The sequence below is a fragment of the Rhyacophila brunnea genome, unplaced genomic scaffold (assembly GCF_057557595.1).
Source record: "Rhyacophila brunnea isolate RB1 unplaced genomic scaffold, BYU_Rbru_1.0 scaffold_13, whole genome shotgun sequence".
In the NCBI taxonomy this organism is placed as follows: domain Eukaryota; kingdom Metazoa; phylum Arthropoda; class Insecta; order Trichoptera; family Rhyacophilidae; genus Rhyacophila; species Rhyacophila brunnea.
Window position 1 is genome coordinate 10,686,161 of NW_028232785.1, and position 288,358 is coordinate 10,974,518.

The 288,358-nt window shown below is 36.9% G+C and overlaps 7 protein-coding genes across 9 annotated transcripts; 3 read left to right on the top strand and 4 right to left on the bottom strand.

The window, feature by feature from the left end:
- Positions 1-7,930: 7,930 nt before the first annotated feature.
- Positions 7,931-91,127, top strand: LOC147076458 (uncharacterized). Of its 3 annotated transcripts, none has more exons than XM_085940284.1 (7): positions 7,931-8,441; positions 85,153-85,972; positions 86,684-87,981; positions 89,054-89,457; positions 89,597-89,748; positions 89,970-90,226; positions 90,357-91,127. In XM_085940284.1, exons 1-7 carry the CDS (start codon positions 8,368-8,370, stop codon positions 90,595-90,597), a joined length of 3,246 nt encoding a protein of 1,081 aa, XP_085796410.1. In that variant the 5' UTR covers positions 7,931-8,367; the 3' UTR covers positions 90,598-91,127. The 3 variants fall into 3 exon arrangements, with proteins under 3 accessions (XP_085796410.1, XP_085796411.1, XP_085796412.1); XM_085940285.1 differs by lacking the exon at positions 7,931-8,441 and adding an exon at positions 79,111-79,351; XM_085940286.1 differs by lacking the exon at positions 7,931-8,441 and adding an exon at positions 79,786-79,898.
- Positions 91,128-100,215: 9,088 nt separating this feature from the next.
- Positions 100,216-109,137, bottom strand: LOC147076459 (uncharacterized). The gene is made up of 4 exons (XM_085941275.1): positions 108,926-109,137; positions 105,676-106,016; positions 101,027-101,375; positions 100,216-100,865 (listed from the first exon to the last, which is right to left on the bottom strand). Exons 1-4 carry the CDS (start codon positions 108,987-108,989, stop codon positions 100,585-100,587), a joined length of 1,035 nt encoding a protein of 344 aa, XP_085797401.1. The 5' UTR covers positions 108,990-109,137; the 3' UTR covers positions 100,216-100,584.
- A 283-nt stretch (positions 109,138-109,420) lies between these two features.
- LOC147076460 (uncharacterized) lies at positions 109,421-130,853 on the top strand. The gene is made up of 13 exons (XM_085941128.1): positions 109,421-109,547; positions 113,853-114,044; positions 114,479-114,708; positions 114,830-116,099; positions 116,313-116,584; positions 118,062-119,865; positions 120,285-120,420; positions 122,570-122,644; positions 124,012-124,204; positions 125,026-125,173; positions 125,320-125,395; positions 126,898-127,025; positions 129,223-130,853. The coding sequence occupies exons 2-13, from the start codon at positions 113,892-113,894 to the stop codon at positions 129,358-129,360; spliced, it is 4,623 nt and encodes a 1,540-aa protein (XP_085797254.1). The 5' UTR covers positions 109,421-109,547; positions 113,853-113,891; the 3' UTR covers positions 129,361-130,853.
- Positions 130,854-154,307: 23,454 nt separating this feature from the next.
- On the bottom strand, positions 154,308-158,399 carry COX8 (Cytochrome c oxidase subunit 8). The gene is made up of 2 exons (XM_085941129.1): positions 158,195-158,399; positions 154,308-154,586 (listed from the first exon to the last, which is right to left on the bottom strand). The coding sequence occupies exons 1-2, from the start codon at positions 158,306-158,308 to the stop codon at positions 154,494-154,496; spliced, it is 207 nt and encodes a 68-aa protein (XP_085797255.1). The 5' UTR covers positions 158,309-158,399; the 3' UTR covers positions 154,308-154,493.
- A 26,358-nt stretch (positions 158,400-184,757) lies between these two features.
- LOC147076462 (uncharacterized) lies at positions 184,758-193,890 on the top strand. Its single transcript, XM_085940287.1, has 5 exons — positions 184,758-185,098; positions 186,206-186,388; positions 188,507-188,681; positions 188,824-189,066; positions 190,002-193,890. The coding sequence occupies exons 1-5, from the start codon at positions 184,829-184,831 to the stop codon at positions 193,004-193,006; spliced, it is 3,876 nt and encodes a 1,291-aa protein (XP_085796413.1). The 5' UTR covers positions 184,758-184,828; the 3' UTR covers positions 193,007-193,890.
- Positions 193,891-198,221: 4,331 nt separating this feature from the next.
- Positions 198,222-238,989, bottom strand: LOC147076463 (cytochrome P450 9e2-like). The gene is made up of 10 exons (XM_085940288.1): positions 238,887-238,989; positions 230,116-230,329; positions 219,181-219,344; positions 218,043-218,186; positions 216,624-216,829; positions 215,092-215,332; positions 207,279-207,500; positions 206,497-206,597; positions 199,908-200,076; positions 198,222-198,873 (listed from the first exon to the last, which is right to left on the bottom strand). The coding sequence occupies exons 2-10, from the start codon at positions 230,322-230,324 to the stop codon at positions 198,707-198,709; spliced, it is 1,623 nt and encodes a 540-aa protein (XP_085796414.1). The 5' UTR covers positions 230,325-230,329; positions 238,887-238,989; the 3' UTR covers positions 198,222-198,706.
- Positions 238,990-255,405: 16,416 nt separating this feature from the next.
- LOC147076464 (facilitated trehalose transporter Tret1-like) lies at positions 255,406-271,142 on the bottom strand. Its single transcript, XM_085940291.1, has 4 exons — positions 270,776-271,142; positions 266,578-266,975; positions 259,905-261,619; positions 255,406-259,043 (listed from the first exon to the last, which is right to left on the bottom strand). Exons 1-3 carry the CDS (start codon positions 270,840-270,842, stop codon positions 260,660-260,662), a joined length of 1,425 nt encoding a protein of 474 aa, XP_085796417.1. The 5' UTR covers positions 270,843-271,142; the 3' UTR covers positions 255,406-259,043; positions 259,905-260,659.
- Between the last annotated feature and the right edge of the window lie 17,216 nt (positions 271,143-288,358).

Sequence of the window (288,358 nt, forward strand, 5' to 3'; positions counted from 1 at the left end):
AATACGTATGCGAATTCCTGTATCTTCGAAAGCAATAGAGCTCGATTTACAATTATTTACAATTTTACATGATGAATTTTGGAAAAAATGCGGGTACAACTATGGAGAAATCATAAAGACATTCTTCGGGGCAGACGTGACATTAGGCCTTAAGTAGATAAGACAAAAAATGTCATCATCGGAAGGTTTACTTCACAATAAAGTAATAAACTCTTTTTTACAGTTTGACGAATCCTGCAGATACATCTTGATAGTGTGCGTATTTTATTGTCAAACATATTCTCAAGGATTTTGAAGAAATATCTCCATTCATTCAGAGTGACTATGTTTTTTTTATACATAATATTATGAAAACGAAGGTGGTAAACTAATCACGCCAGACGAAGACAGATAATAGTTATGACTACGGAGCGCCGTTCCGGTTCGTGAAATTTGTAAAATTATCGCTCTGTCTCGCGGAAAAAATGTGTTGACCTTCTGAGGTAGATAGGCCATAGAATAGAAAATCTGACACATTTATTTTTATACAATACACATACGATTTGATAACTATGTAAATATCTTCAGAAAATTTGTTGAGCGCTCCGGTTCGTAAACTTTTCCATTTCGAGCGCTGTTATGAACCGAAAAGAGTGGAAGAAGCTGGGAGAAAACGTTATCCAGCAGTGGATCGACCCGTACTAATGACAGAATAAAGTGACGTCCCTAGACAAAATGCCGCCCCTAGGCAGCGTCAAAATGCCACCCGATTATACAGTATTTTTATTATCCTTTCATGACTTCAATCTCTAAGAAATACATTATTAACAAAATATATAAGTACCACAAAATTTAATTTAAATGTCATATCTACTTCAATAGACAATATTGCGAGTCCACGGTTTCAAATACATTTAAAAATACACTTGACAACTTATAAATTATAAATATTTGGATAAATTAATTAGGTACTTACCTAAGTATGTAGGTACCTACCCATAATTCAAATATAATTCGCAAATCTGCACGTGTCATTGCTGGCCTTCAAGGAGTGATGTCCAAAGACAACGGAAGTAAACTAAACATCGCGAACCCGACGAAAAAAACACAGTCCTGTCAAACCGTTTATGCTAATTAATAGGTACATTCTGTTTCCAACCAGTGAGGTGATTTTTTAATGGAAAGATATTTCCGTTATTGCTAAGTTTAGGTACCTATTCCTATATATTTATTGATTCTCCTCGATTTGCCGCCCCCAAGCGACGCTCAATCTGCCTACCCTCACGGGACGTCACTGACAGAATAAGCTATCAAATTAAAACCACAAACAGGTACCTATCACTTTATATTTTGATATATTATAAAATTTGCTGGTGCAAGTTGATGGTCAATTATTATTTGCCAATTTCACCATACTCAGGTCTATAATAATACGTTGGTAAGTCGATAATTTAGGTATTTATAGTTAACAAAGGATTATGTGTCTATATTATATAAACATCTATGGTAGGAAAACAAATCAAGGCCATATAATGTATGGGACATGGACATAAAGCACACTGAAATCAGCATTATGCCTGATTTTAGAGGACATGTCAAATTTCAAAGTGAAATAATTATGTACCTATTCCATAACATGATTTTGAAACTTACCAACTTTTGGCCGAATAGGTTTCAAAACTTTATACATTTTATATAATATACGCAATGACATTATTAATGGACGACGCACTTAATACAGTGGCTAGCAAGTAAATTCGCGCATTCGTATGTATAGGTAGACGTCACGCAATTTCCATTATCACGCATCGGGAATTTATAGCAATATGACCTTTATTGTAATGGCGTTAGAGCAGTGTTTCTAATGTCAATGTTCATTTGAGCGAACCCGTTCGAACCGAACCATTCGGCAGACCCAACAAAAAGCATCAGGAATTTATAGCAATGTCACCTTTATTGTAATGACGTTAGAACAGCTGATTATGGCATTCGGCAGACCCGACAATAAAGTGAGTGTCATTTTCTTTTCCAGATGATTCGTCCATATTAATGTCATTGAATATACGATGTTATAGCATTTAAGTAAGTAGATACTTACCCGATAGGTTAAATTTGGAAGAATATTTATTATCACAGAAAATGGTATGGATAGGGGGCTGTTTTTAAAAATATTCATAATAATTTATCATTGATTTTTTAAGGCGGTAGGGGGCGGGGTTAACAAAATCTACGTTTATCACATTTATCTCGCCAACTACTTTTCGTCACTACAACCGCGGACCACCGCACTTTTCCGGTTACATTCACCATGATTATTAGAATTTTTATAGTGTCCGTTTGTGTCGTTCGCGCTATCTTATCGTTGGCAATACTTCATTAATACCATCGGTCTGCCACTAACACATGCCTTACGTCTCGTAGAATGCTGAAAGGAGAGTGGCCAATCCGTTGAAAAGGCTGTTCGACAGACAATTATTAATTATCCTGGTTACGATTCTCATTATTAAATTAATGTAGTGATGAAAAAGAAGAAGTAGGACTATTCCATTGGTCTAAATAATTTGATTTTTATTTTCATTCCTGGGTGGTGTTTCGAATCTGAAAACACACCTTGTGTACGCGCTTGACTGGTAAAGTATTTTGATTTTAATATTCCATACTACCTATCTCATATTGCTTACCTAAATACCGTGTGACAAAATAAATCATAACATAATAAATACTTTATAATATTCCCAACAATGCGTATCAGCTGTTCGAGAAAATGACTAATTGTTCACTAAAAGTTCAACAGACTTTATATTATTATCATATTTATTGTTGTTGAGGTATTTCTTCATCGCGTTTAAGGGAAACGGGATTCCATTCCAGGCAATGAAACCTGTTCGACCGTCGAGCCACTTTTTAACTCGTTCCTCAGCAGAACCGTTTGTTGCCCAGGGAACAGGGCAAGCTATTCGGACCTCTGGATTTATCGTGACGGACGCCATCTTAGATTCAGTTTTAAAGCAGTAAAGAAACATTACAAAATGACAGGTTTAAGACGATCAGAACGTGGAATGTAAGAATACAATTAAAAGTAAGTGACTATAAAAATGGAATGAGAGCAGTGACGTCCTCTTGCTATGCATATTGAGCACATCCCAACGCAATGCATTGGGACCTAGCAAGGCGAGGGGCCCTTCATCTTATTATCGGTCATAACGTTATAGCCACAGACTGAGTTCCCTGGTTATAGCCTAGTAAATTAAACGATCACAGCTGTTCCAACAGCGCCAATCTCATTTTTCAAGTGTCAACGAGACGCGTTTATTCAGATCTAGACCCCCCCCCCGCCCCAATTCTTGTGTGCGCGCCTGATTCACGTAAATCAGTTTAGGTATATGGTTTTGTTTTGGATAGTGTTGAAACAACAAATACATTAAAATTCATAACGATTGTAAAATAGCTTCACAATTTAGAAAAATCTTAAAAAAAGTTAGACAGAATGGGATTCGAATTCATGTCTTTCACCATTAAGGCGAGTGCTCTTAACCTTTCACCTAGCAATCCATCTATTATTTGTGCGAATTCTTTATAATAACTACGCTTATGTGGGAAATTAAAATTCGCCAAATGAAAGGTGTCAACTTTGTATTTTTTGCTAATTGGTATATTTCTCGAAATAATGTATTTTCGATATTCTTAAAATATCTCGTAAGTGTATTCATAAAATGTATTGAATTAAAAAAACCTAATACTTAAGTACCTACTTAATTTAATAACGTCGATTGGATAAATTCTTGAGAGGTGGAGACTCTTGGACACTCTAAGAGCCGGGCCACACCGGGCGACTCTGGGGCCTTATGTTATAACTTGTGACATGAAGTCACCCGACGACATGACGTGATTGTGACGTAACCTCAATACACGCATCGATGCGAGCCGCCCAAGCACACGGCTCACCATATATATTATTATGCTGAAACACCTATTTGTGTATGGGGACAATGAATAACGCCAGTATTTGAGTAGCGTTAATTTCTCGAATGCTATTATCACTTCGGTAGTACGTCACAATGATGTCATATGACGTCATGTCGACCGGGCGACTTCAACTCACAAGTTAAAACATAAGGCCCTCTTGAGACCAGTCGCCGAGACCAGACCGATGTATGCAGTTATATGGACCATGCCACACCTGGTCGCCCAGTAGTCGCGCAAGCAAGCATACATCGGTCTGGTTTCGGCGACTGGTCTCGAGACCAGGTGTGGCCCGGCTCTAACTAAAGATTAAAATGGTCACGGTCCTCAACATGGTCTTCATATCCTGAGGCAGCCCCCCAGATCAGGGCCTCCCGATCTATCGCCAAGATTAAGGGTAGTGTGATGCTCTATACTACCTAGCGTTTACCTAATTCTACACCTGAATTATCGTATCACATCAGATTGCATCGCACAATACCATATTATATAATATTATTATTAGTCAAGTATAAAGCGACCTTTTTTACCATTAGAGCAAATTTATGATGTGTATTTATCTCACTTCGCTGATAGACTCGCCACACCAGGCCTCCAGATTAGAGCCCTGTCAGTCCAGCCGTGATCCTTGATCCTTGAGAGAGATAATTATGAATTCGAGCTTACGAGGAGAAATTATATCATGTTATTTTTATGTGGGGGAAAAGATTATTTTTCAATAGGGCCCCAATATTTCAAGTTACTCTACTGCCTTTCATTAGATAGTCGAATGATCCTCGACATGGCCCCCATATCCTGAAGTGGGCTCTCAGGCTACGATGTTTGGCGGGCCCCCCCAACCTATCGCTAAGATTCAGGACAGTGCAATGTTATACAGTAGTTTTCCCCAAATGGTATTCCGTGGAACTCCAGGATCTGTGCAAAATAATGGGTATTTCGCGTTTTTTGCTATTTTTAAATAAATCGTTTGACTATAACGCCGTGGGTCCCAGGTTAGAATCCTGGGTCTGGCAAGTACACATATTGTTTTTCAATTTGTGTGTGTCAGGGTATGGACCTAATATGTTGAGCAAGTGGCTGACATCCATTTCTCGTAAAAAACACATCTACTCTGTGGAGGCCAGTGTTACCAACCGTACTATAATTATAGTACTTATTTGTACTATAATATTGGTCCGCGTACTATGCACGATATAAAACAGGTATAGTACGCCCAAAATATTATAATTTTGAATATCGGAAAAAAAATATGGAAAAAGTACTAAAATTTCAATATTTTCGTTCGATAAATTGGTGCAAAGTACTATAATTTCGCAATATAAGAAGATTTGGAGAACTTGGAAAAAAAATGCTCGAAAAACGTAAAAAAATCCGTTGTCTTTGGTTTAAATGAAGTTTCTTGAATTCTTCGGTAAGCATTTCTGGTCGGAAGAGGTACCTAAATAAAAAGGGGTCTCGGAGTTTCTCAAATTCTCCGTTATTTTTTTTTCTGAGAAACAAAAAACCTATACATTTTCAACAGATGACAACGCGTACTATATTTTTCCGCCAAATACTATAATTTTGGAGGCTCTGTACCATAAATCCACTTTTAAAAGATGGCATCACTGGTGGAGGCCCATATGATCCTATTTGGATCGGACATTGTCGAAACAAACAACAAATAAATCCACTTGAATTGTCGGCAATCGGCGTCGTATTATGAAGCACATATCGCAACCCCTTCTGTCATAGCCGAATACCATGCAACCCTTCGCCATATTGAATAGTCATTTTTATTAATACCCACCTGTGAAATAGCACCGCATGCGACTCTTTTTCTATTAGAGGAAATTTTTGGTGTGTGTTTATCTCACTTAACCTGTCGACCCGCCACGCCGGGCCCCTCCTAAGCCCGGGCCCACAGGCTAGAGCCCTGGCACACACCCCCGCCCGCTCTTGTGGGGGTCATGGCCCTCGACCTCTGGTGAGATAGGCGTCCTAAGGAACCATACGGAATGGTATGTGTACAATATTATAAATCAAATATTTGGTAGGTATACATAGATAGGTATTAGCCGGAAATATAGACCTATGTTTGCGTCATACGAAAATTATAAATTATAAGTATTGATAAAACTAGTGCGCGCCTTTTATGATTTTATTATTATGTGGTTATTTGATTATTACATGTTGAGTAAAAGAGAATCCTTATCAATAAAAAAATGTCCTCTATATACTAGCTCTTATCTAGCCAACGGATTTGTTCACATATGGTACTTACTGCCTGGGAGGGGGATATTATTTTTACTCCATGGATATTTTTGTCGCTAGGGTAACCATTATATACATAGCCCAACTGGTTATTTAAATAGTTATTGCTTAATTGAATGCGTGGTTGACTAGTAGGTAACTTCCATGTAGAAAAAACAGTGAGTCCAATTTGTATTTTAATAAATAATTATGTGAGTCAGTTAGAAATGTAACTGAGAACCACATAATTATTTTGGAACCGGAGCCTGTTAATTATTGTTAAGTACAGATAGCTCGAATAAGAGACAATCGTTGGACAAATCTAGTCATCCAGTGGTATCCAAGAACATACAAGACCAGTGGTTCTCACGTGAAATTTAACTGTGGCCGCACAATTGCCTTGACAGTTCTTTGGAAACGTCTGGTGGCGGCACCAAATTTCACTTTTGTTGTGATTGAAAAATAATCCAAATGGAAATTCCTCAATATGTACTCATTTTTTTTAATGTGAGCCACATGGCTGCTTCTAAGTTTACATCTGTCAACTGGCTTCGATAATTATTTGTTTTTTAGTAAGTGCATTACACCGAATGATCTTTCACAGTATACAGTACATAGTAAGAAAAATCGACAATATTAACTCGTTCGGTGCGCCGAACGCGCCTGGCCCAAGGCCATTAGAGGTCATTATCATGTTATCCAAATGGGGCAATTAAGTCTAATTAGTAGCTCAGCAGTGAATGTATTACCTATTCGTTGCGGACCTTTTAATTAATATTTAATTACCACATTTAAATAGCATGTTAACTATATCTAATGGTCACCTGATGGGCAACACACCAGTTGCGTTGGACGCAGCGAATGAGTGCTACTTAGGGTGCTTATTTAGTGATTACAACGCGACTGGCGCGTTTGCATTAGTTGGTCATTAAATATAATTAACATGATATTTAAATGTAGTAAGTAATTAATAAGTAATTATGTGGTCAGCAGTAAATGAGTTAATAAATCAATTGTTGCCTACTATTTAAAACACATTATGGATAATTTGAGCGTGGAAAGAAATTTAAGACAAGTCATGTGTTCTCAACCAATTTCATAATTTTATAAATAAATTTTTGAAATATTATTCTGTAAAGCGCCTCTGCCGCAGCAAAATCTTCTGGTGGCCGCACACGAGAACCACTGTACTAGACTGAGTATAAATCCAGACTTTCATGGGCACTGCTATTTTTCGATAGTCCTTTTAATCCAAGAGATGTCACGGAGAGTTGAAGCTTTTGAGACGTGGCCGTATAGACGCATCCTCAAAATTCCTTGGACTCACCGGGTGACAAATGTAGAAGTTCTCAATTAGGCAAGGACCGAGAAGTTCTACGTAGTATCAAAACCAGGAAACTACAGTACTTCGGTCACATTATGAGAGGACAAAAGTACAGCATTCCCCAACTTGTCATTCAAGGAAAGATCAATGGTAAGGACCGTGGCTTAAGAACCTCCGTGATTGGTACGAGTGCAGCTCCACTGAACTGTTCCGGGTAGAAGACGACAAATCTAAGATGGCCTTGATGGTGGCCGACCTCCGCAAGGGGATGGCACAATAAGAATAAGAATAATTTAATAAATTTAATGCCAATGGTCGTGACAGACGTTCTACCGGAATAAATTAATAATACATGGCCGCCCTATGCGGTGCGCGCAATATCGTTGGGGAGGTCAAAGAAAACCGTTGGTAATGTTGATATCCTGCCGCTCACGCCGCGTTCAGTTTCGTTCGGGTCGCTCGCGTTCACCACGCAGACGAGCCGCTTCATCGGCGAAACAATAAAATAACAACAATCATTAATAATCAACTAACAATCATCCAAAAAAAGGTTCACCTACACTTATTTTATTGACATCTTGACACTAACCTTATTGCACTGGCCATGAAGTTGCATAATCGAACATACGACGGCCATGACGTCATTATTTTTTGAAAATAGAACGTTCGCTTTTATTCATATATTTTGACATAAAACAAAAGTTGCACCTAGCCGTCAAATAGATCGATCGTGTCGCGTCTACGTAGTTAACTTTATGGATTTATTCGTCGTAAAAAGTTACATTTTGTGTGATGTAATGAATTAAATGGCTGCATAAATGTTTTATTGATGCCGTGATTAGTTTTTCAATATTGTTTTGTGTGTGAAAATGGACGTAATAAATGATAACAAGATGACGGAGGCTGCGGAGGATTTACAAGATGGTTGTGGCGGAGTATGCCAGTAAGTTGATATGATTTTACAATCATTTTTAACTAACAAATCAACTACTTTTATTACAAATAACCTTATTTTAACATCACAAAATCTTTTTTAATGGTAATTATGTGTGTTTTCATTCATGAGTTGTCAAATAAGATTATGTAAACATTGGCGAATGATGCTCGTTTGTTTCAAACAATATCCTGTTTTAAACTTGATTTAATTAATCACGACATTAAAATATAAGTAGTGAATGTATTAATGATGCCTTTATTATATATTTTGGATTTCAGATAAGCTTATCTGTTAAGTAATTTAATTATGTAAGCGTAAGGTATGTAGGTGTGTTTTTTGATAGGTACTATTAAATTCATATTTTTTGTTGACAAGTTATCAAGGGGGCGTAACCATGACATACCGATTTCCAATGTTCAATTCACGCAGGGGCGGATTATGTAAACGAATTCGAGTCAAGCGCCCTGTGGACATCAAGTACCAAGTTATCGAGTGAGGAGTATGAGACAGTTTCGTAGCAAGGGGTGTGTGAGTGGTGCAATCGCACCGGGCGCAATTCAGATGGGGGCGCAGAAATTGAGTTTTGTTGCAAAAATATTCATATTATGCCAAGAATTAATGATAATTTAATACTTATACAGAAAACCAGTCAACGAAAAGTCCCCTAAAACTGCGTGGTACCTAGTAAAAAAAATCCAGGGAGACATGAAATGTTGCATTGCCTACTACGTATGTACATATATAATTTATTTAAAATGTTTTGTTCCAAAATCCGCAAATTTAAATAAGTACCTACTTAATATTTATGGTTAGTAAAACATCGTAAGTCGGCTGGTTGAAGGGACGCGCAGACAAATAGTATGCCTCCCTCCATTACGAGGATTCCGCCCTATCCATGCTGTTTTATTTCACTAAACATCAGTGCAGTGTTCCCAGATCTCAAAAAAAAAAATAGGAATAGAAAAAATAGAAAGCGGAAATAGAGAAAGCAATCGTATGAATTTATGATTCAATTAAATTATTGAAAAAATCGCCCGTGGAGCAAAAATCCTTGCTTTTTTGTAATATTATTTTTGATTTTTGCTTATTAATTAGCGTTAAGTACCTACTTACAATAATCTTTGTTGTTTATTATCTAAGTATATAAAATATTTTTTACTATTGACAATATAAAATATAATACTTTATGTAGAAAATTCAATGTTTTTCATTTATCAGTAAGACTTAAGTATCTACTAAGTATCCTTGATTTTTTTCAGTTTAGGTTTAAAGAGTCTACTAGAGGGTTTAAAACATTTATTCTTAGTATTAATTAGGTAAGTAGGTACATATTTAATTGGTGTTTTATTATTCGACCATGTCCGATCCTAATAAGATCATATGGACCTCCAAAGAGTTGAGGTTTGTATTTGTTTTTACGAGAAATGTATGTTAGCCACTTGCTCAACCTATTACGGCCATACTCTGACTTATACACAAATTGAAAAACAATATGTGTACTTGCCAGGCCCAGGATTCGAACCTGGGACCCACGACACTATAGGCCGACGCTTAAGCCGCGCGGCCATCGTGAGAATCTGTTAATAATAGCCGAAAATGCGTGAACTTAGTATGTATAGGATAGTAGTGTTGCATTGCGTATTGTTGTTGTTACTGCCCCGGGCGGTAAAACACATTGATACGCCCCTGTTGGGAGACACGATCGCTTCCCTGCCCGGCACCTTGACTTTTCGTGTATACCTACTATCGTCACAAGTAGGTAGACGAATCACAAAAGAAAGTACGTCTCCCTAATGGTGTACACGGATTCCCACCCGTCACCCGGTCTATCTGTCGAAAGTGAAACTTTCATTGCTCGGTCGGCGAAGCTTCTAAAAAGCCATTAGGTACTAGTATTACGGCCCGTTATGTTGAATTGCGCCGTGTGGTAATGGAATTTCCATTTCGTTTGATTTTATACTGGAATCTTATTGAAAACGAAAACTCGTCAAATGTTCGTTCAGCTTCAGCGAGTGTCTAGTGGTTTTTTTTGTTGTTATAAAATGCCCATCCTAGGCACTCGTAGATAATATTATTATTATTTCTGTTTATTTTGATCAAGTATCACTAACCTAACCGCTAGTTTAAAAAAAAACTTGAATATGTATATTGAATCAGACAGGGCCGCCGCGAGGGGACGTGCAACCGCCTGCTTGCTAAATAATGCCGCCTTAATAACATGCTGGTATATCTAAGAAAAATCCCTTAGTGATTGATACATTATTCATCATAGCACTTCTTTCTCACGAGAAATTCTCCATAAATATTACCAAAACGGGGTTTCTTATGACGACCTTTTCGAGATAATTCCGTGATAAGTATAAAATATATTTTTTAGCTGTTCCTCCGAACTTTGTATCCAGAATCATCCAGGTATAGAGCCATTTTTATCTCCTCTGCCAAAAAAAATGCGTCAGCTTTTCCGCCGAAAATGATAATTCCATCCACAGTCCAAATTCCGTCTAAAATACAGTGCTTGTGGCCGTTAATTTTTTTTAGGAATTCGGAGCCGAAACTGTCCCACATGCTCTTGATGTGGATTATTTATAATAAGTAATGTACTCATATATTTTGTTGTCTGAAGAACCAGAAATAAGCCCTGGATCCAAGGTTCTGAATTTCATTTTGAAGAAGCCATTACAATAATAAGTAATTACCTTTATTTTCAAAAAATTGTCAGGTAAGTACCACTAATTGTTACAATCTACTTAGGTACCGCTAGTGAAAAAAAATGACTCGGTAGCTTCTAAAAATCCGATAGCGATAGATTCCGTATCCGCCAGCTCGAACATACCCGAATTTGACGGACACGTCTACCAATCTAAATTTTCGCCCAATTACGAATTTACCAATTATTGTAAATAACCGCCGATCGCTGTCGATAATCGCCATGTGTATGGAATGCCTTCCGTGTTAATGTGGACCATTGAAAATAACAGCAAATTGCTAAAATGCTAACCGTAAGGCATAAAGCCCACCAAAAAAGCGTTCGGTGCGCTCACTACTGAGTAGGCCCCCTCCCACCCGCGCATTACCCTTCACCTATGTTATAAGGGGCTCAAGGAGCACAAAATAATTATTATTATCAGCGTCTCTCATAACAAAGCAATAAAAATATTATTAAATTTCTCGGGGCTTGTAATTAATATCGGACACGCAATAACTAAACAATGACTTCACTGTTCTTAAATAATGGCTTCTCGCCCGTCTGTCGACGACGCTTCGAGGAGCGTGATTTTGCTTGCCGTGTTCAATGAATGGACTACGTTGTATTTTCGTTAATTCGTATCGCTGAGAAGCCAAAAACGGTGACTCATGGGGCAGGCGGGCACAATGCGTCGTCAAGTCCAGTGTACGCTGGCGTATTTGATTACGTTGTATTTTCGATGATTCACATAGAAAATGCGCGAGCGCCCCGCAAGCCTGCTTTAGTGAACTTTATGCCTAAGAATAGCTGCGCTGGATTATAGTATTAAAGACGAAACCTACCTTAATCGCGCTTTGCACTACTAAAAAATATATGACATCATTTGCATTCATTAGGAATACAATATTATTAGGTACCTACTTACCTACCTACATTCTCCATCTATGTTATATTGGAAAAAGGAAACCTGGCAAGTTCACAGAGTGCGGTTTTGATAGCAGTGATGTTATACCACACCCAACGGATGCCCTTCCTTCGTCCTGTGGACAGGTTCGAATTACATACTATAATTTTAATTACCCACTCACCTGACACACACTTCTTTCTTCGAGTCTGAAACAATTATACCTACCTATTTTCTCATTGAAACCTTTTTGCCAAGTCAAATGTTGTAATTTTTTAAAACACTGCAACGGTAGACAATCATACAGGTTTCGCCGTAAAAACGGACGATTTTATTTGTTTCCCAACCTTTTCGCGTTACAGCGCACCTAGTATTCAAATTATAAAACACTTTCAACCCAGCATATCTTTTAAACATCGGTAAACCTATCATAATCTTTCAAATTGTCAAAGTGTGTTGAATTCTATAAATATATGACGTCTTCCATGCGACGACTGTGATCATTAATATGATCATACACCATGTTCAGGGCTTATTCGAGTATTTCCATAAAACCTACTCTCATACAGTGGTGGTTTTTGGGTAAGCGGAGGTCTGTGGCGCTGACAGGTTTGGACGCATACCTGAGAAAAATCTGCCTGTGCGATAAAGTGCCATTACAATAATATATTATTACAATACGATATTAGGTGTATGGATTGTTGTATACACTTTTGTATGGATTTTTTATGCTTCGACTATTATTTAAACTGAGATTTCGATAATATGTACTTTCTTATGAAGTGACAGCATCGTCTATTTTATGTTAGCCGCCGCTATGCAATGCATGACCTGCCTCCCACCATGGGACGTCACTACTTTTTGCATGCATATGATGGCCGGGCGGTTACGCGTCAGGTTTATAATGTCGTCGGTAACGGGTGTGAATCCCGGGTATGACAAAAATTGACTTGAAATGTGTGTTTTGAGCCAGAATATGGATCTAGTAAGTTGAGCAAGTGGCTAACATCCATTTCTCGTGAAGCAAAATCGGTTCTTCGTGAGGCGATCCAGGTTCGCGTAGGTAGAGCCAATAAAAAAAACTTTTATTAGGTACTCAACAAATAATTTACAAAATTTAAGAATGTGACATTCTTCATTGAGCATACATAATTCGGAAACATCACGGAAAATACAGTGCCGGGTGGGAGTCGAACCAGAATTAATTGGATTTCGGCTAATAAATATAGCAAGGGTTTTGCAGATGGTTAAATTGTCTTAAAATTCTGTCTGGTAGAATATTTTGTAATTATTTTTTTCCAATAGGTAGATATGTTTTGATGTGTTCTGAAAGTCACATTTTGTTTAATAAATTGGTGAAACATTGTTTTTTTCTGTCGTTATTTAAATAGGTTTACTCAATGGGGATTGATTTTTTTCTCTGCGCTCGTTGAGACGTTCTTACAAACGAAAGTCATACTCGTACATAGCCCACCTTCAGTTTGGGCAAACCCGATATAAAATCTCATTGCCTGAAAAACCACCCATACTAATCAGGCGATACCCCATTGGCTACATACCGTTTACTACCAATGAATGGCTCCGAATGCTTTACGAATTATATACTTTAATAATAAGTAAATCAATGGAACAACTACGTAATTATATTATTATGCCGTCTAAAAAATGTTTGTCAACCCCTGGTCATAAGATCCTGTGGTGTTCGCTCAAGTTTAGTGATTCACTAATTATTTACATCCTGTTTATGGTATTCAAGAATAACTCAGCTGCCGGTTTAAATCAGTGCGTAACAAAGTATACTATAATGGCAATAAGCTCTCTGTTCATCGGAAGCTCTGCAGCCAACACTGAAGGATGTCACTGACATAAGCACAGTCCGTTGGTTGTCGGGGGTTGCGATGACCGTCGAACCATGACTCCCTCGTTCTGTAATACCAAACACAAGTCCTTAGTAAGGCTGTGCAAGTCATTTACAATTTACATAGGGCACTTGGTGGTGACTGAACCATATCGTGACATCGCGAACGGTGAATAATTTTGTGTGATACCTTCGCACTAAGTAAATAATTTTGCCCGGTGTATCACATTGGTAGTGTAGTTGTAGTTCGCTGAAAATTCAGGGTTCATTACAATATTTTGATAAGCATTATTGTTCTGATGTTGTCCCTTTTTTCTTCCCAGCGAGTCGTTTTTAGACGGCTGCATTAAAACTCATTTCGTCGTGATAATTTAATGCAAAATGTAGTTTTGCTATGGAGTATTTTTATTGTTCACAATAATTTACAACATCCTCTGGGAATGTCCTAAAATGTGTACGGAAAGGAAAGAGCTGCTCAAGTCGATTCAACCAGCTGTTGGGCCCATCGGACCGTCCGACCTGGTCGCCACAAAGGCCAATTTTATTGCTTACTATTATTTTCTTCACAGAATATTCGGCAGTTTTGTATTAGCTTTTGTTACTAACTACAATTTTTCATATTGCCTCTACGTGCTCATCTCTCCCATGGGTACCTGAACTTAAAGTCATGTAAATTCAGTCAAAACACATTTGGGTGCATGGCGACCTTAGTTTTGGGTATCTGCTTCTGGGAGATTCCCAGTCATAGAAATAATGATGCTTCACATCCAAACGTAGGGTCCCGTGATACGCCTGATTAAGACCGGGTGTGGTGCGGGGCGGGTGTGATTTGGTAGGGCTATTAACTTCAACGTTTACAATAACTATTTATGATAGAGTCTTTTAAAAGACAGCGAAAACATAGTCTGGTATTGCATGTTGCATCCATTCAAAAAAGGGATTCGAATCCTGTACGGTTGTGGCCAACCGTGGTTATTCGCATTTCGCTTCACTCTTGACAGTCAGTTTGCGATAGAATCCCGCTCACAAATGTGTAGCTGTAGACAGTAGCTGATCGCATGGTGATACTCAAATCCTCTGGTAGTGTGATTAGAATGTCGGGTCATTCACTGTCACATTCATAAATTGTATGGCGGCAGGGTGTAGAAGACATCATGTCAATAATATCCGTAAAACCACGACCACCAACACAAAATCAGATTGTCAAAAATAGTTCTGACAAGACTAGAGAGACGGTGGGTATCCACGTCAGCGCGTACATAAGTTATCATGATTGTTATTTGAATAACCTCATCTAAATGCATGCTGTTGTATAGTCATATAGTGTGTATACTTATACACAGCTTATGTTCTACAACTCGCAACTAGGAAGCTCTACATCTACGACTGGGTCTCTCACTAAATGGGAGACAATTAGTTGGTTTTTAGCCAATTTGCGGTGACATATATTGAGAGAAAGGGTATCTTATTCTACGTCAAAAATGTTCAACGCATTGATCGCGAGGTGGATTTTTGTCGATCGCCCCATATAGACCCCATATACCCATAGGAAATGAGTAACGAAAATAAAAGGATTAATCGTTCCATTTTGCTCTTAACCGGTTTACGTTCAAATGATCCTCTCCGCCGCAGGAGTGAGAGAAAGAGAAAATATTAATCCCGCGATTTAAACTGAGGCGCAGTTCCTTTTACCGTCACGCTGTAGGTTCTTTGCACATTAGGTTAATAGTTTGAAAAGAAGACCGACACCGAATCATTTTTACGACAAATGTGAGATTGACTATTTATTTGTGATGATTTTATTATTTTAATCTACAACGCCTCGGTGTCTTCACGTTATCACACCATACTTGAAGTTAGGCATGCCTGACCTACACGATCGAAATGGTCAAACTAAAAATTATGTACAATATTAATTTATTCTTCCAAGGTATTGGCAATTTCTTCCTTGTACCTGGACACTTCTCGGTCGTTACACCGTGATGGTGTCCAGAGACTTGGCGGATGGTGGAGGGAAAGGCAAGTACCTAGTCCCCCACTGCAACTCGGTGAGAATTCAACCATGCCATGCCCGGTGTACGCTAATTCTATGCACACATACCTACTTGTAGGTATTATAAAATTTATTATTCTATATTTACTCACCCGCCAAGTTCAACATACTCTGGGGTAATAGGGCAGATGTGCGACTTCGGTTTGGCGCGAGCCAAAAAAAATACTCCCCCATTATCGAGGGGGGTTGCATTCGGATCGGTGCAATCAGCACTATTGTGTTTTTATGACTGATAAGGGATTATTTTTGTGATATGAACGCTGCTGAAAGTGTTAGAACAGAGATATTTCAAGCGTGCTCCTCGAGGCCGCAGAATTATTTTTGTAATGTTAATTTTTTTGTCTAAGTCACTAAATAATATTTTATTGATAGGTATATAAATATATACTCTGTTATAGTACCTAGTAGGTAGTGTAATCAATAATATAGGTAAGTGAAACAATCGCAAACACAGGAAAATCTCATAAATATAGGTATTGTGACCACCTCACTGGAAAGAGAATCTAGAACCCACGGATGAAAGGCCAGAGCCTTACGATTTTCCATAATTAAAACTACGTATGTAATCCACATAAAAACTTAGTCGGTGCAGGTACAAAGATTTGACAGGGTAGTGCTCTCCAATTCAACCGCCCAGCACCACACTCGGTGTTAATCAGACGTACTATCACGAGGCTTTCTTGAGCAGCTCTTCAAGGCATTCCCAAATGATGTGGTTTGCATCCTGTACATCTCTACCACGTTGTTCGGGTAACAAGTCAAACTCATAGTGTTTACCAGCGAAGCCACCGTGTCAAGTAAAAAATTGACTGGTGTAGTGGTCAGGAGTCAGTGCGGTTGTCATTCACCATTTTACATTAGGGAAAAACAAATAAATGTGCCTGCCATTGGTGGTGGTGGCACCCCACTTATACCCACATATTCTCTGCTTCTGCGTGAATAGTTTTTCACCAGTATTGAGTGGAGTCGGCGTGAGGTGACAGTCACCGACGTCCGCATCATCTTCTTTGAGGAGCATTGTGGATGCAACGCGTGCCTGTATATGCAAATTAAGTGGAAGGATCCCGGCCATGACATGGAGCGCATCTGTGACAGTGAAACACGCGTTCTGTTCTTGCGATAGGTATGTTTCATCGTCGTTTTCTCTCATCATTGAACCAGTGAGCCACTGATTCAGAGGCGGTTGCTGTGGAGACTCCTTTAATACTGTCGGATCGCCGTTTGATTGATTACTGATTATGAATAAATGCAATCACGAAATCTTGCATTGTTAACGTTAGTTTTTAGAATATTATAATACATATAATACAAAATACATATTACAGTGCAGCACAATGCATGGTGCATTTTGGGGGCTTCCCATTGAACGGTGGCCGTTATTATTGATATGAGGGGGAGGGCGTCCTACGCATAGGGGTGATTGCCCCCTAGAATCGCCATTTTTGCAACAGCAATTATAGCTGTCGACCTAGCTACGTACTTGCTCGGCTTATGTTGAAAATGTTCTATAATGCAATATATTGTAGTGGGGAGATATTGATCGGGCACCGACTGAATAACGACTTTTTTTAACGGGCACCTAATCACGTATTAGAATGATAAACTTGTTACGATTATTATAAGCGGTATGTTATAATATTATAGTTATTTTTCTTCTTCTTCCCGGATTGTATGGCTATCAGGCAACCTTCTCTACTGTTTGGCGGTCTGGTCTGGTTATTCTTAGCTTAGAGCGGAATGCACAATCTAAGATTTCGATCCTAAGGATAAGTCGCCGAAAAGCATGACTTAACTATAGACAATCCTGAGTATAGAGTTAAGGAATCCTTAACCATAGACTACTTTTGTTATGAACACGCCCCCTTCTGTATTACCATTTACCACTGACGGATGCTGTCAAAATAAATTCGCATGTCTATGAAACAGCCCATACACTCAAATTCATTTAACAATGTATCTCAATATGGATATTGATAGTGTTAATTCGTTTGGCATGTACTTGCAGAATATTATTTTACTTTTATACACCAGCCCGCAGAAATACAAAATGCCAGGTGAAGAATGACACTTGACGCTAGTGTTACCATGTTAAAAAAATGTCTTGCGGTGCCTGTGGAATCACGTATAATGACTTATAATGGAAACATAAGAGTATTATAATTAAATATTAATATGTATTTATAGTTATTGCATTTATAAAATGCAGTTGTCATATTTTTGTCATCGTTTAAAAATTATAAAATAATTTACCTAAACTATAGGAAAGAGAATTTTTAAATATGGTATTATTTTCCATAGAAATGATCTTAACTAAGGACAATGTTTCTGCATAGTGTTTTCTGCTAAGGAAATTTTAGTTATGACAAATGTTTCTGCATTCCGCTCTTAGTTTGTTCTTCTGGAGTAAGCTCTTCCTCGTCCGTCGCAAGCACGACAATGCTACTGTCTCGAATGTGGAGTTCGTTGATGATGGGCTTATTTATTCGTTCGGACGAGATCTTCGGCATCCGCCTTCAGCACCACATTTCAAATACATCTAGTCTGTCTCGGATAATAATTGTGTTATGTTAAGCGTATTTGAATTGATTTTTAGTATGAAGCTATTCGTCCAATAATGTTAATTAAAAATAATGATTTTCAAATGATTTAGCATTTATTTAGTGTTTTCCGACCATGTCCGATCCTGATAGGATCATATGGACCTCCACAGAGTGGAGGTTTGTATTGACAGATTTTGTTTTTTACGAGAAATGGATGTCAGCCACTTGCTCAACCTATTAGGTCCTTACCCTGACACACACAAATTGAAAAACAATATGTGTACTTGCCAGACCCAGGATTCGAACCTGGGACCCACGGCTTTATAGTCCAACGCTTATGCCGCGCGGCCACCGTGGGCGTTCATGATAATTTATGATACGGGTAATCACAAGTGAGCAAAACACATGTCGTGGTGAATACCCATTATATAAAAAAACCTGTGATCGATCACAGAACAGATTAATAAGATAGCAATGTAAAAGCCATCCCCATGGACCAAAGTTTTGAAACATGGTATTTTATGCCATAAAATCCAAGTAAACTAAAAAAAAAAAAACTCGTTACATTTACTTGATAAACTTTACTGAATATTATTCTAATAATACAGACTTAACTGTTGAAAATATCATATTATATTTTTCTACACTCGAGATTCGTAGCCTGTTATAACATACCCAGTAGGATAAGCCAGTTTCCCTTAAATTTGTGGAGTAATATTGTCATTAATTGCATTTTTAAACGTACGTGATTGTTCGGAAAGAAATGTTCGTCAACATCTTTGATACAACTTTTGAACAGTCTTTATACAATGTTCATATTTTGTAGAATGGTGTCAGATTCTTCTGGCAGTGTGGCGACTCATTTAGGTGTTGGAATCGTTACTTTCAAATGAAATTAACACCGTTATAAAGTGATTTCGTCGTGGCCACAATGCCGGAAGAGTCTGTAGTTCCTCTACAAGTCTACACTACAGTCTTCACTCTTCACGAATCGGTGTTTATCATACCTGTACTAGGATGCATTTACATTAATTATGTTGTCCTGTGTAGGTACACTGCTTTGGAACTTTGGAAATGTAATAATACTTTTTTATAATATTATTAGATATTTGCCTGTGTTAGGTCCTTGCTTGTCGATACATACCTACCTATAATGTTTTTTTTTTACTCTGTGGTGTTTTGATAAGATGTGGTTAGAAAAAGTTTAAAATTAAACACTTAAATGTATAATATTATGCTTTATTTATACTATGTAATCAAATTATGGTTGTTTATTTTGATTACGGCTTGGCTTCCAGACCACATCGCCACCGGTCACAGCTTATCTGAAAATGTTAAATTGAGCCCACTGTCGAAGATATTATGTTCGAAGGTCATTAGTCCAATAGGGCGTAGGCAGTGGAAAGATCCACTGCATGCTTTTGCTTTTGAGACCTAATTAGATAGCGGCCACTTTTATTGGAGACAGATGGAAAGAGCTGACTGAGGAAGCTAGTATCCAGTATCCAGAAAGGGCTGCCATCATAGAACACCTGTGCACTATTGAATAAACATACATAAGTACATAACAACTGGGAATAGCTAGGTGTATAGTTAGTTTTTTTTTTTTTAAGTTAAATTGATTTCTAATTGCCAAAGTCAAGACAATATAGTCAGCTTATTCAAATCCAATAATCGCAGTAATTCGGAGTAGATACATACGGTGAAGAAGAAAATGTCCCAAAGCCGCGATCTTATCATTTAAGAATGTAACATTAGACGATGCCGTAGTTGTTATTATTTATTACTACAGGCCATAGCAAGGGCGAACGGTGGAGGTAGGCTGTTAAGATCCGACATTAATAATGCACACTAAACTTTGTCAGTCTTTGTTTTCAAGTTAGATGGGTATTTGGCCCAGTGGCGAAAGATGGAGGAAGGCTGTTGCCGACATAACTGTAGTGCACACTAAACTTTGCAACTCATACATACTTGTTTTCATTGTACTAAGTGAGGTACAGTGACCTCATTGAGCCGTCAACATGTAATCAACGCGTGTTACTTCTCGCGCGCGATCGAGGTACATGTGACCTCATTGAGCTGTCCACATGCACTCGCGGCGAGACACGCATCATCTGGACATGCTTTAAGAATACAAATTGCAGATGGTGTTGGTTAGTTCTAAAAAAGGCAATTAAACCCTGCCTTAACCATACTATAATAGTTGTTGTATGCTGTGGGCCATCTGACAATAATGGTGCATACTTTTTCAGTCATACTTATTTGTTTTCGTTAAATTACGAATAGGTATCTGTATAATATAATTACAGATGGTATTAGTTAGTTTTTTTTTTAATTCGTTAAGGCCTAAACCAAACCATAATAGATAAAAATTATTCTTCTATCTACAAAATATCTAAAATTATGTATGATTTAATTTAATGGCATAATTTCAGATATTTTATAGATAGACGAATATGTCTTCACTATTATATACCTATTGTGGTTTAGTTGACGCGGGGTTTAATTGATTTTTAATCCCATCTAAAATTTGTAGTCAGTTTAATGAAAACAAATTCTATGACTGACAAAAATTTAGTGTGCACTCTTTATGTCGGATCTTAACAGCCTACCTCCACCCTGCACCCTATGCATAAGACAATCGATATTTTAATGAATAGAGGAGCATTATCCAGATAATTCTATCCAACTAAGTTCAATTATTTTTTTGTATTAATTTGTCCAAATGTTTCTTAGGATTATGCATTTATCAATTATTTAAATAATCATACATTTAAAATATTGTTTATGTACCTACTTATTTCAGTGACGTCCCTAGAAATAATGCCGCCCCATTTTTATACAGTATTTTTTACCACCCTTTCATGACTCCAATATTTAAAAAATTTGTTGTATGGATACATTAGTAACAAAATATATATCGCTAAATTTAATTTAAATGCCATCTCTACTTCAGTAGATAATATTGCGGGTCCTCGGTTTCAGATACATTTAAAAATACAAGCCTTTCAAGCAACTGCCGCCCCCAAGCGACGCTCAATCTGCCTACCCCCACGGGACGTCAACGTTTATATTTAATTTGGAGTAAAATAATGTACTTGGGTAATATCAGTATAATATGCAGTGTGAGCGTTTATTGCGTACTATTACATCATATTACTTGAACAGTAAAAAATACATTATTTTTATACAAAATGCACCCCTATAAACTTAATGACATTTCGTACAACGAAAAAAGAATGAATATTACACAATAAACTGTGTGATTGTATAATATGTACGAAAGCAGGCGCTATACCTAAAACTTTCCCTTAGTAGTGAGACTGTTTCGATGTTACCCCTCCCCTATTCAGCAGTGATTCCCGACCTTTGTTTGGTGTGGAAACATTAAAATCTCGGGGAACACCTTCATCTCTGACACACACTCAGTTCAGTGGGGAAATTCTAATAACATGCAGTATGCAATACCTACCTACGATAGCAAGACAGTATAGCATTTATTAGCAGGCTCAAAAGGTCGGTTTTCACAATAGTTTTACAGTCGATATTTTGCGTAAATTTATCACTACACAACCAACTACAGTTTGCTGATGACGCAGGTGATTTTTTTCATCTCCACAGAACCTACTTTCAGATGTTGTATTGGTCGTATTTCTTCGTTATTAAATTTAATTAAAATTAATTTTCAGATCGATGAATCGATCACGTATAATATAAAATTTTCATATTTACACATAGTATCACCATCATGGCCCCCACTTCCTGAAGCGGGCCCCACGGCTAGGATCTTTGTCGGGCCCCCTATCGCAAAGGTTAAAGGCAATGTGACGCTCTATAGTAGCGTTTTCTAAATGTCGTTGACGGTAAAATTAAGGGTGTTTAGTGTATTTTTAATACTTACATCCGCTTGAATTATGGAGTTATCAAGTAATGACACAGTTAAAAATTACATCACACAATCACATATTCCAAAATATAACCATCATGAAAGGAAAATAACGCCTTTTAAAATAAATACACTTTTTTACTATTAGGCGTAAAACCCACTTAACGAAGCGAGTGGCGTGTAAATCATCGAAAATACAACGTAATCAAATACGCCAGCGCACACTGGATTTGACGACGCATTATGCCCGCCTGCCCCATGAGTCATCGTTTTTTGGCTTCTCAGCGATACGAATTAACGAAAATACAACGTAGTCCATTCATTGAACACGGCAAGCAAAATCACGCTCCTCGAAGCGCCGTCGATAAGACGGGCGAGAAGCCATTATTTAAGAACAGTGAACTCTTTGTTTAGTTATTGCGTGTCCGATATTAATTACATGCCCCGAGAAATTTAATAATATTTTTATTGCTTTGTTATGAGAGACGCTGATAATAATAATTATTTTGTGCTCCTTGAGCCTCTTATTACATAGGTGAAGGGTAATGCGCGGGTGGGAGGGGGCCTACTCAGTAGTGAGCGCACCGAACGCTTTTTTGGTGGGCTTTATGCCTAGAGCAAATTTGTTGTGTGTGTGTTTATCTCACTTATTTGGTTGACTCGCCACGCCGGGCCCCCCATGAGACCGGGCACCCAGGCTAGAGCCCTGTCAGCCCCCCCCCACCCCTTGTGGGGGCCATGATCACCATGATCACCATGTTCCATCCTAATAGGATCATAATATGCGCCTCTACGGAGTGGAGATTGCATTTTTGTTTTTGCGAATATAGTAACTTGCTCAACCTATTCGGTCCATTCTCTGGGCCTAAACACTCAATGAAAAAACAACATATTATTTCGGGATCCTGGATTCGAACCCGGACCGCATGCTATTATAAGCCGACGCGTTATTGCTACTACGTACTCAAATCTTTGTACATTTCAAATAAATACTTTTTTTTCGCAAGCTTTCGCGATTTCATGCAGAACTGCAGGGTTGCGCGGAACCCTTGTTGAGAATCACCCCCCCATTATTATTATAATATTTTTTGAGCGTATCATAATCCCTTAATGGTTTATTATTTTGTGCCATTGACCTTGAAACACCAAACGGCGACAATGGACGTATTTCCGTTGCGCTCCGGCCAAGTGTAATTGAACGCAAGTGCGAGAGAGAGGGGTGCGGGTACATTGATAAATTGGCTTCGAGAAGTCGCGATTGTGTATTGCAGTTAACTGCGCGAAGTTTATTGCGTTTAATTTGATGATTGCACGCGTCTGTAGATAGAGTGACAAATTAATATGTAAGAAAATGTTAAGGTAATGGTAAGCGTATTAAATTAATTAATAAACAAATATTTAAATTAGGTAATTGTTAACGTCTAAAATTTATGATGTAAGTTCAATTTTATTAAAATTGTTAAAAACGTTAATATGCCTACGTAACTACGTTAATGAACTTTTTCATTCTAGATTTGAGAATATAACATTCTTTATATTGAAAATACATCATTTGAAAACACCTCAGCGCATATATTCTTTGCACAAAGCTGCTATCTGCGGCTATCAAGAGTAGTTTATCATATTTCTGTGTTGAGGAGATTAATTGTTACAATAGGTTAACCGTCGGAACTGTCAAAAAGTGTTATGTTCTAACAGCCCTTCTCTTGGCTGTGTTAACTTTTTAACTGTGTTGTCATTCCATCTAGAAAGTTCATATATCAAATATTTTTTCAACGGGTCATAAAATCGAATAACCGTTTCTGGTATTAATCATTAATTCAATTATAAACGGGTATGTCCGGTTTGATTTTTTGTTAAACTGTAAAATATCATTGTGCAATGATTAGTTCATCTGAACTACATACAAAATGTACACATTTACTTTTAAAATCAAGAATCAAGAAAATCAAGAATTTCTGCAAAATGTTAAACGAAATTATCTTAAAACTCGTTGGACGCGGACGACACGGCTGCCGTGTCCCCGTTAAACGGCCGTTAGATGCAATTAGCATGTTATTTAATAATATAATTAAAAATTAATTAAAAGGTAAGCAGTGTGTTCATTGTGTTTACTGAAGACTGGCGAGCGATAGGGATTCTTGGAGGCGCCTCCTGGTGTCCATATGCTCCAACTATGGGGCGGATATGACTAAAGTAATTACTGATCACTTTCGATTGCAGTTATAAACGGTTTTGTTCGAAAGTGGCGGATTGTCTCTTTATACGCCCTACAAATTGGCAAATACATAAATGTCATAGCAGTAGCGTGAAGTTCTCTGCAAATGAACCTGCAATGTGAAGTCACTTGAAGCTATCAGTGAACCAGATGAGTTTTTTTTCAGCAAGACTTCATTTACTTACAGAATGCTGAAACGATTTTTGCAGAATTTACACAAGTACGAAGCATAGATCGATAGAAAACGATGTAACTCTTAATATGCCATTTGCATTGACTGGCATTACTCTGTAACGAATTAATAGTATTTTTGGCTTATTTAGTACTTACCTACATTTTCCGCGGTTGGCAGCACTACAAAATCAGCCATTTTCCGGTTTGAGGTAGTCAATGCGCAGGCTACGCATCTAGCAAACGAAAAAAATGTCCGAATGTTGACAGGGCTATTGATAACTAAATTCATTCATGACGTTTTATATACTCCTGCATAACTTGTTTCGATTTATATACTCGTAAAGTAGGTACCTACCTAATCGAAAACATATTTTCACTCATACGGGCTCTGCGAACGCCTTCACTGCCAGACGAATATTGGTTGACATCGTAAACCGCACCGCTGTTGGCCATCAGAAAGACCGTTACAAAAGGAATTTCGTAACGTGCACTCGGCACGGCCTCGCTGCACTGCAGTCTGGCGATGTTGTGCTTTCAGCTGGGAATTTTAGCGGTTACCTCATTGATTTTGATTTATAAACAGCAAAATATATGAATGCGTATGCTCCAGACGCCGTGGCATAATAATGTTGTCTGCGATATACGAGATGCGAGGACAAGTGTGTCAATTAAAATCGGTATTTATTGTACTTATATTAGGTACATTTTGTTGACAGGACACACCCTTTACCAGTGAAGTGCCGTTGGGCTAGGTTTGTAGGAAGGGTACGCGCTGCAAAGACAAAGTGAGCGTGTCCGGAAAAATGTACGTATGTGTAGGTATGGGGTTCGCCGTATACCACTGGCGAAGTGTGGAGGTAGGCTGTTTAGATCCGACATAAATATTATAGTACACATTAAACTTTGTCAGTCATACATAAGTACATATTTTTTTTCATTTAACAATATGCAGATAGTATTGGTTGGTTTTTAAAATTAATTAAGCCCCGCGCAAACCAAGCCATTATTACGTAATAGTCAAAAAATAGTTGCCTATTTATAAAACATCTAAAATTATGCCATTAAATCATACTTACATAGTTTTAGATAAGTACTTAAGTACTTATTTCATAGATAAAATATTTTTTATCTCTTATGGTTTGGTTAGGCAGGGCTGTGTGCGGTTTCAGCAAGATGGTGCAACATGCCATACAGCTCGTGACACGATCAACGTATTGAGAGTTAAATAAATAAAAAATCGGTGTGTGTACTTATGTACGCGCGTTAGAAGTTATACTTCTTTGCGTAACAAAACAAAAACAAAACTTGTGATAAACTAGATTCTTTGACTAGCTCTTAATTATCTTGTTAAATTACTCACTCAAGAAAAAGGACCGCTTATTGGAACGCCGTTGGTTTATTTCTATACACTTTAACTTATATTACTAAATTATATAATGGTTTCTCGTTGTTTTTATTTTTAAAGTACCAACTGTCAATCTGACGTTTAATCGTTTGTTTACGTAAGGAATTGCAAATGGCCGACACTAATAAATTCGCTGCCGAGGCAACGGAACAATTCTAAACTATAATATTATACTGTATTATCGTCACGATTGCAGTATCATACTGTGGCGTAGAGGTAGTAGTAGTAACCGAACAATCGGCGGTTCGAATCCAATCGAGTGCGTTTTTTTCGTGTGAAATAATAAATTATGTGTTAGGTACCTACATGTCACACAGCAAAAATACACCCTGATCTGATTTCCCAAACGCGCCAAAAGAAGTATAACTTCAAAAAAATATATTTTATTTGATCCATATACCTACATACGTTTCTGTTGCCCTATGGCCTATCTATACCCACACTTTATTACTGGAGTAAATAATAGGTACTTCGTATTGTTGAAAATATGACAGTATAGCAATATGCATCTCTTCTGCACTTGATAGTAATTAAAATAAAGTAATTATAATCATTAATCAGTACCTAATCATGCTTTTTGGCTCGTTTTAATATTTTCTAATCGGGTAATGTGTCACATTAGTATTACATTATTATTACATTAGTAATCGATTTATCAGATGGGAAAATCTATTATCTACCAAGATTAAATTATTATGTTGACATTCTGTTGATTAAATTAAATCAATCATTATTAATCCAATATTATCATGTAATAATAAATGTAATTTATTTTATCTGCAATTGTGAATGAAGTTATGTCATAAAAAAAAATCAAAATTCCTCAATGCATTTGTGCACTATTTAAATACCTACGTTATCAATTTAGATATCAGGTATCAGCTGAGAAAATCTATTGTAATAAATAATTCTACATTTTTTTTATTTGTTCATATTATCATTAGGATGTACTTAGTTAGTAATCCATTCAATATTTTTTCCCGATATAAGCAATTATTTACAAACTGCGGTGTTATAATCATGATAAAATTGTGCATATATTTTCACCTACATAGATAACAGGATAACGAACTGAATTCTTGAATAATAATTATTATCTACATATTATAACGACATTTTTTAAAACTCGAGTGGGTGCTCACTGTGGAGAGACTTTGTATATTTTATGCAAATAATATATTTTTATTAATTAAAACACTTTAAAATGTAAATTGTCTGAAATTGTTGTTAGATTGCATGCTTCGTACCTGTTATGTTGCTAGATGTCGCTACAGTAGGATGCTGCACTTCGCCGTGAATGCAGCATTGGCAGCAACACAAAGATAATCGATTCCCTTTTGGGTGAGCTGCAACAAGGTTTAAATGTGAGACAAAGTGTGTTAAAAACCGTGTTGAAGAATCAGGGAACTCAGAAATAATGCATTATCTGTTCTGTATGAATAATATTATGTTAATTTCAATAGTTAGCCGGGTCGCACTCGTCTCGACTGCAACACGTCGAAGAATACCGATGCGATTTTTTGGTATTCACAAAACACGCGTTTGTAATGTATCTACGTCCGCACACAGCTCGATTGCGACATCTTGTAACAAAATCCGATGGTTTCACTCGACATAGGACGCTGCTATGACTCCAAAGTGTTGTATCAGCACATGTGCAGGAGCTGCTTTATCATTCATTTCGGCTAGCCGCTTGACGTTACTGTCCAGTATGCCTTCGCCTACGCGCAAGGAAGAAAGTTGCAACACTGCACCCAGTTTTGATTTATGACTATAATATAATAATATCTTAGTTTAAATGATTTTCAATGCGAGACCTGTATGTATCTGTATAATAATATGCATACAAGTTTGTCACGTGAACGAAACGCGCATTCAATATTGGTAATATTTCAGTGAACTCGGCGCCCTTTGTATTTATTGCGCTTTTGGTCTGACCGTCAAAAAGTGATATTCAACGCCTTGGTTCATGCCGACTGGTCCCATTTCTATCTTTGTGATCTGTTCTGTAGAGTTTATTTAGATAATCCGTAACCAATAGTATGATATTATTGCTTTGTCTAAACAATATTATTTATTAATCCTGTTTGTATAACGTAGGTAATTATTTGACAGCTGTCAATTTGTTTCGGTGATTTGTCACCGGCGTTGCTGTAACAATAATTCAACCTTGAACATGCGCAGATACGATTTATTCTAGTGGCGCATTAATCAGGCATTGCTAATACGATCATTGTTAGAGTTGCATTTATAATCGACTCTAGTTACATCAAGCGCATTGCATCGGTTTCTCTCGGCATCTTGCCAAAACTATCGAACCTCACGGTAGGTATTAACCTGTTGAGCGGTTTTAAATTTTCGTGTTGCGGGCCAGCCTATATTATTTTCATACACAACCCGGTACACTGTACAGGCTCGCGGACATTGCGTTGATTTCCCCAGTGTTATGTGATCTACAATTATATGATATTAGTATGTTGTCTCGTATCTGTTGCACCAACTGTATCATATGGACACACCCGTGAATCATGCCCCTAAAGCTTGGCGTCATTAAACGATTTTTTGATTAAAAAAACAACATTCATATTATTATCTTTCGTAACGGTTTCCTTCCTATCTTAACCGCCGCTATCTTCTAATCTTTGGTTATCTCCACATTTCTGAGTTTTGTGTTACACGTACTTAGCCGCGTTTTTAACACTTTATTCTTTATCTTATCATTGTCGCAGCAGATATTTTTTTTATTATTTGTTTTGTCTGCAGGCTTTTAAATCGATTTTTACATTAATAATAATTTGTTCAATTTGTAATGTTAATGCTAGTCAAGACTATCACAAGACAAGACAGTAATAATAGTCGTGGAAGTTATAATGTTTTCAGATAGTCGATCCAGTCTGTTGGCCGGCTCTCACATCTAAATTTGCCTCGTCTGCTCCACAGCCATAAATCAAACCTTCTAGGAATGTCGCTCCGCTCCGATATTGCATATTGACACTACACAAAATATCTAATTCTGACCATTAAAGCAATTAAAGGAATAATATATGGGGGGACAAGATGCTACAGTAGGGTCTCCTAAAATCTCAATGGAACAACAGACCATCTTATACGACAAAGTAAGGGTTTGAATTATGAAATAAAAAAAGTAGTGGAGTACCTACTACTATTGCCCTGCCGTATGGGGTTGCTAGGCTGCTCAATGTAATATATTTCGATAGATACCTCCTACCAATGACGTTAATATGGACGAAGCATCTTGAAAAAAAATGACACTCACTTTTTTGTCGGGTCTGCCGAATGGCATAATCTGTTCTAACGCCATTAGAATAAAGGTTATATTGCTATAAATTCCCGATGCTTTTTGTTCGGGTCTGCCGAATGGTTCGGTTCGAACGGGTTCGCTCAAATGAACATTGACACTAAAAACACTGTTCTAACGCCATTACAATAAAGGTCATATTGGTATAAATTCCTGATGCGTGATATCGCATAATGGAAATTGCGTGACGTCTACCTATGCATGCGCGAATGTCACTATGCGCGAATTTACTTGCTAGCTACTGTATTGAGTGCGTTGTCCATTAATAATATTGTCATTGCCTCCTACGCATATAGGTATATGGTCACGATGAGAAAAGTTAACATATTTTCCAGTTTTCTGATACTTATGGTAAATATTTTTAATGATTTTAAGGCGGCGGGAGAGGGGGTCACGATGAGAAAAGTTAACATATTTTCCAGTTTTCTGATACTTATGGTAAATATTTTTAATGATTTTAAGGCGGCGGGAGAGGGTGGGGTTAAGAACCAAAAAGGCTTTGATTGAATTGGCAAAAACGATTGGATGCCCCGGATAGTTGTGTCAATTTATGAGTGCCGCGGGTATTGCAGTGGTCACAGGTCTTGCGTGTCGTAGAATGCCGTGTGTAGTGAAACCAACCCGTTTGTAGACTATTGGGCTATTGAAATCACCCTGTCACGATCGTTAGTCATGAGGTATTGACGAAGAATAAGAAGTCATATTCTATTTATCATATAACTTTAAACAGTTGTATTTGTATTATAGTTTAGAGTAGACACACAGTACAAATCGCAAGCTAATAAAGGCCAGTGTGTCAAAAGATGCGACGAGAATCTGCGATCCTAACGTTGAAACACGTGGTGTTTGCGCTCCACTGCTGGAGAGGCTACACTACACACCTCATCGCCGCGAATAGAAAGATGGGAAAAAAATTGTCTGTCGACCTCTGACTTTGCCGTTTCCCAGAAACGTAGAGACAAACTGAATATTTTTCTTCTGTTAATATAGGCAGTATGCAAACAGTTTTTTTTTGTTTTAATATATTATTTACACGTTGTTGTGCTGAGATTTTTGTTTCTATGAATTTAAAAGTATTTCCGGACCAACAATTATTATTAACTTCTAACTAGGTACAAGTTTTAATATTAATATTATTCTAATCTCGTTATGTCAATAAAAATATTAAATAATTATGCTCATGTCTTTTTTCTTGGCAGTTGTATTTTTCGACATATCCAAGAGCATCTGAAGACAGACTGGACCATAATAACTTGAGGTAAATGTGGACACATGTGGATAAAAGCGGCCAGACAGATTAGTGGAATGAATTCCAATACTGTTACCTGATCAGCATCAGATCAGTGTCTCAAATGTTGGTAGTTGATAGGATCAGTAGCTTCATCGAGAAGCTTTACAATTTTACATAAATGCATATGCACACACAGAACAATGGTGTGTGTGGGTAGGGGTGGAGGGGGGATGTTGCTATTTCGAAAATATATAGAATTTCTAGAAAGTATAGAAGGTTTAGTACCTAAGTAATTAATTATATACTAAGTATTATGTTTATTATTGGTTTTTGATGGCTGCGGTTGGGGACGGGATTAGGTAATAAAATCTACCAGGTGCCACTGACTTCCATACTATTACTAAACTTATAACTTTTTGTCGCACTTTTCCAGTTACATTCCCCATATTTAGAAACTCTATCGATAAACACCAGGCCTGCATGTGTAAAGTGGTAGGTAATCGAATGCACGTGGCTTGACAGTCATAATTATTAGGATCGTCAGTGCTCCTCTGTGTCATCCGCGCTGTCTTGGCTTTTAGACATGCCGCATCGGAATATTATAGCAAACATTAGATGCCCCATATAGTCGCATCCATTTATGAGTGCCACAATATGTCTTCCAGTAGCTACGGGCTTTGCGTTTGTAGAATGCCCCCACAGTTCGCCATTATTGGTTTATTGGTATGAGCAATTCACCGTGAGCTGTCGTGCCGGAAACTACTTGCTAATCTACTTTTGATATGATATACGATTTGCATAGATTATGATTGTATGTAGGTACATATGTGTTTCTAATTTACTAACCTACCCAGTTACCTATTTTCTTCTATCTTTCCCTTATATTCCGTATTTTTTTATTCTTTTATTTAGACGTGAATTTGATCATCAGTTTCCGATACAACAGGCGCTCATGGTGATTCGTGAGACGGTGAACTGCATACTTACAGTTTTCCGGTCATGATTTAAGCTTTTAAGCCATCGATTGATTAAGACGTCGAACGCAATTATGTGACCGTGTTATGATTGCGTTGTAATTAGTGACAGGAAGGTGGTATTTTTTTGCCAATTCTCAGACCACAGCTGCCGTTCCATTAAACATGGATTTATTGCTAACACACCGTCAAAATGTCTCCCGGAAAATACTTGAGAATGAGCAGTTATCGAATTTCTCTGAAATTTACATTCAAGGGTGTCTACCTATTGGCTTGGGTGTAACCGCTAATCCACACGTGGCACACACGTGTGGCTTCTGTTTTAACAGGGGGATTCGTACCAGAGATGCCACACCGTAAATCTAAATTAAAATTATTGAAATCGATTTAGATTTCAATGATGTTCTGGGTTCGAATCCTGGGTCTGGCAAGTGGGTACACATATTGTTTGTCAATTTTGTGTATGAGTGGAGTATGGACCTAATAGGCTGAGTAAGTGGCTGGCATCCATTTCTCGTAAAAACAAAATCTCCACTCTGTGGAGGCCCATATTATGATCGTATTAGGATCGGACATGGTGGTCGGAATCTTCTTTTATCATATAAAATTTCAATGTTCTCTACTCTATAAGGCAGTATGTATAAGCAAATGGTTTCAGTTGCACATTTTTCGCAAGCTTCTTGCGGAACCTCTGGGTTTCACCACATTTTGCAGCATTTGTTCATAATATGTACATTGAAATATTGTAGCATTGCGTACTCCTTACCCTCAGGGTTCAATACTCGATACCATACAAAAATATGGAGAACATAAATGTTTGCAAAAGCAAAATTTTCGTGGCGATTGAAATTCGTCGATTCTTCCGTATAATTATAGTGGGTAAGACGTGTCATATTTTTCGTAATCTGTCTTCGCCTTCTTATTCCTGCTTCTCATCCGCCTTTTCCACTGGTCTAGGTATCCCACTATCCCAGATATTATACAAACTCGTCCAGATTTTAACACTAGGTGGAATGATCCGTGATGCACGATAACTAAATGCTGGCATTTATTATTTAGGAACGTGCCATATAAAATGATAGAAAAAGATTGCTATAAGTCCCTCTATCATAGAGTTAATGCCCAATCCTATCATCATTTATTTTATCACTGCCAATGAAAAGGTATAAATTAGGTATGCTTACATACTGTAGTTTAAATGCTAGAAGACATCAATATTTGGCCACGTATTTTTTCGACTTATACGAGGACGTGGTGTAAAAAAATGAGAACTCTGCCATCCTTGGTGGCATTGACTTGTGTGTCCGTGATAACTATCGAAATCGGGATCATCGGTTGTTTGTTCTCCCAAGGTGCATTGGTGGTGCCAATCGGGAGGGCAATAACTCTGTTCAACCAAATCGTTTCGGATGTTGATGTATTCCACCTACGTGAGATGAGTATAGGTGGGCGTTGTTTTATATATTCTTAAAATAGGGTCCACTTAGCTCATTCGGTGCGCTTCCATGCTTTATAATTTTTGTAATTTTAGTAGGTACCTTTACTTTACTTTTCATACTGTTTTTTTGTGATTATTGTTTTAATACAATTTCTCTTTTTTTAAATGGTACGTCTTAAATTTATAATTTGTAATGATCACCGTAAAAATAAATAAATTTGAATATGCCTTGCGTATTGCCTAGTAAAGCTGTCCGCCGACACAAACTACCAGCCGTTGAGTTTGAGTCCCCGCACACCTGACGACCTATCCGCGGTACTTCTACATTCGAAATAGATGAAGAGCACTATTTCGAATGTAGAAGTATTGTGAGGATGAGAAACCGAAAAGAGAGCTTTTAATTCTGCTCAATAGTGCCAGAGACAAAGTATCAACACGCAAAGAGCACAATATGATCATATACCTATATAACTGTATCAGCGCATGCAGTGCTGTGACATTATTCTTTCATCTTTGGCCGTGACGTAGTAGTATTGCTATAGAAGTTGTTCTGTACATCCACGTCTCGAAAGCTTCAACTCTTTCAATATTAGAATTCAAATGATGTCATTCGTAACGTATAGTGTTTAAGTATAATGTCGATATTATGAACGTTGGATTGTTTCGATCTCTGCAGTCCGACGTTCAACCTAATTTGGGATGATCACGTAATATTTTTGAAAAAGCCGTTACATCTCGAGGACATGCACTATTTTGAAACATGGCCGCCGACCGTCTGACAAGGCATTTGCATCGCGGCAATGTGGGACAGGCCGCGAGAGGCTGCGTTATATTATTTTTAATGATCTTTCAAGAGACTTAAAAAAACCATAAATATGTAGGTAAAGGTATGCCCGCATAATATTAATGGTATTATTAATAATTGTATATGTAGGTGCCTACTTACTTGTTGTATGCGCATTGATATAAATATAAATTATAAACCAGATCTTGGAGTAGGTAATTAATTGTCAATGTCTTTCTCATGATACAGCCCGTTAACTTACTATCACTTCCCTCCATTTTGGTATAAGAAAATTTCTCAACTGTCACTTTGTGTTTTGTTTTCTTTTTTATCGTCTGGGTTCGGGATTTGGAGGTGGATAATTGACACACCGGAATTATGATGGAAGACGACGAGTTTATTTACGTTAATATTATACTATATGGTTACATTTTGAATATTTTATTTTATCTCTACGAAATCGGCGTGCTCGCGGTTTTGCTGCTTGTCGCGATCTCCGCGCCATCTTGTGATTTTTTTCAACGAGAGCCGTTGGCGAAAGAAGGCGACGTTGCAAATCGTCAACGGTTATATTATGGCATTGTTGCCATTCAACATATTATAATCTACTCTAAGGCATTGCCGGCTCGGCTCTGTTATTATTATTTAATTTTCGTAATCAGCGCTTTATTATTTGTTGGCTTTGATACCGATTCGGGCGTCTCCAGATACACAAAGACATCCCCAAATGGGGACCATACGGGGGTGTCACATTACCTGTAGAGTACTTACTTAGATATAAATTGAACTACAAAATTATGTGTGTTGCAACCTAGGGGCGCGCCATATGAAAGTATGGTGAAGCAGGCAAGTATGGTGAAAAATTATGGTGAGGCAGGCTGTTAATCAATTTGCGGCAAAATTTCCACTTTAACATTATATTATAGGTATGGGTACGTTATAATGACCGAAGTAAATGCTCCGTGATGCCCTGCATTTTTTTTATCGCGTCGCTATTTCTCGTAAGTTGTCGGCTATTGTTGGCCTGCTTCATTCAGTTGAATGAGAAAGCCGATTCGTTGCCCCTCTTTTTGTTTAATACCTCTATTGTTGCAACAGTATCCGTGTCCTGAAATTTCTACATTATGCTGTTAGCTATAATCAAAGGCAGTTAGCCTCGTCACAGTAATTCACCGTATAGCATTGAGACCAAATTCGTGTCTAAAGAAAATACTTAAAAATACCTATAATAAAACGCCGGAATATAAATGACGTGAAGGCAGAAGAAAGTAGAGTAAGTACTTGAAAAAGAAAACATGTCAATGAATATAAGGTGAGTCGGGGTAAGTGTGACTTTGGGGTAAGTGTAGCTACTAAGATATCTCAGTATCTACTACAAATTGGATGATGCCATCTATGGAAAGGTGATAGCAAAATCACCGATTTATAAAAATAATAAGAAATGGTGTCGATACCATGTTTTTTGAGGTGACTACATGGAATTTTCTCCAGACGACATTTTGAAGTCGACGAGTGAGATGGTAGCTGTTACTAAAATATTTTTTTAAACATGGAAATCTGCACATTGTGGTTGTAAAAATTGGTGAGTATATGTGTTTTGATACGCTGCTTTACGTGGTGTTATCGTTTTACTGAATTATAAGCATTTAAAACCTTTAATCAAGTAGACACACTTCCCCCACGAAAGTAAACACGTGGGGTAAGTGTGCCTTTGTATTGTGTCACACTTCCCCCATATATTTTGTATGAATTTGCAAAGTCAATATTTTAACTAGTCATGGGACATGACGCATTATTTATATCGATCGAAGTATCGAAGATCGAACACGTTCGTAATTGAAATAGAATGTTTATATGTAAGAATTTGTATACCCGTATAACCTAGATAATTCGAAATCCAAGGGACTCTGAAAATTTGATTTCGAATTCACGAAAATCGCTATAAATCGAATTTTCCGAAGAAGAAAAAAAAATCGTCAATTTGTATGGGGACTGTTCGACTCAAAAATGTTCTTCTAAGCCTATAATTCTGGATTGCAAAGTTGTTCAATTACCAAATAAAGAAGTTTCCTGCAGAAAATATAGAAAAAACTTTGTTTGAAACACTTTTGCTGAATTCTATCAGTAGTAAGGCGCATATAAAGAATAAGAGAAAAATGGTTGCCCCAGGAGCAGAAGTGATTACATGTTATGATGTTATAGAGCGAATGAAAAATAATGTCCCAATAGAAAAGAAAATAAAGCCATTGCAAGACAAAACTAACACGCAGAAGAAGGTATTGAAACCGATAAAAGTACACCAAAACAAAAAAACACGAACCCATGTCATCAGAAGAAGATTTGTCATGGAAATCAAGTGACGAAAGCGAAGATAATATGCAAGACTATATTAATAATTTGCTCGGCGATGAGGAAAACGATCCTTCAATTAATTGTCTGATCAGTTTGATGATACTGCAGTTGCATCTAATTCAGAAATGTTAGAGATTGGAAAGTGGATTGTAGTACAATTTGCTACAAAAAAAACTGTGAAACATTTTGTCGGAGTTATAATAAAACTTGAGCAAGATGACAGAATTCTGACAAAGTTTGCTCGAAAACTTAAGACGATTAAAAAAGAAAACGAAATTATGTTTTCATTTCCAAGAGTAGAAGACATTTACGAAGTGAAAGAAGAGGATGTCATCTGCATATCGCCTCAACCATCAACTGGACGAAGAGGCGAAATAATTTTCAAAACAAAAATCTCTGGTTACAATATTCAGTAGGTACCTAGTCATGCAATTTCAAATATTGCAATTCGAAATAATTAAGTTAGAATAAATAGTTTTGTAAGTTAAGCACTTAACTTGAATTTTAAGTACAGTAAAAACGAAAGAATGATTCGAGAATGAGACCCAAAACATTACTAGAGTTTTAATGTTTTTGTGTATTAATTATTATTTTTTCTTTTATATCTTACTCTCTATTTGTATCCACATTTTATTTTTGCTGATTGTTATTTAAATTTGTAATAATACGAAAATAATCATGTAAGGTGTATTAAATTTCATCAACTGTTTGTTAATGCTCAATGTTTCGAGCTAAAAAATAATATTTTACCCTGTTAATTTTTGGTGAATCTATTATAAAATTTCAAATTTTAAAAATGTGTAACCTATTTGTAAATAATCAAAACTGGTTTCGTTAATTGAGCATTTTCAACGAAAATGTATTAAATATCTTCCAGTTTTTTTATAATAAACACCTACTGATCTATTTTATTATTTGTAATATTTTTCATTATACTTACATACTATGTATCATCATCATCATCATCATCAGCCTGAATCTATCCACTGCTGGATGAAGGCCTCTTCAAGTTGCTTCCACTTCTCTCGGTCCTGTGCATTGCGTTGCCACGTACTTCCGCAGAACTTTATCATTTCATCGATCCAGCGGCCTCTAGGTCTACCTTGTGGACGTTTTGTACTTCTTGGATACCACTGGATGACTAGATTTGTCCAACGATTGTCTCTTCTTCGAGCTATGTGTCCAGCCCATCTCCATTTAAGGCTTTTAATAAACTCTATTACATCGCAAACCCTTGTCTGCTTCCTTATCCACTCATTCCTCTTTTTGTCCTTTCGCGTTATGCCCAGCATGCACCTCTCCATACCACGTTGTGCTACTCTAAGTTTCTGGATCTCTCTTTTACTTAGGGTCCATGTTTCACACGCATATGTCATCACGGGAAGCACACACTGGTTGAACACTTTGCGCTTTAGGCACAGTGGAAGGTCACTTTTGAAGACATTATTCAGGCGGCCAAAAGCACTCCAGCCTAGCTTTACTCTGCGAACAATTTCATCAAATATACATCCATCTATAGATACTTGTTGTCCCAGATAGATGTAGCTTTTCACCTGTTCGAGCTGAGTGCCATTGATGAGGATCTCTATTTGGCCTGCAAAGCAGTTGAACATGACTTTCGTCTTTGTTACATTTATTTTCAAACCTACTTTGTTGCTTACTTCAGCGAGTTCCTGCATTCTGCTTTGGAGGTCTTCTGAGTCTTGCGAGAAAATTACTATGTCATCGGCAAAGCGCAGATGACTCAGGTATTCTCCATTTATGGGGATCCCTTTGTCATTCCAGTCAAGTTGCCTGAATAAGTCTTCAAGGGTAGCTGTAAATAGTTTAGGTGAGATTGTATCACCTTGTCGGACTCCTTTGCTGATAGGAAATCTGCGCGATGGTTTATGGAGATTTACAGATGCTGTTGCGCTACTGTATATATTATTGAAAATATTTATATAGCGTCCAGGGATTCCTTGTTTTCTGAGTGCGTCGAGTATTGAACATTTCTTTATCGAATCAAACGCCTTCTCATAGTCTATAAAACCCATGCATAGTGGCAGTTTGTATTCCTGGTACCGCTCTATGATTTCTCTGACGACTTGGATATGGTCCATAGTGCTGTATCCTCCTCTAAATCCGGCTTGTTCTCTCGGTTGGTTCTCGTCTAGTACATTTTGCAGACGGTTTGAGAGAATTTTTGTGAACGTCTTGTAGAGAATAGGGAGTAGACTTATTGGACGATAATTTGCTAGGTCTTCTCTGTCACCTTTTTTGTGAAGAATGACAATGCTGGCATTTTTCCATACCTCTGGGACATCCTCTTTGCATATGCAGGCTGTGAACAATTGTGCAAGTACTTCATTTGCATCCTTTCCTGCTTTTTTGAGGATATCTATCGTTAAACCGTCTTCCCCGGGGGCTTTCCCACTTTTCATGTAATTTAAAGCATGGGTTACTTCCCAGGATGTAATTTCGGGAGTATGGTCTTCCGAATTTCCATTTCTCTGAAGATCTAAGTCTATAGTCGTATTGTCAGTGTCATCACTGTAGAGATCGCTGTAGAACTCTTCAACTCGGCTTAACAAGTGTTCCCAATTTCTGACGATAGAACCATCTTTTGCTTTTAGTGCTGTGATTTGACGTTTTCCTATCGACAAGCATTGCTTGTTTTTGTTTAAACTTCTGCCTGCTTTCACAATTGCTTGTATGAGGTTTACATTGAATTTACGAAGGTCTTCTCTAATCTTCCTTCGGAGGGTTTTGCAAAGTGATGAAAACTCCATATCGTTTTGCGCCTGTCTATCGCTCTTGGTTTTCCTTCTCTGCTCCATAAGATTCAATGTTGCCTTCGAAAGCTTGGTGGAAGGTGTAACTTCTGAGCTTTTTACGCCTGTTTTTTCTGCACATTGTAGAATAATATTCGTTATATCCTCCGCGTTGGATAGGGAAACGGTTTCGTTCTCATCTAAGAAAGCCGATAGTGCATTTTTGAGTTCATTTTGGAATTCAGTATTGTTCTGCAGGTATACGCGAGCATTTGACTTCTTCTGCAGTTTGGATCTTTCTGATTTGACGTTCAATCTTATCTTACATCTCACCATCCGGTGATCACTGCCGGTGTTAAACTGATTGATCACCTTACAGTTTAAAAATGTATATTTTCTGTCAGTGAGGATGTAATCGATTTCGCTGGTCCTTCCTGTCGGGCTTCTCCACGTCCATTTACGTGTAGGTTTATGTTGAAAAAAGGAATTCATGATGTGAAGATTGTTGGTTTCAGCAAACTCCACAAGCATGTCCCCTCTACCATCCCTTGAGCCATGTCCGAAATGTCCGACCGCTACGTCATCTCTTTGGTATGATCCAATACGTGCATTGAAATCTCCCATTATGATGTTGAAGTGGCATTTACTTTTATTTTTCAAGGATGTTATTTCCTCGTAAAACTCTTCCACTTTTTCATCAGGATAGCTCTGTGTCGGAGCATATACTTGCAAAATCTGAATGCGGTACCTAGCATTGATTTTAAGTATCACGCTTGCGACCCTGTCAGAAATGCAGTTGAACTCGACTATGCGGTCCCTCCAGGCTTTGTTGACAACAAATCCAACACCGCTCGTGCGTCCTTCATCGGTTCCTTTGGAGTACAGCACATGTCCGCTTTGTAAAGTAATAATACTCTCACCTTTACGCCTTACTTCGCTGAGTCCGACAACATCCCAGTGGATATTCCGGAGCTCTTCTTGAAACTCTACAAGTTTGGCATCGCTGGACAATGTTCTTGCGTTATATGTAGCAATGGTCATCTGTTGGCAGCCTTTTCCGGGTCTCCGGGGATTTTTAGCACCCTCTGCCTTCCTTCGCTGATCGCTGCCGTGATCAGTATCAGGTTGGCCTCCGGAGAATGAGGGCCGGGTTCTAGAAGTTTTTGTTTTCATATGAAGGTTTTGGACATAACACACCACGCTGTCCAGACGGGTTGGTGTGTGGTTTTTCTGTCTGGGTGATCCTTCCCGTAGCCAAAGGTCTCTCGTTTTAAGGCGCCAGAGTTTCGCCTTGCACCCTTCTCTATTGGCTACAGATATTATGTTGCGTTATACAGCACATTATCTGCATTGCCCGGGGGACGCCACGCGGAGGCTAGAGATAGGATTTGCTGACTTTCTTGGACAGTGGCGTCTCAACATTTTTTAGAAGTATACCTATTGGCATCGGTATACATCATTGAGGCCATAGTCAGCCTTTGCCCACCCCATACGGTAATACGGTAATACGGTAATAAAATATATGTCGCAAACATAATTATATTGTTAAATTTAGTAAATACTTCGACTTACATTTATTTTTTCTACAAGAAAAATAACCACAGAACGCCTTTTGCTATTTCCTCGTGCGTCATTGCTACAATGCAAATTTCATAACACTCTAAAATCATACATGTTAATTTCAAAAGCCCTTAAAATGGTAGGTTAGTTTCAAAGTCCCCTAAAATAAAAATCATTTGATTTTTAATTTATTCTCTTAGTACAATAATATGTAAAAAGTGAGTAAAATATATTTAATAGGTATAATACTCTTTATAATGTATAAATCAAATAATAAATACCTACATAGTGTTTACGTATTCAATAGATATGCCCTTTTCTCATTTTTATCAAAACTATCTAAAATCGTTTCATGTCGTGTCATGTAAGTACTGACTATTTTTAGGGTTACTCTGCATTCCTGTATTGTATACTTTGTATTTGTGCTCTTTCGAGACAAATAAAATTATAAGTCAATCTTCAAAAGCCTTTGATTCATTTACCTACCACTCCTGTTGCTGAGATAACCACATTAAATAATTAAGTACCTACCTAATAAAAAACGTAATTTTTGTTTCGGGACATCACTAGCTCTACATACATTAGTATGACACACTTACCCCAAAAAAAATGATATAGATAATTTTTGTTGAAAATCTATACAAAATCTTTAATTTAAGAATCAATATCCATTAAATGATATATTACCTTTCTATGCATGTAATACGTTATGGTTTTGAAGAACTTTTGGAACAATGGTGAATTTAGTTACACTTACCCCAATATCGGGGTAAGTGTGACAAACTGACTAGTGATCAAAAAATATTAAAATGTCGTATTATAGTAAGATATACAGTGGGTTCCTTCTGTACATATTAATTGTAATAATATTGTAGATCCTATGGTAAAGTTTTCAACTGTTTAAAACATACCTATTCATCATGAACCAGGTTGAAATTCATCTCATCAAATTATATGTCACACTTACCCCGACTCACCTTATTATTATTGTTACTAATAGAACATTAAATGGACGCATGTTGGATTTATATGACAAATTATATTTCGTTCGGCACGCGTCATTTGCACAATCCGCGCATCGCCCAGCCACGATCTTTTTAGACCATGCCTCAACTGAGGTATAGCCTTAATACAAGTGGATACTTACTTATAATTTGATCTAATTTTATACGAGGTAATCAGGCAAACAGGCGTATCAGTGTAGTAAAAAGTGTAAAGTTATAAAACGTATACCTACTCTAGCTTATCTTTAATTATAAATACAATTAAGTACCTATACGGCATGTATTTACAAAAAAAGTATGAACATCTAGTTTAGCAAATGGCTGGTCGTAAGTATCAAGTCGTACCTATCATATCAAATTAATGTTCTTATTGAAACTAATAAAATTGGAACATTGCTGTCTGCAATGCTCCGCGAACATCTCAATGCTTTACGGTCATCTCTCTCCGATACGACAGTTCACGGTAAACTGTGATGCGGCGAAATGTAATATGTACAATAATTTACTTACATGTAGCCTTTGAAATAGCATCAATGCTGTTTGGCATCTTTCTAATAGTGTTTAATATTTACCTACGGTAGCCGGGTTGGTAGAACGGATATCTATGAAGCCGTGGATTGCAGGTTCGATCACGCGGCTGAAAGACAAATAATTACAAGATAAAAATAACTTTTTATATACCTACAACGTTTTTAAATTTTCTGTTGAATCATATAAACTTGACTTGACTAGCTTAAACGATCAAAAAATTTTGTACTTGATAGAAATACTGAATAAATATACTGAAATGTCATTTTGATACTTCATATTGATTTCCATAGTATCGCACGTATATATTAATATTAATAATTTAGTTGCTAAGACCCACTTAGCAACCAATAGTAGTTTTACTTTTTACGAATTTCTTCCGAAATAACTTTTCATACAAAACAGAATTAACTAAAAATGAAATCCATTCTACTTCAAGATGGCTAAGAGTATTTAATAAAATGCATTGGCATCGTGTTCTGATATATTCTAAACGTTTCAAATGTCTGAGCTAGTCGGGAAGTTAGTTAATAATCGATTGCAAGATTTGTACCGGACAAATAAGAATACAAGCTAAGAAAAACGTTGTAATAAAATACATGTTGTTTTTGATCCTGTTGCACCCAAGATAGCCGGATACCAAAGCTCTATGATTTATTTATGTGGTACAATTTTCCGAACACGGCTTCAAAATCTACAATAATATGTTTACGGGCATTTTTTAGTTTTTGTTTTTACCCAGTTCAATAGGTACCTACTCAAAAGTAGTCTGCGTTGCTAATAATTGCTCAAATTTCCCATCACCGGATAGACAGACCCGCTGGTTTCCGGCCAAGGTGTACGGTTACGCACGCAATAGTATGGCTATTCCCTAAACAGTATTATTTTCATCATATTATGTTTTGACGTTAGGTATCAAATTTTGATGGTGAATATTAAAATTTACATACCTACCCAGCATGTATAATGTACCAACCTATGGCTAACTGTCGAATCTCGGAAACCAGATGGCGACCGCGCTGTGCGGTCTGTAACGCGATAATTCTGTGCTATATTGATTCCGTTTGGTGGGACAGCGTATGAATATGCCCCTATAAAGTGGAAAAAAATCTCGTCACACAGTTGATTTACCACGCAAGGGATCTCGCACATGCATACTCAATGCTACAGCCACATGTCGGCAATTATTTCATCCGTGCATTTTAATTGAAATTCTCAAAACAAACAAACAAAACATGTTGCAGTACAGTAAATCGCGTGATGTGCAGGTAGAATGTATGAATATTATAAAATCTTGGGATTTCGAAATCGGTTAAGTATTATTTATTATAATACTCGTAATATTAGGTATGTCAATGGCGTGCGGTGTCTTTTGAGATCGACCATGCTATTCTAAATCGTATATTAAATTTGTAAGGAGTATTCAATTTTGAAACGTTATTTATATTGAATGCTCTATGACAGATTTTCAATACAAAAATGTAGCGTTGCTGGCGTAAAGTAATGGGAAACTGTTGACATGCCATGACAAAGCATGGAAGAGATAGGTAGGTACAATCAAAAGGCAAGTCCCACACCGTACCTAATTTGCTCATATACAGAGCAGTACCGAGCAACTTGAAATAATAATCAAAGCATGCACCGGTCCACAGCATTTATGGACCGCACGCCACTGGTATCTCTATATTTAAAAAAAAAATACATTTCATCACCATGATCGATTCTAAGAGGATCATTGTGGGACTCCACAGAGTGGAGGTTGTATTAATAGATCTTTGTTTTCACGTGAAATGGATGTTAGCCACTCAATATACTAGATCCATACTCCAATCACAACATATTGTGAATTTGTCAGACCCGGGTTCGAACTCTAGACCTACGACATTACAAGCCGACGCATTACCGCTCGGTCAGCGTGGTCGTAAATATGTATCCTTTTCTATATTATGATGGCAGTGTAGCATTGAGATTAAAATGAGAGTTGTTCGTGGAGCATTGCAGACAGTACTTAGGGGAGCAAGAGGTAATGGGAGCTTGCGGGTAATGGGAGCGACTGCAAAACAGGTACCATCTAACACTAAAATGACTCGGAAATAACCAAAACATCTTCGTTAATCGTCGGCTAAGCCCGTCGATCGCTGTCGGCTGCTTAGTGGCACGTGCACGCACGTGGCGAGTGGAAGTGTGTTTTGGGCTAGGTGCTTATATCAATTTACAATACATAAACATCAACGAAAGTACTTAACATTTTACTTATTTCATCATATTTTGTGTCCATTGTATAGCCAGATACATGTATTTTTGTTTAGTAGTTTCAGAATCAAGGTTTAAAATGGTTTGGTTACGTTATTTATCAACCTTCAAAGTGGTTGACATTCGGGTAATTGGAGCCTATGTGGCTCCCATTACCCCTATATAAGTTTCACACCTCTTTTACTAGTAGACAAGATTTTAATTGTTCCAGATGCCCAGAAATCGAAAGCTGACGACTTTCAAGGCTAGTTGGACGGTGACTGTTGGAAAATGCCCTCCGAAACCAGAAAGATTATATTTGTGTTTTTTGCTTAGTTCCATAACATGACGTATTGATTCTTTTGATATTTTTAGTACTAGAGCACATTTTTGTTGAATTACATTAGTAAATATTTAATATTTTATTGTACCTATGTCTGTTATAATGTGGATAAGTGTTTGTAAGCATATTAAAATATGAAGCTCCCATTACATATTTGGTAAATTTTTGGCTCTCATTACCCTACATATGGGGTAATTGGAGCCAAATGTGTTTTTTGGGAAAACGTTTTTTTTGTACCTTAGTTATAGAATTTTTGAGTGGAAATTGCAGTAATATTATTACTATGTAACCAAAGGACTCATTTCAAGTCTTAATATTAATAATAAACGATTAGAACATTTTGTTACTTTTTTTCAACAATTTCCTTAGTAGGCTCCAATTCCCCCTTGCCCCCCTACTGTTCGAATTTTGTTAGATTGAATAATAATATTATTGTCATATTGTTTGGAATCAAATCTCTGATAATAACGCTGTCATTGGTATATTATATCAGATATTTGATAGGCATCACTTAGTACTTACGAGCACCTATTTGCTTGCTTGTATTTTATATAGATACATACGATCATATTTCTGTTTTACATTCCTACCTATTTTCTTCTGCCGACCCCTTGTATCCTGTTGATTTTTATTACTTAGTCCTCCGTCCTCAAAGTCGAATCGAAGAACGCGAAGAAGAATAATTAACACCGTAGTATGCCTTCAATTATGGATGTCGTCAGGAAACCTTACCGAAAGCATGGCACAGTGCATTCCGTTTCGTAACAAAAAATCTAATTACCCACCTACTTACTGGTCAGTGTATAATGAGGTTTCTGGAATATTCCAAAAATTGTTAATGGATTTTTTCCTTTCGCCAAAAAAGTGACCACACATGTTCCGGAAGGCTCATCCACATAATAAAAACCGGATTTTTTCGTTCATAGTTTTAAAAAACGTGTTGGATAGAAAAAAAGCGGTTTCTGTTTCGTCGACTTTGGATCGCATTTTTTCTCCGAGTCTTCACATTTTATTACACGAATAACTACTTTACGCATTTTTTATTGGCCAGTCGATATCTGATAAATTTATCAAGTATAACTATGCTTTATATTATATTGTAGTTGAAGGCCTCCCCAAATAGCCTAACTAAATGTATTCGTATTAAACATACATACTATGTGTCGATAGTACGGAGTATTCTTGAGTATGGCTCCATTATCTGGAGTCCTTATGAGGTTTCATATAAGCTTGTTTTAGAGCGTCTTCAGAAAAAAATTCTTCGTCACCTTTATTTTAAAGTTTATAATTATTTTCCTTTTGACACCTTCTCAAACGAGTATTTTCCGACAAAATTTCTTCAAGGCATGCTCGCCTTTCATTATCTTGAAGCTCGTAGGTCACTTCTGCTCTTTTTCATTTTTCAGCAAGCATTTTTCCCTGCTTTCACGTGGTATCGTTTTCAATCCCGATATTCTAGAAAATTTGAAATTTTACGCATCCGTCAATTACACGCGTGGTCGCAGCCATGACCTATTTTGGGTGAAAGCTGTTTCCTCATGTCAGGCGCACCAGGCACCAATAGCGAGGGCTGTGCAACTGGTCAATGCACTCCCTAGAGATGTAGATATTTTTGGCGATCCATTATATATTCTGTTTTTTAAATTCTATTTTATTGTTTAATTTGTATTTTTTGAATTATTGTTGTCTTTTTTTATTTTATTTCTTTTGTATAAAACTATTTTTGCTTTCTTTTTTTTTCTCTACCTTGTTTTTTCTCTAACTGATTACTTGTAATGTTTATTCTAAATGTCATGTTGTGAACGTCCTGAATTAATAATTTGTTATGTACTCAACGTGTATTTTTCAAATAATTAAAAAAATAACATAGCCACTATGCACTTTGCGTTAGTTAGGCGTTGGCGTGGAAGCGTTGGAGTTTTCATAATTATAATGATGTAACTAACTACCCAGACCTGTATCTATAGTCTATGACCCAGACAGTTCTCAGATCTCAAGGACAAATGCCATCAAACATTAAAAAAACTTTGGATTATTATACCATGCGTTCGTTTGCAATTATATGTCATACGCCACATGTGAGCATCCACAAAACATGATCTCAAACAGCAGCATTTTTAGGTACGTGGAGGAGACGCTAACATGTGTGGAGACCCCCTGTGCAATAAACCGCCATTGGGTATTAAAAACAATATGATAGATACTAGGACTTGTTATCCTTCCGTTATTCTGTTAAATTTAGATATCGGCACTTTTTCACGAAGCGATCGCATCGTCAGCGCCACTACTCTCAAAAGTTATAATATATGTACTCTCATTTTTCAAATTATTAATAACCATGCTCTTGCTTTTTCGTACAAGGTGGTTAGTAATTTTGAACAATCACAAACACCCAGGGTTTGAGAAAATCACATAAATATTGTGTCCTCACCGGGATCGGACTCAGAACTCTCATGTTGAAGGCCAGCGCCTTACGCACTGCACCACGACAGCCGCCTTCGTACTCTCATTGCCGCTCTTAATAATGTGCCGCCACTAAACAACGCACGACCTGCCCACCGCCATGAGACGGCACTGGATCGACTGCGAAAGGCTTCGCAATCGACAGTTGATGAATATTGTAAATAATAAAAACGCCTCGTTTATTACATCGAATGGAGTATCACCATTTTTTACTTGGCTCTTCTTATGGTTGCCATTAAACCGACCTGTCATGTCCCTTTGTTAATTATTTTAAAACGTGGATGCCGGGTTATATCATCGCAGCAGCTCTTCATGATACTTGTCCTATTATATATTCCAAAAGCACTTCTCTTCCCAACTGCCATCCGGTACATTACAGCATAGTTTCTCGCATGGATTTTTTTCTATACATCGGACTCGCTTATCTCGTTGTTGGTATTATGGTATCTAACTTTCCTTATCATTAGTGAGTTAGAGACGCCTCTGCAGGCCATATCAGGTCCTGACGTAGAGTGCGGCCGATCGACAGATGCAGGTTGAGTGAGAATACAATATTACGTCTACTCGCTGTAAGATCGATATCGATTGGAAACGGACGTTTTCCGTACGGGTATCATTTGGGTCGTGTCCGGAAACTTGTACGTATGCAGTTTGCCGTATCACACTTCACCGTGAAATGTTGTATCGGAACTATATGGCCGCATATTAAAGACCGTCCAACATCTTTGGGTCGTATAGTACTGACATAAAATTCATGTTTAAATAAAACACGGTTCTTGTCGGTTCACACATTCTTGAATTCATGAATTTTGCCAAAATCAGCTATCAAAATTGAAATGATGTTCATATTGAATCTAATAAAATTCGAGACCGTACAGTATACTGTCATCTCTCGAACTGTGCCACGGTGAAATGTTTAAAAATAATTTATTTTATTGATTGAATTATTTATTTTTTATTCAATACTGAATATAGGTACGACAGGGCTCTAGACCGGGGGCCCGGTGTGGCGGCGGGTCGACCAGCCAAGTGCGATTAATACACATCACAAATTTACTCTAACAGTAAAAAATAGTCTACTTTATTTTAAGGATATTGAATATTGTAAATGCGTGATTGTGCGTTGCAATTTGATGTGATATGATGGTTGATATTATACTTAAATTCCTTGTAGAATTTGGGAAACACTACTGTAGAGCATAACACTGCCCTCTACCTTAAGTCCCGTTTACATGATTCACCTTTGACGATCATCGCGGAGTAATCATCCCCGGTGATCCGTTTAAACGCACATGCATCAACGAATCATCGAAAGTGATCATCCGGAATCAAAAGTGAATGAAGTTCAACTTGTTCTGTTTTTCGATCATTTTGCGTTCACTGCGGATGATTCCAAAAGTCCTGTGCATGCGCACTGCGCCCATGAGAACTGTCTCATCACATCGCCATGATATTACGTCGCATTACCCATGTATCTATATTAGTACCTACCAACGATTCTTTTTCCTATTCGTCTTTCTCTCGATGAAATTTCTGCATTCATATAACAAACCAACACATTTGCTTGAATTCCAACCTGCAGCATAATTTCACTTGACGCCATTTTGGATGAATTGTGTATTTTACTTTCAGTGAGAAACAAAAAATGAACGCCTGCATTCAATTCACTGCGGACTCGTCTATATGAGCCTTTAGCGATAGGTAGATGGGTCCACCAAAGGTCCTGATCTCGGGTCCGCTTCAAAATGTGGGGGCCATATGTAGGACTATGTAGTCTGTAGCCAACGCGACTGTGTAGATCTTCAACGCCGTCATTTCGCCAGTCGCGCTGTACCTACCGTAGCAATAATTTATCTCATACCGCAGCATCACCGGCATTATCCTACGTCGTTTGACTCGCACCGACATCCCCGCCGTAATAGTGTTGACCCGTACCTACCTGCCCGCCCCTGGTTGCCTGTACTATTTCTCCTCGCGGGCCACCATCCGCGGAGAACCGGTCGCTCGCGGGACAATCGCAGCCACTAACCATATCATATAACATTAACATTTAAATCTGTCCAAAAATTGGGTGGGCCAATAGGCATGTTAACAGTCCACCACAGGAACATACATTAAGCGAGGTTTTACGAAACTCATATTAGTTTATACTCAATGCCATGTATATACTTAACTAATTTTCATCCCCTATTCTGTTGCCCGCATTTCCCCATGACGGTATTTTTACAAAACAAGGTCTAGGTTATTATGAGTAAAATCTATCTCATTGCTAAGGTGGTTAGCAAGCATTTTGGTGAAACGGGAAACGGGGGGAAACGATTATAGAATGAAAACACGGTATTTGGCGGCGTCGTTTTGATTTATTGAGTCACTTGACGTCATAAAATATTAGAGAGCTAGACAGTTTAAGTAGGTACGACAAAATATTTGAAACGAACTACTTAGGAAGGCATCCCCGACTGTCGTGGGAAAAGGACGTGTCCGAAAAGATGTACGTAGAGTCTGTCTTCTATAAGCTGGCGTGCGGTTTCTCCCCCCCCCCCGCTTCAGCATCCATCTCGATCCCTCCCATTGAAAACTTGCAACAGTTGAACGCGATGGCACAATGCTTTCCGTCTGACGTGTACGCCAGCTTATAGAATACAGACTCTATGTAGTTTGCCGTATCACAGTTCACCGTGAGATGTTGTGAAAGACGAAACTTAGGTAGGTAAGTAAATAAGAAATTCAATCATATCGTATCTATTTATAATAGACTCAAAAGTAGGTTAGCATGTAGGTGCTCATATGTATAAACTATCTGATAATACTGACAGTTTTTTTAATCAGATATTTGATACTAATCAATATCAAATTAATGTTTTTGTTGAATCTAACAATTCTGTCTGCAATTTTACACGAATAACGCGTCATTTTTTTGATCTCAATGCCATACGGCTATCTATTTCCGTTACGACAGCTCATGTTGAACTGTGACACATTGAAATGTAATGCGTACAATTTTCATGTACCTATGTATGTATCTAACCCCGTAATCCTTTAAATAAGGAAGGGACGAAAGACACTGGATATCTAAAATTGATCCTATCGATGGACTATAAAATTGATCTGTAGCTTGTTCTATGGAACCGTTTCCTCACCACTGCTTCCAGGATCGAAGGCATGTTGTTATTGTTTTGCACGGACGAACACACATCCAGCGGCCGCGCGAGAGCGGGACGAACGGCACCATTCCGAAGGCGCCGGGTCGTCGAACCCACTCCGCGGCGGAGTCAGCTTTTGGCGCGAAATTGCCACTCTTGTGTACCAACTCGCCGGCTCGTACGTAATAGCACTTCCTCCTTCGCTCGGACGGCATTCTTTTCCCAGTGGAGACGCTCCAACGGTTCTGGACGAAAGGGAAAGTGGACTCAACGGCCGTTTCTCTCGCCGCGTCGTTCGGTTTCTACCCTGATGCTATAACAACTAAGGCCATCCGCTCACGCAGAAACTAAAATCTGACGAACTGGTTGGTGATGGAACTCATAAACTAACCAGTGACTGTTGCTTCGCACACGGCGCGACTGGAACCTAATAATCTCATAACCTCAAACTGTCAAACACATTGTATTTCATACTTCAGTCTAAGCTTTTGCCGTAATATCTTCATGGGAATATTCTGGCAGCCTGTAATTATACAGGCAGGAGTATTTCTCAACATCTGCCACATATTTTAAATTAAAAATCTGTTCACCCATCAACCTTTGACGTCTTGGCTTGTTATTTCTTGTTCAGTGCTGCCAATTTTGGTAAGAAAATATGATTTTTCATCGAATCTATTGATATTGGCAGTTGGTACCTACCACTGTTTAATAGGTGACTGGTAACTGAGAGACTGGGAGACTAGCATGTCGCGTCTCCTCGGTTTCAGTTGCAGACGTATTGAAATTGAGAGATTCCAGCCTTGCCGTCAGCGAGCCGCAATTGAAATACATTAGCTAGATACTGGAGTTTAAGTCCTGTCTTTTTTGAGTATTCACGTGAGTGGATGGCCTTCGAAGTCGCTGAAATATCGATCAATAAAAATGCCATTGGAAGAGTAGATGTCAATGTTTGATTATTGGAATATTATCAGGCGGGTCCGGATGAAATCCTCATAGAGCTCCTTCCACGCTTGTTCTGCACTGCCATGCACGTCCATCGAACTTTATCAGTTCGTCTTTTCGCGCCCGCAGTAAGACGCCGCAAATTTTCACATCATTTTTGCTGTCCGTATTCTCTTCGTTTTTTGTTATAGGTATATATTTTTATTAATTTTCTTTTCGTTAATTCTCTGTGTCTTATCTCTTCCCCGGCAGTAGTTATAGTAAAATCAGTAAACTCAGTCTTGGGTAACTGCTCCTGAGACATTCTCAGTCATAAAAAAATGATGCTTCACACCAAACGTAGGGTCACATGATATGCCCGATTAAGACCGGGTGTGGTTTGGTGGGGTCATTAACTTCAGTTCATCTCTTTAACGGGTATATAGTTATTTAGTGCTCATCGGGTACCACCGTATGACTGCATTCGCCGAGCACGCAGTGGATCATAGTCATGGCCCCCACAAGGGGGGCTTACAGGGGGCCCGGCGTGGCGGGTCAACCAGTTAAGTGATAAAACACCACAAATGTGCTCTAATAATAAAAAAAGTCGCCTGCGGCTCTATTTTCCTTAATGGCTATTCAAAATATGGGGCTGTCAGATATAATTTGATGTGATATGATAATTCACATTTTAATTAAATTATAATTCACGTGCAGAATTATAATTTATAATTATGTTAACTTTCTTTCCTAACTTACAAAATGCCTTTTGCTCCAATATGGCGAATGGGTTGCATGTTACTTGGCTACCATAAAAGGAAGTCGCGATCAGTGCTTCATAATATCGTCGCTATTTGATATCGGTTTGTCGAATATCCGTTTTTGTCAAAATCGACCTTTCAATGCAAAATGATTTTTTGTATCTAAATGGACCAGAACCACCCTTTTCTTTAAATTGCTTTGTAATGAATACAGCATTCATATGCTGTAAAAACAACAATTTAAATACCTCCATGTATTTAAATATAGGATAATGTAATTTGTTTTTCATCCCCTGAACATCTTACATTTGGTCTATTCGACAAACCAATCCTACAGCAACGATATGCCAAGTGACAACTCAATAAATCAACTGGATTTATTTAAAAATCACTAAAAATACACGGAATATCTTTAAATCTGAGGTTTCGTGGAAACCACTTGGGGAACACTACTGTAGAAAATCACACTGCCCTTAACCTTATCGATATGTAGGGGGACCTGCCAGAGAGCCAGGCCCGGGGGCCTGCTTCAGGATGTGGGGGCCTTGATCGTAGTGTATACTGTAGGTGTAGGCAACTATAAATTATTATTCCTCTTTTCTTGTCGCTAAGGCAGCATTCCTCTCCCGCGAGATCGCCAACGGTTTTGGACGAAATGGAAAGTGGTTTCAACGGCCGTTCTTCTTGTACCTTTTCCCGGGCTTTTTACGAATCATTTTGGTGGATTTCCCAATGATCCAGGCAAAGGGCAGTTCCTATATTAGCCTATGTAGTTTTCAAATAAACTCGTGTCATTTTCCTGTTATATGACTGATGAGTTTTCGGAGCATTGGGTACAGCATAATGATAATATCACCGTGGCGTCTTCGCAGAAGAGCATCAGACGCCGTCGACGGTTGAGTTCACTTTCGCTTTCGTCCAGAACCGTTGGAGCGGAGCGTCTATATTTCCCGCCAGATTTATAAACGCATTTTTTCGGCTTGTTAGTATTTACATACGATGAATATTGAATAATACGCTTCTAGTTTATAATACATAATATAGCGATTTGGCAAAAACGACAATCTTTAAATAATTTATAACCCCATTTCTAGAAAGACTACTGAATTAATACAATAATCAGTGGCGGATTTCTTTTCGGTGCACAAAGAAATGGTTTAAAGTGTATTTTCCCAAAATATCAGGAGTTATGTATTATAAATCTTTGCAAGCCGACTCTTATATATTACTGTTTTTGTGGAGGTAATAGGTTAGGTATGATTCGTACCAAGTTAATTGATCGTCGCGGACAGTCTAGTAAGCCTAAGTTGGTACAATACTCCACAGATAAGTTATAATTGTTTTTTTTGTGATTTTACCGAGGCTTTGACTGCGACTCGCTGTCATATCGCCTCTTCTCTTCTAGAAGGGGCTCCGTCGATCAGGTCCTCACTCCTATTCTGTTAAATAACTTTACAATTTTGCCTAGCTCTTCGTCTTACCCACCGCCAGGACACCTTTCAATTCGTCGACATTCTCATAGATATCCGCAATTCGCAGCTGTACTCTGTGAAGTTCATATTTAGGCCATTGTAGTGCTATATGTACAATGTCCTCTAAAACATGACATTCATCGCAGGGTAGCGATTCGCTTCTTCCTATGAGGACATCAAATCTTTTGCCCATTGTGTGCCCTGTTCTTAGCCTCAGTATTAACTTAAGCTCATTCATCGTCAAAGGAGACTCTACAAACCAGGCCACCTCCCGTGGTGATGGTAGAATAGACTTACTCCATTTCCCCTTTTCTAATGATGCCCTATGGTGAAAATCTATCCACATACTTTGGCCCATTTTCTTTATAGCCTCATTCCAGTCCAGGTTTTCTGGTATCCACTGATATGATACCCCTGAATGGCCAGCTTCCTTTGCCAGATCATCCGCCCTTTCATTGCCTTCAATACCCATGTGCGATGGGATCCATTGAAGGCATAGATCTCCTCCTCTATTTTCTTGGCGTCGATCTGGTCAAGGATGTGGTATGCTATGGTTTTACTGTTATGTGAGCGAGTTGCTGCGGCAAGATGTTGTAAAGCGCTTTTGGAGTCTAAAAGTTATAATTTTGTTTTGCAGCAATCGTTTATCAAACTATACTGGGTAGGTGCGTGCTGTAGTGCGTCTCCTTTAGGATTTTGAATTAAAATTATAAAAAATATTTGGAGTTGAAATAAATGTACCCAAGATATAGGTAGGTAGGTGCCTACATTTTTTTGCATTTGTGGACAGCGTTGCCAATTTAGCGTTTTTCTTGCCAGACCTCGCATTTTTCGATAGGCATAGCTTGCAAAAACGAATCTGGCTTGTGGCGCTTTTACTAGCGTTTTTCATGTCTCCAACCACTTTAAATGTGTTGAAAAAACGCTAGATATTTAGTTAATTTTCATGCACATCAAATTTCTTATATTCAATGCAGGTAGGTCGGTACCGTCGGTCGTATTTTAATGAGAAATAAAACGCGATGAAACAATGTCATGCAGTATTTAATGTTTTTGTATATTAATCAGAATCTCCGCGTATGTAAAATAATATTATTTAACAATTATTCATCTGAGCTAAGAGGTTATCTGTGTCTGTCTTACAAGAAAGAAACTCTTGTCTTCAAACATGAAAAGAAACTAGAACGCCGTTGACACGATATAGGTAGGTATTTGTTGTCAATTTTTAAATATTTTTCTGTTAAAATGTGTGGTTCTTTACACGTATCGAAATTTTTCGATTTTTCCACTTTTTTCGATACGCGAAAGCAAAGGTGTTGACTTCATTCTTGGAAGAATAAGTAAATTTACTTACAATTTTATTTTCACAAAATCTAGCGTTTTTTCTTGCCAAATAGCTTGTTTTCATGTTGTTCTTGTCAACGACCCGCTGCCTGATTTCCAGGTTGTTATAAATGTCACTTTCAGTAAAATGTTCAGGAGAGCAATTTGAAAGTTCACATTGAAATAATAAATTGCACCACCAATATATTATATATCGCTGTCTGATTCCCAGGTTGTTCTATGTCATTTTCTGTAAAATTCTCAGGAGAGCAATTTGATAGTTCAAATTGAAATAATTGCACAACCTATATATATTAAGAACTGTGTTCTGCATATAAAAGAGTAACTTATTTTTGAGATTATTGACAAATGCGTTCATAATTTTTATTTTCTAACTAATGAGTTAAACCAATGATACTCAACCATTTTTTTCTTCGGGCCAGAAAGCAAAGGTGTTGACTTCATTCTTGGAAGAATAAGTAAATTTACTTACAATTTTATTTTCACAAAATCTAGCGTTTTTTCTTGCCAAATAGCTTGTTTTCATGTTGTTCTTGTCAACGACCCGCTGCCTGATTTCCAGGTTGTTATAAATGTCACTTTCAGTAAAATGTTCAGGAGAGCAATTTGAAAGTTCACATTGAAATAATAAATTGCACCACCAATATATTATATATCGCTGTCTGATTCCCAGGTTGTTCTATGTCATTTTCTGTAAAATTCTCAGGAGAGCAATTTGATAGTTCAAATTGAAATAATTGCACAACCTATATATATTAAGAACTGTGTTCTGCATATAAAAGAGTAACTTATTTTTGAGATTATTGACAAATGCGTTCATAATTTTTATTTTCTAACTAATGAGTTAAACCAATGATACTCAACCATTTTTTTCTTCGGGCCAAATGCATATATTTGTAAAGTAATGCGGGCCGCATCACTACTGGTGTGACGAAAAAAATCACGAAACCCCCCCTTTTTTACAAAACATTTTTGAGATATTAAAAATTATGCATGTTTTTTTTTAAATTAATCGTGTGCAATAGCAACACTCTTATACCAGATCTTATGTGGACCATAATGACAATCCTCTTCGGGTATCACTATCTGTGCGTCAAAGTCGAAACGAATCTCAAGATATACGAAATTCCTGATAATACATGTGTTTCGGGCCGCACATAAAAGCTTAAAGGGCCGCATGTGGCCCGCGGGCCGCAGGTTGAGTATCGCTGAGTTAAACGATGAGTGAGTGATCTAAGGAATGAGTTAAAGAGTTCTGGAAATAGAACAAAATGGCATTAAAAAGTAATTTTTCTTAAAAATGTGAAATAGAACAACCTGGAAATCAGGCAGCGGACTGTTGGCAACACTGTTTGTGGACTGTGGTCACTTAATTGTATAATAACTTGCTTCGCTATATTATGTAATATATTATAGTCACTTAACGGCCATTGTTGTTAATAGGACTATATAGTTTAAAGAGGCTTTCATCCAGAAATGGCCGGGGTTATTAATTTTATTATTGCTGGTTTAGCGTTCCACCAATATTACACCAGCGTCATCTCTGTTGAACCGGTGATGACCGTTGAGAATTACTTTCGTTTTCGTCCAGAACCGTTGGAAGCGAAGCGTCTGCGTTTCCCGCCGAATCCAGTGGCATTTTGACCGTCCGTTGACTGTCGTTACGTTTTATTTTGTGATGGTAAATCAGCATGACTGGACCGCTCCCAGTCTCCAAGTTTCCAAAATTCACCGTGAACAAAACTGCGAGACGCTACAACAGAAGTCTGAGATCAGCAGTGCAGGTAACCGGTGACTAATGAATTTAGAACAAACAATATCATTGAACCTGCAGGTGTATGTTTAATTTCAGTAGATTTTTCCTTTATTCGCAGGAAGTCTCCTTCGTTTCGGTTGAGACCTAATTTTTATTTATAAATTTTGTTGTTCTTACCTGTATTTTATTTTACATTTTAACTAGAACTACAAATTGCATTAGGTAGTATTTAAAATTCAATTAAACCCTGCGTAAACCAAGTTTTGCTATGTGCCATGAAAATTAAATCAAACATTATTTTTAGATATTTTATAGATAGAATAATATTCTTTTTATCTTTCATCTATTATGGTTTGGTTTAGGCAGGGCTTAATGAATTTAAAGACACTACGAAAACAAATAAGTATGATTAAAAAAGTGTGCACTATTTTGGTTTTGATGAGGCAGAGTTTAATTATTTTTTTTAAAACCATCCAGCACCATCTGCAATTTGTATTCTAGTTCAATGAAAACAAATACGACATTTGACTGACAACGTTTAGTGTACACTACCTATGTCGGATGTTAACAGCCAACATCCACCCTTCGCCACTGCATAATATTCAATATATAGTATTATATATTATGTATATATACATCAAATATGTGTGTTTTGATTTTCTTTTCCTACTTGACCCCCCCAACTGACATCTACATAATATAAAAAAATACAGAGTTTATTCAACTTACCTTACATGCCGATTCCAATTTTTGTATTTTCACGACAGATCAAGATAAGTTTGCATATTTTAGATTTTATTTTAATATGATACTCTTTTGATTTTCTTAGCTCAGGGGTTGGCAAACTCTTGGACCAAAGGAGCCAAATTGAGTGACACAACGGAAAAAAAAATCGAGAGCCATACGTATATTTTTATAAAAATCATTTATTTAAATGAATTAATTACATTTTATAATACTTACTTAATTGTTTATTTATTGAGCGAAGAAGTTTCCCAAATAAAACTAACGAAGTAAGTACCTAAATATAACATGTTTTTATTGTTGGAAATTATAAATATGATTTTTACAGAATATGAATTACGTAGAATTTTCACGTATTCCTTAAAACTAATGTGAACAATGACATTCCTTGCATTTCTTTGGAGAGTTTCTGTATGTTTGGTAATTTATGCAACTTGTAGTTTTTAATTTCGGGCCCGACTCCAAATTCTCATCAGTTATTTGGCTTCTCTAAATGCTATTTATATTGTTCATGTTTGAAAATGATTGTTCACATACTATTATTTAGACTCGAATATGAGCTCGGAAAGCTATTCCATGTATTAAAAATCGTTTTATTTATTTTATGCAGATCTTTTAGAGCGCTCCACTTGTGCTGTGAAATTAAATTGCATTTTTCTCTCTCAAAATCCTCAATTTTGGTGGCAAGACCTACAAACTTTGAACTCCATAACTCTTCGCATGTGAAATCCACCAATAAAATTGTATTTCAAAAGTGCTTGTGTCAATATCAAACGTAGAAAAATTTAATTTGTCGACTTTTGCAATGGGCGGATTTAAAACAACAACAATCATACCTTTTTGCATCAACCATCACGGAGGGAAAATTAGGCTCGCGATAATGTCATTATATAAGTGTACAAATCAATGCCAAACATAAAGATTGTGAATTGGGAATTTGGCAAAGAGCCGCAGTTTGCCGACCCCTGACTTAGCTGATATTCAATTTAACATATTGTATGCCTATGCAGATATTTAAAAAAACACTCGTAAACTATTGGTTCGATTCACGGAGATGTGTCAAATTCGCATGTTGTTTTTTTTCAATCAACAAGGTGAGTGAACGATTAGTGGTTTAAAACACTTCTACGCAGGAAAATTATTGGTCGAATCCATCAGGCCGTTTCATAAACTGGCAAAAAGTATGCAAGCTGAATTTAAAGCTGTATTATATTATTATTTTATTATATTACTTATTTAATTTTTGACGCGACATTTTATTTGAAAACAATGATGATCCACTTAGATATAATTATTTAGATTCGAATTGCGCAACTCGTAATAAAGAAAATCGTATTAAAATCATGATGAATGCTCTCGGTATGATTTTATTTGTGAATAGTCGCGCAATTTTAAATAATTATGTATAAGTACTAATTATTAATATTATTTTATGATGAATGACAATGACTGACAGGTACATGAGTTCCTACCAGTGACGAGCGATGAAGGTACGCTGTTCCACATAAATAGTGCACACTAAACTTTGTCAGTCATACTCATAGAATTAAATTATATAACTGTCCTAAGACTCCTAAGTACTATCATTTGTTTTCACAACTAAGAATACAATACGCAAATGGCGCGGGTTAATTTTTAAAATTCAATTAAACCCTGCCTAGCCAAATCCTAATAGATAAAAAAATATTCTTTGACTTATATTGGTTGGTTTACGCAAGGTTTAATTGAATTTTAAAAACTAACAAACACTATCTACACATTGTAGTTTTAATCCGATGAAAAAAAATCGTATGACTGACGAAGTTCAGGGTGCACTATTTATGTCGGATCTTAACAGCATACCTTCACTCTTCGCTAATGGTAAATACAGTAATTATTTTCAAGTAAGTATCTTTTTAGATTTTTAATGTTCGATAGTCAACAATAATTATTAGTGTTTTCGAAGAAATTGCATTTTGATACAGGTTCGTACTAAAGCTGCAAATGTTAAACAGATAAAAATTCTCTGCTTTTAATATGAGAAAACCCAAGTTTTTGGGGGGATGCTCTTGGCACACGCAGCAGTCGGCACGAAAATTTAAATATTCCTGCGTAACGGATGTGGAAACGTGGCGGATGGTGGAGGTGAAAAGCAAGGACCATACTCACCATAGGTACCAACCAAACCGGATAAAGAGTCTGCCAAGTGCACTGTGGCCAGCATCTATTGTAATACATTTTTATCCGGATTGGTTGTTATTATTTCGCTCAACCCTTATGCCCATGGTATGAATACTCAAATTGTTTGATAGAAGCGTGTGATTTCCACTGAGCTGGTGGGATACGAATCCGCGACCCACCTATATGTATATATACTTGGTAACGGAAAACTGTTGTGAAATCATCGCATCGTCGAAATCGATCGCATGGCAACGACCAGTGCAGATAATTTGGCGGGAATTGCAGGTATTATATTCACTTTGGCTCCAACGGTTCTGGACGAAATGGAAAGTTGCCGTCGTCAGGCGTCGGACGACGAGAGTGGAATATCTTAAAAGGCGTTCGCACGTTTTTCCCCGTCCTACTTTGGGGTCATCTGGCTCTTTTTGCGTGTCTGCAGATGCTCGCTTGTCGTCAGTTATATTATACTTATGCACGAGAATTGTCATCATTCTTGCATATTTAGCGCCATCGGCTTTGATGCAATCCCAGATCCTTCCACATATGTCAAGAAGATATGAATAAAAAAATCTTTCATTCAGATATAGACGGTTTGTGCATGGTACCAAACATTGTTAAGAAAACACTTAGCGGTCTCGCATACAACTCGGCGACATTGTTTGTATGTGATATAGTAATTATTCACAAAACGCTTGTTTTGTTCTGCCAAGACGTCGTATAAAACTAACCTGCTATTATGAAAGAAATCAATTAGTGGATCGTAGAGCTCTTTAATCATTCGAGAATATGGAGTCGTTCTTATCGAGCGGTTTATCGCACAGGTAAATTCATAAGTGTGGTTATAGGTTTCGTGTAAGTAAGCGTTCTAATTCTAAATAGATACTTAGTTATTTGTCTGTTTACCATTATCATGCGGCGGAGTAAAACATGATGCAAACCACATCCTCTAGGAATGTCCGAAAATGTGCTCCGAGAGGGAAGAGATGCTCAAGTCGGTCCAACCAGCGGTTGGGCCATCGGGCCGTCCAACTTGATCGCCACAAAGGCCAATTATCTTGCATTTAAAAAATAAGTGAAGATCTCTTCACATATGTTTTGGTGTCCATATGATAAGCTTCGTTTTTTGTAATACCTAAGTACATATTTAAATTAATTTTCTTTTTGTCATTTCCCTGTGCATTTTCTCTTCCTGGCGCTTTGCATTAGAGTAAAATCAGTAATCGCAGTCAGAGCTCACCCAAGACTTGGGTATCTGCTCCTGTTATTTATTTTATTTACTGTTTATTTAAATTTTAAAAACTAATCAGCACTATCTGCAAATTCAAAGTTCAATGAAAACAAATTAGTACTCATAAATAAAGTTTAGTGTGCACTATTTATGTCAGATCTTAACGGGCTATCTGCAACCCTCGCCACTGGATTTTGATGTCCCCATCCCAGTCGAAATGATTTTCAATGTGCGACCGAGTTAAGTTTTGTCCGGTATTGGAATTTTGCAACGTTAACTAGGTATTTCGATGTTGCAAGTTCAACCAGCACCTAGCCATCTCACTGACACCGGATGAAATGAATACCCTGCCTCCGCCACGTATAGCTGATAAATTTAATTCGCGAATCGATGCTGCTTAGAATAATTTATCTATGCGTTATTATACCTACCTAGCAATGATGTGCCCAAATTTTTCCCGAGTTGAACGACCCAATGGAGATGGATGTAGCTTTTTGGCGAGCGCGCCTATTGGTCGCGAATTTCGCTCCTAGCCATTGTAATTCGTGTGTTGTATTAATTTTTATCTTTTCAATATTATTCCACTGTGTCAGATTCGTTTTTTTCTTTCTTAACAGCGTATGTATTGGCAGCTGTGCGCGAACTGTGAGGTGTCAAGTCTTTAAACTGTCCATTTGAATTGAAAACATAATATGTGTTATTATCGTCTGAAGGCACTTGATTGAAATTGTAATTGAAAAGATTTTGTACAATTTCGTACGAATGACAGTTTAGATACGAATTCTGCGAACAATCTCTTTATATACCTACATTAATTATTGCAGTGGTTTTCAATTCACACGGTAACACCATTTTGCCTCGATCCATTCATCTTATCGTTATTCGGGATCGATTCAATGTTGGATGAAGGCTCCCCTAGGTCTTTCGACTCTTATCGGTTTCTAGTTCTTCGCTGCCACGTGCATCCACCGAATGAATGAATTATAATTTATATTTTTTAATTTGGGTGTCAATGTGGTCGTTACGTTCAGAGCGTTGCAGCGGAGCTCGGACCAGTAGCACGGAGCAGTGGAGCAATGGGGGTTTACCCGGAGCACCGAAAAATTATAGTGCTCCACTGCTCCGGATGTTTTTTTATTATTAAATTTTCGTCTTAAAATTCAATGGAAATATTGTAATTGACACTTTGCAACACTGGAATTAGTTGAAATACGGCAACACTGCCGAGTGATATTTTTTTGACAGAAGATGCAGATAATGAAAGACGATTTTCTGTCGATTTTGTTTAATATCTTACTTAATTAATAATTAAAAGGACAAATAATAATAAACATTATTTCAAAACTACTTATTTTGTATACTTACACGTATTATCCATATTAAAACTTTTTACCCGAAGCGGAGCATACCCTGGAGCGGAGCAGCAGGAGCAAGTATTAGGTCCCGGAGCGGAGCTGGAACTCAAAAAAGGTCTGCTCCATTCCCAGGTCGTTGACGCACACGATGGTCCCAAATTCGAGTCCTGGGTCTGGCAAATACACATTGTTTTTTACTCTGCGGAGGTCCATATGATTTTATTAGGATCGGACATGGGTGGTCGTTAGTGGTCATTACACATAATACCTGAGCGCCGGTAGCACACACTGGGGGGTAACTTTTGAAGATAATCTCGTCATACGCACCACCGTCAATAATTGACATTTCCATTCATTCATTACTGATATACACAAAGTACACACCTACAAATCTAGACCGGTTTTATAACGACAAATTTTCTCTACAATGCTAGATCTAGATTGTGCCCTGGATGATGGGTCATAGGAGATACTGTTGTTTTCAGACTGAGTGGTGATTGGCTGTTCGGCAAACAGATATGTATGTGTTGTTTGAGATAGGCGTACTTGTTGACCGACTAGATTTAGGAGCCGTTGATGAGGATCACATTTGATCCTATCATTATCATTATTTATTACCTTTGAGGTTTTTGGGTGTTACGCTAAGAGAATTTTTAGGACTGAGATCACCGACTTAATGGGAATTATTCAGGTAGGGACTGTTTTAAGTAAATATTTGAGATATTCACTGTCAATGGGGATTCCTTTGTTCTCCCAGTCAAGTCGCATGGTTAGATTTTCCAGAGTACCCGTGAATAGTTAGGGTGAGTTTATATCGCCTTGACGGACACTATTCCTAATTGAAGACTTGCATAATATCATGATAGTATTTCATGGCATGTCATGGTTTATGATGTCATGATAGATAAACGTGTTTTGTAATTGAACGACCAACATAAATACTTCAATGATTATTTATTTTAAACACACTGTATGTGTACGTATCTACACTATGTTTAATAAATTCGAAATATAACAAGTAGTTATAATGTTAGAACACATTAATTATAATATAATTAAATTATATTATTTTGTCATTTTTAAGTACATACACTAGGGACAGTGAAGAGTCTGACGAGTGAGTTAATAAATCATAAAACAACGTCTTTAATGGACCCTCACGCAAGTATAATATGATATGTATAGGTATACATACTATCTAATCAAATCTATTTATTTTTCATATTATAATGAACATTACAAATTATAAAGCGTTCATGACATGATATAAAAATACGTGTTAACAATATGTACCTGCCCATTGAAATAAAAATAGGTACATGACAATTTGAGTAAATAATAAAAATAAATGTGCATGGAAGTACACCCTATCTTAAAAATATAAAACAATGTTCAGCTAAGCTCACTATAGATGTGTATAGGTCTTCCAGAGTAGAGCGGTTTTTGGTGAGATCGTATCGTCTTGCTGGACCCCTTTCCAAATAGCAAACCTGCAAAATATGATAGTGGTTGGCGTCGAGCTACTTACGCATAATGTGATGATGCCATTTAAAAGTGGTTTATAATATTTAACATCAAATTCAAACATTTCCATATAAATATTGTGTTGTTAATATAGCCTGTATAGATCTTCTAGATTAGCTGTGAATAATTTGGGTGAGGTCGTATCGCCTTGCTGCACGCATTTCCTAAAAAGACATTTGTGTGATAATGATATGATAGCAATTAAACGTGTTTTTTTTTTAAAAAATAATTAAACACCCAATTCAAATAGTTGCATATTAATTTTATATGTATAGTGTTCATAAAAATAATTTTACATCGCGGTATATCCTTTGAGTTTGAGTGGCTCGTTTAGAATGCGAAACGATTCCCGTCTCAACCGTCTCCATAGAAACCGAGAGTGATTCCTAACGATATCTTGTGGTCGGCCTGGCCGGTTGGAACTGGTATCTATAAGCGATTTTATTAACTACTCCTATGATTGCAATTGATGGAAATATTATTTTGCTACGCTTTGGACGCGAAGCAACGCGTCTCTCAATGAGTTGGAAGGAGTTGATTGTTGCATAGTGTTCCCATAAATGTCTAGCAAGGATGCGGTACACTGTACAGTGTTGAATTTTGGATGAGAGTTTCGGTTGCTTGGAGAGATATGTTAAATTTAGACAGACAAATTGATATTGTAAAAACCAAATATATTTAATTAACTATTTCTTTTATTCAACGAATAATTCACAAGATTTTAAGAATGTACCATTCTATTGCCTATCGTAACTCAATTTGGAGAGCGCTTATGAGCAGCTAGCTATTAAAAAGGCCAATAGTTAAAATTTGTCGCAATTAAGCATGGCAGTCGTAGCATAGCGGTAATGCACAGGGCGCGATACCCAAGAGTCGCAGGTTCGATCCCGCCGGGTGTCTTATTTAAAAAAAAAGATTTTTTCTATTGGCTATATTTTCTCATGAGTTCTTTCAAAAATATGTATGTTCCAAATATATTTATTGATACGGTTGACTATTAGTGGAAAAGGTGGATGTGAAGCAGATACATGAAGGCGTATATCATGGCCTCCACATCCTGAAGCGGACCCTCAGATTGGGATCTTTGGCGGGCCCCTTATCTATCGCTAAAGTTAAAAGCAGTGTGATGCACTGTGTACATTAACGTTTTTCAAATTGTGTTTTAGGTAAAATCTAGGGTAATACCTACTTATAGGTAGAGTTGGGTTTCAGGAATTTCCCGACGGGAATTCTTGAGAATTTTTCGAGATTTTCCATCCCGGATCTCGAGAATTTTTTCTCGGGATTCGGGATTTCTTTAATATCAAATATTAATTGAAAAATTGATTTTCTATATCAAAAAAGTGGACAGGAAACACAAAAAGTTCAAAGACTGATCGGGGCATTTAACACAATTAAGCCAATGTCGACTCAAAATGAGCGCAATTTTTGCAACATCAGGAAAAAAAGCTCGAAAGCGTACGAGATTGTCAGACGTAGCGATTGACAGTCTGTGTTTTTTGAAATTCTATTTTAATAAGTAATGTTTTGAATTATTTTTGTTTTCCTACTTATATTTTGTTTGTCTTCTTCCATAAATAAAAAAAACATATTTTTTTGGAATTTGTCTTTTTTACACTGATTTTTACAGGTTTTTTTTTTTAAATTTCCCGATATCTCGAGAATTCTCGAGAATTCTTTTCTGGAAATCCCGAATCTCGAGATTGAGATTTTTTCCCAACTTTACTTATAGGTGCAGTGTATTATTAGAGATTTTTAAAACAGTTACTTTAACTATGGAGTTGTCAAATATCGACGCACAATAATCAAAAATTACATCGCATGATAACATAATTTGATAAAAATACGAAAATGATGCTTGTGCGAACATTATTGTTGTCCATATTTTTGTAGTCATGGGGGCAAAGGAACTGGTCAATCATCCAGAGACTACAGATAAAAGAACGGTTCTTCACGATATGTTTGAGACGTATTCTGCGACTTTTTTCATCAGAGTTCATTTCTTATCTAATTAAATAACTTTTATTTTAATAATACGATTGAAAGTATTTTATCGGGAGTTTTGCCGCTTCCTAACATCTCCGCTTGACGCATCTCTAATCGATCGATTAAAAATGTTAAGATGAACAATGCTCCCTCTATTTCGCCTTGTTTCTCGCGCTAAAAACTCCTCGATCAACAAAACCCGCAACCGTTTGATTCGCAACCAAAAATTTAAAAACAAATAATACCTACAGCAAGCGAACGTCTTCATCCAGCATTGGATCGACCCTGGCTGATGATGACGATATTACGTGCTATTATTCAATTTTATTTGAATGAAGTGGTACCTAATAATAATTAATGATATTGATATTGGCAGAGAGAAGAGGCCTTGAACCTGTTGCATGCATGCCATGCCGACTAGAATAATTTTTAACACAGCGACATTGCTTACAAGCTTGCTTTTTCGGAGATTACGTACTCGTATCACATGGCTACGTGATCATTAAACATCATGCCCGGCGATCCTTCATGAATATTTATCATTATATACTATTATTTTATTATATTATATGAATTGATAACAATATTATAAAATGAGTAATGGACCAACGAGTTTGTAACTGGCAGAAGACAGTGTTTCGTTTGATTACCTATCGAAACGAAACCTGGGTTTTATTTTTATTTGGTTACTTGGGTTTTATTGATAAAAGCGAGGATTGCATCATTGCATAAATATTCAACATACCTACATAACTTGAAAAGACCTCAGATATAATATACATACTGGAAAAAATCACATGCCTGACGGATTTGAGCCCGTATCCGCTGATATCGCGCCAATATGCTTCAACCAATCAAGCTACAGGCCTCCTACTTACGATAATTTAAACTAGTAGTCATAGGTACATGAAACGCTTATCTTATCAAATTGCGTTATTATTGACTATCGGTTTTTGTCTTTAAATGAAAGAATATTAATTGCTCAATTATTACTAACCGACGCCCGGCTCTCGCCAAATATTTAGTTATAACCAGTGGCGGCTCGTGGATAAGATATTTGGGGGTGCTGCGGTTGATTAAAAATAAAAATAAATTCAACTCGAGAATATTTTATTGAAATCGGTAGGTACTGTGCAAAATCAAGTACCTACCGCGATGTGTGATAGACAGATATAGATGTATATATTATTGGACATCGAATGTATCGATGCGCGGGCGAGCTGATTACACGTTTAATAATATTGATATTTTCGTATAATATACATAAATTTATGGATATTATAATATTACGTTTGTCTCAATTTGATTGGGGGTGCTGCAGTACCGCAGTGCATATTGACCAGCCGCCACTGGTTATGACGTCTACATGGAATTGCTAAGAAATTTTAATAAACCATTTCTTTTATTCAACAAATAATTCACATGGTTTGAGAATGTAACATTCCATATTATATTGAACATACATAGCTTGGAAACACCTCAGATATACACCCACTAGAAAAATACGACGCCTGACGGATTTGAACCCGTATTGGTATCGCGCCAATATGCTTAAACTTTGATTTAACTAAAACTTCGTTTTTTCGACTTGTAACATGAGTCATGGATAAGAAACAAATTCAGGATTGACCTCAGGGCTTGGCAGTTATTGAAAGTTGAGTGGATGAGGTTTTTCCGAATAGCAGAGGATTGGTAGGTAGGCCTTCGTCGTAGTAATCAATCACCAATATTTGGATGACACAGGAAGCAGGTCGTTGTATTATGGTGGGTCATAAAATAAATGCCGATCTGCCAGTGCTGAAATATGTTATCGCGTCATGTCGTTTCCGGCACGCTTCGCCGACTGACGTAATCGCTACAAGATGAGATTCTTGTTTTTTTTAGTTGTCTGACAAGTATTTGAACCTAGGTGTTTGCATATGTTTATATGTACGTGCTTTGCATATTAGTACGTAGTACATAGTACAGAGTCGTTGATGAAAGCCTTCTCTGTGAATGTATACCGAGTCTAATTATAACGTGAAAGTGAATTCGAAGAATAATTAAAGTGCATTTTTTGTTTTTTTTTGTGACCATGTCCGATCCTCCTAATCATATGGGCCCAAAACAGATGTTTGTTTTTACGAGAAATGGATGTTAGCCACTTGCTCGACCTATTGGGTCCATACTCTACATTCAAACACAGTATAATATACGACGGTATAACAATAGTTAACGTGATGATTATTACTACCTACTTATTTTTTTGTTTGTATACTTACATAATACCTATTACAACTTTTTACCCGGAGCGGAGCAGACCCTGGACCGGAGCTGGAGCAAGTGTTAGGTCCCGGAGCGGAGCAACTCAAAAAAGGGCCGCTCTAACCCTCTGTATTATACAATAATAATTATATTATAATGTTTTGGATTAATCACGTCATAATTATTTTATATGGGGTAATGGTACCTTATGCGAATGTCGCATGGACGTTATCGTATTGGCACACAACGAATATGGAATATTGTTATTTTTATAAAAATTGACCCAATAATAATTTTGTGTTTATCTTTGAAATATTTTTTATAACTACTTTAATTAATTTTAATCGTAATTGTGTTTATAAGTCGCTGTGATAAAACGTTTTTTTTATTTGAACTAATTGACTCGTACACAGGACAAATATTTGGGGTTCGGTGAGGTGGACGTTGATGAGGTGATTGAGGCAGCGGCGGTGTAGAATGTAGATGGATGTTTATCGTCTTGATGCAGAATGTTACAATGGTCAGTGTAAAGATTAATGGTGTGGACTGGTCGCGGTGAGAGCCGCGATCTGGTGGCGACGACTACCGATCTACCGTTGAGCAGGTGACCGTCGAGTGACGGACTCGAGATGAGCGGTGACGAGTTATGCACCGTCCTTGCTATTTATACAAACGAAATCAATACATCACAGGAGACATTGTCGCAATTAAATAAATCATGAAGCCGCACTTAGATAAAGCGAGCGAATTTTTGTTCTTCCCACACTACAGCGAAGTTCTTATGCTGGGTCCACACTGGCAACATGTCGCGCGACAACCTCGTTAAATTTTACGATAATTATCATAATTGCTTAAGAAATTTTACGATAATTATCATACTTATCGTAAAATTTAACGAGGTTGTCGCGCGACATGTTGCCAGTGTGGACCCGGCATTATGCTCGCTCAACAAAAACCGAGAGAATTTCGCTGTAGTGGGGGAAGGACAAACAGCTCGTACACTGTTGATCTAGTTTTTGATTGAGTAAAATCTGCTGATATTGCTTCCGCCACTCTGGTTTTGTTTTGACAACAAAACATAAGTATTGAAGTGTATCACTCTTGTCTTGTAACACTGTAAAAGAGAAGCTCTCAAATCAGAAAGCGGAGCCGTCCCAAATAGATCCTACAAAATTATTAGGCTATGCTTCGGACTTGGTCCATTAGTAGGTAATTAGATGGTCGTTGCTTGATGTGAATTAGTCAAACTTGCAAATTTCATTAATGCGTCAATTACATTGGGCTACTTTACGAGTTGTTTGTTGGCGAATTTAAAAGCGGGCGATTCAGCTACTGCGTTTGTGATGATGACACACAAAACTTTCCATTCGCTGAGAAGCCAACAAGCTAGTTAGCTAGCGACTATTTTGACAGAACGTAGTTCGTTCTTTACCGGGAGGTCGCTACTACGCTCTACTGCGCAGACGCAGGCACACACTTTACAGGCAGATTGTAAATTCGCCAACAAGCAGCTCGTAAAGTAGCTCAATGTCATTGACGCATAAATAATAATCATTTTGAATTCTTGAAGCGACCTTTGCCCCAAATATTTTTTTTTTGCTGGAATTAATGAATGAATTTTTATTTATTTTATAATATGGATATAATGTCATTATCATTTAATTGACATTACATATTTTTACGTTTCCTTATGTATCGTGCGACCTCGCCGGAGACCGTTAAAAATTCTATTTCTAACATCGGACGATTAAAACAAAAAAAAAAATCAAAATCGAAAATATTATGTATTTATTATATCTTTCCCAGATTCCGTAATGACGCTAGTGGTACACAATATGGTTTCCTAACATCAGATTATTAAGTGATTTATAGTTTCAAGTAAGAGTTCTGCTCGAACCCTCCCTCAGGAACTACAAAGAATACAAATTATTGACTATTTCTTTTATTCAACGAATAATTCACGAGATTTTAAGAATGTACCATTTTTTACAACGTTTTTATTAGCTCGTATTCTTGTTTGTCCGGTGGTTGTTTGTCCAGTACAAATCTTGCAATCGATTTTTAACTAACTTCCCGACTAGCTAGACATTTGAAACTTTTAGAATATATCAGAACACGATGCCAATGCATTCTCTTAATACTTTTAGCCATCTTTAAGCTGAATTGCATTCATTTTCAGTTCATTCTGTTTTATATGGAAAGTTATTTCAGAAAAATCCGTAAAAAGTAAAAGACTATTATTAGTTGCTAAGGGGGTGGTCCTAGCAACTAAATTATTAATATATACGTGCGTTACTATAGAAATCAAAATGACATTTCAGTTAGTATTCTATATTTGTTTATTTGTTTGTTTTTTATTTACTTCATATCAAGTACAAGTTTGAGCATATTGAGCATAATAATTCAACAGAAATTTTAAAAACGTTGTATATAAAAAGTTATTTTTATCTCATGAGAAAATATAGCCAATAGAAAAAATCTTTTTTGAAAAAAGTAAGACACTTGGCAGGATCGAACCTGCGTCTCTTGGGTGTCGCGCCCTGTGCATTACCACTATGCTACGACTGCCATGTTTAATTGAGACAAATTTTAACTTAGCAGTCGGGGTCCCCTGTGTGGACGGACCTTGGCAAACAGCTCCGCTCGCTCAAAATTCATAAGCGGCCTATTCCAGATAGCGTGTTCAACGTCTTGGTGATCATGCCCGCAGGTGTAATCCGGCCCATCCTCTTATCAAGCGAAACCCGTTGAGTTTCGCGGCGAAATCGCCGTGGCCGGTGAGGTACTGGCTAGTCCAGTATGTGGATAGAAGTCTCTTCGCTTGATGTCTGCAGAATACGTCTGGAAAAAATAAAAAAGTTTGTCGCCCCTTGGAGGACGCTGTCCACCTCAAACGCCATGTACAGCGTTAAGTTAATGGCCCCATCAAACCACACCACACCCGGTTTTAATCGGGCGTAACAAGGTAATCAGTGGCGACGACTCCATAATAGGCGATTATTTAAAGCCTACCTTTAGAAAAATATTTTTTAATTACATATTGACGTATTTAAATAATCACTTATATTCTATAAAATAATTTAATTTGCCAACGACATTTAACCAATTTTTTTGCCAACTAAGGTATTTAAAAAAGTCACGATTCTCAACGACAAAAAATACTGGCCAATGAGTTTGGGAAACTATGGCTAAATAAATAAATATTATTCCCTCAAGGACCTCAAATGACGAATCATTTATATTTATATCCATCTTAAAAAGCACTGCATCTGTTGGCGCATTGGGAAAAAATGTTAGCGAATTTCTTATTCTGTGAATCTAATGAATACGTAAAAAACGTCTCGGAATACTTAGCGGTTGACCTTGGTCGTGAATTTGGCGGGAAATTGCGTTCGAGACTGTCATGGCGGACGGCGTTTCGTTTTTCATCGCGTGCATAATTATGAATGGTGCATCGGGGCGTTGTCACGGGAGCGTTTAGGAAAAAATACTTTATGGAATCGCCGTCGATTGGTGTAATGTACGATACAGTGGCGAGTGGTGGATGTAGGCTGGATTCGATATAAATAGTGCACACTAAACTTCAAATTAAAATTAAAATTTATTTATTTTACATAGGTATAATGAACATGACAAATTATAAATTCAAAGCGTTCACGACATGACATAAAGTAAGTGTTTTCAGATATAAATACAGGGTAATGTGAGTAAATCATACAATAATAAAATAAGAAAAATAAAAGTACATGGAAGCACACGAAGTGAATAGACCCTATCTTAAAAACTTATGAAACAACGTCCGCTTAAATTCACTCTCACGTAAGTGGAATATATCAATATCCGAGGCAATTTGGTTAAATACATAGTTATTGCCCTCTCAACTGGCATTACTAATGGCAGGTTAGTTCTGCAACTCGGGAGAACAAACAACGGATGTCCCCGATTCCTAAGATTCTTTTAAGGTCCTTAAGACTTCGTCAGTCATACTTATTTGTTTTCGTTGAATTAAGAATACATACAAAAATTGGCGCCGGCAGCGTGGTGTAAGGTGGTGCAAGTGCACACCTTTGGTTTATATATTTTTTTGATAATTATTGTATATCAGTGGCGCACCCAGGGAGGGACCAAGGGGCCCTGGCACCCCCCAAACATGAAAATTATTAGAATGATTTTAAACATTGAAATTGAAAGCCAATAAACTATACCTTGCGCTTAGACAAATAACACGGCAAAAAAATGATTTGTAATTCTCCAGCACCCTTTTTAGAAAAATTTCTTAGATTTTAATTTCTAACACAAAAATTTCGAAACACTAACGTCAGGTTTTTTTAGAAACCCAATCCCTAATGGAACTGTCAAAAATTTTTCGGTGTCCACCCGAGTTCTGGAGTGGTGTAGGTCATGGCTGGGGAGGGCTGACAGGGCTCTAGCCTGAAGGCCCGGGCTGTGGGGGGCCCGGCGTGTCGGGTTAACCAGATAACACACATCATAAATTAGCTTTAATAGTAAAAAAAAGTCGCCTGCGACTATACTACTATACTTCATGACCAAGAACATTTTCAATTATATAATTGTGCAATATATTTTTTGATTATTATGTGTCGATACTCGACAGCTCCATTATTAAAGTAGATGTATTAAAAATCGCCAATAATTCACTGTATAAGTACCTTAATGCTAACTAAAACACAATTTGAAAAACGTTAACGTAGTGTTTCACACTGCCTTTAATCTTAGCGGTAGGTAGGGGGCCCGCCAAATATCCAAGCCTGAAGGCCCGTTTCAGGATGTGGAGACCATGGTGTAGGTACACCGAGAGCAATAGACAAAAGACCGATAAACGAGAAATTAGGCTGTAAAGAAGAAAAGGAGCCTATGGGACTAATTTACATTCTCCTCCTTGCCCCCCCCCCAATATTAAATTCTAGGTGCGCCACTGTTGTATATTATATAAATATAACAATATTATTTATTGGAGAAGTTCTACACATAACAAACAAAACAAAATATTAGAAACTACGACTCCGATGCGAAATATCCAACATTTGGTGGAATAAGAATATGAGTTTTCTTATGTGCACCAACCACCTTGCAAAAAATTCTGGCGGCGTTCAGATACTTAGGTTTTTTTCCAATTCATTAAGCGCTGTACACCAAAGCATAATCGATTAAAAAGGTTCTTCTATCTTTAAACGAATATTTTTTACTACTATCCACTATGGCTTGGATTAACATAGGTTCCCTTCAAAAGTAAATTCGGGACTGTGAATAAGCTGTTGTTGAACTTTAGAAGTATCGCAAGGGATATGTTGAAAAGTGCATGCTAATATTTTAGCTTTCTGAGCCAATCAATTATGACAGTACTCTACGGCCTACGTAATTGCCTAGCCAGGATCAAGATATACCTATCTGTGCGCGTGAACAAAATTGTTTGACAGATGTAAACTGTAAACGCCTACACGTGACAACATTGCTATAAAATTAAATGTAGTTTGGACAGTCCACGTCGTACAATGCGTACGAGTACGCTTTGATCAAAAAAACATTCGACAGGATCGAGCAATTGCTACTTCCGTCGAAACACTAAAAAATCCCCCAAACATGGCTACACTTTGGGCCGTATTAAATTTCATGTTCTAAATAATGTTCTGACACAAATGTTCGTACACAGTTTTTATACATTGTCTACTTGTTCACGCACTTATAATTATTAATGTATCTCGATCTGTATGCAAAAGTGTTTGGTCGTTAACGGAGTCGTGGCATGTACCTACGTATATTAAAATTTTTAAAATAGGTATATTTTGTACAAATGTTTTTGAACAGTTTTTATACAATGTTCATTAATAATTGTCTATGGGACAGACTAGGTCTGCACTAGGTTATTATAATACGAGTCTGTTGTGTGGCATTCGCGATTCATAGGTTATGGCCCCCACATCCTGAAGCGGACCCCCAGGCTACGATCTTTGGCGGGCCTCCCTACCTATCGCTAAGGATAAAGACAGTGTGACGCTCCACAGTAGCGTTTTCCAAATGGTGTACGCGGTAAAATTAATGTGTATATTTTTTAAATATTTTATTACATCCATTTAAAATACTTGTGTATGTAAATAATTATGAAATTGTCGAGTATCGATATTTATTGAAGGAAACTAGCGCCGCAGGTGACTTTTTTTACTATTAGAGAGAATTTGTGATGTGTATTTATATCACTTATCTGGTCGACACGCCACGCCGGGCCCTTTCTGAGCCCGGGCCCCCAGGCTAGAGCCCTGTCAGCCCCCCTTTGTGGGGGCCATGGTATACGTACTCAGACTAAAATTAATAAAATAATACCCAAGCTTGTTGTCGGCTTTACAATCTCTAGGGATTGTTAATGTAATATCTAATATCATATCACAATAATGTATGTAGGTATGTAAATAATGATAAAGTCATTGATATAATAAGATCAACAGTTTGTTCAAATTAATGCAATTAATTCACAGTCCGTTGGTCTGTTTACATTATTTTTTTGTTTTCAATGTTGGCAACAGTACTATAATCACACTCGTTAGATATCGATACATGAGTCTCAACACATTAGAATAAATATTATGTTTTATATAATATGTAATTTACAGTTTACGTTGTATTAATTGTAATGGACACAAGGCCGGATTTAAACTTGAAGGGGCCCCGGTCTAATACATTGGGGTCCCCAAAAAATTTACTTATTAAACCGTAATAAAATAATGTTTATTTTTCATATTGTAAGTATATTTCATATTGAAAACTAGTATAATATATTATTTACTTTATAGTATTTCTATTAGGTACGCGTGTTTACGTTGTCAAAAAATAGGTGCTATGCAACACGAAGTTTCCTACAAATTTTGTGTGTCATATTGTGCCCCTTTAATTTTAATGTGTCATTTTATGTGCCATATTATTGTAGGATATATTTTCAGTTTATATTTCGAACTTCGGGGCTCCTTTTGTAGGCCTGGGCTGTAGCCCCTTTTTGGCCCTATGGTAAATCCGGGCCTAGATGAAAATTAAAATTAAAATTCTTACACGCCTGCGAAATGTTGTACACCCCACCGCATACCCACCGAATGACAAACGTCTATAGTGTAACAAATATCTATAGAAAATTAATTTTTAGTATGTTTTAGACTTAAAATATGAACATTCAAAATGGCCAAACAGGTAATAACTGAAACAATAATGGAGTTGGCGTTAATTTATTTTTAAATTGTAGCTCTTTTGAATTTAAATAGTTAATACACTATAAATAAATTCTTGCATTTTGATATTTAATAATATGTTTCGACTTCGCTATTATTACTATTAATTGCACCTTTATTACTTAATTACTAATAGAAAATAAATCCATTTGCCAATATCACAATAGTTCTAAAACAATTAGTATATTTTCTAATGATATTAATTAACTATCTAACATATTTTCATTTGCTTAATTAGGTAATGCTTTCACATTATTGAAACATCCGGTGTATTGTTACGAATGAAGTAAAATGTTGTCATTAGGTAATAATCGTTGCTGTTTGTTGAGGTATGTCATAAGTTGTAAGTATCATTTAAACTCCGATTTCTATACACACTGGATTTATTAAGTCGTCCCGAAACATATTTCAAAACCAGTTTTATATTGTGTACTTTAATATTCACTATGTTGAGTTATTAAATTTTTGTCCAATTGTTCTACATTAAATTTGCCGTAATACGTTACTCGTAGGCGTACGGCGCGGTTCTATGTGGTCATGCGATATCTCGAGAGCATTCATTGTCAACCATTGTGTTTCCGGAAGCTGCTGGGTATATTTATTGTGGAATATTTTAGTTTAAAAGAAACAAATGGTATATTACTGACAATTAACGTCTATTCTATTGATATATAGAGGTACACAATTTTTTGGTACAAAAATATTGACATGTACAATTTTATACGCGGTTAAAAGTTTGTCATTATTACTAAACAGGTAAAGTTTATTTGTCCGTCACTTTCAATTGTATTTATGTTACGAAAGCATAAAATCGGTTTCAAGGAACTCAGGCAGACTAAATTTGTACCGCATAGTGACTATATTATTATTAATAATCACAAATATAACTACGTTAATGGTCTCTATTCTAAATTTTGGACGTCACTATTTACAGTTCAATATGCTGATCAGGGGGGTGTATCAGGCATACACCTAAGAGGTATTAAATGATTTGTATGCAGTCCAGACTGTAGAGATCTGTTGGATCGACTGCTTAACAAAATGGCGGTATGTCATGTGACAGGATATTGTAGATATCTACTAGAACTACTGTTACAAAATGGCGGTGAAAAATGTGACCAGCTATCATAGATGTTATCCAGCTATATTGTACATTTATATTTGCCATGTGTAATAAATATTTTTTTTATTCAACGAATAATTACAAGATTTAGAAATGTCATACTTACATAATTTTAAAACACTTCTGAAAAATATATAACTACTAGAAAAAATCTTTTTGAAACAAATACGACACCCAGCAGGATCGTGAAGGATTAAATAATTATAATGTATGTTTATTATCTCTTCATTATTTATTAATGTTTCTTTATAAAATAAATATATTCTTTGAACCTTGTGTTTATCAAGTGGAGAAATCTTATTTCAATTATTTCCAGTAATTTAATTATCCTCTAGATAATTTATTAATAATATTTCATATTACAGAGTTTTTATTGTGCAGCATGTTTATTAGGTATATTGTTATAATTTATAATAAATTGTGACATATTATTTAATTTGTGATATATGGATGTTAGTATTGTTGCAAAAAAATACCTACCTATACCATACCTACTATAAGTGATATTATATTTATATACATATTCATATCGTTATCATCATCAACTAGGATCAATCCACTGCTGGATGAAGGGTTCCGCAACCTGATTCTACTACTAGCGGTTAAACAAATTCGTGATAGTATACCTATTTCTATCATCCTTATCGACATCGACCTGAACCAATCCACTGCTGGATAAAGGCCTCCCTACCCTGATTCTACTCCTTTCTGTCATTTGAATTGCTGTATTTATCAAAATCGTTAATATTATATTTATCTACATATTCATATCGTTATTATCATCATCATCATCAACAACTACGGTCAATCCACTGTTGGATGAAGGATTCCTCAACTTGATTCTATTACTAGCGGTTAAACGAATTTGTGATATTATACCTATTTCTATCATCCTTATCAACATCGACCTGAACCAATCCACTACTGGATAAAGACCTCCCTAGCCTGATTCTACTCTTTTCTGTCATTTGAATTGCTATATTCGGTTGTATAATTGGTATATCGGTTGAGTGGATTTTGCGTTAAAATCAGACAAACGGATAGACAGATAGAGATTACAAGTTTATATCATGGGCCAAACATAAATATACGTCAGTAAATTTGTACCTTAATCTCGATTCAATTTACTCTGTGACCATATCGTGCTTATTGATTTAATAAGTGTTTGTCGTACTGTATATTTTTATCTTTTAACATTTTTGATGCGCCATTTTTTTTTTGATCTAGCCTTTCTATTTTAAATAATAATGTGTAAATTATCATTTTCGTTGTGTCATCTTAACTGACTTACAAATAAATAATTATTCATCATTCGCTTAACTCCAGATCATATCCAAAATGAAAACACTCATGAATCCATGAGGTAGGTATTGCAAAAAAAAAAAAACAATGTGACTTTCAACAGATGGCACACCCATCAGGAATCAAACGTACTAACCATAAGTACTCTGCTCTGAGACATTCGCAGCAGAGAGGTTAAAATGGAATATAATACATCATAATATTTATCCTATGAAAATAAGTTTATTAGGTCGAGAGTTCTTATTTTGAATATTTATATTTTGTTTACTGGATTTTTCAAATGTCAAATGAATATGAAACAAAACACAACCGGATTGGTGAAAAACACATTGAAATCTACTAAAACGTGTGTGAAATTAAATATTTTTCGTAATAATTGACTAGTGATAATTAATATTAGATAAAATTTATTAAATAATGTCAAAGGATAGGTGTGCAGTAAAAGGGTGTGATAATTTACCAACCACGAGTAAGAAGAGTTAATAAAACATGAAACGGTGGTGAAATTCTGTCGATCCCAAAGACTAAGGTGGGCTGGACACGTTGAGAGAATGCCTGAGCACAGGACGCTAAAAATCATGACCAAGTGGATCCCACAGCGGAAACGGTCTAGGGGCAGACCAAAGAAGAAGTGGGCTGACTGTATCGAAGAGGACTGGAGAAAGATGGGGAGGGCTGGAGACTGGAGAGGAGCAGCCAGGGAAAGGTGCGTGTGGAGGACAATTGTAGAGGAGGCCAAATCCCGCCCCGGGATGTAGTGCCGAGAAAGAAGAAGAAGGTACCTACCTATTTATACATAAGGATAAAAATTCTCATGATTTTTGATAAATTTGATATTTTAAGGGGTACTTTAAATAAACTAATGTGTTCCTCAAAAAATCGATTCTCTAGCGAGAATCATAATATAATACTCTTTAAGAGTAAATGACATTTTATCATTTTGAACCTTGAATAGATTAAATAAAACTACATGAATTAATTTGTGTAAGTATTTAAATTAACATGGCGTTAATCGTCTATAATGAAAATGTACCTATTTATTTTTGCAATGTTTTCCGCTCATTTATCAGTGTACATAGTTTCAATATTGCATTACAAATGGAATTATTCCAATTAAATGCTATCTCATTTAATATAAATTATATAAGCCTTCAGTAAAATTTCTTGTGATTAATTGAAAAATGTTAAACCTTACTTTGATTTAAGATTTTATTGAATTTGTCATATTACATTCTGTTTTCGATAATCTGATGATATTTTGTTGTAATATTATGTATTTATATTTTTATTGTATATGCTGTTCTGTGTATTTCAAAAAATAAAATGTCAAACATATAATATTTTTTTGTTTTTAATTCCCGCCTAAGTCCCAGTCCAAGATTCAAGCCACTTTTTAAAATAAAGACCTCCAGTTCAAGATTCGAGCCATTTTTTAAAACGATGACCTCCAGTCCAAATTAGAGAGAGATATATAGAGAATGATTTTGAACCACTTCTACACATTGATGTGGCTTATCTATAGTATATAGTATATTAGTCTATGATGCTGATGATGAGGGCATGTCATGATAATATTATTAACGAAAGTGTATAAAATCATAACGACGTGACCGTAGCAAACGCAGTCGAAATGCACAGCTGTTTTCGCATACAACATCGAACAGATGATTTTGGCGGTAGAATTTCATTTCCTAACATTATCTCGAGCAGGCCGGTCGCCCGTCAGACGCAACGGCCGCCGACTGCACAATAACCCTCATTAACCGCTTTTATTAACAAATTTCACGCCGCGAGTTTATCGAATAGTCGCAGATGCATCCCGCTGAAGTTTTGTGTGAATTCTGTGAAGTTTAAACCAGTTTGTTACCGGCGAGCTTGTGAAGGAGCATTTTTTCGAAAATGGCCGACCTGGAAAGGTTTGTCCGTTTCTCGTTTGTGCTTGCTAAAATCCACAAATCCAACAGTAATACACCCCGAAAATACTGTACCGATATGATCAAATCTTTCGCTACGTTTTATGTGTAGTTTCTTTTAATAATCAAGCCGCACTTCAGACAGTTTACTTGTTTAAAATTCGCCGAATAAGTGTTGTTTTTTTTCTGTCTTCATTTATTTTGTTTTCTGTTTGAGATTCGGATTTGTAAAGAATGTTGAATCTTTGATTATTTTATTGAGTAATGTATCATTCTTTTGTTATTATTGTAATCGTAATGCAATAAACGTCACATTGGGTTGTATAATTAAGTTTATATACCTACCTATTCTATTTTGTACGTTGGAAGTCAGGTAGATTTTGAAAATATTCCAAAGACAACAAAATAATATTGTTTATGGGTTTTTTTAAAACTTTATGGTAATATTGTGCCTTTTCTGTCTATATTTTTATTAATGTCGTATTGATATCTTGTAAATTAAAAAGCTGATATACCTATTCTTTTTCGTTTTCTTCTCGTAAATATGTAGGTAAGGTACCTACACCCCTGTCGCTTTCATCTGTTCATTGCTTTTACATTGAAATATTTAGTTTTAATTATAAATAGGTACCTAACCTAACTATCTAGCAAGTTTTTCATGATTATAAACACTTTTCCGTCTCTGATGCGACGAGTGTGTGTTCGGTTCCCGAGTTTTCAAGAGAAAATACCTACATGTTGTTTTTTGAATGCATGTTTTATCCAGATCAAGTGCGGAGCAAAAAGACAGTGCTGGCCGAATGTGCAAGCGAGATTCCTCGAATAGTCTGTTGACGATAATCTCCACCCTGTTGAAAGTTTGGCTAATAATTTACCTTTTTCATAGACATACAATATGCAGGTTCTCAGTATCGTGGCTTTTTCAATGTTAAAAAATGTTACTTATCAGACGTCGTGTTAGGTTTCCGTTGGTTTTAAACTTTTAAGTCTCGAAAGTCCACGACCACAAAGACGACACGGAGCACTGTGCATCTCAGGTGCCTATCTAAACTTAATTTTCCATTACCAGGAGCGATTCGGTCGAACTGCACCCGTCCCAATCACGGAAGGTCGATTTTCTTCGACGGTATCGATTCGTCATAATGATTAAATTACACAAAATTTTAGAAATATGCGTATTCTACCTAGGTTAAAAAAATGGTGTACATATAAACCATTACTCAAATCATAACAAACAAAATTTTAGAAATATGCGTATTCTACCTAGGTTAAAAAAATGGTGTACATATAAACCATTACTCAAATCATAACAAACAAAATTTTAGAAATATGCGTATTCTACCTAGGTTAAAAAAATGGTGTACATATAAACCATTACTCAAATCATAACAAAATCCTTGCAACTACTGGCATTAAACGGATCTCCTACTTGTGCATAGAAAAATAAGCCACTAATACCTACCTACCTATTACTTATTTCATCAACTCATCACTGTGTAATCTTCAATTATAAATAAGTACTTACTAATTAGGTAATTATTGTTGGCATATTTTTTATCTTGGTGAGGCTCAAATCTGTCTGTGCGTCGGGCCTCCACGTCTCTAAACCCGCCACTGGCGAAATGCGGTGTTGTCCTCCGATACGTTTACCCTCGATCTCTCCTCCGATAATGAGATGGGGAATGATTAATCTCATATTGTCCTCTCGCAATGTCGCCCTGTAGTATGCCAAATTTAGTCGAAATAAATGTACATATTCGATGTTGTTTCAAAGATGAAGGCCTTTTTTCTTGTTTCCCATTTAAAGTACTTACTAATTAAGTAATTATTGTTGGCATATTTTTTATCTTGGTGAGGCTCAAATCTGTCTGTGCGTCGGGCCTCCACGTCTCTAAACCCGCCACTGGCGAAATGCGGTGTTGTCCTCCGATACGTTTACCCTCGATCTCTCCTCCGATAATGAGATGGGGAATGATTAATCTCATATTGTCCTCTCGCAATGTCGCCCTGTAGTATGCCAAATTTAGTCGAAATAAATGTACATATTCGATGTTGTTTCAAAGATGAAGGCCTTTTTTCTTGTTTCCCATTTAAAGTGGTGCTTAGGTTGTTGTATTACCTACCTACTTGATCATCACGCCTTATTCATCATCCAGAATGTGCCCAAATATTGAAGTTATGTAGGTACCTAGTAGGTACTGCATGCTGGGATATCATGCGATAACTAACTTTACTGTATTCTGTATTAATTTATTCCTACAGTATTCCTACAGTTCCTATAGTGCGGCGTGATTGTGGCAAAAACAACAGTTCACCGTATCGGAAATGGATGACCGTGTAGCATTGATATCAAATTCGTTGTTAAATAAAAAAATACGTAATAAAAACCACTGCAATAGAAGAGAAAGGCAGAAGGAAATAAGTAACCAAAGTGCGTAAATTAGAGATACGATCATATGATTCAAAAGTAGGTTAACAAGTAGGTGCTCGTAATGCCGGGTCCACACTGGCAACATGTCGCGCGACAACCTCGTTAAATTTTACGATCATTATCATAATTGCTTAGGAAATTTTACGATAATTATCATACTTATCGTAAAATTTAACGAGGTTGTCGTGCGAGATGTTGCCAGTGTGGACCCGGCATAAGAATCAATTTGTACCGTGGACACCAATGGCCAGTGTCATTATGAGATACCTATTTGATACCAATTATATCATATTATAAACGTTCTCGTGGAACATTACTGGCTGCAATGCTCCACGAACAACGCGTATTTAAAAAATCTCAATGCTAAACGGCCATCTATTTCCGGCACGACAGCTCACGGTGAACTGTGATACGTACAATTCGCATGTATGTATAGCATTTACATTTTGTTTGTTATAGAGTTTCACCTCAATATTTCCAAATACAATGACCATTTGCATCAAAGCATTTAATTGTTCTTTTACAAAAATGTTCATAATATACAGTTTTTATAGAATGTTCATTTGTTCGCACACAGATTCATCTTTGTCTAAACTATTAGGCATCACATTCCATGACTTGTGTAAAAATGTTATTATTTTCTTAGCAATGTAGCTAATTTGACTATATTTTAACTTGTATTGAAAGTGTGATGGTCGATGGTCGAAAGGGATTATTAACCCGATCGGCGCGTAAAGTTTCCATACAAAAGATGTACTGTCCGCGGTCGGTTTTTCGAAATGTTATTCTTCGCTGTATTATAATAAATACGGCAGTTAAAAATTGTGGCTACAACAGCTATCGTACCTAGATACATAAGGATCAAAGTGCCACACTAAAACACATAATGGAGTGTTCAATTTAGCTGTGTTTACTTTAACAAAACTACCGTATTGCTTTGTTCCAATAAACTCTGTCGCCATTTTCGACGACATAACACTCGACTTCAAAACAAGTGCGCCGATGAAGACAATTAATCACTGACTAATTTTATTTTACTCGTGTTAAAAACACTTAAAAATGCCATAAAAATTATTGAAAATAATAGCTTTTATTGGTGACTTATGAATTATTGTTAATTAGTGTAAGTTTTATTGATGACAAATCCATTAAAATTGGATGGTAGTCCCCAGTTTTATTTCGTGGCATAGATTGTGTCAGCATTTTACATGTTTTATGGGCCATTCTAATTTAAACGTTAAAGGTGAGTCCACACTGGTTGAAAATATTATAATAATTTTTTTGTTATTTTTTTTTTAGTGAAACTTGGATTTTGTAGATTACTTTTCTGTTTTATTGAGCATTATGTTATGTTAGTGATTGTCATTTTATGTTTTGTAAAAAAAACAATATTTATTTTTTAAATTGCGTAAATTTTTCCAAGTGCTACAAAAACTTTTTTTTGGGTAAGGTTTTAAAAATTTACAAGCATTAAATTGTACGCGAAGATAATATGTAATATAGTTGAAAAGTCAATATTCCATGATTTATATTTTATATTATATTGTATACCTACCCGTGTTTTTTTATCAAAAATTTATACGTTTTATATATTCCTTCATAGTAATTCGTAATTTATTGGTAAAACTTGCAATCCTCTAAAATATAATAATATATATTTTTTCATTCCGTGTGGACGCATCTTTACTAAATATTTACGACTTTCAATAACGAGCTTGATTTATGACTTTGAAACAATTGGGGAGACACATGAGTAATAAATGACATAATCCAGAACACAAGTTCAAGTACATTTTTAGAAATATTACGACAAATTTCTTTTCGTTTTTTGGTTGTCTTTTTCGTATTCCCGCACATGATGTAAAAATCGCGGTGAATTCAACTTTACACGGTAAATACTCGGCGCACACTCAACTCGAATGAAATATATTTTGTATACCTACTGCGCAGCCGCGAAAAATACCGCGTAGATTTGAACTGATGCAATCGTACCGGCAAATCTCAATAGATCGAGGGGGTTCGAAAGATCGATGTTTATGAAATTAAAACAACATATTTTTGACAAAGTTATTGATATGGCGGCACGAACACGAATCAGAGCATCTTTCAATACAAAAATCAATACTATGCGTGAAGTATTTCCTACTTTACCGACATTTCAATTTTCGATATCAACAGTTGCGACATCCGCCCAGTATCAGAGCTTATGTAGAAAACAACATATGTCCCATCCGCGGCGATCGGGTTAAACTTAAGGCCATGCATTAGTTGAGGCACGGTCTAAAAAGATCGTTGCTAGGCGATGCGCGGATTGCGGGTAGCGGGTGCAAATGACGCCTGTCAAACGAAATATTATTTGTCATATAAATCCAACATACGTCCATTTTATGTTCTATTTATTGTTCTATTAGTAACAATAATAATATATTCATTGACATGTTTTCTTTTTAAAGTAAATGGGTAACGTTTTTAGTCATCTTTACACGATTTTAGAATTAATTGACCCGTCGCCATCACGCAGCAAAGTGACGTGTTTCTGACTCGACATTCTCTCACTGAATGGCAGCGAGTCCAAAATTTCGTCGCGCCTACAGTTGAAAATTATTTGGCGTTTCACTGATGCTTAATGATAAAAATAACCATAAAATTAGAATCTGCTGTTCAATGAATACCCATTTTTAATGTTTATACCTACATAGGTATTGATTAGTTGAAACACTTAAATATTAATGTAAAATTATCAGAAAATAGTATTATATTGCATGCTTCGTATTCTGTTGCTAGATATCGCTAGTAGAAATACTGTAGCGTGCTATGCTTCACCTTAAATGTCTTTTATTGTTGTGTCATAAATTCAGATTAATATGTTGGTACCTATCTACACAAATGGGAAGGTAAACAAATCACTAGTTTTTGTATAATACCGGAATTGATGAAATACTAATAGGTATGTATCATACTTCCTGTATTATGTACCTATGTACCTATATTATATTATATTATATTCCTAGTAGTATCATCTGAATAATCTAATAATTTATGAATTGTAAATGGATTAAAAAACTAAATCTGTCACTCCATTTCTCCACTCGGTCCATTACCACCATTTTATCAACTTGCTGACCTCACAGTACCTACTTCTTTACGACTTACTTACACCATCCCATGTTATGTTGCATTCATGGTGTTGGATATCTCTTAGATTAAAAGTTCATGTTTTGTGATATGCATACTTGTATTCTGGTAGCACGCAATGCTTTAGTTAGGCGCAATGGGTAGTCACAATTGAAGATTCTATTCAGGCGCCCATACGCAAATGTTACCATAATTCAATTAGTCGCATACTTAATTTCTTTTTTCTTCTTCCTTACAGACTGATCACAGACAAGTTCACCATAAATTCGGCAGGGAAAACACCGCAGCAGCGAAGGCTCGACTCCCTGGCCATGGCATACTCGTCCAAGATGGCGCCGCACGCCATCGACTTCACCGATGGCGTCGCCAGAGACGGCACCGTCGCGGGATTCCTGCAGAAAACCGGCAATGACCGGAGCATCAACACGTTCCTCACTAGCAATAGTATATTCGGCATAAAGAATAGATTAGCATCCACGCACAAGGACAGTTTTTACAAAGCCGGCAGTTTCTTCGATTGCGAGAGTAATCCTGAACTCGGAGACAACGGCATGATGGAACAGAGCGACAGTAGCAATCTATTCGAAAACGAAACAAATTTTCAATTCGGTACCGACCAATTAAATGTAGAAGAATGCACAGATTTATTATTCAACGTTGCAGACATCGAAAAGACTAACTCAACTAACTACCCTAAGCTAAGAAACAAACAAACCAAATATAAAATCGACGAAGATAAAGAAAACAATGCATTTGTCGTCGATAAGAATAATATTAAGTGTGCGGAGTTGCGTTCGCCTCTGAATGAAATCAACATCAGAGACAGGGGTCTGGTTCCTAACAAGGTGAACCACTTCAAGACGTTCGTCTCGCAGAATAGCGGCGTTAGTAAGTTTACGAGCGTCTACGATGGACTAGCCGGCATTGGAGGGGTGACGAAGGTGGCGGCGGGAGGCAGGGCGCGCAGGAGGATGTCCGAAGCGGAGCTCGGTAGCCCACTGAAGAGGAAGACCGGAGGGTTTTCTGCGTGCAACGATGATGGGAGAACCCCGTCTAAAGTGAGTATTGATCAATAACACATATTTTTTGCACTGCAATACTTTGAAATCTGATTATTGTTCATGTACTTACCTATATCTAATTTTATTAAAAACGTGAGTTGGAGGCTGGCTATTAAATCAGTCGTAAACCATCTTCAAGTTACTTGCATGCACCATGACTGACTTGATGCCATTGCTAAAAAGCTACGAACGCTTTTAAAATAGGAGCAAGTCAGAGCGTTAGCTGTGAACGCGTTCTAGGAGAAAGTGGTTCATGACTCGGATGATTTAATCAATCAGAATGAGACATAATGTAATTGACTCGAAGACTTCCATTCGTATTTAAGTGATTCATTCTGACTTGTTTTCAAGCATATGGCATCGTTATTTCTAATGCTATATGGCGATCGGTTTCCGATACAATAGCTCATGGCGACCTGCATACGTACAATTTTCTGAACACGCAATCTAATATCAACAGTGTGAATAGTATAGTTGAGGTAGATTCTACCTGATAGCTGGACCGTGTATTTATTTATAATAAATCAACATATTGCTATATCATAGATATATTATTAAGATGGTGCCTGTTTACATGGTAGATGTTAATCTAATATCGGCAATGTGAATAACATCTTCCTTATAGATTGTCTCATCCATTTGGCCAAAAATGAGTGAAATTATCATATCATACAATATTATTTCAATATCGTTTCCTTTACTTTCCAGTTCTCCGTTGTCCTAAACAGCCTGTCGGCGATGCCTGGCAACGTGTCCACCTCGTCACCTTACACAGCCACACCATCCAAATCGCCGCCTTGCAAAAGACGCTCATTCTCATCGCTGGAACCCTGCCAGATGTCTTCGGATTCCGGCTGTGGAACTATGAGCTGTAACTCAGATCGCAACAGACGAACGAGGAAGAAGTCTATCGCCAGAGGTTCAGTGTACCCCGACATTATCGTGAATACCGAAAGCATGCAACGGAATTTCCAAGACGACGACCTTTCAGAATCGGCTCGACACTTCGATATCGTCGGCTCTTCTAGATTAACTCCGTTGTCGGAAGACGTTATTGTTCAAACGCAGCAGAATCTTTCCGATTATGAACTCGATGCGCTGCCCAATCTCGACGAGGCACTAGAGCCGTGCGACCGTAACACAGATATGAATTGTTCCCTATCCAATTATGAAATCATCTGCACAGATAGTCCCAATATATTACGAGTCGCGGGCGCCAGTTATAATAATTTGGAGTTCGGTTCGCCCATCGGTGATTGTGAGACGTCCGAGACATTCGGATCATGCAGGAAGCCCGTGACGAATTACGGCAGAAAGATGCCGGAGCGCACGGAAACCACCCGCATGTTGAATTTTGACATTGATTCGTCAGCCAATTCTACATTCCAGTTTACACCGCCAACTATCAAGGCGCCCGTGAGACACAGTTTTGATTTTGGCATCCGCAACAGTTCGTACGAGTGCAGTCCCAAAAGTGATATTAAAACACGCCCGGGTCTGTGCGGATTCAGTCCGAAGAATCCTGCGAAAAGTGATGTGTACAATATTAGTGCGAAGAATGATACCACGCCGAATAAGCAGGGCGATTCGTTCAGTTTCGGTATGAAGTCACTGGCAGATCAGTATTCTTTTGTGGATAGCGGGGTGCCGAATTGGAACGATTCCCCAATCTCGAGTGGCAACAGTAGAAAGACTGAAAGCATCCCGATAGTGCCGGGCAGTCGGAGGTCTAGGCTTTTCAACAGCATGAGTACGAATTCAATCGAGAGCGCCAGTTGCATATCGGAGATGGAGGACTGCATGCTGTTCGATATGGAGAGCAATAACTGCATCGAAGATGTGATGGACGAAGGGGTGGACGTGAATTACGCCGTGCCGCAGAGTCTCGGAGCCCTCATTTCTTCGGAGATCAAGACGGAGGGCTGGGGAGGAGATGACGACAGGAAGGACTCGACACCGTCCAGGGAAGGGTTCAATGTGTCCCTGAAGAGACCACTGTTCAGAAGGTTAGTTTCGGTGCTTTTTTAAAATTCGTTTAATAACGAATTGGCGACTGGACATCTGGGTGCTGTATGGATTAATGAAATGTGCAAAGAAATATATGTACGTCACCCAATGACATATTAAATGGACAACTCACTTCATACCCGGCGCGCACGAGAAATTGTGCATGAAAGTCATTCACAGATGTATAGGTAGATGTCACGTGACCATATGACGTTCCGTTTCCATTATGCGATACAAGCTTCGAGAATTTATAGTAATATCACCTTTATTGTAATGGCGTATTAGTGTCATGACTCATTGCGTTAGAAACAGATTATCGGTTACTTACGACTTCTCGGAGATTAGACGCAAGTGAGCCCAGCGCATCACAGGCGACTGTCCAATGGTTTCTGTCATTCAATTGCATTGAATAAACATTATCTTAAAATGGCATTTTATAAATAATAAATAATACTAACACATGAAAAGTGATATCCCATCTTTCTTGGAGTGTTTAGTAGATTTTTTTTACAATTTTTAACTAGGCACATTGGCATTTTGTAACACAATAATAACGGTGGAGTCGAAACCCGGCAGTCAGAAACTTTGTATGGGCAGACCCAGCGGTGTCGCCAGACGGCTTGCAAGCAGAATGTTCATTTGAGCGTAGGACACCGATATTAAAATATGAATTTCGCCATCCGGCAGACCCGACACAAAGTGAGTGTCATTTTATTTTCTAGATGCTTCGTCCATATTAATGTCATTGACGTCACCATCTTGAACCAAAAAGTAGTCTAATATAATAAAGTAACGTTGATGAATACCTTCACATTCCAATATCGCACTGAACCACATCACATCACATCACATCATAGCTTGTAGGTTTTTGATAATTCAGATAACGTCAGACTCATAAAGTCAACCTAACCTCAATTGATATTTTTGTCTGCTTTATTGCTAGAGCACGGCATGAACAATTTATTCTTTCTGGTATTAAGTTCTGCAGCTTTCTCAGTTAATTTCATCCGATCAGGGACGTTGAACGAATGAATGAATGAACGTTTTTATAATATTGTTCATTTCTTACAGATGTTTCAGCCTGACACCAGAATCGGAAGCCTCGAATGCTATTGAACGCGTTCGAGTGAATCTATTCAAGGGTCCAGCGGGCGGCCGATCGCCGCACGTTACACTGTCAGCTGCCTGCACACCGACCGACCACACCAGGACTGCCTTCAAGCGGCCGGAAGCACCGAGCGACACCTCGTCGTCCGATGGATCCGCAGGAAAGCGGAGAAGGAAATCCTCATGCTTCAGTCTGCTGGCGTCTCACTACGAGAACGATGAGAATCAGCACGGAGGATTACTGGCGGAGGGAGACGACGTCAGGAGCAACGCAAAGCCGGGAGGGGTCGTCAGAGCAAGGCCACTGCTTCAGAGGGCGCTCTCCGAGAATTGTTCCATGCTGAAGACTTCCCTCGTTGATATTGAATGTGAGTATTCTTACTGTTGATTGGATCAAGTCACTATATTAAGCGGGTCAACAACTGAGTCTTTATATATGAAGGTACAATTCCTCATGGAGAACTTTGTACATGCGTTTTAATAATTAATTTTCATTATTTATTACAGCTTACAACATGCCGGATATGATTGGCGACTTTTCGATGCCGTTCATTTTGCCGTTGACCACCAGCCAGCACCAGGACCTGAAGGCCATCAATGGAGAAACCCTCGCTATGCTCATCCAGGGACATTACAAAGACACAATCCAGCAGTTTCAGGTTAGATACTTATCATTTAAAGAAGTTTTACAATTTAGTTTATTTGAACTAACAGAAGTCGACGTAGGGCTCTAGATTGAAGAAAACATTCTCTTATGGATAAGATAAGATTCGCAGACTAACTTTTAAATTAGCTGCAAGTCATTTTGTATTGCATACTCATTTGTAGCAGACTTTAATCATCAATATTTTTAATTTATATCAATCTTATTATTAAATAGGTGATTGACTGCCGGTACCCTTACGAATATTCGGGCGGGCACATTGTGGGCGCCGAGAATCTCTTCACGGAAGACCTGATACGATCCAGACTCCTCGGAATGTCCACCGATGATGCCGTTGACCAACGCATGTTTGGTGACAGTGGCGCTTTGAATGGTGTCCCTTCGCCCGTCGGATCTCTGGAATCCGCAGACAACAAAGGCAGACGTGTTCTGGTGTTCCATTGCGAATTCTCATCGGAACGAGGACCCAAATTGTACGTATAATTCATACATTAGATATTAAAATATTTTCGACGCTCACTATAACTACAACCAACCTTTCGTGGCCTCATTTATTTTCCAGTGTATTATCATGTGTAATGAATGTGTTTATTTCTTTCACAGATGTCGCTTCCTCCGCACAGTGGACCGAGACATCCACAAGGACTCATATCCACGCCTGCATCACCCCGAACTGTACGTCCTGCGGGGAGGCTACCGATCGTTCCATCAACGCCACGCCGACCTCTGCAGGCCGACTCCCGGCGCATACACGTCCATGATGGATCCGAAACATCTGAATTCCATGAAGGCGCACCGGACCGCCGCTAGCAGGTCCAAATATAACACCAGGATCGGAAGATGAAGCTAATTACGCTGCCACATTCTTCATTTTCTTGTGGTGCTGTCGTCTGTCAAAGGATTACGAAGAATTGCAGAGCTTATCTTTAAATTGGATATAAAATATCACAAGTTTTTAACATGATAAACCTATTGAAAGGGTGTAGGACGTGACTCCTTTACTAGGAATATCGTATGCCCTTAGTGTAGGACTCATTGCTGTCCACGTGGCCATCTACAACTATGCCTCGCTTTAAAATTGTATAATAAGAAATTGCCCGCACGCGATCAGACGGCATTATGCATTAATGCATTTATCCTGTAAAAAAAACACTAAATAAAAATATTTAATATTATCGTAATAAGTAATATAATTATTGTAACATTATGAATCGAAATCGTAACACAATCAATTTTGAAAATCAACAAATCAGCCGAAAGTATAAAGATATATTTTATTATTATTCTTAGTTATTTATGTTTCTAGTAAGAAAAAATTTGTACCTAAATAATATTTTCTCTTTTTATTTGTCCTAGAAATTCGTTAAAGTTACCGCAGTGAAAAAAAAAACATTGCATAGTTATTTTAAAATATACATTTTATTTTATTATTCATTATGAAGCTGTTTGATTTAAAAAAAAATTACCTACACATTGACGTGTTAATGCGCAGATACTGTATATCCAGTTTTGTATAATATAAATATTACGAGACAACATATTCGCAAGATTCCTGTTCGGGGCTACTCAATTTCGGTAAAAACTACATAAAACATCTGTGCCTGCACTCTGTATATATTAATTTGATAATACATACATGGAGTCTGTCTTCTATAAGCTGGCTTGCCGGTTTCCCCCCACTTCACCATCCATCTCGTTTCCTCCCATTGAAAACTTGAACAGTTGAACGCGATGGCACAATGCTTTCCGTGTGACGTGTCACCAGTTTATAGAATACAGACTACTACATATTGTTGTACCTATAGTGAAATTCTTGTAATATTGGACACAATATCATTACCCCGCTTCTAATAAATTTGTTTGTAAGGGAAATTATTAATTTCGGTTCGCTATCGCAAATTTGTGTAATTTTGGTCTGACTTCCGTAAGCGTAAATATCAATTAAGTGAAAACTATTGAATCGTAAGTAGTTACAACAGGTTAGAATTAATTGGGTGGTCGTACTCAGTCGATTGTAGGGTAAGCTGTTTTTCTATTGGCTGAGTGATCTCAACGCTCATAAACATTATGGGAATATATGATTTTTTATATGCGCATTAGCCGCATGACGTCATTCAGCAGATTCAATAATCGCGTCTCCATATAATGCCGCTGTTGTAACTACCTGGCTGTTGATCTGCTGTTTAATTAATTGTTAATGCACGCTTAACTGTCACAATTTGTTTTCTCGACAAGTGAAATAAGCCGCAAATTCAGCGGCCGGTGGAATAGATTCGTTGACCTTTCAATTGGCACGTTCGCAAGCTGTCGATTGATTTCTCCATTCCGGCCGTATAGTCCGTTTATATGTGCGTGGATTTAATGACGGTAATATAGAAAATATATTGATATTTCTGTACTTAAGTTGTTTATTCGTGTTAAAACATTCAATTTAGATATTAAAATAATACATACCTTTTTATACAAAGCAGTAATTGCACGTTTGAATGCTATTTCACGTACTGTGAAAACTTTTTTTTAATATTTTCCGTTGTATATTCACAAATCACATTTTTGAACGAAATAGGATGTCATTTGTACTCTTTTAATTCCCAGCTCCTCAATTTCTATCGCTGACTTAAATTTAGATTTGGCATTTTGCCGTAATTTCCAGTTGCAATATTTTGTAAATATGTTTTTATAAAATTTGATAAAAAAAAATTGTGCATATTATTTTGTATTTGGCTCGTCAATGTATGTATGTACATAATAATATTTTTTGTATGTTTATTGTGCCGTCTTTGAATGAATAGTCGGCAAACGGCCGACGTCTGTCACCCGCGGAAGGGGGATACGGGGGTCTATATCCTCCCCCCCTCTAGCTATTCCTAGATTGTTTATTCAATTGTGAAAATTGTACAAAATGAGAATTGGTTAAGAATTGAACATTACTGTCTGTGTTCGCATGTATGTAATAATATTCTAATTGATAAGAGTTTTGTATGCCTGGAAAATTCACATGTTTTTTTTTTCAATAGACTAAATAGGTTGAGAAGCGTCTTCGTGACGCAGCCAAAATTCACTAAACTTCATAAAGACAATGTAAAAAAGAAATCTATAAGCATTTGTATTTATAGGTGACCCGGTTTCGCCTTTCAGTATCATCAGGTTCCGTTTGCGTACAGTGCAGGACTCTTATCAATTAGAATTTAAATTCATAATCTATTAAGTCAATGATATGTTGTATTGAGAACTTAATTCCGAGCCTCGGACCGTATCGAAAATTTGACGGTGGTTCCTGGTTATCCGTTCCACTGAGGGTGAGAGGATATTAACTCTTTTCGCCGGTTCATTGTTGTTAATACGGTGCGCAGACTCAGCCGGCTCAGTTTACCAATCTAGTAATTGCACTGAAATTCTGGTGCGGACCATGGATTTCAGGTCTATGTATTTTCCTATAACAATTATTGCCGTCTCTAATTGGCTCTAACGAGTTAAATGTTCAGATTTCCGAGATGTAGGTGAGCTTCGTACTGTAAAAGCTCGCCCGTCAAGAGAGCGGGTCCAAATAATTACGTTCCGCTGCTGGATTCAGTTCTCAATGTCAACATGGATTGTTTAAAAATTTGACATTAATTTATAATAGGATTACGTTAAGATATATAAAATGTTTTTTTTTTTTTTTTTTAATGCCATATATTGTGAATGCATACCACCGATTTAATGTAAAGTCTTTATTTTAATTGTTAGCATGTCACGTAGCTCATAAAGCACATAAACTCAGCGAATGTTGAGACGGCTTGACATACACAAATCACACATTTCCGGACACAGGAATTTTGTGCCCGCTCATCAATCTGCAACGCTGAATTTATGTAACGCCTTCGTATTCCCCCCGTCGATGTCCTAACTGACTTTCTGGTGATGTCTAGTTGCCATAGTGTGTCGAGCCGTCGGCTTGCAAACCAACAATTTTAACTGTGTCATACGTATTATAAATTTTGACACATTTTCTTCCCACGGTGATGTTATTTGGTCTCCACCGCTGATGCATATCCCTTACCAGTTTCCAGGCCTTCCTTTCCCTTTTCACACGGTCAATCCATCACACCCTTGGCCTCACCACACCCTCATCATACGGTTACTTAGTTCAATACCTATACTATTATTTAGTGGCGAGGGGTGGAGGTAGGCTATTACGATTCAACATAAATAGTGAACACTATACTTTATCAGTCATACTTATATGTTTTCATTGAACTAACAATTAACTAAAAATTCAATTAAACCCTGCCTAAAACAAGCCTTTTCGTATATCTATAAAGTATCTAAAATTATGCCGTTAAATTATAAATAATTTTATTATCTATTATGGCTTTGTTTACGCAGGGTTTGATTGCATTTTTAAAAACTAACAAACACTACATGTGTGACTGACAAAGTTTATTGTGCACTATTTATGTCAGATCTTAACAGCCTACCTCCACTCTTCGCCACTGCTATATATTATTTACAGTATGGGTATCGAACAAATTTATGACATAATTATTATATATTTAAAAAAATATTATTTGAAGGCATTCTATTGTTTGTAATATAATATTTAAAAAAATGTAAATAATTAATTTGATTTAATGCTTTGAAAATTTTTTCCTGCAATTTGATTTATTTTTAATCACAAGACGCTTAATACTGTAAGTTTTTTTTATCATTATAAAATATTTTTATTTGTCTATTATTATTTTTATTTTAAACTTTATTTCATATAAATTATAAACAATTTAATATTGTCTTATGTTTTTTCTTTTTTTTATTTTAATTTAAACATCTTGCAATATATTTTTAGTTGATATTATTACGATTTTTGTACCTAAATTATTAGTAATATGATTTTTATACAAATGAAAAAAAAATCGACATTTTTTTTTCATACCTAGAGTATCATTACTATGTGTCGGAAGGTGGATATTCGGAAATAAATATATTTGATGTAATTTACAACTTGTTTTTTTTTGTTTGATAATTTCTACCAAATGCCTGCATGAGAATTGCGAATGCTGTGTCAGAACTATTGGTGACACTCACGGAATGGCTCGGGGCATTCCCTGTTTACACGTACATGGATTTACTGCTGACTGTACGTATCATCACGGCCATACCAAAAAAATGCACATGTAAACACATATTTATAATTAACTATTTCTTTTATTCAACGAATAATTCACAAGATTTAAGAATATATCATTCTGATAATTGAACATATTATATAATTTTGAAAAACACTTTCTGAGAGAATGTATTATAACCAATAGAAGAAATCTTTTTTGAAAAAAAGTAAGCCAACCCGACGGGGAATTGACTATTGGAGAAATCCACGACGTCGGTGAGTAATTGAAGTAATAGATATCTACTTTGATTTAATAAAACAAAAATCGATTGCCAAAGTAGCTTGATTTGGAAGAGCACTGATGAGTAGGTATTAAAATTGATCAATAGTTAAAATTTGTCGCAATTAGTATGTCACCTCGTAGCATAGTGGTAATGCACGGATCAGGGCGTAAACCTGGGAGATACGGGGTTCGATTCCCCGTCGGGTATTTGGGTACACATTATCGTGTAAATTGCAAGATTGCATGCATAAATCGAAAAAGTTCAGAAGCTTTTGAATTTTCACGCGACAATTAGCGAACCTGCCGTTAAAAAAGCCAACTACACCGCGCAGAGAATCATTTTGTGGGTAACCGATTTTCACCACTTGCGAAATAGTACCAAACAATGATAACATCGCGTCTCGCTTACTCTTGATGAATTGAATTTAATGAGATTGGCGAGGCAGTCAGCACTTTTACTACGTATAAAAAGTTATTATCGCGATAGTTTAAAATACACACTATTGGTGCAAGTCAATCCATGCACGTGTACAGGCGCTATTAGAACGATATTGGTGGATTGATCACGTCTCGCTGACATTTGAAAAATGAGATTGATGTAGAATCCATACATGTGTGGAACTGCTATTACTAACGGCCCCACGAGAGATAAGCATAGGCTACATTTAGTCTGCTTTGCCTAATTTCACCATACTTGGGTAGTCTTATGCCACACTTGGGACAGGAACGTCATAAAAAGGAAATTAAAATAAGAAAGAACATGGTTTTTTTCAATTAAATAGATTTATTTACACCTAGCTAATAGTATTATAAATTTAACTGAGTTTATGCATTTATAGATTGAGGATTCAATCAATATTTCAGTAAAACGTTAGTCAAGGGATGTTTTTATAATATTCCCCGTGGGTTTATTCTATACATAAGAGGGCTATCGAGGGTGGTTTATCATATTTATGTATCGAGGATGTTAATTATTGTTACAATAAGTTAACCGTCTGAACTGTCAAAAAGTGCCATGTTTTAACATCACCTCTCTTGGCTGTGTTAATTTTTAGAGTAAGATAGACAGTTTTGACGGCTAACTTATTGTAACAATTATACTGCCCTTCTAAGGAAGAACGCAGTACCTAACTCGCAAAATTTGTGAAATTGAGTTATGAATGCCATCCGTTAGGTAATTTTGAAAGTTATATATTCTGTTCACTTTAAAATCAGTATTATCACTTAAATACTGTTAAAATCCTTAGTGAAAAAATAGACATCTTCTAAAATAATACATTTTTTTTAGCAAAATTAATTATATTAATTGCACCTATTCATTGCAGTTACTGCTTGTTTATTATTACTTTGTTTGTTTTTTAACATCCTACTAATAAAAATTACCACCATTTTTTATTAATTCACAGTACTAAAGTTTGAGAAAAAACACATTATGTCATTTATCTCGAAAGTTTGTAAGAGTCAGTTACTGCCTTCTTCCTTAGAAGGGCAGTATAATACTCAATACATAAAATAATGAACTACCGTCGATAGCCGCCTTGTATATAGAATAGACCCACAGATATGTAATAGAGGTATATCTCAGATAGTTATATATTAGATGTTTGTATTAACAGATTTTTGTTTTTACGAGAAATGGATGTAGGCCACTTGCTCAACCTATTAGGTCCATACTCTGACTCCAAACACACACTGACAAACAATATGTGTATTTGCCAGACAAAGGATTCGAACGACATAGCCGACGCATTAGCCGCTCGGAAATCGTGTCAACCCCCACCAGAAATTCACTAGAAAAAATATGACACCCAACGGGACATGAACCTGTAGCCACTGGATTCTCACGATTCTGGAAAGCACATTGGCGTAAATCCAGTGGTTACAGGTTCAAGTATTCGTTCGTGTTTTTCAAAAAAAGATTTCATCTAGTATCTAATGCCTGGTCCACACCGGCAACAAGTTGCGCGACAACTCGTTAAATTTTACGATAATTATCATAATTGCTTAAGAAATTTTACGATAATTATCATGCTTATCGTAAAATTTAACGAGTTGTCGTGCGACTTGTTTTCGGTGTGGACCCGGCATAAGGTGTTTACAAAATATGTATGTTGAGATAAAAGATACTTCAATACCTATCAACTAGAAAGAGAAGAAAAGCGGAATGTAAATTTACTTGTGTTTGGGGTCACCTGTAAAGTAGAGAAAAATGAGATACGTTTCTTTGAATCAAAAGGGCTGCATTGCGATTAAATGGGTGAAAAAATTTGCTACGTATCCACGACCGATGTCAAATGGGAGTGGCGTGCGTAATCTAGTGAATCCATAAAAAGCGGGACTGAATGCAACCTTGATGGGATTATGGTCGTGTCAAGCCAAATGTTTAAAAAACAGCACCGAAACAATAATTATTAAACAAATATTTTTCAAAACAATAATTTAGGACTGATGCGTATGTTCAACGCAGATCCTCAATTTTAAAGTAAATTATTTCAGTATTGTGAAAACGTCACCATAACCTATAAATGCATAACAATTTATTAATTACAAACAATTTTTCATTAGATTATTTTTTTTTACAATAAATAAAGACATTAAATTCGCAAAGAACAGTTTGGTACTTATAATATAATATTTACAATGTTTGATAAAACAAGAAGTCACTGTGTCTGCTCCAACACGAAGCGTATTAACCTTCACAGTACGCGGATATCAAAACAAACTTTTCAAGAAGATTGGTTGCTAGCCGTTTGAACACATAAGTGAAATTCACACAAATCATGCTGCCCAATTGCCATGATTGTAAAATGTCAGTTTGAATCGTTTCCCTAACTCAGTGGCGGCTCTAGCACTTCAGATTCACCACTTCTGATGGTGCGGTTAGATATTACAAACCAATATTCCATACCTTTATTATAAGGAAATATATTTCAGTGTTAAAACAATGCTTTGAAAACAAACTGAAATAATACGTAATATTAGTAGATACCTACCTATTTTTAAATTTCATTTGATTGCGTGGCGCCCAGTTGTCCCGGCCCCGAATCGTCTTATACCTGTCGTATCTTATCCCTGTCAATAGAGTTGAGATTGATAAAGAAATAATAAAGATGAGTGAATGAAATACTAAAAAAATATTATTAAATAATAAAATCGATCTATTTTTTATACATGGCCAGCGTAAAGCCTCATAAGCGGTTTTCCATTCGCAAGGGTGTCTGACAAGGCGACACGATCTCACCTAAATTATTCAACAGTGGAATCACCATTAACGGCGAATACCTCAGTCACTTGCACTTTACAGACGACATTGTTGTCTTTGCGAATGGCCAAGAAGACCTTCATAACAGTCACAGAGCAAATTTAAAAATAAATATCTCAAAGACAAAAGTAATGATAAACTGCTTTGTTGAACCAAAAGCGATACTCAACAATGCCACTCAAATCAAACGGGTCAACAACTAAGACTATCTCGGAAAACAAAATGTCAATTGACTGTGGTATGTCTGACGAGATTGCTCGCAGAGCCAAACTGGCATGGAGTGCGTTTGGGCTCCTGAATAGTATCTTCAAAAGTGACCTCCCATTGTATCTTAGATCTGTTTCACACGGGACACCTGTGTCCAGCCAGCGGTGTGTTGAGATGCCGCATTTACATATAAATGAACGCAACACTCGTGTGTCTGAACGCGCCCATTCATTTATATGTAAATGCGGCATCTCAACACACTGGTGGCTGGACACAGGTGTCCCGTGTGAAACACGTCTTAACGGCCCACATGCTCGTCGTAGGTCAAAATTGAGTTTTTATTGTATTTTCAAACCATGATCCTGGACACTCCTTAAACGTTATAGATAATCTATTTATATAATTTTGAAGCCTTATAATCCTTTATATTTATTTTTAACATGTTCAAACACGCGCGTCAATATCATTTTACTCCCTACTTCAATTATAGTTTGTCAATTTATGGCTACGGCCGTATGTTGTAGCTTAACCACTTAACCACTTAACTACAAAAGAAATGGCGTATTTCAAAAAAACACTACCTTATTCTTAGGTCAATAATTATTATAAAGCAATCATTATTCATAAGATGTTTATCACACTTAAATGGTCAAAGACATAGCTTATAATGAGTATCTTTAGAATTATCTTCAAATGTGTTAATCTTGCTGATTTTTTGAATAATAAAATGCCTAATTCTTGTCAAATTTGGGATCACAGAAATTATCAATATAATTTTTTATCGTAAATATTTCACTATAATGTCGATATAAATTATACTGATGGTTTTATAAATGCGTTTATAAATTAATAAATATAAAAAATCTTAACACCACTGCACAGTTATGTACCGAAATATGACCATATTCTAAAACATTAGAGCGAGAGGTTTAAAAGAATACTATTTTATGTAACAAAAATACTTTATGCAGTCATCAAATGTTTAAAATGACTATAAAGGATAATAAGGCTTCAAAATTATATAAATAGATTATCTACAACGTTTAAGGAATGTCCAGGATCATGGTTTGAAAATACAATAAAAACTCAATTTTGACCTACGACGAGCATGTCCCCCTTTAAGCAGTGTTTAATCAATGTGAGCTGTGAGCTATCAGTGCTCACGTATGCGTGTGTATTATGGAGTCCTAATGTAAGAGAAAATCAAAAATTACAAGCGTCATCGCAGCTGTAGACCAGTGGAGCGACTGAGGTCATCATACAGTGCAAGGTTTTGCATATTGACACAGTTACATCTAAATTGTACATATGCAGTTCGCCGTATCGCAGTTCACCATGAGCTGTTGTACCCGAAAGAAATGGCCGTATAGAATGAGAATCCAACAATTACGCATTGTTCATTGAGCATTGCAGACAGTAATAACGCTGTCATTATTATGATATTACAGCGATTGTAGTAAAGCTTCTCTCTACATTCAACGTGTTGTTAAAAATCTGCGGCCTGTCAGATACTGCCATAGTAATATCGTGAGGCACTTGATATCGATGTAATACAAACATCTGTTTTCGATACGGCAAACTGCATATGTGCAATATTCCGGATTCCGGACACATATTAACACACCTGCGACTGAACAAACACGTTCTGACATCGAAAAATCCTCAAAATAAAATAGGTTTTATTTTTTCGGAATCTAGACAGTGTTTGAATTTGTTATCATTCATAACACAAACCCTTTGAAATGCGATCACGACTCATGTCTCTCTGTTGTCCATTAGAAGGTAACTCGAAGTTGATAGTTAAAATGTTTAAGAAAATACAAAACTTTTAACGTCAATTTTGCCAATCGTCCCAGTTTTGCTAATACATCGCATGATTTATAAACACACAACGCAGTCCAAGTATTAATTCGTTTACACAAATTCAAACCAGCAACGTGTTGTCTTCATCACTTGGTAAAATATACACACAATTAATAAACACATCAATTTTTCAGTCCTCGTGGATGTCCATGTTTAAATCTATCATATTATTGCTGTTGAGGTGGCAGTCACGCGGCGAATACTGCGCCGCGTCCACGTACACCTGCGGAAACCTCGGTAGGCCAAGTTTCGCATCGTCGTCCTCGTCTTGGAAGACCTCCTGGAAGGTGGACGAGGTGGAAGGCTCCAGGAGAGCCATCCTCTCGTTGGATATGAGGCTCTGGATCTGGTCTTGGCAGCGCAACGCTGTGAGCGCCGGTAGCTTCTTCATTTGGGCCACCATGTATTTACCTGGAATATAAAAAAGCTTTTCCATAATGCAAAATTACTATATTATGACATAGATTAGGAAATCATGTAATGTCACATATTTTTAAACTGTGTACGTTTGCATCGCCTTTCACTTTGTGACTAATGTAGTCTTAATAAAAAAATTAAATTTGAATAATTACCGAAACATTCCAGCACATCGTCATTATCCGGCTCTTTTTTCTTGACTATAGGGGGGCGGGTATGTGATTTGAAATCGGCAACGGCAGCCTCCATCGATTCCCTGGCGCTGGAGCTCTTTTTTTTCTTCTTTTTCTTGAAGCGTCTGGCTCGTATCATGTCGGCTATCTTGACCGGTGACTTTTTCTTGGGCAGGCTGACCTCCTGTTTGATTATGTGTATCTTCGCCTGCAGCTTGGACTGTCTCTCCGAGTAACGGGAGGAGTTGTGATGCCGGGATTCTTCGCGCGGAGACGTCGTCTCTTCGTCGATGTTTTGGTTTATTCTGTTCAGGCAATTCGTGATGTCTTCCTGATAAGCAATGCAAAAAAAATCTGTAATAGCCTGTCGAATGAATCAGGTTATGGATATCAAGCCCGATAAGAAAATAAAATATAAGAGAAGGCATATATGACGTCATGCTCTAAGTGAGAAGGGGTTATTGAAAATAGCCTCACATAACCAATAAAATATACTCATTTTTTTGAAAATAAAATATTTCGTAAGAACCTTATTATGAAATCGATTATTCTTAAAAGTAGTGAGGTATTGTGCAATGTAGTTCCGCCACTGGTGCCTGCTAAATAGCTCTACAATCCTATGCGGATCTTGGCCACTTCGCGAAGAGGTTTCGTAACAGATTTTTGTAATGGATGTTAGCCACTTGCTGCTGACCAGATAATTGCTAATTAATCACCACATTTAAATATCATGTTAATTATATCTAATGGCCAACTAATGCAAACGCGCCAGTCGCGTTGTCAGCACTAAATGAGTTAACCTATAACTTCCATCAGTGACGTCCCGTGGGGGTAGGCAGTTTGAGCGTCGATTGGGGGCGGCAGTTACTCGAAGTGCGGCAAATCGAGAAGAATCATTGGGTGTTTATAGATATAGGTACCTCAAATTAGTAATCATGGAAATATCTCTCCATTAAAAATGTATCTTTTTGTCGGGTTTGCGATGTCTAGTTTACTTCTGATGTCCTTGGACGTCACATTCTTAATGACCAGCAATGACACGTGCAGATTTGAGAATTATATTTGAATTATAGGTAGATACATATCTGCTCATACTTACCTAATTAATTTATCCAAATATTTTTGCCAGCTCGCGAGTTTTGAAAGTTGTCATGTGTATATTGAAATCTATTATCTGAAAACCGTGGACTCGCAATATTGTCTTTTGAAGTAGAGATGGCATTTAAATTAGACATATATATTTTGTTAGTAATGTATCCATACAACACATTTCTTAGATATTGGAGTCGTGGAAGGATAAAAAATATTGTATATAAAAATGGGGTGGAATTTTGGCGCTGCCTAGGGGCGGCATTTTGTCTAGGGACATCACTGACTTCCATGCTCTGGGTTCAAATACAAATTGAAAAAACAACATATTGTGATTTTGGCATACCGAGGATTTTAACCCGAAACACACGACTTGATAAGCCAACACGTTACCGCTCGGCCATCATGAGCAGGCACTTGAATAAATAAAAAAAAAATTTGAACACGTCCGATCCTAATGGATCTGTTCATATATGGGCCTCCACCTCCAGAGTTTTATTTTATTTTTTATTTGTTTCTTTATTAAACACCATAATAGGCCGTGAAGCCCAATAATAGTGGCTCCCAGGCAATGACATTAATATGGACGAAGCATCTGGAAAATAAAATGACACTCACTTTGTGTCGGGTCTGCCGGATGGCGAAATTCATATTTTAATATCGGTATCCTACGCTCAAAAGAACATTCTGCTTGCAAGCGGTCTGGCGACACCGCTGGGTCTGCCCATACAAAATTTCTGACTGTCAGGCTTTGACTCCGCCGTTATTGTTGTGTTACAAAATGCCAATGTGCCTAGTTAAAAATTGTAAAAAAAATCTACTAAGCACTCCAAGAAAGATGGGATATCACTTTTTATGTGTTAGTATTATTTATTATTGATAAAATGCCATTTTAAGATATTGATGAATGTTTATACAATGCAATTGAATGACAGAAACCATTGGACAGACGCCTGAGATGCGCTGGGCTCATATGCGTCTAATCTCCGAGAAGTCGTAAGCAACCTAGAATCTGTTTCTAACGTAATGAGTAATGACACTAATACGCCATTACAATAAAGGTTATCTCTATATATATAAAAATCTCGTGTCACGATGTTTGTGGTCGAACTCCTCCGAAATGGCTCGATCGAATTTTATGAATTTTTTTTATGTATATTTGTTAGGTATGAGAATAGGTCAACAAGTATATTTCATACCGCTAAGTGATTAGGGTATCTCTATCCAGAAATTTTTTTCTTTTATTTTTTTGAAAATTTCTTTTTGTATTTTTTTTATTATTTTGCATCAAAAAATACCTATAATCCCAAATTTTCACCCTCCTACCCCCACCCTCCCATTTTTTATACGCGATTTTATTATTTTTGTATGAACAAATTTAACCGTCGTTCGTATTTCAAACAGAACGAAATTATTTATGTTGTTGAATGACAGATGGCGCTACGTCCGAGAAGAATTCAAGAGAAGCGTCGTGTCATTTTGACATTTCATTCGGCATATCACAACGCAGTGCGTGCAAAATTTTGTACGATTTATTTTAATTTATCTATTTTTATGTGCATGTATTACAGTGCACAATGCCATCAAGACGCAAGGGGGGCAATTTGGGCCGTCGAACGAATAAAGCAACAAACATGCGAAATAGTAGAGCAAAAAGAACAGACGAACAAATCCAACAAGATAACAATAACGTGCGTGTAAGCATGTCGCAATTGCGTGCATCCCAATCACAAGAGGCACGAGCTGAACGAAATCAACAACGACAATTGGAACGGAGCCAAGCGCGCCGGTTCGTAGTTAACACACGCAGAGCAAATGACCGACAACGCCAACAAGTACATCGAACATTTACATCCGCTTCGTTCCTTCGTCTCGCATTCGAGTACGAGCCAGATATTGAATATTCCGCTCATCCGAAAGTACTGATTGGTGCTATGGACAAAGAATGTTCCCATTGTCATGCGCTCAAATTCAAACATGAGTCAGCCGGGATGTGTTGCGCATCAGGAAAAGTGCAACTACCAGAAATTGAGATACCACCAGAACCATTGAACGGCTTGCTCATCGGCACGGTTCCAGATTCAAACCTGTTCCTGAAGTCCATTCGCACATTCAATTCATGCTTCCAAAAGACTTCGTTCGGAGCAACAGAAATTGTTCACAATACTGCGGCAAATGGTCAACAATTCCATTCTACGTTTAAAATCAAAGGCCAAGTATACCACAAAGTAGGCTCATTGCTGCCAATGCCTAACGAACCACATACATTTTTACAAATCTACTTCATGGGCGGTGAGGACATCAATCATGTGGATGCACGTTGCGGCTACAATAGCCTCAATTCGCCTAATGCCAGGCGCATCGTCGGCGAACTGGACGCCCTGTTGAATGAGCACAATGAATTATTGAATTCTTCAAAGCACACATGCACGAATTGCAAAGTGACAATCACGCAATTGTCATCAATCCTGATAAAACACCAGCTGAGAGCACGTGCTTTGATTCAATGCGCCTGTTGTTGACGACATTGCTGGAATCATGGTTGGCTACCGCACATCGACGCGAGAAATCGTGATTCGAAGAAGAAACAATAATCTGGAGTTCATTGCTGACACACACCGTTCATATGACGCTCTCCAATATCCGCTAATTTTCTGGAAGGGACAAGACGGATATTGCATAAACATTAAACAACGAGATCCTGTCACAGGTAATTCATTCATTATGAACATCATTACTCATTTTGAATTGAGAAAATGAATGGTTGATGTTTTTTTGTTTTTATCGGCGGTCATCGTCTACAGCGCTCTATTCCTCTTTCTGTCATATATCCCATCCCCACACACTTACGATACATTCGTTATTTTTTATTTAACAACCAAAATATTCACTAGAAATAATTTATATGGCAGAACAACGTTTGCTGGGTCAGCTAGTATTACTATAAATTCTTGAAGCTTGTATCGCATAATGGAAATGGATACGTCATATGGTCACGTGACGTCTACTTATACATCTGTGAATGACTTTCATGCACAATTTCTTGTGCGCGCCGATATGAAGTGAGTTGTCTATTTAATATGTCATTGCTCCCAGGCTTGAGGAATTTACATAATTAGATTATGTAAATATATTTTGACATCACCGGTAATCGAACCCAGAACTCCAGAAGAGGATGGAAGGCCAAGCGGCTTACGCACTGCACCACGAGAGCAGCGAGAAAAGGATGTTAGCCACTTGCTCTACCTATTAGGTGCATACTCTTGATACACATTGAAAAACCATAATATGTATATTTGCCAGACCCACAAGTCGAACCTGGGACCCACGACATTATAAGCTGACTCGGAAGCCGCAAGGACACCGTGGTCGTCAATAATATTGTAAATAATATGTTAATAAAATAAAATGTTGAGACACTATCCGGTTCTAAAGAGCGGGTATTCGTTATTTTTTAAATTAACCTGAACACATCAACGGACTGATCTATCACTTGTACTAGTTTAATTCTCAGCACCTCAATTAATAATCTATTCACTCACAGTTGTCCATTTGGCGAACTTCGTCACGCCCTGGAAGAATTTAGCAGCCTCAAACCAGCCGAGTTTCGATTTGTACACCCTCCCCCCGCTGCCGACCGATTTGATGATCTTCCCCAGCTCTTGACTGTAGACGGTTCTGATCATTTTAATCTTCAGCCGGATTATATTGATGGTGATATTCGTGAAGTATTCACTTAGTTCGTCTTTTAACCGATGGAAAGCCTCGTCGCGGAGTATCTTGTCTCTGTACGACTCGCCCCGTGTGTCCCACAGTATTACATATTTCTTGTAGACGTCTAGAAAGTAGATTATCTCCTCGTTTGACCATTTTCGGTTGAGGACTGCAAAAAAAGAAGGTAAATAATCAGTGCTTAAAATTATAATTCAAATAATAACATTTAATTTGTGGACATCAGTAGCGAAGGGTGGAGGTAGGCTGTTAAGATACACCACAAATAGTGCACATTAAACTGTGTTAGCTATACATATTTGTTTTTATTGAACTAAGGCCATTCTCCCACAGCGCAACTGAAGTCCGACGGAACTGAAACTAAAATTCCAGCCAGTATCTAGCTAATGTATTTCAATGGCGGCTCGCTGACGACGAGACTGGAATTTCTCAGCTTCAAAACAGTCGCGAAGAGACGCGACATGCTAGTCGCGCGGTCTCTGAAGTTTCCAGTCACCGTAAAACAGTGGTACCAACATCATTAGATTCGGTGAAAAATCATATTTTCTTACCAAAATTGGTCGCACTGCGAACATGTGTCATGCTATAAAAACATTAACAACCCAAAACGTAAAAAGTACAAGATATGCAAAATTGAAATAACCTAATTCTATTTGAATAAACGCAGCAGCGTGCGTGTTGTCGGTTTTTGTACAAAACAGCTGATGGTTCAGTTTGACAGTTTGAGGTTATGTGATTATTATTTCAAGTGGTTTCAGTAGCGCCGTGTGCGAAGCATCACATTGGCCAGTTTATGAGTTCCTTCACAAACCAGTTCTGTCAGATTTCAGTTGCGCCGTGGGAGGAGGCCTAAGACTACAATTTACAGATGGTGTTGGTTAGTTTTTAAAAATCAATCAAACCCTGCCTAAACCAAATTGGGATTGGGAATTTGTGATCCGTCTGAATGTTCCCAATTCAATTGAAGGTGACAATTGGTATGTAAGGAATGTCACTAAATATAGGCGGCCTTTCTTATGTTACGTATATGAACGCCTCAGTAGCGAATGAGTCAACGCATATTTTCGTGTCCAAAGAAATAAAAGAGTATAGCATGATTAATGAACGCAATAAAGCAGTATGTATATTGTATTCTGGGACAGTTGTTTGCAGACAGTCACGTCCCGTGGGGGTAGACAGATTGAGTGTTGTTTGGGGGCGGCAGTCACTTGAAGGGCGGCAAAACAAGGATAATCATTTTGGATATATCGTCTCTGTTCTGGCAGAACACACTAACTGGAGAATACTAGTTTTGAGTAATTTGACTTTGAAGTTGTTAAAATGTTTGAAATGGTCTATCATGTGAGTTTATTAAGTAATCGTAAAAAGGATGACTTTAAAATAAAGACTGTTTATTTATTAAGAACGTTTCCAGACGGTAAAGTTTGAAATAAGGAACATTTTGGTATAACTAACTCAATATGTCATTTTTTCGAATTAGTGTTTTCTGCCAGAACAGTGACGATATATAGAAATGGCTACCTAAACTTAGTAACAATAAAAATATCTTTTCATTAAAAAAATCAGCTCACTGATTGGAAACAAAATGTATTAATTGACATAACAGATTTAACAGGACTGTACTTTTTTGTCGGATTCGCGATGTCTAGTTTACTTCCGTTGCCCTTCGACGTACTTAGTGACCAGAAACGACACGTGCACGGATGATAAAAAAATACTGAATAAAAAAATGAGGCGGCATTTTGGCACTTCCCAGGGGTGGCATTTTGTCTTGGGACGTCACTGTATGCAGAACCTTGTCAGTAAAACGGTATTATTAGACAAACTATAAATCACTCCTTGAGAAAATCATGGATAAACAAAAAAAAAATGGTACAGTTCGGTTATGAGGAATACAGCGGAAAACACATTTTGAAAATAGCCAATATACTAAATTATTTGTTAGGTTAACCTAACCAAACCTAACCTAAACTAACCCAAACTAACAAATAATCCAGTATATCGGGTATTTTCAAAATGTGTTTTCCGCTGTATTCCTCATAACCAAACTGCACCAAAAAAATTATCGATCGGTCTGGATTGGATGGCCAGAGACTCTCTGAAGCCATCCGTAGTAAGAGACTGCATGGTCTGCTGTCGTCGCTCCTAAGCTCGAACCCATCTCTTCAAAGCTAGATACAATGACATATAGTGAGCCATTGCTCACTGAAGAAGGAGGCCGATACATTACACGACTGGTCCTAATTTTTCGCCCCTCCCGTTGTCTATGGATGACCTGTCATTGTCTATAGAGTGCTCATATTGACGCGTCTGTCGTGCTCACTTGTCGGAGTATTCTTAGTTTCAGATTTCTTTCAGATTATTTTAACGTATCTTGGAGATCATGGAATTAATCTGATTTGGTGGTTATGTGTTATTAATAATTGGAAGTGACGATCAACGTAAGTAAACTTCTGTGTACAATTATATCATAATACACTAGGACGTTTGTCAATGTGACAGTCGATTCTAAACGACAATAACTAATAACTTATTTATACTCTTCAGTCATTATAGAATACCAAACTCTGCTTACAAGTACATAATCAATAAATAGTATGGCAGTGGACCACTCGTTGCTTGTGCAAAAATATATGCTCAGGCTTTATTATTCTAAAGATGGCGGTGAGTGAGCCCATTGCTAAATAAAATCCAGTACATTATTTGGCATCTCTTGTGGCACAATGCATAAGGCGCTGGCCCTCATTCGGTGAGGTCACAATATATTTATGTGATTTTCTCAAAGTTTGTTTCACTTTATATAATAAATGTAAGTATGTAGAATATATATATATTTTTTTGAAATCTTATAAGTAATAATATAATATCTTGGGGAGACGGATAGATGATGTACAATTAAGTAATTTTGAGGCACTACGCGGTACTAGCAGGCACTAGCCACATGCTCCATTTATAAATCTAGAGTAACCGCATCACACTGTCAAAATAAATTTAATTACAGAGAATTATAGAGAATATTATAGTAAAATTGAGTGGTAAATTAAATGAATGTTTCTTAACCTATGCAATCGGTCTTCTCGATGCCGGACGATAGCCCATCTTTTGGCTCGAGTTTGATATCCATTTTTTATTAAAAAATTCAGTTAAGTTTTAAATTAATAAAATAATTGCTTGTTGAACTGTATAGCATTTTGTATTTTTGTATACAAATTGTTTATTTTAACAACTGTCAAGTGAATTTGTTTGAAGTTTGGGTGTTGCCACTGTAATAATTAATAATGATTGAAAAATAATTACATTACCTGATAGAAGAAAATATTATTGCACATTTTACTCTATAAAAAAAGGTAAATTACTTCAATATCCATTAAAGAAAATAATGTTAACCTTAAAATGTGCAGATCATCTTAACATTTTACCAGATATAATTAGGAAGCTTTCGCGAGATAGGTACATATTATTTATTAAATTATTAATTATTAAAGTATTTCGCATACTTTTATCAACCACAAAATCGAACACTTTACAGCTATTTTGTTCTTGAACGATAAAATTAGTACATTCACAAAAATGGCCGTCCTATTATGTCTTGTGTCGTGTAGTAGTGGTTATTGTTGAATAACTTGTCCAAAAGGCCAGGAAAGCTTTTAAAGGCAACGCAATAACAGAAGGACCTACAAAGGCATGTTTACCAACATTTTTTTATATTTAGTTATAATTTAAGCTCCAGAAAACATAAACAGATGTTTGTATCCAAACAATATTTTTGACAGTTGATCAAAATTCGCACCGAATATGTATGATTATTCGCGTTTTGTAGATTATATACGTGTAATTTATTGCTAAATAAACCATTTGATACGAATTATATTACATAGTTAAAATATTTATATGGTTTATAGAGGTTTTTGTTGTTGTTTATTAATTAGGACAAACGACAGACACATTCTAATTTATATTTTGAATTTTGAACGCCTCCACGAATTTATGAAAATAAAAATGTTGATGTACCTATATTATTTATTTTTAATGCTTAATTTAGTTAAAAAAATATATCCATCACACTTATTCTTTTGTGGTCCTACATCCCAGGGTAGACCTTGTACACCTGCAGACTCTTTAATTGTATTTAGTCATTCGTTCTTACTATTTAGTCGATGATATCTAGCTTTAGCGTCGATGACATTGAGCTACTTTACAAGCTACAATCTGCTTGTAAACTCGCCCAGTGTCATCATCGAACTAGCTAACAATCAGATTGTTAACAATCTACCGAGAAAAGTTGAAAGCCGGCCTTCTTTACTCGCTACTCGCTGGCGTGTGGGCCAATCTGCGTCTGCGCAGTAGAGCGATAGTGGCGAACCTGCCGGTAAAAAATGAACTACTCAATACGTCCTGTCAAATAGTACCAAAAATGACAGTTACAACTCGCTAGCCTGTTGGCTTCTGAGCGAGTGGAAAGTTTTGTGTGTCATCATCACAATCGCACTAGCAGCTTGGAAAGTAGCTCAATGTCATTGACGTCTTTCACTAGTCTTTCTACTAAAATCGTGTTTTCCTTCCTATCGGCTAAATGTAAAGTCAAGTAGAACCGTGATATAACAGACTTCGGAAATAATGGACAAAATATCTGGTCAATTGTTGTTAAAAGCATTCGGTTAATGGTATTTTTTTTTTCCGACCATGTCCGATCCTAACAGGATCATATGGGCCTCCACAGAGTAGAGGTTTGTATTAACAGATTTTGTTTTTTTACGAGAAATGGATGTCAGCCACTTGCTCAACCTATTAGGTTGATACACCCCTGTTACAGGCGGGCTTCTCCCGGTGTAAAATAATCATTTAGTAGTCATAAGTCGAAACGTAACCCTGACCTCTAGAAACGGCTTCATAAAACATCTAATCTGATTCCTTGCTCAACTACGTAATTTTTTTTTATTCATAAGTAAAGGCCTTCGTCCGGTGTGTGAAAATCATATACTGGGCGGAGGTGTAATTAAGATAAATTTAATTTGATTTAAAAAGTATAAATGATGATGGATGAAAGAGATAATTTTAAGACTAAATATAATGTATAAAATATAAGTATTTAAATCTAATAAATTTTGCCGGCAACGTTAAAATCTCTGCGCGCCTGCGCCGAGGTGGTCCTCGTGATTCGTCAAATCAAAAGGATCACGCGATAAAATTTGGCCAATCACGAGAGTCCTTTTTGCTGGTCGGCGTGGGTACGGGGAATTTAAAAAAGAGAAAAAAAAAGTTAGTAAGCGTCCTTTGTAAACCGTGTACGGACCTGCGAAACTGGTTGTAAAAACAAAATATGTAAAAGACTACAAAATAACGTTGTCCAACTAAATATTAAAATATATAACGCTAAGACCCGCACAAGAAAGACTTAGTGTTTTATTTAACCTAACAAACATAAATATATCGTTCTTTTTTGTGAATCCGGGGTTCGATGGACACCTGAGCTAGCCGCTGGAACCCTGGATATCTCAAGGTTCATACCCTGACTCACACAAATTGAAAAACAATATGTGTACTTGCCAGACCCAGGATTCGAACCTGGGACCCACGGCGTGATAGTCCAACGCTTAAGCCGCGCGGCCACATGTTTAATTCTAACTGTCTCACTTGTAAACAATGTTCTACGCATGATAATCACGCCATACCTTATGCACTCGAGTACGAGTTATAATGCCGTCCTGCTTGTAGACTAAACGTCGCACTGACATTTGCAACATTGGCCGCCAATTCACACAGCTGCACAGCAGTTTAATTTATTTGCTCAAAGTGAATGGATGCATTTATTACTCCATTCAATACGTTTAAAATTGTTAGTAGTAGATGAAGGTGACCCAAGGTATCACATCATGATTGAAAGTGAAATAGCAGATGAAGTTATGATGTTGGAAAACGAGGATGGATGTGAAGATAGTGAGGAAGAAGAAACAACATCACATCTTGATGATCTAATAACATTTATTGACTATTCGTCAGATAACGTAAATTATTTCAAATGTGAGTTAGAATAGTTCTGCATTCAACTGACGTTGAATTAAAAAAAAAAACTAACCAACACTATTTGCAATAATTTGTAACATAGTTCAATGAAAACAAATACGTATGACTGACAAAGTTTAGTGTGCACTATTTTACGTTTGATCTTAACAACCTACCTCCACCATTCACCACTGCCATACAATTTGTTTTATAATGGTTTCGTCTAGAATTGCATAGTTTAGGTAATTTTTTAGTCGTTTCAAAATTGACAATGATTTTGTAATAATATCGTAATATCAAAATGTTCAAGCAACTTCTTTGATTTTAATACAATGCAAGTGAATATTGTTTGGATTATACAAAGTATATTCCTTCTGACTGACATCCTAGCTAGGGTGATAAATATGTGGAAATAATATTATCACAGTTGTGAATCATCCGTCATTTTATGATATGAAGCAAATAGTTAGGTACATATTCGCAGTACTAAAATTACACAATGACATCTCGTGTTTCTCTAGTGTGTATGCGCATTCCAAAAAAAACCTAAATAATTTGCGTACAGTTCGGTTATGAGGAATACAGCGGAAGACACATTTTGAAAATAGCCGATATACTGAATTATTTGTTAGTTTAACCCAGCGGTCGGCAAACCGCGGCTCGCGAGGCACGTGCGGCTCTTTGGCTCCTTGAGTGCGGCTCTGCCACAAATGCCCTCTGCACTATTTGACATGGTTACAAAGAAGAAGCAAAGAAAATCGGATGACGAAAACTGTGAATTTAAAGTTGAATGGACCGAGACTTTCGCGTTTATTCAAAACTTAAATGGCCTACCGACCTGTATTATATGTCGCATAACATGAAATTGGCGCATAACAAGAAGTCAAATTTGGAGGGACACTTTACAACTAAACACGCGTCATTTCGCACTTAATATCTTGTCCGTGATGCAAGGAAGAAAGCAGTTGAGGAACTTTAGAAGAGTCAAGAAAAATCAAGTTCTGTATTTAATTACTGAATACAATCTTCCAACAATGTTAATATTTCATGTTTTGTTGTTAGTAAAAAGATTTCTAAGAGAAGAAATCAAGAGTAAATTGAGAATTAGTCATCTAATTGATGAAAACCTTGAAAAATCAATAAGACTTAAAAACATCAACAAACAAACCTGACTTACCCAAACTTTCCAAGGAGATGCAAGGCCATAATTCACATTGAGTGTTTGTCAGTCATTGTCATGATTTAATTTTATGGATACCTTACTTACAATTTAATTGTTATCAATAAATATGATCATTATTAAGTACGATATCAAGTTTTATTCAGTGTAGCTATAGTTTAATTAAGACTTAAATCTTTAACTAAAGTTAATAAACAGTGTACCTACATTGGTATATAATGTCAGTTTAAAAAATTTGGCTCTCAAAATAAACCTCAATCGTTGAACTGTTGATATTTGGCTCTGTTGACTAATAAGTTTGCCGACCACTGGGTTAACCTAACCAAACCTAACCTAACCTAACCCAACCAAACCTAACCTAAACTAACCCAAACTAACAAATAATCCAGTATATCGGGTATTTTCAAAATGTGTTTTCCGCTGTATTCTTCATAACCGAACTGTACCATAATTTGTTATAATATGAATGCGCAAGGGAAGGCACGTAATTAATTTGCCATGTTGCGCGAACAATACAATAGATTACCAAGCCGCGGATACAAGTTGCGTTGAGTGACCAATGTAATAAATACTGGATAATCTTTTGAATTCGCTTCACTGAATAGAGCTGCAGGGAACACAAGCCCCGAACGCCTTCAAATATTACTAATTTTCTGATCTTCTTTTAATTTTGGCACATGGAACCAAAGCTAAGCAAACTCATCAACTGTTTCAATGCATTCATTGTTCAGCGTGAGGTGGCACTCTATGTCTTGTGTCAAATTCTTTGGGCCCTAGAAGTAATGTAGTATTGTGGTGTTTCAGGTGATGCATGTCTTCACGTAGCGGAGTCGCCGTGCAGAGATGGAGGTGCCATCGCCGCAGCAGGCCGCGCGGCCAGCCCCTACCCCCTCTGCCTCCGCCGCCCTCTTTCGGGAGATCCACAAGAATGCCTGGCTCAAGAGACTACCCCCTTTGGCTGGGGACGCTGCCAAGTTGCTTGCTGTCGGCCAGAAGGTGACCACCTATGCTTCACACATTTAAGATAGAAACTTGAGTGAAGCACAAAAATCACAGGGTTTTACATCTTGTGAGACCTGCGGCACATAGATCACTTTTGTAGCACTGGACTGAGGGACAATCGACCACGGTAACAGAATCATTGAAACTGTGCTACAGAGTATTGCACTCTGGCGGCAATACAAGTAATGCGCCTCTTTGTGATTACGTTAATTGCCGACGACTGACATGTTAATTTATATGTTACTTACAGAGTGTTCATACCAATGTAAACCTAAGATTCTAGGGATCCCGGTTGTTTTATAAGCAAATTAAAAATTAAATGTTTGAATCTACATATCGAAGAAGCAAAAGCGAGATTGTCTACGATACAGTAATAATATTTAACTACAGTAGAATATCGATGTAACAGACCGATTGGTTTATTGCAGAAAAACAGCTGCGAAAGGTGGTGGATAGTGTTCTGCGTACACGACGACGCGTCCGCGTATCTCGAGGCGTACAATGATGCGGCGCATGCGACTACTCATGTCCCAAAGTGGCGGTCGGCCCTCGGCAATGCTCTGCACGTCACCGGGAGCATCCGGCCGCTTGGGAGGGGCGAATACGAATTCGTGGTCGCCCTACGAGAAGAGGCCGTACGATTGGTTGCTCCCAGCAGGTTTGTTATCCTTGCAACATTTTTAGTATGGTTAAATTGGTAACTAGATAAATATTTTTTTTTTTTTGTGTTGACTATTGACTGTATTGAAGACACTTTGTATTATTTAATATTTTTACAGAGAAGTGATGCAAGACTGGGTGGACACCTTACGTAACAAACTGCGTGAGATGAAAATCTTATCGCCCCGTGAGAATGTCTACTCGAAACCTCCTGAGCAGATAAAGCCACGTGCGCCTACGCGGGATCCTAACTCTCCATTGCCGGCGCCACCCCCCGGGCCTGTCGTCCGAGTGCCTGGCATCGAAGAGCCTCCGAGAATTTCAGACGTCGCTCCGGATGCCGTTTTACCAGTCGATTCCGCAAGAATTAACGATGACGCAATAATTGATAACTCTCCGTCGGTTCCAAATAGCGATTCCGTCGTATCAAGCTCAAGTAGTGACGTAAATAGTACGCAAGGAAATAGAAATTTAGTCAACGATCAGGTTAGGATTTCGTCCAGTAAAAAGTCTAGAATACAGTTGACGCCGGTTGATAGTGGTAATACTGCCGTTGAAAATGTGGCAAGTACTAGCAGTAATGCTGAAATCGGTGAAGCATCTGGTATTCAAATTAATAATAGAAATATAGTGAATGAAGCTGTCAGAATTTCGTCCAGTAAAAAGTCCAAAATTCAGTTGACCGCCGTTGATAATATCGGTTTCGAAGGTGATGCAGCAAGTTCTGGTAATGAAACGAGTGAACCATCTGGTATGTCAATGAACAGAAGTCAAGTGAACGAACCTGTTAGGATTTCGTCCAGTAAAAAGTCCAAAATACATTTATCGTCCATGGATAAGAATGCTAGACAGGCGAACGTGGATTCGGACGCGTCTCGATTGCACGTGCAGCACGACGAAAGCAACGCGTGGTTAGATGAGAATGTCACGATCGTTAATAATGATTTGATAGACGTTTCGACGCGTGACGAAAGTCTATTGACAGAAGCTGATAATTTTAATGTTGTTTTGAATGTCGCGTCGAAAAATGATGAAAAATTAATTGATTTGGATTTCGATGGTGTCGCCGGTTCGAAAGACAGTTTTAACATGGGTAATTTGGATGATTTTTTAACGAGTCAGGTGGGAAGTCAAAATGATGATAATATGTGGATCAGTGAAGAAACGGTCGGGCCAAGTTCTTCAGGCGTTACGAGTTATAATAAGAAGAAGAAGAAATCTAACACTGCGCAGGTGTCCGGGATGAATGTTTGCCTCGTCAAATCGGTGCTTATGGAGAGATATCTGGATTCGGATGGATTTGACGACGACGACGGGAGTGGATGTGAGGATATCGGGAATACCGTAGAGGTGGTGCAGGGCGAAGTCGTCAAAGCCAAGTATTCGCAGGTCAGAGGAATTAATTTTATGATCGATATCATTTTACTTCCGACTTGATTTTCAAGGCGCCAATACAAATTTATCACCGATTTGCATGTGCATTTCATGGTGCCATTTTTATTCAATAAACAATACACGAGACTTAAGAATTCAACATTCTTTGTGGAATATATTATTGAGGTAGCTTTAAATTATGTATGTCATGTATTTATGTGCTTTTAGGTGAATTTGAAAGAAAAGCATGCAAATAAAGAGAATCGTCTGCTTTCCAAAACGGAGACGAATAAAAGCACACCGCTTACGACAAAACAGCAGAATGCCGTCAAACCAAATGCGGCCGTGGACCAGAGTAATGCCGCTGAATCAGAGAGTGTTTTGCCAAAGACGGTGAAGGCCGCAAAGCCTGCCATTTTGCCGCGGACCGTTATGAATGTAAGGTGTGACGACAGCGGAAACATCGATAAAGCGATTCTTAAACCGATGGTAGTGGAGAGGTTAGATTTTTTTTTAATTGATAAGTTTGAATCTAGTTTTTTTTCCATGGTGGTAGATGTGACGTGACATACTGGCAATATGGAAAGAACAGGTTTTTTCTCATGTCAATCTATATAATGTACAATATTTTTTTGGGTTTTTAAAATTTCAAATGACTCATTAAAAAATGAGCAGTTAACATTTTCTTATCGCTTGAAGAATGCAGCCAACGGAGCATACAATTTTATTATTGTGTTTTGAATTAAGATTTCCTTCTCAAACAGCATGCGGGGCCTCAGGAATTGCTCCGCTTTGGAGCGCCGCGATAAACACATTGAAGTCCACTTGCTTAATGTGGAGGTGGCCCTGTCAGATCAAGGTTTAAGGCACAGACGGTGGTGAATGGCTCGTACACTCTACCAAAATATCATCATCATTTTCGTCACTAAATTTCCTCCATCTTGGATGATTTATAGTGCCAACACTCGCCAGTTGCTTCAGCTGAGCATTCTTAAATCTCCTATGGTGCAGTTTAGCCATCTCAGTTTCGGGCTTGCATGTCTTTCAGAATGAGTGTGTACGTTTCATTATATCTCGACCTCCAGATACCATCCTGAACAGCTCCAAAGATTCTTCTAAATGTATTCTCAAAAGATATCCATATTTCTCTCATCGTATTTGCTGAGTGCCCAGCATTTTTATCCTTACGTTGGGGACAGGAGAGTTTTATAAAGAGTTGTTTTTAAGAAGTCTTAGAAGACCAAAGTAAAGCCTGTTGCCCGTGTTAATTGTGTTTGTGAGTAGTGATCTGATGTAAACAAATTACGCCACAGTTTCAAAAGCATTGCCGCCAATGATAAGACAGCTATTATCATTTGTTAATCGACTGTGGAGAACTGGCATGTGTTTTGTATTACTTTTGTTTATTTGGAGTTCAATATTTGCAGCAGTTGACCAAAATATATAATACTGCTAGAGGCGTGGATTGGCGACACGAATTTTGTTATTGATCTAATGGATTTGAAATTATCGATATATATTATTAAATAATTCTGCATAGTAAATCTTCTTAATGTAACATACATAATTTTGAAAACACTTCTGAGAAAATATATTATAACCAATAGAAAAAATCCTTTTTGAAAAAAGTAAGACATTCCACTCCGCAGGAATCGAACCTGCATCTCTCGGGTATCGCCCCCACGCACATTGACCACAATGCTAAAGGAGTCATACTTAATTATGACAAATTTTAACTAATGGCTTTTAATGCTCAATGAAGCGCTTTCTAAATTGAGCCACACTGGCGATCGGCTTTTGTATTTTAAATCCAAAAAAAATATGCCATTGATCCGCTTGTCGAGATAGCAAAAGAAAGGTTGAAATTTCATTGTTTTGAAGTGGGTTGTGAGCAGTGTGCGTCGAGCAACACTGCCTCCTGTGGAAAGCAATGAATTGTAGGAAAGCAAAAATAATTCTGTTTTGTTTATTTTTCAGAAAAAAGATCCTGTTAAACCGTACGTCTTCTGTTCCTGACGCTGTGGGCACTGAAGAATTGCTGCAGTCGTACAGCGGACAGATGGTGGAAGATTCCACCGGATCCCAGGCGCAACCGTCTTCCAATGTCACCATAATTACGCTGACGGAGCCGCATACGGCGATACCACTGTTGGACATGAACGTTTTCAATTTTGACTCGGCCAAAGGATTCGAACCTGGACACGGAAGAAGCGTCTCCGATACGAAGAGCGAAGATCTAGTGTCGAAAAGCGGTGAAATTTCGCTTCAAGAAGACTTAAATAAGCTTAAAAATCGACTGTTTCCGTCGAACAACAGTAAAAGTATTGTAAAGTCAGATTACGAAACGTGCTTTACAACGGTTGACAGTAAAAAAATGAACATTAAAGATAATATAATTTCTAAGCGTAATTCTGAAGGAAGCGTACCGATAACCGTTTCAAATGCTGCGAGTTATGTGAATGTTACGACTGGCGAATCAGATACGAACGTTTTTGTTAGTGGTAATAATTCGGTCATGTTTGACGGTGACGTGAGTAATAGTGACGTTATCGTGTTACGAAACGCTCCCTGTCGTAAATTCGAAGCTATCTCCAACGTAAGTATGTCAGTCGGGTCCAGTTACGGTCATATACGGCATAGTACGACAGTCGAGACGAAACCTGATGATAACACTTGCGATTTGAATCAAAACATATCGAATACGGCCGTAAAAAAGATCTCCCTGGATAGAAATATTGAAAGTTTTGAAGAAAATGCAACTGTTTTAGACAGAGCCGTTGAGCATATGTCAAAAGCCGATAAAGTTACAGTTTTAAACGGCGTGACTCTACGTAAAAACGACATAAATTCGCCGAGTTCCAGTAATGTTACGCCGAAGTTGACCGAAATCGATTTAATCAAGATGTCGGACGATTTGAATAAATTCCGACGTAAATCTGAGAGTCAAATCAGCACAGTCAATGTCCCGGAACGGAACGTTACAGTGAAATTGAATATGGCGTCTGAAAAAAGGCCCCGTGACGATTTGTATGAGTCAGTTTTTACGCCGTTTAGCGTTATAAGTAAAGATAACAACGTTATAATGACGTCGTCGAAAGTTAACATCGGTAGAATGCACGAAAATATTACGAATATTGAATCTGGTGTGTTGGAAAGTAATTCTCATGTTAGTGAGGTTAATATTGGTGGTATTGTTGCAAATAGCGATAATATAGGCGATAATTTGGCTCAAAATAATGCTACGAGGACAGAAAATGGAGATTATGAATACCTATCATGGGTTAGAACTGATAACAATGTTTCCAGAACGAATAAACAAGTTCAAAGTCGTAGTAAAAAGGATGGCGTTAAAAAAACGAATGAATCAAATTTGGAAGCAAATAATAGTCAAAAATCTAATATATTCACAAGAGGCCTGACCGAATTGTCATTAGTCAGTAGATTTAAAAACAATTTTATAATTGGATCTCAGAATTCGGCGAATAGAAACGCTAATAACCCGTCGAGTCAGTTTTACATTGACCAATCGGAGCAGGGCACTTCGTCGAGCGTCGTCGCGAGCAATTTGAACAATAATATCAACCATGGTAGAGGTCCCGAGAAGAAAAATGGCGTTTTCGGCGGGCGTCTTAATGCTATCTTCGGCAGACTGAATCAGGATGGTGTCTCGAAGGGTTGCGGCGTTAAAGAAGCTGGCTCGAGGGTCGAGAGCAGTTCTCTGCGAAGGAATTGGTCGGAGCATAACGATAGGACTGCGCCTGTACCGATTTTGAGAACTAAGGTAAGTTTGTCTTCAATCAAAGATGTTTTATTTATTCAGATGGTATTTTTGTTTAGGATTATATTATTTGTTAATATGGTAAGGTAACCCATCCCCCCTTCTCCCCTTAGGATATGATGTCATATATGGATGCACTGGACTACCCAGTGGCAAGGGGTGGAGGTAGGCTGTTAAGATCCGACATAAATAGTGCACACTAAACTATGTCAGTCATACTTCTTTGTTTGCATTGAGCTAGGACTACAATGTGTAGATAGTTTAACCCTGTCTAATCCAAGCCATAATTATTAAAAAATATTCATCTATCTATAAATATCTAAAATTATGTATGATTTAGGATCTCCACAGCCTATGTCCACCTTTCCCCACTGCTACACTACCATTGCTTCAATTTAATTAACGATCCTGATTGTTTCCAGCCAATCAGGCCCCGTCCGCCGCTGCTCGAAGGCCAGATCTCCTCGGCCAATCAGAGCTTGTCGCAAGAGAGAGACGGAGACTCCAGACAGATGAGACGGAGAAGCAGTTCGCTTAGCAGTGCCAGATGCAGTATAGGTTAGTTGTCATTGTTTATAAAATTTATAATAGCTTCCTTCACCGCCGCCTATAGGTGAAGAACAGAGTAACATTGTTGAAATGACATTCGTAAAGATATTAATAATTATTGCTACTTATTAAAATGCCCTCTGTTTATAATAAATAGTAAATGTCAACATTGTTGATAATTTAATAAGATGTATTTAATACCGTCAGTATTTCGTATTTGTGTATTTAATCGAAGGGTTGCTAGGTAACCATGAACTTTTCGGTTGTTTGCATGGATACTCGCATGGATGTCTACCTGTCACTAACTAGTCTTCCGCGAATGTTTATTACCATGTTTTTATTAGCTCGTATTCTTGTTTGTCCGGTACAGATTTTTTCGGTACTGTTCGGTTATACCGGAGGCAGCGGAAAACGCATTTTGAAAATAGCCGATAAACTGGATTATTTGTTAGTTTGGGTTAGTTTAGGTTCGGTTAGGTTGGGTTAGGTTAGGTTAGGTTAGGTTTGGTTAGGTTAACCTAACAAATAATTCAGTTTATCGGCTATTTTCAAAATGCGTTTTCCGCTGCCTCCGGTATAACCGAACAGTACCATTTTTTTCTTGTGCAGTACAAATTTTTTCTTGTTTGTCCAAGATTTTTAACTAACTTCCCGACTAGCTAGACATTTGAAACTTTTAGAATATATCAGAACACGAAGACAATGCATTCTTTTAATACTTTTGGGCATCTTTAAGCAGAATTGAATTCATTTTCAGTTAATACTGTTTTGTATGTTTCGGATAAAATTCGTTGAAAGTAATATTTACTACTCACTGTTATTGGTTGCTAAGGGGGTCCTGGCAACTAAATTATTAATATATACGTGCGTTACTATGGAAATCAATATGAAATGCCAAAATGACATTTGTGTATTCTATAATATTTATTCAGTATTTCTATCAAGTACAATAAAAAGTTTTTATTAATACATAGGATTGTCAAGTTTATATGATTCAACAGAAAATTAAAAAACGTGGTATATAAAAAGTTCTTTTTATCTTGTAATTATTTTTGATTCTAAATCTTATATGATTCCTTCTCGGTATAGTCCAAACTTTTTGAATGTAATGCCATACCTATATTATAATATTAACTCTTTTACTCCCAGCTGATTTAGCCTAGCATATGCGAAAACTCCCAAGCGTTTTTTGACAAAAAATCGTCGATTTAGTTTTTTTTAAATAACTAATTCTACACATGTTTTAAAAATTTGAAACTTTTTTTGTGTGTTCTCAATGGTGTATAAAGCAATAATAAGTAATAATATTGATAGTTTACATCAATAAAACAAAAGAAAAAAATAATGTATCAATATTTATTTAGAAATGAACGGGTAAAACTATGTTTGAACAACAAAACAAGTGTGACAACATTTTTTTATTTATAATTGATTTATCAAATTTTATAATATAATCTATCCTTATGTAGTAACAGAAAAAAAAATAAACAAATTATTATTTATCTATGAAATAGAATTTTTATAAAGCAATCAAAAAAAATCGTATAGTGTCCAAGGTATTCAAGAATATTATTCAATTCACGAAATCGCAAGAGAATTCGATACAGTATCGATGACTAACTGATATGGAATGAAGTAATTTCAAAAAATAAGTCTCAAAGCACTAAATCATTTATAATAATACTTATATTCATGTATTTTTTCACCATCTTATCAAAAGTACAGTGGCATCCATTGTTAGTTCAAAAATTACAAACTTCATTTTGTAATGTGATATATGAATCATAAAACAACTAAAAGAAATATCAGAATTTAAAATGTGTCATAAAAATAATGTTTTATTATTTTTATGACCCTCTTTGGTCTCAAGTTCGACAGCAGAGCAATTATGACTTGTGAGTTAATAGGGTGTGACATAATTATAAATAAAGCTGACACTAAAATAAATGTTACTCACACTCAACACACAGTGAATATAATGATTCGTCTACACGAGACGAAATATGACGGGAAAAAATTTGGAATAAATCGTAAATTTGGTTTCAAACTTTCGGCCGATGGATCGGCCCAGATGGAGTTTTCGCATAGGTATGGTGGGCCGAAATATCGGCCCCGTGGGAGTAAAAGGGTTAAGTAAGTGATTGTTTGTCTCTTTCAGATGAAGGTGTGAATTCTTCAAGTGGGAGCGGAATAGAATCGCCCCTGTCACCGAATGCTTTGAATAATAGTACAGGTAAAGTTGACTAGGGTTTCATGGTAAATCATAACACTCATCATTGTTTCACAGCGCCCTAAAAGAATGTGTGTTCTAAGCGTCCAATTGCAGTAGACCGAATCCGGCTGATGTGTAATGAAAAACTGCATGTCCGGAAACTTATATGTTTGCAGTTCTCCGTATCACACTTCAACGTGAAATGTTGTATCGGAATACAGGAAGCCAGCAGCAAAAAAAATGAAAATAGCTGATATACTGAATTATTTGTTAGGTTAGGTTTTCATTCTTGAATTCATGAATTTTTCCAAACTCAGCTATGAAAATTGAATTAATGTTCATATTGAATCTAATAAAATTGGAGACCGTATAGTATACGGTCATCTCTTTCCGATAAGAAAGCTCACGGCGAACTGTGCCACGGTGAAATGTTTTACATACAATTTACATGTAACCGAAAAACTGAGCCTATTCCAAAATTGAAAAACAAAAAACGCCCACAGTTAGCCTTGAACCATCAACCTACAGTAGCCCAACCGAACACGCTACCAGTTGTAGTGTTGTATTCGTAGGAATTTTATTTATTGTGAGGACTCCAAAAACTTTGGATTTATCATGGGAAAGTGCAAGAATGCACTGCTTCAATTAGTCATACAGCCACAGTGAAAGATGGGAAGCAAACAGAGACACATTTCTTCGGTGAAGAATGTACGTTGGTTGTTTGACCAAAGCAGGACTTAAAGATGTTGAAAAAAACCTTTTAAATGTATGAAATTGATGCAAAAAAAGAATGCACATAAGACTCCTTTGCATATTCTTCTTCTTCGGCCATGTCCGCCCGATAGCTGGAGCATATGGATACCACACGGCGCCTTCAAGAATCCCTGCCGCTCGCTAGTCTTCTTGCGTCATACCAGAATCTCGTAGACCCGCCGTATACATTCTATAGATAGTATTTAGCCTTCTAGGACGCCGGAATCCGGTTGGCTTGAAGAACAGGCAAGCCAGGTTGACGTTCTCTTCTGACATCCGCAGCATGTGGCCGACTCAGGTCCAACGTCGCCTCTTCACTATCAGTGTGATGAGAGGCTGTTTGGCTCGTTCTCTTATCTCCACATTACTCTTAAAGTCATACTATCAAATATCGAAGTATCCGTTGCAAACATCTGTTCTCGTAGCTCAGTATACGATTGCTCTAATCCTTCGTAAGGTGCCATGATTCACTACCGTAAACTAGCATCCCTGTAAATGCCATCTCCTGTGATGTGTATTTGTCCATATGAGTTCAAATTCTTCGGGTTAAAACATTGATTGCAAAACTTCATTTGAAAAATAGCACGTAAAGACGAAGACATGTCAACCCAATTTCATGAACGTTTTTCTTACAGGTATTATATCGCCGGATGCGTCTCTAAACCATGGTTCTCAGTCCGCACAGCAGCGTCCTCTGTCGCTCCGATCTCAGCAGGTGTGCCGGCTACGTCGTGAGATGACACACAGCGCCGGCGTACGGCTGAGATTACGCGCCCGCGACTGTCCCGGTGAGGCTGTCGCTCTGGTGGACGCGTACGGGGCGGTTTGGTTAGTATAATATCTTCTATTGAGAAACGTCTTCGTTAGGCATTCAAAATTCACATCGATTTGTAGAGCCCAATTAAAAAAAAAACAATGCAGTCGTTTAGTGCGTCTTCGGCACCCACTAATGATATTTTTATGCAGCGGTTGTCAGAATCCCGAACTACGTGTCCTGCCCATAGCCATTTCATCAGCGTGGCGGCTTCTATCAAATCGCTTAGTCTTGTCTGCCTTTGTAACCATTAGTTTCTCCTTTCTGCAAGTCTTTCCGCATTATGCACTGTTCCATGCCACATTCAATTCAACGTTAATTTAGTTAATTGTGTTAGCTGTAAAAAGCTGTGACGAAGAGTGGAGGTAGGCTGTGAGATAAATAAACTTTTATCAGTTATGCTTATTTAATAATATTAACTTTAAAACCTTGCTCATCTCCATCGTCACATTATAACAGACCCTCTCCCCCTTTAGGATGTGATGTCATATGTGGACGACCCCTAATATAAATTATATTAAATTTAACAGGTCGTTTTGTTACTCGATATTAGCTATTTCGGTTGTCACACCATTGCCGTGATTGACTAGTCTAGTATAATTTATATGTAGAGGCTTTGTACTTCTTGCGTTTTATGGCCCGGCCGTCGTAAAATTATAAACCAAAACTGGCTTAAAGTCTTGGTCTATGCCGATTGCCTTTCGCATTGCTATCTTATTAATCTGTTCTGTGCGGAACACACAGATACGTAGAGATAATATTTTTATAAAAATATGTCGATTGATCTGCGGTCCATAAAGTGGTCTTTAAACCATCCTCTCTTTCTGTCGTAAAGGGTGGCCGGGTGGAAGCAGCGATCGCATCCGTTGCTGTACAACGCTCTGCACATCGGTGACAGGCTGGCCGCGGTGGGCGGGCTGCCCGTCTCGTGCGCAAGGCAGGCCAGGAAGGCCCTCGGCGACACGGTCAACGGGGCACAATTCGTGAGTATCAGTTTTTGTTTAAATGTTAAATTTACCCCTACAATCTCTGAAAAAAGATTTTGCTCCACGAAGAAATTAATCGTGACAGCAACACCTCTTGTAGTCATATCGCAGTTTGAAAGTAATATTTTATGACTTGGTGACAGGTGGAACTGATCATCAAGAGACTGCCGCACGGCCGTGTCTACGCCCTGAGGAAAGATGCCGACGTCCAAGACTTGGGTAAGCATTTCTCAATTGTATTTTACCATCATCGTCACCATCAGCCGGGGTCGATCCTCTCTTATCTCCTTCCATTCTTCTCGGTCCCTAGTTCTTTGCTGCCATGTACATCCACCGAATTTTATGAGTTCGTCTGTCTAGCGGTTTTTAGGGCGTCCTTGTACAAGTTTAGTGCCCTTTGTGTACCACTGTTCGACGGCATTTGTCCAGCCCATTTTTCATTTCTTATGTCATGCAATGTCATCTTCATTCATTATTTTGAATTATTATTCATTCATGCTAATTTCAATTAATTTTAACAGTTTCTACGTGTGTGTACGTTAAAATTACTTGCGATATGTATTGCATCCATAGATAATATTTTGAACAGAACCTAACCTGCAGACCATAGTTAATAATTTAATAGAAAATTCACAGAGAAAACCATTAACAACAAAGAACACACGATTTTGACATGAGTCGAAAATATGTAGGTATGTAGAAAATAATAAAAAACGTTCATTCGGTCATGTGGTTACCAATGTAGCGCGGTATGCGTGAGATTACCTCATTGTTGTTCTGGTGATTTTGAGTACGAGTTTAACACATTCGCGGACATGATGTCTATAATTGTCGTATTTTGTGAGATGTGATATGACAGGATGTCCATTGACGTCCTGTACTGTGGAACCGAATACGACATGACGTTTATAGAAGTTGTATTTTGGATTAAAACAATATGTCCCTGCTACTTGTGTCATGGTGCGAACATATTTCCATAGGATAGTGTCGTATCTTAAGACTTAAATCATTTCTATTTTATCTAAATCGAAATTTTAAAAAATAAAAATTTTAATATGTGTCATATCACCAACATGTATTAGCTAACATTTGTCCACGAATGTGTTAAAGGTTCAAAATGTACTATGGGATGGGAGCATCAGTCTGATAACATTTTAAATACCAAGAAAAGACATTACACACTTTTTCCCCATAGCGGCAGCTTACTGTGACAGCATATAACGTGATGATAATGTATTTGAACTATGGCGATATTACATATTATTACAAATCGAACAAGTCATAGCTAACTTTGTAAATCAATGACCGCGACAATAATCTTTGTATATCTGTTCTCACTTAGTTAGTTAATAGCATAATTATTACATAATTATAAGTTGATAAAGTAATAATCAGTACGTCATGATTTTCGACCGAAGCACATCGCTCTGTGCTGTGATTCACATTATTGTAACAATTGTACACCTGTACCTATGCAATTTAAATAAATTCACACCCTTCATAATCACGACAACGACTTCTCATCTCTCCTCGTCACCACTCCATTGGCTCTCACATCGACAACCCCCTACAGAACCATTAGTCTGTTTCAAACTTAGGGGTTATAAAATTTTTTAATATAGTAACATTTGAAAGGCCCGGGATGTAAGTATGCAAAGTTTGTAGCATTTGTATTGTATGGCAGATTTCTCACGATGTTGTCAATTCTTTTTGTTCTGCAGGTCTGATATTGGATTCGGCGACGGTTGTTGGCATCATCCCCAATAGTCCAGCCAGCAAGAGTATGGTGCCGAGCGGTGGAACCCTGACTGAGGTCAACGGGAGACCGCTCAATCTGCTTTTAAAAAAGGTAAACAGTTCAATACAAGTGAAGTCAGGTTAATTGGTAAAAAAAATATACATGCGACTCCAGGGCACTCACTCGATGTTGTCGGTGTAACAAATTATTAATTTATTGAAGTCAAACTTCTTTACGGCTGTTTTTGAGGAATATCAGCATCTTAGAAATAGTGTAATTAAAAATTAGTATCTATGTATCAATAAACTAATTAAGTTTCGATGGTTTGGGTTGGAAACAAGAAAGAACGGATAGGGTCGCTGAGTGAAAGAAAGCGATACAACAAGTGTATTCTAAATGCATCCGACGATAGCAACTAAACACAATATTGCAACCGTTTCAGTTCTCCAAACTTAAAGTTGTAACAGTCTATATACACATCGTTCATTAACACAATGCTTACGGGCCCTTTTAATTAATTTTGTAATTAACGTGTTAATTTGCATTTGAAAAGTAATTAGCAAAAACACAATTTTGTGCGGCCCGTAAGCATTGGGTTAATGACTGATTTGAAACAGTTTCCACCTGAACTCATCTCAGACAAATAGTATATATCGATTTCTAACATTGTTGTTGCACTTAGTTTATACGTGTCACTACCATCAACTGAGGTCAATCCACTGCTGGATGAAGACCTCCCCATAGCTCCCTCTGCTCTTCTCGGCCCCTAGCTCTTCGCTGTCGCGTACATCCACCGAATTTTATGATTTAGGGTGTCCCTGCGTTCGTTAAGTGCTCCTTGGATACCACTGTATGACTGTGTTTGTCCAGTCCACCCATTACCATTTCATCTGCTTAGTGTCCTCTATCACATCGTGTACTCTTGTCTGCCGCCTTATCTATTGGTTTCTTTTGTGGTCTTGCCGCATTGTGCCCAATCTACACCTTAAGAGTCCATGTGTCATATCGTCGGTCCCTATTAAAAAAGTCAGATCTGAAATTTTGTCATTTTCGGATTATTACGTAAAAGTTATTTAAAGACTTTAAACATTTATACCACAATCACAGTTTTTTTTGTTTGTTTGAAAAATTTCGAGATACTCAAGTTAAAAATGACGGATCTACTGAGAGTGTCCGAATAACAATGTCGATTCTTACCAACCGACATTGTTGGCTGGGCGTGGGTGAGCAAGATGCGTCGGATCTGACAGTTGCTGCTATGTTCACCGGACAGACGGATGTTTGTATAAACGTTTAGAAAAGTTTCTATAACCCGTATTTTTATTCATTATGGCAAGCAATAGGTCACAAAGGATATTTGATGAAACATCTTTGATTGCTCGTACTGAAAAATAGCATTTTGCAGATCCGACTTTTTTAATAGGGACCGACGATATGCATACATAGTATGAATTAGCTGAACACTATACGTTTAATAAATGATGGGAGGTCACTTTTGATGATACTAATCAATCGCCTAATTATTGTACTCCATGTTAGTATGGCAATATAGCAATATAGCAATTTCATCATACATAGCACCGTCAATTGACATCTGTTGTTTGGGACAGACGTAGTTGATGACTCGCTCGATTTGAGTGCCGTTGATGAGGATCTCTTTTGGTTCAGCAAAGCAGTTTATCATTTCTTTTGTCTTTAAATCTACTTTGCTTAAGGCCATGCATTAGTTGAGGCACGGTCTAAAAAGATCGTTGCTAGGCGATGTGCGGATTGCGGGTCGCGGGTGAAAATGACGCCTGTCAAACGAAATATTATTTCTCATATAAATCCAACATACGTCCATTTTATGTTCTGTTTATTATTCTATTAGTATCAATAATAATATATTCATTGACATGTTTGCTTTTTAAAGTAAATGGGTAAAGTTTTTAGTCATCTTTACACGATTTTAGAATTAATTGGCCCGTCGCCATCACGCAGCAAAGTGACGTGCGTCCGACTCCACGTTCTCTCAATGAATGCAAAGCAAGTACAAATTTTCGTCGCGCGTACAGTTGAACATTATTTGGCGTTTCACTGATGCGTCACCTTAAAGATCCTTCCCAAAGTTAAAAATAGCGTCTGCAAAGCGCAAGTAACTGAGGTATTGCATAAATCTTCCAGAGTAGAAGTGAATAATTTAGGTGAGATCGTGTCACCTTGCCGGACACTCTCGCTAATAGGAAACCCTACAAGATGGATTGTGAAGCTGTCAATTTATTATAGTGATGATTTTTTAATGACGATTTGTTTAATTTCTGTTTTCCAGGGCGACAGTCAAGTGAAAGACCGTCTGAACTCCATCGGTAAAGACGTCTCCATACTCCTGCAACCGACTGAGTTCGTTTCGCTGCTGCGGACGGCCCTGAAAGCAGTCAGGGGACACAAGGACTACATCGTCCAATAATGAAGAATGTCTTTCGATCGCTGGTTATCTTGCTTCTCGCAGAGTCGTGCCAGTTATTTGAAGAAGGGTACGGCAGACTTCACACTTCCATTAAGCATCGTTGCATCTTCACTTGAGTTACTAGTGAAACAAAGACCTTTAACAAAGAAAAACCATTATAGTATTGACGTTGAGTATCTGGTGCTATTTTGATTCACATATTCCATCAAGTGCACTCGGTTGATAGTTATTATCATCATAATCAAGAGTATCACGATTAATGGTGCATCTGTCTTTATCCAGAGTGGCCGGTCTTCAATTAAAATCGGTAGTTGTCGACAGCTTCATCTGGGTTATGAATTCTTGACCTGCTAATTATTATACATTTTGCCGGTTTCTGTGTTTTGTTCTTTTCACGATTGTGCACAAGGTGCATATAACCTAATCAGCACAGTCTGTCAATCTCGATCGATTGAAGTGCAACGGCATCGTTGTCGTATAGACCAGAATTTCTCAACCGGTAGTCTGTAGAGATTTTCTCGTGGTCTGTGAATTTACGGTGTCCTATGCTAAAAATTCCAATAAAATTGATTGACAGTAGCAAAGACTGAATTCTGAACGTGTATCTACCATAACCTTATAACATTTACCATAACCTTACCCAGTGGCGCACCCAGGGGGGGGGCCAAGGGGCCCTGGCACCCCCCAAAAATGAAAATTATCAGAATGATTTTAAACATTGAAATTGAAAGCCAATAAACCATACCGTTGGGCTTATACAAATAAAGACACGGCAAAAAAATGATTTGTAATAATTCTCCAGCACCCTTTTTAGAAAAATTTCTAAGATTTTAATTTCTAACACAAAAATTTCGAAACACTAATGTCAGGTTTTTTTAGAAACACAATCCCTAATGGAACTGTCAAAAAATTCTCGGTGTCCACCTGATTTCCGGAGTGGCGTAGGTCATGGCTGGGGAGGGCTGACAGAGCTCTAGCCTGGAGGCCCGGGCTGTGGGGGGCCCGGCGTGTCGGGTTTATCAGATAAGTGAGATAAACACACATCATAAATTAGCTTTAATAGTAAAAAAAAGTCGCCTGCGGCGCTATTATGCTTCATGGCCATGAACATTTTCAATTACTTATATAATTGTGCAATATACTTTTCGATTATTATGTGTCGATACTCGACAGCTCCATTATTTAAGTAGATGTATTAAAAATCGCCAATAATTTACTGTATAAGTACCCTTAATTTGAACTGAAACACAATTTGAAGAACGTTAATGTAGTGTTTCACACTGTCTTTAATCTTAGCGGTAGGTAGGGGGGCCGCCAAATATCGTAGCCTGAGAGCCCGTTTCAGGATGTAGGGACCATGGTGTACAAAAGACCGATAAACGAGAAATTAGGCTGTGAAGAAGAAAAAGATCCTATGGGACTAATTTACATTCTCCTCCTTGGCCCCCCCCAATATTAAATCCTGGGTGCGCCACTGACCTTACCTATTCGCTAATATTGAAAATTGTGTAATTGATGCAGTAACTCACTGTTCAAGTATACATTGTTATACTTTTCGTTCGTGTGTCGTTTACCCACAGCAGTTATCCAAGTTTCTGAGGTATACGTCTAAGGCCCTCCTCCCACGGCGAAACTGAAATCTGACAGAACTGGTTGGTGATGGAACTCATAAATTGACCAATGTGATGCTTCGTACGCAGCGCCACTGAAACCCACTTGAAATAATAATCACATAATCTCAAACTGGACCATCGGCTGTTTTGTATAAAAATCGACAACACACTGCTGCATTTAATAATCTGGTTATTTCAATTTTGCTTATCTTGTACTTTTGACGTCTTGGGTTGTTATGGTTTTTATAGCATGACGCTTGTTACGCAGTGCTACCAATTTTGGTAAGAAAATATGATTTTTCACCGAATCTATTGATATTGGTACCGCTGTTTTACGGTGACTGGAAACTTGAGAGACCGGGAGACTAGCATGTCGCATCTCTTCGCTACCGTCTTGAAACAGAAATTCCAGACTCGCCGTCAGCGAGCCACCATTGAAATACATTAGCTAGGTACTGGTTGGAATTTTAGTTTCAGTTCTGTCAGATTTCAGTTGCTCCTTATAAACCGACTTATAATGTCGTACTATTCAGAATTGGAATCTGATTTTCATGTCTGTGTTTTTTTCGTGATATCGTCATATAGGTTCACGGGAGGACCGTGGTATAAATGAAGCTGTCGACCATGTTAGAGTTTTTGTGAAGATCGGTGTTTGGTCTTGCAGTCGATATCATTATATCAGTTTTTTTGTAAGAGAATAATGAAGTATTTTTGCTATGACGGCAGCTGTATTATATATACCTAATATTTAAAATTGTAGTCTTTCGCAATGGATATTTGAAGTTAAAATATGTAAATATCTTAAATCGAAGAGTTTGAGACTATAGCTAGAGGAATTCATATCGTCTGTCTATCTTGCATTACGCGTGGAATGTCACGGTACGCTATGGACAACTGCTGGACAAATGCCGTCATACAGTGGTACCCAAGGGACACTAAACGATTACATGGGACGCCCTAAAACCCACTGGATAGACGGACTCATAAAGTTTGATGGATGTACATGGCAGCAAAGCACTAAGGACCGATAAGAGTGAAGGGAGGTCTTTATCCGGCAATGCATCGGCCCCGACTGATGATAATGATATATAAAAAGTTTTTAATGTCTTCAGAAATAAAAGTTTATTTTGAATCTACGAGGCTTGTAATATAGATCGACAACATGACCATTTTGTATTACGACATTTGATAGCAATCCAACATTTTTTGTTTGGTTGAATTATTTTATCCCATATGGCATAATATACGATTATTTGTGATTGTTCATCTAAATATTCTAAATCGGTGTATTCGACTATGTCAGTCTGTCATTACACAGACATTTGCAGCCACGTTTGCATTATGTGAATGTTTTGGTACAAGTCGACCTTGTTTCGTGTTCGAAATGATCAATGTGTATTGTAGTTGTAATTAATAAAAGCAATACCATCCAAGTTTCAGGGTTTATCGTGGCAATATCTACAATTTTTTATAATTTTGTATAGAATCGACTGATTAGATGAACCCAAATTTGTAATCCAATTTTTTATAGATGTTATATTTTAATGATGAAATATTTTAAATTCTGATTATAATACTCCGGTCACTACATCTTTCATATCATGTTTGTGCATTACTGTAACAATATATACGTAATTCACTTAGGTACCGTTATGTTACACATTCATTTGAAATGTTACGGGCGGATTCTACAAAATCAATAGCCACCGAAGTGAAGTCAAAAAATCAGTAGCCATATTGGATTTCGAATGTGCGACTTATCGGTAATCAATCGACGTCATATCAAAATAGAATTAAAAAAAAAAAATTAAATAAAAAAAATTAAATAAAAATTTCGAAGGTATTAAAAAAATACATGAATATTTATTTTTGACTATAAATGAACAAATTTAAACTGAATCATTTTTGTACATAACTAATATTAGTATATAAAAAATAATCAATAAATAGTAATGTCGTATTGTGTATATATATTTTGACTTACCACTACATATCGACATGTTTTCGTAATATTCAATAAAGGCACTCCCAAACATATTTTATACTCGATGTATCGATTCGTAATGTTTACCTTACCCTGAGAATGCGACCTGCAATGGTACTGCAACTGCTAAACCACGCAATCTAGTTATATATTATATATTATTGTCATGTCACACCGAACACGTAAAATTGTCTAATCTGATAAAAAATTTGAACATGCGAGTACGGCACTGGATCAAATCACGCTCATCGATTGAGAAAGTAATACAAAATTTGGGTGTATACCATTGTGTAATGAATGAAAAGCACTTTTTTTTTTATAGCTGTGATATTAACGTCTCGGAACGAATTTCGTGGTATGCAGTAAGTGCAAATTAGAATCACTTGCAATAATGTTTTTCTTTTCATTGCGTGTTTGATTCAGAGCTGGGACTCGCCGGGTTTGGCTATCGGCTGACGGCCATTCCGCTTGTTGAAAAAAAGCTCTTGATATTAACACTATACTGCGAATGGCCTTCATTCGAAACCGCGACCTACGGAACATAGCACCACGTTGGGCGCCGTAACATAAAAAAAGTGATAATTTTACGCATTCGGAGAAACATAACCTACAATAATTCGTCATGATGATCTGAAATTTATTTTTAATGTAATATTAATATATTTGGACCAAAATTTTATATATATATATGTAAAAAATATGATATAAGTATTTTAATATGTATCTTATATTTATAAATAATAATACAGTACTCTCGCAGTAATCCGCCACCCCAAAAAGCAGACAAGTGTCCAATTAATGAAAGCGGTGGATTATAGTGCATACATACAAAATATGTTAAAAATTAAAACAATATTTCGTAAAATAAGTTTTTTTGAGGAATTTGTACTAGCAAATTGCGGTTTTATTTATAATTAAAATCAAGTATTTACTAAATGATACATCGGTATTTATAAACTGAGTTTATTAAATCAGTAAATCACTTGACACAACCAGTTGTTCAGTGAGGCAGATATTCTTGAATGGCTTAGGATTCCTGGCTTTCCCTATGACCAAAAGCTTCAGTTTGTGTGTCCCGGTTGCATTGGACCACGGCATAATTGTGATGCAGTCCTTGGGCACTTTCCTCCCTGGTACATTACTTTCTTCACGATGAACGTACGTTTTACGAAGGAGAAGTTTCCAAAATAAACCCGTCTCATCTGCGTTGTATACTTATACGCGGCAGACTACTGAATTTGACAATCAAATACCGGCGAATTACAGAGCTTGATTTTGTGCTTTCAACTAGTAAAAATAACGGCGGATTATAGTAGTTGTCGGATAATCGAGCGGCGGATTACTGAGAGTGTACTGTAATAATAAATGTAAGTATTCTCAAAAAAATTTATAATAATATTAACAAACTAGTCTCTCTTTAGATAGGTGTAGTTAAATCTCTTCGTTTGTTTAATAAAATGGCCACGCGGCCTTCAGCTATCGTTTAATTTTTGTTATTTAACCATGCTGACCATGCGAGTGGACCATTTGGACACGGTTCCTGCAGGAATCGCTAATTGTCTTTGCCCAGGTCATGAATACAGTTTGTAAATTGGCATTGTCGTCTACATTGGATGTAGTATTGAATGAAATAACCCTCGTATGACCATGTCCTTGTAAACCGAGTCTGGCTTGCATATCGGTGGCGAAGGGTGGAGGTAGGCTGTTAAGATCCGACATAAATAGTGCACACTAACCTTTGTCAGTCGAACATATTTGTTTTCATTGAGTAGATAGAGTTTGTTAGTTTTTAATATTCAATTAAAAACTGCCTAATCCTGGATAAGAAAATATCTAAAATTATTCAATTAAACTATACATAATTTTAAATATTTTATAGATGGAAGAATATTTTTTATCTATTATGATTTTGGTTCAGGCAGGGTTTAATCGAATTTTAAAAACTTAACCAGCACCATCTGTAATTTGTATTTTTAGTTCAATGAAAACAAATAAGTATGAATGACAAAGTTTAGTGTGCACTATTTATGTCGCATCTTAACAGTCTACCTCCACCCCTCGCCACTGTTGTATATATGTATATGGTTATCACGGTTACATATAAATTGTACGTATTAAAGTTCACTGTGAGCTGTCATAGCAGAGAAAGAGTTGGTCGTATATCATTACAGACAGTAATATTGTTATTAGATTCAATAAGAACATTTGAGAACTTTGATATTGGTTGGTACGACTTGATACTTGCGTACCTACTTTTGAATCATTCAGAATTCTGTATAAATATATTATACAATATGATCGTATTTCTAATATATTTGCCTACCTACTATCTTCTTTCCTTGTAATCCGTTGGTTTTTATTATGTATATTTTAAGTAAGTCATTTATTAAGACACGAATTTCATCTCAATACTATACCTATACAACGATCGGTTTCCTATACGACGTCTCACGGTAAACTGTGATATGGCCAACTGCATATCGTCAGCTGAATGCAGAACTGTTCTAACTCACATTTGAAATATTTTGCAGAAGAGTTTTTTTAAACAGCCTACTTCAGTTATTTATTATTTATATGGACAAGTGTATGCACCATTTTTTTCATCAATAATCCTACTAAAATATGATGCATCCATTTATCCATAAAGATAATAAATAATTTCAGTAAGTTGTTTCAAAAATTTCAAATGTAAGTTAGAATAGTTCTGCATTCAGCTGACGATATGTGAAAATGATTTAAAAAAATTACTCGACCTACATTGTAATTGTTGTTCTATTTTGCTAACGCTTATTTATAAATACATTCGCACATGTTTTCTATCCGCGACGGAATACAAACAAACACGGTCATTTGTTTGTGAACAGTTTTTATACAATGTTCATTTTTGTTTACACACACAATAATATGTATATTTGTCTCCGCTGTTTACGCCGCTGTATAAGGAGTGTGGAGACATGGTCATAATGATGTGTTATATCCGAAATAACAAGCGTCGGTGCAATTGTGAAGTGTACCCCATATTCATTACGCCACAGTGTACACACTCATTTAGAGAAAATCTCTCCTTTGGCACTTAATCCGTTGGGTACGGTCACTTTTTGTACCATGGCGTATTATCTAAAGCCATGTACGCACTAGAGTTATTTTGTTTTTAAATCTATTATTATTAACGCTTGTAATTTTATATTGGGTTTGTTCCGGTTGCAGATCACGAACTGGTTTTTAAAAATTTTACGTTATTTTTTACGCATGTGTCAATTTGGTACAGATTGGTGACAGTTTTTTGGCGCTCATTTTAGCTATACATACTATACGCACGGCTTAAGTTCGTGGGTCCCAGGTTCGAATCCTGGGTCTGGCAAGTACACATATTGTTTTTCAATTTGTGTATGAGCCAGAGTATGGACCTAATAGGTTGAGCAAGTGGCTGACATCCATTTCTCGTAAAAAACAAAATCTGTTAATACAAACCTTCATTCTGTGGAGGCAGGCGCATATGATCCTATTAGGATCGGACATGGTCGAAAAAAAAAATCTTCAATTGGTCCCTGGTACCAGTGGAAACATACATTTTGTTCTATGACACTCGGTAACAATTTTACGCTGTTAATAATCTCTGCGTTGGCAGTATTTAATGCATTGTTTGTTAATAAAAAAAAGTAAATGGCGATTTGCTTTTCACGCCTTTCTTGGTTACGTATTGTTATTTGCGATTTTACACGATTGTTTATTTAAATAATGATGGTTCATTTATCATTGTAACACTTATTACAAGTTTTTTTAATATCTCAGTGTTGTTCTGTGAAATAATAATTGTCAAGTGCGCAATTGTGAAGCTTGCTAAAAATTAATTTGTACGGCACTCCTTAGTAACACTTTTTTAGCTTTATTTCATGAGAATAAGGTTTTTCTTTAACGTCTCTTCGACAAATAAATGTCAATTTGAATTCTCCAGTCTGATCACCCCAAGAAGACCATTAAACGAGAAGCGCTTTATCCATGCTCATTCGTCCAAACGCGTCAAGTATCCGGAGTTAGATTTTGATAAATCTGTATTGTCATTGTAGATATGATCCGGGGGGTAATATGCGCTTCGCACACGCCAAACGTCATCAAACTGTCAACAATGTCAGCCGGAACAAACTTGTTAACTCACTCTATTGGCAATATTATGTAATCATTCTACAGTATTCAACATTATTTAGTTTTAATGTATACACAATTTTTTTTATGTTTAAGGCTATGAGATTATTTGATTTCAGTTCACTTAACGATCTTTTCCTGTTCTTTTTTCTTGTCGTTGTCCATGGTACGATCGATAAGAATCCATCGACGTGTTCGACATGCCTGGTATACAACGCTATCGATATAGCTATGGCGGCCATTGTTAAGTGAACTGATTTCAGATGTTCGGATATTCTGTACGCAATATTATTTATATTAAATCTCAAAACTTATTGTACTTTCGTTGTATATTCAATTTTATTATTAATATGTTTTTGTTTTGCCTTTTGTGTATTCACATGGTGTATTGTATTATGAATTATTGCTGCACTTGATTAGTTTTTACAGCCATGTAAATTTTTGTGTACAGCCAAAACTGATTAACTGTAGAAAGTCAATATTATTAATGTTTTTTAACAGTCATTTAAAAAAAATATTTGATATTTGTGTTGAGTGTTTGTACAACAAAAACTGATCTTCTAAATAGATAATAAAATTGTCAATTGCGAATATCTTCTTGTGCTGTTAGTATAGAAAATGATTTGATATTCGTTCTCAAGTGTTTGCTCAACCAAATCTTATTAAGTGAAAAAAATTAACTACATTAGCCATTACAGTAATTTTCAAATATTTGTCCAAATAAAATCGATTATCTTTATTTATGACAAAATTTGTCAAGTTTAGAAATATGAGCGTTTGAAGTTTTAATTTTGTCAAGATATCGTTGTATTTTAAAACCAAATTAACTGTATTTTTGAATGAAAATATTATTAAGTTTTCAATTGCTTCATTTCTACATTATAGCAGTGGCAAAGGGTGGAGGTAGGCTGTTGAGATCCCACATTAACAGTGCACACTAATCTTTGTCAGTCATACTTATTTGTTTTCATTGAACTAAGAATACAAATTGCAGATAGTGTTGGTTAGTTTTTTTAAATTCAATTAAACCTTGTCTAAACCAAACCATAATAGTTTAGGTATCCTATGGGCGATCCGACAATAATAGTCCACACTTTTTCAGTCATATACATCATTGTTTACGTTGAATTAAGTATATATTATATTATTACAGATGGATTGGTTAGTTTTTTAACATTCATTAAGCCCTGCCTAACCAAACCATAATGGCTAAAAAATATTCTTCTTATAAAATATCTAAAATGATGTATGATTTAATGGCATGATTTTATAAATAATATATATCTTGACATTTCGTTACCTTACTTTGAAAAGGTTCTAACTGACATTTTGGCCTAAAATGACTTTTTGATGTGAAAAGGTTCCATTAACCATATTCTATTATATACGTTCATAGCTCAAAACATGGTCAAGTGCAATTAGAACCTTTTCAAAGTAAGGTAACGATTTGCTGTTGTTTCTCATTTAAATCTCGAAATTGGTCAAAATTACGGTGCGATATATTAAGTTATTAACAGCCTACCTCCACCCTTCGCCACAGGTCTAATTTGATAAAATGTGTTAAATTTTGTACAACCAAAACCGATTTAATAAAAAATATAGTCGTTTTTATTTTTTATAAAATATTATTTTGTTCTATTGGTAGCACCTTTTAATAATGTTTACTTGTTTGTGATGTTCTTTATTTTTTTTATATAATGTAATGCAATATTGATGAATTTAAATATACAGATTACAATCAAAATTGACTAATCACACTTTGGTACGTTAATTATTTATTTTATCTTTCACTAAGAAATTGATTTATATGAATGGCTTAGAAACTTGTAAAAGCCGTGTCTCTCCGTGGTGAAAGGTGCTAACTACGGTCACATAACCTCAATTGACTGTCAAAGATACCGTTCACCTATTGAAAAAAACCCTTTACAATCTTGATAATTGATATTCTATTTGTAAGGAATAATTATATTTTTATTAATTATTATTGTGAATATATGGATTATAATATGCTTTTTATTTCTTTTATTTTTGTGAAAAAAATTGTCAATATTAACTCTCTGTGATAAAAATATATATTATCTTTGAATTTTCAAAATATATGTTGTGTTTACTTTTCTGTGCCCACCGCCTAGGTATGTCCAGTAATTGGATCGTTTACTCTAAAGGCCTAATTACATCAACCAGATCGTCGATTTTGAATAGCAATTACACCGGACGATCCAGTTACCGACTCGATCGTGTTGACGCTTGATTTGATTGGTTTATAAGTTAATCAAAAAATATTTATTGGTCGGCTTGGCGGCAACTCTAAACAGTCTTTTCTCATTACGTTGTTACTTTAAATACCAATTGGAGATGACATTATTTATTTTAGTTGTTGATTGTAATCATTTTTGTTGGTACATGTTAAAAAGATTAGCGTACAGGTAAAGCGACTTGCATTGAACCACTGTAAATATACCGAATCGTTCTAACGCGCATGTGCTGTGATGTGTCCACGTGACAGTGAGAGTCATTAGCACAGGCTGGCTCTGCTAGTTTGTATAATCTCTACGCAATTCGTAAATAATAATAATCCAACTATTCAATCTCATTGACTATTACTATAGACTAAAATAAATATTGTGAATACCATAGACTAGTAACTCCACGAACCTTCACGAAAAAATAGAAAATTGCTGGAGTGTTAAACAGGAATCAAAGGTGGTCGGATCTACCTGTGCGCAGACAACGCATGCACTGTGATGATTTCGTGAGACGAACAGAAAAAAACCTGTATGTGGACAGGGCTGATGCATACCTTCTTATTACAGAGAATTTAGATGGTATAGTCGTTACACTTTGGAGCATTATAGGTTAGGTTACTTTGGATTAGTATGCTCGGCTCCTGATCGCGATGCTTGGATGTGGCTTCTAGTCTCACAACTATCTATTGAAGACTGGATGTTCACAGATTCCGGATGCATGTTCCTAAAGTAGGTATAGATATCAGCAGGCGTGCACACAAAGGGGGTTTTCGGATTCTGATCCCCCAGGAACGAAAAATATACTAATTATTTAGGTGTATCGAATATTATTTCTTCTTCGTCGGGACCTCATGAGTGAGGATCGTGACAGATAATTTGTTTGTCGAAAAGCCCTCTCAACGGGTTGGCTTCACTCCTCTAGACATTCTACGGCACGCAAGGGGTGTGGCCACTCGAAGACCGGTGTCACTCATAAATTGGTGCAATTATGTTTGCTTTAATATTCTGACATAAACAGACACTAATGTTCACGTGCAGTCGACAACCGCTTGTGGATGCAATAATTCATAGGCGAGCACCTGTGATTATAGCTACAGGTCAGGTCTGTGTCCAGATATGGGGAATGTACCCAGAAAACGCCGAGAAGCTATAAGCAGTAGACCGGGTAACTCCGCAAGTCGGTGGCATCTGCCAGTGGGTAGATTTTATTAGTCTCGCCCGCTCCCACTGCCTTAAAAAAATCAATAACAAAATGTTATGGATAATTTGTAGTTATTAGACATTGTGGATTTATGGACAAAAGTTCAGCATTCCCCTACTTGTCATTCAAGGACAAATAAATGGTAAGCGTAGCAGAGGACGGCGCCGCAGAACCTCCGTGATTGGTACGAGTGCAGCTCCACTGAACTGTTCCGGGTAGCAGACGACCAATCTAAGATCGCCTTGATGGTGGCCGACCTCCGCTAGGGGATGGCACGATAAGAATGGATATTTTTTTGAAAGTGGACTTACCCTATAGTTTTTTTCTGTGTGCGAGCCTGGATATCATATCCTTGGACCATCTATTGATTATTCTATTTTATTACTACTCTGATAACATCGGAACTGAAACGGATTTGTTTGATTGATGATTGATCAGTTTGACAGATAAGAAAAAATGCATTGGTAATAAAAAAATGTTATGTGATTATCAAAGATAGATAACAGTAAACAACAAACAAACTCTTGTCATAAATAATAACAAAATATCGAAAATATCGAAACACATTTATTATCAGGAACATGATTTTTAATTTTGAAATAAACGCTTGGATACACATTACTTTTGTTTATAATTTTTTAAATCTCAAAAATGTTTTGTAAAAAAGGGGGGGTTTCATGATTTTTTCGTCACACCATTAGTGATGCGGCCCGCGTTACTTTATAAATATATGTATTTGGCCCGAAGAAAAAAAAGGTTGAGTATCATCGCCCTATACCCTCAATACACTACATTTTGACGTGGGTTTTTGGATGCGTCAGTGTCTTACGAAAATGAACCACACATTATAGACGTGCCATAGTGTGTGTTGCAACTTTCAAATATACCAATATTGAATGAGTGTCAGTGCATAAACCAAGAACAGTTGTCAGACGAAGACAAGCTTAGAATTACATTCTTGGTTAATCCCATATTCTTCCACACTTGAGATCGGTTGCCTGTTATTCCACACCAGTTAGGTATCTGTTCCTTGCCTAGGACCCATTATCTACAGGTTCTCAAACTTATTTCGACCACCGCCCACTTTGAGATTAAAAAAAAATCTAGTGTCCCCCATATTTTTTAACTTATCTTTTTACATTACCATCTGTTGCGTATCTTAAAAACAGTTATTGCAATAATTTAAACATGCATTATTATATGGATAGGTAGTATAGATAGGGTGTGACCCATATCCTATTTCTGAGATCAAAGAATGTTTCAATGAGAGGAAATAAAACTCATACTTATCGCCGCGATCGGCGGACAATTTTGGTATGAAAAAAATATCGGAAATCACAGACAATTCTATTTAGTTAACTTTACCATGGACTACGTACATGAAATATAAAGCTGCATCCACATTATTACATGCGTAAGTGACTCTAATAAATAACCGTCTATACGGGACTCCAAGCATTCGAGTAGTAAATCGCATCTCAAGTGGTGTCATGTCTAGATTCCGTCAGATTTTTATAGATAGAATTTGACTGCCGTCGCCCCTTTAGATTTCCTAACTCATTCACTGCGGATCTGTTAATTACTAATTAATTATCACATTTAAATAACATGCTAATATCTAATGGACAACGCAATAGTTGCGTTGGATGCACGGAATGCATTGGAATGGATGGAACGATCCCTAATTTTCTTTGAGACTTATACTGCCCCCCTGAAAGCCTCCAGCGCCCACTTTGAGAAAGACTGCTGTAGACAATAGGTTTCCCAAACTTTTCCTACGATGGAACACATCGCGGATCCTGAAATTTTAACGGAACATCTTGTTCATTTTGTAGGGTAGGTAAATAAAACATAATCAATTAAAAAAATGAGAAAAACAATGATTCTTTAATTTATTTAAGTAGTAATTATTTCAATAACACATAAAAATAGAAGTGAATGAAGTTTTCAATGACTTCGATGATTTTTGGTCATGAATTGCAAATCTTTTTGGTACCTATCATTCACAATATTAAACATTTGAATCCATACATCCGGTGTGGTATCGAAACATTTCCTAGACTTTGACTTCGTTGCAGGACTATAAGAAAATGTTGCATCGCATAAATATGACGTAGTAGGTATACGAAAGTAAAACAATAATAGGTTATTTGACACATTGGGCTATTTTTCTGATAAATTTGCCAATAAATCATTTTTGTTTTAAATCTGAGTCACTGATTTGAATCAATTAGATTTCGTCCCTAGATAAAATGCCGCCCCTAGCCAGCGCCAAAATGCCGCCTCATTTTTTTTATACAGTATTTTTATCATCCTCTCGTGAGTCCAATATCTAAGAAATGTGTTGTATGGCATTACTAACAAAATATCAGACTAATTATTCGCAAATCTGCTCGTGTCGTTTCTGGTCATCAAGGACGTCGAAAGGCAATGGAAGTAAACTAGATATTGCGAACCCGATAAAACCAGTGAGCTGAATTTTTAAATGGGAAGATATAAAGATCTTTTCGTCATTACTAAGTTTAGGTAACTATTTTTATATATTCCAAATGATTCTCCTCGATTTGCAGCCCTTCGAGTAACTGCCGCCCCCAAGCGACGCTCAATTTGCCTACCCCCACGGGATGTCACTGACTAAGGTTTAGCTGTCACGGAAAATGGATTCCGAACTTAGGAATCGTCCTTACTAGTTTTCGGAAAATTAATATTGTTGGAGACTGATTGATGTGATTAAGTATTCAGAAATACTTTAGAATTAAATTGAGTAAAACAAAGTGGGAAAACAATACAAATTATTCTGTTCAACTGTAGAAATTATGAAAAAAAAGATTATAGATTGCATTAAAAATTGTAATACTCTTTCCAATGATAAGTTATGGTAGCGTATGGTACGTTGTTATGTGCTCTCAATTCTTTTCTATGGTATGGAAGTATGGACGCTAAACCAAGAGATGTCACGGAGACTTGAAGCTTTCGAGATGTGGCTGTATAGACGCATCCTCAAAATTCCTTGGACTGACCGGGTGACAAATGTTGAAGTTCTCAATCGAATGGGGAAGGACCGAGAAGTTCTACGTAGTATCAAAACCAGGAAACTACAATACCTCGGCCACATTATGAGAGGACAAAAATACAGCATTCCCCAACTTGTCATTCAAGGAAAGATCAATGGGAAGCGTAGCAGAGGACGGCGCCGCATTTCGTGGCTTAAGAACCTCCGTGATTGGTACGAGTGCAGCTCCACCGAACTGTTCCGGGTAGCAGACGACAAAGATAAGATCGCCTTGATGGTGGCCGACCTCCGCTAGGGGATGGCACAATAAGACGAATGATAAGTTAATTGCATTTCACTTTATAAAAATATCTGCCAGACACGCAAAATTTGTCAACCGTGAAGGATTTGTTAAAAGTCCAATAAAATTTCGCGGAACAAACAAACAACGAACCAGTACAGTCATAAACTTGTAATTATTTCATATACATTTCTTGCATAATTTTTGTATTCGTATGTACATTACGATAACAATAATATAACATAGATAGAAAATTTTTACAATATTCGAATAAATTAGAGTAGGTGTGTACACATTAAAGTGTAACACCTTATCTTTGTAAACAAAATAGACTTACCATATGCAGTGACGTCCCTAGATAAAATGCCGCCCCTGGGCAGCGCCAAAATGCCACCCCATTTTTTTATACAATATTTTTTATCATCCTTCCATGACTCCAATATCTAAGAAATGTGTTGTATGGATACAATACTAACAAAATATATAGGTCTAATTTAAATGCCATCTCTACTTTTCGCTACTACGCCATTTTTCAGTAAGTAAGCCACGTTGGCCGCGCGGCTTAAGCATCGGCCTATAGCGTCGTGGGTCCCAGGTTCGAATCCTGGGTCTGACAAGTACCTACACATATTGTTTTTCAATAATTTGTGTATGAATCAGAGTATGGACCTAATAGGTTTAGCAAGTGGCTGACATCCATTTCTCGTAAAAACAAAATCTGTTAATGAGTGTTAATACAAACCTCCACTCTGTGGAGGCCCATTATGATCCTATTAGGATCGGACATGGTCGAATAATAATAATAAAAATAATTAAATTATTAGAAACGAAACGTAGAATCACAGAGATCCTTTAACGCAGATGATCAGTGACGTCCCGTAGGGGTAGGCAGGTTGAGCGTCGCTTGGGGGCGGCAGTTACTCGAAGGGCGTCAAATCGAGAAGAATCATTAGGTGTATATAGAAATAGGTTCCCAACTTAGTAATTACGGAAATATCTTTCCATTAGCTCACTGGTTGGAAACAAAATGTATTAATTGACATGGAGTGTTTAACCGGAGTGTTTTTTTTGTCGGATTTGCGATGTCTAGCTTACTTCCGTGGTCTTTGGACGTCACATCCTTGATGACGAGCAACGACACGTGCAGATTTGAGAATTATATTTGAATTATACGTAGGTACATACTCGTACTTATACTCGAACAACATCTTCCCATTTTTAACCGCAATTCCATTATAAACTAACAAGCTCTAACCATTTAGTGGACAACAGCGCCTTCCGGCTTTTGCTTAAATCTTCCTGTTAGAGTACCTAATTAATTTATCCAAATATTTTTGCCAGTCACTCGCGAATTTTGAAAGTTGTCAGGTGTATTTTTAAATGTATCTGAAACCGTAGACTCGCAATATTGTTTATTGAAGTAGAGATGGCATTTGAATTGGATTTAGTGGTAGATATATAGTTTGTTAGTAATGTATCTATATAACACATTTATTAAATATTGGGGTCATGAAAGGATGATAAAAATACTGTATAAAAAATGGGGAGACATTTTGGCGCTGCCTAAGGGCGGCATTTTGTCTAGGGACGTCACTGAATAAACGACAATTTATTGTCATTGGGTAGATATCATAGAGAGGGGAGTTACAGATCCATAACACGAACAATTATTTCATTGCTTTATAATTAATTTCATAACCTATTTCTTTTCTTGGTCGTTCCCTCGTGATCACTCTGAGATGCAGTCATCTTCTAAACGACCGAGACTCTCGACCCCTGACGGTCCCCCCTTCTCTCAGGTCAGAGTGAAGAGTGCCCCAGTGAGCTCCTTTTCTCGGTTGCTCCTGCGTGTCGAGGCTCTTTCACTATCAAATGCACCAACGTCCTAATTCAATCCTGGCCCACAACAGCAAAAGCGTTAGAGGGCGACAGACTTTGGAGCCCAGGCCAAACGTAGGGCCTCGTGATACGCTCGATTAAGACCAAGTGCGGTTCGGGACGGTTGGTTTGGATGGGTCTATGTTTATATTTCACCAACAATTTTCTTCTGTCTTTCCCTCGTATTCCGGTGGTTTTTATAACGTATTCTTTTTAGTGTTTTATTTAGAGTTGATGATAGACTTGACGTTAACTGTATACGCCTACGTGGTGTATTCTTTTTCTACCATATGAGACGAAAGAAAGGGCATTTAGCTTCCTCTCCATTTGCTGAAGATCATTTCGAAATGCTGATTCCGTCAATTCGAAGAAGAACCACTTGAATGGATGGTAGGATATGTATATGTACATATCTATTTTCCCTTTGTATTTTTATCTTCCCTTCAAGTCAATGACCAGGGGCAATTTAAGTACCTAGACTCTTTCTAGTTCTAATCGGTAAAAATAGTAATATCATGTCGGGTTAACGGCACTTCAAGAGGGCTGACAATATTTTATTATGGAAAACCGAACAGACTATGAATTTTATTTTACCTCTTTTCACCAAAGACACTCGCTAACAAATATTCATCATCATCAGATAGGTAATGTAAATTCTTCTTCTTCTTCGATGGCGCTACAGCTCAAGTCGAGCCCTGGTCTCCTCCACCGCCGTCCTCCAGCCGGAACGGTCCTCCGCACGTCTTTTCCAGTTCACGACTTTTAGCAGTTGGTTGGCATCTTTTGTAATGTTGTCACCCCATCGTGTGCGTGGCTTTCCCACTGGCCTTTCCCCCCCTGGGTTTCCTTCGAGGATCTTCTTCGGTATACGTGACTCAGGCATGCGCTGGACATGGCCTGCCCAGTTTAGCCTCTGGAGTTTTATGAAGGTGGAGAGTTTTGAATCTTGGTATAAGCGGTATAGTTCCGTGTTCTAATGGTAATGTAATTAATATTGGTTGTTTAATTTTACCTTGCACTTTCGACGACCCTTTGAAGATCGTTTCTGGTTTGATTATAGTAGTACTGTAGATTTATCCAACATCGAGGTCGATGGGCCAGCACGATCGTATGTGTCCACTACATGAAACTTTAATACCGGTTCGGTAGACTTTACCGAACCCATATTTTGATGGATCGTGTATCTCTGTTGCATGCAGGGCTCGAAATGGACCGGAGCGCACCGGAGCGCCGTTCCGGTTCGTGGAATCTGTAAAGTTATCGCTCCGTCTCGTGGTTAAAATATTTTGACCGTCTGAGCTAGATATGCCATATAACAAAAAATCTAGCACACTTATGTTTGTAAAATACCCATAAAATTTAATAACCATGTTAACATCCTCAGAAAATTTTCGAGCGCTCCGGTTCTTAAACTTTTCCATTTCGAACGCTGGTTGCATGAGAGATGGAAGGTTGCTCGCTAGATTTACTGAAATTCTCATTCAACTTGTCTATAACTAAAGCATATTTCTGAACAACTAATGTAAATGAAATCAGAGTCAGTGGCTGTAATTCAGTATACACGGGCGTTTTGCACAGTTTGTCGCTTGACTCGCAACATCCGAAAGATGCGTGTGCTAATACAGCCCATGCGACAATTTGTTTATCGTGCGTAGGTGATAACCGACAATGTTCATAAATCTCAAGTTTATTTAAGTTTGTAATTCTATGCGAAAAGAAATCAGGAGCAGAAGCTTAAATGCCAGTTCTGATTTAAAAAATGCTAAGTAAAAACCTCCTTACCGCCAAAACAATGTGCAATCTGGATTTAGGTAAACAGGGATAAGCGACAATGTTTACGCAAATAAAAATCAGGAAAATCTATCTAAGCTATATTATTTGGTTTTTAGAGTTGCAAGCATAAAATAATAATAGCCATGCAAAGATTATTTTACTGCAAGGTTAAACAATCTAACCGACGTCAGATAAATTTATCACTTGCAAGAAAAACTAGATGAGTTGAGCATATACCAGGGCTCGAAATGGACCGGAACGCACCGGAGCGCCGTTCCTGTTCGTGAAATCGGTAAAATTATCGCTCCGTCTTGTGGAATAAATAATTTGACCGTCTGAGCTGGATAGGCCATACAATAGAAAATCTAACACACGTATAAAATTGGATAACTTTACTATGTAAAAATCTTCAGAAAACTGTCGAGCGCTCCGGTTCGTAAATTTTTCCATTTCGAGCGCTGGCATATACACAATTATTAACAAAAAGGTAAAAGAGCTTAAGCTTACATTTATGTTAAGTCAATCTAAACTAACCGCCACAATTTACCAACTTGTCAAAAATTCTGTTGGTTAGTATAATAGTAAAATATCACTTGTGGGTCTCCAAATTACTGTTGGGATAAGCGACACAAAAGTCATCGTTATAGACTCGCAATAAAGCCTAATCGACGCTTAAAAACCAGGCGATTCCAATGATAGATATATATATTATATATTATAATATATACTTAACTCAATTTTATCAAAACTGTCGCTTATCCCCTTTTGTCGAATGATACCTAAAACACGAAATGTTTTAAATTCAAAAAAAATCATTTTTAGCGGATTTAGATTGGCGCAGCCAATAATTGATAAGATAACACTAAAATCATATTATAAATACGGCACAGCTGTGGTTCATCGCCAGTAAAGGTAAACATGCCAACGGTAGACATACTGTGCGATCCTTGTTATAAAGAAACAAGTCGATGTGTCGTGATTGAAGAAGAAAAAGCTCGTGGACTCAACCTTCGTCAAATGTCAGACAGAATCAAAACGTTTCGGGAACCGGGAATAACATTTCCGTTCGACGCCATAAAGACAGCAGAGACAGGAATGTTCTTCGCCAAGAACAGAAGTGCAATTTGCAACTTCTGCTATTACACCTGCGAGGATTGGGCCATCGGAGACGATCCACTGACGCAGCATAACGTACAGTGTAGTGCAGTCTGCCCACTACTGTTAGGGGTGAACGTTGGAAACGTGCCGGATGATTCACTACCAGGAGTCAGGATGCAGTTTCCCGTTGTCGTTGGTCCGAATGAGAGATACGTCTCTCTGGACTCTGACTACCGTGGCTAATTGTGCAAAAAATAAACATCGTGTTGGACTGAGTTCTAAAATGTGGACGGAGTCAGTGGCGCACCCAGGATTTAATATTGGGGGGCCCAAGGAGGAGAATGTAAATTAGTCCCATAGGATCTTTTTCTTCTTCACAGCCTAATTTATCGTTTATCGGTCTCTTGTCTATTGCACTCGGTGTACCTACACCATGGTCCTCACATCCTGAAACGGGCCCTCAGCCTACGATATTTGACGGGCCCCCTACCTATCGCTAAGATTAAAGGCAGTGTGAAACACTACATTAACGTTGTTCAAATTGTGTTTCAGTTCAAATTAAGTGTACTTATACAGTGAATTATTGGCGATTTTTAATACATCTACTTTAATAATGGAGCTGTCGAGTATCGACACATAATAATCAAAAAATATATTGCACAATTATATAAGTAATTGAAAATGTTCATGGCCATGAAGTATAATAGCGCCGTTTTACTATTAAAGCTAATTTATGATGTGTGTTTATCTCACTTATCTGGTCAACCCGACAGGGCGGGCCCCCCACAGCCCGGGCCCCCAGGCTAGAACTCTGTCAGCCCTCCCCAGCCATGACCTACACCACTCCGGAATTCGGGTGGACACCGAGAATTTTTTGACAGTTCCATTAGGGATTGTGTTTCTAAAAAAACCTGACATTAGTGTTTCGAAATTTTTGTGTTAGATATTAAAATCTAAGATTTTTTTTTCTAAAAAGGGTGCTGAAGAATTATTACAAATCATTTTTTTGCCGTGTCTTTATTTGTCTAAACCCGATAATTTTCATTTTTGGGGGGTGCCAGGGCCCCTTGCCACCCCCCCTGGATGGAGTAATATGTAACATATATAATGCAAAGCGTGTCTGTATTGTCAGTCGACAACAAACTGTAATAAATTATAATATTGTTATTATTGCATATAAAATCAATTATTACGCTATTTCCATTTGCAGTCAAGACTTTCATATACAGTGTGAATTTAATGCTCATTAAAAGCATTATTATGTGTTAAGTACCAAATATAATTTTAAATTTGTACCTATTCAAAATTTAGTAGATATTTGAAGTGTTTTTATGTTGTCGGATAAATGTTTGGGTATAAGTCGGTTTACGGAAGCCAGGCGGGAACCGCGACAATTTTATTTTATAGCCGATTTTGGCAAAATTCATGAATTCAAGAATAAAAACCTAACCTAACAAATATAATCCAGTATATTGACTATTTTCAAAATTTGTTTATCGCTGGCTTCCTGTAAACTGTCAGCAATTAATTGGTGTGTCAAGGAAATTTTATTTTAAGACTTATCTTATCTTTACACGAGAGGTTTTTATAAACAAGGGGTTACCGTGCTGGGGGTTTTCATCTAGGGCATGGGTGGCCAACCTTTTCAGCAGCCGGGCCAGATTCTAAAAATGAGACTTCCTACCGGGCCCCGCACAACCATTGTTTTATTATTATACAAAACAAAAAAGAAATGTATATTATATATTAATAAAATAAAACAAAAATGAGAATCCAGCATATTTATTAGATTAGACTTTTTTTTAAATAATTAAAAATAAACAAAATAATATATTTTAGTGAGAAATTTGATTTTGTGTGGCAGAACTTAGTGCACCAATATCGATATAGAGTGAGTTGTTCCTACACGCAAACAGTTTTCCAAATGCACATAAGTGATTCGTGTTCTCACTCGGGGTTTGATATGCTTCATCCGACTAAAAAGCTGTTCACACGTGTAGGTGTTTCCAAATAGTGAAGTCATCATCAGAGCATGTTTGTAAAATGAAGGATATTTCTCCTTGTCCAAATATGTTTTGTAAAACTCTTCCAAACCAACCTGATGGAATTTCTCCTTCAACTGTTCATCGCAACATATTTCACAATGTTCCACTTGTAAATTTCCTGGTAATAAATTCACGTCTACGGAAAATGGCGATGCAAATGCAGCAAAAAGCTTTTTAAAATCTTGAGCCAATATCGAATCTCAATTTGCGAAATTAGCACAGCATTTGATATTATTTTTATTTTCTCACTGCTCCACGGGCCACAAGTTGACACCCAGTGGGCCGCATGCTTGGCAGGGTTGGCCACCTATGATCTAGGGGGTAATTGGATGAGATATTTTATGTTTTATTACACACCAATAATTATTGTAACATTGAAATAATAAAATAAAATAATATGTTTTTTTTTTAATAATTTGGCTACACTATAAACATTTTTTTTTATTCAATGATCAATTCACATGGCTTGAGAATGTTACATTTTTTACTGAGCACACATAATTATTCATAAACACCTTAGAGACATTCGCATTAGAAAAAAAAATGACGCTGGACAGGACTTGAACCTGCATCCATCGTATTCCGGCTAATGTGCTTTACCAATGTATCCAGCTGCACCCGACTTAATTATAACGAATAGTCATATTGTAATCGAAGGGATTTACAATATTAATTACCGAAACGAATGAAACAAATACAAATTATTTAGGTGAATGAAATATTACATCTTCTTGAAAATTGATGAATAAATAATTACTGATTTTTATCAAAATGTTTTGAATCACTATGTATGTTGTTATCTGACCCCTAGTGATTATTCAGTCAGACAGTCAGTCTACTACGTAAACTACATTTGCCCACTTGAGAATCATTTATCCATTTATATTGGAGTCAATATTATAACTGTTTTGTAGCAGGTACCTACTACACCTGTACCTACTATCTAGCAGTAGCGAAGGGTGGAAGTGTGCTGTTAAGATCCGCCATAAATAGTACACATTATACTTTGTTAGTCATACGTATTTGTTTTTATTGAACTAAGACTACAATTTACAGATGGTATTGGTCAGTTTTTAAAAATCAATTAAACCCTGCCTAACCAAACCATAATGCATATTATGTCAATTATACATATGTATTTATTTTCGTTGAATTAAGAATCCCCATTACAAATGGTGTTGGTTAGTTTTTTTTTTAAATTCATTAAGGCCTGCCTAAATCAAACCATCTTCTTCTTCTTTGGCCATATCCGCCCCTTAACTGGAGCATATGGACACCACGCGGCGCCTCCAAGAATCCCTGTCGCTCGCCAGTCTTCTTGCTTCGTTCCAGGTCAAACCAGCATCCCGCAGCTCCGCCGTATACACTCTGTAGATTGTATTTAGCGGCCTTCCAGGTCGCCGGAATCCGGTCGGCTTGAAGAATAGGCAAGCCAGGTTAAAGTTCTCTTCTGGCATCCGCAGCACGTGGCCGAGCCAGGTCCAACGTCGCCTCTTCACTTTCAGCGTGATGAAAGGCTGCTTGGTTCATTCTCTTATCTCCTCGTTGCTCCTAAAGTCATACCACTGCACACCCAGTATTCGTCGCAAACATCTGTTTTCAAAGCTCAGTATACGGTTGCTCTGAGCCTTCGTAAGGTGTCATGATTCGCTACCGTAAAGCAGCACCGTCAGAATGCAAGCGTCGAATAGGCAGCATTTGGTTTTGACCGAGTACAATCGTGAGTCCCAGACATTTCGCATCGAGTTGAATGTTGCTCCAGCCATTCCCATTCGGATAGCGAGCTCTTTCTGCAAAATGCCATCTCCCGTGATATGTACCCCCAGGTACTTGAAGCTGTCGACGCTCTCGATGTTTTGTCCATCGCTAATCAGAGGAAAATCTGGATCAGGACAGGTGCTATTGCTAATCAAACCATAAGAGATAAAAAATATTATTCTATCTATAAAATATCTAAAACTATGTATGATTTAATGGCATATTTACATGTTTAAATATGAGTACCAAATCGAAAAAACCGATACTTTTTTTTCCGGTTTTCGTACTGACAAAAATAACGGTTTTTTCCGGTTTGAAACTATGATTACAATCGCTGTTCTATTTAATGATGTGGTTCAAAGTCGACTCAAGTACTCTCGACTCATGCAGATGGCGCAGTGTGGTTACATTACTGTCATAATATTATTATCTATCGAATCAACATAATAATAATAATTTTATTTTACCTAGGTAGCAGTGGTGAAGGGTGGGGGTAGGCTGTTAAGATCCGCCATAAATAGTGCACACTTAACTTTGTCAGTCATACGCAGGGACAGCTCTTGTATAGGAGCAAAGGTGCACTGATCTCCCAAATTATTATGTAATAATATGTACGTATTCAAATACCTACATATTGTAATAATTAATTATTGTAAAATATCTTTAATCTGTCGCCCATCCTCTACGTACGTATTTCTGGCGTATTTTTGAGCGGCCGCTGAGCTGGATTTATTACACATGTACATCTTTCATAGTATTTGTTGAATGTTCGAAGGACGACCTGCACTGCCCGCCAGACGGTTTTTTTTGCATGCTGCCGATATGTAAGCTCAATTAAACGTACATTTTTTACCTTGCATTGTGCAATGTTCTCCCTCCGAGTGATTCTAAGCATAACCCATAGATGTTGCGTTTGACTGGCGCGTTTATAATAATATTATTGTACGTACGTATGAAGTAGGTAAAAATTTCCCGCGCAGTATTTAAAAATACTAGGTATATTATTATTTCATACGTTATGACGTTATGAGGTAAATGCTCCGTTGTATGATGTGCCATATTAATATTGAATCAATCAATAGAGTAATATTGTGAACATTAAGTTAGTTACAACCATCTCGCCAAACAAATACCGATTTTATAATTATTTTACATTTCAATATTAAACATTAAATATGTTTAAATATAAATCTACAGCAAAATAAATAAAATAATATGTATAATATACCTACGTATACTTACTATTATTTTGACGTTGAATGTCTTTCAAATCAGTCCCATTTGGAGTGCAATTCTGGAGTTGAAGCAGTTGCAAATTTTTAACACAAGTGATATCCCGTTGGAAAATTAATGATCCATGCCTAGTATTTATAAAAATGATACAGCGCGTATATGAGAATAATGTGGGATGACAAATGAGGATTTTGCAGCTTTTTCTCAATGACACATGTCTAAAATACTTACATTAGTTACGATTTATGGAAGTTACGAGTGGCAAACGTGGTAACTATGTCAGCACATATGAAGTATAATTAGGTACAATAAAAATCGAAAAGAGTGTGTACCTATTGCCTTTTGCGTCATACTTATCATACAAGAGGCTTTGTAGTAACTTTGGCAACAAATAAATGCTGTCGTGAATGTAAGCGTCGTTTAGCATACGCCTACCTCCACCACGAAGGCTATTGCAGATTTTTTTTTTCAATACCACGAAAAGGAAAATGCATGTCTTTATTTGCACTCTCTAATTTTATTATCACCGGCCGCCACTGGTCATACGTATTTGTTTTCATTGAAATAAGACTACTAATTCAACGAAAATAAATATATATATATTTGACGCATGCATTATTTATGTCGGATCTTAACAGCCTACCTCCACCCTGGAGTGAGGAATTTTAAACAAAAGACAAAATTTTAAATAATAACTTTCATTTTTTATTAAGTATTAACATATTATACTATACAATGTTGCAACTATGAAAAATTATTATTCCCAAGATCCTGTTATCATTGGGGTGATAAAAAAACATAGACAAACAATAGAATAAACAAAATTAAATTATTACATAGGTTTTTCTAATTTATTTGTTGTTTTTTATTATTCCTTGGTGTATTCTTTCATGTGAACGAGGACCCACACGGGTACGGTGAACCACGCAACCACCAAACCGGTTCCCAACACCACCATTTCCTGCAAATAAAGAATAAGAAAATTAGATAATACAAATCATAGCGAACGGTAAAAAAGCATGTGAGCGAACATGAGACAATACAGAACGGTTGGAACAATACTCCGAGTGCGCAGGCCACATATTTGACTTTCGAGACAAAGATATATTTATCACGATTAGAAAAGAAGACCATCCAAATACGCCGGAACCCTCACAATATTATTATGGACAGTGGGCTATATTCAAAAAGAAAAAGCAAGTTCACCTTGCGAAGCAAACTTCGATTACCCGTCCCATTATGACATAATCTATCCTCATCTGCGCCTATGCTAATCCTACACTTCAGACCTCTTAGAATCTCCACAGATGTCTCATAGTTCGTTCGCAATACTATTCTTCATCGAGACTTGACCATGGAAACCATCTACGACCACGTCTTAAAACTGTATAAAAAATTCTACAGCTGCATGACAGCAAACTTCCCAAACTAGTCGATCAAAGATCTTAACAATTACGGTCCAGCCATCCCCACCGAATTTTCGAGAACAAGAGCAATATTGGTCTATTTAGTCTATATTTGTTTCCCTACAGTAGGAGACGAAAGAGAGGCCATTTTGTTCCCTTTACATCTGTATAGATATAAAAAATATTTCTTTTTGCAGTGCTGACGTCAATTTAAAGGGGAAACCACTGTATAACCATAACCCCTATTTTCCCATCTTATTTTTTCCTTCTTTCTTCCCTCAGAGCAACGACAAAAGGCCATGAGGTTTTCATTAATAGGTAGGTATACAAACGCAAGTACTACAGATGGCGAGGGGCCGTCTGGCCTTGGTGCCTCATTATACCTATTTATTAATAGAAGAGATATTTAAAAACTACAGTACCGACACCTACAGTAAACTAAAATGTTTATAGTGTCATTGAATTGGTAGCCATAGAAAAATTAACATTCTGTATTGTTTAAGGTTCTTTTAAACGTCAGTTCAGTTGGGAAACGGTGATGTATATTTACCTCAGAGTAATGATATAAATATAGAGAGCACCTATTTTTCAGCAAAATGAAATCGTGTTTCTTGCGTATAACGCACAGTAGAACTTCAATTTTATTATTGTCAACTTAACTAGTATGAAACGCAGTGCTCGAAATAGAAAATCTTACGAACCGGAGCGCTGAATAATCATCATAAGGGCGATATGCCTAATAATCCGGGTTTCATTTATACCTGAAGGGGCTCTGCGCTAATACACATTACCCCCCCCCCAATACAACATTAAAATGTAGTTTTTTTTAAATGGGTACCTACTTATTTTTCGTCAATTTTCTTAGAATTGGGCTCTTATCTTCAAAATTCTAGAAGCTCGTACATTTGTGTATTCCTTCGCTGCAAGGTTCTTTTGTGATTTTAAATGATTTTTCAGGTTCCGGAGACCTACTAATTTAAGGTTCTGGACCTGTAACCCCTTTAGCCCTTTTTGTAAACACATCTGAAGTCCGAACAGCCTAGATTATAGACCTTGTAGGACTAATCATTAACAAATAATACATACACCTTGTCAGCGTCGCAGGTGAATTTTTTTCCCACGAATCAGTTCTTTAAAAACTACATACCTACATGCAATATTATCTCAATAACATGAAACGGAATGCAATTTTCAAAGAAGCCACGAGCCGGAACGGTATCTTTTAGAATTTCACGAGCAGGAACGGCGCTTCGGTGCGTTCCGGTCTATTTCGAGCCCTGATAAAACGTTATACCATCGTGTTGCTTCTCAGTAGGGCTACCAAATTTAAACACAACATAATTAGTTAATCATAATATTATATTCTACTAAAATAACTCAACATAATTTACTTTATATTTAACACAAAAACAATAAATTTCAGCAACACGTGGTCGCAGTTTTTAAATGAATGTAATCGGTCTAGTCCATTTTAACCGGTGACGTTTTGAAAAAATATTTAGCCGTAGAAATTCTATATTACTCTAACGCATAGTGCGGAGATAATATAAGCGTGCCGAATCTTTACTCACTCACACTTATGGTTCATTTTTGTTCAGGCCTTGATATTTACATATTTTTTATCCACTAAAATGAATACCTATCATTTTTATAATAACTTTCAAAACATATCGGTTGGTATAATGCAGTACCTATATTTGAAGAAATTATAATATTTCAATCGAAATTAGAAAAGTAGTATGAAAATATGGCAACATAGTAATTTACACGTCAATTTAACTGACAACTCTGAAAACGGATACAATAGCAGCGGGTCTATTCTATACACAAGCCTGCTTTCGGTCCGCTACGGCAGCTAAATAGGGTAGGAAAGTACAGAATTATTAACTCTTATCAATAAGTTAACCGTCTGAACTGTCAAAAATGTCTACCTTGGTCTAAAATTTGTCACATAGAAGAGAGGTGCTGTTAAAACATAGCACTTATTGTAACAATTATAACTAAATTATTGTCATTGTTACAATAAGTGTTAATAATTCGATACTTTCCAACCCTACTTAGCTGCCGTGGCGACCGAAAGCAGCCTTGTGTATAGAATAGACCCGCTGAGGGGAAAATCCATCCTGTCTCGTCTCCGTTTGGATTTCTGTCAGCCGCTTCAGTTTTGCATTTAGACATCAGTTTAACTGAAACGGAGACTGATTGGTTTGCAAAATTGATCGTTTAAAAGCACCTTTATTGCCATTTACGTAGCAGTTTTGACATTTAATTTTGAATATTCAACGTACTAGGTATATTGGCTGCGTACGATGCGTACGCAGATTTCAAGCGGTCCGACATTTCACAGGCAATATTAGTATAAGAAAAAATAAATGTCATGTTTCACATTCAAAATCGTCATGTATACCTTATAGTAATTATTAAAACAGTTTTCATATTGCCTAACCTATTAAAAGTTCAGGGTTTATCTTTGTGATATTTGCACTTTTAATAATCCACGTTTTCCCTCAATTACCGATCGGCCTATCAACACAAATTGTGGTACTGTTCGGTTATCAGGATTACAGCGGAAAACACATTTTGAAAATAACCGATAAACTGGATTATTTATTAGGTTAACCTAACCTAACCAAACCTAACCTAAACTAACCCAAACTAACAAATAATCCAGTTTATCGGCTATTTTCAAAATGTGTTTTCCGCTGTATTCCTGATAACCGAACAGTACCCAAATTGTCACATAAAAAATACATTTTTTTTTCATAACCTCGAAAACAGAAAATTGATAAATGATTACGTAACATTGTAAACTGGGATTTTTAGGTGAAACAGGACGAAAAACAGTTTAAAATTGATTTATATTTAATATCGAACATTTAAATATTGTATCGATAACGAAAAACAACTAAAAACTTGCATGAAAGTAGCAAACAACTGATAATTAAAAATTGACATTTAAAATCTTACCAAACGTCACAGAAGATATGATTTCAAATGTGTTATTTTACGACTTTTATACGATTACACGTATATTTTTCACGAGAAATTTTACCGGGCAAGTCTTATGCTTGATTTTATCGGGAATAATAACTAACTAACGCAATTCGTTCCCATTTTTTCTTCGAAATGCGAAGATGAAAAAGAAAATAGGTAAAATACTTACACCTGTGGACACCTTTTCACGGGGCGGGGTGGAGAAGTTGCTGATGGCTCTCTTGGGGATGACAGTTTTGGGCATCAAAGGAGCCAATTTGAGGATATTCTTCACCAGAAACATGATTTTGCTTTAGTTGAAAATCAACAATATAAATGATATAACCAAATTCGATCGCTGTCGGAAACAATGTTGCCATAGACTAATATATTGAGTGTTGCCAAGTCGACATTTGAAATTTCAGTAGAATAGAACGTGGGAAAAAAAATTAGTAGATTACGAGAAATATTTTGCCGGGACTGCAGGACTAATTTTTCATAGTCGGCTCCAAATCAGTTCAAGCAGTCTAATCTCTTTGGTCGGCTCGTTTTTTTCCTGGATGGTGGGAATTTTACGGAACGAAGATTATATCAGTAGATTTAATAAATAAATAAAAAGGATTTCAAGCTGTACACATTTATAATTTTATAATAATCTATGTTTTTTAAAATAAATATTAAAATGATGAATAAGTCAAAATCTAAGCGTCAAAAAATTGAAAACTTAATAAACTAAATTTTAATAAAGGAACCAGGTAGAAGTTACCTGGACTTCAAAGTCAACATGAATAATAAGAGTTTTATTGGTAGGTAAAACTCCTTTCATTATTCGAATTTGACTTTGAAGTCCTTGAGATATCTGTTTGTTATCACCTGGTGTTGGGTATGCCAAATTCCTGTATGTGACAATGATTCATTGACGAGGTATAGACCATCGTGACTTTCCATGTATATGTTGAATAGAGAAGTTAATGGGTTCTTTTCCCCTTCTGATGGTGGTGTATCCATCGTTCTCTGGTAGTTGTCGTGAAATGTCGACTCACTACGCCAGTTACCTCTCTTTAAAATATCATCTATTGGGTATATTTACAGTTTAAGGAAGCCACTACTGAGCGGACACTACCTGGTGGTTCTTGTACCCCTGCTTCCAACAGTACTGATCGTATCCAATTCCCTATAACTGACCTGGTGGCTGGTTCTGGTGGTCCTCTTGAAGATATAAATAATTCCGAAATATCCTTCCTCTCTCCTTGGGTTTGACATGCAGACGAGTTTCCGTAACCAGAATACTGGGTCGGTGTTTTGACACGTGGACGCGCTTAGCTTCCATTCCGATTGACGATGCTTGGCGGTATCTGTCTTTGCGCAAAACATAGGCCATACAATTATGTGGTCACCTTTATCCACTAATCCATTGTCTACTATTACTGAGTAGTGTGAGGTCATGAACCCTTCGTCCCGATGCGAGAAGCAGCCGAGTAGGTAGCTGTCCTACGAGACGTTTCGAATAGGTTGTACTCCACCGGTGTTGTTTTCCTAAGATGATCTACCACTCGTCCTGGATCCCAAACCGGTGGTTTGACAGGTTTCGTTTTGTGTACCGAAATATATGTAAATATATGTAACATATTGTGTTGTACTACCACGTTGATGCTGATATCTACAATGATAATCGGTTTGCAAAATGTGGCTATGGCTGACTTATGCACCAGGATGTTGTTGTATGACAAACCCTCCATGTTGTGCAAGTAGCCTAGGTATCTGGCCAATTCCATTGGATGAGGGCTATTATGATCCATTAGGTTCATGTTACACCATGTCATTGTCTTCCATTTGTTCCAAGCTGGTTGTAAGTTGTTAGAGTCGAAGGCCGCCATTTGGAAGTAAGGAGTGCCCTTTCTTCCACCATTCAATTTGATGTTATTTCACCCCACCCGAAATTAACCATAGTTAAAGGGACAGGTCCTGGGTCCTTGGAGGTGGACGGTTGGTCTCCATACCTACTAGTGTCGTATGTAGGTGAGGCTTTGTATAAGGAGGTACTATCGCCCTTTTTCGTAAGTCCACTTCCCAAAAGCATTGTTTCCAGCTCGGTGCCACTAGTAAGTACTTCCCTTTTGCTGAGTTCAGGTGCGCTAGGACTCGTGAAAGTAAGTTTGGTGGGGGAAATATTCACGCAAGTCCTATACTCGGCTGAAGGCGTCGTGAAACAGCGCGCCACTGTCTGTAACGTCTCGTGACACATACGTTGCAACGACATGTGCTGTTTCGCTTGCGACTAGATCCACCTCGGGAACACCCCATTTTTGAAACAGGGGGGTGGTTGCGGTGTTGATGAGGTGCCACTCGGGAATGAGTTGTCTGCGGGAGAGATGATATGCCACACAGTTGTAATTTCTGCAGAAGTATTGTGCAGTAAACGTGATGTTGGCCTGACTGGTAAATACTAGTATCTGTAGGCATAGGTTTAGGAGGGTGACAGATTTTGTGCCGCCCTCGTTGTTGAAGTATGCCACCACTGTTTTGTTGTCTGTCTGCAGAAGCAGATCTGATCCTATGATTGATTGTACCCAAGATTGGATTCCAAACATTTCCTTCATGTTGGAATGCCATGCCATGCTAACTGGTCTTATTCCCACGTACCTGATAGGTGGTGTTCATTCAGTTGGGCTCCCTAGCCTGTGTCGGCTGCGTCTGTCGTCAGGAAGTGATTGAATGTCGTTGTGTGTGTCAACTCTGAGGAGCCTATCACCTGGAGCCACCACATGATGTTCTGTTAGGCCTGTGGTGGGATTGTCGCCTATTGGCGAGAATGTGACCTCGACAATATTGATGACTGGAGCTGTGTAGCCGTCGGCAATGCAACCTTCCTCGTGGACGTGGGATGTGAAGTTGAGTCGCCCCAGAAGGGATTGGATATGTGCCTGCCTGAGGGACCAACTGCCTTTTTGTACCTGCATTAGCAGATGGTGTCGGAGTGCTACACACTTCTCCGGCGACAGAAACCTCCGCTTGTGTGTGTCCCACGTGATGTCCAGGAACCCTCATTGGCTTGGGTTCAGACAGGATCTTTTAATATTTATTAACCACCCTAAAGACTGTAGGAAGGTTATCCTGTATTCCACCTGAACCGAGACTGTTTCTCGGATTGGTTGGCTACTAAGAAGTCGTCTGGTAAGTGAATATTCTCAGCCATTCTATCGTAGGCATTCGGCGACCCAATTGGTCAGGGATGCAAACATAATCGGAGCGGCTGACAGCACGAACGGGGGACACATGAATTGTAGGAGCTCACCTTGGTAGGCTAGTCGAACGAATCGACGATGTTGAGAAGCCATGGGTACCTGGAGGTATGCCGGCTTAGATCTATGATTACTAACCAGTCTTCTGTTTGTAAGACGGCTGGAACCTCGTAATGGTGAATTAGTTTGAATGGCTTTGGCTGTAGGAACGCATTCAAACGCTTTCGGTTGAAAACAGGGCATAGGGTCCCGTTTTGTTTCTTGATCAGAAACAGGGTTGAGAGAAAACTGGGGGTTAGACCCGCTTCTTCTGGAACCCTTGCGTTTTTTAAGTCCTCGATCTCGAGAGTGACCTCTGCTGATTGTTGCGTTTGAAATTCTTTCCGTAAAAGTAAAGAAGGACTTACCAATGGTGGTGTCCGCACAAAAGGTATGCGGGCTACGGCTATTATTTTTACCAATGTTGGGGGGGGGTACACTACGCCATCCAGACTCCCCGAAAGACTCTTAGGCGGCCCCCAATGTTGTTGGTCGTCCAGATGCGGTCACCTCCGCTTAGAGTAAGGATCCCTGGTGGAGCCCGTACCTCCGATGGAGAACTCCCTTCCCACAGGACGTCGCCCCTTGGGAGAACCTCGGCCAGAATGTGAGTTAGAGGGCCTTCCGGGACTCTGAGCTCGGAGGAATCCTTGATAGTACCTCCCGAGTGAAGGTATCCTTCCGGTAAGGATCTGAGTCCGCAAATTTTATTATGCGTTGTCCCCAAAACCCTCTTCGATTTTTGGTACAGGCCCATCGCTGTTATGAAGTTTTGAGGATTGGTTGCCCAATCCACTAACCCTTGCATACCCTTCCAGAAGCTGTCCCATTGGGAAAACATCGTATTCTGGAGGGCCGCGATGGTCCTCTCCGTCAGATGGTTAGCTGATGACGAGTGGTCGCACCGACGCAACTTGTCATTTAGACCTAATTCTACGACCGTAGGGGCCGCCAAAAATTGTTTTTTGGGCGTTGTGCCACTCCTTGCCGGTCCCCCTGCTGAAATAAGGTACGTAACGAGGATACCTCAAACATCAGCATCTTAATCGACGCTCATACGTTGAACTTTTCCTTCTGTAGCAGTCCTGCTTCGCCGTCTGATGTCCATTGCTTTTAGAATATCCTCCTCACGGTCATTCAGATGTTGCGCCACAATCACTGATCACTTAACGTTCACTTAACTATCACTTAACGTTCGTTCAAGATAAATTTTTGATAGTTAGAATGAACTGTCAGACGCAACATGTAAACAATAAGAAAGTAAAACCCAGAATGAAAACAAAGAAATGCCAAACTCCCTACATAAAAAAGGCGCGCGGGTATGACCAGTAAATAAAAAGGGAGGAATGACCAACGAAAAGAAAAAGGAAAATAAATTAGTAGAATATAACCTCACGCGAAGAAGAAAGTGCAAACCCTATCTCAAGGACTTCAAAGTCAAATTCGAATAATAAGATGTGGTCATGTGAAAAATTCACATTTTATTATATTTTTTTCCAATTGTAAGTTAAAAAAAGAAAATCTTTTTAATGTTTTCAGATACCTACATATTTATTAATTAATACAGTTGAAATTCGGCCCCAGAGTCAAAGAAACCTATCGAGTTACGTATGGTACCTAATAGGTAACTCAAAATACACAAAGTACATAGTATGTACTCGACATTTTATTAAATGACATGTTATGATAAGTGACAAAGAAACTTAGAAAAAAATTCAATTTGTAAAAGATAAATCAATTCATATTATCTCCTGCAAACACTTTCTTGTTAATGTCTGTGGAATGTAAATTTACTTGTGTTTGCGGTCTCCTGTAAAGTAGAGAAAAATGAACGTTTCTTTGACTCTAAGGGGCCAAATTGTAATTTATCAAAAAAATGTCTCAAATTGCAAGTTTAGTATTTTTCCGCTAGCTGCCTCTGGTAGATAGAAGCATCACCCTTAATACTTGTCATGTGACATGTTTGGTGTCACGTCATGTCTACCTTCAAATTAAATATTTTTAACCGTCTACACGGTTATTAAAATAACAAATCGTTATCAAAATCGGGATGAAAGCCCTGATTGTCAGGTGTTTGTTTCATATGATCAACAGCGTAGTTCCCGCTTTTTTTGGACTGATTGTGAGTCATCCCGCACCCAAAAGTTTTTCGTGTAACTTGTGTAATTTCATCTGATAGCGAAGGAGCCCCTAGAACAGAAGCACTCTGGCTCGTCGGCTTCCGTCTACCCTCCAAATTTTGTCGAAATCCGACTGCGCATGTGGATTTGTAGAAAGAAAAATCGACACGACGGTACAAACAAACATCCAAATATATTTTCGAAATTATAGTATAGTTGAAGTTCTTCTTCAACATGAGTTTAATCAATTCAGCGCGGATCCCTTTTTATAACTGAGATATTTTTTTAAAAATTGTTTGTCCCTGAGAATTTAAATTTATTCAATTTTAATAATTTATATTTTTATAATAGCTAATAAATTTGTTTTTTAAGAAAAAACCCTGCATATGGCATACTTTCAGAAGCGCTTGAAGTGTTTTCAAAATTATTAGGTGTGTTCACTAATTAGAATGTAACATTTTTAAGTCTTGTGAATTATTCATTGAATAAAAAAAATAGTTAATTAAAAATTGATATGGCCACTGGCGCAAACCTATTAGGTCCATACTGTGACTCCAAACACAAATTTAAATACGATATGTGTATTTGCCAGACTCAGAGCTTAAATCTGGGACTCATACGCCGACGCGTTAACCGCTCGGCCATATGTATTATAATGTACATTAATTATTCATTTATTAGTTTACGTTATATCACTTTTCATATAAATATACTTAATATAATATAATTTTTCGTGGGATAATATTTATAACGTTTTATGGCACAAGGAAGCATTTTCGGGAATGGAATATTACTTCTTCTTCCTTCCTCTCTGTATTCTACAATATGCAAGATCTGTGACCATCGGAAGATCCGTGGCACATATAAATCGGTGAAACTATCTGGGCATCCAATGTTGGTTTTAATATTCCCGTGCGGCATGTATAAGAGACAAAACAGCGCGGACGACACAAATGGACACTGATAATTATGACCGTTAAGACACGCGCATTCAATAACCACTTGTGGATGCGATAGCCTGCAATAACTTGTAGGTGAACATCCTTAGTCATACCTACAGGCCAGGTCGCTGGACTCAAAGTGCGGAGTGTCGTCTGGGTATGGAGAATGTACTATGAAAAATGTGTGGTGCCGCAATTGAAGAGACAAGCAGCTATACGTAGTTGGCGGGGCAAATGTGCAAGTGCTATATTCTATTAACCCCGCTGAGATCCCCGGGGTTCCAGCGGCTAGCTCAGGTGTCCATCGAACCCCGGATTCACAAAAAAAAGAAATTCAAACGGTTGGAGTGTAAATAAAACACGGTCTTTCGTGCTCGTCACGTGGTCTTCTTATATTTTCTTAATTTTCAGTTTTACAAATTATATTTGGGATTTTTACAGTTGTAGTCGTCAGGTCCGTACCTATCGGAAAGGGGACGCTTACTAACATCCTTTTTTCTTTCTTTTTAAATTCCTCGTACCGACGCCATCCAGCAAAAAAAAGGACTCTCGTGATTGGCCAAATTTTATCGCGTAATCTTTGATTCGGCGAATCACGGGCCTGACCCTGGCGCCGGCGCGCGAGGATTTCATGCACAATGCGCGGCAAAATTTATTATATTTAAATCCTTATATTTAGTCTTAAAATTATCTCTTTCATCCATCATCATTTTTACTTTTTAAATTAAAAAGAAATACTTACGTGGTTGAGCAAGGAATCAGATTAGATGTTTTATGAAGCCGTTTCTAGAGGTCAGGGTTACGTTTTGACTTAAGCTACTAAATGATTATTTTACACCGGGAGAAGCCCGCCTGTAACAGGGGTGTATCAATTCGCCCCATCTGGATTAAAGTCGAAAGGTACGCCCTGATCTCATCGGCCACCCATCCAATTCCTTGTTCATCCGTTAAGTACATGGCATGATAAACAGTTTATAAAAGAATTCAACTACAATCTAACTATTCTAACATAAAACTCTATACTTTAGCTCTATTTTTATTATTTTCTATATTTATTTTGGATTATTATTTTCAGCTCAAAGCAATGCTTTCGCGATACTTTTGAATAGGTCAGAGTTTGATTTAATTTCAGTGTAGTACATTTATTTTGTGTTACTTTGTTTTAATTAGGTTTTCTTGTTATTTTATTCGTTTTTATTAGTCAGCGGAGGGGTCGCGGAGCTGCAGTCTTTGACTCCCGCGCTTTCCAATCTTTCTTTTGTATTCCTAGGGGCTATATTCGTAGACGTTTGGCCCTCGTTCGGAATTATTATTTCGTGTTATGTTTTTCTTCTTCTGGTGCAATAGGAGCGTACCTCGTTTGGCGTCGTCTGCCTTTGCAACCAGGGCGTGGTAGTGGCGTTACTATTGAGCCAGGCTCGTTCCGAGCAGCGGATATCTTCCTGTGGAAAGTTTTCCACTGATCTGCTGGTCTCTGGAGTATCACCTCATAGATGGACAGATACTGTGTCTCCATCTGTTCCTATTACTGCGGGCAAGGCATCGTATAGCGGTACAACGGCCAGGCTCGTTGACGGCGGCACGGCTTTCCCACAGGTACTAGGATGGATTTTCACAATAAGTATCCTTTTCCCTTTCTTTTTTTTTTTGTAGATGGTTACACTTCGGAGGTACCTCTCGTTGTTTCACGATATCTTTCAGGCGTCACGTCCCTAGTCTCTCCATGAACCTGCGCGAGAAAGGAGAGTGCGCACTCTCCACACCATCAAGCTTTGGTATCATGAATTTTCGGCTACGCTGCCTTTGGATGCGCTTACTTCAAGAGGTGGCTCCCTTTGTGCTTCCAAATTGTCTTCATCTGTATTTATTCTTTTTCTTTCTTTAGTAATTTATTCGTTCATTAGACTTCCTGTACTTTAAATTTATTCGAATTTACTTTATTAATTACTCCTACCCCATACATTAAATAGCTACTAATTTTATATAAAATCTTCCCATTGTACTTATGGTACTTACTATCACTTTTAATATTTTACCCTAATACCCATAATTATTTTGCAACATTGTATTGACTGTATAAATCACATTGATATTAAAAATTGAAATATTCCACCCTCTCATTATATTTATTTCTGAATCAGTACACTTAAAACTGTGTAATTAACTTTATTTTTAGTGAAACCCATTTTATTAAAAAAAAAATTGTTGTTTCGTTTTACGCGCCCGACATCCTATTCCAAAGGCGCGCCGCGCCGATTTGCGGTGCCTCTCGCGTTTTATTATTATTACTATTTTTTTTTTATTATTGAAACCCCGTTGAGAAATTTACGGCTTATTGACTCATTTTTTTTTTTTTTTTTTTTTATCACAAGCATACAATCTCTACTTTCATCCTTTTATACCTAATTTTAACTTATTATTAAAATTTAACATAACAACTAACACTTTGTCGAGTGACGCCTTATTATTCCCGTTCCGTTTTCGCTGTGTTAAATTTACGATTGGTAATTTGTAAAGAAATAATAGGGACGGTAGTGTACTATTTTCCTCGTTTCTCTTTGGATTCAAATTATTAACACGGCGTAACTTTGAAACAGGTTTCGCGCTACTGTAGAATATCGTCTTTCCCGTTTATAAAATTGTTTGCGATTTTCAATGTTAATGTTTTCGAATTCATTCATATTTACTTTATTTGAACGGAAAGAATTGGCGTCACTTTGCGAAGCGTTATTTTTAGAACTAGAATGTACATTTTTCTTACTAACGAACTTAAGATTATAGGGCTCAGAAAGTGGGTCCTTAATTAACTTTTTATCCGTAATTAGAAGAATTTCCGGATATTTACGATTATTATCTTCACTTTTAACTACACTGTTTACACTGAAACTTCCAACAGCAACTCGGCGTTCACCCTTGACTAGAGAGTTGGCGACTGGTCCTGCTTCATCTCCTCGTGGTCGAGCCTGCGCCCGTACAGCTTCTTCGATTCATCTCAGCTTGCGCGCCTTCTCAGCCCTCTTGTGAGGCTCCCTAGCCTCGCGTTTCCTTTTTCTCTCCTCACCGAACATCCCGTGGTCGACTAGGGTACACGACATGTTAGTGATACCCTAGGAAAATCGGCATTTTGCTCGCCGTTTTTCGTCGTGAGTGGGCCGTGGCCTCTACGAGCCCTCCTCGCTGGATACCGTCGATGATGTGTCTGGTCTCCATAGGTGGGATTTGTGCAGCCATTCGTCGTACTGGAGACGCGTTGGTGCTACGGTCTCCAGCACGACGCTAGGCGCGGTCAGCTCCGTATGTGGACTGTCTTCGAACACCAGAAGGCTCTCCCGGTTTGATGTTGGAGACAGCACTTCTTCTTTGATAAGGGTCACGTCGGAGTCCACTTTTTAGTTAACCATTTCTTGGTTGTTCCGGCTCCTGGATCATAAACTTTTATTTAGCGTTCGCGGGCGTAAATTTTATTTCGCGGGTTCGGAAGAATTAATGCGATTCTTCACGCCCCATGTTGCCAGGCGCCATTGAGATCCCCGGGGTTCCACCGGCTAGCTCAGTCGGTAGAGCATGAGACTCTTAATCTCAGGGTCGTGGGTTCGTGCCCCACGTTGGGCGCCATTGAGATCCCCGGGGTTCCAGCGGCTAGCTCAGGTGTCCATCGAACCCCGGATTCACAAAAAAAAGAAATTCAAACGGTTGGAGTGTAAATAAAACACGGTCTTTCGTGCTCGTCACGTGGTCTTCTTATATTTTCTTAATTTTCAGTTTTACAAATTATATTTGGGATTTTTACAGTTGTAGTCGTCAGGTCCGTACCTATCGGAAAGGGGACGCTTACTAACATCCTTTTTTCTTTCTTTTTAAATTCCTCGTACCGACGCCATCCAGCAAAAAAAAAGGACTCTCGTGATTGGCCAAATTTTATCGCGTAATCTTTGATTCGGCGAATCACGGGCCTGACCCTGGCGCCGGCGCGCGAGGATTTCATGCACAATGCGCGGCAAAATTTATTATATTTAAATCCTTATATTTAGTCTTAAAATTATCTCTTTCATCCATCATCATTTTTACTTTTTAAATTAAAAAGAAATACTTACGTGGTTGAGCAAGGAATCAGATTAGATGTTTTATGAAGCCGTTTCTAGAGGTCAGGGTTACGTTTTGACTTAAGCTACTAAATGATTATTTTACACCGGGAGAAGCCCGCCTGTAACAGGGGTGTATCACCAACCACTCCCGCCGATCTTAAAACTAAATAAAAAATTATTATGAATTTTTTTTTTATCTGGACCCCCCCTCATCCATTTTTCTTTGTGCGCGCCAGTTTAAAGATTATATTTTAATTATTATTACCTTATTTTTTTTTGTTTTAAATTATCTGTAACGCAGGAGAGAAAACATGTGAAAATATATTGTAAGAGAGGGCGAGACATGGAGAAGACGTATTAAAAACTTATACCTATGTACCTTAATGCAAATTCTAATTTTGAAAAATATAAGAATTAAGGAATTTTTCATTTTCATTTGGTCGTGTAAGAAAACAAATGATACTCTCACAATAGTTTGATAGATACTTACAGTGCATATCGAGTATCTTCTTCTTTCAGCTTGTCACAACCCAGCGTTGGGGCATAGGGCAAGCACAAGTTCGTGCCACTTCCCTAGGTCCATCGCTAACTCTTGTGCCTCCCGCGATGTCAGACCTGCAGCGCGTAGATCGCTTTTGTAGCACTGATACAGGATGAGGGAGGGCCGGCCACAGCGACGGAACCCTTGAGGCTATGCCACAAGGGTACGAAGTGTCGCACTCTTTGGCGGCATCCGGAACACGTGTCCCAGCTACGTAAAGCGTCTCTTCGTGATTACCTTAATCACCAAAGGCTGCTGTGTCCGCTTACAAACTCAGGTGTTTATAATGCGGTCGTACCAATGTACCCCTAAGATTCGGCGGAGACATCAATTCTCAAAGCTCAAAAGTTGAGACCCCTAAAGCTTAATAAGATGCCATGTCTCACAGCCATACAGCACAGGTAGCATGCACGCGTTGAACAAACAACAATCGAGTAGGTATATAGAAAGTATTAAATAACATTACAATTTTATTAATCTGTGAAAATTTACATAAAGGTATGCATTTTGAAAATGATATATCTATCCCTGGAATGTCAATTTCTATATGAATATACTCAATTCAAATTGAACAGATTTCGGGATCATTTTTCTGTGTGCACGCCTGACTGGCTCAAAATAATATGACTATAATTTAGTTCGTAGTTGTCACTTCTTTGAGGTACACATAATATCATTATGTTCTTGCTGGCTGCCACATCAAGCTAAAATGTTGTGGTCACGTGGTGCTCACCATTGTGAGATTGGCAATATACGCGTCGTGTGGCGTACGGCCGGCAAATATTTGCCTTACTTCACAGCTGTGTCAGTGTTTCTGCACGCATCAAAGGGCTAATTTGTCATTTGCACTCTAGAGGGAAATATAAGATGCTTACACGTGCGTACAGTAAGGTACAGCCTTTAATAAACCTTTGTTTATGTGTATGGTGACAGGATGTTTAGAAAGAAAATATTCAGATTTATGTACTTTTTTTATTTATTACACATTCATATTATATAAGACATAATACATGTAAAAATGTGTAACTTTAATATAAAAATAAATTAACATATGTATTTATTATCATACTAGCAGAGCCAGCTGTCTCGCAATTTAATACAATTGCGAAGTAAATCCAATAAAAAATATATGCGTTGACAGCGTCGTGGTTTTCTACTATTTTCGCAAATAATTCACAATTTCACAAACACCTAATAACTATTTCTCCTAAAATGTTTCATAAAAACTTCCCTGTGAGCTCTGCTTAGGAGTGAAAATGGCAATTTATTTAAATATCAGTAATACACTTTCAGAATAAATGCCCTCCAAGTGGCTTTTGCTGTTTTCAAAAGAATTTTCCCATTTTTGTATTTTTACATAATATCTATGTAGTCGGTGTCTTCCACCCAATTGATGTACTTGTCTAATATTATGCAAAGAATTTTAAAGAAATCGACCATATTAATTTCCTTGTATTGTATTATTAATTTAATTTACTTAATAAAACAATTTTTTTTTATCGTACCTACTTATTCCACTTTTGTGTTTTAAACTGTAACGGTTTCGTCCGCCTCAAAGGGACATTTTCAATTAAGGCACAACAGGCATGTATAATAACAAATACAAAAAGCGACAAAAATAATCAACCAATACATTGAAGTATCTTATCAAATACTATTATAGGTAAATCATTCTACAGTGGCACCAAAGGCGATTCGCGTGTGTATTGAATTGCTTGCGGCAATGCCTGTTTCAATGCTAGCAAACAATACCACTACAACTGCAAGCCGCATTTGCCGTATCCACAGTGCTACTGTAAAACGATTTACCTATACCTATGTCAATAACACTTAGTAATTAAAATGAATAGAATTTTCATATGTATTAATATTTCATAATACCTCATTAAAAGGACACTAAAACCTAACATTCTTAATTATTAACAAAGAAAAATACAAGGCAATAAAAACTTACAATAATATATTATTTAATAGGTACTTTTGATTTATCAATATTAATAATTAAAAACATTACTAACTATTTTCTTAATTCAACGATTTACTCACAAGATTTTAAAACGTAACATTCAATAGGGACATTGAACATACATAATTTGAAAACATCTCATGCATATACCCACTAGAAAAAACATTTTTTAGAAAAAAAACGACATCTGACGGGACGTGAACTTGTAACCGCTGGATTCAAGCCAGTGTGCTTTTCCAATTAAGCTACAGGCATCCTACTTAATTATGACGAATTTAAATAGTGCTTTGAAATGTTCTGCTTAGGAGTTAAAATAGTAATATGTTTGAATATCAGTAATGCACCAACTGAATAAATTACAAAATGTTCACTTTATATTTTATTATAGTAGGCAAGGACATGAAAATAGTTATTTTTATCTCCACATTTTTGTCAATTATTGGACAAAGAGAATAATTGTCAGAAGTGTGAAATTGAATTGATTTGTACATCCAAAATTTTATAACAGCGGGTTACCCGGCTTACCCACCGACACGGGCGACACACATGTCGCTGCGCTGGGTGCCGGAAGCACTAAAAGGTTTTTCTCTCTATGTGAAAGAGAAATATAGCCCAGCTTATTGAACTTTTTATTAAAACTCCTATGTTATATTCATCGTATTCGGCTGCACAAACCTCCTACACGACGTGTAGTTTTTAGTAGGAGTTTTGTGAATACATGTTGATACCGCCTAAACCATGGCATCCTCAGAGGATCCAAGGCCATGAGGCCTGAATCATCATCGGGCTGATTCATGCAAACATGAACAGATCGACTGCGAGGCAAATTTCTAGCCCGTAAGCTTAGATGTATGGAAATTTATAGTCACCCTTTTGCAAGTTCTACAAAATTTAATAGAATCAGTCTAGCCCTTAATATAAATAAAATCCTGCATTGTTTTATACCTACATTAATTCTATAAGCAAGCCAAGTAAAACCTAGCGTCATTATAAATTCTATACTTAGTCAATTAAAAAAATACTTAGAAGCAAGCTGTAATTTTAAAGCCAATCAATAGCAAACGATTTTGTAGTTACGAGTACCTATATAACTTAAAACAATTGTCAGCACAATATTTTAGATGCCAAAAATAGTAATTATTAAAACCTATCATTTTTAATATTATTACCTACATTTCATCCAATTTTGACCAATATTGGAAACAATGTTCCCAGCCATACAATGTACCTAATACTTAGAATATCTGATTTGAGAATATTTTGAAAAAAAAAATGGATTTGTATACCTAGTTCAAATATTTCAAAATATGTAGCTAACAAGCAAAGAAATGCAGAAGGTAATAATAATTCCAAGAAATTCACAGCCCCTTTCCAAAGCATGTACCTAGAAAAGGTCTGAAATATGAGACCTGAGGTACCTACTTACAAGCCAGGTAGATATGCCAGAGGCTGTTTTTGTCATTTTTCAGAGATAGAATAATTGTGAATTGTTTGTTGTGTATTATTACTACCTACTCTGCCCTACCAGCCCCTAATAGGGTCAGTCGGTTTTCGAACTCTCGAGGAGCGTGACGTCGCGCTCGCCGACGCCGACGTCACCGCCATTTTAAATTTAATTATTTTTTTTTTTTAAATATTTTCTACGTTGTACTACTTGACTGTAAATGTATTCCGACAAATAAACGCCCTGTTTTCGCCTATAATTCCGCGTTGTCAATCAACATAAGCATGTCCCCGAAAGAAGCCAGCAGACGATATCACCGTGACTGACACATCATCATCACGGGGGGTCCAGCGGTCTTACCTACACTCCCCCCCCCCTTTCGGAGGTGACAATGTTACCACAGCGATGTGAAGTTGCTGCACATTGCTTCTGAATCAGTTCATTGTATGAAGCTACCAGTGAAATTTTACAAGCTAAAAAAGTGTTTTATTAGAGGTTAAAGTGTTTTAGGTCTACGTTTTTGATAATATAAACCCAAATTATGAGTTACAGAAGTAGAAAGATCATGCAATTAGCGTTGGAAGCAAATAAAAATAGAGAATTGTCAGTATGTATTAACTTTTCCATCGATTGAGATATGTACTTGGAAGTCATATCAATGATTTAAAGAGAAACAAGAGTCTATATCAAAGTATATGGAAACAAAATGTATCTGCAAATAATATAATGAAGCAAAGGTTTTTTTGTTTGTGAAAAGTGTTATATTTGAAAAATAATGAATCGGACAAATCTGGTAGTAGTGAGTATCTATTAATTGCAGATGTACTTACAAAGAGATAAAATTTGACTATGTTTGTCTCATTAAATAGTACTTATGTATAACAAAAATTTATTATTTTTATTATCAATTTAAATAAAAACATTTTGAGTTATAAATATCGTTTTATACATAGGTTAAAAATGATTGATTATGTGCTGTCCAGAGGAACAATACTGTCCAGAAGACCATGACCCTATGTCCAGAGGAATATACATGGACATGTTCCTCTGGACAATTTAGGGGTTTTTAAAAAATTGTCTATATCTCGCTTATTGAAAAACATTCACTAAAACAAAAAATAAAAAGTGGTGTATCATTTATCTGAGCACGAAATATTTTAATCTTTTTATAGTTTTTGAGAAAAAAAATCAGGAAAGTTTAAAACTGGAGACTGTCCAGAGTAACAGAACTTATCCATTTATCCGAATCCCACTTCAGATAGCAGTATTTCATCCCTGAATTTATATGTATTATATGTGCCACTGTTCCTAAGATTTCATCAAATTTTGCAAGTCTTCGTACTCCATCCTTTTGCTGGGTCTGTAGGTTAGGTGAACGTGGTATGTCCACCGACATGTGTCCTGTACTTGTGCTGGATACCGAATCCACCGACATGCGTCTTGCACTAAATACCGAACTCATTGACACATTGTCATTGTGTCCTGTACTTGTACCGGTTACCCAATCCACCGACATGCGTCTTGCACTCGATACGGAGCGCATCGACACATTGTGTCTTGTACTTGTACCGGATGCCGAATACACCGACCACTGGATATCGAACACATCGATACGTCGTCTTGCACTGGATACCGAACGCATCGACACATTGTGTCTTGTACTTGTACCGGATGCCGAATACACCGACCACTGGATATCGAACACATCGATACGTCGTCTTGCACTGGATACGGAACGCATCGACACATTGTGTCTTGTACTTGTACCGGATGCCGAATACACCGACCACTGGATATCGAACACATCGATATGTCGTCTTGCACTGGATACCGAACGCATCGACACATTGTGTCTTGTACTTGTACCGGATGCCGAATACACCGACCACTGGATATCGAACACATCGATACGTCGTCTTGCACTGGATACGGAACGCATCGACACATTGTGTCTTGTACTTGTACCGGATGCCGAATACACCGACCACTGGATATCGAACACATCGATACGTCGTCTTGCACTGGATACGGAACGCATCGACACATTGTGTCTTGTACTTGTACCGGATGCCGAATACACCGACCACTGGATATCGAACACATCGATACGTCGTCTTGCACTGGATACCGAACGCATCGACACATTGTGTCTTGTATTTGTACCGGACACCGAATACACCGACCACTGGATATCGAACACATCGATACGTCGTCTTGAAGAATGGATAGCCTCTCTTGCTCCATTGCGTGAAGCCTACTTGCAGAAAGTTGGCGAGCAAGATGATGAGCACCTCTGAACTGTAAAGGTTTGATTCGTACTCCATCCTTTTGCTGGGTCTGTAGGTTAGGTGAACGTGGTATGTCCACCGACATTTGTCCTGTACTTGTGCTGGATACCGAATCCACCGACATGTGTCCAGTACTTGTACTGGATACCGAATCCACCGACATGCGTCTTGCACTAAATACGGAACTCATCGACACATTGTCATTGTGTCCTGTACTTGTACCGGATACCGAATCCACCGACATGCGTCTTGCACTGGATACCGAACGCATCGACACGTTGTGTCTTGTACTTGTACCGGATATCGAATCCACCGACATGTGTCTAGTACTTGCACTGGATATCGAACACATCGATACGTCGTCTCGAATGGGTTGTGCATTCGGAATTATATTTTTATTATCAGCCAGGATGGCGGGAGGAACGGATGGCCTCTCTTGCTCCATTGCGTGAAGCCTACTTGCAGAAAGTTGGCAAGCAGGATGAGCACCTCTGAACTGCAAAGGTTTGATTCCGATTGATGACAGATGCTTCCCAAAGACAGGTCAAAAAATTCCAACCAGAAAAATTTCGCCGGCTCGGGTCGTCCTGCCCATAGATAAGTCCTGCCAAAATTTCAAACTCGGATTTAGCGTTAGTGTTGCCAGATCAATTATTGTAAGTAGACAATTATTTTTTATTGTCGCTTCATACTTAATTTTATTTGTATATTCTGTTCATAAAACATCACAAACAAAATATAATATGTTCTCTAGATTAAAATAGCAATAAAATCGTTTATTATGCAGAAAAATTCCTATTGATCCATAAAAAACATTCATTATTCGCTATTGACTCTGACGTCCCTTGAGATGTTGATCGTATTTTTGCCTTGTGTTCTTCTGCGCTGGCCCCTTTTTACCCCCTTTTCTTCTCGATTATTTACCTCTCTGGTTGTTCATCTTGTTTTTTACCGGCTGGCAGGACTGACGCTTGTATCGTGGCGTGCTTTGTCTTTGGTATTCAATTGTGTGATTGTATTGCTTTTGTTCGAAGCGAGAAAATTTTGTCAAACGTTAAACTGTGAAATTTGTGCAATAATGGAGCGTAATGAAGCCAACAACGTCGCGGAGGGACTAACGATGGAGACCGACTCGAATGAATCGGAATTGCTGTTGGACGATCCAGTGGGTGAATTAAGGGCAACAGTAATGTCTCTTGACAATAAGGTATCACAGATTTTTTCAATCTTGACCCAACAGGGCCTGCCTGCAGCGGTGCCTACTCCGCAGAGGCCGACGGTAAATATCGACTCTCCGGTAAGTTTTTTACGGCCGCCCACAAGGCCTGAGACAGCGGAAAAACCCAACAGGATTCCGTTGCCTGTATTTAGCGTCATAGTTCAGGAGCCTGCTTTTCCGACGCCAGACAAAGCTCGGGTAGCGGAACTTACCAGGCTCCAACTGTTCGACACAGATAATTGGGCGGGGGTTCGCTACGCTGAAACCCAAAAACAATATTTGGCGGCCCCGTCTTTCGTTGAGTTGGGACTCAACGATGAGTTACGCCCCTACGACCATTCATCGCAAACAATACATTTAATGGAGCGTACGATTGCCGGCCTCCAAAATGCGATGCTCGCTCAAAAAGAGTGTATTCGGGACGCGTTGCAGCGAGTGGTCGACTCTGTCAGCGACCACACCATCGGTACGGCTCTTTTTGAGACGGTCGTAAAGGAGTTCGGGCCCTCTTCAGCACTCAACAAAGTGTCTGAGGACGTCACCCGAATCCTTTGTGGAAAGCGGGCAGAGTTAGTTCAGACGAGGCGGAAGAAAATCCTCTCCGGTATAAGAGACACCTTCACCCGAGAGGCTCTTAACAAGATCCCACCTAGCGCCGAACACATCTTCAATAAAGATAAACTGGCGGTATTCCTAGAGAGAGGTGGGGGTCGTGAGAAGGTCTTCGATCAGACCACCAAAGTGGTTGACCAGGTCAGGGAGAGTCAACCTAGCACTTCGTCAGGTAGACGCAAGGACACCTTTCGGAGGCAGGGATATACGAGGAGGATACCAGACCAGGTTCGGGGTGGCCTGCCGAGAGGCCCACGCCCATCCAACCGAGGTTTTCCCAGAGATAACCGAGGTGGTGCAAGGGGCACTTACCCAAGACGCAGGTGACCGGGTCTCCCTCACCACGTTCAAAGGGGGACGCCTCCAGCATTTCCAGGAAATCTGGCAGGCCAAGGGTGCACCACCACCATTATTAAAAATAATAACGGGAACCCGTATTCCGTTTATAAAGAAACCCCCTCTAATAATGCCTTCCGTGCAATTCCAGAAGGATTTCCAAACACGACAATCACCGGAGATCACTTCACAAATCGCGGAACTGGAGGAATCGGGAGTATTGGAATTGGCAGAACCATCTCCAAGCTTCCTCTCAACCCTGTTTCTAGTAAGGAAGCAAGACGGCAGTCAACGACCCGTCTTCAACCTAAAACGCCTAAACGGTTTCCTACAACCAAGGCCGTTCAAACTGTTCCACCACTTCAAGGTCCCAACATTCCTGCAAAGGGAAGACTGGTTAGTAAAAATAGACCTAAGCCAAGCGTACCTACATGTAACTATAGCTATACAACATCGCCGATTTCTTCGGCTAGTTTACCAAGGAGAACTCCTTCAATTCACGTGCCTTCCATTCGGACTGTCGGCAGCACCAAGACTGTTTGCCTCGTTAACAAACTGGGTGGCCGAACACCTCCGGGGAAAGGGTATGAGAATCGTCACTTACTTAGACGACTTTCTGATGGCAAATCAGTCCAGGGAGATTCTCCTGTCGCAACTGACTTATATGATAGATTTCATGCAAGCTCTAGGCTGGATAACCAACAAGAAAAAATCTTGTCTGATTCCAAGCCAACAGCGGGAGTTCTTGGGTATCACGTGGGATACTCACAACAATCGGAAATATCTATCAACAGAGAAGTGCACATCACTTCGTCACCACCTGCAATTGCAGATCCAAAAAGGCAGTTGGTCGCTCAGGCAGGCCCAACGCCTCCTCGGGCGACTCAACTTTGCAACCTTCGTCACTCCACAGGGGAGGTTGCATTGCCGACGTCTACAACGTACGAGCGCTCAATTATCGAGGAGCCACCCTCACAAATCAACATCGATTCCTCCACAAGCTCGAGAGGACATCATGTGGTGGATTCGAGCGGTGGGCTCCTCAGGAAAGATTCACAGGGCAACCTACAATCACTTCCTCACCACAGACGCAGCCGATTCAGGCTGGGGAGCGCAGTTAGACGAGTACCACCTATCAGGTACATGGACAAAACGCCAATCCACGTGGCGCTCCAACCGAAAAGAGCTGTTTGCGGTACTTTCAGCCATACAACTCCGGGAACAAACGCTCAGGGGATCAGAATTACTCCTACAAACTGACAACAAAACAGTGGTGGCCTACATCAACAACGAAGGAGGCACAAAGTCCGCAAGCCTACTAAGTATTTGCCGACAGATCCTGGAAATCGCCAACCAGGCCAGTATATCATTGACTGCACAATACCTTCCAGGAAAATACAACTGCGTGGCAGACCATCTCTCACGCAGCAAAATTATCCCAGAATGGCACCTAGTTATGGCGGCTACAGCTCCCCTATTTCAAAGATGGGGACTCCCAGACGTAGACCTGTTCGCGTCCAACACAGCCCATGTTGTCGCAACCTATGTCTCACTAAATCCGAACGATGCTCTTGCACTGTTCCACGATGCCTTCAGTCGACAGTGGGACTTCAAACTAGCCTGGATATTCCCGCCACCGAATCTAATTCCACAAGTATTGGCACACCTGAACATGGCAAGGGGAAAATATTTACTAGTGGCCCCATGGTGGAAGAAGTGTTTTTGGAGCGCAGACCTACAGCAGAGATCACTGGAACCCCCCTACCCGATCCCGCACTTGGAGTCATTTCTAGTGGATACAGTGACAAACCATCCACCTCCACAAGTCCGGGACCTATCACTCCAGTTATGGATAATTTTGGGTGGGCAGAGTTAGTTTCTAGCTGGTCGGTAGAGGACAGATCACTTCTCACTTCTGGCTGGCGACCATCCACTTTGAAGACTTATAGACCGGCATGGGACAAATGGAAGACATGGTGCATGGCCAACACGATAAGCTATAATACCCCCGAGCCGATTGAAGTGGCTAGATACCTGGGTCACTTATACAATAAGGAAGGTCTTTCATATAACACTATTTTTGTACATAAGTCAGCCATAGCTACCTTTTGCAAACCTATGATCAGTAAAGACATCAGCAGTAACATAGTAGTGCGTCATATGTTAAAAGCCATATCCACCCGCAAGACTAGACCTACAAAACCACCGATTTGGGATCCTAGAATAATCGTGGACTACCTCAAGAAAACAACACCACTAGTATACAACCTATATGAGGTTTCACGCAGAACAGCTATACTATTATTACTCGCATCAGGACGACGGGTTTATGACCTTACCCTACTCAGTATAGCGGATAATGGCCTAGTCGATAATGGCGACCATATAATTCTATGGCCAGTGTTTGGTTCCAAGACGGACACATCAAGGCACCGCCAATCTGGATGGAAATTAAGCGCTTCCAGTTGCCAAAACATCGATACAGTTTTTTGGCTACGAAAACTTATCTGCGTTTCCAATGAGAGAAGAGAAGAGGGTGGTAATATTCCGGCATTATTTATCTCGTCAAGAGGCCCCCCAAAACTTGCGACTCGAGTAGTCATTGGAAATTGGGTGAAGTCAGTACTCGCTGATGCAGGGGTACAGGAATCACCAGGCAGTACTCGATCAGCAGTCGCCTCTCTAAATTGGTTAGAGAACTACCCCATAGATGACATCCTGCAGAGAGGTAATTGGCGCCAAAAGAAGCTACTTTTAAGACATTTTACCAGAGACCGATAGACACACAGACTTCTACAGCGGGGGAACAAAATATGATGACCTCTCTATTCAGCCCGGTACACTGAGCCTAAAAGCAAAGAGATGTTATACCTAATTCTCATGTTAAGTTCATCCACCTTATCTTGCAGGATCTATCTTGCTTTACCAGGTGATAACAAACAGATATCTCAAGGGACTTCAGAGTCAATAGCGAATAATGAAAGGAGTTTTACCTACCATTAAAACTCTTATTATTCTTGTTGACTCTGAAGTCCAGAGAACACCTACCTGGTTTCCTTGAGACATATCAAATTGTATACCAAAGACAAAGCACGCCACGATACAAGCGTCAGTCCTGCCAGCCGGTAAAAAACAAGATGAACAACCAGAGAGGTAAATAATCGAGAAGAAAAGGGGGTAAAAAGGGGCCAGCGCAGAAGAACACAAGGCAAAAATACGATCAACATCTCAAGAGACTTCAGAAAAAACTTACCGGAGAGTCGATATTTACCGTCGGCCTCTGCGGAGTAGGCACCGCTGCAGACAGGCCCTGTTGGGTCAAGATTGAAAAAAATCTGTGATACCTTATTGTCAAGAGACATTTTTTTTTTTATATAGAATTATTAATAACCATGTCCTTGTTTTTTCGTACAAGGTGGTTGTTAGTAATTTTGAACAATCACAAACACCCAGGCTTTGAGAAAAACACATAAATGTTTTTATCATGACCGGGAATCGAACCCAGGAACTCTCGGGTGGAAGGCGAGCGCCTTACCCTCTGCACCACGAGAGCCGCCTGTCAAGAGACATTACTGTTGCCCTCAATTCACCCACTGGATCGTCCAACAGCAATTCCGATTCATTCGAGTCGGTCTCCATCGTTAGTCCCTCCGCGACGTTGTTGGCTTCATTACGCTCCATTATTGCACAAATTTCACAGTTTAACGTTTGACAAAATTTTCTCGCTTCGAACAAAAGCAATACAATCACACAATTGAATACCAAAGACAAAGCACGCCACGATACAAGCGTCAGTCCTGCCAGCCGGTAAAAAACAAGATGAACAACCAGAGAGGTAAATAATCGAGAAGAAAAGGGGGTAAAAAAGGGCCAGCGCAGAAGAACACAAGGCAAAAATACGATCAACATCTCAAGGGACTTCAGAGTCAACAAGAATAATGAAAGGAGTTTTACCTACCAATAAAACTCTTATTATTCATGTTGACTTTGAAGTCCTTGAGATAGGGTTTGCTCTTTCTTCTTCGCGTGAGGATATATTCTACTAATTTATTTTCCTTTTTCTTGTCGTTGGTCATTTCTCCGTTTTCATTTACTGGTCATACCCGCGCGTCTGTTTTTTATGTATAAAGTTTGGCATCACTTTGTCTTCATTATGATATGACTCAAGGAACCAGGTAGAAGTTACCTGGACTTCAAAGTCAACATGAATAATAAGAGTTTTATTGGTAGGTAAAACTCCTTTCATTATTCGAATTTGACTTTGAAGTCCTTGAGATATCTGTTTGTTATCACCTGGTGTTGGGTATGCCAAATTCCTGTATGTGACAATGATTCATTGACGAGGTATAGACCATCGTGACTTTCCATGTATATGTTGAATAGAGAAGTTAATGGGTTCTTTTCCCCTTCTGATGGTGGTGTATCCATCGTTCTCTGGTAGTTGTCGTGAAATGTCGACTCACTACGCTAGTTACCTCTCTTTAAAATATCATCTATTGGGTATATTTACAGTTTAAGGAAGCCACTACTGAGCGGACACTACCTGGTGGTTCTTGTACCCCTGCTTCCAACAGTACTGATCGTATCCAATTCCTTATAACTGTGCTGGTGGTTGGTTTTGGTGATCCTCTTGAAGATATAAATAATTCCGAAATATACCCACCTTCCCCTCTCTTTGGGTTTGACCAGCGCTCGAAATGGAAAAGATTACAAACCGGAGCGCTCGAAAATTAACATGGTTATCAAATTTTATGTGTATTTTATAAACATAAGTGTGCTAGATTTTTTTTATTATATGGCATATCTAGCTCGGACGGTCAAATTATTTTGTCCACGAGACGGGGCGATAACTTTACAGATTTCACGAACCGGAACGGCGCTCCGGTGCGTTCCGGTCCATTTCGACCCCTGGGTTTGACATGCAGACGAGTTTCCGTAACCAGAATACTGGGTCGATCTTTTGACACTTCCGATTGACGATGCTTGGCGGTATCTGTATTTGAGCCAAACATTGGCCATACAATTTGTGGCCACTTTTTTCCACTAATCCATTGTCTACTATTACTGAGTAGTGTGAGGTCATGAACCCTTCGTCCATATGCGAGAAGCAGCCGAGTAGGTGGCTGTCCTGCGAGAGGTTTCGAATAGGTTGTACTCCACCGGTGTTGTTTTCGTAAGATGATCTACCACTCGTCCTGGATCCCAAACCGGTGGTTTGATGGGTTTCATATTTTCAGTTATCATTACCGAAATTGCCTGTAACATATTGTGTTGTACTACCACGTTGATGCTGATATCTACAATGATAATCGGTTTGCAAAATGTGGCTATGGCTGACTTATGCACCAGGATGGTTATGTACGACAAACCCTCCATGTTGTGCATGTAGCCTAGGTATCTGGCCAATTCCATTGGTTGAGGGCTATTATGATCCATTAGGTTCATGTTACCCATGTCATTGTCTTCCATTTGTTCCAAGCTGGTTTATAAGTTTTTAGAGTCGAAGGCCGCCATCTGGAAGTAAGAAGTGCCCTTTCTTCCACCATTCAATTTGATGTTATTTCCACCCCACCCGAAATTATCCATAGTTAAAGGGACAGGTCCCGGGTCCTTGGAGGTGGACCGTTGGTCTCCATACCAACTAGTGTCGTATGTAGGTGAGGCATTGTATAAGCATTGTTTCCAGCTTGGTGCCACTAGTAAGTACTTCCCTCTTGCTGAGTTCAGGTGCGCTAGGACTCGTGAAAGGATGTTTGGTGGGGGAAATATCCACGCCAATCTAAAGTCCTACACTCGGCTGAAGGCGTCGTGAAATAGCGCGCCACTGTCTGTAACGTCTCGTGACACATACGTTGCAATGACATGTGCTGTTTCGCTTGCGAATAAATCCACCTCGGGAACACCCCATCGTTGAAACAGGGGGGTGGTTGCGGTGTTGATGAGGTGCCATTCGGGAATGAGTTGTCTGCGGGAGAGATGATCTGCCACGCAGTTGTAATTTCTGCGGAAGTATTGTGCAGTAAACGTGATGTTGGTTCGACTGGTAAATACTAGTATCTGTCGGCATAGGTTTGGGAGGGTGACAGATTTTGTGCCGCCCTCGTTGTTGATGTCTGCCACCAGTGTTTTGTTGTCTGTCTGCAGAAGCAGATCTGATCCTATGATTGATTGTATCTGAGATTGAATTGCAAACATCTCCTTCCTGTTGGAATGCCATGCCATGCTAACTGGTCTTGTTTCCACGTACCTGATAGGTGTGTTCATTCAGTTGGGCTCCCTAGCCTGTGTCAGACGCGTCTGTCGTCAGGAGGTGATTGATGTGTGTCAACTCTGAGGAGCCTATCACCTGGAGCCACCACATGATGTCCTGTTAGGCCTGTGGTGGGATTGTCGTCTATTGGCGAGAATGGGACCTCGACAATTTTGATGACTGGAACTTTGTAGCCGTCGGCAATGCAATCTTCCTCGTGGAGGTAGGATGCGAAGTTAAGTCGCCCCAGAAGGGATTGAACATGTGCCTGTCTGAGGGACCAACTGCCTTTTCTTGCGTTATGTCAACTCTGAGGATCCTATCGCCTACAGCCACCACATGATGTCCCGTTTTTGAGGATTAGTTGCCCAATCCACTAACCCTTGCATACCCTTTCAGAAGCTGTCCCGTTGGGGAAAAATCGCATTCTGGAGGGCCGCGATGGTCCTTTTCGTCAGATGGTTAGCTGATCACGAGTGGTCGCACCGACGCAACTTGTCATTTAGACCTAACTCTACGACCGTAGGGGCCGCCAAGAATTGTTTTTTGGGCGTTGTGCCACTCCTTGCCGGTCCCCCTGCTGAAATAAGGTACGTAACGAGGATACCTCAAACATCAGCATCTTAATCGACGCTGGTACGTTGAACTTTTCCTCCTGTAGCAGTTCTGCTGCGCCGTCTGGTGTCCATTGCTTTTAGAATATCCTCCTCACGGTCATTCAGATGTTGCGCCATAATCACTGATCACTTAACGTTCACTTAACGCCCACGGTGGCCGCGCGGCATAAGCGTTGGACTATAAAGCCGTGGGTCCCAGGTTCGAATCCTGGGTCTGGCAAGTACACATATTGTTTTTCAATTTGTGTGTGTCAGGGTATGGACCTAATAACGCCCACGGTGGCCGCGCGGCATAAGCGTTGGACTATAAAGCCGTGGGTCCCAGGTTCGAATCCTGGGTCTGGCAAGTACACATATTGTTTTTCAATTTGTGTGTGTCAGGGTATGGACCTAATAGGTTGAGCAAGTGGCTGACACCCATTTCTCGTAAAAAACAAAATCTGTCAATGCAAACCTCCACTCTGTGGAGGCCCATATGATCCTATCAGGATCGGACATGGTCAAAAAAAAAAAAAAAAACTATCACTTAACGTTCGTCCAAGATAATTATTTTGATAGTTAGAATGAACTGTCAGAAGCAACACGTAAACAAAGTAAGAAAGTCAAATCCATAATGAAGACAAAGTGATGCCAAACTTTATACATAAAAAACAGACGCGCGGGTATGACCAGTAAATGAAAACGGAGAAATGACCAACGACAAGAAAAAGGAAAATAAATTAGTAAAATATATCCTCACGCGAAGAAGAAAGAGCAAACCCTATCGCAAGGACTTCAAAGTCAAATTCGAATAATAAGAGTTTTAATGGTAGGTAAAACTCCTTTCAATAAATTATTTCATGTAGGTAGGTAGATATGATCATCTGCTTTTTATCAAAGGTGGTCATTGAATTTAATTTGTCTTATTATATTATTTTAATAGTCTAAACGATTTGTTATGATTTCCAACATTCATTCGGCAATAATTAATTATTCTAATTCTGTAAAAAGTTCTTTGATTCAAGAATGTTTTACCCAGTTACTATATTATTATTTTTTATCTATGTCAACACTGGTAATTCGAGTGTCAAAAATCGCAAAACAGGCGGTCCTCGAATTCGTGCTGGTGAATTTCTGTTCCTAAAATGCCCAATCCTCACGGAAGCCGTCCAAAAAAGCACAAGAGGACCAAAATAAAGAAAGAAAAGCCGGAGGAACCCAAAAAAGAACCCGCTCCCCCTCCAGACGTAGACGTGGACCCCTCCGAGAGAGACCTGTCCCACTTCATAAGAGATCGAGTCGAGCTGATGCGGCAGGTTTTCTCTATTTTAAAAGACAGAGAATTGCTAGCCATGGCCCCCGATAGCCTTAGAAGCCTCAAAGTTGATGACTTGCAGGAGCTTTGCTTGGAAGAGGTAGGTTTTTAACTGTTTTATAACCTAAAAATGATAGATTTTTGCATTACTATGACAGTGAAACAGACTGTACACAAGCTGTAGCACAAAACCATCACTATTGAACATTGTCCAGTCTATAATATTATGTGACGCACAAAGCCTAAGGACCGACCTATACAATTATATATTTACATTAACCCAATGCTTTTTCTTGAAGAGTGTTTACCTGCTATTTTTTATACAATTTGATCTGTCATGTATTATTATTATAGGTATTTTTGGGTGTTTTTACTGGTTCTCCGCCACCGCTCGCTGTCATCTGTCAGTGAGCGCAGTGTTGCCAACTGAACTATAATTATAGTACATTTTGGTTCGCGTACTATTCGAAAAGTTACATTTTCGTCTGCGTACTATTAAAAAAGTATAGTACGTCAAAAATACCACAATTTTGAAAAATTTTATTAACTGATTAGGGGTTCATATGTTGCGATGTTTAAAGTTCCGTAAAATGATCGTACTTCAATCACAGCAAATCGTAATAACGTGAAGCGAGGGATGTAGTAAGTTAAATCTAGGTGTATAATATAAATAATATAAGATCTTAGTGTGTGATATTAGTCTATGGACGTAGTTTTGCGTTGTATACCTACTCCAAAAAACTAACGTGACAGTTAATGACGGCGGCCGGTGTTAGCATTTTTCGGTCGTAAGAGGTGTCATAATAAAGCAGGGCATCGGAATTTCTCGAATTCTCCGTTATGTTTATGCGACAAACAAATACTTTCGTTGTCTACACGTCCTATAATTTTTGCCGAAATACTATAATGGCTTGGACTGCGTACTATAACAATACAAAATATACAAAAAGATAGCTAAAATTCAAAATGACGACTGTCAGATTACGATGACGGAGAACCAGTAAAAAGCACTGTATTTTTTTCTCTTCAAATGCGTGCCATAGGTTCGCCACCATTGCCTGAGAACGTAGCACGTTGGTTAGACGGAAGTGACATTGTTGATTTTTTGTATGAATCATTACTCTCTTCGACATATCTTCACGAGAGAATCAAGGCAGACATACAGAAATAGCTCTAGACTGTATTAATGGATTGATACACATTTCAGGTTCTTGGTATCAGCTCAAAGCGACTGCGGTCGGTGCTAGACGGTTTCCAGTGTCCCAGCGACACGGACACCTCCAACGATGACGATGACGATGACCAGAACATCGAAACCATCTCTCTGGACAGCATATCTTCAGCGGAAGATGACATACTGTCTAGGTCTGAGCACAATGAAAGAAAAAAGGTAAACATTGATAATCAACGCTACCTACTGTAAAGTTTTACTGATATACTTATATCCAATCACTATACATCCCTATTCTACGCTTGCATTCTGACAGTGTTGCTTTATGGGAGTGAGTCATGGCACCTTATGAAGGCTCAGAGCAACCGTATACTTACTTCCAAGAAGCAGCCTCTTATCGGTCACATGTTAAGGATGGCTCGAGAGAATGTCAACCTGGCTTGCCTGATCTTCATGCCAACTGAATTCCAGCATTCTGGAAGGCTGCTAAATACCATCTACAGAATGTATATGGTGGAGCTACGATGATGATACGAGAAGACTGGCAAGTGACAGGGATCCTCGGCGTTGTTTGGTGTCCGTATGCTCCAACTAGCAGGCGGACATGGTCGCAGAAGATACATCCACAGTGCATTTAGCTGTTTTTCGACATGTATTGGTAAATTTTCGGTCTCATCTCAAGCTTAATCTACTCTTCTCGGTTCTTTGTTATTAATTGCCATGTAATTCCACCGAACCTTAATATTTCGTCAATCCAGCATACCTCAGGGTAGCCTTTCGGTTATATTATGCCCTTCCCGACCATGTCCGATCCTAATAAGATCATATGGGCATCCACAGAGTGGAGGTTTGTGTTAACAAATTTTGTTTTTACGAGAAATGGATGTCAGCCACTTGCTCAACCTATTAGGTCCATACTCCATAGTCCATATGTGTACCTGTCAGACCCAGGATTCGAACCTGGAACCCACGACGCTATAGGCCGACGTATAAGCCGCACGCGCGGCCATCGTACCACTAAATCACTGAATTCATTTAGCGACTACCTTTTCTACGAGTTATGTGTTCGGCACGTCTCCATTTAATGGTTTTGGCATGCCTAATTAAGTACGTACTTCATATATTCTCTGTATAACATCTTCTAAATAATATATATAAAAAACAATACCAAATTACTATCTTAACTTTGCCGTTAATACTTATCGAATCTTATTTTCCTTGAAACAGGCGTCAATCGTCAAAGGCGATAATCCTCAGAACGTCTGATGGACCAAAATCAAGATCTTTAGGCAATCTAAGATGTTTCAAGTTCTGCATTGCATTGTTACTTGCCTGATCGTAGTTTGTAGGATCGATATCATTGTCGGGGGGGGGGTATAAACATCATAAAGCTGAGAAGTTCGATAGTTTTGACAGAAAATATGACAATTAGTGATGCAGATCGATAGAAAACGATGCAATAGGCTTCATGTGAGAGCAGTCGGAAATAAAAGCTTGGCATCGTGGTTGATGACCTGAGGAGAAGGAGTCAGCGTTAAAAACTGCTGCCATCCTGTGAATCATTAAATAAATACAGTCGAACTTGGTTATTACGAGGAAGATGGGACTGACAGAATTTGCTCGTTATAAGCGTTACTCGTTATATCAGAGAATAGGTATTTTATATGAGCGGTCACATAACACAAAATGTCACAATTCAAACAAAAATACACAATTAGAATTTTTCCCTGAAACAAGCATGGCATTCATAATAAACTACAAAAGAAGTTGTTTATTGTAATGGACGCTGGGAGGTACCTACTGACTTCAGCTTGGATTTTTTACATGTGAAATTTCAAACATGGATGGATTCTTTTTCAATATTGTCGGCGAAAACACCAATTAGTTACTTAGACACTTAATTAGTGTCATAAACGTTATATGTACGATCCCGGCGGCATCGGTCTACGGTCTCGTATTTTATTGCTTAGGGTCGAAATGTTTTTAAACGATCGACACATTAACATTTTTAAGAAAGTTTTTGACAATATTTTTGCTCGGTATATCCGATAAGTATCTCTTTATGAAAGTGAAGAAATGTATGGAGAAAATCATAAACTAGTTAACGAATGTTTCCTCATTACATCCGAGATCTCGCTATGTCCGTGATCGTAATAACCGAGTTCGACTGTAAATGATATTAATTTGTTGACAGCCACAACAGTAATGATAATTTAATTTACTCTATGTAATTCGTGCGCAGTCATAAAACCTCTGTCCCTCGACATTACCAGGTCCTTCACAATTTGAGACCAGACTAATTCTAATAATGTATCGTTTGTGTGTTATATTTTCCAGCACAGCAAGACCAAAGGGAAGAAGAAAGGCAAAAGCTCATCGGCGACTGGGACCACGCCTTCCAAGGAGAAGCACACGCCTACCAGCAGTGCTGGAATGACAGTCCTCGAACTACTGGAACTGCAAGCCAGAGCCAGGGCTATACGGGCGCAGTTGGACGCTGTAGTTACCAAAGGTAATTATTTTTTCCCATTTGTAATATGTCCGATGTCACATTTCAGTTCATTCTATTTCTTGTGATTCAAGTTTTGAGGCATGGGCTCTGCTATTAATTGTGGTCTAAGCTATTCTTAATTATGTATTTTGTGTCTTAACAGTATCAGATGAAGAGTTGGAAGAAAACAACGGCGGTGATGCAGACACCAACACCTCGGACGAAAGCCGCTCGCAAGGCGGCCGCAATAATAAGGCACGGGAAGAGGAAGAAAAACAGGTAGACGAAGACGACGATGTCATACAAATCAAGGAGGAACCGCCGGAGGTTGTCGAGATTCAAAGCTCCGGAGACGAGAATAAGGAAGTCCCGCTGGGGAAAAGTAAAAAGAAAGATGGCGGAAAAGGTAAATGAATACTGTAATTTTTTGTGTGAAACTTTTTTAATATAATATATTATAGGTAATGCAAAATCTGGCATAAAAATCAAACGTTGACGGAAAGTCCTGCTGACACCTCATATCTTCTATGTATCGTAAGAGTATCGCTAAAAAAAATAAATGTATCTACATAATTTGAAAACACCTCAGGTACCTATATACTTACTAAAAAAATCTATAACCATTGGGTTCGTGCCAATGAGCTTTACCAATTAAACTACGGGCGTCCTAAATAATTACGACAAAATTAACTAGTACTTTTTTACATGAAATGCTTATTAAATTGCGTTAATTTTTGGCCATCAGTTTTTGTGTTTTAAATCAAGGTATCAATTATTAAGTGTCTTAATTACAAACTGACGCCCGAATCACTCCAAATTTTAGTTATCACGTACTTGCACTTGCTAATAATTTAATAAACTATTTCATTTATTCAACAAATAATTCATAAGCTTTGAGAATGTAACATTATTTATATTAAACGTACGTAATTTGAAAACACCTCAGATATAGGTCAAAAGCCGACTATATTCAGGCCGTGCAATTGAATTGCGAATTACGATGTCAGTGCTAGTTATTGATAATCTTTGAATGCAATGCGGTAACCTGCTCGCAATAAATGAAGATTTTCAATTGCATATTTCGTTAAAATTATTACATTTTATTGCAACAATCCTCATTTTCTACAAACACAAGTATGAGCAATTACGATCACTACCATCGAAGTTTATAGTTTTGTGTCACGGCCTGACTATAGTGGGCCTTGATAACTACATCTTCTTTGAAAAAATACTAGAATTATTCATTGAATAAAATGTATTATATTAAACGATAAAACCAACCAATTGAATTTGCAGAAATATTATTTTATTTAGAATCTTAATTGTATGATTATTTTGCAGATAAGTCCAAGAAATCGACTGGGGTGATTCCTCCGTCGGCCCCCGACCAAGCGAGCACGTCACAAACGACGCACGTCACCCAGAATTCTACAGGAATAAATGCGGCTGACGCTAATCACATCCACATTACGCAGCACCAGAGTTCAAACACCGGACAGCCGTCACGCAAGATCAAGCTCAAACGCAACAATCTCTTGGTATCGGTTTCTAATATCACGAAACCGGATAAAAGTAAAAAAAACGATTGCGTAATTGTTGACGTTGTTAAAAATGACACTGTAAAAGTTACACGCGTTGAAAATGTATCTAATATTGATAGTTCGAAGACTGTTAATCTTGATGATTCTGGTATTGTTGAGATAGGTACCTCTAGCGATGGCAAGAAAAATGGTAGTGGGGTTATTGAAGGCATTGCTAAAGTCGTCAGTAAACCACTTAAAAGTGCTGTAGCTGGTAAAAGACGCAAGAAGAAACGGCCAATGAAAGACAAGAAGGGCAGTGACGAGGATGATGAACTGATGCTTGAGCTATCCTACACGGAGAAGATGGATCTCCTGGATGATTTCGACAGCGACAGCGATAGCTCAGAGCATGATGAAAGTTTGAATCGGTCGCGGGAGAATTTAAACGATTCCGTTGAAGTTGTCAACGAAAACAAAAGTAAAAGTCATGACGATGCGAAGAAAGCGGAAGACGTTTCCGTCGGTACGGAAGTAAAAATTGATGATTCGGGTGTTCAGAGGGATGGTGAAAGTAATGTCGATGTACGTTTGGAGATTTCCAGTGAATTAGAAATTTCTAGTCTAAATGAAATTGTCGCTGTTGAAATGACAAGCGATAAATTAATGTTGGAAGAATCTAAGAATGTTGGTGTACTAATAGATGATGTTGAGATGGTAAATATCTCTGAAGATGCTGTCGCAACCAATGTGGGATCAGAAGTTGGCGATATTGGTGGAAGAGAATTGAAGAATTTTGATGAAGTTAAGGATAAAACTAAAGATTTAGACATTGGTAGTGATGTCGGTGATGTATCTGAAGGCTTGGTTGTTTCTGAGAAGATATCTAAAGCTGAAAGTCGAGTTATCGATGAAGATAAGTCTAAAGAAGTCGATGAGAGTTGTAAGAGTGGTTTGGGGGTAGCAGAGGACAAGCTAGAGGTTGAAGCAGATAAAACTGGTGCAAAAAAAGTGTCTGAAGACGTTGAAATGATGGAGAAACCGGAGGAACGCAAGAGCAGAAGTAAGAAAAACAAGAAGGCGAAGAAGAAGAGCTCGTCCAGGTCTGAAAGTGTGTCCGAATCGGAAGACAGTGAAAGGAGAAGCAAGAGAATTGAAAAAAAAAAACTCCGATTTAGTCAAAAACACTTAGAAAAATTACGGCAAGTCAAAAATGTTGCCGACGCAGAGAAGTCAAATGAAAATGCAGTCAGAGACGATTTGACGATAGTCGATAGTTCAGATGATGAAGAAATCGGAAGAAGGAGTAATTTAAAAGATAATAATAAAAATTTAGTTGGTAATTTAGAAAATTTAAATGTTGTAAATGACATTGAAAGAGTTTGTATTCATGTAGAAAGAGATTCTACGAATTTAAATGGCGATGAAGGAAGCCAAAAGTTTGTTGAAGAGAATTCTTCAAATTTAAATGAAATTAAAGTAGTTTTAAGTAATGTTGAGGATTTGAAAGATCAAAGTCTCGATGATAGTGGTAATGCTAATGATGATGGTAAAGAAAGGCAAGAACTGTCAATGTCTGAGGGTGAATGCAGTTACAGTTCTGACGGTATAGAAATTACCGAGAGTAAACCTGAAGTTGTGTGCATTTCGGATGACGAGACGGCTTCCAGTGCTGAGAGTCACAGGTCCAAAGGTAAAAAACGGAAATATAGAAAAAGGACGAAGAGGAAAGGTGAAAGTGCCGACGAAAAAAGCGGCGGAGATGATAAGGAAAGCGGCGTTCAAGAGACTGACGGTAGAAGTAAGAGTGGTACGGAAAGAGACGACAGTGTTCATAGTTCGGAGGAAGAAATTGAAAAAAGGAGAGCTGCCGTGTCCAATTTGATAGACGAAAGAATGAAAGACGCTTCAGATATGGAACTCGGTAAGACAAAAGAAGATTTGACAGATAGAAAAACAAAAGACAGTCAATCGATTGGAACCGTCGACGGAATTCAAACAATTTCGAATGTCGCCAGTACGGATTTGGTGGATAATTGTGACAATGACATATTTGAGATTTCCGACGAATCCAGTTGTGGGGAAGACGCTATCAATTGTCTCTCCAAGGAGCCAACCACGGAAGAGATCGAAGAATTGAGCAGAAGAGTCGACACGGAGATCAGAAGAGAAGACATTGTGTTAGAGAAAAATGTCACAGGTCACGTCGAAGAGGGAGTGCAGGGAATTGTTGAAGACGCCGAAGAAACGGTCTCGTGGAAAGACAGATGGTTGGAGAGCGATAAAGTTAAAAAGGTATTGGCCACTTCGAGTCTCTGCAATGCCCTCAGAAAGAAGAATAAAGAATTAAAGAAGAAACTGGCAGAAGGGATTGGTAAAATCGATGAAATTGAAGTACATATTGATGATAAATTAGATGGTGTTAAAATGGATTCTGCAGATTTAGATGTAGGGAAGATTAGCGGGAATTCTGTGGACGAAGGGTCGGTCGGCCAGTACGAGACGTTGCCGGGATTGACGGCATATGTGGATCCCGTCAAAGACGTCGACGAGGAACAGAGGAAATTGGCCATGACGAAAGATGCAAAACAGCTCATGAAGATGTACAAGAAACTAGTGAAATTGCATAAAAAAGAAAAAAGTAATTTAGGCGACGGAAGCTCCGGAGAGAAAAAGAAAAAGAAAAAGAAGGACAAAAAGGAAAAGAAAAGAAATAAAGAGAAAGTGGCTAGTAATAAAGATGCTCCAGAAGAAATAGTCAAAGAAACAGTTATCGAAAGTTCCAGTGGAGAAGTGAAGTTGACAGAAACCGACGGTGTAAGATGAATTCGACCAATACACTGTGACAATAATAACTGTTGTCTCTGAACCAGATTATTTCGGGATTCAAACCCGTGACCCGCCGATAGGAGCCAAGTGTGGTAATTTCTGCCCCACATCGGGCGTCGTAAATGAATTTAGTTATGCATTTGTAGATCAAGACGCGTTTTCGCAAAAGTAATTTTATCGGCTTTGGGATTTGTCTCAATTCAAAACTCTCTCAAAGTATTTATAGTCCGGTATATTTGGAGTAGGCAAGATGAGTTTTGTTAAAAATTAATAAACATGTCTACAATAAATATTAATGTCGAACACGAATTTCTTGTCCACGTGTTAAAACTGTAAACTACCAATCCCCTCCAGTAGAGCTAATCGCACTTCCGTTTTCAAATGAGGAACGCCGCCAAATTTATCATTTCATTTTACGCTCCCGTGGTGTATGGATTTTTAATAAAAATATGTCTAAAACGATCAGGAGTGATGTTAGAATTATTATTAGTTAACTTTTGGTTTATTGCGAAGAAAAAAAGGAGTCACATCTAAAACAAGAGCTGATACATTATTTTTATCTATCACGCGTTGCCGCCGTGATAGATACGTCACTAGAAGTCTTCTACATGCGACTGCAGCGACTTTCTGTTATCGCCCATTTCGCGTTGTCGGACAATAAACATTTGTTTTAAACGACATTTTTGTGTTTCAAGCTCAAATAAAATAAATTACATTCGTGTAAGTCAAAAAACATCTCAGTCGACATTGTCAGGGTAGCTAATTGTAAGGTTGTTTCTGTGGTAAATCAGGAATGTTTTTAAATATTAGTTTGTTGAGAATTTACAAACATTTTACTGAAATTTAAAAACATCCAAAAACATATAAATATGTCAGTAGCGAATGGTGGAGGATCTGCCATATAAAGTGCACATTAAACTTTGTTAGTCATATGTATTTATCGTAATAGATTTTTGGGTTTCCACCGTGTGTACTTCTTCCTTCTTTCCTCAACGTTTCAGGCTCGTTGCATAGACCATTATCAAGAGATGATATATGATAACAGCCTCTCTCTGCAATGAGCCCGAAAGGTCAAGGAAAGAAGGAACAAGTACACACGGTGGAAACCCAAAAATCTATTATGTTAAAAAACAACCGTGAAAGCCTCAAACATCATATGTATTTGTTTTTATTGAACTAAGACTACAATTTACAGATATTATTGATTAGTTTTTAAAAATCAATTAAACCCTGCCTCATCCAAACCACAATAGTTTTGGTATATTTTGGGCGATACGACAAAATTGTGCACACTTTTTCATTCATACTTAGCCCTGTCTAAACCAAACTGATAGATAAAAAATATTATTATATCTATAAAATATAAGTTATGTATGATTCAATGTCAATTTTTGATATTTCATAGATAGTCGAGTATTTTTTGACTATTATCTATTGCGGCTTAGTTTTCGCAGGGTTTAATAGAATTTTAAAAACTAACCAACACAATCTGTAAATTGTAGCCTATTTCAATGCAAACAAATACGTATGGCTGACAAAGTTTAGTGTTCACCATTTATGGTGGATCTTAACAGCCTACCTCCACCCTTCACCACTGTTATATGTAATCCGATGTGACAAGGTATGATGTATTATGTACGTGTAGGTATTTATGGATTAAATAAAACAAATTATTATAATTGTTTAAAAAAAATATTATTTATTATTGTTTAGTAAGTACCTAAATAAATTGAAATTTATAAAATTTAATAATACTTGTGGATGGAGCCACTGTCAAACTGAATGTCGGTGCTTATGTGTTTTGGTGATTGTAAAATCTATCAGTCTATACACAGTAGAACATCGATATAATAAACTTCAGATATAACAGACGAAATATTCGGTCAAATGTGACAATTGTTAAAAACGTCCTGTTGATGTTAAACATGTTGAAATCCAAGTGTCATCGCTTGTAAACAATGTTCTGCGCATGACAATCACGTTATACCTGTCACACTCGAATTCAAATCATAATGCTGTCCTGCTTGTAGACGTTTGTAACGCTGGCCGCTAATTCACACAGCTGCACAACAGTTTAATTTGTTTACTCAAAATGAGTGAATGCATTTATTACACAATTCAATTGTTAGAAATAGATAAAGATGACCCTGGGTATCAATCATGACTGAAAATTAAATAGCAGATGAAGTTATAATCTTGGAAAGTGAGGATGGAAGTGAAGATTGCGAGGAAGAAGAAACAACACACCCAAAAACAAAGTTATCAGTGATAAGATCGTATCTCGACGATCTAATAATATTTTTATTGACTATTCGTCACAACAAAATTCAACTATATCAGTGGCGCACCCAGGATTTAATATTGGGGGGGGCCCAATTTAATTCTCTAATTTCTCGTTTATCGGTCTTTTGTCTATTGCACTCGGTGTACCTACACCATGGCTCCCACATCCTCAAACGGGCCCTCAGGCTAGGATATTTGGCGGCCCCCCTACCTACCGCTAAGATTAAAGGCAGTGTGAAATACTACATTAACGTTTTTCAAATTGTGTTTTAGTTCAAATTAAGGGTACTTATACAGTGAATTATTGGCGATTTTTAATACATCTACTTTAATAATGGAGCTGTCAAGTATCGACACATAATAATCAGAAAATATATTGCACAATTACAATTATTTCTAAACACTAATGTCGGGTTTCTTAAAAAACCCGACATTAGTGTTTCGAAATTTTTATGTTAGAAATTAAAATCATTTTTTGCCGTCTATTTTTTTATTTGTCTAAGCCCAAGGTATAGTTTATTGGCTTTCAATTTCAATGTTTAAAATCATTCTGATAATTTTCATGTTTGGGGGGTGCCAGGGCCCCTTGGCCCCCCCCTGGGTGTGCCACTGAACTATATTACACACATTTTCCTAATTTTAGAGAGTTGATTATAAAAAAAAACAGCAGACTTCAAAACAGCAAACAAAACTTGATTTTTTCTTCTAAGCAGGATTACCGAAAGCAAGCGCGTTGACATTAATGTCGCTCCACAATGGGTGTGTCTGGATATATCATCCGAAGACGAATAAACAGGATTTTGTTGGTGCTTTTATATAACAAACTTTCGTCTTTAAAGAAACACCCCTTACTCGTATTAGTCTGTTATATCATGGTTCTACTGTTTATAGTGATATATCTATATTTATTAAATTTCATCTACCAAAGGGGTAGGAAACATTTCGTCACTGTTCTGGCAGAAGACACTAATTCGAAAAAATGACATATTAAGTTAGTTATACCAAAATGTTCCTTATTTCAAACTTTACCGTCTGGAAACCTTCTTAATAAATAAACAGTCTTTATTTTAAAGTCATCCTTTTAACGATCACTTAATAAACTCACATGATAGACCATTTCAAACATTGTTATAACTTCAAAGTCAAATTACTCAAAACTAGTATTCTCCAGTTAGTGTGTTATGCCAGAACAAACTACATCATTAAGTTTGACGGAAATATGTTACACAGAACAGCTAAAAACTGTGATGATCGAAAACGAAGACACTTAACATTAAAGGAAGCCTTCATCCAGCGGTGAACGACTATATGTTTACCGTTATGTATTCAAGGAAGGCTTTCACTCATCACACTAATTCACCAAGTACCGATTTTTAGTTTGACCGTGTGTTATATTTTATTTCCTACTTTTGTAAAAAAAAATAACTTAATGTGGGTTCAACCAGGTGACCCAATTTTTCGGTACAGAATCGGTATTGATTATTGAATTATGGACGTGGTTACCACGATGTTTTGACCATAACGGTGACCTCTTCAGCCTCTCCATGAATACTTCATATATTATTTTTAGGTAACTGGCGGTATGGGAACAGCAAAAGGTAATTGAATATTATGTCTATGGTAATTAATGGTAGGTGATTAAAAATTTAAATCTATCATATTAATTATTCACTTCTATGGCTTCTACGACGTTATAATATCAACATCAGGGAACTCAGAATTAATGGGAACTGAAATCCCTAACGGTTGTGGGGAGTAACAAGCAATCGATCTTGAGTGTGGAAGAGTATGGGATAAACTTAAACATGTCTCAAGAATACGTTTGTATTTCATTTTGATAACTGCTCTCATGTACTGACGCTCATTCAATATTGATGTATTTGAAGGTTGCAACATACACTATTGCATGTCTATAATGTGTGTTTCATTTTCGTAGGACACTCACATTCAAAACCCTGCGTTAAAATGTAGTGTATTGGGGTATAGCCTATCGGAATTCTATTTATCAATCTGTTCTGTGGTCAAAATTATCAGTATTTTCAACTCACCAACATATTTGATAATATTAATTATTATTTGTGGTAATTGGTGGTATTTCACTCGTAGTGAAAATTCACATGTTGTTTTTCAAAGTGTCTGTACCCAAAGTATTTACCTAATAGGTTGAGCAAGTAACTAATATCCATTTGTCATAGAAACAAAAATCTGTTGGTATATCCACATATGAACATGGTGAAGTGTAATGTAATATCTTCGTGTCGTTTAACTGATTCCTATGGTTACCACGACGTTGTGTTATCAAATATGTATACATAACAGTGGTGAAGGGTGGAGGTAGGCTGTTAAGATCTGACATAAATAGTGCATACTAAACTTTTTCAGTGATACTCATTTGTTTTCAATGAACTAAGAGTATAAACTGCAGATGGCGCTGGTAAGTTTTTAAAATTCAATTAAACCCTGCCTAAGCCAAACCATAATATGGGCGATCCGACAAAAATATTGCACACTTTTTCTGTCTTACTTATTTGTTTTCGTTGAATTAAGAATAAATACTATTACAGATGGTGTTGGTTAGTTTTTTTAAAATTCACTAAGCCCTGCCTAAACCAAACCATAATAGAAAACAAATATTCTTCTATCTATAAAATATCTAAAAAAAAATATGATTTCATATCATCAGCCTGAATTTATCCACTGCTGGATGAAGGCCTCTCCAAGCTGATTCCACTTCTCTCTTCCGCAGAACTTAATCATTTCATCGATCCAGCGGCCTCTAAGCCTACCTTGCGGATGTTTTGTACCACTGGATGGCTAGATTTGTCCAACGATTGTCCTTCGAGCTATGTTTCCAGCCCATTTCCATTTGAGGTTTTTAACAAACTCTATTACTCTGTACGATTTAATGCCATAATTTTGGATATTTTTTGACTTATCTATGGTGGTTTGGATTAGGCAGGGTTTAATTGAATTTTAAAAACTAACCAACATGATCTGCAAATTGTAGTCTTTGTTAAATGAAAACAAATATGTATGACTGACAAAGTTTTTAGTGTGACCTATTTATGTCGGATCTTAACAGCCTACCTCCACCCTTCGCCATTGATACATTATCCGCCTTAGCCTTACTGTGCATGTTTTAGGCTAACAATGATCATCGTTGTATAAAATGAGAAAGTAATTGAAAAATTGAATAATAATTATTGGTGGTTTGTTGTTCTTTATTTATAGCTATTGTTACCGCGATGTTGTGGTATAAAAATCGTCTAAACCGGTTGCTGTTTTAGCGTCTTTATGCAAACTTAGTATAATAACTATCACTAGATATCTATTATCACAAAAACATTCTCGCCATTGACATGATCGGGAGTTGTGTCATGAAAATGAGTGTTTTTCATCGCTGGTCTTCATGGTTTAACTCCTGGGCTTCAAACCGACCCAGAATCCGTTCTCGGCTTGCATGTTGAAGGTGGATTTGGAAAGTTTGAGAGGTATCTGCGTTTTCGCGATCGGTGTGAATTCGAATTTGTACAACAGATGGAATATCACTGCTTTGATTTCCATCAGGGCGAAACGGGAACCTAAAAATAAAATCATAATTAAATTAGAACAAGTATTCTAAACACTAACCCTATAATGGGACTAAAAAGACGTATTATTATCTATGGAAGTTTTAAATGTCGTGAAGTATGATTACATGTAAATTATACATAAAACATTTCACCGTGGCACAGTTCGCCGTGAGCTATCTTATCAGAAAGAGATGACAGTATACTATACGGTCTCCAATTTTATTAGATTCAATATGAACATTAATTCAATTTTAATTGCTGATTTTGGCAAAATTCAAAAATGAAAACCTATAAGTTTGTTTCTAGAATAACGAGAATCTTTGGTGCTGTTCATAAAGATGACATTTGGAGGGCGAGGTATAATGTGGAGCTGTACGCAAGTTATGGGGGCGAAAAGGTCACGTGGCATATGAAAATGGAGTGACCACACTGGATCGGCCACGTGTATTTATAGAATGCCGGGGATATATCAGCAATTCAGGCTATGTACGCAGGTTAGATGTAAATTGTACGTAAAACATTTCACCCTGGCACAGTTCGCCGTGAGCTTTCTTATCGGAAAGAGATGACAGTATACTATACAGTCTCCGATTTTATTAGATTCAATCTGAACATTAATTTATTTTTATAGCTGATTTTATGGCAAAATTCGTTAATTCAAGAATGAAAACCTAACCTAACCTAAAATATAATCCAGTGTATCGGTTATTTTCAAAATTTTTTGCTGCTGGCTTCCTGTAAAGTGTAAACCGACAAGAACCGTGTTTTATTTAGACATGAATTTTATGTTAGTACTATACGACTAAAAGAGGTTGGACGGTCTTTAATATACGGCCATATGTTTCCGATACATTTTACAGTATAGTGTGATATGTACTATCAGCAGTAAATCCATGCACGTTGAAAAGGGGTATTATATCGTGTGAATAAATTACATTAAAATCAAATCAGTTATTTCTTCATTGCGTAGGTATATCTGTCGGTTTTACATTTTGATATTTCACGCAGGCCGATCGTTAGTATATTGTAAAAATAATATTTACCTATACAATTTCTCGGTCCGATCCCAAATGGTATGAACGAGAACTGTTTTATCGACGATTTGTTGGCGTCGGAGAATCGTTCCGGATCGAATTTATAAGGCTCCGGCCAGTATTTGGGATCGTGTTGGATTCCGTAGATCGGGATCCAGATTCCATCATTCTCGTATAGCTGAAATCAATGATAAACCAGTATTAATTGGACTTTTTTTTATGGAATATACATAATTTGGCAGTGGAAGTAGTCCTACATAATAATTAAGTAATAAAATCGATTACCTACTCCAATTATTTTATATGAATATTTTTGGGTTTTTGAACGAATCATCTGAGTTTTCATTATTTCAGTAGCGAAGGGTGGAGGTAGGCTGTTAATATCCGCCACAAATAATGCACACTAAACTTTGTTAGTCATACGTATTTGTTTTTATTGAACTAAGTCTCTCAAAGGATGGCAAAATTAAAAAGTGGTCACGATCCTCAGCCATGAGTGTACGACCAAGAAGAAGATCTACCAGTGGCGTAGGGTGGAGGTCGGTTGTTTATATCGGACATAAAAATTTTGCCAGTCAAACGTAGTAGTTTTTACTGAAGACTACAATGTAGACGAAAGAACGAAATCATAGAGCGGTGCCAGGAATACAAACTGCCACTATGCATGGGTGAGAAGGCGTTCGATTCCATAAAGAAATGTTCAATATTCGACGCACTCAGAAATCAAGGAATCCTCGGTCGCTATATAAATATTTTCAATAATATAATATACAGTAGCGCAACAGCATCTGTAAATCTCCATAAACCATCGCGCAGATTTTTTATCAGCAAAGGTGTCCGACAAGGTGATACAATCTCACCTAAACTATTTACAGCTACCCTTGAAGACTTATTCAGGCAACTTCACTTTAATGACAAAGGGATCCCCAAAAATGGAGAATACCTGAGTCATCTGCGCTTTGCCGATGGTAGTAATTTATTAATAGTAATTTTCTCATAAGATTCAGAAGACCTCCAAAGCAGAATGCAGGAACTCGCTGAAATAAGCAACAAAGTAGGCGTGAAAATAAATGTAACAAACACGAAAGTCATGTTCAACTGCTTTGCGGCACTCAATCAATGGCACTCAGCTCGAACAGGTGAAAAACTACATCTATCTGGGACAACAAGTGTCCATAGATGGATGTATATTTGATGAAATTGTTCGCAGAGTAAAGCTAGGCTGGAGTGCTTTTGGCCGCCTGAATAATGTCTTCAAAAGTGACCTTCCACTGTGCCTAAAGCGCAAAGTGTTCAACCAGTGTGCTTCCCGTAATCATATATGCGTGTGAAACATGGACCCTAAGTAAAAGAGAGATCCAGAAACTTAAGAGTAGCACAACGCGGTATGGAGAGGTGCATTCTGGGCATAACGCGAAAGGACAAAAAGAGGAATGAGTGGATAAGGAAGCAGACAAGGGTTTGCGATGTGATAGAGTTCATTAAAAGCTTCAAATGGAGATGGGCTGGACACATTGATAGAAGAAGAGACAATCGTTTGACGAATTTAGTCATCCAGTGGTATCTAAGAGGTACAAAACGTCCGCAAGGTAGACCTAGAGGCCGCTGGATCGATGAAATGATAAAATTCTGCGGAAGTACGTGGCAACGCAACGCACAGGACCGAGAGAAGTGGAAGCAGCTTGAAGAGGACTTCATCCAGCAGTGGATAGATTCAGGCTGATGATGATGATAACTACAATGTATTGATAGTGTTTGCAGTGACGTCCCTAGACAAAATGCCGCCCCTAAGCAGCGCCCATTTTTTACACAGTATTTTTCATCATCCTTTCATGACTCCAATATCTAAGAAATGTCTTGTATGGATACATTAGTAACAAAATATATACCGCTAAATTTAATTTAAATGCCATCTCTACTTCAGTAGATAACGGTTTCAGATACATTTAAAAATACATATGGCAACTTCCAAAATTCGCGAGTGACTGGCAAAAATATCTGGATCAATTTGTTGGGTTATTATGTACCCTCCTATAATTAAAATATAATTCGCAAATCTGCGAATCTCTTAGATGTTTTATAGATAGAAGAATATTTTTTATCGATTATGGTTTGGGTTTAGGCAGGGCTTAATGAATTTTAAACAACTAACCAACACCTGTACCAACAATCTGTAATATTTCGTATTCTTGATTCAACGAAAACAAATATGTATCACCCATAGCATACCCTAACTATTATATTTTGGTTAGGCGGGGTTTGATTGAATTTTAAAAACTAACCAGCACAATCTGCAAATTGTATTTTTAGTTCTGTGTAAACAAATAAATGTGCACTATTTATGTGGAATATTAATAGCCTACCTCCACCCCTCGCCACTGTTATCTTGGAATGTGGTAAATCACTGTTTGATAATAGGCATTTAAAATTAATCTTAATTGTGTGTAATTTATTATTGATTTTTGATTATATTCTGATTTCGTTCAAATAACGCTTTATTGTATTACGAGGGTGGGTCAATAAGTCCTTAGAAAAGCCGACAGGTGGCGCGACTAGTACTGTAAGCGGTTTGTTTTCATGCAGCGGCACTACCGATTCAGTATGCTGCGAAGTTTCAATCAGATTGGTCGGGTTGTTGTGTGTTTCTCGTACATTTAAAAAAAAAATTGCTTGTGGAAAATGGAGAAAATTGAGTTTAGAGCTGTTATTAAACATTTTAATATAAAAGGGTTAACAGCAAAGGAAATAAAAAATGAGTTGGATTTAGTTCACGGCATATCTGCTCCTTCACTTGCAACTATTTATAACTGGTTAAATGAATTTAAACGTGGTCGTACATCAACAAAGGATGAACCACGCTCAGGACGTCCTGTAGAGGTGACTACACCAGAAATGATCAATAAAATCCACGATATGGTGTTAAGTGACCGAAGATTAAAGTTGAGTGAGATAATTGAGGTTACAGGGATCTCAAAAGGTAGCGTCATTTCTATTTTACATGACAAATTGGGCATGAAAAAAATTTCTGCAAGATGGGTGCCGCGTTTGCTCACAGTCGACAATAAACGCAATAGGGTGGTGGCCTCTAAAGCCCTGCTGTCGCTCATGCAACGCAATCCGGATGAATTTTTTCGTCGCTTTGTGACTGTAGATGAAACATGGATACACCACTATACTTCCGAGACGAAAGAACAGTCAAAGCAGTGGATTGCGAAAGGCGAACCATGTCCAAAGATGGCGAAAACCGTAAAATCAGCTGGTAAGGTTATGGCTACTGTATTTTGGGATGCACGTGGAATTATTTTCGTTGACTATTTGGAAAAAGGAAAAACACTAACAGGGGATTATTATGCATCTTTATTGGACCAGCTAAAAAACAAAATTGAAGAAAAACGGCCTCATTTAAACAGGAAAAAAATCCTCTTTCATCAGGACAATGCCCGTGTTCACACATGTTTACGATCAATGGCTAAAATTGAAGAATTGAAGTTCGAATTGGTCGACCACCCACCGTATTCGCCAGATTTAGCCCCCAGTGACTTTTTCCTTTTCCCAAACTTAAAAAAATGGCTAAGTGGACAACGTTTTTTTTCAAATGAAGAAGTCATCGATTGGACAAATGCTTATTTTGAGGACCTTCCGAAAACTTATTTTTCTGACGGTTTAAAAAAAATTGAGAAACGTCTAACCAAGTGTATTGAGCTCCAAGGAGATTATGTTGAGAAATAAAAAAAAAATACAAAAATAAAAACTGTTTTAATGCTTTTTTCTAAGGAATTATTGACCCACCCTCGTATTATAATATTATCTGATATATATATCCGATTTCGCAAACAATTTAATCATACATTATAATTCTTATCTGGTGTTATTATCAGCTTTTTTATTTTGTTTAATTTTACATTTCGAAAAATATCTATATATAAGAATTTTTTATTAATTTTTTAGGCCGGGAGGTGAACATAATTTCGCAGGTGCAACTAACGTAAATATTTAGCCTGCTTGCTACTTATAGCTTCAACCGCTGACTTTTCCAGTTCGACTCCCCATACCCAAACACTTTGAGCCTAGTGACAAACACAAAGCCTGTGGGTAGGTATTCTTGCGACTAATTGCGAGCCATCACATACACAAATGTTTATCGAATGATCGTGGCCTAACGTGCATACTTGTTAGGATCGTATTAGGATGGATGTTTTAGCCACTTACTCAAATTATTAAGTTCATCATGGCCCCCACATTCTAAAGCAGCCCCCCTACCTATCGCTAAGGGTAAAGGCAGTGTGACGCGCTGCAGTAGCGTTTTCCAAATGGTGTACGCGGTAAAATTAAGGTGTATTTTTAGCGATTTTTGTATTTTTAATATACATCCATTTGAATTATGGAGTTGTCGAGTAATTGGCACACAGTTAAAAATTGCGTCACACAACCAAATATTTTTAAATATTAATATCATTGAAGTAAAATAGCGCTTTTTTTTTATTAGATTAAATTTGTGATCTGTGTTTATCTTACTTATCTGGTCGACTGGTCACGCCGGGCCCTTCCTGAGCCCGGGCCCCCAGGGTAGAGCCCTGTTAGCCCTCCCCTTGTGGGGGCCATGAAGTACATTCTCTGATTCCAAACACAAATTGAAAAATATTACGCGTATTTGCCATGCGCAGGGTTCGATACTGGGACCCATGGCATTATGAGTCAACGCGTAAGCCGCTCGGCCATCGTTGGCAGGTCACGCGTTACTTAGGGGCGGCTAATTAAGGAACGAATACGATCATCACAATTTTTCCACCCCGCAGCGGAAGTATCGACATCTTAGTTTGAAGAAATCACAATAGGGCCTCCAAACTTGTCAGTGCATCAGATCTCCGCGTACCTAAAACCGTCGCTGTTGGACTTGATAAGTATGTTTGATTTTTATTGTATTAGTCACTTTTAGATAGTAAAATGGGTGGGTATGCACCTGTCAATTTTGCATTCAATTTAAGACTAAAAATAATGAAAGGGAATGGCATTTTAAGTCTGCCTAAGTGCTTACGTTGTCTAGCGATGTCACCGCGAACTTTCAAGAGAGATCTTATCTTCTGACACCGGCCTCCGATTAAACCATCTTTATCTACGAATGCAGTAAATCATTGTTTGACAAGCGGCAATTATCATCTGTTATTAAAATTAATCTTAATTGTATGTGTGTAACATGGTACCTACTGATTTTTGATCGATTAGTAAATAAGTCTTATCTTATCATAAACCTTTTTTGACAGTATTAATAGATAGGCCTTATTGCATTAATATAATAAATACTTATAACCGATTACAATACATAATATTTCTTATCTGATGATGTTACCAGTTTTTTCGCTATTGTTATCATTGAATTGACAGCACGCGAGGGATCGATCATTGATAAAATGAATTTTATAATATATTTTATCAATTGATCCCAATATTATAAGACATGTCAGATAATACTATACAACTTAAATTGGTAATAATAAATTATCAGCATACATTGATCGTAATAAAATAAATCTATATGGTATCAAACAGTAGCGAAGGGTGGAGATAGGCTGTTAAGATCCGCCATAAATAGTGCACATTAAACTTTGTCAGTCATACGTATTATTTGTTTTTATTGAACTATAGCGTCAATTACATTGAGATTCTTTACAAGCTGTTTGTTGGCGAATTTAAAAGCGGGCGATTCAGCTACTGCGATTTGATGATCACACACAAAACTTTCCATTCGCTGAGAAGCCACAAGCCAGCGACTATTTTGACAGAACGTAATTCATTTTTTTACCGGGAGGTTGCTACTGCGCAGACGCAGTAGGCCCACACGCCGGTGTGTAGCGTGTAAAGTTGACCGGCTTTCAACTTTTCTCGGTAGAGTGTTTACAACCTGCTTGTTAGCTTGTTCGATGATTACACTGGGCGACTTTACAGGCAGATTGTAAATTCGCCAACAAACAGCTCGTAAAGAAGCTCAATCTAATTGACGCTTTAGACTACAATTTTACAGATGGTATTGGTTAGTTTTTAAAAATCAAATAAACCCTGCCTAAACCAAATCATCAATGGGTTATAAAATGTCAGGATTATTTTTATTACCATCACAAAATAAGCAATTTATGATTTAAAAAAAGTCTTTCATAATTTTCAATGACTGGCTCATGAAATAGTGTACTTTATTACGATTTATTGAATATTTTTATATGCCAGGACTCTGAAATCATTTCGTATTACGAAATTCGAATTAAAGGTATGGTTTTATATGAAAATAATATTCAAGGGACTTTTTTTTTGCGAAAATTTTGATTTAGGGCGAATTTCGAATTATCCGTGTTCTTATATTAACGAGGTTTTACTGTATAATATCTAAACACATAAATATGATAAACTACCCTCGATAGCCGCCTTGTGTACAGAATAGATGCGCTGAAGAGATACAATACTACAACAGGCCACGAGGCCCGATGACAGTAGTGTGGTAATAGTAATGAATCAATCAGAAACCTCGACTTTTGAGAAAATCTCGTAAATATATTATGATCTCACCGGGATTCGAACGCAATGAAGTAGAAGACTACTGTATCTTTACCTGGTAACTCTTCAACTCCATGTTACAGGGCGGTCGCAAGATGTAGGGTTTGTTGCATTTTCTATCTGTCAGCACGGCGGGTGGCCACAATCGTAAAGTTTCTGAAACAGAATTATTATAGTATTAAACTATTTATTCAATGGATCGTTCAATATAGAACATACTTTGGATTATATAATATTTGTTTTGACACAACAGCAAAGCTCGATTTGATATAAATAAAAAGGATTTCTAATCTTTCATAGATATAATGATGTTATCTAAAATTAAAATAAAAATGCAAGTGAGTTTTATGAATTAAGTTGCTTAGGCCTTGTGACATGTCATGTTGATTTATTTGTAACACGTGAGAGTAGCTGTGGAAGTGTGTAAGAGAGAGTGAGACAGGGAGAAGACGTATTAAACATATGTAAGACACGTAGATAAGTAAAGCAATCGTTTATTTTAATCGGGTCGTGAAAAAAATCAAAATGTTAATGAAAAGATACTCTCACGATAGTTTGACAGATGCTTACAGTGCAGTAATAGCTTGTCGAGTAAATAGAAAGCACATTGGTGAGAATCCAGTGGTTACAAGTTAAGTCCCGTCGGGTGTTGTTTTCGAGATGTTTTCTTGTAGATATATTATATCTGAGGTGTTTTCAAATTATGTATATTCAATACATAGTATGTTACATTCTCAAATCTTCAAATAATCAAATATCACTAATTTTTGTCATCGACAGCACCACAACAAGGAAACGATAACCGAAGATAATAATATTATAGTGTATCACATTTACCTGATACAACCATGTCCATGTATTTCATTGTCTGCAGATCGTTGTAGCCGACTTTTCCGTTGTTCTTGGCGGCCAGTTCGTCCACCTCCTCCCGCAGCCTGTCCTGAACGTCCTGGTTGACGGCCAGCTCGTGCGCCATGAAACAAAGGAGGCTCGCAGACGTGTCGAAGCCAGCAATGAAGAACAGGATGGCTTGTGCTACTATTTCGTCGTCGGACCAATCTGAAATAATATAAAATAGGAGTTATTAGATAAGTAGTGACTTAAGCGTCAGCCTGTAGTGTTGCGGGTCCCAGGTTCGAATCCTGGGCCTGGCAAATACACATATTGTTTTTTAATTTGTGTTTGAGTCAGAGTATGGACCTAATAGGTTGAGCAAGTGGGTGATATTCATTTCTCGTAAAAATAAAATCTGTTAATACAAACCTCCACTCTGTGGAGGTCCATATGATCTTATTAGGATCGGACATGGTCGAAGTGAAGGTACTATATATCTTTAAAGGTCTAATTACACGAGCAGACTTGCGGATCCAACCAGTTTCAGCGATCGTCGACTTTAAATAGCAATTACACGGAACGATTCAGATACCAATTCGATCGTGTTGAAACTTGATTTGATTGGCTCATAATAATATATCCTCAGTTGCTAATGTTCACATTAGTAAGTTAACCAAAAAATATCCATTGGTAATACCAATTATTGGAGATGACATCAGTGGCGAAGGTTGAGGTAGGCTGTTAAGAGCCAACATAAATAGTGTACACCAGACTTTGTCAGTCAAACATATTTGTTTTCACTGATTTTTAATTAAACTATGACTATAATGTGTAGGTAGTGTTTGTAAGTTTTTAAAATTCAATTAAACCCTCCCTAATCCAAGTAGTATAATATACTAGATAATAGTGAAAAAATATTCGTTTATCTATAAAATATCTAAAATTATGTCATTAAACTATACATAATTTTAATTTTATCGATAGAAGAATATTTGGTTTAGGCAGGGCTTAATGAATTTTAAAAAAACTAACTAACACAATCTGTAATATTATGTAACGGATCGTCCATAACATACCTAAACTATTACGGTTTGGTTGGGCAGGGTTTAATTAATTTTTAAAAACTAGCAAGCACCATCTGTAATTTGTAGTCTTAGTTCAATGAAAACAAATACGTTTTACTGACAAAGTATAGTGTGTACTATTTATGTCGAATCTTAACAGCCTACATCCACCCCTCGCCACGAATGACACTAATTTGACAAGTATCTAACGAGTTGTTGATTGTATTTACTAGGATATTATTTTTGTTTTATAAAGTCAGTCTTCATTTCATTATATAAATGCCAAATTTGTGTTGTTATGTCAAACGCAAGACAGGACACGCATGTGCGGTTACACTTGGAAGCTCGAAGTTAATTTGGATATGTTCTCGATAATCCTCAACACAATCGTGCCCAAAAAATACGAATTGTTCCAATTCAGTCACAACTCCAGGAAACGACTCAAAAATGACTTTTCACGATCGGGGGCGATGGTTGGCCTGAGAATCTGTAGAATAGAACTTAAGGCTAGGCTAACCATACGTCCCGGTTTCACACATTGGTCCCAGCGGGTTTGGCATTTTATTCTTGCTGTTGTTGATTGTCGATAATAAATTGTCATGGTTGGCTGTAGTAGCGTATATGTGATGAGACAGCTGGGAGGGTGCGAAAAAAGTTCATTCCAAGGAGAAGTACGACTGGTACAATAAATGAGAATTCCAAAAAGCGATAAGTCCACATTTGGTCAAAATCGAGAAAAAAATACGCACGTATTCTTTGTATAATTTTACACAATATGTATTGATCTATAAATTCCAAAATGCGACATAACCCTACGAAAAAAATATTTTAAGTTTTGATTTATTACAAAAAGCACCTCAAGTCCATGTTTCATATTATTTAAAGCTTGGTTGATTTCACGCGTGTTTAAGTCAACCAATAAGGGAACGTTCAATATTGAAAAGGGTGTCTCCCATGCTGCAGCATCTGGTAAACTCATGACAGTGCCACGGAAATATGTGCCTTATGCGGAGTAAATTAAAAAGTGAAATACAAATAGGGCTACGTCTAATTTTATTTTGCCTATATTTATGAGTTTATCGGCTGAAACAAATTGCCATATGGTTCTAATTTCGACATAGAATACAACGGAAAAAATAATCTCACGTTAAAACAAATAATTGAAGCTTGAAACATAAAAACGTTGTTTCCCGAAAATATTAAATTGTGGACTTGTCGCTTTTTGTATTTAGACGCCTCAAATAAATGAAATAATTTAAATTTCTGCTGCAGCAGACCTTCTGCATTCTTCTTTTGTACATATTTTTATAGGTAATAAAAAAATTTTTGGTGGTTAAATTTGTTTCTTTGCCCTATATCCTGTTCCTGTCATAATTATGGTAAGCCTAGTTAAGGCAGTAAAATTAAAATCAATACCAACGGTTGAGGGTAATAATTGATAGAATTTCAATTTATAAGTTTTTTTACTATTCTATTTGAGAAAAGAATTTGGACTATAAATAATAGAAGGTGTCTTACATATTATGACTATCAACGCCATCTATGTTCTATTATAGTAGGTATACCACAATAAGTCAATTTTCAAACCAAAACGTGTTTTATCACCGTTTTTAATAAGTTTAAATTACATTGAATTCGTATGACGTTATCATTCTGTTGATTTATCGGAGGCATCTAGTGACAAAATTCGAAAGATATGATTTACTACATTATTTTACTGATAATAAATTACATTTTAAAGTGTTTTAAGTAATCAATAGGTACATAGAAGGACAGATTCTTCTAGTATTGCGGCCACAGAACAGATTACTAAATACAATTTAGATAGGCTATACCCCGATACACTACATTTTGAAGCAGGGTTTTGAATGTGTGAGTATCCTACGAAAATGAAACACATTATAGACATGCAATAATGTGTTGCAACCTTCAAATATATTAACATTGAATGAGCGTCACAAGCTGAGAACAGTTATCAAACAAAGGACAAACACATGTTTAAGTTTATCTCATATTCTTCCACACTCGAGATTGGTCGACTGTTACTCCACACAAATCATTAATTATGGTATGGTAACGATCTCCATTGACCGTGACGCGAACTTCGGCCTTATTTTTGAAGAAATATGTAAGGTCCAATGATGCCACCAGCATATAAACCACATTAAATGATGCATTTTTGTGGATGTAATGCAGTTAGTAAAGTCTCTTCTGGATTGGTCTTCTTCATATGCGCCAATTTTTCTTATTAACAAATCTGTTCAGTCAAAATTTAGCTTAATCACTGAATGCAACTTTGCAATATAACACCGTCAATAAGTTGCATGAATCAATAACTGATTTTCAAAGTAAACTTGGTTAATTTGTAAGCGTTATTCAAGCGTGACTCTATTCACGATGAATTGCCAGCTGAGTATACTGGTCATAAACGTCAAAAAGTAAGCGCAGTATCATAGCTCAGTTTGACAGTTAACGCTTTCATAAATGTTCTATCTAACAAAAAAAAAACACCAGTTATAAACGAGAATTAATATTGTATTTTGTGTCAGTGTACATAGTGCCTGAAGATGCGGAAAGGCGAAACCCATGTTTTAAAAAATTACTCAATTTTAATACAGTCGAACTTGGTTATTACGAGGAAGATGGGACCGACTGAATTTGCTCGTTGTAAGCGTTACTCGTTATATCAGACAATATGTATTTTTAAATGAGTGGTCACAACACAAAAAGTCGCAATTCAAACAAAAATAGACAATTAGAATTTTTCTCCGAAACAAGCATGGCATTCATAAACTACAAAAGAAGTTGTGGTACAGTTCGTGATACACCCCTGTTACAGGCGGGCTTCTCTAGGTGTAAAATAATCATTTAGTAGTCGTAAGTCGAAACGTAACCCTGACCTCTAGAAACGGCTTCATAGAACATTTAATCTGATTCCTTGCTCAACTACGTAATTTTTTTATTTTTTATTCATGAGTAAAGGCCTTCGTCCGGTGCGTGAAAATCACTTACTGGGCGGAGGTGTAATTAAGATAGATTTTAAAGTATAAATGATGATGGATGAAAGAGATAATTTTAAGATTAAATATAAGTACTTATTCATATATAATAAATTTTGCCGCGCTTGCCGGCAACGTTCAAATTTCCACGCGCCTGCGCCGGGGTGGTCCTCGTGATTCGTCAAATCAAAAACATCACGCGATAAAATTTGGCCAATCACGAGAGTCCTTTTTGTTGGACGGCGTGGGTACGCGAAATTTGAAAAAGAGAAAAAAAGTCAGTGAGCGTCTGGTTTTCAAATCGTACGGACCTGACGACTACAACTGTAAAAATCCCAAATATAATTTGTAAAACTAAAAATTAAGAAAATATAAGAAGACCACGTTACGAGCACGAAAGGCCGTGTTTTATTTACGCTCCAATCGTTTAACTCTCCTTTTTTTGTGAATCCGGGGTTTGATGGACACCTGAGCTAGCCGCTGGAACCCCGGGTATCTCATTCGGTTATGAGGAATACAGCGGAAAACACATTTTAAAAATAGCCGATATACTGAATTATTCGTTAGTTTAACCTAACTAAACCTAACCTAACCTAAACTAACCCAAACTAACAAATAATCCAGTATATCGGGTATTTTCAAAATGTGTTTTCCGCTGTATTCCTCATAACCGAACTGTACCGAAGTTGTTTATTGTAATGAACGCTGGTAGGTACCTACTTACTTCACAAACTTTGGATTTTGTTTTCAACCATTATATGCGTGGATACTTTTTATCTTGTTGGCAAAAACACCAGTTAGGTAAGTATTTAAACACTTAACTAGTATCATAAACGTAATCCGAACACGGCGGCTTCCTATCCGGTCGGATTTTATTGCAGGGTCGAAATGTTTTTAAACAATCGACACATTAACAGTTTTAAGAAAATTTTTGATGATATTTTAGCTCGGTATAATCGATAAAGAGTTTGTTATAAAAGTGAATAAACATATGGAAAAAATCATAAACTGAAATGTCAACGAATGTTTCCTCGTTACATCCGAGATCTTGCTATATCCGTGATCGTAATAACCGAGCTCGACTGTATTGTAGACTCCAATAAATAATCAATTTTTCTCTCTTGACCATGTCCAATCCTTATAAGATCATATGGGCCTCTACAGAGTGGCGGTTTGTATTAACAGATTTTTGTTTTAATGAGAAATGGATGTCAGCCACTTGCTCAACCTATTACGTCCATACTTGGCTCCAAACACAAATTGAAACACAATGTGTATTTGGATTCAGCCTAAATACCCAAAATAAGACAGCAGAGGAGATAAAAATCCGCCTTATCTCCGGGAATAAATGCTGGGATGCCTGCAAGCGACTGGTGGGGTCGAAAATTCTAGGCCTAAGAAGTAAACTTCTAATATATAAAACAATTATAAGGCCAGTGGTCACTTACGGCTGTGAGACTTGGTGCTTAACTCAAAACGAGGAAAACAAATTAGCTGTCTTCGAGCGCAAAATACTCCGCAAAATCTTTGGACCCACGTTGGAAAATGGGAACTACAGAATAAAAATGAACCACGAGTTGGAAGAGCTGATTGAACAGCAAACAATCATAAGATACTGTAAGTCCCAAAGACTACGATGGGCGGGACATGTGGAGAGAATGCCTGAAGTTAGAGCGCCAAGGATCATGTCGAAGTGGCTACCCCAGCGGAAGAGGCCCAGAGGCCGTCCAAGAAGGAGATGGGCTGATGCCGTAGAAGTGGGCTGGCTTCATATAGGAAGACCCGGTAACTGGAGAAGTGTGGCGAGAGACCGGAGTGAGTGGAGAGCGGTTGTGGAGGAGGCCAAATCCCACCCCGGGATGTAGCGCCGTGGAAGAAGAAGAGGATTCAAACCTGGGGTCACGTAATTAAAAGCCGATGCGTTAGCTGCTCGGCCATCGTGGGTTGTTAATCAATTTTTAGAAGTACCTATTATAGTGAAACAATTTAATCTTGAAAACGCACAGATGCGACGTCTTTTAGTGCTTAGAAATTACGTAGAGCAAATATATGATTATTGACACAGTTGCTATTGTCAACTGTATTTTGTTTAACATCAATAATATAGCATTACTTTCTCTAGCAGTAGCGAAGGGTGGAGGTAGGCTGTTAATATTCAACATAAATAGTGCACACTAAACTATGTCAATCATACATATTTGTTTTTATTGAACTAAGACTACAATTTACAGATGTTATTGGTTAGTTTATAACCCTAATATAATAAATTAAGCTCTGCCTAAACCAAACCATAATAGTTTTAGTGTCTTTTGGGCGATATCACAAAATTGTGCACATTTTTTCATTCATAATTATTTGTTTTCAAAAAATATCTATAAAATATCTATAATTATGCAATTGAATCATACATAACTTTGAATATTTTATAGATAGAAGAATATTTTCTATCGATACCAACACCATCTGTAATACCATTATGTATTCTTAATTCAACGAAAACAAATAAGTATGACTGAAAAAGTGTGCAATATTTTTATCGGATCGCCCACAGCATACTTAAACTATAATGGTTTGATTTAGGCACCATTTAATTGAATTTTAAAAACTAGCCAGCACCATCTGCAAATAATTGTATTCTTAGTTCGCGAAAACTAATAAGTATGACTGACAAAGTTTGGTGTGCACCATTTATGGTGGATCTTAACAGTCTACCTCCACCCCTCGCCATTGCTATACATACGCATGTCATTGATACGCACACAATAACCACTTGTGGATGCAACAGATTGTAATAACTCATAGATGAGCGAGTACCTGTAGTTATATCTGCAGGCTAGGTGTTTATCGCTAGACTCAAGCGGAGTATCTCAGTATGGGGAATGTACGCAAGGAAAATGATGAGAAGCTTTAAGGGCGGACGTTCTCAGCGTGGGTCAAAATGGACCGTTTAAAAAAAAAGATTTTTTTTTCGGTTAGGTACATGTTCAAACACGCGCGTTATCATGATCTTACTCCCTACTTCAATTTTAGTTTGTCAATTTATGGCTACGGCCGTATGTTGTAGCTTAACCACTGGGGAATGACAAAAGAAATGGCGTATTTCAAAAAAACACTACCTTATTCTTAGGCCGATAATTATTATAAAGCAATCATTATTCGTAGAATGTTTATCACACTTGAATGGTCAAAGACATAGCTTATAATGAGTATCTTTAGAATTATCTTCAAATGTGTTAATCTTGCCTATTTTTTGAATAATAAAATGCCTAATTCTTGTCGAATTTGGGATCACAGAGATTATCAATATAATTTTTTATCGTAAATGTTTTACTAAAATTATCTCGTCATAAATTATTACACCACTGCACAGTTATGTACCGAAATATGACTATATTCTAAAACATTGGAGCGAGAGGTTTAAAAGAATACTATTTTATGTAATAAAAATACTTTATGCAGTCATCAAATGTTTAAAATAAATATAAAGGATAATAAGGCTTCAAAATTATATAAATAGATTATCTACAATGTTTAAGGTATGTCCAGGATCATGCTTTGAAAATAGAACAAAAGCTCAATTTTGACCTACGCTGAGCATGTACCCCCTTAAGTAGTAGACGGGGGTCAATACGGAAGTCAGTGATACATTCTGGATTGTGTTTGCCTCCCGACGCCTCAAAAAATCAATAACAAATTATAAACACCCACCCCCTAAATCACTTTTCTGTGTGTGTGACTGGTGAAGATACCTACTTCTTTTAACGGCAGTCCTTCCAACCGTCGACTCTTCAACTGTCGCGAAGCCTGCCTCCTTGTCGTCAGTAGAAGTTCCATCGGAGGCTTCGTGTTTCAGCGAGCCCTTCTTTGCTTCCATGAGTAGCTGGATCATGTCCGCGCGGACCATATGGCTCTCCTCCCTAGTCTTCATGCTGTCGTTCACCAGTTTCCTGAAGAAGTCGGAAACTTCCTGGGTCAGCATCGAGACACCTAACAACTGAGAATGAAAAAATACCATTTAAGAAAATAATATATCCAATAACAATTGAGTTACCGGGAATTAAAGGAATACAAGAGACATGCCTATAAGCTTTAAGCCAGTGTTTTCCTATCATTATGGTTTGGTTTAGGAAGAGTTTAATTGACTTTTGAAAACTAACCAACACCATCTGCAATTAATTGTATTCTTAGTTCAAAGAAAACAAATAAGCATGTTCAACAACTTCCACAATTCGCCACTGATGTATTGCAACCTCACTGCGATGGAACCTGGAGCCCCCGGGTGAAAGGCAAGCGCTTTACGGTTAAAATTGGTAGTAACAAACTACCCTTTTATTCCGGAAGTGTCAAACCAACTTTCTATTACTGTCATTGGATTTAAATTATTTGGAGAATAAAAAAAATTATAAAGGTAGATACAACAGATCTGTTTATTAGTGTTCGGCAGGGGCGGCTCTATCTTAAGGGTTCGTAGGGACCATCCCCACTTCGTTATGTCAAAAATACGCGTTCGATATTTTTATCACAGTCACAATATACCTACTGAATTACATGATTAAATGAACTATTTAATTTACTTTATCATACTGGGGAGCCAATCAAATGACTCCATGGTGAGTAAAAACTCTCGCTGTATGTCGTTTTTCAAAACTGATAACGGTAAGTCTATAATAATTATTAAACGACTCAGAAAACCATATTATTTATTCGGAAAAATTACTCATTTCTTCATCAATAACATCATATTATAAGTAGTATCTTGGTATATAATGTATAATATAAGAAAGTAGGTAGGTATGTATATTTAATAATAATGGCTAAACCCCACCACCCAGAAAATCGTCGAGCCGCCACTGGTGTTCGGATAATTGCATGTATAGGTACAGTTCACCGTGATCTGTTGTATCGGAAACAGATGGCCGTATAGCATTGAGTTCAAATTCATGTCTAAATAAAACATTTAAAAACAATCGGAATAGAAGGGAATGACATAAGAAAATAGGTAGGTAAGTAAATTAGAAATACAATTAAATCGTACCTATATATTATTTATATAGAATTTTGAATGATTCAAAAGTAGATTGGCAAGTATGTGCTCGTAAGTAGGTACCAAGTCGTACCTATCAAATATCAATTTTTGGTTATTATTGAATCTGATAAAATTTCAAGTAGGTGCTTGAGAAAATAATGCTGCACAAACAATGCATCATTTTTGATTTCAATGCTACGCGTCCATCTCTATCCGGTGCAACAGCTCACGCCAATTTACTTGTAACCCTGTTTATTACCGCCATAAGCCTGGGAATCACGAGTTTCCCGAAGAACTTGGCCGACTTCAAACCCGTGAAGCTGCTGACCTCTTTGCCCATTGTGTAGAAGACGTTCTCCCTGTCTCTCAGGGAGTCCACCTTGACCCCGAAGGCTGTCGAGGCGATGACGTCATTCGTGTACCTCGTGAAGGCGTCCTTCATTTCCACTTCCAGGAGTCCCCTTTCTGAAAATGAATATATACCAGGACTAAGGCATTTTTACATAAACATACGTATTACTATAATATATTTCGATTTTGTATATAAATACTCAGTAGCAGTTGCCGAACGAAGGTCAAAATAGAGATTTTATGGTATTTTCAAAGCATTAACCTGAACATTTCTTAAACGTTGTAGATAGTCTATTTATATAATTTTGAAGCCTTCTTATCCTTTATATTTATTTTAAACATTTGTTTGACAAGAATTAGGCATTTTATTATTCAAAAAATGGGCAAGATTAACACATTTGAAGAAAATTCTAAAGATACTGATTATAAGCTATGTCTTCACTTCAAATGTGAAAAAAAACATCCTACGAATAATGATGGTTTTATATTATTATTGACCTAAGACTAAGGTAGTATTTTTTTGAAATACGCCATTTCTATTGGCATTTCCCAGTGGTTAAGCTACAACATACGACCATTGCCATAAATTGACAAACGGTAAATGAAGTAGGGAGTAAGATCATGTTAACGCGCGTGTTTGAACATGAACCGTTTAAGAAAACGATTTTTTTTCAACAAGTTAGTTTTTAAAATTCAATTGAACCCTGCGAAACCAAGCCATTATAGACAATAGTCAAAAAATACTCGTCTATCTATAAAATATCTAAAATTATGCAATTAAATCATACATAACTTTTATAGATAGAATAATATTTTTATCTATTATAGTTTGGATTAGGCAGGGCCACCGCCATCTTTAGACTTCAGTGGGCAATGGCAGGGCTTAATGAATTTCAAAAAATGAACCAACAATATTAATAATTCACATTCTTTAATTTCTTTTATTTTGTTAACTGTCAATTCATGGTGGAACTGCATTGTATTGTTGTTTATCCAACGAAAACAAATAAGTATCCATGAAAAAGTATGCACAATTTTGTCGTATCGCCCAAAATATACTTAAACTGTTATGGTTTGGTTTAGGGAGAGTTTAATTATTGATTTTTAAAAACTAACCAATACCATCTGTAAATATTTGTAGTCTTAGTCTAATAAAAACAAATACGTATGACTAACAAAGTTTAATGTGGACGATTTATGGCGGATCTTAACAGTCCACCTCCACCCTTCGCTACTGCCTAGCACAATATTGATCCTTCTCTTAATTTCAACTTCTATTAGTAGGTTAATACGTATCACTGTTAAAGATAAATGTAAAATTACTGACTTTTGTTGTCTGGCAACTCCATTTCTTTCACGAAGAAGTCAGCCATTTGCTGGCCACATTCGGCGACGAATTCAAACATGTTCCTCATTTTAGAACTCGTAAAAGCAGGACTTAGCGTGGCCCTCATATCTTTCCATTTCTGGCCTGTAACGAAAATGGTAAAAAAAAAAACAAATTAAAAAATACACACCATTAAAATACGTCAGCCAAAAAAAGACTAAACACAACACAATGCGACCATTTTGGTCGCCAGTTTAGATATCTCGTCCTATGGCTTTCCAACGATTTATAACCTTTTTAAAATTCAGTATCCTTACAAACATAAAATATTGATAATATTACAGATAACCAGGGAACTCAGAAATAATGGGAACTGAAATACCTATCGAGTAAGGAGAAGCAGGCAACCGATCTCGAGTAAGGAAGAATACGGAATGAATTTAAACACGTGTCAAGAATACATCACTCGTCGAATACTAACAAATTGCTCTCGGTTTATGCATTAACGCTCATTTAATATTGGTGTATTACACACACTATGTCCGATCCTAATAGGATCATATGGGCCTCCACAGAGTAGAGGTTTGTATTAACAGAGGTTTGTATTAACAGATCAGCCACTTGCTCAACCTATTAGGTCCATACCCTGACTCAAACACAAATTAAAAACAATATGTGTACTTGCCACACCCAGGATTTGAACCTGAGACCCACGGCGTGATAGTCCAACGCTTAAGCCGCGCGGCCACCGTGGGTGTCGAAAATTGTCATAATTTAATTAATTAAATGTAATTTCATCAGACTTCATGCTTCTATGTATGCAAAGTATAATTATTAATAAAAAGATAGATAAGTTGTTGTATAAAGATTTATTTTGCCAAATTGAGCGAAAGCCTGACATAAAGTATTTGTTAAGTAATTATTATTAAGTATATGCTGTAACTCTAATAAATTTTATAAAGTAAAGTTACTTCCCTATTTTATGAATCATCATTACTGTGGAACCGGTGGGTGGTTAGAAAATATTACTACTAACAGAGATATAAAAGTAGGCCGTAGGTATAAAAAGGTGTACTATCTATATTATATATACCTATATTATATATATATATGTGAATTTATTAATTTGAAAGCATACCTCTTAGAGCGAATAAATGGTTCCCGAAAAGCGGCTCGTTCCTCTCGTCCATTACAGACGCGTGGTCCAGAAAGACGTCAAAGTCTCTGATGGCGATTTGCTTCAGCATTTCCAAATCTCGGATCATGACCAAAGGCTTGGTGAACTGGTAAGCACCAACATATCTGAAAGAAACAAAAAAAGAAAAATAGTTCAATAACAACAGCGTCAGTGAATGGCGAATAGCCGATGAAAATTAAAAACATAAGAACATATTATTATTACCTACTCACAGAACAGATAATAAATATAATTCCGATAGGCTATATTCAATACGCTACATTTTGATGCAGAGTTTTGAATGTGTGAGTGTCCTACGAAAATGAAACACGCATTATATGTACGTGCAATAGTGTTTGTAATACACCAATATTAAATGAGCGTCAATCAATGACATTATTAATGGACAACGCACTCAATACAGTAGCTAGCAAGTAAATTCGCGCATAGCGACATTCGCACATGTATTTATAGGTAGACGTCACGCAATTTCCATTATGTGATATCACGCATCGGGAATTTATAGCAATATCACCTTTATTGTAATGGCGTTGGAACAGAATATGCCATTCGACAGAGCCGACAAAAAAATGAGTGTCATTTTTTTCCAGATGCGTCGTCCGTATTAATGTCATTGGCGTCAATGCATAAGCCGAGAGCAGTTGTCAGTATTCGACGTATGACGTATTCTTAACACGCGTTTAAATTTATCAAGGTATTCTTCCTTACTCAAAATCGGTTACCTGCTTCTCCGTACCCGTTAGGTATTTCAGCTTCTATTATTTCTGTGATCCCTGTACCTATTATTGTGTGTTTCAAAACACCTCAGATATAATCGCATCCCTTTGATTCGTGCCATATGCTTTACAATTGAGCCACCTGTGTCCTATTAGTTTGTTTGTAGAATTCCGAGAATTTTTGGTTCTGGTTTGGAATCTGCTGTTCATAAAAATGACATTTGGAGGTGAACGTACTTTTTGGAGGGCGAAAAGATCAAGTGGCATATGAAAATGGATCGGCCACGTGTATAGACAGTAAACTGAGAAGGTTGGACTTTAAGAATGCTCGATCAAAGCTACTGGAGAGTGTCGGCAGTGAATTGTCCAGGATGGAGGAAACTTTTGAAGTAGGCCAAGGGCTGTAGTGCTATAAATTATGATAAGTATATTTATTATTATAATGGTGATTTCGAAATAATGTATGTTCAATAAAAGAGTGTTACATTCTAAAATTTTGTGAACTAATCGTTGAAGAAAAAAAATAGTTTATTAAAAGTTTTTACGTTACAACAAAAATTTGATTGAATCCACGTGAAGCCAACTGCCAAAACTAACTGATTTCGTCGTAATTCGATAGGACGGAAGAGGCCCGATTACTCATAGGCGCAATCCAATGGTTGTGGGTTTGAGTCCCGCCCTGCGTCGTATTTTTTTACATTTTCTAGTTACATTTAGAACACCCACATAATATGGTGTCCACATGCTCCACCCGGTAAGGCTATCTCCGTGATATGACTCCTAGCTCACTCCTCTATCTAAAGTAATTCTGTAGGCACAATGTCAATAGCTCTACAATAGCGCGCGTATAGCGGTTGGGGGGGTGGGGGTGGTTCAGGAACTGACCATCCCCCAGGAACGAAAAAATACCAGGAATATAAATAAAAATATAAAATAAATATACCAGGTGTAGGCGGAGTGTCTATGTATGTGGAATGTACCCGGAAAAGTATGGGGTCAATGCGAAGATAGATTTTTTTAACTCCGCCCTATCCTACAGGCATTAAAAAAAACAAAAATAAATTTATTATGCATATTTTTTTCTAAATGTGCCCCCTATATAATTTTTCTAGGGCTGATTCATTTATTTGAGCATAAATTCGAACCCAGGACCCACCGCATGCTTAGATTGTTAGTGCAGAACTCTGTCTTCGCCAAAAATAAATAAAATCAATCATTACAATATTATTTAGTTAAATATTTTGCTGTTTGAACACATTTTGTGTTTAGCGTACTTACCTACCAATGCAATATGAAGAATTTGTATTTCAATACAAAACACATGTTTACAATATTATTTAAATAGCAAACTGAAATTGACTTTTCATATTATCGAGCAAATAAATACACATGTCTAAATATTGGCATAAAATTTACATAAAGAATCATTTTGTCTTGAAAGTAAGAAATAATATCAAGGGATTGGAACTTGAATAAATCAATCGTTTGATTGTCTACTACATAATTTGGCTGTCAACAAATGACACATTTTATAATATAAGTATAATATAACTTAACTAACGTGTCCAATATAGTCAAATGTTTAACCAGTCTAAGGAAATGATGTTTTATGAAAATATATGTAAGCATTTAAAACAATTAACTTTTGATCGATTGGTCTTAGTTTAGCCTACTATAAAAAGGGCGATTTGATTTTGAATTAGGCACACTACTTCTGAGTCTTCATCCATCCACTACAACAGTCTTGTAGCGTCTCCATCATCAGAAAGTTCTTCGTGAATAATAATAAAAAAAAAAAACAATTAAAAAATGACGAAATATCAGTTTGGCTTTTTCCTGGTGGCCGCTTTTGTCTTCGCCAGCTCGGTAAATATGACATTATTATAATATGTATATTCAAAAATTTCTTCATTCATAATATAGTCAGAATTTCACTGCGAAATGCAGCCATATTTTAAGCGTCGAAGACAAGGGTTCACAAAGTTTTAACTAAATATACAGTATTATTACATACATACATATGCGATATGGTTGTCTGTTAATTTTGATCTTAAGTTTGATTTATTAATGCTCAAAAATGCTGTAAAAATGTTTTTTCACAAATATAGATTCTACCACATAAAGAAGTCATTTTATGAGAGTGTTTAACTATATTTGGATATGGTCTTTTGTAGAATTCAATTAAATTCACCTTCTTCACAATAAGATGCTTCTGTTTCCACGTTCTCTTGCAAATATTTACGGGAATAGCGTCCGGGTTATATGAAAACGATCTTGAAAAATATTAAAATTTATTTGATGCTTCTTTTATAAATAACAAATAATACAGATTTATCATAAATTTTGCGGGACACACTTTGTGAACCCCTGGTCTAAGACTATCCGCTTTTCTCAGATCAAAGTGGAGGTTGCTTCCTTGAGGCCTGTCTGCTTTGCCATCTCTGAAGACTGAACCAAAACCATAGTCTATCCAAAGTCTTAATTGCGAAATAACTCTTAGCGATGGTGCCCACAGAACGCGTCGGGCGCCGCACTCGCGCAAAATTTCTACAAGTGGCGCATAAATCATTGAAAATACAACGTAATCAAATACGCCAGCGCCCACTGGATTTGACGACGCATTTTACGCGCGCGCCGCATGAATCATCGTTTTTTCGCGAATCACCGCTTCTCGGCGATACGAATGAAAGAAAATACAATGGAGTCCATTCATTGAACACAGCGAGCAAAAACACGCTGCGCGAGGCATCGTCGATCGACGGGCGGAAAGCAATTATTTAATTACAGAGAAGTCATTGTTTTATTTTATTGCGTGTTCAGTTTATCGCTGGTTGAATAATGTCGTCGTAAATTTTAATTACAAGACCCGAAATAATATAATATTTTTATTGCTTTGTTATGAGAGGCGCTGTAATAATATTTATTTTGTGCTGCTTGGGCCGCTTACTACATATGTGAAGGGTAATGCGCGGCGAGAGACGTGTGATTATGGTTATGAATAAACACTGCATACGCGGACTTCGCGCGCCCGACGCGTTCTGTGGGCACCATCGCTTAGACATATTGTCGAGAGCCGTTGCTTTATTTCAAATCTATGGATAATAATTATTGATTGTTCGTTCTGTGCCTTGTCGAAGAAATTCGAAGCATTTGCCAACGACATCAGATTTCAAATCCTGTTGTCGTGGTCCATAAAGTAGCGTGCAAACATTAAAATCACTAATGCTTTGACAAGCATATTTTTTATGGTGTGTGTTCTGGTTTGTGAGGCACAAATTCTCCGGTCATACACCATGCCAGCAGAGAACCTAGCGGAAAAATACGAAGCTTGCAATTTGAATTTTTTTGTTGTTGATAATTTACAATTTCAACTGTATCAATTAATAAATATGAGTATCTGAAAACATTAAAACGATTTTTTTTTTTAAATTCAAAGATAAAATTACAATTGTAAAAAAATGTAATAAAATGTGAATTCGTTGCAGGGTCATATCTTATTATTACATTATATATTATGGTCATATGTATTATTAAAATTTAGTTTATTAAGTTTTCAATTTTTGACCGTTTAGATTTTTGACTAATTCATCGTTTTAATAATTTTTATATTTATTTTAAAAAACATCGATAAATAAAAAGGATTCAAGTTACACACATTTATATTTTTGTAAAAATCGATGTTTTTTAAAATAAATATAAAAAATATTAAAACGATGAATTAGTCAAAAATCTAAACGGTCAAAAATTGAAAACTTAATAAACTAAATTTTAATAATAAATATGACCATAATATATAATGTAATAATTAGATTATTCGAATTTTATTTAATTTTTTTGCAATTGTAAGTTTATCTTTGAATTTAAAAAAAATCTTTTTAATGTTTTCAGATACATATTTATTAATAAATACAGTTGAAATTGTAAATTATCAAAAAAAAATCTCAAATTGCAAGCTTCGTAAATTTCCGCTAGGTTCTCTGCTGGCATGCCTCTCCCCCTTAAGACGTGTCGTCGTATTTTTGGCAATATGTGTTCACATTTTAACTTCTTTTTCACATGACACGAATGGTGAATCATTGATATAAAAACCTGTCTACGGTAGGATTGTATCAAAGTATTAGCACTTATTGTAACAATTACAATAAGTTGGTTGTAATTGTTGCAATAAGTGCTATATTTTAACAGGAGCAAAAGAAGCGCGTTACAACCAACGTATTGTAATTGTTACAATAAAGTTATTTATTATTGTCGATAAGTACAGAATAGACCCACTGGAGTATATTTACTGGCGAAGGAGGTTGGGTCGAACTATAACTATATTGTATACAAAAATATAAATAATATTGTCCGTTTTACAGATTGACAGATGTTATTCAGCTCCGAATCGTTGGGAAGAAGAGATGGATTCAATGTGGTGTGAAGAGACTACAACACAATGTCCTGAAGAGACCACAACACAATGCCCTGAAGAAACCACAACAGAAGTATGGTGTGAAGAGACCACAACACCAGTATGGTGTGATGAGACCACAACACAATGCCCTGAAGAGACCACAACACCAGTATGGTGTGAAGAGACCACAACAGAAGTGTGGTGTGAAGAGACCACGCAATACTGCCCTAAGCCGAAATACAGTGGGGGAAGCAGTGCTTCGGCAGCCGCTAGTTCTGGTGGAAAAGGAAGTAGTAGTGCCGCAAGTGCTGCGAGCTCAGGTGGAAAGAGAGGAAGCTCTGCAGCTAGCGCCGCAAGCTCTGGAGGAAAAGGAGGAAGTTCTGCAGCCGGTGCTGCTAGTTCAGGAGGAAAGGGTGGCAGTTCAGCTGCCGGCGCCGCTTCATCTGACTGTGGTTCCAGTGCTTCTGGTGCAGCATCTTCGGGTGGTAAAGGCGGTAGCTCTGCAACTGGCGCCGCGAGCTCTGGTGGAAAAGGAGGCAGTTCTGCAACTGGTGCTGCTAGTTCAGGTGGAAAGGGAGGCAGTTCTGCAACTGGTGCTGCTAGTTCAGGTGGAAAGGGAGGCAGTTCTGCAACCGGCGCTGCTAGTTCAGGAGGAAAGGGAGGCAGTTCTGCAACCGGTGCTGCTAGTTCAGGCGGAAAGGGAGGCAGTTCTGCAACTGGTGCTGCTAGTTCAGGTGGAAAGGGAGGCAGTTCTGCAACCGGCGCTGCTAGTTCAGGAGGAAATGGAGGCAGTTCTGCAACCGGTGCTGCTAGTTCAGGTGGAAAGGGAGGCAGTTCTGCCACCGGCGCTGCTAGTTCAGGAGGAAAGGGAGACAGTTCTGCAACCGGTGCTGCTAGTTCAAGTGGAAAGGGAGGCAGTTCTGCAACCGGTGCTGCTAGTTCAGGTGGAAAAGGAGGCAGTTCTGCAACTGGCACTGCGAGTTCAGGAGGAAAAGGAGACAGTTCAGCTGCCGGCGCCGCTTCATCTGACTGTGGTTCCAGTGCTTCTGGCGCAGCATCTTCGGGTGGTAAAGGCGGTAGCTCTGCAACTGGCGCCACGAGCTCTGGTGGCAAAGGAGGCAGTTCTGCAACCGGTGCTGCTAGTTCAGGTGGAAAGGGAGGAAGTTCTGCAACAGGCGCTGCTAGTTCAGGTGGAAAGGGAGGCAGTTCTGCAACCGGCGCTGCGAGTTCAGGAGGAAAGGGAGGCAGTTCTGCAACCGGTGCTGCTAGTTCAGGTGGAAAGGGAGGCAGTTCTGCAACCGGTGCTGCTAGTTCAGGTGGAAAGGGAGGCAGTTCTGCAACCGGCGCTGCTAGTTCAGGTGGAAAAGAAGGCAGTTCTGCAACCGGTGCTGCTAGTTCAGGTGGAAATGGAGGCAGTTTTGCAACCGGCGCTGCGAGTTCAGGAGGAAAGGGAAGCAGTTCTGCAACCGGTGCTGCTAGTTCAGGTGGAAAGGGAGGCAGTTCTGCAACCGGCGCTGCTAGTTCAGATGGAAAAGGAGGCAGTTCTGCAACCGGCGCTGCGAGTTCAGGAGGAAAGGGAGGCAGTTCTGCAACAGGTGCTGCTAGTTCAGGTGGAAAGGGAGGCAGTTCAGCAACCGGCGCTGCGAGTTCAGGAGGAAAAGGAGGCAGTTCTGCAACCGGCGCTGCGAGTTCAGGAGGAAAGGGAGGCAGTTCTGCAACCGGTGCTGCTAGTTCAGGTGGAAAGGGAGGCAGTTCTGCAACCGGTGCTGCTAGTTCAGGAGGAAAGGGAGGCAGTTCTGCAACCGGAGCTGCGAGTTCAGGAGGAAAGGGAGGCAGTTCTGCAACCGGTGCTGCTAGTTCAGGTGGAAAAGGAGGCAGTTCTGCAACCGGCGCTGCGAGTTCAGGAGGAAAGGGTGGCAGTTCTGCAACCGGTGCTGCTAGTTCAGGAGGAAAGGGTAGCAGTTCAGCTGCCGGCGCCGCTTCATCTGACTGTGGTTCCAGTGCTTCTGGTGCAGCATCTTCGGGTGGTAAAGGCGGTAGCTCTGCAACTGGCGCCGCGAGCTCTGGTGGAAAAGGAGGCAGTGCTGCATCAGGTGCAGCCAGTTCCGGTGGTAGTAGTAAAAATAAGCCCACATGGTAATAATAATAACACATTCTCACCATGTTTCAATGATATAATGTTATTATTTATTATTCCATTCGGTTTTAGGTGCGTTCATTTTTTATCAAGTCATTAAATTATTATTATTATTAATATATTATACTATGCATATATTTATTAATTATTTATTTAGTGAAGCTTAATTATAAATATTGTTTGATTAATTAATTATTAAAGTTTAACTTATTAATAAAGTTATGGATTCTAAAAAAGGTCGTTTTATTACTTACGATTAGTGATTCCAATCCCGGGATTGATTTTTTTTATCAATTTTTATGGAAAATAAAATAAAAACGAAAATATAACAGGAGAAATACTATATTATAATATTTTCAACCAGTGTGGACTGTATAAAATATGAAATGTAAATGAAGACACAATAACTCTTGCAGAAAAAATCAAACACTGATGTTATTGATCATAATGTATTGCCATCAATAAAAGTTACTCTAATTGACTATTCAAATAATGTAATAATAACAATAATGGTACGTTTACATTTGACACTAATATCGTCATATTTATGTATGACACCATATTCACTTAAGTGTAAACAGTAAGTATATTTGTATCTGCCACTTATTTTGCGTGTGTCGACTCTCACCTACCACTTATTCAATCTACTTATATACGCAAATGTAAACACCGCGTATTCGACAAGTTCGAACTTGGAGCGATATATCACCGAAGTTGGACCACCGTCTACTTTTATGTCAAGTACCTGACACAATATTCGTAGTTTGACAGGTACCTAGTGAATTGCATATGTATATTTCTAAAACAACGGACAATCAATAATCATAGGTAAACCATGAATGTATGCCCAACGTTTACGTTAATAAATGTACTGTAGCGATCTGTCAAAAATCATAGACAATGAGAAATAAATCGGATGTGCCGTGTTCTATGGATTTTGTTCGAAAATAAAATATCGCTTGTTCTCGGCACATACGATTAATTCTGATGCACTCTGTGAAGAAAAAATGCGCTTCAAATGGTATTACCTAATTCATTTTGGCCCACACCTGCACTCGTATTAGGTACGATAATATTATATTGAATATGCAATGACGATCAAGTGCTAGATATCGCAATGTTACTGTTAATCGTTCTTCTACGCATTTCTGAATTGTGTGTCTTGTTTTTTGGCAAAAGGTCCAATCTTGCAAACTAGAGATCACAAATTGAGTTGGATCTTCGATTTTAAACTCTGACATTAAACGGAAGGCACCTAGTTCTTCTCGTCGCTGAATCCATTCCCGCACCCATCTAGACCATTTTTTCCTCCTTTTTGTTGCCAAAAGACTTAAAATAATAACACTCGCTGCTTTCTTTTTTAACATTCCCATATTGACAACTGACATAACGTTTTTGAGAAGTATACAAAATAAGTGTCCGAATAAATTACAATATCATAATATGTAAACACCGCATATATTTATTCCAATGTTGCCATTGAATAAAGTGTCGAGACTTTATTTCAACGAGAAGTATACCAGAATTTTATGTCAGATCCATGCAGGTGTAAACAGTAAATGAAATTTTATGTCCGACACATAAAATAAGTATAACGGTATAAGTGTCAGATGTAAACGTACCATAAGAGCCTAAATTCAAGGCTCGATTCGACGTATTTATTACGATATAGGAATAAAAACATTTTGAAGAAACGTACCGGTCGCTTAATGTGATTCATAATGTTTTAATGGATGTATAATGATTAATGAATGCATTAAAGACTATATCCTTACATCCGGGAAGGTCATTAATAAAAACGTTATTTATTATCTCTCCTTTTAAAATAATAAATAACAATTGAAATTTAAAAATATGCCTGGATACCAACTCATTAGCTCTGGGGCGATTTTAACAACGTTATTTGTATACTTATATAAAAATTGAATATTAACTATTGAAAAAATGCCGATCCCGGGACTAGTCCCGGGATCGTCAAATTGTAATCCCGAAATCCCGGGATCCAGGTTTTGGCTCGGGATTGGATTTCCTACTTACGATATTCGTTGACTTGAACTTTGGATCTTCCTTTAGTCAACACTACAAACAGACCACGAGGGCACAAACACAGAACAGATAAAAATTATATCAGAGTTCCCTGGGCACAAAAAATTATAGTGTGTAACAGATGACATAGACACCCAGGCTATAGAAAACATTTTTACATAATAATACTGTGGTTGCAAGGTAAAATTTATTAAAGGTGGGCTTACATTATAATCACGCCACGTGATGTCACGGCGACAAATTTAGTCTATGGTTTCGTCATTCCGCAGAATATTTTGAATGATCACTATAATATATAAATTCAATAACGGAAAGTGCCAACTCTAATTTATTAGTATTATTCATTACTCATTGCAATTTCAATTAATTTTAACAGTTTTTACGTGTACGTAAGCTAAACTTACTTGCGATATTGCACCCATAGATAATATTTTAACAGAACCCAACCAGCAGACGGTAGATAAAAGACGCATATACCAGACATAGATAATAATTTAATAGACAATCCACATAAAAACAAATAAAAACAAAGCGCACGCGTTTTGACGTGAGTAAAATAATGTTCATTAAGTCATGCGGTTGGCGATGTAGCGCGATACGCGTGAGGTGACCTCATTGTTCTGGCCATTTTGGCAGATTTTACGAACTGACAATGTTCGTTTAAAGGTTCGAAATGTGCTACCGGATGGGAGCATACGTCTTATAACATTTTAAATACCAAGAAAAATTACATTACACACTTTTTTCTCGTAGCGGCAGCTTACTGTGACAGCACATAACGTGATGATAATAATTTATTCACACCTTTGGTCGGGTTTTTACGAAAATAAGATTTTAATGGCAATATGAGTAAAAAACTGTCCTCTTTTTTTATGTGTATCATAGATTTCTCACATGTAAGAAAAATGAATACTTAAAATTGAGAAAATCATTTTTAATTCTAAATAGTATTACTTATTCAAAACATTGGACATAACACTATACCAAAAACTTAATTACACATAAATAATGTAAAATAAATAAATAAAAAGATGCACCAATTACTTCTATAAATAAACTGAGTTTGAATGAAATTTGATTTATACCCATGTGTAACTTACCGATTCATTTTATTTTTCCACATAAATTAATAAAAATGAGAAAGATTGGAAAAAAAATCTTTCGCACTATTAAAAAGTAATTCCACCATGATCTCATACGTTTTACGGCAGTTTCCTATTTGGCTGACTAATTCGATTTATGAAGCGGAAAGGCCATAAGTACACCATGATTTGCTTAACTATTTTAAATCTTGCTAACCCATTCATTAAGTCTTTACCATCAAACACAGCAATCTCATATTAAATTCACATTATTATTTATATTACAATACTATTTAGTATACGGGTACTCTATTAAACTTATGTATTTCCAAAGTTGAATGTACACAATATTAACAATAAAAATGTCTTAAATAATATAAATTATACTAGATTTATTCGTATAGACAGTCCCGGGATCCCGGGATTGTCAAATTGTAATCCTGGGATCAGAATTATAGCTCAGAATTGGATTCCCTAATTGGATATTAAGTGAATACCAACCTTTGATCAGGGTACGCTTCGTAGATTCTGCGCACTGCGTCGCTGAAATGTTCCCTCAGCAGTATCGTCTTCCCCATGTGTCCCAAGAAAGGAAAGTCGATCGGCAGACATCTGACTCCCTGTCTTCTGAAGGAATTCCCCTGCCAGTGGCCATAGAGAAGAAGCAGTGACAAGACACTTATAATGGCAGCCAAAACCCACAACCACATTGTCTCTGGAAATGATAAAAAGTAGAAATAGTAATATAATATATTTCGACTGAGGAAAGGAAATAGGGCGTAAACCTCAGTTTTTTCAAAATAGATTTTATTGGGTAATAACGTTGTACACGACTAAATACACGCTGTGTTCAAAGGATGTAAGCTGCAAATGTCGATTTACTATCTAAATTTAGCTAACAATAAAAAAAGATGATAGTGAAGTGGGAAAATCGACTAAACCATTATTTCTGTTGTTTTTCTAATTGACTCAATAATTAATATCAGATCAGGAATATAAAAACATTAATTATTAAATATACATAATTCTGAAAACACTAATGAGAAAATATAGCCAATAGAAAAAATCTTATTCGAAAAAAATAATACACCCTGCAGGAATCGAACCTGCGTCTCTTGGGCATCACCACTATGCTACGACTGCCATGCTTAATTACGACAAATTTTAACAATTTAATACCTGCTCATAAGCGCTCTCTAAATTGAGTTACGGAAAGCAATCGATTTTTGTATTTTAAATTAAAGTACTTATTACTTTAATTACTAACCGACGTCACGGATCACTCCAAGACTTTTGTTTGTAACTCATTTGAACTTGCTAATAAATTTTAATTAACTATTTCTTTTATTCAACGAATAATTCACAAGATTTAAGAATATACTATTCTAATTATTGAACATATATAATTCTGAAAACACTCTTGAGAAAATATAGCCAATGTCTTATCTTATCATGCACTTTAAGGTATTTTAACTTTTACTGAAAACCATAACAAACACGTTTTTGTGCCTCCTGTAAAATTTGATTTGTGTGGATTACGCCATTTACATAAATTGTTTGTATTTTACATATTTGTTTGACCGCCTCAGCCGTCTCCAGTTAAACTAACTTGCTAGTTAACTAACACAGTTAAAGATCAATGGTAAACGTAACAGTTAACGGCTTGATTGACAGCTCCATCGAACTGTTCAGTGTGGCAGATGATAGAGCGAAGATCGCCCTGATGGTGGCCGACCTACACCAGGGAATGGCACGATAGGAAGAAGCATAATATAATTAATATGTTTCGATATTAGAAAGAGAACATTAAAATATACCTACCACAGAACATAAACAAAAAATATAATTCAGATAGACTATACCAAAATACACTACATTTTGAAGCAGGGTTATGAATGTGTGAGTGTCCTACGAAAATGAAATATATTATAGATGTTGCAACCTTCAAATATACCAAAATTGAATGAGCGTCGATGCATAAGCTGAGAGCAGTTGTCAGAACGAAGGATACGTTTAGAATGACGTATTCTTGACACGTGTTTAAGTTTATCCTACATTCGTCCACACTCGAGATCGGTTGCCTGTTACTCGACGCCCGATCATATCGAATCTAATAAAATTGGAGGCCGTGTAGTATACGGCAGTAGCGAAGGGTGGATGTAGGCTGTTAAGATCCGCTATAAAAAGTACACATTAAACGTTGTTAGTCATACATACTATTCGTTTTTATTGAACTAAGACTACAATTATTTACAGCTGACGTTGGTAAGTTTTTAAAAATCAATTAAACCCTGCCTAAATCAAACCATAATAGTTTTGGTATACTTTGGACGATACGACAAATTTATACACACTTTTTCATTCATACTTCTTTGTTTTCGTTGGATTAAGAATACATATTACACATATTGTTGGTCCATTTTAATCCCTGCCTAAACCAAACTATAATAGATAAAAAAACATTTTTCTATCTATAAAATATCCAAAGTTATGTATGATTTAATTGCAAAATTTTTGTTATTTTGATTATTATCTATTATGGCTGGGTTTAGCAGGGTTTAGTTGAATTTAAAAAAAAACTAACTACTTAACACTATCAGTAAATCATTGTAGTCTTATTTCAATGAAAACAAATAAGTATGACTGACAAAGTTTAGTGTCCACTATTTATGGCGGATCTTAACAACCTACCTCCACCCTTCGCCACTGGTATACGGTCACCTCTTTCCGATAAGAAAGCTCACGGCGAACTGTGGCACGGTGAAATGTTTTACGAACAATTTACGTGTAATCTCCTTGGACACAGTGACATCCCTAGATAAAATGCCGCCCCTAGGCAGCGCCAAAATGCCGCTCCATTTTTATACAGTATTTATTCATGAGTCCAATATCTAAGATTCTAAGAAATGTGTTGTTTGGATACATTACTACCAAAATATCAGACTGTAATTATTCACAAATCTGCACGTGTCGTTTCTAGTCACCATGGACGTTGAAGGGCAACGAAAGTAAACTAGATATCGCAAACCCGACAAAACCAGTGAGCTGATTTTTTTAATGGAAATGTGTTTTCGTTATTAGGTAGCTATTTCTTTATATTCCAAATGATTCTCCTCGATTTTCCGCCCTTCGAGTAACTGCCGCCTCCAAGCGACGCTCAATCTGCCTACCCCCACGGGACGTCACTGCTTGGACACGTCAGTGCTGTATCTACTCATATATAAGTAAGTTTATTGTAAAAAAACACACCTGTACATGTTTAAAGGTGAACCGGTTGTAATTAAGTTGGCATGCAAAATAATTATATCGAATCATTATGTTTTATTATCGTGACAAACTAACGAACACGCAGAGATGTTATTCTAAGTGTACGTCCTGAGTGGCAGCGTTCGGCACAGCGTTGAGCGTTTTGCGCAACTCAAACGTATAACCGTGTGTGAAAATGTTCGTAGACAATGTTTTTTTTTGTTTTACATTTATACGGTTATACGTTTGAGTTGCGCAAAACGCTCAACGCTGCGCCGAACGCTGGCACTGAGGCCTCACACTAATACGAGGTTTATGCATAAGAGATAATTTGCTGCACTACATTATTTACCTCAAAGTAATGATATATAGAGAGCGCCTATTTTTCGGCAAAATGAAGCCGTGTTTCTTTTGTATAACGCAGTGACGTAACGTGGGGGTAGGCAGATTGAGCGTCGCTTGGGGGCGGCAGTTACTCGAAGGGCGGAAAATCGAGAACTATTTGGTATAAGTACATATAAATAGCTAAACGTATTTTGTTTACATGTATGCAAAAATAGTGTGAAAATAATAAATGTGTGTATTGTTGATTGGTACAAACCAAATGTGTCAGAAATATCAACCGAATAGAACCTCAGACTCTGATGATTTGGTGAAGAATTTGGATGAAGTTGCCCATATTATATTTATTCTCTTTTTATATCTAAATTTAATTTGTATGTTTCAGTGATGTATATTTTGTTAGTAATGTATCCATACAACACGCCATTTCTTAGATATTGGAGTCATAAAAGGATGATAAAAAATACTGTATAAAAAGGGGGCGGCATTGTCGCGCTGCCTAGGGGCGGCATTTTGTCTTAGGACGTCACTGGTATATAACGCACAGTAGAACCTCGATTTTATTATTATCAACTTAAGGGGGATAAGATCAAAAGTTGCAATTTCATAGAGCCTTCTATTATCCGAATTATCTCCTCACGTATTAGAATCGATTCAAATCATAATCCAATATACTCGTAAATTACCTTCGAAGCATCTTAACTAGATGTCACTGTAATTATAATAATTTAGTATATATTATTAATAAATATTTAAAAAAAACTAATGTTATTATTACTATAACTTTCTTTATATTTTGGCATTTTGGCGATGATGTGCGCTTACCTCCATGACGATCAAGGATTCTTAAGGGCCCACATGCTCAGCGTAGGTCAAAATGTTGCTTTTATGGTATTTTCAGAGCATAACCCTGGACATTTTGAAGCCTTATTATCCTTTATATTTATTTTAAACATTTGATGACTGCATAAAGTATTTTTATTACATAACATAGTATTCTTTTAAACCTCTCGCTCTAATGTTTTAGAATATAGTAATATTTCAGTACATCCATGTGCAATGGTGTTAAGATTTTTTAGATTTATTATTTTTAAACGCATTTACAAAACCATTAGTAAAATTAATGTTAACATTATATAGTGACATATTTACGATAAGAAATTAAATTTTATAATCTTTGTGATTCCAAATTTGACAAGAATTAGGCATTTTATTATTCAAAAAGTGGGCACGATTAACACATTTGAAGATAATTCTAAAGATACTGATTATAAGCTATGACTTTGACCATTTAAATGTGATAAACATCCTACGAATAATGATTGCTTTATAATAATTATTGACCTAAGAATAAGGTAGTATTTTTTTGAAATAAGCCATTTCTATTGGCATTTCCCAGTGGTTAAGCTACAAAATACGGCCGTAGCCATAAATTGACAAACGATAAATGAAGTAGGGAGTAAGATCATGGTAACGCGCGTGTTTGAACATGTGCCGTTTAAAAGAATCGGTTATGCAGTCATCAAATTTTAAAAATAAACGTTTAAGGAATGCCCAGGGTTATGCTCTGAAAATTCCATAAAAGCTCCATTTTGACCTACGCTGAGCATGTGGGCCGTTAATACCATTTCTCGCCACTCGAGGCGCCACCTCCAGATAGTTAAGTACCTATTATTATTTAATAAATGTATCCGTTTAGTAATCTGTACATTAGAGGATAAACCACGGAAGTCCAGTTTTTACCGTTTCTGAGTTAAATATGCAAAAAAAATCTTTTATTTCATTACACAAATGAATGAAACACTGAGTTCCATAAATAATAAATTACCCGATATAAAGTCCAATTAACTTTAGTGCATAAACAACGGATGTCCCTTTTACGATGTTTATGCTCTAAGAAAATAGATAATGAACCATTATGATAATTCCATAAGCACGGTAGTCCAAGAAACGTTAAGTACATAGTATTATACATAAAGTATTACAAAAATGTTTATTTCCTTAGTATTATTTAAAAAATGACACGTTGAGACATACCAAATTATCAATTCAGGATGTTCACAACATGACATTTAGAATAAAAAGTACTTACAAGTAAATTAATTATTAGAGAAAAAACAAGGTAGAGAAAAAAAACAAAGCAAAAAATATTTTTATAGAAAAGAAATAAAATAAAAAACAACAATAATTCAAAGAAAATACAAATTAATTTTTAAATTTTTTTGCCAGTATGAAAGTAATAATGGTTGACTTGGAGAAGTGTAATTACCTAGGTACTCCATATTTAACTAAAAGTCGACACAGCAATGGGGAGGGGAGAAATAAAAGGTGGAAGGGGTGGCATTATGATTAGCTCCTGCTTGATGAAATAAATGGGCATCTAGCAAAGTTTTAGCAAATATTGAAGAGCTGACGATTTGGTCTGATAATTGCCCTGGCCAAAATAGGAATATCATGATTATTTTTTCATATAGCTGTCTCCTGAAAACCGTTCCTACACTGAAAATTATAAATCACAAATTCCTATTAGGAGGCCAACACACATGGAAGTCGCCACTGACCACTCTATAACAGAACGTCAAAAAAGAAGCTGAACTGTATGCAAATTGTTACTCCATGGGATTGGGTTCACTTTGTAGGGACATGTAGAAGAAACAAACCTTTTAAAGTTATTAACATTGAGTTAAATGATATAAAAAATTTTTGCTCTTTGTCTGCATCATCTTCAGCTCTTTTTGTGGCTCGAAAAAAGAATATTGACGGCACACCTTTTTTATTTCTAATGTTGTATGGTTGCGAATTCGAGCAGTTAATATGGGTTATCTCACAGCCGACTGTATTTAATTTTGTGTCTTAAGATGGCGCTGGTTATCTACGTTATACGGCGAAGTTCTCCGATGAAGATTTGAAAACTGTGGACCTCCGTAGAAAAACAAGGTCGCAAAATATTTTGTTTCCCATTGGCATTCCACATGTTCAAAAATCTTTACGTCCAATTAGCACGGCCAAATTGCAAAGATTTCCAAACATGCTTTTCCCTCCACCATCCGCCACGTCTCCACACCCGTTATGCAGGCGTATACCGTGGCGTAACGAACGATATGCGCTATTCAAATTTGTGCCGAAAGTGTCACAGGAGCAGCTTCCGAAGACCTTGGTTGGCGTGCACTAGAGTGTGCGTGATCCCGGCTTCGATATAATGTATTACGGTCAATTCTCGATGAGAAAAGACCTTTTTGCTCGCCGTAAAATGCCGCAAACTTTTTCAAAGTTGAGATCTGCAAACTATGAAACAATGGATATCTCGAGAATTACAAGAATTTTATGATAGAATTCCACATAATTCCTCATCAGCTGATGTCTCGGAGAATGACCAGGAATACTTCTCATTGTATTGATTTTTTTCTAGACCAATAACATATTTCAAATAATGCTGTTGTAAATTAAAAAAAAATTTATAATTTTTTTCATATGTATAGGTAGGTAGGTACTTACTGAATTATTTTGTGTATTTATAATATTATAATTATTAATAATAAGATGCACAGGAAATTCAAATATTATATACCTACCTATATGGACTTCCGTGTATTATCTATAAGTGAAGTATTGCTTAGAGGTACTTCTACATTATGTGTTAGAACATAAAACACGGAAGTCCATTAAATTATTAATTCTAAATAATTTGGTATTTCTCTCCATACTATGGTCAAAAATAAATTTAATTATGAATAATATACCGTTTAAAGACCCTAATTACTATAGTTATTTAGAAAGTTATAGAGTTTCAAACATTTAACCTACACAAAAATCACTCTCCTGAACAAAAGTCCAAGCGTGACTTCCGTGGTTCATCCTCTAATGTATTGATATTAAAACGCAATTAAAATGTTGAGTAAAATAAGTGTAAATTGTAAGAAAAATATTTTGAATAATCTCTCGTAATCGCCTGATGCAATTATTTACCAGTAGAAGGGGATGACGCAACTGCATATGTGCCCCATAAAAATATAGGAATAGGAATAAAGTCAAGTAACTGAATAAAATGCATTTTTAATTTTCCTAAAAATGGATGTTTACAACATTAAATTGATAATTTTGTTTCAAAAAACTACTTGGAATAATACAAAATACGAACAGTCGAACCCTTACTTTTAGCCGTTTTATTTTCTAAATTGTCGCGTTCTATTTGAAATATTTTTTTTCTATTATATTATTTAGATATAGATTGATCGATTAAAAATATCTTTAAACTTTTAAGTTAACAATTAATTTTACATGCCTCTCCGGCTGTCGGCCCCATGACCTGTTCGCCACAAAGGCCAATTATATTCCATTAAAAAAAATTGCGGACGTAATGATCACTTCACACAGTTTTAACTATATTACTTATATATCATTAAATTCATTTATTTATATTACATAAGTCTTCGTGCCTCTCATGGTACTTTTTCATTTTTATTAAATTTCAGTAAACTCAGTCAAAGTTCACTTGAGAGCGTGGCGATCTTAGTCTTGAGAATCTGCTCCTGACGGCTTGATTACATTGGCAGACGTGCAGACCCAACTCGATCCAACGATCCACGCCGACCGCTGTGGCCAACGTTCTCTATATTTTGCAATTATTACACGCAACGATTCAATCGCGTTGGTCCTTGTTTTTGATTAGTTTAAATAAACATAGGTTGACCGACAAATATTTCTTCGTTAGATTGGTGGCAACACTGAACAGTATTCCCGTGAAAATTTACATCAAAACTGAGCTGTCAAACCTAGTGAGTGGTGTTCGGAAATCTTCGTACGTTCTCGGCAATCTTCGCTCTCCTCGGAAATATAATTTATCCCACTTTACTCACGATCTCTCCCGATCCTTGAAAACCATAGAGTATAGATTTTGACAGTCGTGGCAGACGATCGGGCCAGACGCAATCTGCCAATGTAATTTGAGCATTAGATTTTCCCAGGCGTAAACAACTGCTGATGCTTCACAACCAAACGTAAGGCCTCGTGATACGATCGATTATGAAAGAGTATGGTGCTGGGCGGATTGGTTTGGAGGGGTCCATGTTTGTGTTGGCCTGATCTTTACCATAACTTATGTTTGTAAAGTAAAATTTACAATAATTTAGATTACAAAACGTCAAATACACAATTATTCGTCTCGTTGGTTATAAATGGACGACGGAAGAGTAAAGAAATGAAGTCTGAGGTAGTACCGGTGTACATGGCGTGTCGATTTTGACAGAAGTACAGTTATTTACATAATATGTATATAACAATATTACACGATTGAGAAACTCTGTAGTGAGAGATTTGTTCGATCGTTCTAGCCTTTTATTTAACACAACACGGTTAAAATAAATGCTCACACAAGTATTCCAGTATTTTGGTGAGAAAATACATTTTTAATATAATAAATATAACTGAAGTAAACAAAATGCTTACTAAGTAGTAATTCGAATGTATAAAAAATGTATAAGTACAAAGAAATTGCACGTATTAAACAATAATTAAATAAATAATTAAATGAATGATATTATTTTGAAAGCAATTGGTATGCCATGGATTCTGCTAACACATCTATATTCCCGTTAATAAAAAAATATGGTCACCGTGGTGATAACCGATAACTCAGATTACACGGTGAAAGTGAATTAAAAAGTAACAGTGTTTTGTATACTTACTTTAGTTAAGCTTAGTGTTTATTATCAAAAATATAACGTTTTAAACACACACGAATCACTGGTAATATTGATGTGTCACCTGTATCAAAACACTCGTCTTAATAAATAAAGATAAAAACTGAACTGGGAGGACACTGTCAAAGCGTTGAATCAACGATAAGTAAAAAATAATATTACGCATTCATATCAGGCGTTTTACATCAGGGAACATTTATTTCAAGATAAGATAATATTATAATCTCTGACTAATAATATAAAGATAGTGTGTATTGTTCAGCTATACTATGAAACCGTATTTCTTGCGTGTAACGCACATTAGAACCTCAATTTTATTTTATTATTATTAACTTAACCATGAAATGTTAGGCATAAAGCCCACCAAAGCGGCGCTCGGTGTGCTCACTACTAAGTAGGCCCCCTCCCATCCGCGCATTACCCTTCACTTATGTAATAAGAGGCACAAGAAGCACTAAATAATTATTATTATCAGCATCTCTCATAACAGTCATAACAAAGCAATAAAAATATTATAAAATTTCTCTGGGCTTGTAATTAATATTCACGATGACATCATTCTACCAGCAAAATATCGGACACGCAATAACTAAACAATGAGTTCACTGTTATTAAATAATGCCTTCTCGCCCGTCTATCGACGACGCTTCCAGAAGCGTAATTTTGCTTGCCGTGTTCCATGAATAGACTACGTTCTATTTTCGTTAATTGGTCCCGCTGAGAAGCTTAACAACGGTGAATCATGGGGCGGGCGGGCACAATGTGTCGTCAAATCCAGTGTGCGCTAGTGTATTTGATCACGTTATATTTTCGATGATTTACGCGCCACTTGTGAAATTTTGCGCGACTGCCCCACTCGCTGCGTTAAGTGGGTTTTACGCCTTATACTTACCATCATGTTGCTTCTCAGTACGAATACCTAATTTAAACACAACATAGTAAAGTTAACCATATTTTCTATATAATTTTTCTTCTTCTCTTCCATATCAGCCCATTAGTCGAAGCATATGGACACCACGCGACGCCTTCAAGAATTCCTGTCCCTCGCCAGTCTTCTTGCTTCGTTTCAGGTCAAACCAGCATCCCGTAGCTCCGCCGTATACACTCTATATATAGTAAAAAGCGGCCTTCCAGGTCGCAGGAATCCGGTCGGCTTGAAGAACAGGCAAGCCAGGTTGAGGTTCTCTTCTGGCATCCGCAGCACGTGGCCGAGCCAGGTAAGACGTCGCATCTTCACTCTCAGCGTGATGATAGGCTGCTTGGTGCTTTTTCTTATCTCCTCGTCGCAAACATCTGTTTTAGAAGCTCAGTATACGATTGCTCTGAGCCTTCGTAAGGTGCCATGATTCGCTACCGTAAAGCAGCACCGTCAGAATGCAAGCGTCGATTAGGCGACATTTGGTTTTGACCGAGTAAAATCGTGAGTCTCATACATTCCGCATCGAGTTGAATGTTGCTCCAGCCATTCCCATTCAGATAGCGAGCTCAATTTTATTTTATTAACGTTATACCATCATGTTGCTTCTCGGTACGGCTACCAAATTTAAACACAACAAAGTTAACCATATTTTCTACAAAATTAACTAATTACCACTGATTTTATATTATTTAACACAAAAACGATAATTTTCAGCAATACGTGCTTGCAGTTTTTGAATGACTGGAGTCATCCAAAGCAATATTTACGGGCGACGTGTACGAAAATATTTAATTCAGCCGTAGAAATTCTATCTTACTCTAACGCATATTTCGGAGGATATAAGCGTGCTGAATGCTTTCTCACTCGCAGTTATGGTTCGTTTTTGTGCAAGCCTTGAATTGAATATATAGTATAGTATTTTTTTATGTAGAGGCGCGCACATAAGGGGGGGGGGGGGTTCGACGTCTCGGAAACGGAAAAATATTTTTTTAGGTAAATAGAATATTACTTATTATATTCGTTTTTTTCGTCTGCTTCTGAAACATGACTCTCAATGTAAGAGAAATCCAAAAATTACGGGTAGCGCAACGTGGCGTGGAAAGGTGCATATTGGGCATAACGCTTAAAGATCACAAAAGAAACCAATGGATAAGGAAGCAGACAAGAGTACGCGATGTGATAGAGATCGCTAAGCAATTGGCTGGACCAATGCCGTCATACAGTGGTACTAAACACTCACAGGGACGCCCTGAAATCCGCTGGATAGACGAACTTATCAAGTTCGGTAGATGTACGTGGCAGAAAATTACTAGGGACCGAGATGAGTGGAGGGAGCCAGGGGAAGTATACATCCAGCATTGGACTGACCTCGGTTGATGATGATGATGATATACGTACCTAATTCGCTTGATTACACCTGTTAGTTCTCATTAGTAATTATTTAGCATTAATTCTATATTATGAAAAACCGGTTTTGGAAGCAGTCAAACATCTCTGAATGCAGTATTTGTGGTAGGTAGGTATGTATTCTCATAAATTCACGCGAGCTGGTTGTTACAATCAATGTCACTTTGCGAACCAGTTGCTATTGTTGAGACAGAATGCATACATTGGTACTTAATTACTTTAAGTATTTTTTGCAGTATACATTATTGCACACATACAATTTAAAACATCTCAGATATAATATAGCTATCGCCTATCAATGAGAAACATAATATTAATTATGAAAAATAAGTGTACCGAGCAAGTCTCGATCCGGTATCCATCGGACTCTGTAATCGACTGATAATGTGCATTTCCAGTTGAGTAATCGTCCCGAAAGTTACTAACAACTACGCCGTCAGAGGTGTTATCGAAGTAAATAGTTGGAATAAAAATCACACATACGTACAGATGATAAATTGACGATTAAAATGATCCGGTTGAGTAAATCCTTGTCCGTAAAATTGTATGTATGCAGTTTACTGTAGCACAGTTCACCGTGAGTTGTTGTATTGGAAATAGATTACCGAGCAGCATTGAGATCAAATTCATGTATAATTGAAAACACTTAAAAATACGTTAATTAAAACTACCGAAATTTAGAAGAAAAGACGTAGGTGAGTAAATTAGAAATACATACAATCATATCGTATTTATATATATAGAATTGTGATTTATTAAAAAATAGGTCAGCAAGTATGTTGGTCGCAAGTATCAAGACCTATCAAATTAATGTTCTTATTGAATCTAATAAAACTGGAACATTAGATACTGTCCGCAATGCTCTGCGAACAACGCGTAATTTTTGGATCTCAATGCTATACGGTCATCTCTTTCCGGCACGGCAGCTCACGGTGAACTATGATACGGTTAAATGTAATACGTACAATTTACATGTAATGGGGTAATTCGACTTCAAATTTAAATGTTCTTACACCTTTTATATTTAAACCGTCTTTATTAGAACGTATCTAATATAATATCTATATTATAATTTAGTATGTTTTAGACTATATTTTGTTGGCAGTCTGATTTGATACAGTGATTGAATGCAGTCGATGCGCCCTTCTTTAAGGTTGAATTGGATAGCTATTTTGATTCTATATGAAACAAACTTCATTCATATTTTTTTCGACCATGTCCGATCCTAATAGGATCATACGGGCCTCCACAGAGTAGAGGTTTGTATGAACATATTTTTGTTTTTTACGGGAAATGGATATGAGCCACTTGCTCAACCTATTATGTCCATACCCTGACTCGCACACAAATTGAAAAACAATATGTGTACTTGCCAGACCCAGGATTCGAACCTGGGACTCACGGCGTGATAATCCATTAATATTGCGTATGGCATTCTCAGACGTTTTAGTTTGATAAGAATAGTGGATACCTATAAAACAATATCCATTATAAAGAAGTTTGAAACAACGAGCGATAAAGATGCATTGTATTCCAGACGTTTAGATTGATAAAAACAATGGTGCGATAAAGCAAATCTTTACCAAATGCATTTCAAGACATTCATTATGCTGCTCATTAATACTTGATAAAAATATAAAGATAGGCTCAAAAGCGCGGGACTATAACATAAATAATATTGGTGTATAAGATGTAAATTTTGGATAACGGTGTCCAACTATCTGGAACATTATTTGGTTTGTTTTATTGGCATTTGAAGTCAGATAATAGTATTGAAATTCAAAAAATTGCTACTTAAAATTAATGCTATCGACCTCAAGTAGTACTTGATGAAATTTGAATTTCAATTCATTTCAGTTTTGTACTATTCCATTTGACGCCGAACTAAAAGCACTCTTTACAAGACACTTGTAAAGCCAGTACTCACCTACGCATCGGAAACCTGAACATCTTTGAAAGAAAAATTCTCCGCGGTATATATGGACCGATCAGGGTGGGCACCAATTGGAGGAGATATAATGCTGAGCTCTACGGGCTGTACAAAGATTGCAGCGCAGTTCAATCAATTAAGATTGGGAGACTGCGATGGCTAGGTCATGTGCACCGTATGAATGACAATGAACCGGCAAAGAGAGTGATGTCCAGCAATCCAATAGGGCGTAGTAGAAGAGGGAGGCCAAAGATTCGCTGGTTAGATGGAGCTGCCAGTGACTGCCGTATTCTGGGGGTACCAAATTGGAAAGGGATAGGGACAGGTGGAGGGAGCTGTTGGAGGAGGCCAGGACCCACACCAGGTTGTCGCGCCCCTGATGATGATGATGACTATTCCATTTGAATCATTTTTTGCGATACGGGTTTCGCCTTTCGGCATCTTCAGGCACTATGCCCAACCATCAATTATGGTTTTAAAATTTGATTAAGCCCTGCCTAAACCAAACCATAAGATATATTTTTTTATTTATTTATTTAAGAAAACAAAACATTGTGGACATAACAAATCTAAATTCAAGACGTACACCACATGAGATTTACATTATAACAAATATTAGCCTCACAAGAGAGAGGAAGAGAATATATCAAATAATAAAAAATAAAAACATAAGTAGGTACCTACTTAAGTAAGTACATTTTTATACAGAAAAATAAAATTTCGAATACAAAATACATACCTAGAATGTCACCGAAAATATCTACGTCTTTGGGGAACGCATTGACTAGTCTTGCACCCCTCGCTAATGGTGCCTGACAGGCGTGACACGAAGAAACGGTTCCGACCCATAATAAATCATGGCTGCGACCACGTAGGTAATTGAAAGGCGTATGTTAATTCAAATTCATTAGGACACCAGGATTGGAAAACATCCCTCGCGATAACAGGCAAAAGTGTTTCAAGAGCAGAAGATATTCTTCTATATAAAATATTATGTCTTACCAAATATCTACTACGGTTTGCATAGGCAGGGTTTAATTTATTTTTATCTGCAATTTGTATTCTTAGTTCAATGTATGATTGACAATGTGCGCTATATTGATGTCGGATTTCCAGAGCCTACCTCCACCCTTCGCTACTGTGTATACATACAAGAAGGTACAGGAAGAATGGGAATAAATACAACGTATCTTATTTTAGTCATTGATATGTAGTTATTTGTTTTATACCTGACAAATCGTGCAGTTTTTCCAGTAACTAATTATTTAATAAAACTGCATTACATGGATAATTGCATCAACTAAACACCTGGTGGAATTGTGAAACATGCATTGGCGTGCAATGTTAGCTAGAAGCGGTCAGGACGGGTCCATTTCACTAAATAATTGTCTTACGTTATGTTACTGGGAAAGAAAGAAAAAAATGAAATTCTATTAACATTTTTTTAATGTAACACTATTTACACTTATTATGATGCCGTCTACATCAGTGGCGAAGGGTGGAGGTAGGCTGTTAAGATCCGACGTAAAAATGTATTTTGTTTTCATTGAACTAAAACTACAATATTGTGTAGCTGTAGATAGTGTTTTGTTAATTTTTAAAAGTCAATTAAACCCCGCCTAATCCAAGCTATGTAGATAATAGTAAAAAAATATTCCTTTATCTATAAAATATCTAAAATTATCCCATTAATCCGTACACAATTTTACATATTTTATGGACACAAGAATATTTTTATCGATTATGGTTTGGTTACGCAGGACTTAATGAATTAAAAAAACCAACCAAGACCATCTGTAGGTAATAATATATATTATTAAATATATTATTACGTTATAAAATATGTTACGAAAACAAACAAGTTTGACTGAAAAAGTGTGCACTATTTTTGTCGGATCACCCACAGCATACTTAAACTATCGGATCACCCACAGCACACTTAAACTATAATGGTTTGGTAACGGCAGCGTTTAATTGATAATATATATAAATACTAACCAGCACCATCTGCAAATGATTGTATTCTTAGTTCAATAAAAACGAACATTTATGACGGACAAAGTTTACTGTGGTCGCTGGTCTACATACTGTACTACAGTATACAATTTTAGATATTAAATAAAAGTAATGCCCAGTTGCGATTCGAACTCAGGCTAGAACATTTTGATATCACGGTACCTACTCAAACGCTTAGTGTAAGGCCTCAGTGCCAGCGTTCGGCGTAGCGTTGAGCGTTCTGCGCAATTCAAACGTATAACCGTATAAATGTATAACCAAAAAAAGGCATTGTCTACGAACATTTTCAAACAACGGTTATGCGTTTGAGTTGCGCCAAACGCTCAACGCTGCGCCGAACGCTGCCACCCAGGACGTACACTTAGTGCTCGGCCGTAGTGATTTGGCGGGCGCGGCGCGGCGGCGTCTTGCGAAACTCAAACGTATAACCGTGTGAGTTTCGCAAAACTCCGCCCCCGCGCGACCACTACGTTATTGCACTTAGACTGCGCGACTGTACCATATCGGGTCCAGCGCGCCCAAATGAATTTTTTACAAAAAAAAATCGCTGTTTGGACCGTCCGCTTAAATACCTACAGCCTCAAGACTTGAAGCCTTTGTTTGATAGTGTTTCGCTGCTTTCCATAACCAAGGCCTACCGAACAACTTCTACGGCCGCGCTCCCGGTCCTGGCCGGCATTCTCCCACTAGATCTGCACATACAGGTCAGCGGCGCGTCAACGATGCTCTTCAAAGGCGAGGAGGCCGTTGTTGGTGACTTTCACCTAGCCCCGCCTCCTCGGCTTGTTGCTGAAAAAGTAACCTCCTTGAAGCGGACAATACGTCTCATGACGCTTGACGCGGCGTGGAAGACCTGGCAGCGACGGTGGGATGAATCAACCAAGGGCCGGCACACATATATGTTTTTTCCAAATATTAAATGGCGATTGGAGATAACCAAATATCTGACTCCTGACCATCACACCAGTCAATTTGTGACTGGACACGGTGGGTTCGCTGGCAAGCTCTTTGAGCTTGGACTTGTAAGCCGTCCGACATGTCCATGCGGAGGGGAGATTCAGGATGCCAACCACATCCTCTGGGAATGTCTTAGAATGTGCTCCGAACGGGAGGAGATGCTCAGGTCGGTCCAACCAGCTGTTGGGCCCATCGGGCCGTCCGACTTGGTTGCTACTAAGGCCAATTATCTTGCATTTAAAAAATTTGCGGCGTCTTACTGCGGGCGTGAAGATCTCTTCACATAATTTTTGCTGTCCGTATGATTAGCTTCATTATTTTGTTTTATATACACTAGAATCATTTTTATTTTGATAATTTCCCTGTGCTCTTCTCTCCCCGGCACTTTGCATTAGAAAGTAACTTTAAACTCAGTCAGAGCTCACTCTGAGCGTAGCAACCTTAGTCCTGGGTATCTCCTCCTAGGGCATTCCCGGTCTAAAACTTAACTAGATGCTTCACATCGCCAATGTAGGGTCACGTGATACGCCCGATTAAGACCGGGTGTGGTGCGTGGCGGGTTTTGGTTTGGAGGGATTAACTTCAATGATAGTGTTGGTGGTGACGTTGGTGTAATAGCTGCTATTGGTGCCGATCACAGAACAGATTATAAATATAATACCGATAGGCTATATTCAATACGCCGCATGTTGAAGCAGGCTTTTGAATGTGTTAGTGTCCTACGAAAATGAAGCACGCAGTTTGCACGTGCAATAGTGTGTGTAATACACCAACATTAAATGAGCGTAAATGCATAAACCGAGAGCAGTTTTCAGTATTCGACGTAAAACGTATTCTTGACACGTGTTTAAGTTTAACACGGGTTCTTCCTTACTCGAGTCGGTTACCTGCTATCCCTTACCCATTATGTAATTCAGTTCTCATTATTTCTGAGTTCCCTGGTGCCGATAGCTACATATCCGTCTAGTCAATACTGTCTATAGCAGTGCTCCGCAATTGGTGTGCCGCGAGACGATGCTAGGTGTGCCGCGGAGCATTGCTTAAAAAAAACACAATACTTACTAAATAGCCAAATTTGCGTACATGGCTGGTAATAATACATTTGAGCACCTGCATCAACTTAATAAAACAATGCAAGGACAGAATGAAAATATATTGACGTGATCTGATAAATTAGGAGTTAAGACAAGGATGTCTACAAAATGCACCAAAGGACCTACCAGACCACTAATGGAAACAAGCAATTAATTTTGGATCCGTCTCAAAAATATGTAACTTTGCTTCAAAAGAAATTTCATTATTACTTTCATACAATCCATGGATTCGAAACCCATTTGCTGCCAATGCCAAAAATTCTATAGAAGCGCTTATGCTATTTTCTGGATTTCAGTTAATAAAGAATATCCTCGTATTACTGACAAGGCTACCAAACAAAGTAAGTAAGGCTACAAACTTTTAAGTTCATTGAAACAAGGTCAGGTATCATATTAATTAGTTATTTTATTGATAATACAATTACCACATGGGAATATGTACATTTGGTTCTTCGTCGTGTGTTATGTATATTTAAGTATTTATCAAATAAGTATATAATGTAATGTAATGTTGGTGCATGTCCCATGGTGTATGGCTCTAGCCTGGGGGCCCAAGCTCAGGGGGAGACGGCGTGGCAGGTCAAGCAGATTACAAATTTTCGCTAACAGCAAAAATAGTCGCCTGCGGCGCAACACATACGATTGTAAATTACAATTTATTATTGTTGTGTCAATACTCGACAAATAATTATTGTTAACGCGACAACTAACCACAATTCAGCTGGATGTATTAATAACAATTTAATAATTACAAAAAATTGCTAAAAATGGAATCAATACTATTAATTTTACCTCGAACACCATTTGACAAATGCTATTTTAAAGTATCACACTGTCTTAAGCCTTATCGATAAGTAGGGGGTGGAGGCGCCGAAGATTCTGTCCTGGGGTCCATGTTTTGGTGTATAAATTGTTTTATGTGTGGTGTGCTGCAGAATTCTGGAAAGACCTTTAGTGTGCCGTGGGTGAGATAAGGTTACGGAGCACTGTAGCTGAGCACTGTACTGCACCCTATAGAGTGTATACGGCGGAGCTACGGGATGCTGGTATGACCTGGAATGACGCAAGAAGACTGATGAATGACAGTGGTCTATTATATCTATCTTTGACATTGGGATAATCAGTTGTTTGTTCTCCAAAGGTGCAGAACTAACCTTCCATTGGTGATGTTAATTGGGATGGCAATATCTTTATTCAACCAAATCTTTTTCGGATTTGATACAAGTATATTATTGCTAGTTGAAAACTTCATCCAGCAGTGAATCGACCCCGGCTGATAAATATGTTGAATTGAATAAATATTTTGTTTATATGACCCTTTTATGGACGTCACTGTACTGTGTGATCTTAATAACTTAGCCAAGTGGCGTGCGAAATCGTGCCACGGTCAATTCAATTACGAAGATCAAGAGCCATGTAAAAACAATATTTCTATTTTTTAAACGTCATTATTATTAACCTCCTACCAGTCCTGTCATCCTTCAGCTTTTTGCTGTCTCATATTTCCAATGAACTTAATAAATTCATCGATTCGGTGCCGTTGCTTATTTTAATAACTGTGTTTCACCTATAAACCCGTTAATGTATGTACAATTACCTTAAATATTAGCATATTATACGGATCCAGGCGTACACACAGAAAAATGGTTTGGGTTCCATTTAAAAAAATATATATATCCAGCAGGTAGCACTGACTACCACATTTATTTATTTATTTACTTAACTATAGCTTCTCCCCCTCGCACTTTTCCGGGGACATTCCCCATATCCAGACACTCCGCACTTTGGGTCTAGGGATAAAAATCTGGCATGCAAATACGAGTTATAAGCTGTCATATCTACAAGTGGTTATCGAATGCGCGTGGCTTAATGGTCACAATTATTAGGATCATTAGTGCCCGTTTGTGTCGACCGCGTCGTCTTGTTTTTTAAACATAGAGCGTGAGAATATAAAAAGGAAATATTGGATGCACCAGATTGTTTTACCAATTTTATTTAAGAGTGGCACGGGTCTTTCACTGACACAGCGTTGCATGTCATAAAAAAATATTGAGAGGGGAGTTGTCAACCATTTGAGAAGGCTGTTCCATAGTCAAATAAAACCCCCCCCCCAATTATTCGTAATCAAAATTCTTCTAAGAATAGTTGGATCAGTTAAAGAAAACCAAAAATAATTTATCTCAGTATCTAAAGTCAATTTTTTCAGGGCACGAAGACTAAGATTATTAGATGCGAGTGATCTAGCTCTCCATAAAGTTTATGAAGGACCACTTCGTCGCCACCGGAGGAGATGGGTGGATAACATCAAGATGAACGCAACGAGGCTGATCGTGACCGACTGTAGAAAGAGAGAGAATCCAGGAGGATGAATGACCGAAATGATCTGCAGTACGAGTTTAAAAGTAAGTATAAGTGGCAGGTCAGGGAACTCAGAAATAACGGGAACTGAAATACCTAACGGGTAAGGAGAAGCAGACAACCGATCTCGAGTAAGGAAGAATATGGGATACATTTTAGTGTCAAGAATACGTCATACGTCGAATACTGACAGCTGCTCTCTATTGGTGTAGTACACACACTGTTGCACGTCTATAATGCGTGGTTCATTTTCGTAAGACACTCACACATTCAAAACCCTGCATCAAAATTTACTGTATTGGTATATAGCCTATCGGAATTATATTTGTTATCTGTTTGGTGCGCCTGCCTTTCACCCGGGGGCTCCGGGTTCGAGTCCCGTTGACGTCAAATATATTTATGTGATTTCCTCAAGGGCTGGTATTTTGTGATTTTTTCACTTCTACTACTGACTAAATTAACTACTGTCAGTATTAAATTATTTGAAGAATAAAAAAATAATAAAGGCACGACAGATCTGTTTATTAGTGTTCGGATAATTGTACGTATACAGTTTGCCGTATCACAGTTCATCGTGAGCTGTTGTATCGGAAACAGATGATCGTATAGCATTGAGAAAAAACATTCAAAACCCTGCGTTAAAATTTACTGTATTGGTATAATATAGACTATCGGATTTATATTTATTATCTGTTCTGTGTGGCAGACATAGGGGAGTACAGACGTTTCCCATTAGCGTCCAGGACCCACATTGTGACCAAGATAATTTTATAATGTAATGTTATATCATTCGGCCTCTCCATACTCTTGCAACCTTCTCGAACATGTTCAAAGTGGACACATATTTGTCAAATAGATGCCCAGAATACCGACATATGTACTAGTACCTTTTAGAACTCAGGTGTGTATTGTGGAGTCCTTCATTCGGGCATTTTGATGTTTGGGGAGTGAGAGACATTGTATTATAACGGGCGCAAATTGATAACACAGAAGTTTATTTTATAATTCCGCGCAAAATCATGTTTTATTCCATTAAAACATGGAAAAGCATTGGTTTTATTAAAATAGGATAAACATTGATTTTAAAACGGTTCGCCGGGAACTTTCACTTTTGCACAGTACTGCAAATTTAACGGCCCACGTGCTCGTCGTAGGTCAAAATTGAGTTTTTATTGTATTTTCAAACCATGATCCTGGACACTCCTTAAACGTTGTAGATAATCTATTTATATAATTTTGAAGCCTTATTATCCTTTATAGTTATTTTAAACATTTTATGATTGCATAAAGTATTTTTGTTACATAAAATAGTATTCTTTTAAACCTCTCGCTCTAATGTTTTATAATATGGTCATATTTCGGGTACATAACTGTGCAGTGGTGTTAAGATTTTTTACATTTATTAATTTTTAAACGCATTTATAAAACCATTAGTATAATTTATTATGAGATGATTTTTGTAAAATATTCAAGATAAAAAATTATATTGATAATCTCTGTGATCCCAAATTTGACAAGAATTAGGCATTTTATTATTCAAAAAATTGGCAAGATTAACACATTTGAAGATGATTATAAAGAAACTTATTATAAGCTATGTCTTTGACCATACAAGTGTGATAAACATCTTATGAATAATGATTGCTTTATAATAATTATTGACCTAAGAATAAGGTAGTGTTTTTTTGAAGTACGCCATTTCTTTTGTCATTCCCCAGTAGCTAAGCTACAACATACGGCCGTAGCCATAAATTAATAAACTATAATTAAAGGAGGGAGTAAAATGATGTTAACGCGCGTGTTTAAACATGTACCGTTTTTTTTTTAAATCGGTTAGGTAAAGGTAAAATTATATAAATAGATTATCTACAACGTTTAAGGTATGTCCAGGATCATGCTTTGAAAATAGAACAAAAGCTCCATTTTGACCTACGCTGAGCATGTCCCCCCTTGTAGATAAAAAAGATGGTCAGAATCTGTATAATAAATAATAATATAATATGTGCAGAGAATTTAATTAAAAAAATAATAATAATAGGTATATAAATTCCTTTTTAGTAGGTATAAATCTATAAAAAAACTCAGCACCACAAAATTTTTGAACACAGCACTACACTGTAAAATTCCAATTAAGTTTATCATACTATAATATCACATAATGATATGAATACTATTAAATTAGTATAATATAACGGTGTAAATAATAAAATAAATACCCTAAAATTATAGCTAAAAATACTATTTTATTGTTGGTCTAATAATTCTAAAATAATTGCGTAGGTAGGTGGTAACTATGTGATTATATTTAGAATGGTGGTGTTTATTCTGTATTATTACGGTTACTCCAATACTTTCAGAGGCTCTGAAAAGCTGTTTGTTCGGTTTTACCAATGACATTAATATGGACGAAGCATCTAGAAAATAAAATGACACTCACTTTGTGTCGGGTCTGCCGGATGGCGAAATTCATATTTTAATATCGGTATCCTACGCTCAAATGAACATTCTGCTTGCAAGCGGTCTGGCGACACCGCTGGGTCTGCCCATACAAAATTTCTGACTGTCAGGTTTCGACTTCACCGTTATTATTGTGTTACAAAATGCCAATGTGCCTAGTTAGAAATTGTAAAAAAAATCTACTTAACACTCCAAGAAAGATGGGATATCACTTTTCATGAGTTAGTATTATTTATTATTTATAAAATGCCATTTTAAGATATTGATGAATGTTTATTCAATGCAATTGAATGACAGGAACCATTGGACAGTCAGTCGCCTTTGATTCGCTAGGCTAACTTGTGTCTAATCTCCGAGAAGTCGTAAGTAACCGAGAATCTGTTTCTAACGCAATGAGTCATGACACTAATACGCTATTACAATAAAGGTTATATTACTATAAATTCTCGAAGCTTGTATCGCATAATGGAAACGGATATGTCATATGGTCACGTGACATCTACCTATACATCTGTGAATGACTTTCATGCACAATTTCTCGTGCGCGCCGGGTATTAAATGAGTTGTTCATTTAATACGTCATTGGGTTTTACTATTTCAGGTTATCTATAGTCTAAGATTTCAGGCCAATGCTTTTTGGGTCACTCTCACGTTGAATCATGAATATGTGTGATTTGAAGTTTTACAATATTATATTCAAAAGCCAGCACTAGAAACCATACAAATCTGTAAATACACAGTAAAGACTATATATAGACGTGTAATAAAAGAGGTATCATTGTAGAAAAATCACAATTTTTGGTTAAATAAATGGTAAAATATACCTACGTGTATTTATGAAATTGTGATCAAACGTTTTTATTAAAATTTTATTTGTATGAGATGCCAAAGAGGTAAAAAATAAAATATAATTAGAGCATTTTTTTCAATAATCAAACATAGAAAAGCTTGGAAGTCGACTACACGGACCCAAACAGAACGCGTGGGTACTGCAAAGAGTTCCGCATAAGTTTGCAGCGAGAGAGTGAGGACTCGCAAACTTGCTGATGACTTCGACACCTTCGATTTTTCAGTAGGTATTCCGTAGCACCATTGGGATCTCAACACACCTCTAAACTTATTACCTTGCTCATCACCACATTCACTTCTCATTTTCTTCTCACATCAGCCAAATTGTAGCCTCGAATAGATAGGATATTCCCACAATATTAAATTTAATCACTAGGTGGCTCTCGTGGTACAGTGCGTAAGGCGCTTGCCTTCCACCCGAGAGTTCTGGGTTTGATTCCCGGTCAGGGGCCCGATTTCCTAACTATCGTCTCGTGTGGCACCAGACGACATGACGTAATTGTGACGTCAGCCAATACACGCTCGAGCGGGTGGCATATATTGGCTGACGTCACAATTACGTCATGTCGTCTGGTGCCACACGAGACGATAGTTTGGAAATCGCGGTGCAGGACGCAATATTTATGAGTTTTTCTCACAGCCTGGGTGTTTGTGATTGTTAAAAATTACTAACAACCACCTTGTACGAAAAAGCAAGGACATGGTTATTAATATTTCTAAAAAAAAAAAATATTTCATCACTCTGTATTAATTGATTCAGTATTTATTGTAGTTTTTAATTATATTATGACATTAGATTGGTCAATAAGTTATTGAATTTTTGTGATTTTTACAACACTGTGAGTTTGTTGTTTTTTTCTGAGATCATTTTGTATTTCTGAGAATGATTTACCTTTGGTCTCTGGCAATTGAAAGTAAATATAAACGGGACCCAACAATGAACAGAAGGCAAATATCCAAAACGCCACAAATGTCCCAAAGTAAGTTGTCCCCAAGGCCTGAACAAAAACGATGCATGAGTGCGAGTGAGAAAGTATTTGGCACCCTTACAATCTCTGCGACACGCGCTAGAGTAAGATAAAAGGTCTACATATCTGTGGGCTTGTTTCCAAAAGTATCGCCATCAAATCGGGGCGAAACGCTTCACATAGCGTCGATAACTTGCGAGCTCGAGTTGCTAAAATTGATATTTTTTGTGTTAAACATAAAGTCAATGGTAAATATTTTTAGTTAATTAAGTAGAAAAGATGGTTCTGTGTGTTGTCTTAAAGTGTGGTAGCCGTACTGATAAGCAAGAAGATCGTATTACGTTTCATAGGTAAGTTGATACATGTTCGTGATAATTTATTTGTATTTTATTATATATTTTAATATCAGTGACCTAGTGTTTCTTTAAAATAACTTAAATTATGGATATCTTTACCTAATGGTTGCATTTTGACCGCTTAAAAATACTATATAACGTAAAAAAAATAGAAAATTATATTTTAATTCTGAGCGTCTAGTGCGAGCACTTTGGGCGAGTACTAGCGAATTGGTCTATGGTCTCGAACATTTGTAGACGAATGCGTTCGCTTGCCCACAAACCAAACGCAAGGCACGCGGCTTCATTTAGCAATGCAACGGGTGGCGTCTAGATGTATCTATATAGTCTAAGGTTGTCCCCGATTACTTGAAACAGCTTTACAGTGGCGGCTCGACAACTTTCTAGGTGGTGGGGCTTAGAAATTAATTATTAAATATACCTACATATAAACCTACTTTCTCATATTATAGATAATGTACCAAGCTACTTATAATAATATGATTTTATCAATGAGAAAATAGGTTATTTTATAGAATAAAAATATAATATGATTATCTAAGTCGTGACATAATCACATCTAAAAAGCGTGCTTAAAAATAACAGTTAATAATTATTATTATAGACTTGCCATTATCAATTTTTAACAACGACATACAGCGAGAGTTTTTACTCACCACGGGGTTATTTTATTCGCTCCCCAGTATGCGTATACCGAGGCTAATTCATTCGAATACTTTGGTAGAACGAGATTTGATTAGAGTGCCGCGGCGACGGGATGGGACATGAGTGACCCTGGTCGGCAAAAAAGAGACGTCATAGCTTTCGTAATTTGTACATAGACATCACCATGATATAATAATATGGCGTATTTAATTTAATTAATTAGGTACTTTAATACCGCGTAATCATCATTACGTTGTTACATAATTTACAATCATTGCTTTATTGTAATTTGTATAATAATAATAATTTGTATAATAATTGTTGACAAGTATTATAGATACATTTTATTTTATTTTATTTCATTTGTCATCCGATGCCTTATGTTAAATAATCGAAAAGTAGTGACTCTACTATCATGGCCACCGGGTAAACTCACATTAGTGGCAACTGGCCTACCCTACGGGGTATCGTAGAAGTTTTCAAGCAGGATTCGCTTTATTATTTTAGGTTATAAAACTGTTATGGGTTGGAATTATTAAAAGATAATATTATTATTGTATTTAATGTTGTCCTTTTATTTCCACTTTATAACACAAAATCACTTAAAATATTTATACTTGTATACTAATATAAGGTTGAATATTATTACTAGGTATAATATATCGTCGTTGTAGGATTGGTTTCCCGAATAGACCAAATGTTCAGAAGACGAAAAACAAATTTCATAATCCTATATTTAAATACATGGAGATATTTAAATTGTTATTTTTACAGCATATGAATGATGTATTCATTACCATTACAAATTAATTTAAAGAAAGGGATGGTTCTATTCCAATTAGATACAAAAAAAACATTCTGCATTAAAAGGTCGATTCCGACAAAAACGGATATTCGGGAAACCAAGCGACGATGTGTTTCTTGTTAGAAGTCCGACTGAAGAGTATTTTATGTACTGGATGACTACTTACTAGGCAGGAACAAAAAAGATGATACAACAACTTAAGAAATGAAACAAGATTTAACATAAAATAATGAACTCACTGTTAAAGCCAGTCAAATCTACTGGAATACTGACTCACCAACAGTTACAAATTCGAATGGAACAAAGGGACACAAAGCAAGCCCAGTGCTCGAAATGGAAAAGTTAACGAACCGGAGCGCTCGACAGTTTTCTAAAGATATTTACATAGTTATCAAATTTTATGTGTGTTTCATAAAAATAAGTGTGTTAGATTTTCTAGTATATGGCCTATCTAGCTCGGACGGTCAATTTTTTTGCCACGAGACGGAGCGACAGCTTTACCTATTTCACGAACAGGAACGGAGCTCCGGTGCGCTCCGGTCCATTTCGAGCCCTGAGCAAGCCGATTGTCCACAAATATCATATACTTAATATTTAATATTACTATTGAAAATAACATATTCTTTAACCCGTGTTTAAGTTTATCCCGTACTTTTCCACACCCGAGATCTGTATCTTGTTATACTATACCAGATAGTGTAAGCCAGTTCCCATTAATTTTGTGTTCCCTGTTGAGCACTACTATTATGGTGAACTAACTTTATTGTTGAGTATATAACTACGTTTGTTTAACTTATTTAATATTATAATTTTGTTATTGACAGAAATTATTTTAGATATATATTGAAATCATAAACGATATTGTAAAACTATAAAGAAAAAATAATATTTGTGAAGAGTATAGGTTTCTTGATAACCGATGTGATATAATAGGTTTTTTTTTTATAATGTAGGTAATATAATGAATTGTAATTAAAATGGTAGGTACTGTTCGGTTATCAGGAATAGGTACAGCGGAAAACACATTTTGAAAATAGCCGATAAACTGGATTATTTGTTAGGTTAACCTAACCTAACCTAACATAAACTAACCCAAACTAACAAATAATCCAATATATCGGATATTTTCAAAATGTGTTTTCCGCTGTATTCCTGATAACCGAACAATACCAAATGGTATTAGTTTAATACATTTAATAAACACAAGAGGCTATAATATTATTATCATGGAACAATGTATCAAATTGATGTACATAATGTATTTAAGAAGGGTACTTGATTTATATGTACGTACCACAAAAAAGCAAGGGATTTAAATGTGATGCCTGAACTATTCATAGTAAATCTTATAGTAATCGAATTCAAACACTTGATAACTGTGTTAGGTAGCGTTTGGTAATTTTATCTATGTGCATATTTTTTATGAAGTAAGTTAGTGATTGAACTAGTGGAAGAACTAAAAGCAATCGATTTCCTTTTTCGTTACATTAATTTATATTGAAAGTGATTATTTAAAAAAAGTTTTTGTTTATAATTTAAATAAATTAAAAAATATTAATTTGATAATTCACGTGAACGTTGGGATAAGTAAAAATAATTTGTAAATAAAGAGTTACGACATTAATTTATTAATTAATTTATTTATTTAGAAAAAGAGTATTACGGCATTACAGCGATTGGCCAATCCATAATAAATACAAATATATAAAAATATCTTAATTAAAAATAACAACTAATATAACAAGAAAGTAGAAAAGACAGCATGTGTAAATATTAAAGAAATATGATAATATATACAATTATAAATTTAACCTATTTAATACGTCCACAAACATTATATAGTTATTAAAAAACAAATCAACCTTTATGGTGCCATCAGTGACGTCCATAGACAAAATGCCGCCCCTAGGCAGTGCCAAAATGCCGTCACATTTTTTATACAGTACTTTTTATCATCCTTCATGACACAAATATCTTAGAAATGTGTTGTATGGATACATTACTAACGCGATATAATTATATAGCACTCAATATAATTTAAATGCCATCTCTGCTTCAATAGACAATAATGCGAGTCCACGGTTTCAGATACATACATGTGCATATATACATACAGAACTAGAACACATACTTTTTAGACAAAATTAAATATTACTTACCTATAATTCAAATATAATTCGCAAATCTGCACGTGTCATTGCTGTTCACCAAGGACTACGGAAGTAAACTAGACATCGTGAACCCGACAAAAAAATATAGTCCTATTAAAACTTTTATAGTAATTACTTAATACATTTTGTTTCCAACCAGTGATTTGAATTTTTTAATAGAAAGTTTCCGTTATTACTAAGTTTAGGTACCTAGTTATTTCTATATGCCCAATGATTCTCCTCGATTTGCCGCCCTTTGTGTAACTGCCGCCCTAAGCGACGCTCAATCTGCCTACCCCCACGGAACGTCACTGGGTGTCGTCAAATAAGCTAATTGCACGATATACAGCATCATGAAACATTACATCTGTCCTGCAACGAGGTATCTTGAAGACCGTGGAGCTACGAGTGATATTGGTAGGAACATGAAAATTAATATTTGCCAGTATATACGGATTGTAAATGAACCCACGAAGAAGTAAAAAGAAATGCTTTAAAAGAACAATCAATCACTCTTCGGGTAGACAGGGATTGCATTGATAGCATACCCAGAAGAAAACGAGTCGGGAAATTCATTTTATTATCATTATCATAAGGAAAGAACCCGTATGTTCTTAAGTAGAGAAATCTAAGAAATCTATTGTGGACTCGATCTAACTTAATTGTGTGAATGGACCTATTAGGACTCCAAATAATGCTGGCATATTCAAGAATACTCAACACAAATGATACGTAGGTATAATGTACGTAGCACCCGGATGTTTTCGAATGATTTTGAAGCCCTCATTTAAGCATGCCCTTTTTCAAAACCAAGCATTTTGCTAGACCTAGTACTGATGTCAAGAATATGCTGATTGAAAGTGAACTTTGCATCATACAATACACCCAAATCTTTTATCTCCGTTACCCTACTCAATATTATACCAGACAATGTGTATGGGAACAATAAGGTGTGCCTTGAACGACTGAATGAAATAATATTACATTGATGTCATGGAATAAAAAGTATAGACAAAATTTAGTTGTAATTGTAAATATTTATTTTATTGTGTAATAATTAATAATAAAGAGTGTAATACACAATAATTAAAATTAGTTATCACTTTAAAATTATTTTGTATTGATATATTGTAATGATGGATCTGTTATATTACAAAATAAAATTAAATACATATTATTGTCTTATGATGTTGTTTTTAGAGAATAAATTCAATCATGTAAAAACATCATGCTTAAGGCGAAGTCTTCATTGAGCCTTTTTTAAAGAGGCACCTAGCGGAAAAATACGAAGCTTGCAATTTGAGACATTTTTTTGGTAATTTACAATTTCAACTGTATTAATGAATAAATATGTATCTGAAAACATTAAAAATAAAAATATTTTTTATTTTAAGTCAAAGACAAACTTACAATTGTAAAAAATGTAATAAAATGTGAATTTGTTCTATCGATCCGCACCCTATTATTACATATATTTTATGGTCATATTTATTATTAATATTTAGTTTATTAAGTTTTCTAAGCATCACCTAAGCGATTTTTGACAAATTCATAGTTTTAATATTTTTTATATCTATTTTAAAAAACATCGATTTTTATAAAAAATATAAATGTGTATAACTTGAAATCCTTTTTATTTATATCAAATCAATTATTATTATAAATATAAATAAAATATTTATATTAATATAAATAAAAAGGATTTCAAGTTATACACATTTATATTTTTTATAAAAATCGATGTTTTTTAAAATAGATATAAAAAATATTAAAACTATGAATTTGACAAAAATCGCTTAGGTGATGCTTAGAAAACTTAATAAACTAAATTTTAATAATAAATATGACCATAAAATACATGTAATAATAGGGTGCGGATCGATAGAACAAATTCACATTTTATTACATTTTTTACAATTGTAAGTTTGTCTTTGACTTAAAATAAAAAATATTTTTATTTTTAATGTTTTCAGATACATATTTATTCATTAATACAGTTGAAATTGTAAATTATCAAAAAAATGTCTCAAATTGCAAGCTTCGTATTTTTCCGCTAGGTGCCTCTTTAAAAAAGGCTCAGTGAAGACTTCGCCTTAATGAAAATAATATGTATTTTAAAAATTCAAAAATCTATTGATTGAAAAATATATAAGTACTTAGGTAGGTACGTAAATATTTTATTATATTTCAAATATTACGATGTTTTGGTTCTATACGTTTATCCTGGATACAGCACAGTGGCAAACACATTTTGAAAATAGCTGATATACTGGATTATTTATAGTTTGGGTTAGTTTAGGTTAGGTTAGGTTATCCTAACAAATATTCCAGAATATCGGCCATTTTCAAAATGCGTTTGCCGCTGTATCCAGGATAACCGACTTGTAGGTACCGATGTTTTTATATATATAAATAAGTAGATGTTTCAGAAATACTTTGTTCTACCTTTATCTTTTAGCCATTACTTGACATCATAAATATTACGGAAGTCTTGATTATTGTAATAAAATATTATGTTGGTACAACATAATACTAATAATCTTTCAATCACATTTAACTATGTAGAAGATACCTACATACAATTTCATAGGTTATGTACTTACATAATTTATGAAAATATCAGAATGTTATTACTATGTAATAACATATTGATCAATATTGTATTGATTTCATAGAAATAGTTACTTATCAAAAGACCCAAATTGTTCATATTATTCAACTGAACAATATTTTCCAGATCATAAGTATTATTATTAATCAATTAATATCACTTGGAACTGTACAGAAGAAAAAGAAACTCATATCAATTCCAAAAATAAGCACAGGTATAAAGATGTGTTTTTCTTTTCATGGCGAAACGTCTATAATTTTACCAGTTATTACAAATATTTTTCTAGAGTTTCTATTTAATTTATCTTGAATTTTTGATAAAGATTGGCCTTTCGTTTCAGGAAGGTAAAGAAGTAAAACTATATAGCCAATCAAAGAAAATATCCCAAAAATCCAAAATATTACATGCGTACCATACGTGTCTGCGATTACTTGATATAATTTAGTAACGGCAAACATTGTAAGTCCGATGTACATTTGTATGATGCTGGTAGCGAGTGGCTTGATATTTGAAGGAAAAATTTCAGATGTCACAGCAAACGGAACTGCGGCCAAACCTATATTGTAGCCAATGATGTAAATCAATATTATCATGATAGGCAACCAACCGATATTTTCAACATTTGATGGATCTAAATGTTTGACGTAGAAATATGTTCCGATTCCACCATTTGTGACGATTAATATAAAAGCAGACATAAGGAGTAATGGTCTTCTGCCGAGCCTGTCTACCAACAGTAAAGAAAACAACGAAACGATTAATTGTACAGACCCTAAGACGATGGAAGATTCACTTGCACTAATACTGTCACTTGCTTCCACAAATATTTGCTGAGCATAGACCACGATAGCTGCACTTCCGCATAATTGTTGCGTCGTATAGATGACCAAGAGTATTAGCATCGCTCGCCTGTTTCCAGATTCTTTGACAAGATCGATCCACTTTCCTTTATTTTTGGTCTGTTCGAAAATAAGATTTTCCACCTTTTCTAATTCTTCGCTGACGTCTTCTTTGTGTAAAAGCACCTGCAGGGATTTTTCGGCTCTTTCGGTTTCATCTCGCTTCACGTAAAAATGCGGAGACTCCGGTTGCCAAATAAATGTTATGACGAATAATACGGGGACCAACAAACTTATGCTCGCTAGACCTTTGATTGTCACGTACGGGCCAATGCAGTATTCAAAAAGAATCCCAAGCTAAAAAAAAAACAAAAATATTAATTTATTATTGTCATCAAGTACAAAATGGCTATCGAATTATATTAAGTTGTACTTAAAATGTTTAAACAATCTACACGTGAGATAAATTGCGATAAGTTAGTACAAAAGGAACATTGATATAAAATTGTGCAAGTAATATGCAGATTGCAGATATAAACATTCATAATTGCAATGATTTTTACCACGTTTTTATTAGCATCTTGTATTGTTTTATTAGTATTCTTGTTTGTCAAGTACAGATTTTTTCTTGTTTGTCCAAGATTTGTATTGGACGATTGAAGATTTTTAACTAACTTCCCGACTAGCTAGACATTTGAAATTAGATATATCAGAACACGGTAACAATGCATTCTTTTAATACTTTGGGCCATCTTTAAGCAGAATTGAATTCATTTTCAGTTAATTCTGCTTTGTATGTTTCGGAAAAAAATCGTTAAAAGTAAAACACTATTATTGGTTGCTAAGGGGGTCCTAGCAACTAAATTATTAATATATACGTGCGTTACTATGGAAATCAATCTTCTTCTTCCACGGCGCTACATCCCGGGGTGGGATTTGGCCTCCTCCACAACCTCTCTCCACTCACTCCGGTCTCTCGCCACACTTATCCAGTTACCGGGCCTTCCTATATGAAGCCAGTCCACTTCTACGGCGTCAGCCCATCTCCTTGGACGGCCTCTGGATCTCTTCCGTTGGGGTAGCCACTTCGTCATGATCCTTGGCGCTCTAACTTCAGGCATTCTCTCCACATGTCCCGCCCATCGTAATCTTTGGGACTTACAGTATCTTATGATTGTTTGCTGTTCAATTAGCTCTTCCAACTCGTGGTTTATTTTTATTATGTAGTTCCCATTTTCCAACGTGGGTCCAAAGATTTTGCGGAGTATTTTGCGCTCGAAGACAGCTAATTGGTTTTCTTCGTTTTGAGTTAAGCACCAAGTCTCACAGCCATAAGTGACCACTGACCTTATAATTGTTTTATAAATTAGAAGTTTACTTCTTCAGCCTAGAATTTTCGACCCCACCAGTCGCTTGCAGGCATGCCAGCATTTATTCCCGGAGATAAGGCGGATTTTTATCTCCTCTGCTGTCTTATTTTGGGTATTTAGGCTGGATCCGAGATACGTGAACTTGTCCACCCCTTCATATGCATGCTGTCCTATGTCTATATTCTGCAGCGGTACCTGATCGTGTGTGCTCACCATATATTTAGTTTTTGACTGGTTTATTTGCAGCCCAGCGTTTTCTACTTTTATTTTCATAGTGCCACCATGGTTGATCATCCTCTGTTTGGATCTGCTTATAATTACTATGTCGTCAGCATAAGCGCACATCTGCGTTGTACTGTTATCTACCCATCCTCTTATGTTGGTTTCACGAGCTATGGATTCCACTACAAGGTTAAATACCATAGTGGATAGCGCATCCCCTTATCTCACACCTGATTCGATTTTGAAGCTTTCAGTTTGCTCATTTTGCACACTTGTTTGTTTAAAATCAATAAACAGGTGGTAGAGTGTAAGGTTGTATTTGTGCGCTTTCTCCATATTTTGCCTCATGAGATGGATGTGATCTATGGTGGATCTATTTGGTCGGAAGCCGCATTGGTATTCTCCCAGGATTTCCTCACCATAGATCATTAACCTGCTATACAGTACAGATGAGAAAACTTTATAAGCTGTATTTAGAATTGTGATCCCTCTGTAGTTATCGCACATTGTTCTGTCTCCCTTTTTTAGAATAGGCACGATCATACCCATCTTCCATTCCTCAGGTAGAATTTCTTTTTCCCAAATTTTGAGAATTATCTTGTGGATATTTGCTTCCAGTGTTGGGCCACCACTCTTTATCAGCTTGGCTGTTATCCTGTCGGTTCCAGGTGCTTTATTATTTTTCAGCGTTCTTAATGCTCTTCTTACTTCAGACAGAGTAGGCTCATCAATAAATTCCTCAGCAGTGTGGTACAATACTTCTTCCGTTTCCTCATGACCATTACTATAAGCCTGATTTAAAAGTGTTGTGAAATAGCCTTTCCATCTTTCCATAATGTCCTCTTTTTCGATCAGCATTTGTCCTTCACTATCCTTACAAGAGTTTAATCTGGGTTGATAGGATTTCGTTAGATTTCGAAGAGTCTTGTAAAATTTTCTGGGATCATTGTTTCTTCTTTGACATTCCATGTCTTGGAGTATTCTCTTGAGCATCATTCGCTTTTTCTATCGACAGAGCTTTGTTGCAGTTTTTCTCTTTTCTTTATAAGTTTCGTAATTTTGGCGCGTTTCCCTTTGTAGGCATTTTTTCCTTGCTTCACTTTTTTCAAACAGTGCTTACCTGCAATCATCATCAAACCATCCTGCATCTATTTTTGCTTTGTTTTCCCCCAGAATTTCTGTGGCACTCGTGATAACACAGTTTTTTGTATTTTCCCAGTCCACATTCACATCATCGGTTGTAAAAGTCATTTTTAAATTTGTTTCTATAGATTCCTGGTATTTATCCAAAATTTCTTCATCCCTCAATTTTTCAGCTTTCCATTTAGTTCTTCTCTGGTCTTCTTTTTTCAGTATTAAGGAGATTTTTTGTTTTAATGAATTTTATATGAAATGTCAAAATGACATTTCAGTATTCTATATTTATTCAGTATTTCTATCAAGTACAAAAAAAAAGTATTTATTAATAGATACATAGAATTGTCAATTTTACATGATTCAACAGAAAATTTAAAAACGTGGTATATAAAAAGTTCTTTTTATCTTGTAATTATTATCGATAATAATATGCATACAATCTTGCTTAGCAACCAGTCTTTGAAAGAACGTATTTAAAATGAAGTTTGGTGCTAATTTGTAAAAGATGTTCATCATTTGGTATGAAAGACATGCAGATTGCTTTATCACACGTCTTTTGCTCACATTATGAGCGTTATATTTTATGAGGTTTTTAATGTTATAATAATTTATTGTTATCAATGTGTCTGAATACTATTATGAACATGCATACAATTGTATGATTTCTTCTATACATATTTTTTATACGTTGTACCTGCTGAAATATTATATTTTATATTATATACACTCACGATGGCCGAGCAGCTTACGCATCGGCTTATAATGTCATTTGGTCCCAGGTTCGAATCCTGGGTCTGACAAATACACATATTTTTTTTTCAATTCGTGTTGGAGTCAGAAAATGGACCTTTGAGCAAGTGGCTAACATTCATTTCTCGTAAAAAAAACAGAGGCCTATATGAACTTATTATGATCGGACATGGTCAAAAGAAAAATAACTACTGAAATAGCCTAATAAATAAAAACGATCAAGTCGGGGTGACGGACTAGTAATACAACGTCAGTATACAGAACACCAGAATAAAAACTATTCATCAAGATTTGGTACGGAAATGCAAATAAATCATACCTAGAGACATCTTTTCAATATTTATCTATATGCAAACAACCAATATTTATATGTATCTTCTTTACTAAACTTCTTATTTCGACCATGTCCGATCCTAATAGGATCATATGGGCCTCCACAGAGTGGGAATTTTATAACAGACTTTGTTTTTACGAGAAATGGATGCCAGTCACTTGCTCAACCTATTAGGTCCATATTCTGACTCATACACAAACTGAAAAATAATTAATGTATACTTGCCAGACCCAGGAATCGAACCTGGGACCCACGACGCTATAGGTCAACGCTTAAGCCGCGCGGCCATCGTGGTCGATTATAATTCCAATCACAGATAAATGATATCTAGAATCTAGTCATCAATCAGTGTTTCTCAACCCTTTTACAAATGCGGACCACTGAAAATAGGAGAAACGTGTTGCGGACCGCTAACGCAGAAATAAAAATATATTATTTCCACGTATAGCTGTACAATCTGAATTTTCCGACATTGCTCGGGCTGATAAAAAGGTAAGGGCTTGCGCAGACAGAGAGCGGTCAGGCGGTCTGCGTTCCGCGTTCGGAGTTCGGCGTTCTTTGTACTGTATGGACTTCATACTGTATGGGTACACAGCCGGCGGTCAGACCGCGCCGGTCAATTGGAACGCTAGCGTTCTAGAGTTCTATTCCCGGAATTACAAAGAACGCCGTACCTCCCGTCCAGTCCCGTCCTAGGAATTTGAGCAGTCAAACAACATAGAGCAAAACCACACGGGGGAGTTAGTACGCAACAGCGGTGTTTTCTCACTTCCACTCGCAGTCGGAATATAGCGGTCTCGCATTATGCAGCGCCTGTGTCACTACAACGTTTGTATACAAATGGAACGCTTATTGTTGACCGCCACCTGTCTGCTGTCCCTGAACGCTAGCGGTCAACGGTCGGTTGAACGCAGAACTCCGACCGCTCTCTGCCTGCGCAAGCCCTAATACATAAAAGAAAAAAAATATTTGTGAAATTTTCAAATTCAAAATAAAAAGGTGTTTATAATATAAAATAATAATAATCACAGGCATAATATCAAACATAATATTATTATACTTACAAAAAATATATAAGTAATATAAAAATTCTATTGGTAATTAAAATAATCAGAAGTCAATCGGTAAATAGATATTCAATAATAAATAGAAATTCTGCAATTTTGAGAAATGGTTTAAAAAGTTGAATGCGAAAATAAATGCGTTGCTACTTCTTATTTTTATATTTGATATTAGTCGCTTCAGCATTGTTTCGGAGCGACGGAGCGTAGGCTCCTTTGCGGATTGCGATTTTTAGAAAATTTCTACGGACCACCGGTTGAGAAACACTGCTAGATGACTGGGATCCTAGTTATTTTTGTAGTTTTTATTAAATAATTGTATGGGTATTTTCGACTATGCATTATTAAGACTTAGCTTTGGAAGATCATCACAATTTTCAATCTTTATAATTTATAATGGTATCTGGGACCTTAATTATTTGTATTTTACATTGTACTAACCTTATTCATGAACGTTATCATGCATGCAAGAGCACCTCTGATTTTATCCGAAGCTATTTCACCCAAGTACATCGGAGATACGGCATAAATAATTCCATAACCGATGCCGGATAACACTCTTGAGATGTATAGTTCTAGAATAGAGTAGGCGCAGATGATGAGAATCCATCCGGCAATGTATGGCACTGCAGCCAGAAGTAATATCCGTTTTCTTCCAAACCGTTCAGCCAAATAAGCCGCAGGTAAAACACTGGCTGTGGAACTTAAGATCATGATGGACGCTATCCAGGAACTTTCGGCCGGTGTAATAGGAATGGGAGAGACTTCTGCTAACAGCTGAGGAAGAGTCGGTGACGTCCATCCTATTACGCTTCCGGCTGTCGCTGTTATAAGTGTTTCTGCAATGAAAATGGTTTTAGAATTAGTTGACTGCGATATACAAAAGACTAATACAAGTTATGGACTTATAACCGTTTTATATTAATGCCGAGACAATCCGATTAAGGTTGTGTTGTTGACGGCGCTGTTCTGAAACACAGATAACTAATCAAATAATTTTATAGTGAGTTACAAGAATGTAAACAAATCATGTGTACCTAGGTCTTCTTAACGTTTTCGAGTTGTAATATTTAATAATATATTAAAGAAATCATCTTAAAAATATGTAAGTATATGATTTATAATGCCCCTTTCACATGTCCCAAGCAAAGCGAATATACGCGGTCACCGTTGTGAAGAAAGCGACGTTCGCGGTATGTGGCCCATGGGCGGCAAATATTTGCCGTACTTTGACACAGTGTCGGTGTATCAATATGCATCGAAGGGCGCCAACATTCAGCTAGCAGCATTCAATAATAAAACCATGTCATAACAAAAAATAACACTTGTATGACGGCGCCATTGATATACTACTAGATGAGCAGTTCCCATACAAGTGTCATTTTAAAAATGTACCACAAAAGATATTATGAATATCGTCTTATAATATTTCCTTGTAGGTATAATGCGTTAAGACCGATAACATGGATTCCCGAATTTCACCCGTATTGCCCTGGCTGTAAAACTAAATTTGCGTTCTTGGAATAGTGAACCTAAGGGTGGCTGCAACGCAAAACAGACAGAGCAAGTCGTCATGCGATGACTATTAGTTAGAGTAAGATGCAAGCTAGAGCGGGCTTACTCAGTAAGTTTTAACAAAGGCTGAGTCGCTGAAAATCGGGCGTCATTTTAAGAAGCATATGATTCATCCAGTAGTATATCAATGGAAAATACGATAAAAGAAAGAAAGCCGAAAAAAGTAAACGGTTAATTTTCAAGATTGGTCAAATCAATTTAAAAAAAAATGGAAAATACGATATTTTCATTCCTCTTTTTTAAACAGTTTGTGTACACTAGCAACAATACAAAGACTCTGATCGCTTCCATGATATATGTATGGCAACGTCATTGCTCTGATTAAAATCATTAATTCACAAAAAATGTATTTTTTGCAGTTTTAGGTATTAAGTATGTATTGTTTATTTCCAAATTTTTTTAAATTTATTATGCGTGTTCAAAGTAAATGTATAAATGGATTTGGTACATCATCATCATTCTGTTGACAGAGTTCAAGCCCTCCGAAGTTTGATAGCGATTAGTATATTGTAAAACTAAATTGCCAACCTCTCTTGTCCCAGAAGTCTTTTTTAGGTCAACGGCCTAAACGACATTGCCGACGAAGAATTTTAAAACTGAGAAACTACCCGTCGCATTCAGCGGTTTGGCCAAAAGTAACCAACCACATCGGCCGTTCGCCAAAATGATTTGCTGCGATCTGGAGATGAACAGCGCACAGGGAGCGCAATATACACATGAAACTAGATGATATTAGAAAATAGATATTGTACCAAATCTAGTAGATATTACCCCATGTTTCGATGCAACGAAATTGTAAACTGGTTCATGCTCGGTTTCTTCACTTCGATACTACAGTTTTGACTTAGGTGAAAGCGTAGCTGGCATTAATAATAAATTTATAAAGTGAATTCAAAATAATAAATATCTTTATGTGAACGCCTTGAATTGATAACTTGTTATATAGGTACATAATATGTTTTTTTTTATTAAAAAAATAAAATGGGACAGACTGACGGACTAATTTTATTATATCAGGACACTCGTCATCGATAAAAATATCCATAAAGATATACTTATTAATTATTAAATTATTATTGATTTAAGTTTGTAATATGTACTCAAACGGGGTAGTAGTATTAATTTATGCTTAAAACTTTCTCTTGTTTAAAATAATTAATTAGATATAAACAGGTCCGCTTTAAGAGCCGCCCCGACCGGAAATTAAAAGAAGCGTCCCCTCCCTTCTTCTAAATTCAATAAAATAAACGAAAATGTTCAGGAACAAAAAATAAAACAAAAATTTACACATACCTAGGTAAGTATTATAATTAAATATGCATTAAAAAAATCAGTGTGTGTACTAATGTACGCGCGTTAGAAGTTATACTTCTTTGGCGTAACAAAACAAAAACAAAGCTTGTGATAACCTAGATTCTTCGACTAGCTCTTAATTATCTTGTTAAATTACACACGTGAAAAACGGACCGCTTATTGAAGCGCCGTTGGTTTATTTATCTACATTTTAACTTATATTACTAAATTATATAATGGTTTCTCGTTGTTTTTATTTTTAAAGGACCAAATGTCACTCCGACGTTTAATAGTATGTTTACGTAAGGAATTGCAAATGGCTGACAATAATAAATTCGCTGCCTAGGCAACGAAAAAATTCTAAACTATAATGTTATACTGTATAATCGTCACGATTGCAGTATCATACTGTGGCGTAAAGGTAGTGCGTACGGGTGATAATCGAACAATCGGTGGTTCGAATCCAATCGAGTGCGTTTTTTTCTGTGAAAAAATAAATGATGTGTTACATGTCACACTCTGATCTGATTTTCCAAACGCGCCTAAAGAAGTATAACTTCAAAAATAATTTATGGTAGGTACAGTGAAGTCTAGTTGGAAAGTAAAATAAGCGGATGGGTTCAAATGGGGCGAAAATTATGCTAATCGATATAACCCCCTATTCTATATGACGTAATAACTGTTTTACGTTTGATGTATTTCTTTCGATAGAAGTTATAAAACAGTTTTTCTTCGGCATGAAGAATTTCTTTGTGCACGGCCTTTGTCATTTTCGCTTTCGTCCAATGCACAATTAGATGACTATTTAAAAAAAAATATATTTAGTAAGATAAACATAAATTAATCGTAAATTTACACGCGAATAATAATCACAACAATCAACCGAAAGAAATCAAGAAGTTATTAATTATTGCATTAACACGTTTCATGTTATTATATTATTTTACATCACAATAAATAATTAAATTATTAAAAGTATACATTGAATGGATGGTATGATTACAAAGACCAGGGTTGGCGAACCTTTTTACGTACACGTGCCAAAATTTCCCAGATATTATTTTTTGACTGTCATTTGACTGAAAAAATAGTTATAAGAATTGTATTAAAAAGGTTCAAAAAATATAAGCAATTGAGTTATTGAGTATTATTCCTATAATACCTACTTGGTTTGGTTATTTGCGCACAAATTAACGCCAGAATTGCTGCGGTCAGATGAGGCATCCTTTCGCTACTAACAGTGGTCTTAAGCATTGTAAAATGATTGTAAATCAATCAAAATCAGAGGTTTGCGACAAGGCTTACCCGCCGCCTGATGAGATCAGTGCTATAATATTATGTGTGACTAAATTATATATCTATTTTTTTTCTTCAACACAAAACATTCGCGTGCCATGCAAAATCATCGCCATCCCTGATGTAGAGTATTAACATACACTAACGCAATAATAACAATAAAACGAGTATAAAAAAATTATTACCTCTAGCAAAAATAATTATATATATATAAATAGACTCTGTATAATAGATGGTAATAATATTATGTTTACATATTAATAGCTTTGAAAGGAGTGAAATCTTTGACATGATGTCAAGATATTATTCCACACTCCTTATAAGATCGTTAATCTGATTAATATCTACTAATTTTATATTATGTTATTTATTTAGCTAACTTAAAGCTGCTGAGTTTGATGAGAAAACATAAATGTATTATATTGTTACCGAAAATGGCGGATGTTGATGTAAACAAATTGATAAATTAACTTACGACAAAATGCGATTATGTATTGTCTCCTATAAGACTGTTTTTCCTTTCCTGGTTTTATTTTTTCCATTGCATCCACACAAATAAAATATATATTTTTATCGATTGCACTGCTTCGTAGGTCTTTCAATATTTTGTTATATTTTTCGTTTTAGCTGGACGGTATGACACTTGAATAATAAAAAAGCTCACATATGAATCAGGTTAAAAAAAAGTTTATACAATATCAGGCGAAAAGAATGAAGCGATAGTTATCGTGAGTATCAAAAAGACGTTACAATCATAAAGACACACATTAGATATTAAAACAGATGCGATTGATTTTTGGTCTTCAGTAATGTTTGCGTTGGTGTTTCCAAATTCATCTGGCGACGTCATAACAAGGAATGTTGTCGATGTTGTTTGAAAATCACATGACGTTCGTATATTAATAATTATTATATGATGAAATATAGTTGGAATTCGTTGATGTTTATCATTTATTATCAACATCCTTAATGTGTCCGATAATATGTAAGAAGTGGTAATATTAAAGATTATTATATCCTTATTATGCATACTCGTCGGATGCAGCCCATAGGTGCCAGTGCGGAAGTGACATTGAATATATTATTATTAATCATGTTATTTGGCAATGTCCTCTGTAGGCTGTATGATACCCAGATACAGATGCTTCTTGAGGATACAAGCAGTAACGTCCCTAGACAAAACGCCGCTCCTAGACAGCGCTTAAATACCGCCCATTTTTATACTTACAGTATTTTTTATGGTCCTTTCATGACTCCAATATCTAATAAATGTGCTGTATGGATACATTACTAATAAAATATATACGACTAAATCTAATTAAAATACCATCCTACTTCAATAGACAACATTGCGAGTCCACGGTTTCAGATTTAAAAATACACCTGACAACATTCAAAACTCGCAAATGAATGGCAAGAATATCAGGATAATTTAATTGGGTACTTGAGTACTTATGTACCTATCTATAATTCAAATATAATTCGCAAATCTGCACGTGTGATTGCTGGTCATCAAGGAAGTGACGTCCAAAGACAACGGAGGTCAACTAGACATCGCGAACCCGACAAAAAAATTACAGTCCTGTTAAACCTTTTATGTTTTTTTATACATTTTGTTTCCATCCAGTGAGCTGAATTTTTTAATGGAAAGATATTTCCGTTATTACTAAGTTTAGGTACGAGTACCTACCTATTTCTGTATATATATATTATATATATACATATATTTAAAGATTCTCCACGATTTGCCACCCTTCGAGTAACTGCCGCCCTAAGCGACGCTCAATCTGCCTACCCCCACGGGACGTCATTGGATACAAGTAAACAAAAGTACCAAATATTGCCACTGGATATTTTTAATTAAATAAACTTAGGTAACTTAAAAATAAACCTGACCACCGCCATCTTTAGATTAATAAAGCCTGAGCATAACTTTTTGCACAAGCAACAAGTGGTCCACTGCCATACTATTTATTGATAACGTACTTGCAAGCAGAGTTTGGTATTCTATAATGACTGAAGAGTGTAAATAAGTTATTAGTTATTGTCGCTTAGAATCGACTGTCACATTGACAAACGTCCTAATGTATTATGATATTATTATACACAGAAGAAGTTTACTTACTTTGATCGTGGCTCTTCCAATTATTAATAACACGTAACCACTAAATCAGATGAACTCCAAGGTCTCCAAGATAGACGTGTGAAAACATTAGACTGAGAGGTTTAAAATAATACTATTTTATGTAATAAAAATACTTTATACTGTAATCAAATTAATGTTTAAAATAAATTTAAAGGATAATAAGGCTTCAAAATTATATAAATAGATTATCTACAACGTTTAAGAAATGTTCAGGCTAATGCTTTGAAAATACCATAAAATCTCTATTTTGACCTTCGTTGGGCATGTGGGCCCTTAAGATGTACCATACATAGACATCAGAAACAATAATCTGTTAATCACAATACATTGAAGAGGAAATGAAAATATAAAAAATATGAACATTGGTTAAACCTAATCAATTACATTATTACTAATGCCGAATTAACACAAAACAATACATTAGGAATACCAAAGAGTTCATGTTCCCATTTTGTGGTCTTAAACAAGTGTAATTTAATTTGACCGTTAATGATGTGGATCTCTCCCCACTTATATAAAGGACAAGACAAGTGGAGCTTTAACTCTTTAGTGGATTCAGGCCTGATTATTATCAAATTCTAACACTACCCTACATCCATATAATTATTAGATAAAATAATAAGAATATCACGTTCTAACAGGTTTACGATACAGTGCTGCCATATTTCCAAAGTGGAATTATAGTACCGAGCCTCCAAAATTATAGTATTTCGGTAAAAAATATACTTAGTACGCGTTGAATGACCAATACTTTGCTGCATTTTCAAAAAATTGCGCGTAAAGTATTCTCGTTAATCATAAGGTAGGTACATCTCGTTTTTTTCGACAAAAATTCAGATGAAAGGTTATTAACGCCTCGTTTTTTTAGACAAAATTTCAAAAGGTAGGTAAGTATTTTAGTTCTCCGGAGCAGCTTTAGAGCTATTTATTATCTTTTCCCAACTTTTTTTACGAATTTTGAAAATTACAGTATGTTGGGCGTACTGTACCTGTTTACGATAGTACGCAGAACCAAATTATAGTACAAAAACTATAATTATAGTACAGTTGGCAACACTGTTACGATATTACTCTTGTAACTTGGGTCTACCTAGTTCAGAGTTGGCGAACCTTTTTACGTACGCGTGCCAAAATTTCCCAAATAAGATTTTTCGACTGTCTGACGTGCCAAGCAGTTTTTCATGGTGAAAGAGTTTTCTTTTTTAAATTTAAATTGAGTTCTAGATATTCCATCTATCACCTTCTTTCTAGCCGAAGGCATATCTTTTAATCTTTGAATGTTTTTTTCCTTGTTTTCAAAATTCTCAAAGAGATCGTGGAAGAATTTAAACCACTCTTCTTTCATATTATCACTGAACGGTTTTCCATTTTTAGAGATTATGTTTGAGGCAAAATGATAAGCAGTTATTATATTTGAATGATTGCCGATAATTACTTTCATAAGGTTTGTTGATTGAATATTTTTGTTTTTAATTTCCCGATCCTCAGGACCGACCAATACAATAATTGTATATTTACATAAAACGTAGGTAATGATTATTTTTGAAAAGGATTTGCCACTTATTTTTTATACAATGCGATTTATCATTTATGCATGAATTTCGAAGTTTCCGTTTGCGAATCAATTTATTTATTTCACTTCAATTTTTTTTTTTTTAACATATTGTGGACATTACAAATTATAAGTTTAAGACGTTCACAATATGGAATTTAGAAACAAAGATATATAAAAAAGTATTACATAAAAAAGAGATAGATCAGTTGATAAATTAGATAGGTACAAGGAAGTACACCGGATGAGTTAAGCAGACCTTATTTTATAACATAATAATATGAAAAACCGAAGAAAATACGCATGGCTAGGTCGTCATTATTTTTTAATATTATTTATAAAAGTAAGTACTTACCTACTTACTTATATATTTATTTGTAAAACATTTTTTAAATATATATAAAATAGTAATTTCTTTTCTCTTCAAAATGAAACATTCGCATGCCATGCAAAATCATCTCGCGTTCCACTAATGGCATGCGTGCCATAGGTTCGCCACCCCTGACCTAGTTAACCTAAATTTAATTATCTATCATTTTTTTTGTTTTTTTAGGTATTTTTTTAATGTTTTCTAAATCAATTTTTGAGAAAAAGAATTCCAACAATATAATTAAATTATGAGAGTATCCAATGATCGTTTCCAAATTTTATTGCGATATATAATATTATCGTGGAGAATCAAATGCTATTAGGGACATCTAGTATCCAAATTGATAAGCGTGCGAGTTCTTACACTTTACTGAAAAAATAATTAAAATTATAAAAAATACATAAATAATAATTTTCAATTAATCAAATCAATGCCCATTTCAAAATATTATAAACTAATGAAATACACACATATATTAAAAACAGTAATAAAATGACCATTCGATTATTCTTATTACACATTTTGTATGATTATTTGAACCATTAAAATGTAATTTTAAAATGAAAAATTTTATTCTATACAATTTGTAGTCTAAATATTGTAACCAGATTTTTATTATGAATTTTTCAGGTATTAACTTATTAAAATTAATTGCTAATATTACGTAGATACCAGGGCTCGAAATGGACCGGAGCGCACCGGAGCGCCGTTCCGGATTGTGGAGTCTGTAAAGTTATCGCTCCGTCTCGTGGTTAAAATATTTTGACCGTCTGAGCTAGATATGACATATCGTCGTCGCGCTTGCAAAATCCGCTATGTAATAAAACACAACTTTTCAGGAGAAGGAAAAAACTGATTTACTCAACAATGCCTCACGTTTTTTATAAAGCAAATAAACTGAAAATTAGATAATTACTTCGGATTCAGTATAAATTATATTTTATAATACAATATTTAACACTTTAGGCGTAATATTTTTTTTTTGTGGGTAAAGACACAGCTTGTTTTATTTGGGTCTTTAAATCTGTTTTGTGGTTGAAGCAGCACATAGCGGATTTAAATTAACGCATATTTTAGACATAGCGGATTTTGCCCCGGGTAAAAAATGATAATTGCATAATTTAATGATATTAATTCTATGCGTAAAACATCTTTAACCAAGCCAATAGTCTGTATTAAACAAACCTTTATCTTCCCAGCCCAAATTTGACATATAAATAAGTAATAATTATCGAGTGAAGAGGAAATAAAAATATCTAGAGTAGGATGGATAAATAATTAAACAATTTTATTATAGCACATCGAGAAAGTTACATTAGATTATGATAAACAGTTGTATACCTACCTACTTACCGGGCTTTTAAAATTAACACTCTTTTTTAAGTAAACACAAATGATTGTGCAATGTAATGTTATTTTATACTTTTTTATTGCTTAAATATTATTTGTTGACAAACGTAAATAATCCACTATGTGCACTAGCGCTGGTAGTAAAAGGCGCATTCTGAAGCAAAGTTCAGTGCAAGCTTCGCCATGTGTCATTAACAGGCGCAATTAATAGTAACTTTTTTTACTTTAAAATGCGATAAGTGACCGGAATATTCATAGCGTATTTTGCAAGTCATTTTTAAGTGAAAATACATAGCTTATTTTGCATTTTTATAAACTAGCGTTGATATTACAAAACGGTTTCACAGGCCCGACCGTCGCGTCTAGCGTAAAAATGTAAAAACGCAAAAAAAATGTTTGTCGGATTTTGCAGGCGCAACGACGATATAACAAAAAATCTAGCACTTTTATGTTTTTAAATACCCATAAAATTTGATAACCATGTTAATATCCTCAGAAAATTTTCGAGCGTTCCTGTTCGTAAACTTTTCCATTTCGAGCGCTGGTAGATACGTGTATACCAGATATTTGCTGTATATTTTAATAGACAAGAATCATTTTCATCATCATACATTAATCATCTCGTGGTACGGTAAGGTTTTTATATGGTTCACAACAATGGATTTACGTATTATAGGATTGTTGTTTTAGAGATTTGATGTTTTTAACGTATTAAACTGGCATACTTTGGCCACATCATGCGGCATCCCGAGAAGTATCGCCTTCTACATCTCATCATTCAAGGGAAGATCTCCGGTAAGCGAGGTCCTGGTAGAAGAAGAACGTCCTGGCTCAAAAACCTCAGGGACTGGTTTGAGCTCAGCACTCCATCCCTATTCAAAGCAACGACGGACAGGGGCCAAATGGCCAAATTCATCGCCGACATCTGATAACGGATATGGCACACAAAGAAGAAGAACGTATTATAAATTACATTATTTTCACTTTTACTGACAACAATAATAAATATTTTTAAAAATTATATAAGAAACATTAAGTACATCCAATGCATTGAAAGATATTATGTTATAATAACATCCACCAATTATTGATACTTGACCCACATTATGATAATAAGGCCTACCGCGCATGGACGATTACATAACCGGCCGGTAGCATTCGGACAATCGTTGGTTTGCTCGCGCATGATCCAAATTATTACCGGCCGGTATGTTTGAGCGCGCATGGCGTGATATAGATCGGAGGCAATGCACGCGCACTGAAGATATGCGCCGCACCGAAAAATGGCGGACGCAATATAAGAAACGTCAAAATGGATTTTGAAGAGCTTATATTATATAATATATAGAGGTTTTGTATAGATTATCAAACTGTTTTAAAATGTGGGTGTATATATTATTAATTTATGAAGAAAGAAACTGAAAAAATGGGATTGGTACGCGCATGCAAAGCCAATAGGTACGCATCGATGAACTGTCAAGTCAAATGTGGATCTCATAACGGTTCGATGTATGCGTGTGCTCCATACGACCGCGTCACTTGTGCGTGCATGTATGAGTGCACTCTCGGCCGGCCATGACTTGCCATGTGCGGGCTCTCATTTAAAAACATTGCCAATGGGACCCCGGCCGGTTCGAATCGGTGTAAAATTTTGTGTCTGAACACAGATTTTCAATTCGGCCGTTCGCTCGATCGTCCATGCGCGGGGTTGCATTGCAATACGATGGTTACAACTCCTCGATTGTTGACCGTACGATAGTAAATCGTTCATGCGCGGTAGGCCTTATATCTTTATTATGTAGTAATTCTAATGCCAGCGCTCCATTGGCGAGCAAAAAGTCTGAGGACAATACATCGTCCGATTTATCTATGCTCTGCTACTGATCAACGAACGAATAAAAAAGTCGAGCTGTCAAAAACCAAACGTTGCGATTAGGTATCGTAATGTCTTCCGATAATCCCATAATGTTATGTTATTTGTATGTAGACTTGCATAAAATAATATAACAGTGAAAACAACACAACTTTTGCGTTTTTTATGAATTTCATATATAGAAATAAAAAAAAATTGACAAATCTGTCATTTTCTAATGTGTGAACTTAATAAATTATTCAATGAAAATGATTAAAACAATTACTTACAGATTTTTCGGTCCGGATGATTGCGTATTAATGTCAAATCGAATTTGCATAGTGATCGACGGACGAAGTCTGGCAAGTCGTAGAGTAAAATATCAAACATGTTTGAAATCCAACGAGCCTGGACTGTAGCTTAAAAAGTCCGCAGATCACGCGAAAAAAAAGTCCAAAGACTTTAAATCGTCTGACTTGCGTGCCAATGGAGTGCCGGCATAATAGGAGTAAAGGAGGTCAAACAAAAGAACACTAAATTAAAATCGAATCCAAAGTATGCACACGTTATTAATAGTATTAATATGTAGTCAAAAATTCAAAATTAGATGGACAAACAAACAACAATCTTTGTATTTTATGTAGTACTAATTTAGAAACCTTCGCGGGTGCGCACACAACAACTCACTAAAGTTTCATCGCAATCGGATGAATTGTATAGGAACGCACATGGGACAGACAGACATTCATTTTTATATATAAGACCTACTATAAGTTACTATATAATGCCTATAAGCAGGGAACTCAGAAATAATGGGAACTGAAATACATAACGGGTAAGGCGATAGCAGGTAACCTACTCGAGTAAGGAAGAATCCGGGTTAAGCTTACACACGTGTCTAGAATACGTTGTACGTCGAATACTGAAAACTGCTCTCGGTTTATGCATTTACGCTCATTTAATGTTGGTGTATTACACACACTATTGCACGTGCATAATGCGTGCTTCATTTTCGTAGGACACATTCAAAACCCTGCATCAATATGCGGCGTATTGAATATTGCCTATCGGTATTCTATTTATTATCTGTTCTGTGGCTATAACCTTTGCGCATGTGCAAGCAATAAGTTGAGAAAGTTTTATCGCAATCGGATGAACGGTATGACACCGCATAAAATACGAATAAACAAACATTGATTTTTATATATTAGATTAAGGATTTTCAAATATTTTTTGTGATACCTACTTATTATATATTTTCCGCTATTGTAAAAACGAAAAATTCATTAATACTTAAGAACTTTAGATAGAATAGATATTTATATGGTAGAGCTTAATATTATATAAAATACGTTGGTAGTACTTCTGTCATTCAAACACGAACATTAACCCTTAGAATGCTACGCAACGATATATCGTTGTTTTTGATAATGGCCAGAAATGCTAACAACGATCGTCGTTTTGCATTTGATGCCTGAAATGTTAAGTTATTTTGGAACATACTACTGCTCGAGCGGTATGAAACATTTTTGATATATTTAGTTTTATTGTTGTAATATAATATTGTAATATAACTTGGTATATATATGTTTTGTGACTGGGTAGGGTTAGAACTTATAACTGTTGTATTTTTTTCATCGCATCAGCATTTTTATAGTAAAAGCATTAATTCCAAATACAAATTTAAGTTTACAATATAAACGAATTTAGTTTTTTATTTGTTTACAGTCAAGTTCTGGGTGGAATGACAATTTTTTATTTAATTTTATAGATTTGAAACAGTGGGAAAAGTATTTTAGAGCAGGGTTTCCCTAAAAATACTAAAGATTATACTAAATCAGAGTCATATAAAGAGTTGTCACTATCACCCGTGAGTTGGTTATTATCCACAAATATCACTATCAGAATCGGTAGAGCTGCTAATTCTTCGAGTTCCTCGAAAAGCTGCCATTATTACGCTGTCCGTAATCTTTTTGCAGGAATTAAAACTATAATCAAAATGAGGAATTATTTTCTCAATAAGATGTTATGGGGAGTACGTGTTGTTAGCTAACGCAATCGAATGGAATTAAAATAATATTTTGAAGTAACCGATTGTTTCCAATAGCTGTTAAAAATCAAAACTCGATAGTTCGTTTCGCTCGCACACGTGATCGTCAGTATGATAGAGCGAGAAAGAGAGGTTCAATTAATTTTAACGGCAAATGAAGCGGGGGATATCTAATTGCCTCATTGTCTAGTCAAAACGATAAATTAATTACGAAACGTGTTTTCTTAATATTCCGATTTCGCAGAATCAATTAGAGTGGTAAGGTATCTAAAAATAATACAATACTTTAATTTATCGATAATTATTGGTAGCAATCCTCGACCGGATTTTGCACAACATCGTAGCAGCCAAAAGGTTAAACAGGGCATATGTATGAAGATAAACACATATGGGAATCCGGATTGAAGAGTGACGTTCCTGGCCTGCTCAGATCGAATGATGAGTCCTGTACTTCCAATATCACATGCAACATATTTTGCGCAGGCTGTTCCTGGTAGTGGAAATCATCATTTCGTGGAGCAGGCCTGGGCTGCAAGACACCCTGACAGCAGTGCAGTAATTTGACGCTGCGGAAGTCGCAGGACATGTTTGTTGGACAGGATATAGCGACCGTATTTAGAGTCGTTGAACACCCTGAAAATATTCACATAAATGAATTCAGTTCACTAAGTTTAGTTAAATTAATTTCAATTAAATATACTTTACAATACTTATGTATAATATATATACATAATATTATAATATTATGAAAGCATCGCGATAAAGCAATGAAGTAGGTATGGAAAAACTTAATAAGGGATTACGTACAATGAGTACATTGTACCATCTAGGTACAATGAAATATTGTGCGAAGCGATATAGAGACTGCGATTGTAACAGCCCGGAAACGTATAGTGCAGGATCCCATAGACTTTTCGTATACATAATATGCGGAACGCATTCGGACAATTGGAATAGGTTTAAGGGATCACAAAGATATATAATGTCGATGTTGCCAGGCGATATTACCTACAACTTGGCTATGAGTTACAAGAAAATAATTTGTATCCAAGACAACTGACGAATGAACCTCTACCAAATTATTTAGTTAAACCATGCAAATGTAATTCTAACCGCCATACATTATCATGTAGTTATAAAAAAATCGGCTTTGACATCTATATCATTGTGAAAATCTGTAAGTAGTGTTTGTAAAAACTGTGATCATGATACTTAGAGCAGTTTGAACACTTTTGACTTGTTGTTTCTTTTTTTTAATAAATATGTACTTAGTGTGGTTAGTGGTTATCGTTATTTCATTTATTCACCTACCTATATATATGCAACTTACACTGTTTCTGGATTAACCATAATACTAAAACTAACTTCATATGCATATATATGGTAAAGAAACCAATCTGGGTAATTCTATACAAAAAGGCTACTAAATAAAATAATTTAAGCCAAGGAGGATACTAAGAATCGATAATTTTGAGCACATTGCACTACCCGCTATTTTAATTTTTTCAAATGGGACGAACCGTTCTACGGCCATGCCGATGGCATGGTACAATTATTGCGATTTCAATCAATCCCTGATTTGGTATTGGTTTTATTGAAGAACTTAGAACAATTTTTGGTGGGTTATAAGAAAAAAAGTTAAAACGTCAATAAAAAAAAATGTACCACTAATATCGTCTGGCAACCAGCGCTCGGAATGGAAAAGTTTACGAACCGGAGCGCTTGACAAATTTTCTGAAGATATTTAAATAGTTATCAAATCGTATGTGTATTTTATAAAAATAAGTGTGTCAGATTTTCTATTCTATGGCCTACCTAGCTCAGACGGTCAACATATTTTTTCCACGAGACGGAGCGATAATTTTACAAATTTCACGAGCCGGAACGGCGCTCCGGTGCATTCCGTTCCATTTCGAGCCCTGCTGGCAACATCGACATTATATATCTTTGTGACCCCTAAAACATATTCCAATTGTCAGAATGCGTTCCGCATAGTATGTATACGAAAAGTCTATGGAATCCTGCATTAGTATATTCGAGTGACCTTTCGATTAAATATTAATCGCTTATTTATACAGTCAAAATAATATACTTTTCATTATAACTTAGTAAATAATTATGTTGATCGAATCATCTAAAATGGCATTTGCGTCAATGGACATCCGAGTATCTGGAAATTATTATTAATTGCAGTCGTATAATTTGATACTACGGAAAAATAGATATTTTAATTTCGCTTGGATATAAAGTTCATAAAATTCTGCTATACATTTTTATAGCACAGTTTTATTCATGTAAACTGACTGAGTATAATATTAAAATAAGTAGGTATAGGTAAATCATTCTACAGTGACACCATAGGCCAGGGGTCGGCAAACTTTTGAACCAAAAGAGCCAAATATGAGTGGAGAGCCATACGTATATTTTTATGAATATGATTTATTTAAATAAATTAATTACATTTTATAATTGTTTATTTATTAAGTGATGAAGATTTCCCGAATAAAACTAACGTAAATACTTAATATTATATTGTTGTTTTTATTTAATAAAACGCAATTTTTTTGTAGTAGTTATTCCACTTTTAATCAAGAGATTAGGACCGGTTTCGTCCGCCTCAGAGGAACATTTTCAATGCAGTTCCACCATGAATTGAAAGTTAACAAAATAAAAGAAATTAATATTATATGTTTTTATTGTTGACAATTTTTACGCATTCCTTAAAACTAATGTGAACAATGACATTCGTTGCATTTCTTTGGAGAGTGTGTTTTGTATGTAACTTTTTAATGTTCGACTTTACGACGTTTTAAAATTCTCATCGGTTATTAGGCTTCTCTAAATGCTATTTATATTGTTCATGTTTGAAAATGATTGTTCACATACATATTATTATGAAGACTTGAATATGAGTTCGGAAAGTTTTTCCATAATATGTGTTGACACATATCAAACGTCGTGAAGTCCACTGAATGTCAAACTGAGAAAAATGCAGTTTTATCATATCTTGTAATACGAATGGTTGTAACATGTGAGATATTGTAAGATAATTGAATCTAATACCCACGATGGCTACAAGGAAGTCCTGAAGGTAGTCCTTCAGTGCAACATTTATAAAAAATGTTTTTATTTTGGACTTAAGCAGTTTAGATAAATTACATGTGAACTTTATGAGTTTTGATAAATTTTCAGTTGGACTTTAAGCGGTTTGAAAAAACTTTGCATGGACTTAATGCAGTTCGATATGTATCCGGGCGGCCATTTTTATTATTTTCAAAGGGACGTATCCAGGAGTATGTTTATTGGCATTATCAATAAAAACAAAACAAGTTTATTTATTATCGAACTTAGGTAAGTGGATGTCACAAATAGTAAATTGGTAGAAAATTTAAAGTAAAATACGTTTTCGAATGCTGTCGTTGAAATGGCCACTGAAACATGTGTCATAATTTTCTTAATGGTCAAAATATTAATAAAAAAGTCAAGTCTTTTGAGGCACAAATAAAAAATCACGTATTATGTTTTATGAGATATGTATACCTATATTTTTAGATGGTTTGTGGTAAAATCTTTTTTTTCATGCTGCCACACTTCAACTATTCATAATTATTATTAATTGTTTGTTGCATTTTTATCGTGATCCTTGACTTAATAGGTGGGTGATAAAGTTTTTACCTACTTTATTGTATTAATTTATTTTTAAGTGAGAATTAACTGTATTCGTTGTCAGTGTGTACTTGATAAGTGCGCATAATGCCCAAAGATGCTGAAAGGCGAAAACCGGATCGCAAAAACGACTCAAATAAAATAGTAAAAAACTTAAATCCATTAGAATTTAATTTATTTAATGTTGAATTGAGCGGAATCTTAGGTATTAGTAATTATTATAAAATATATTTAGGTAATAACCTAGTTCATTGAATAATAAAAGCAATATTACTCTTAATTTTAAGTACATAGACTTAATTAACTACATGGGTAAATTTGCATTGCTCCAATACGGCCCTGTCTCACAAGTTACAACATACTGTAACGTCAAAAACTGAACTCAGTATCAAGTAAACTCAATATTTCTGTGTCTTGGTGGCATTTTTCTACTTAGCTTTGGTGCTCGACCTCTTTCTGGCTTTGTCTGGATCCACAAAATCTATTTCTACATCCATTTTATGTAATAATTGTTTAGAAATTAAGGAAAATGATAGGTGCCGTCATTCATCTTTAGCTTGAAAGTAGAAAAATGGCGGCCATGACAGGGCGCTAGCTTGTCAGTGATTGGTCCGTAGGGACTTTATGGGGTTAGATAAAATACGCTCGTGGACTTTATGTGGTTTAAAAAAATATTGATCTTTCGAAACGTGATTTCATACGCAACCAGTGGACTTTTGGGGGTTTGCAGTATACCATACTGTGCAGATTTGCATATTCTATTAAACGTATATCAAAAGTCATTTTTTTCAATATGTGGACTTTACGGCGTTTGATATCCATCAACACATATGTATTAAAAATCGAAGTATCTACTTTATGTAGATCTTTTAGAGCGCCCCACTTGTGCTGTGAAATTAAATTGCATTTTTCTCTCTCCAAGTCCTCAATTTTGGTGGCAAGAACTACAAATTTTGAGCTCCATAACTCTTTGCTTGTTAAATCCACCAATAAAATTGTATTTAAAAAGTGCTCGTGTCAATATCAAATGGAGAAAATGTTGATTTGTCGACTTTTGCAATGGGCGGATTTAAAACAACAACAATTATACCCTTTTGCATCAACCATCACGGAGGAAAAAATAGGCTCACGATAATGTCATTATATAATATAATAAGTAAACATTGGAAATATGGCAAAGAGCCGCACGCCAACACCTAAAGAACCACATGCGGCTCGCGAGCCACGGTTTGCCGACCCCTGCCATAGGCAATTCACGCGTGTATTGAATTGCTTGCAACAATGCCTCTTTCAATGCTAGCAAACAATACCACTACAACTGCAAGCCGCATTTTAAAATAATTATTTTTCTAAATATGTTTTTTAACATCCAGCCGAATTAAGTTGAATGATACAGTAATCGATTGCAAGTGAATCAGATATCAGTAATTCTAAATAAGAGATAGAATTTAAGTTGAAAGATTGTATCACGCGTATATGTAGGGTAACGTCTTGAATCTAAGATTAATTAAAAACAGGACGTTCAAATGAGAAAGCAAATGATCATATAAATCCAAAGATGTAATTCGGTCGCTCTTTTGGGTACTCTTGAGGTATCCAGAGGACTGAAATACCTAGCTATTTTAAATACTAAAGGAATTTTAGGATATCAATAATATTATATATACCTATATATATATATATATATATATATTTTTTTTTAGACCATGTCCGATTCTAATAAGATCATATGGGCCTCCACAGAGTGGAGGTTTGTATTAACAGATTTTGTTTTTACGTGAAATGGATGTCAGCCACTCAATCTATTAGGTCCATACTCTGAGTCATACACAAATTGAAAAACATAATATTTTGTACTTGCTTGACCCAGGATTCGAATCTGGGACCCACGACGCTATAGGCAGATGCTTAAGCCACGTGGCCATCGTGGGTGCATATAGGGATTGCAATACTGAATGAAAATGTCAATACCGGTTTTACGGTATTTCTTCAACATTAAAAAAACCGTAGTAGGTGCTTATCAATGAATATAGCTATTAAAATCTTTAAAAAAAAATATTTTATAGCAAAAACCTAATACCTACATTTATTATGTTGAAATTTAAGAATATGTATTGATCATAATATTGCAGAACTAGTGATTTTTTTTACAAATAATTTGAAAATATCGATAATTTTAACTAAACCCCTTAAAAGTTCATCAGTGCAAATAAGTCCGGCTGCAGGGAAAACTTCTTAAATTAAACGCTTGTACAGTCATCAATAATTATAAAATAATTGAACATTTTTGTCACGGATGCTTTCTATTTCGAAATAATATTATGATAATTAATCGCGACAATTACTTATATAAATATATTTAATGAAATTTGTTTTATCAGTTTTTCACCTCTGTTGGATTCACTCAATATATTTGCATTTTAGCAGCAGATAACTTATAATTCATTTTCAAAAACGTAAACGAGTGTGCTTTCTTAATACCGAAAATTCCGGTATTTTGTATTTTTAAAACCTGTATTTTGGTATTGATAAATACTGGAATACCAGTTTTAAAATACCGGTATTGCAATCCCTAGGTGTATAAATAATATATAAAATATATATATATATATATATTTCGGCAGTGAAATACGCTTGAAATGGTTCCAAGGGTCACTCTTTACACGTATGTTATATAAAAGCCGGCAATATTCTAACCAAAATTGGAATAGGAAACACAAAGCGGTTCCCAACCTTCGGCGGCTTTACGCCCCATTCAAAATACAATGGAAAGTGTTTTTATTTCACCTCCCCCCACGTTGAATAAACGACAGATTCTCAAACAGTGGTTGTATTGTAATATTTGATACGTTGAACTGACTTTCTCTTAGGTATGCTTACATACTGCAGTCTGCAATTTAGAAGATATCCTTGTTTAGCTACGTATTTTTTTCGATTTATACGAGGTATAAATGAGAACTCTGCCATTCTGGACAGTGTTCACCTGTGTGTCCCTGATAACTATCTTAGAAATAGAGAGCATCAGTTGTTTATTCTCCCAAGGTACAGAACCAAGCCACTGGTAATGCCAATTGGGAGGGCAATAACTATGTTCAAACAAATTGCTTCGGGTGTTGATATATTCCACTTGCATGAGGCTGAGTTTAGGTGGACGCTATTTTATAAATTCTTAAAATAGGGTCTTCTTAGCAAACTCGGTCTACTTCTTTGAACTTCTATATAAGTATAATTGTATTTTCACTGCCTTTGTATGTTTACATTATGTTCTATTTTTATATTTTCATTTTTATCGTTTTTATTACTATTTTTCTTTATAATAATGTTTCATGGCATGTTGTGAACGTCTTAAACTTATAATTTGGAGTGTTCATAATATGCAATTGAATTGTCAAACGGGCTTACAAGGATAAGTAGATTTTTATTTACCCTTCTCTAAAATAAATGTAAAAAAATAGAAATTATGCATTGTGCAGGTCAGGCATGTTCAATCCGTTGATCGCGGAATGTAATTAAGTCGAAAATTGAATTGTGAACTTTTAAAAAGTATGTTGGTAAAATCAGTTGTAATACGAGTATAATATAATTTCATTGGATTTTGAAAGGGAAGCATTGACCATTGCTATACTTATTTCCTTAACAAGTTTTCTCGAGTCATTTTGAAATTAACCATAAGCCGGCTCTCACATCTAAACTCATCTTGTCTGCAACGCGTCGGATACGTCGATGTGACGTCATCTTCATTCACAAAACAAACTTTGCCAAATGGAGCTCCGCAGATTGGTCGAATGTGAACTTTTTAGTTTAAACTAGTGCTGCTCTCAACAAATCGCATGCTTCTCGGGATGCGGGTCGAAGACGCCAAAACGCATACAAACAACAACGAATTGGTCATTCCTATATCAGCTTGCCGATCGCCGCATCCAAATATCTATACGTTTCCAGAGGTTACGTGCGACTGTCGCTAGGATCGACGTTCTAAGAAGGTTTGATTTATGGCTGTGCTGCAGACGAGGCGAGTGAAGATATAAGCCGGCTCGCACATCACAACTCGCCTTGTGTGCCTGACGGCCATAAATCAAAACTTCTGAGACTACCGGCGAATGTTGCATGCTACAACCTCGCACATCTGCCTAGCGGCAAACGTCAAACGCAAAAAAAGAGAAGTCTCTCGTCTGCCATTTTTATTGTGTTGATTGTATGAACAAACGTCGAACGCGGTGACCAGCGATGAGCGAGCAATGACAGTGTAGACAGAGACAGAGACAGAAATGGCCGATGGCCGCAAGCTGTGCGCATGCGCGGAATCGACATTTTTCGAGATCGACATGCAGGCTTTGGCCAATGCAACTAGACGAATGTCGCAGGGTCGCATTGTCGCAGTTGCATCGGCCAATCTGCGAAGCTCCATTTGATAACGTTTGTTTCTTGGTTTACGATGACGTCACATTGACGAATTCGTCGTAAGACGCATGCAGCGAGTTCTGATGTGCGAGCCCACTAAGAGCTGGCTAAAAAAGCTTGCGTTACCTCGTTGAATCGTATTACATAAATAATATATCGTAGGAGTGAGGGAAATATAATATGCAAATTACCGCGCTTTAATCTGATTTAAGCTAAAATGCGCACCACGTCTCCATAGGCACTATTTGCCGCTGCCACATATTTATGAAAATCATAATATTTTAACATTAGTTTTTAGGTGGCTCTCGTGGTGCAGTGCGTAAGGCGCTGGCCTTCCACCCGAGAGTTCCGGGTTCGATTCCTGGTGAGGAAATAATATTTATGTGTTTTTCTCAAAGCCTGGATGTTTGTGATTGTTCAAAATTACTAACAACCACCTTGTACGAAAAGGCACAGACAATGATTATTAATAATTCAAAAATAAAAAAGAGTCGTTTTTATCAGCTGAAATTCATTCGCGTCAAAGATGTTGAAAGCGTCATAAAAATGCAGTCTAAATGTTTGAAATTAAACCAAAAAAAAATAACATCAATCCTCTGATTAGGTTAGATACAATAATTGACTTTGCATTGCAGGTTCATTTGCAGAGAACTTCACACTACTACAATGAC

Coding starts and splice junctions, on each gene's coding strand:
- LOC147076458 (XM_085940284.1), top strand. CDS start 8,368: ATGGACGTAATAAATGATAACAAGATGACGGAGGCTGCGGAGGATTTA. Junction 89,458..89,596: donor TTCCCTCGTTGATATTGAAT/GTGAGTATTCTT, acceptor TATTTATTACAG/CTTACAACATGCCGGATATG. Junction 90,227..90,356: donor TCGGAACGAGGACCCAAATT/GTACGTATAATT, acceptor TTTCTTTCACAG/ATGTCGCTTCCTCCGCACAG.
- LOC147076459 (XM_085941275.1), bottom strand. CDS start 108,989: ATGGATATCAAACTCGAGCCAAAAGATGGGCTATCGTCCGGCATCGAG. Junction 106,017..108,925: donor CGAGAAGACCGATTGCATAG/GTTAAGAAACAT, acceptor CTTTTTTTGCAG/TCCTCAACCGAAAATGGTCA. Junction 100,866..101,026: donor CGATGTGCTGGAATGTTTCG/GTAATTATTCAA, acceptor TTTATATTCCAG/GTAAATACATGGTGGCCCAA.
- LOC147076460 (XM_085941128.1), top strand. CDS start 113,892: ATGGAGGTGCCATCGCCGCAGCAGGCCGCGCGGCCAGCCCCTACCCCC. Junction 124,205..125,025: donor GACGCGTACGGGGCGGTTTG/GTTAGTATAATA, acceptor TCTGTCGTAAAG/GGTGGCCGGGTGGAAGCAGC. Junction 127,026..129,222: donor TCAATCTGCTTTTAAAAAAG/GTAAACAGTTCA, acceptor TCTGTTTTCCAG/GGCGACAGTCAAGTGAAAGA.
- COX8 (XM_085941129.1), bottom strand. CDS start 158,308: ATGTTTCTGGTGAAGAATATCCTCAAATTGGCTCCTTTGATGCCCAAA. Junction 154,587..158,194: donor GTGAAAAGGTGTCCACAGGT/GTAAGTATTTTA, acceptor CTTTATTTGCAG/GAAATGGTGGTGTTGGGAAC.
- LOC147076462 (XM_085940287.1), top strand. CDS start 184,829: ATGCCCAATCCTCACGGAAGCCGTCCAAAAAAGCACAAGAGGACCAAA. Junction 186,389..188,506: donor AGCACAATGAAAGAAAAAAG/GTAAACATTGAT, acceptor TATATTTTCCAG/CACAGCAAGACCAAAGGGAA. Junction 189,067..190,001: donor AAAGAAAGATGGCGGAAAAG/GTAAATGAATAC, acceptor ATTATTTTGCAG/ATAAGTCCAAGAAATCGACT.
- LOC147076463 (XM_085940288.1), bottom strand. CDS start 230,324: ATGTGGTTGTGGGTTTTGGCTGCCATTATAAGTGTCTTGTCACTGCTT. Junction 216,830..218,042: donor GGAGTTGCCAGACAACAAAA/GTCAGTAATTTT, acceptor ATTCATTTTCAG/AAAGGGGACTCCTGGAAGTG. Junction 207,501..215,091: donor AAGGACTGCCGTTAAAAGAA/GTAGGTATCTTC, acceptor ATATTATTTCAG/ATTGGTCCGACGACGAAATA.
- LOC147076464 (XM_085940291.1), bottom strand. CDS start 270,842: ATGGAAAAAATAAAACCAGGAAAGGAAAAACAGTCTTATAGGAGACAA. Junction 266,976..270,775: donor ATACATAATCGCATTTTGTC/GTAAGTTAATTT, acceptor TTTTCATTGCAG/AAACACTTATAACAGCGACA. Junction 261,620..266,577: donor TGATAACGTTCATGAATAAG/GTTAGTACAATG, acceptor TTTTTTTTTTAG/CTTGGGATTCTTTTTGAATA.